The sequence below is a fragment of the Sminthopsis crassicaudata genome, chromosome 3, assembly GCF_048593235.1.
Source record: "Sminthopsis crassicaudata isolate SCR6 chromosome 3, ASM4859323v1, whole genome shotgun sequence".
Taxonomy (NCBI): domain Eukaryota; kingdom Metazoa; phylum Chordata; class Mammalia; order Dasyuromorphia; family Dasyuridae; genus Sminthopsis; species Sminthopsis crassicaudata.
The window spans coordinates 266,264,210-266,552,567 of NC_133619.1; the positions used below are offsets into that span (position 1 = coordinate 266,264,210).

Here is a 288,358-nt window from a genome sequence, read left to right on the forward strand (position 1 = left end):
TTTTCAAAACCAGGATAGATCTCTGTCTCTTTGAATTTTTTCTCTAAGCAGATATGTTTAGTATTAGATTAATTTAATTAAAAGATTAATAAATTTGTGTCCAACAGTTTTGTGCACAAAACCCCCGACAGTATTGAGCATTTCTTCCACAACAGTATGACATTTTATAAATATGTTTTAAGTATTGATATTATATTGTTGTCTCTGATGCCTTTAATCATAATGTAGTTTTCTACATTGCCATTTATAATTTTATTGTTTCCTTGTCTAAAGTCATAATTGCTATCCCTACATTTTTTAATGTTCAAGAAACATAAATTCTGCTTTAACCTTTCTTTTAATTATGCATGAACATTTGTATTTCAAATGTGTTTCTTGTACCACCACATCAATGAATTCTGCTTTCTAAAAGTATTGTTAATCTTTATTTTATTGATGAGTTTGTCTCATTCACTGTCACTTTCATAAGTATAAATACTATATTCCATCAAAATCTTCAATGTTTTTACTTTTTCCTTAATTTCTTTACAAGGTAGAAGAATCAACAAGCATTTATTAAGAACTTATGTGACAAAAAATTTACTAAGCACTCCTTAGATAATCGCCAGATGATGTGGAGAGACCCAGAAAGTGGTGAATGGAAGGGACCAGATAAGTTAACTGCTTGGGGGAGAGGGTTTGCTTGTATTTCTTCAGATGGAGAAGGAATCAGATGGGTGCCAATGAGCCATATTCGCCTTGTTCATCAGAGAGAGACAGAAAAAGAGAAAGACCTCAAAACAAAGGAGAAAATCTAAGAAACATCTGACACTGAAAGAGCATGGCTAATAAGAAGACTGTTAAAGAACTTTAAAAACCAGCAGGAATCATTGGACTTCCTAACACAAGATGAGACTAATGGACAATGGACTTATGGACATTTATAAATTTTCAATTTATGATTATTTGATCATGTTATTTGTTATATACTTCTAGCATGTATTATGTTACTATGTTTCTATGTGCTTATTTAATTTATGTAATTATGTAATACCCCCCATATTGATGGATTTATGTTTCAAGGTCATGACCACCCTATGTTCTAAATCAAAAGAAAGGGGGAGATGTTAGGTTCTTACTAAGTGCTAAGTCGGTACTTGACAATTCTTTAGTTTACAAATAGAAACACAAAGACAGACAGTCCTACTCTCAAGAAGCTTACATTCTAACAGAGAAACTTTACAACATATAAAAAGAAACTGAAAAGTGCAAGTGATGGATGGCAAGCAATTGTGGGGAAAAAATTGAAAAGATGGGAGAGGAACTTTAGAGAATGAAGTATTGAATATGGATGACTTGGAGAATTTCCTTAAAATGGAGGTTCTACAAGGGACCAACCAATAAGGAAGAGAATCTCCAGACAGAGGGATCTTCCAGTGTGAGAAGGCTACAGGAACATGATAGAAAAATAAGTTTAAAGAATCAAAAATGAAAGCCAGAGAAGAATGAAACCATAAACAAGGAGAGATAAAGAGAAAGAAGCTGATCATCCTGATAATATATAATTGAGGTAATCTGATCCTATTCTTCTGTCACTTCTGTCATCACTAATCCAATCTCTGGGTTTTATACTTTCTCTTTTTAAAAATCTCCATTCATGAAACATCTTCCAAAATTGAAGCATGTTTTTCTTATGACAATTCCTTTCTCAATACTACCTTATCTCTTAACTGCTGCACACTATGATTATGATGGAGTACTATTGTGTCATAAGAAATGACAAGAGAGATAGTTTCAGAAAAATCTGGGAAAATTTATATGAAGTGATGTAAAAACTTATATGAATATGATGTGAAATGAGCAAAATCAAGAGAAGATTGTGCATAGTAACAGTAATATATTAGAAATGATCAACTGTGAAAAACTTAGCTATTCTTATCAATACAATGATCCAAAACAATTCAAAGGATTTAAAAAAAAATGCATTCCACTTCCAGAAATAACTGATGATGAACTCTGAGTGCAAACTGAACAAAATTTTTTCACTTCTTTGTTTTTTTTGTTTTTTTTTTAATAACATGGCTAATATAGAAACCTGTTTTTACTTAATTTCACATATATAATTGATATCATATTTCTTGTCTTCTCAATGTGATGTGGGTTGAGGTTCTCTTAAGATTCCTTTCTGATTCCCAATCCCCCCATGGCTGAAGAAGCTAGGATCTTTGATTCACAAATCCTGGTCAAAAAGCACCCTTTTGAATTCCAATGAACTTGGGCTTTCCCAGACCCACCGGATCTGAGCTAACTTGGGCTTTCCCAGTCACCCACTATCTGCTCAGGTTTCCCCAACCCCCACAAACAGCTTCTTCCTTATCTAAAAACCCATTGAATTCTACTCAATGCTAACCCTGGCCGAAACCAACCAGGAGCCTGGGACTCCACCTCCCTTCAAGATTATAAAAGAGCTGGAGTCCACTCTTTGCAGGAGTCTTAAACATGGTGTCCTTACGCTGGCCATGTAAGGGTTCCTGTCTGCCTGGTGACCAGCTCTGGCCCTGGTGTCTTTCTACCTTTACCCTTACAACAAACCTTTTTTATCAATCTAGGTTTTCGGGCCTGTAAATTCCTTTACAGGAGACTCTGCACTGTTACCAGACTGCATTTAACTATGTGTCCTTGTGCTGAACTAAAAGGAGTTACCCCTTTCCTAACTCTCACCAAATGGATGGGGGAAGAGCTGGAAAGAAAGAAAAAATTTGAAATTAAAAATTAAAAAATATATATATATATTAAACATGGAATGAAAGATCTTGAGGGGAAAATGGGAAAAAATATAACCATGAAAAAAATTGAAAAAAGAAATAATAATTTTGGCAAAAAAGGCTCTAAATTTTATCCAATCAATAAACTCCCTAAATCTAGAATGAACCAAGTAGAAGACAATGAGTACATGGAGGCAACAAAAAATGTTAAAATATAGATTTCATTATAACCTAAGCAGGAGTCTTCTACTTGGTTCATCTCTTAGATCATATATCTACCTTCTATTCTTGGATTGAGACTTAATGCTCTAGCCAGTCCTTTCTAGCATTTTAAAAAGGATTAGATAAAGTTCTGTTTGGTCTTGTCCCTTATGTAATCTGGATTCCATTGTCACTGTAGTTCTAAATGGGCCACTTATACTTGTCCCTCCCCTCTGCCTCAAGGTCCCTCTGTCTTAGACTCCTAATGATTCACTCTAAGTTCTTGACTTTGCAAATCTCTGTCTCTTTTAGCATAATCTCCCATTAACAGAGATCATTCTGGCCCCAACTGCCTAAAGGCTAGGTGTATTACATTTTTGGGGAAGGGCTAGCATTTCTAGCCCTTACCAGGGATTTTATAGTTCCCTTAGAGAGAATAGCCTCTCGTCTTTGCCATTAGCTCAAGCAAATGTTGTATTTCCTGTTGTATTTCCCTGAATTTAGGAGTCTAAGTGATATGGGCTAAGATTCCTTTCTAACTCCCAGCCCCCATGAATCCCAATGGGAGATATCCGGGCTTTCACAGTCCCCACTCTAATGATCTGCTCAGGTTTCCCCAACCCCCACAAACAGCTTCCTCCTTATCTAAAAACCCATTGAATTCTATTCAAATTCTAACCCTGGCTGAAGCTCAAGCCAGGAGTCAACATGGGACTCCACCCACGGGTCCCTTCACCAAAAGCTCCCCCATTATAAAAGAGGGAAACTGGTCACTCTTTGCAGGAGCCCCAAACATAGCATACGCCAGCTATGCCAAGGGTTCCTGTCTGCCCATTGCCAGCTCTGGCCCTGGCTTCTTTCTATCTTTACCCTTACTTCCAAACCCCAAATAAACTTCTTTTATTAATCTGGGTTTTCAGGTCTGTAAATTCCTTTACAGGGGACTCTTGCACCGCTACAAGACCTCATTTAACTCTGTATCCTTGTGCCAAATCCAAAGGGGTTGCAGGGGAGCTCTATGTGACTCCCTGTACCCCAAACCTGCCACTAGATCTCAATTACCCTAATTTCATCTAGGTACCCCTTACCTAACTCTCATCATAAGCACCCCAGTTCTATTTAACCACTTACCAGTCAGATTAGCTTTTACAAAGAAATGTTTGCTTCAAAAATATTATAGGAACAAATATACCAATATTTCCCTTCAACATCTGAAGAGAATGATCTCTTCTATATCACCTAGGTCTCTAGATAGGGGATGAGCATTAGGTTCAAAGCTTAACTCAGTTCCTATTTTATGTTCATCCTAAAGTTCAAGCTCCCATGATCTTATGTCCTAACACTCTGGCTTCTTGGAGTTTCCTTGCTGGGTTAACAGTAACATCTAGTCTGGCCCTAAGAGGACCACTGCCCAAGTTCCCAAGTCCAGGAACTCTATTATCCCCAGTTACCTGGAACTGGAAAAGTACAAATGTAAAACCTCAGGCCTGTTTCTTGGGGCTCCAGGGCCTAAAGGGAAAGAAAAAGTGGTCCTTCTCCATATTCAGCTGGTATAATCCTCTAGGAGGAGGATGAGTAAGACCTTCACTCCTAGCTACCACTAGAGAGTGTGATTGTGCCCATGTGGTAGTAGGTCAGCTAAAGAATGTCTTGCCCAAGAAGCAAGTCTTTGTTATACTCCAAATGGGTACCTCCATCATAGGTGATCTGGAAGTGTCACAATTAGGAGTTAATATTTCTTCCCCTATCCCCCATATGGCCCTGGGTCAAATTTGGATATTATACTGATCTCGGGCTTTCTATAAGATTCTCTAGTACTGTTGCTTGCTATGTCTCCTAGTGCTCAGCCAAACCTTGTCTTCTTGACTTATGTGAGTTGGCCCTGCCTGAGTTGGCCAGTGTTGCCTCTGACAGGCCAGAGCTGGGATCTGGTTTCAAGTCCCCAATTACAAGAGTTTATGCTGAATTTCAATCTTCCCATGCCCTCTCCCTTCAGAGTGCCAATTAGCTTTGGGCATTTATGGGAACTTGTGCTGACTTCTCTGGCCCCTCTCCCAGCCTCCACTAGCTTTTTGCCATCTTTTCATGCTGTTTTGGACTCTAGTGGAGCTCATTTTCATATCTCTTAGGTTTTCTTTATAATTGCTCTACCAGAGTCCCTTTTCAGATATTGGCTGAGGTTTATATAGGATTTCTAGGTTCCTTTACTACCTTTCTTGTTGCCATCCTAACTAGAAGTCTATTGTTTTGTCTTTACAATCAATTCTGCTTTTTCTTGTTTTTTGTTTTTTTTTTGTTTTTTTACCCAATTGATTGGCTATAACAGAATAATATCATCCTAATCTAAATTATGAATGATTCATGAGACAAAGATAGAAGGAGGTCTGAGCTCCAGCAATCCCAAATCTTGCTATCTTAGAGGCAGTTCATGGAGCCAGTGGGATCACTTACCCTAAAGATTAGCTTGATGTGGTTGCCAGGGCTCTGGCTCATCTGCCTACATTTGCTAGTGAAAGAACAGTAGTCATACAGCACACATATCATCAGACTCTTCCTCTTCTACTTTGTAATTCAGAGAATTCTGAGAGAAAAAATGCTAAAGGTCAGCCAAGTTTGTTTAAAAAAAAAAAACATACCAAATCTCAGGGTCTATAGCCAAAAGAATGATAGTTTACATGCTGGGCAGACCTTGGGGATAAGTGTCTGCCAGGAATCTCTGCAGGAGTCCAGACATTTAGTTACTTTGGAATGGAAAAGTTCCTGCTTCTGCCACTTGTCAGAATTTCTTGGAGTTACAGAAAAAAAATGAAGAAATCTATTTAGGGTGTTGGCTGTTCAGTATTCAAAGACTGCCATCATATAAAATATATCTTTTTCTTTTTCAAAAGTTTTATCCCAAAGTTTACTAAATATAAGTAAATGAATTTTAGTTCTCCAATGACTCCCAAAGAAATGTCATCTCAATAAATATGGCTAAGCTCTCATAGGAGGTTTAGGGGGTCCTGTACCCATTTTTACTTCAGCTTTATGATCTGTATTTAACAAATAGCCACAACAAGATGATATCTGACAACCGAGTAATTCAAAGGTTCTACCCCTGTTATGTTACATAAAACCCTTAAGATACACTAAGAAGAATACTAGCAAAAATGAGAATACATATACTTCTAAAGAAATGAGAAAATTGATTAGGAAACTTTGGATCAATAGATTTTCTCCTAGCCCATTTGATGAGGTTACAAAATATTAGATGCAAATAACAGAGACAATGTGATGGCAAGATTATCAATGAAGCACAAACCGGTATCCACACTTTGTTACCCATTATGAGATGTGAAGTTCTCCCATGAAGGGATGGAATTCTAGGTTGGTTTGTTGAAAGATTTTGTGTCTCAGGTTTATGGAGGGAATATTTTGCAAAGATTATCAGTAAATGTCTTTTACTTTGAGCTGATCCTGTCCCATGGATTATCACTAAAAGGGGTCATGAGCTCATAAACTACAGTTGTATGAACATAAACTCACAAAGTACCTCCGGTATGGACTATGACCTCTCTCCTACTCAGGTGATCCAACCAGTGAGTGAGATTAGAAGGAAGAATGAGGCCCTTTGAAAAGCACTTACTACAGCCATAAGAAGAAAATGAAGCACCATGAAGTGAGAGATGAGGGTGGACAAAGGGAAGAAAGAAGAAAAAAACCATCATCTCTTTAGACTATTGGATCATGGTATATAGTTAATGCATAATAGCTCTGGTGTCAGAAGGGAAAGATCAAACATGAAATAACTTTATGCAAAGGAATACTTTGAAGGCTTATAGGAAAATGTAAAATAGAAGAGTCTAATCATTTTGCTTTATACAGATGCTGAAATGATCTCTCCACATGTGGCTTGAGATTATTTGAGATTTGATGTTTGTAAAAAGAAAAAATCTCTAACCAAAGGTTTTACAAACTAGAATATAAGCATTTTACACTAAAGGAGAAGGATAAGAAAACAAAGATCATTTTCCTGATATTCCTAACATGAAAGGAAGTAGTTTTGTACCAAATTTAAGACTATAAATTGAGAGCTGGAAGGGACTTTCAGGGTCACCTAGTCCAACTCCTTAACTTTACAATGAATGGAATTGAAGCCTAGAAAGATTAAATGATTTGTCTAAGATTAGGAATCTGACAGCAGAGGAAGCAGTGGATAGAAGATGAGACTAAATGAGGAAGAGGAGTTCAAATTCTGTCACAAATATTCACAAATACAATAGCTGTGTCATGGTGTTGTTGTTCAGTGGCATTTCTTGGCAAAGATACTATTTCCTTCTCTAACTCATTTTTTGGTGATTAAGGTAGGTGAAAGAGGAAATTTTTTTTGCTTCAATTGCTACCTAGCCTTAAGCACTGAATAGGGACAGCCTCAGTCAATCAAACTGAGACTTTTTGAAGACCTTAGCTTAAAAAGACCAGTCTCCCATTGCATCCAGAGCCATCTCTAGTCATCCTGATCTATATCTTGCCTCTGGACCCAAAGGATCTGGAGGGAAGAGTGAAGCAGGTAACCTCGTACAAGTCATCCCCACTTAAATTCAATTCACTTGCATGTCATGGCATCTCCTCCCTGATGTCATGGTCCTCTTCAAGAACGAAGGACAAAATAACAAGAACCAGCTTAATTTATGGATGAGGAAACTGAGGCAAACAGAATTAAGGAACTTGCCCAGGGTCGCACAAATAATAAGTGTCTGAGATCAGCTTTGAACTCAGGAAGATGAATCTGCATCACTCAGGGTAGACACTCTCTCCACTGTGCCCTTTAAGCAAGCAAATCATTTAATTGTTCTCAATCTCAGTTTGTTCATTGATAAAAGAAGGTACTTTGTAACAAATTACTTTATAACAATGTTATGAAGATTAAATTATTTATATTATATATATATATATATATTGCTTTGCAAACATTATTATATAAATGGTGGTAGTAGTTGTGGTTATGGTAGTAGTATGGTATTATTAATAGAAATACTAGTAGTAGTAGTAGTAATAATAACAGTGGTAGTGATGGTGGTGGTGGTAGTGGTAGAAGTGGTGATAGTTGTAGTGGTAGTGGTAGTAGTAGTGATGGTAGTGGTAGTGGTGGTGGTGGTAGTGGTGGTAATAGTGGTAGTGGTGATAGTAGAAGTGGTAGTGGTGGTGGTTGTAGTAGTATTAGTAGTAGTGGTAGTACCATCGCTGCTACTGCTCCTCCTGTTGCTCCTATCACCACTCCTGACAACACTACAACTAAGATAATATATCTTAATAAGACAGCAACAATAATGAAAATGACATCAAAGACAACAACACTAACACTAGGGCTGGGATTTGAATCCCTATGCATGGGATCTCTGTGACCTCTTAAGTACCTACTGAAGCAGCACACAGCTCATGTGTGTTTGCCCATACTGTAGGACTCTTGTCCAAGATGTCCCATAAATCTGCCACAATAATCATAACGTTTCCAGTGTGCATTCACCCCTTGGAAATAAACAGACACTACAAATCAGAGTCTGATTTGTTGTTAGTCTCATTGTATTGACTTAAGAAAGTGGTGGACAACTAGCTAGTGCAGGGAATAGAGTGCTGGGCCTGGAGTCAAGGAGACTCACTTTCCTGCGTTCCAATCTGGCCTCAGATACTTACTAGCTGTGCAACTCTAGGCAAGTCATTTGATTTTGTTGCTTCAGTTTCCTCATCTATAAAATGAGATGGAGAAGAAAATACCAAACCTCTCTTATATCTCTGCCCAAAAAACCCCCCCAAAATCCAAGTTAGGTCACAAAGAGTTTGGTGTGATTGAAACAACTGAACAACAGCAAAGTGACAAAGAAAATATTAATAAATCAGGGCAGCTAGGTGGCGCAGTAGAGTACCAGCCCTGAAGTCAAGAGGACCTGAGTTCAAATTCAGCCTCAGATACTTAACACTTTTTAGCTGTGTGAGTCACTGAGGTTGGCAAGTCACTTAACTACAATTGCCTCATCAAAAAATAAATAAATAAATAAAAAATAAAAATGAACAAAGTGTTCTGTGCCTATATTTATTCCTCAAGAGCAGCTTGAGGAATAAATTGAATTTATCAACATGTCCCTAGGCCTACCTGTTGGAGTCCAGCTCCTGTAGTGAATTAAGAGTGTGAATTTATCAGAGCCAGGCAGAGAGAGTCTTGAATTTAGTCTCCATTGTGGGCTCTTTTTCCCATCCTAAATTCAAAGGTTTGTCTTTAATCCAAAAAGTAGTGTTTGCATTTTGCTTCAGTTGCTAGATTATTAATTTATTATATTGACAAGCAGTCTCTGCTATTTCAAAAAGAAAAAGAAGTTTTGGTGAGCCAAATTACTGTAAGATTCAAGACCTGGAATGGATTCTTACCTCCTGGCCCTCTACATTTACACAGTGCTCTTGAGGCCTTCCTCATTTTTAGAAACCCTGAAAATTGTCTTTCTTTGGCATTGCTTTCAAATTTTAAGCTATTTGTAGCATGATCATAGATAAAAGATAAATACAATATACATTTATTAGATTAATAGTTGCTTTCAATAAATATGCAGATAATAACTACAAAAGAAAACTGGGAGTTAGGTTTCTAGTAATGATCAATGTTGGCTGGATGAGCATTGAGTAGCCTTATTGCACTCTTTTCCACATGTATTCTCCTTCCATACAACTACAGAATATAACATAACTATACCATTTTATAAGTATATTTAGAGACTCTCTGGACATGGTACTTAGAAATTTATATTTGAACTTTAAAACTTTAGATTAGTAATGATGAAATGATTTAGATTCTATAAAATTTATTCATCTGTACATGTTACTTCGACTATCCCTCACTTAAATCTAATTCCTTGCATGTCATGCCATCAACCTCCCTGATGTTATAGTCCTCTTCAAGAATGAAGGGCAAACAGCAACAACAACCTCTAGGAAATTCTTTAATATTACAAATTATGGAGAAATTACAGAAATTACCAATGACTGGAATTGGTAGAGGGAATCTTCTTATCTGGGAATTCCCTAAAATGACAGGTCTAGTCCATAGCTTTTCTCAACCCAATTGTAAAACTATAAGTTAGCCAACCATATTCCATGAATTGTAGAACATCTGTGAGACCTGCTTCTAAGTCCTTACTGCATTTCTCCCCATGTAGACAAGTAATAAAAACGTTTGGCTAAGCCATAAATGTGCCAAGTATAGAGTAAATTCTTAAGCACTTTGATACAATGGAAGCTCCTTGAAGATAGAGACTATTTTATTTTTGCCTTTGTTTTCCTAGGACCTGGTATATAGGAATCATTGATTATTTCTCTCAACTTTTTTTCTAAACTATAGCATACCTTTCTGCATGACCCAGTTTTGTTAGCACCCTAAATTCAGTAATTCTAGATTTTTCGCTCTTATCTATCTTGCCTTTTCAAAGTCAAGTGAAAAACATTTGTATATGTCATTGTGCCCCACTACATACCCATAGCCTGGAAACAGGATCCTCTTAGAGGCAGTATCATTGCTAAAACTAAAAATCTGATCAATTGACTAAAATACAGTAAAACAACTAGAAAATTCATTAACTGGGACTTGTTTGGTTTGTATTGTCCAGTTTGTAGGTTTGGATTAACATTTTGCTGTCAATAGTTAATTAGTTTCTGATGGTTGATATTAGCATTTTTCTTCCTGTTATATTACTTTTTCATTATATATGCACATTGAAAATCCTTCCAACTATAATATTTTGTGATCCTATGATTCAAAATAGTATAAATTTCTCATATCAGCTAGCACAATTCCTTTGTCCAGTCCAATGAAAACCTGACTGCACCAGGAGTTGTAGGTGCTTAAGAAAATATGCTGGAGGGAAGTCTGAATCCTGTTTCCTATTCTGATTCCAAGAAATCTCTAATAAAATTAACTGAATAGCACAAGTTCATCTACATAGTTATTTGTCTTTAACATTAAAAAATCAAGTTGTCTAGACATTTGGCAAATATTAAAAATTCAATTTGTAATGCCTAGCATTTATATAATTCATTAAGGTTTGCCATGTGTTTTACAGATATCTCATTTTATCCTCACATCAATCCAGGTGCTGTGTACTATTATTATTCCCATTTTATAGATAAAAAACTGAGGCACAAAGATATTAAGTGACTTGCTCAGGTAACATAACTAATAAGTCTCTGAAAGAGGATTTCAACTCTAGTCTTCCTCACTCCAGGTCCAGTACTCTCTATCCACTCAATTGCCTAGCTAACTTTATTAATATTTACAACCATGATCTTTGAAGACCAAAAATATATTGAGAGGATTACAAACAAAATCAAAATAGTATGCAAAATACTTCAAAGACAGAGGAAATTTGTGAATTCTGACTTTTCAATATCTTATGCTGGCAAGACTATAGCAAATAAATAACTGGTACAATCTGGATAATGCAAAATGTGTCTTAAGAATAATTCTAAATTTATCATGATTTATAATGTGCACAAATAGTTGGGTCCCCAAAAAGAACTAAATTTTTTAAATTAAGGAACTAATTCCAGAGGAGAATAAAAAAAATCTTCCAAATACACAGATATGGTCATACTCCCAGAAACATACATATACCACTAGCTGTCTGACTACAAAGAGGACCAAAGTTTGAATCCAACCTCAAGCTTGGAATTTATACATACCTTTTTGCCTGTACTGAAAGAAGGGGTCACTTAGAAAAGATGTTCATTTAGACTACCTTAATATAGTTAGGTCTGGTAACCAAAAATTTCTGTCCAATAATGAGCTGGTAGGAGTGAAGAAACTATTCACCTTAAATGACTTCACCAAAGTTTTTGATTCTATCCCATGGATCAAAATTATTTTGAGAGGCTAAAAATAGGGCTGAAGAAGGAACAAGAGAGACCATAGTTAGTGAATAAATAACTGCCTCAGAGGTTAAATCCAAACTCAAGGGTTTTTTTCAGTGATGTGTTGGTAAATGTCTGATAACTAAGCTCCCCAGAGGGGAAATGTACGTTTGACACACTTTTAAGTTTAAATTGTATTATTAATATTTTCTCTATAACTTCATTAAGCCTATATAATCAATAAAACAATAAATAATGCTCTGATTTCTAGCATTTGATGATTTCCAAGGTGGAAATGTTCACAATGAAATAAAACGATCAGCTTTCAAGAGCCAGATCTAACTGACTACAGCACATCTCTAATTTTAAGCCTTTTTTAGTTCTGCCTCAATGATATGGATACTCTTTGACATTGAGATGAAACTTTTGGGGGTAAACCTAGATTTAAAAAAAAAATTTATTTAAAGTTTTGAGTTCCAGATTCTATCCCTCTCTATCTCCCTCCCCTGTCCTTCCTCTGAGATAATAAACAATCAGATATAAGTTATATATGTGCTATGTAAAATTTTTCCATATTCATCATTTTGAAGACTCAAATAAAAAAAAAAAGAAAGAAGTAAAAAATATAACAAGCTTCATTCTGTGTTCACATAGTACCAGTTCTTTCTCTGGAGCCAAATAGTATTGCTGAGAATAATGAAGTCATTCACAACTCTCCAATCCAACACTATTGCCATTATAATGTACAATATTCTCCTGATTCTGTTCACATCACCATGCATCAGTTCATATAAATCTTTCCAGGTTTTTTTGAAAATATCCTGTTTGTCATTTTTATAGAACAATAATATCCAAGTATAATTATATACCATAGCTTTTTTAGCCATACCCCAGTGGGCATTCTTTCAAATTCTTAGTTACTACAAAAAAGAACTGCTATAAATAAATATTTTTGTACAAATAGGTCCTTTCCCCTGCTTTTTTAATATCTTGGGATATAGATGTAGCTGTGATATTATTGGATCAAATGGTATGCACAGTTTTATAGTCTTTTGGGTATAATTCCAAATTGTTTTCAGAATGGCTCAGATCACAACTCCATCAACAGAGTATTAATTTCCTACTTTTCCCACATGCCCTCCAACATTTATCATTTTGTCATATTAGCTGATAAATCTTATAGGTATGAGGTGGTACCTCAGAGCTGTTTAATTTGTTTAATTTATCTAATCAATAGTAATTTGGAGCATATTAGCTTAGCTTAGATTTCTTTGTCTGAAAACTGTCTGTTCATACTCTCTGAGCATTTATGAATTAAGGAATGACTGGCATTTTTTCAAATTTGACTCAGTTCTTTATGTATTTGAGAAGGGAAGCTTTTATCAGATACTTGTAAAACATTTTAAATTTTTCTGTTTTTCTTATAATTTTGTTTTTTGTTTGTGCAAAGCTTTTTAATTGTATATAATCAAAATGATCTATTTTATACTTTGCAATGCTCTCTATATCTTCTTGGACCCTAAATTCTTCTCTCCTCCATAAACATGACAGATAAACTATTCCATATTCTGTTAATTTGCTTTTGGCATCACCCTTTATGTGCAAATCATATAATTATTTTGACTTTATCTTGGTGTTCAGGAAGAGATGTTGGTCTATACCTAGTTTATGGCACACTGTTTTCCAGTTTCCCCAGCAATTTTTCTCAAATAAAAAGTTTTTCTTCCAAAAACTTAGATTTTGAGGTTTACTCCATACTAAATTACTATAGTCATTCATTATAATGTAATTCATACCTAACCTGTTTGATTATTCTGTCACCTACTTCTTTTTTTTAATTAATTTTATAATTATAATTTTTTGACAGTACATATGCATGAGTATTTTTTTTACAACATTATCCCTTGGATTCATTTTTCCAAATTTCCCCTCCCTCCCTTTACTCCCTCCCCTAGATGACAGGCAGTCCCATACATATTAAATGTGTTACAGTATAACCTAGATTCAATATATGTGTATAAATCCAATTTTCTTGTTGCACGGTAAGAATTGGATTCCAAAGGTATAAATAACCTGGGTAGAAAGACAGTAGTGCAAACAGTTTACATTCACTTCCCAGTGTTCCTTCTCTGGGTGTAGTTGTTTCTGTCCATAATTGATCAACTGGAAGTGAATTGGATCTTCTTTATGTTGAAAATATCCACTTCCATCAGAATACATCCTCATACAGTATCATTGTTGAAGTATATAGTGATCTCCTGGTTCTGCTCATTTCACTCAGCATCAGTTCATGCAAGTCTCTCCAAACCTCTCTCTATTCATCCTGCTGGTCATTTCTTACAGAGCAATAATATTCCATAACCTTCATATACCACAATTTACCCAACCATTCTCCAATTGATGGACATTCATTCATCTTCCAGTTTCTAGCTACAACAAAAAGAGCTGCCACAAACATTTTGGCACATACAAGTCCCTTTCCCCTCCTTAGTATTTCCTTGTGATATAAGCCCAGTAGTAGCACTGCTGGATCAAAGGGTATGTACAGTTTGATAACTTTTTGGGCATGGTTCCAGATTGCTCTCCATAATGGCTTGATTCTTTCACAACTCCACCAACAATGTATCAGTGTCCCAGTTTTCCCACATCCCCTCCAACATTCATCATTATCTTTTCTTGTCATCTTAGCCAATCTGACAGGTGTGTAGTGGTATCTCAGAGTTGTCTTAATTTGCATTTCTCTGATCAGTAGATCTTCTTAGACAGTATCAGATTGTTTTGATAAAATTTATAATATAGTTCGAGATGTGTTGTGACTAGAATAATTTCTTTTGCATTTTTTCAGTTTCCCTTGATATCCTTGAGCATTTGTTCTTCTACATGAATTTTGTTATTATTTTTAGCTCTATCAAATAAATTTTGATAGTTTTATTGATATGGCACAGAATAAATAGCTTACTTGAGGTAGAATTGTCATTTTAATTACATTGACTCAGCCTACTCATAAGCAATTAATATTTTGTAGACCTCGAGTTTGACACAGGTTAGAGTCCCTACTCTGACATTTATTAGTCCAGAGACCTTGAGCATGAATTTCATCGGTAACAGGAATAGAATCTGATCTGGTGATTTCTAGCCTAGTATAGGGAATTTCTGTATGAATAAACTCTCTATGTCAATCTAGTTTGGAATCTTCTCTACAATGTAAAGAGTTTTAAGCAGTTGCATAGAGCACTAAAAATGAAGTGATTTGTTAAGGATAAACATCTTATAAATGTCAGAAGCTGGATCATCCTGATTCAAAATCTAGCCTGTAACACTACCTCTCATTGATAGTACCCACTTCCTCACCCATTGCCTTCAGTAGTCATTTATTTCTAATGGTTAAATATTTTTTCCTAATATGTCATTTAAGCACATAGTAGAAATCCTTCTAACTGTGATATTTTGTGACTTTATAATGCTGCATAAAGTGAATTTCTCCTATAGCTAGCATAATGCCTTTATCCAATCCAATGAAAACTTAAGTCCACCAGTGAAAAAACTGCAGCAAACTAGAAAAATCTATAAAAATGTGACTTGCTATTCTTGTCAGATTTTGAGGTGCCATTTTTGTAATGACATCTTGTTTGAGATTTTAACCAAATTTACCCTTACAAAGTTTTGGTAGTTTTAACATTTTGAATGTAAAGCTCTTGTAATTTCTTATGATGATGTCAGTCACCAATCTAAATAATGAGTTATTTTATTAAAAATTCAATCAAGGCAGTCTTCTGTTCTATCACCACTCTTTGGACAATGGACTGGCAGCATTTTGCTTACTTTCACTGTTAAAATATTGAAGAAGGTTCCCAAGTAAGGAATATATTGTGATATTGTTTCTCCTTGCAACAATCAAGGTGGGGGCTTCTCTTTAAGGGGCATTATACCCGAAACAGGAATTGGGGGAGAAATATAAACAAATGAAATCTTAAAAGCCAGTTCCTACTCTCAAATGAGCCTCCTCTCACTGCTCCCACCCCCCAGTGAAAGACATGTAAAGAAATTTAAGGAATGTTTTCTTGTAGCAATAAGTTGAATGAATAAGCACCCCCACAAAATATCACAGATTCCCCCTTTCTTGGTTATGACTCAGTTTGTCTCCAGGAAGATAGATAAATAGATACATAGGTACATAGACTGATAAATGACAGACAGAAATATGTGTGTATATAGGTATACATATATACATATATATGTGTGTGTGTGTGTGTGTGTGTGTGTGTGTGTGTGTGTGTGTGTGTGTGTATGGATATATATGCATATACATATTCTCTCCCTGCCTACTTATTGAAGTTTGTATTTGCTAAGACAGGTAAGATTCCGATATGCTTTCATTATATTTGGAATTTCCAAATAGAATCAACATCTATTTTTCCTGCCCTTCCTGCCCAATTGTCTGTTCTTTGAACCTTAATTTGGCTGAAACAAAAATGTGTCTCCTACCTCTCTATAAAGATCCAAACCTCTCCCCAAATTTCTATCAATACTAATATTAATCACTATAGACCAGGATTTAATGACAGAGGGAAACCCCCTCGTCAATTTCTAATAATCAATCTTTAGCATTGTCATTTGACTCTAGGTGCAACTACTTCTAACTTACACATAATATCATAAATTAGTCTGATCACAAATCAGATGGGTCTAGCTCTTCTGTGACCTGCTAACTTATATGCCCTTATATGTAAAGTGGTTGATAGCATGGATTTATCATCAATATCATTATAAGATTGCTCCCCTAAAACAGAATGTGTAAAAGGGTCAAGCTAGTCATTGATATTTGCATTCTCTGTGTATGATCTCTTTACCATGAAAGTTGGTATAATGGACATTCTAGAAAAGAAAAGGACTGCCTCTTGTTTTATCAGTCTTCTCATCTTGTCTGAACTAATATCTGGTTGGACAGTCTTTTGCTCAGAGTTCATATGGCTATCATTTCTCTCTACTTGTCAGAGAACTCAATATGGTGCTTGTGAATTGTTTTGATAGTGCAAATTGTTTAGTCTCTCAATAACACTGTACAGATTAGTTTTCCATCAGTTTGCTACTTGTGTGTTCTTTAAATACTAGAGTTTCTTAACAGAACTCTTTCTTCACATTGCACAGTGCACTTTCTGCACATTGCACTATATTAGAAACAAGGGCTTCTGAGCTAATGTCATGATTTATTGATAGGATTCTTTTGTTATCTCCCTCTTAGACAAGAAACATACTGATCATATTTGAATCATCTTCATCCTCAAAAATTCCAAGTCAATAGGTAAAAGATGCAGCTCTCGCCCAAACATAAACAAGGATGGGTGTCCAACAAGTGACTATTTCTGGTAGACTTGCATGCATGTGATAGAAATGTCATATATTGACTACATTAATATTTGTCCTGGTTTCAAGAATCCTAACATGTTCTGCAGCATGTGGTTAACATGCTCCTTGGGGATGGCCTAATAACATAACAGGTACTTTAATAAATGTTAGGCAAAAGAGGCAAAATCAGTCCTTTCCCTCAAAGAAGTCATAATCTAATGAGGAAAATAGCATGCAAGCAAATATATACAAAGCAAGTTATACATAGTATAAATGAGAAATAAAAGAGAGGAGGCAATGGAATTAAAAGGAGTGGGAAAAGATTCCTGTAAAAGATGGGTTTTTAGTTTAGTTTTAACTTGAGTCCTTTAGCATCACTGCTTTGTTTCTTGGCTTGTATCACTTCTGTTAATCCTTTGTCAGCCATATGCTCTTGTTTCCAGTCATCTACAGACAACTGAGACAATGTTGGTTCAATGAAACAAGGTCTGCATACACTACTGACATGCCATGTGGTGGAAATCCCAAGCTCTAAACCCATATTTCCACTGGATTGTAGCCCAGATTCCTAGGAATTGCATATAACTTTCTTTCAATGTCACTTTAGTTTAATTGTCATTTGGCCTTCACAACAGAGTATCTCCATCTAATAATAATCCTCTGGATGATGTTATATGCTGAATATATAGCTGGCCAATGCTGTTATCCTCTCTGGCATGCAGTCTCTAATTTATCACTGTTCACAACACAGTAAAGTGTTTCTAAGTTCATACTTGGAATTTTACTCAATATATACAGTTTTGAACTTTTCAGTCATAGACTACTTGTTAATTAATAGCTTTAGACTGGCTTCCTTTAACTAATCCAATACTTTTCACCAGTTTCTCCTCATCTTCTAGTGTCTTTCTAAACACAATGCAGTCAACTAGTCACATCAACATTCATTATAATTTATGTTACAGGCAATTTTCCCCCCTGAAATGAGGGGGAGGAGGAGGATGACTAACATTTATATAATGCTTATTATGTGTCAGGCACATTATCTCATTTGTTCCTCACAATAACCTTGGAAGAAAGGTACCATTGTTATCCCCATTTTACTGAGGAAACTGAAGTAAACAGAGGTTAAATGACTTACCTGGGGCCACACAGCTTGTAGATCTCTGAGGCTGGATTTGAGCTGAAGCCTTCCCTCCAGGGTCAGCACTCTATTAATTGTGCAGCCTAGCTGCCCCACTAGATGTCCTATGATACACTTGAGAATTGAGAAAATTCAGCTGAGCACATGAAAGCATTCTTTTCTTTGTGTTCCTTAGCCACAGGACTATGATAAAAATTATTTCCCTAAATCCAAAAATGAGAGTCATGGACTATCTGGAATATAGTCCAAGACATCTTGAACTCAAAGTCCAATATCCTACACATACAAATCTTTCTATTCTTCATAGGTCCAGCACTACTAGTTATGCCTAAGACATCATTGCTGGGTAGTGGGAATCTGAGTGGGCAGTGGCAAGGGTAGATCACTGAGGGAAGGGCTACTGTGTTCCTCTTCACCATGAAATTTTACAGGCATGTCTTCAGGTGAGGCTACCTGGAGGAAGAAGTCCTGTACAAAGTGGTACTAAGTAGTCATCTTCTAGGATTGGGTGGGGGAAGTCCAGTGCATCAAACTAATAACCCTTCAGTTATATGGAAATTCCCATTATGGATACAGATTATGGATACAGATTATGCTTTAGCTAGTCTACAGTCAAAGGCAACCTTTTTCATGATATAATTGGTGCAACGGGGAGGTTGAGACACTGCTGACATGCTTCAGGACCTACCATACCTTGCTGGCTCCAGGTTCAATGCTTAATCCTCTGTTGCTATCTCACTGAAGCAGATTACATGCATATACAAACATGCATACATACATTCATATGTGCAAAAATTGTGTGTGTGTGTGTGTGTGTGTGTGTGTGTGTGTGTGTGTGTGTGTGAGGACCACTGCAAATCCCCTTCTGAAACAAGTTGGGGAGCTTGCTTCCTGGAGAATTGTGATACTATGTAACAGATTTGTCTTGAAGTAACTCTGAAGCATGCATAGACATTCTGTAACTGGTTCCTGTAACCTATTCACTTGTCAACTTCCCTCCTCTGAATCTCTTCTCTTCATTTTGATTCTTTTGCTGACAGTGTCCAGCAAAAGAAAATGCTATAAAGGAGGAGGTCTTGGTCCCTGTGGCCCTGTGAAAATAGGCTTTAATTCTTTCTTTTACTATTTATTCTCTAGATTTAGGTGAAATAGATTAATCTGGAGGTTCCAATCATGTGAATTCTGAAAAAGTCAAGATAGTGAGCCTCCTGGAAAGTGGGACTCTGGAAGAATGGGATTCCTAAAGTCTGGGAGTCATAATCTATGTCAAGGTTTGTAGTCAACCCAAGCATTAATGTCTTAAAGAGCTAGGAGTGACCTTCAAGCCCTGTCCACTGGTTGAAGAGAGAAGGACTTATCCTGTGGTGATTCTACATTTGTACATGAATTTGATGGTATCAATGCTATGTAAATATTACACTAAGTCTGAGCCCACTCTCCCTGGGAAATGACACAGGAGCAGAGGTATTTCCCCAGAGATATTGAACTTTTGTTCTTGCTTTGTCTCTAAAATAAACATCTTTTATAAAAGCTAATTGATATTAATTGATTAAAAAATATTGAGACCCTAGTCACTACCAGTTAACAATAGAAGGAATATGCTCAAATTCGGGGGGTTATTAATAACATTTAAGAAAAGACTCCCAATTGCACATGTTTAATCTTGCTGTATAGGGGAGGGTGGAGGGGGAAGTTAAGGGGAAAATTTTGGAACACAAGGTTTTGCAAGGATGAATGTTGAAAGCTATCTTTGCATGTATTTTTAAAATAAAAAGCTATTATTTTTTAAAAAATAAAATAAAATCCTGAAAAAAATTTTTTTAAGAAAAAAAGAATACTCCTAAAGATGCTTCTTCAGGGGCATTCCTAAAAACCTGAGGAAAAGATATGCAATGTCTTCCTCTAAGAAAGTGAGCTGGAGTATTCTTGCTATATATTGCACAGACATACATTGACATTATTATTCTCTTTGTGTTTATTAGTGCTCTGGTTATAGAAATGTCAAGCTTGCTTGAGGTTATATGATTCTAATATGCCTCTGTTTAATTTGGAACTCTCAAATGGAGTCAGTGACTGATTTCCTACAAAGATCCAAACCTCTTCCCAAAACTATGCTTATAACAGATAGGGATTAAGCACAGTTAGGAGAAAGCCTGCTCCCCAGCTTTTAATTCCAGCCATCTATAAATAATACTCTTTAGATTTCAGGGAAAGGTTTAGAAGAGCCAGTACTCATGACTCAGGAGCCTGTCTGGACATATGGACATCTGGACATACCCATATGGAGTGGGTAACCAGAATGACCATTCTTTCTGGCCTCGAGCTCCTCTCTCCCAGGAGCCTAAAAAATACCTAAAAATATACGTTCTAAACACATCACCAACTGGTGATCTATGGGACAGCATCTGCTTCATTCTCTAGTCTCTGTGGCAATACTTTCTGGGTAAGGAAACTAAGAAGCTTAAGGCTTAGACTACTATGACTTTCCAGAGATTTTTCAAAGTAAAAATGTATTCAAAAATCTTCCAGGGAAGATGAAATCTGAGAGGAGGATTAATGAAAATCAGGAAAGAAAAGCCATCCACATTTAAAAGGGGCATAGTTTACTATTAGACAAGTGACTATTATTGCTATGTTGGAGAAGGCACAAATTGTGCAAAGGCCCTGACCCCTGACAGTAGTTTAAGAAATTGCCTTCTGTGACAAGCCAGGCATATTTGGGGGGACCATTTCAAAATAAATATTTCTGTAATAATTTTTAGCACTTTGAACTTGTCTGCAAGCAAAGGGTGAGAACAAGCTGACCCTGCTGTAGATGAGGAAGTCACTACTCTTTCTCAAGAGATGAACTCTTACTGTAAGGTTAAATCAATTCTGAAAATCATCTATTGGCTGCACTCCCAATTTCTGTCTAGAGATGAGATAAGAACATTAATAATATTCATTTTACTACCTGGGAAAAGTACAGGCTCTGTTAAAATGTTCCTCCTAGGTGACTTTTTCTACTCAACTCACTCTGTGCAATGACAAAGTTTGAAATGTAGTCTTTGCTCCCTTGGTTGTGAAGATGGAATAAATTATTACTTTTTTCCTGACCATTAAATGCTGACTAAAGGGAAGTTTGAGAATATTGCTATTTCTGTAAGTTTCGTTTCTGGGCCATACTTTTCACCAGGAATCTGAAAGCCAGTTTGAAATTGAGTCTATTTCTGGCTCCAGTCTCCATCCAGAGTTTCTGGAATTCCAACTCTATAAGATTATCTGTAGTTAAGAGGTGAATAATTATTGTCTTCTCCATTCATATGAAGTAGAGAGGCTAACATACCCTTTTTCCATGTGAAATGGATTCATCACTGACTGTCCCCCCATTTCTTGGCTTGTGAGGAATTCTCCACTTCTGTAGCTTCCCTCAAATCCCAAATAAACTCTCACCTTCCACAGGAAACCTTTCCCAATTCCCCTTAATTCCAGTGTCTTTACTCTGTTGATTATTTTCAATTTATCCTATATAGAGATTATTTGAACAGAGTTGTTTAGATGTTGTCTTTTTCATTAGATTGTAAACTTGAGAGGAGGAACGTCTTGATTCAAGACCAGGTCTCTCCAATTTCAAGTTTAACACTCTACCTACCATGCTTATAAGGATGGAATTGTTACTAGAATTAGAGTCTCTTGATGCTTTCTAGCAATAGCACATTTGTTTCCCCTCTAGTAGGAAACTGGTTGACATCCTTTTGGGTCCTTCTATAGTTATAGCTTCTAGTGACATATATCTGTCAGTTCCTTTTATCCTAATAAAATTAGGAATTTGAAAATCAGGCTGCCCCTGTCTGCTCTGTATAGAACTCACTCCACAGAGCCATTGCTTCTTCCAGGGAAACAAATGACTAGGTAATAGAAAGAAAGGATACTTAGGTACAATGCAGAGAACACTGAGCAGTCTCTCAGTCTTTCACCATGGCAGAGGCAAGAGGGTGGGATGCTATATCCATTACCAAGTAGAGACTATTTCTGACTCTCTTCCTTCAACTCTCTCATGTATCAAGTGACCTTTTTCTACCTGGACTTTACTATTAATCTCTTTTTTAATTTTCAGAATTTTTAATTTAGTGTTAAGGATGGGTCTAATGCCTTTATTATATTAGTTCAGGCTTGATATTAGGATGAAATGGAGCACTCATAGGTCATGGAACAGTTAGCAAAAGAAGGTTTACTTAGTATAGAAAAGTAATCAATAAGACTATAATAGCACATAGCTCTGATAAACGTGATCTCCCTCATCTCCTTATGGAAACACAGATGGTCTATTGACCAAATTATTGGTCTATTGGCCAAGTTATGGTGACTCATGTGATCATGGGATACCCCATTAAATCTGAAGAGCCTAAACTCCACACGTATATATGTGACTAGGCAGCCATGTTAATATGAACAGAGCTGTGTTAAACCCAATCAGATGTCATAACAGCTTTGTCATCTATTAGGTAAAACTAGCCTAAACTGTTGTTTACAACATTTAAATGTTTTTAGGGCTTTTACTCGGCAATCCTTTTCACTTAGGCAGAATTAAGATGGGAAAAAAAAATCTCATCCCCCTTATCAACAATAGTAAGCAATCACAGTGTGGAAGGATTAGGAAAAAATTGTCTACCCACTCGAATAAGATATGAGCTTTGTGCTAAGCTCTCTTTAAGGGGGAATTTAAGGAAGAAGAAATAGCTTTTAATTCCCATCATTTATAACAGGGGCTCAAAGGTTCACAGAGGAAAGTTGAAAGAGGAGTGACTTAACCTAAATTCCCTTACATTACAAATAAAATCAATGATCTGACTCTTCCAACTTCTCTCTCCCAGAAGCCTCCAAATATAGTCCCTCAAATCAAAGCTCAAAGACACGACCAACGAATAAATACTGGGATAGAGCCTGCTTGAGTTTTCAATATCTATAGTAACTCACACTGCTCACTTTCTGTTTTGTTTTCTCCAATATATTTTTACCTTTTCTTTACCCATTTCTCTTCATCCTAAATTCAAACTTCTTATAACTAAAATACAGAAAGGGGAGAGAGAGAGAGACAAAGAGAGGGATGGAAGGAGGGAGGGAGGGAGAGAGAGAGAAACACCTTTGCTTTCTAAACCATCAACTCCACTCCCAAAAACTTTTATTTGAGAGTTATTTATCCAAAATAGCAATGAGAAAAACTTAAAAGTGACATGGAACATTCATCCAAGATGAGGACTCAAAATTTGGCAGAGAGATTAGATTCTAAAATAAAACATTAGACCTACTAAATAAGTTCTCCTTAGAATTAAAATTTCATGTCCTAATCTGGGTAGCAGGAAGGTAGTACAAAGCAGGGCATAAATATAAAGTAGACAGGTTTTTTTTTTTTTTTTTGGTTGGTTTTTTTGCATCTTCTCATTTCCCACACTCTACATCCACTTCTTTTCCCTACTGCACAGACAAATCTCTGTTAGAATTTCTTTTTCTTGTAGATCTATCAATTTCCAATCTGGTTCTCTAAGAATCTAATAAAATAATGCACAAACATTTTTTACCTTCCTTGGAGATATTTGTATTTTTTTTTAAAAGAACTGAGACTTAAAAGACATAAACAAATAATTCTCAAAAGATTGTAATTTATTGAATATAATATGGAAGAATGCAACAAATTATTATAATAGGAGAAATGAAAATCAAAAGGACCTAGAAGTTTCACCTCACAATCAAAAAATTGGTAGTAAGAAAAGGTGGGAATAATCAAGGTACGAGGTATTATAGGAAGACAGGCACACTAGTACACTGTTGGTGAAACTGTGAAACAGTACAGCTATTTTGTAAAGCAATTTGGAATTAGGCAAATAAGTTGACTGAAATTTTCATACATTTAGGAGTTCTGTTTTTATTGGGATTAGGTTTTTTTGTCTTTTTTTAATGGGGGAAAAGGAGGGCTAGAAAGGAATAGGACTATTCCTTAGGATATAGAAAAAGTCAAAGGAGTGACTAAGAAAATTAAGAAATAGATAGCTCTCACTTTGGCCAAAGAAAATGATCTTTTGTTTTAAAAAGACAGAACAAAACTGGTCAATACAAAGTTGAAAAATCAAGATAATTTAGAAAATTATAAGAAAATCATTCATTGTTTTTGATAAATTTAAGTAAGTAGAAACTCAAACTGTTAGATTATCTATGTTCTCATTTGTGCCCCTCCCAACTAGTAAGAGGTGACATTGAAAATCTCATAAACCACCTTGTGTAAGTCTCATGGGCTGGTTAGGGCAGAACTTTATCCTTCCCCTTATTCTCCCTTCAACTCAAGGCTATTTTCTTGAGACTAAGGGTAGATGGAACTGCTCAGTCACCAGAATCCACCATACTAGAGATTATAGCTGTTTATGAAGAAATGGGTATCCCAGATTTCATTTTTAAATACTCTGCATTTTATGTATCTCTTCTTGATTGTTAGCATAATCTAATATCCCTTTAGGTTCTACCCTATCATATGAAGCATTTTGATGGTAAAAGGGGCAGAAAAATTACTTTTGTATGAAGAAAAATGATTATATCAACTGTTAAAGAATGGTGTTGCCTCTTTCTTTCTTTCTTTCTTTTTTTTTTTTTAAATTATAGTTTTTATTTACCAGATACATGCATGGGTAATTTTACAGCACTGACAATTGCCAAACCTTTTGTTCCAATTTTTCCCCTCCTCCCCCCCACCCCAATGGCAGGTTGACTAATATATGTTAAATATGTTAAAGTATAAATTAAATACCATGTATGTATACATGTCCAAACAGTTGTTTTGCTGTACAAAAAGAATTGGACTTTGAAATAGTGTACAATTAGCCTGTGAAGGAAATCAGAAATGTAGGTGGACAAAAATAGATGGATTGGAATTCTGTGTAGATAGTCATCTCCCAGAGTTCTTTCGCTGGGTGTAGCTGTTTCAGTTCATTACTGCTCTATTGGAATTAATTTGGTTCATCTCATTGTTATTCATCAGAATTGATCATCATATAGTATTGTTGTTGAAGTATATAATGATCTCTTGGTCCTGCTCATTTCACTCAGCACCAGTTCATCTAAGTCTCTCCAGGCCTTTCTGAAATCATCCTGTTGGTCATTTCTTACAGAACAATAATATTCCATAATATTCATATACCACAATTTATTCCTCCACTCTCCAATTAATGGGCATCCACTTAGTTTCCAGTTTCTGGCCACTACAAAGAGGGCTGCCACAAACATTCCTGCCCATACAGGTCCCTTTCCCTTCTTTAAGACCTCTTTGGGATATAAGCTCAGTAGTAACACTGCTGGGTCAAGGGATATGCACAGTTTTATAACTTTTTGAGCATAGTTCCACATTGCTCTTCAGAATGGCTGGATGTATTCACAACTCCACCAACAATGTATCAGTGTCCCTGCTTTCCCACATCCCCTCCAACATTGCGCATTATCTTTCCCTGTCATTCTAGCCACACTGACAGGTGTGTGGTGGTATCTCAGAGTTGTCTTAATTTGCATTTTTCTGATTAATAATGACTTGGAGCATCTTTTCATATGGCTAGAAACAGTTTCAATTTCTTCATCTCAGAATTTTCTGTTCATATCTTTTGACCATTTATCAATTGGAGAATGGCTTGATTTCTTATAAATTAGAGTCAAATTTCTATATATTTTGGAAATGAGGCCTTTATCACAATCTTTGACTGTAAAAATGTTTTCCCAGCTTATTGTTTCCCTTCTAATCTTATCTGCATTAATTTTGTTTGTACAAAACCTTTTTAATTTGATATAATCAGTTTTTTATTTTGTGATCAATAGTGATCTCTAGTTCTTCTTTGGACATAAATTCATTCCTCTTCCACAAGTCTGAGAAGTAAACTATCCTATGTTCCTCTAATTTATTTATAGTCTCATCCCTTTATTCCTAGGTCATGAACCCATTTTGACCTGATCTTGGTGTATGGTGTTAAGTGTGGGTCAATGTCTAGTTTCTGCCATATTCATTTCCAATTTTCCCAGCAAGTTTTGTCAAACATTGAGTTCTTACCCCAAAAGCTGGGGTCTTTGGGTTTGTCAAACACTAGATTATTAAAGTTATTGATTATTTTGTCCTTTGAACCTAATATATTCCACTGACCAACTAGTCTATTTCTTAGCCAATACCAGATGGTTTTGGTAAGCACTGCTTTATAATATAATTTTAGATCTGGTACAGGCCACCTGCATTTGCTTTTTTCATTAATTCCCATGAAATTCTTGACCTTTTGTTTTTCCATATGAACTTTGTTGTTATTTTTTCCAGGTCATTAAAATAGTTTCTTGGGAGTCTGATTGGTATAGCACTAAATACATATATTAGTTTAGGTAGTATTGTCATCTTTATTATATTTGCTCGCCCTATTCAAGAACATTTAATATTTTTCCACTTGGTTAGATCAGACTTAATTTGTGTGGAAAGTGTTTTGTAGTTCCTAAATTTATTGGCATAAAGTTGGCAAAGTATGGTATTGCCTCTTTCATAAGGAAAGTCTGGTATTGGATAGAATGGGGGGAAGTCTGATTTAATTTAAAAAAATCTGCTTGTAAGAAATAGTTAATCTGAATTAAGAAATAGTTTCTAGATGAATTGTGCCAAGTTTGTTGCAAGAGGGACAGAAAATAAATTGCACCATAAATATAAGGGCTTGAGTCAATTTAAAAAAGGTTAAGATGGTGCCTCTTTTATATGTGAAGAGTTTGATGGTTTAAAGGTGCAGAGAGGAATTTTTATTTTAAAATGATGAAATGTGAGTGTATAGAAATACAATTGTCAGAGGCATAAACTGTTAAATTGGATGTCTTTGTAGAGGCTAAAGCTGAAGGAGATTATGATCATGTGCATGTAAATATTATTAGATTTAAGAGGACAAAACAATTAAAAATAATATAAATGCTTGAAGACTAAGAGATTAATAAGGACTGTTGATTTTATACAGGTTTTTTATTTACTTCATTGATGAGTTTTTACCTTGTTAATGAAAAATGAATAGGGAGATTAATTTAAGCTATTGAAAGTAGCAAGTGAAGATTGAAGAATCAGTTAAGAGTACAAAGAGATTTAAGAAGCTTGGACAGAATAAAGTAGAAGAGTGAAGAATAGTCAAAGGATAGAAAGGTCAGATATTTTTATTGAGTTATATTCTGTTAAGGACATATTAACTATTTCTTATTTATTACATTTGTTTGAAATATCTGGTTTGTGTACAACTTTTATAAAAATTCCACAAGATGCTGACAAATATATGTACTCTTTTGCACTCCCATTTAGATGATGTCATAAATATTTTAATTCTAGTTTCTCTAGTAATTTTTTCTGTTCCTTGTTTTCCTTTTTGTTTATCTTTCTGTTATACTTATCCAAAACTGAGAGAAAGATATTGAAGTCTCTTATCACTGTTGTATTGCTGAATGTATAGGGTGACTGGATAGAACTAGCACCTCTAGTTTGAGGGCTTGCCAAGCCCTTCTCAGACCTCTTGGTATCCACTCAATTCCCACTTGTGGTTTTAAGAAACTATAGGGGGCAGCTAGGTGGCGCAGTGGATAGAGCACCAGCCCTGAATTCAGGAGGACCCGAGTTCAAATTAGTCTCAGACACTTAACACTTCCTAGCTGTGTGACCCTGGGCAAGTCACTTAACCCCAGCCTCAGAAGAAAAAAAAAAAATCTATAATCTATAGCCTTCCCAGTAGCCATACCCTGGTAAAACTGTTTCAGCAGATGAATTAAATCAGGTTAAAAATAATCAACAGGCCTCAAACCCATTGGTGAGGTAAGGGAAATATCTGTCTTAAGCATGTGAAAACTTCTCCTTGGGACAATGAGAAAATGAGAACAATATATTCCAACAGCAATGAAGGTAGCCAAAGCAAGTAATGTGGCGTGCATAAAGTTTTGTTAGACATTAAAGATGTCAAGGTCATCTACTGCTTCCCAAATCTTATAGCTAATCAATCTTCACTTTTGCCTTGCCACTGGACTTTGATGACTCTGAAAGAAAAAGTGAGATTGATAATTTTGTGCACTCTGCCTTATTTAAATCCAATTTACTCATAAGATATTACCCCCATGATGTTATTGGTCATCTTTGAAAAGAAGGAACAATACTATCTATATTGTCTTGTAGTTCAAATGTTTTTTTTACGAATTTGGATGCCAAGGCATTTGGTTCAAATAGATTTATTACTAATATCAATCTTGTTTTTGTAGTTCTTTTCAGTATAATGTATTTATGCATTGTCAGATTCCTTATTTATCCTTTTTAAATTTTTTAAATATTTATTTTTGTTTTGTCAGATATGATTGCAACTCCTCAGTTTTTCGGATTCTCTTGCTACATAGTACATTTTTTCCATCTCTCAATTTTATGTGTCTTTATTTTTAAAGTGTGTTTCTTATAAGCAAAAGATTGTTAAATTTGATTTTCTTATCTAATCTGTTACTTTCTTTTGTTTTATTAGGTTGTTTAATCTATTCATTGTTAGAGTTATGAGAGTAGGGTTTATATTTTCCTCCATCTGTCTCTAATACTGCTTTTTAAAGTTTTTATTTTTTCCTCTTCTACTGTAACACTTTCAGTTACTTTACCTTCATCTATTTTTTTAAAGTTGGCTCTATTTCCATTGATTCTCTTCTCACTCCTGATCCCTTCTTCTCACTGTTATCTTTCTCTTTGGGGTTTTGTTTATTGGTTCCTTTTTCTGTTCAACTTTTATTTGGTTATCCCCCCTTTTTCCCCCTCCTTCCTTCAACCAATCCTGTTCATTAGATTTACTTTATTTTTAACCCTTTCTAAAAATAATTTCTAATTTTTCTTCATTCTGTTTATTCTAGATCCTTATTTTATGATTCCTATCTCTAAAATTATCTAATCTTTCTTGATTCTCTTTATTTCTTATGTAATCAAAACAAACAAGGTCTCCGCTCTAGGTTTTCTCCGGTAGGCAGTCTCTGTCACTGCCTAATAGAACTTGTCCCTAATAAAACATGCCCCTTTTCATTATGCCTCACTCTCAGAATAATGCTGGCTCTACTCCACTATGTTATTGATTAAGAAGCCTACTATATATATATATATACTTTTAACTCCCCTCCCCCATCTGCCTCAAAAAATCTCCTCTTTTGCTCCCTTTCCTTCTGCTTCTCCAGGTAAAACTTGGCTCCAGGAGTTCCAACTTTTTCTTCACCTAAGGGAAGACAAATGGACTTTCCAAGCACCAAATCCTTCAGACCATACTCCCAGTAAAAGGTCTCCATCACCCTGCCCAACAAAAGGTCTCTATCTCCCTCCTCAGAACATCTCTCTTCATCCACAGGAGCAACTATAAGTGGACCCCCTTTCCATCACCAATGTAAGGCTTCCTTTTTTCCCTCATTTTCACTCCTTCCCCTTTATTCCTCATCCACTCTTTTTCAGAAACTTTTCTTATTGAGACCACAGGAGTCACCTTTCCCTCATTCTACCCCTCAATTTGATCCAGACATGATTCGGCCCCTTTCTCCTCACTTTCCCACACCCTCTCATAGTGTAATATGTTCCTACAAAAAACACTGATTCATTTGTAGAGAGGTTATTACTAGGTTCTGTCCATAATGCCGCAGGTTTACATATTCATTATAACCTCCACCAAACTTCCACTTCAACTTCACTCCATCTCTTTGTACACATCTAGAATAAAATTTCTTACTTGATGCTGCTGTTACTGTCTATGGGTGCTGCCTTTATTCACTCCTCCTGCATTTCTATTGTAGGGTATATTTAAGAAGCAAATAATCTCTTCAGGTCTGGTTTTCATTCTAAGAATGTCTCAAATTACTCTTTATTAGTAAGCATTCATCTTTCTTTCATTTATGATTAAGCTCAGAATGACAAGAGACCATTTTCAGATTCATCTTGTATCCATTACCCTTCAGAACTTATTTCAAAATAAAACTAGGAGTTGAATTTATGGGGGGGGGGACAAATAAGATAGACAAATAATTGATTAATTTGATTTTTTAAAAGAGAGAAGAAAACCAAATCACTACTATCAAAAATGAAAAGGGTAAATATACCACTAATGAAGATGAAATTAAAGCATTTATTTTGTGCATTTATATGCCAATAAGTTTAACAATTTACATGAAATAAAAAATATTTGCAAAAATTTAAATTGCCTAGATTAGCAGAGAAAATAGACTATTTAAACAGACCTATTTTAGAAAAAAGAAATTAAACAGGTCATAAATGAGCTTCCTAAGAAAAAAAAAAAAACACCAGAACCAAATGTATTTACAAGTAAATTATATCAAACATTTAAAGATCAACTTATTCCAATGTTAAACAAATCATTTGGAATAAGTAAAGAAGGGATTCTACCAAACTCCTTTTTTGAAACAAATATCATATTGATATCTAAACCAGAAAAAGTAAAAGTGGAAAAAGATTAAAGAACAATTTCGTTAATGAATATGGATGTAAAAAATACTAACTAAAAAAAGTACAACAATATATTACAAAGATTATACATTATGATCCAATGGGTTTTATATCAGGAATTCAGGGATGATTCAACATAAGGAAAACTATTAACATAATTGATTAATCAAAACCAAAACTTTTAAAAAATATAATTATAGCAATATGTGCAAAAAAACTTTTGGATTAAGTTCAACTCATTGCTTTAAACTATTTGCATAAATGGATTTTTCTACTACATTTTCTCGTGGGTACAGAGTAGGTATTATTGGAATTTTCTTTCCTTTGTATATGAAGGCCTTTTTCCTGATTACTTACAGAACATATTGCTTATAATTGAACTGTTACATTTTGTCACTATGTCACAGTCTTGGAGTGTGCTTCTTTGGAGGCAATCTATGAATTCTTTCAATTGATATTTTTTCAATTTTTATAAGTTCTGGCAGTTTCCTTCTATTATTTTCTGCATTGTGGTCTTAAGGCTGTTGTTGTTGTTGTTGTTGTTCTGTTGTGTTCTACTAAGAGATCTATGATGAGGTTTTCTGTACTCATATTGTCTTGGAAATTAGTATGTTTTGTCTGAAAAGGGAGTAATAATGTTATTGGTTTTTGCTTCTCTTCTCCTAAGTTGTCCTTTACTTCTGGATATTTGCATTCCTGATCTATTGTTCTTTTTTATTTCTTTGATGAGAATTATCATTGCAAATACTGACCAATTTTTTTCCTGTACAGATCAAAACTTTTGAAACATTCAGGAATATAGTTCCATGTTCTCAAATTTCACAGTCTTCTGTATCTTCAATAACCAAGATTATTTTCCTTTGTTTTTCAGTAGTTGTTCATAGATGCCTAAATTCTTTTACTAGATTTGTAAGCCTTATTTCTTTCTACTGTTAATATTTTCCCTATTGGTATATCTGCTTATGTTCAAGATTTTGAGCTTTTCTTTTCATAAGATCTTTGGTAATTTCAATCTTTTCCCCTTCATTTTCTCTTATTGCTCACTTTCTGACTCTTTCCCCTCTGACAGTGATTTTCCCAGGGTCCTGGCTCCCAGGTCTCTTCTCATGACTCTTATGTCTCCTTTCACATCTGTGGAAAACTTCCATGAGAATAATTTACTTAGGTATCAAAATCAGCCCTGACAAAGAAATTTTAAAAGAAATATTTAGACTTTTGTTAATGATATTCTAAAATAAACCACATTTTTACAAATATAGAATTGACCAAAATGAGCAGAAAATAAAGATTGCCTTATGCTTACAGTTTATCTACCATTTTAAAAAAACACTTAATTTGGTTCAACAAATTTTATTTATATTTTACGATGATTTGGGATTCCTTAAACTATATGACAACATAAACAATGTTGTTTTATAACCCTTGAATTATAATATCAAGCACAGGAATATGTCTATTCTCCAGCGATGTTTATCACTGTTATAGAGAATATAATAGAGTATAGAGTTCAAATGGAAGAGGGATATTCTGCAGATGATCAAATCCTTCAATATATATCTATCAGTAGATAGTGCGTCAAGCCCTGCATCAAACCTTATTGTATCAACCCTTATTGCATTAAGCCCTGAAACTTTGCTGAGAATTCTAAAAGAGATAGTTTATAATTCAAGAATTTTGCATAACTAACCACATCCAAAAAAGTAAATGAAAATCCCGATTATAATTATATAGTTGAACAGACAAAAAAATGAGCTCAGAATTGAATAGAAGAATAGCAAGTTGAAATACATTTAGGAAATAATTGTGCATTTGAAAATTCTACGCTTATCCTTAAAACAAAAGTTTATATTTTAATATTATTCCAGCTTATGCTATGATTATGGAGCATGAAAAACTAGTACCTAACAAATCAAATTTTCATGGTGTACAAAGTACATTGGAGAGTTAGATAGTGACTATACACAGAATGTATAATACTACTGATAAAGCACCAGTGTTGTAGTAGATAGAATGCTGAGTGTGGAAACAGAAAGACCTAAGTTCAGATCTAATTTTAATCTCTGCCTACCTAAATTTCCTCATCTATTAAAAGGGAATAATAGTAGCACTTATCTCATGAGGTTGTTATGAGGCCAAATAATAGCTGTAAAAATTTTAGGACAGTATCTGGCACCTATTAGTCATTTAACATTTTTTTCCATCCTTCCTTCTGATAAAGAATTATTCAGGAAAAATGGCATTGAATGTTATTATCAGGAAAGTTTCTGACTTAAAAAAGCTTATGTAAGCAGAAGAGAAAGTTCTCCATTGGCTTTCGCCCAATGTTAAATGAAATAAAGTAGCCTTTATTTATTGAACAACACCCATGTTAGTCAAAATTGTCCCTTTAAAAAGGGATAGCTCCCCTAAGGATATAAATTACTTATGTAACAATTCCTTTTTTTTTTTTTTAATAAAAATTATTTGGAAAACTGGAAAGCAATTTGGTAAAAATAAATAAATGACTGAGTGAGTGAAGAATAGTAGTAAATAAATAGTACTTTAAAGTTTGCAAAGCTTTCTATACATATTATTTCATTTTATCCCCATAAAAATCCTGTGACATAGGTGCTATAATTATCCCCATTTTACAGATTAGAAAACTGAGGCAGGTAAGAGTTAAATGATTTGACCAGGATCACATAGCTAGCAAGTACCTGAGGCAAGATTTGAACTCAGATCTGTCTTCCTTACTCTGATTTCACAGTTTTATTCAGCATACTACCTACAATTTGGTCTAAATTAAGATTTTATACTATATTCCACAATGAACTTAAGAATATATGAACTGAATGTTAAAAGTGTCCCATTCAAAAAATTAGATGAAAAATAAGTATCTTTTACTACTATGACTACTGAGTTAATTACTAACCAAAAAAGGGAAATAACCAATCAAAAAAGATGAAATAGATATTTTCAATATTTCCAACTACATGAAATTAAATTAATTTGAAAAACTTAATGCTAAGATCATTCTCTTGAATTAATTTTGCACCTGATGTGGGTGTATGATTTGGGAGGTGAGAATCAAAACAAATAGACTTATCTTGTTACTCTTATAGGGAAGGGTACCCCCAAATTTTTCCTCCCAAACCCTGATTATACAAAAGACAAGTTAAACCTATTTATCCAAGAAAAATAGTTTACAGAAACTGGAGAAATTTTAAAGAATAGAATATACCATAAAATATGCAAGAGGATGATCTTTTTTTCTGGCACTGAGAAGACATCTCGATACAAACTCCTAGGGCTTTAGCCTCACTCAAAGGGAAAGGTTTTCCAAGTCTGTAAAAATGTAAGCTTCAGAATTAAGAATGGATTGAGGAATCTCCTTCTTCTGCATGTCTTTAAGTTCTTCATGTATGCTTTTTTTTTTTTTAACAAAAAATGTTGAACTCTGCTCCTCAAGAAAGTTTGCAACATTGAGCAAGCATTCTCTCTACCAATTAAAAATCTCATCTCACTACAAAAACAGTAATAAAAATATCCCAGGTTTGTTTGGATTTTGATAAAATTACTCATATTTAAACTCACTGGGACTTAGTTTCTTCATCTAGAAAAATGAGATGGTTAGATTACATCGCGGGTCAGCAAACTATGGCCTGCATTCACCACTTGTTTTTGGAGAAAGAACAAGAATGATTTTCATCTTTTAAAATAAAGTTTTATTGTATTTTAAAATGCAAAAAACCCTCTTCTTAACTTACTGGCTACAGGATAGGTGGTAGTTTGGTGACCCCCAAAGATGTCAAACACCTTGACTACACAATCACTAAAATCCATCCACATTCAATAAATGTTTTGAATATCTCTAAAGTATATATAATCTCCCCATTATAAAATTTAAGAAGTAATTTAAGAAGTTGAAGCATGGAGGGATTCATTAATTTGTTCAATGTCACTAAATTAACCCAAGTAGATATAAAGAAGAGCTCAAATTCCAGAATTTCTGCTTATAGCCCTTGGTGCATTCTTGACCCAACCTCCAGGTTTCAGTTCACATGTCCAAAGAAAAGCTAACTACAAATTCTCAAAAGAGAAATTGAAATTTCTTCTTTGCCCATTTTCATTCACCAAACAAGCATTTATTAATTCTCAGCATCGATTGTCTTAACACCACAGGCAGCAACGAGGAGTATAGAAGTCGGTAAGAGTTAAAATTATTGAGTACTAGGATGTTCAAAATCAGCACTCCAGGCAAGGCAATTTTGAATAACATCACAAATAGCAAAATGCTTGTGTTGGACAAATCAAACTAGAAAGTGATGTTTTCTATATTTAATATAATGTATAATCTATATCAGATAGCTTGCCATCTTGGGGAAGTGCGATGAGAGGGAGAAAAGGAGAAAAATTTGAAACTCAAAATCTTATTAAAAATGAATATTGAAAACAATCTTTACATGTAATTGGAAAAAATACAATGCTATTTTCATAAAAAAGAAAATGATATTTTAAATGCTGAAGAGACAGTGTGGTGTATATTCTACTGGGAATTAAAAGACTTCAGTCCAAGTCCCAGCTTTACCATTTATAAACTGTAAATTTGGGCATATTAATTGTCCCTCATCTGTAAAATGAAGAGCTTGGACTAATTATTCTCCAAGGTCCCTTCTCATTCTATGATTCTATGAGCAAAGGATCATAAGTTCATGGATTCATAAATGGAAAAGACCTTAAAGATGATTTACCTTTCATTGTCCAGAATCTAAGGTCACACAGTTACTAAGAAACAGCCAGAATCCAAACCCTTTCTCTGAATTTCCATTTCCTAGTCTATAAAATGGAGGTCATAATAATTGTACTCTTCAGCATAAAGGTACAACAATATATAAGAATGCTTACGGCCTAGAAAGAATTGTGTAAATGGAAGGCATTGCTTCAACTATCACTAATTATGATAACATGAATCTCTGCATTTTCCCACCTCTTCTTCAAATGACCCTGAGATCTTGTTTTCTTTATTGGAGACTCCTTCATTGGACCTACTATTTCAGGAAGGAACCCAGTTATGACCATTTCATTGTCAGATTAATACACATTCTTAACTCATTTATGACTTGGCTCATGCATTCCCGTAACCTTATCCTCCCTTGCTTCCCAGCTCCCCTTTGCATGGCATGTAATAAGCATTTAAAAGCTATATCTATGTGCTTATCTATCTAATTGTGACCCTATTCTAACACTCTTGAAACCTTAAACTACCTCATAAATTAGGAACTATGAAATATTTTTAAAAGTATACATTGAGGCATTGTACAAATACTCTGGGGACTGGGGACGAGAGGAGGAAGGCTATAAATAAATGGCTCAGTGGATGGAGTGCTAGATGTGGAGTCAGGAAGACCCAAGTTCAAATTTGACTTCAGACACTTACTAGCTGTGTGATTTTGGGGCAAGTCAGTTAACTATCTATGCCTTATCCACTGGAGAGGGAAATGGCAAATAACTCCTATATCTTTGCCAAGAAAACTCCATGAACTGTATGGTCCACTGGGTCACAGAGTCAGACACAACTGAACAAAAAGAAAAAATAAATACATTGGGCAAGAGATATGTATTTACTTCCTTGAAGCATTTCTAATATATTGTAATTTTTGTTAAATTAAATTATCCTAGCCTAGGAAGGAAGGAAGGAAGGAAGGAAGGAAGGAAGGAAGGAAGGAAGGAAGGAAGGAAGAAAGGAAGAAAGGAAGAAAGAAAGAAAGAAAGAAAGAAAGAAAGAAAGAAAGAAAGAAAGAAAGAAAGAAAGAAAGAAAGAAAGAAAGAAAGAAAGAAAGAAAGAAAGAAAGAAAGAAAGAAGGAAGGAAGGAAGGAAGGAAGGAAGGAGGGAGGGAGGGAGGGAGGGAGGGGAGGGAGGGAGGGAGGGAAGGAAGGAAGGAAGGAAGGAAGGAAGGAAGGAAGGAAGGAAGGAAGGAAGGAAGGAAGGAAGGAAGGAAGGAAGGGAGGGAGGGAGGGAGGGAGGGAGGGAGGGAGGAAGGAGGGAGAGAGGGAGGGAGGAAGGAAGGGAGGAAGGGAGGAAGGGAGGGAGGGAAGGAGGAAGGAGGGAGGAAGGGAGGGAGGAAGGGAGGAAGGAGGAAGGAGGGAGAGAGGGAGGGAGGGAGGAAGGGAGGAAGGGAGGGAGGAAGGGAGGAAGGGAGGAAGGGAGAGAGGAAGGAAGGAGGGAGAGAGAGAAGAGAGGTTCAAAGAAGGAAAACTAAATTTAAGCAATACCTCAAAAATCTTGTAGTGGTGGACAGGAAAGGCAGATACATACAGAGCTATAAATGTTGAAAATTAGAAGAATGATGCCATAATCCTATTTTTCATTAGTGCCACCAAACAGGCAAAATAATACACATGTATAATATAGCAACTATATGAATAACATTTTTAAAAAGAGACTGAAATGGAAATCAATACTTCATCTTATTATTTGGTCTGATGTGGTTCGAAAATGGTATGAAGCATCTTTTGTATGCTAGGCAGGTTTCAAAATTAAACCCCAGACATTACTGGGGTCTTGAGCCTTCATTGAATAAACCACACTACTAAGATATTTTCCCCCAGTACTCTTTTCTCTCCTTAGATTACATATTACAAAATAATATTAAGAGAGTACTTTAATCTAAAGTCCTTGGCTGAGTCTGAATGAAAATCTTATCATTCTTTCCTGATCAATTCAAAACAATGTTTTACATTAATTTTTAAAAATATCATTCTCATCCAAGGCCTAAATACTTTCTAAGGGAGAGGCCCAGGAAGGAATCCTTCCTGAAAATGATCAGCCTAAGAGAAGGAAAGTCTTTGGTTAATTTAATTAATAGAAATATCCCTGACTTCCCCTTTGACCTGGAAGGGGGGAAGGGAGGAGAAACTTTTTTAGAATATTTAATTTTCCCCATAGTTACATGTAAAAATAATTTTTAACATTCTTTTTGTTAAATTTTGAGTTCCAAATTTTCTCCCATCTTCTTTCCCTTCTGCCCTCCCTGAGACAATAAGCATTTTAAAATAGGTTATATATGTGCAATCATGCAAAAATATATTCCATATTAGTCATGTTCTGAAAGAAGAGACCAAAAAAAATATAAAAAATAAAGAAAGGGAAAAAATAGCATGCTTCAATCTGCATTCAGACTCCATCAGTTGATTCTCTGGAGGTGGATAACATTTTTCATCATGAGTCCTTTGGAATTGTCTTGGATCATTGTATTGCTAATAATAACTAAATTGTACTCAGCTGATCATCATACAATATTGTTGTTACTGAGTATAGTGTTCTCCTGGTTCACTATAAAAGAGGGTAGGGGGAGGGAGGGAAAAAAGAGGGGGGAAAAAGAGAGAGGGAGGAAAAGAGAAAAAAGGGGAGAGGGAGAAGGAGGGGGAGAGGGAGAGAGAAAGAGGGACAGAGACAGAGAGAGACAGAGAAACAGAGACAGAGACAGACAGACAGACAGAGAGAGAAAGAAAGAGAGAGACAAAGAGAATCTTTAAAGGGAATGGTTAGAGGAATTGAATGGTTTTAGAAAAAAAAAATCCAGAGTGCATTGAAAATGAAGTGATGATAGTTCTTTGTTGACTCAAAAGTGCTGCCTAAATTTTGTCCTTCAATTTAATCTTCATTGTATTATTTTTACGTTATTCAGAAACTCTATAACCTGTATGTGGAAAATGTTTTAGGGGAAGAGATTTTTCAAGCATACTTCTCCCTTTGGAGATGTCTGGAATAATTTAATTAATATATTATCTTTGGCAGATATGTGTTTAAACTCATAGTACTCAATTTCAAATTATAAGGCATTAAAAGTGATTTGCACAACAGACTTTATACAAAAATGCTGGAGATCTTTATTGAAGACTAAATAGAAATAACTCAATCAAACAGTCCAACAATCTATTCACTCTAGTTCTGAGGGAGGGAGAAAGGGAGAAAGAAAGAGAAGAAAACAGAAAGAAGAAAAGAAAAGAAATACAGGGAAGGAGGGAGGAAGAAAGAAAGGAAGGAAGGAAGAAAAGGAAGGAAGGAAGGAAAGAAGGAAAGGAAGGAAGGAAAGAAAAGAGAAAAAAGAGAGAAAGAAAGAAAGAAAGAAAGAAAGAAAGAAAGAAAGAAAGAAAGAAAGAAAGAAAGAAAGAAAGAAAGAAAGAAAGAAAGAAAGAAAGAAAGAAAGAAAGAAAGAAAGAAAGAAGGAAAGAAGGAAAGAAGGAAGGAAAGAAAAGAGAAAAAGAGAGAGAGAAAGAAAGAAAGAAAGAAAGAAAGAAAGAAAGAAAGAAAGAAAGAAAGAAAGAAAGAAAGAAAGAAAGAAAGAAAGAAGGAAAGAAAGAAAGAAGGGAAAGGAAGGAAGGAAAGAAAGAGAAAAAAGAGAGAGAGAAAGAAAGAAAGAAAGAAAGAAAGAAAGAAAGAAAGAGAAGAAAGAAAGAAAGAAGAAAGAAAGAAAGAAAGAAAGAAAGAAAGAAAGAAAGAAAGAAAGAAAGAAAGAAAGAAAGAAAGAAGAAGAAAGAAAGAAAGAAAGAAAGAAAGAAAGAAAGAAAGAAAGAAAGAAAGAAAGAAAGAAAGAAAGAAAGAAAGAAAGAAAGTCAACTCTAGCCTAGCCCATTTACCCAGCCAGGTCAGAACTTCAGCATCCTGTACCCTAAGGAATTCTGTAAGCTCCACTAGTTTAAAGTACATAGCAACATAAGGACATTGCTCCAGTATTGAGCCAGCTCATAGCTCTAATTTGAGGAGAGGGATTTTTATAGCCCAATGAATAATTGAATGAAAAAATATTGGCAATGCCCAAGTGACTTTTTCCTGGCACAGTCTTAGGCAAGGCCCTTCATAACAAGGAAGATTGGGAGAAACTTCTGAGATGAGAAACTTGACTTATCTCTGGAAGGGGTATGGTAGGTACCTGCTGAGTTAGTCCACAGATTACTAAAAATAGTCTGCAATCCTCTATACCCTAATACATGCTTATCACAATATAAACATCTATGTAACACAAGGAGTGGAAAGTTTTGGCATTAAAAATATATGTATAATGGGTACAAAGAAAATTTCTCTCCCTGTCAGCTCTGCCTCCCTCTCTTATCTCTTTCTGTATCTCTGTGTCTCTCTGCCTCTGTTTCTCTCTCCCTCCATCCCCCCCTCTTTCTTTCTTCTTTCTTCCTTTCTTCCTTCTTTTCTTTCCTTCTTTCTTTCTCTTCCCCTCTTATCTCTCTCTCTGTGAGTCTCTGTCTCTGTCTCTCTTTGTGAATCTCTTCCTTTCTCTCGGTTTTTCCAGGAGAGAGATAAAGATGGCATTTGGACCAATGCCATACTTGGAAAAGCTTTGATTTAGAAGTTTTGCCTGCCTTCTCTGCTTTATGTTTCTTACCCCGTGTGCAAGTGACTAAATATGCAGAGATGGACAATTCCTATCCTTCGAGATAACTTTGTCATTTCAAGAAATTTGAAGTTCCTAGGACCCCTTAGTCAGAGATTTATTATGTAGGAGATATTCTTTAAGCAACTACCCCACTTCTATGAGGATATGACCACCACAGGCAATAATATCCCAACCACCAACCTGGTTTGGGGAAGACAAGATAAAGATGAGATGAAGATGAAATGGTCATTTAGCAGTCCTACAAAATGCTTTTCGGTCTCTAAAGGGAGCCCAGGAGTTGCAAGTTGCTGTTTTGTCAACATGTGCTTATGAATTTTTTGAGTCTTAAGCATTTCTTTTGTATAGAGGAAATAATTAGTTGAACTATATCTGGCATGAACCAAACCTAAATTTTAAGTGATTCTCCGTGGGGCTGACCCTGTTCTTTAGCTGTCTGGCTTCCATAGCATTGAAACCACTCTGTTTGCATGAATCCAGAGCTGAAAGGACTCACGAGTGGAAGTAAGTAAAGGATCTCTTCAGTGGAAGAGGGTCTGGTTCTTTAACATGAACTCAAAGGGACCCCCTAAATGGGAGAAATGCTTTCCACTGAGCCTAGCAGTTCTGAAGTGTTGTCCATTTAATTCATGATCCAAGGTTGAAAAGTAACAAAATGAAATGGTCTCTATTGGAGGAGAATGAAGGTATAAATCAGTTTTATTCCTTCATTGGAAATGGGGCAGAGAAGAGCTTAGATGTTATATACCTCTTCATATTAAATAAAGAACTATAATCAAATGCAAACTTTCTCAAAACAATACAGAGGTAAAAACTATAATTTGCATTTGGGAAATGGAGACAGATGATGGAAAACCATCTTAATATGAAGTTCAAAGAAATTTAGATTTTGTTTTTATTTTATTTCATTTTATGTATTCAAAAGAAGGCTTCTAATTCTCCAGTCATTAGGAAAACTATTACCTTAAATGGTCCTAAATATTCCTGTCCAAGATCATAATTTGTGGACATGCAATGTGGTCTGCTAGCAACCCAACATGCCCATAGATCCCATAGTCATGAGAAGGGGCTGTGTTTATCTTTTCTCACTCCTACTATTTCACCTTTCAAAGAAGAAAAAAAAAAGAAAAAAGAAAAACAAAACTCTTACTACAAATATGCATAGTAAAGAAAAACAAATTCACAATAGAATGAGCTTTCACTTTCTATATACTCAGCTGGAGTGTGACACATGTCTATGCTACTGAACACCACTGACCTACATTTCCAAAAGCAACTCAAAGTCACTATTCCATTTGTATAAACAGGGGTAAGGCAAGTCTGTTGTGTCTATTGAACCTTGGAGCTGCCCTAAGGAGTTCCAGCATTCAGGTCTTCCTCTGGCTTCCTTGCTGAAAATTACTTTCAGATCTTTCTTCCCCTTTTTCATGCTGTCCTTCTACTTTCCCTCTCCTTGACCTTGACCCCAATTCTGCTCTGTGATATGATGTTTTGCAGAAAGGTCTGGAATATGATGTTAACATTTGGTAACAATCTCTAAATAATGCAAACTTCCCTGCCCATTTAATCTCCCTTCCTTCAAGAATAATATTTTTACCAATCTCAGATAAAAGAATAGTTCAATTCAATTAAGCATGTCAGATGTCCCCCACATATTGCATTATACTACACTCTGAGATATAAAGATGAAAAACACGATCTTACGTTTAAACCTTTAAAGTTTACATAGAGAATGCATAAGAATAAGGAGTAAAAGGAGAAAATGATGATGATAAAAAGGGCATTCATACAAAGAACTCTAGTAAAATTTAAAGCAGGAGGAAGCTTTCATTGGGAAGGGAATGGAGGCCTTCAGATTTGAGAAAGGAATTCCACAGCTTCAAAAGTTCTCTAGAAATAGATCCCTGTGTCTCCTCCACCCTAATTGATGTCATTGTGAGACACATTTCTCAGAATTTGTCTTCTCCACATCCATATCCCAACCCTAGAAAGAACTCCTATAGGATTTTCACTCAGAAAAAAACAATTCTAGTGGCTATATTTGTCAATAAATGTTCTTCCTTCTCTCTGATTTACATTCCTTGTTATTTTTGTTTCTGCATACTAAAGAATTTATCATTTAATTGTGAAGGAAGCTAATGACTTTAAGAAGCACAAATGAAGCGTGAATATAGTCCAGACAGAAGGAACAAACTGTGCAAAGAAATCAAGAAAAGAGATGAGGTGTCATATACAGGAAATAAGAAGTAACATGGTTTTCCTAGAATATAAAATACATAAAGGGAGAATAATATGCAATAGGTCTGGAAGGCCTGGTTGTAGCCAGATTATAGAGGGCTTTAAATGCCAAAGAAGGTCGTATTTTATCCAAAGCCTCTGGAAGCAAATGGAGCTTTCCAAGCAGCAGGATGGCACTAGTAGATCTATAGCCAAAGAATAGCAATTTGGCATCTCTGTGAAAAATGAATTCAAAGAAGTTACTTGGGACAGAAAGAGCAATAAGAGACTATTGGAACAGTTCTAAGTGAGAGATGATGAGGGCCTGAACTAAGGTGGTAAAAAGAGCAAGCTATCTTTTTGTTTTATTCTCAGAATCAAAGAAACAGAGGCCTTTTAGTGAAATTCTCTTTATAATGTAATAAAGTGATCACCCAACTGCAAAAAGGATTGAAAGGTAGAATAGGATCCAGATTATAGAGCTAGAAATGCCAAAGAGAAGAGTTGTATTGATTATTAATTTGAGAAGTAAGAGGAAGTTCCTGGAGTTTACTGGGTACTAGATTGTATGGAGCATTCAGAAAGACCAGCACCTTTGGTTTAGGGGCTACTGACCCCTTTTTAGGGCTATTTATCCACCTTTGATGTCCAGCTTCACTCAATTCTCATCTGTAGCACCAAGAAGCTGTAGCATACCTCACAATCCTTGGAAAACCATCTAAGTCAATGAATAAAACCAATTTGAGGGTAATCAGTGGGGCCTAACATCCATTATTAGTTAGGAGAAAAAGTGAAGTATCCCACAAATGTACAGACTTCCCTGGCAGAATAGATGGATATGAATAATTTAGTCCAATGTGTCACAAAGGTGGCTGAAGCAGGTGCTATACAGTGCTTAAAAGTTTGGTCACATATCAAAGATGCCATAGTCATCTACTGTATTCCAGTCCATTGCCAGTAATTTTGATTTTAATTTTACCATAGGATTCCAACACCTTTGGAAGAGAGAGTAAGGCTGACAAATTTCTGAGCAACTCTACTGTACTTAAATCCAATTTATATGTAAGTCAAAAGGCATCATGTAACTATTGAGAGACATAAAATTTCCCCTAAGAACTGCTTTGGCTGAAATCCATAAGTTTTGATATGTTGTCTCATTATTGTCATTCTCTTGGATGAAATTATCAATTGTTTTTATGATTTGTTGTTTGACCCACTCATTCTTTAAATTTAGATCATTTAATTTCCAATTTGTTTTTAGTCTATCTTTTCCTATCTTTATTGAATATAATTTTTGTTGCATTATGGTTTGAAAAAGCATTTACTATTTCTGCCTTTCTGCATTTGATTGTGAGGTTTTTATGCCCTAATACAATCAATTTTTGTGTAGGTGCCATGCATTGCTGAAAAAAGGGTATATTATTTTCTGTCCCTATTCAATTTTCTCCAGAGTGTTCTAGGATTCTATTAATCTCCCTAATTTCTTTTTTGTTGCTTTTGTGGTTATATTTATCTAATTCTGAGAAGGGGATATAATTGTGCTGTCTGTTTCTTCCTATAACTGACAAATTCTTCTCTGAAAATTTGTATGTTCTACCAATTGGTGCATATACATTTAGTGTCAATACTACTTCATTGTTGATGGTACCCTTTAACAAAATGTAATTTTCTTCCTGACCTCTTTTAATTAGATCTATTTTTATTTTTGTTTTATCTGAGATTAGAACTCCTGCTTTTTTTGCTCCAGCTAAAGCATAAAATTCTGCTATAACCTTTCCCCCTTATTCTATATGGATCCCTCTGTTTCAAATGTGTTTCCTGTAAACAATATATTGTAGGATTCTGTTTTTTAATCTAATCTACTATTCACTCCCATTCACATTCACAGTTTTGATTACCAGTTTTGTATTTCCCTCCATCTTATTTTCTTCCCTATATATACTTTTGTTCTTTCTAATATGTCTTTCCTTAGTAATGTTTCATTTCTAATCCAACCCATCTTCTACTTGTCTTCCTTTCTATCACCCCTCCTCCCTTCTTTTATCCCTTTCTCCTAGTGTTTCTGCCTTCCCTTCTATTCAGCCCTTCCCTTTTCTTTTCCCTTTCTCCTCCTACTTCTTTATAGATAAATAAATAAGATGAATTCCTATACCTGAGTGATTATGTTATTCCTTCTGTCAACCAAAACTGATGAGATTAATCTTCAGACAATGCTCATTTCCCTTTTTTCTTTCCCTCTATTAGGTCTTTTGTGCTTCTTAATGTGATTTAATTTCTCCCATTTTACTGCCTCTTTGCTCTTCTTCCAGTACAATCCTTTTTCTGTCCCTTAATGTCTTTTCTTTGATATCATCACATCAGATTCCACTCTTATCCACACTCTCCATCAGTTCTCAAGAGTTACCCTCTAAAAATAATAGGTTTTTATTTTCAAAATACATGCAAAGATAGTTTTCAACATTCCCCCTTGAAAAACTTTGTGTTCCAAATTTTTCTCCCTCCTTTCCCTCTACCTCCCTCCCCATAGTCAATAAGTAATCCAATATATGTTAAACACATACAATTCTTATTTCCACATTTATCATGCTGCACAAGAAAAATCAGATCAAAAAGGAAAAAATGAGGAAAAAAAAGCAAGCAAATAACAAAAAAGTAAAAATATTATGCTGTGATCCACATTCAGTCCTCACAGTCCTCTCTCTGGGTACAGATGGCTCTCTTCATCAAAAAACCATTGGAACCTGAACTACCTCATTGTTGAAAATATCCACATCCATCAGAATTGATCATCATATAATTTTGTTGTTGCTGTGCATAATATTCTCCTCATTCTACTCATTTCACTTAGAATCAGCTTATGTAAATCTCTCTGTGCCTTTCTGAAATCATCCTGCCAATTGTTTCCTACAGAACAATAATATTCCATAACATTCATATACCATAATTTATTCAGATATTCTCCAATTGATGGACATTCACTCAGTTTCCAGTTTCTTGCCACTACAAAGAGGGCTGCCACAAACATTTTTGCACATGTGGGTTCCTTTCCCTCTCTTAAGATCTCTTTAGGATATAGATCCAGTAGAGACACTGTTGGAAAAAAAGGATATGCACAATTTGATAGCCCTTTGGGAGTTCCAAATTGCCTTCCAAAATGGTTGGATCAATTCACAATTCCACCAACAATGTATCAGTGTTCCAGTTTTCACACATCTCCTTCAACATTTATCATGATCTTTTCCTGTCATCTCAAGCAATCTGAGAGGTGTGTAGTGGTACTTCAGAGTTGTCTTAATTTGCATTTCTCTAATCAAAAGTAATTCAGAGCATTTTTTCATTTTACTAAAAATAGTTTTAATTTCTTCATCTAAAAATTGTTCATATCCTTTGACCATTTATCAATTGAAGAATGGTTTATAATCTAAAAATTTGAGTCAATCTTCATATTTTAGAAATGAAATCTTTATCAGAACTCTTAAATGTAAATTTTTTCCCCAGTTTATTGCTTCCTTCTAATTTTGTCTGCATTAGTTTGTTTGTACAAAAACTTTTTCATGTAATATAATCAAAATTATCCATTTTGCATTTCATAGTGTTCTCTAGTTCTTTTTTGGACATAAAATTCTTCCTTGTCCACAGACGAGAAGAAATCCCTTGTTCTCCTAATTTGACAGCTTAACCTTTAAATTACACACACACACACACACACACACACACACACACACACACACACACACACACACACACTTTCACCCTATTTAACTTTCTGTGCTTCTCTTGATTTCTCTTGAAGATCAGATTTTCTGGTGTTTTTGTTTTTTTTTTTCAATAGAAATGATTGAAAATTTCTTATTTCATTGAAGATCCATTTCCTCCCCTGAAAGATGATGCTCAATCTCACTGGATAGTTAATTCTTGGAAGTAACCTCAGATCCTTTGCCTTCTGTAATATAGTATTCCATATCCTCTTATTTTTTAATTGCAGAAGCTGCCAGATCCTGGATAATCCTGACTTTTGTTCCTTGATACTTGAATTATTTTTATCTGGTGGCTTGCAGTATTTTTTCCTTGACATTATATTTCTGGAGTTTTGCAACAATGTTCCTTGGGATTTTCCTTGTGGGATTTCTGTAGGTGATCAATGGATTCTTTCAATGACTATTTTAATCACCAGTTCTAATATATCAGGGCAGTCTTCCTTGATGATTTTCTTCAGTTAGCATTTGTATCTCTTTTTCTATTTGACTAATTCTATTTTTCAAGGTCTTGTTTTCTTCAGTGGATTTTTTTGACATTTGGTCAATTAAATTTTTAAGGAATTGTTTTCTTCAATCAATTGTTTTTCTTTCTTTTCCAAGCTCTTGACTCTCTCTTGCATACCTCTCATTTCTTTTCTCATTTTTTCTTGTATCTCTCTTATTTGCCTTTTAAAATATTTTATGAGCATTTCCAAGAAGCCTTTTTGGACTTGAGACCAATTCATATCACTCTGAGATTTTCCCTGTGGATATTTTGTTGTCATCTGAGTTGTCATCATAATGGCTTTCTATAGTCAAGGTTCTTTTCTTTTTCTTGCTCATTTTCTTTTCTTTTCTTTTCTTTTTTTCTTTAAACTTTTATGGTTGAGCTCTGCTCCTAGGGTAAAAGGGATACTGTCCAAGCTTCCTGTGCAGTTCTGACCTCTTTGAGCACAGAGGCTTCTTGTGTTTGCAGGCTGTAGCTTTGCCTGCTCTTTCCAGCTTTCCCAGAATTCTAAGCTGTAACTGCAGGCAGTCCTACAGGTCTGCTCTTCTACTGATCTAGGACTGAAGGTCTCAGTTGCTGATTTGCTGTGATTAAGTCCTTCTCAATGGCTTTCCTAGATTCCATCTGAGCTGGGATGAATATCCTTTTCACCCCAGTGAGAATGACCTTTCTTGAAGTTTTTCCAGTCTATCATGAGCTGCAGAGTGGTTTCATTCCATCAGACTCTGTCCAGAGGCTTGGTTTCACATGGTTTTTTGAATGAAACTGGGAGAGCTCAAGCAGCTTCCTGACTTCACTCCACCATCTTGGCTCTCCCCTTCCTCCTTCCAACTCCCATGCCCATGGGTGAATCAAAAGTCATCGCCCATACCATTTTACTATTTGTGATCTCATTTTGGTCCTCTTTTAGTATTAAGAAAAACTACAAAGCTTGGAAGAGGGATGAAGTCAGATTTGCATTTGGTGAACGTAGAAGACAGATTAGAGAGAGACCTGAAATAGAAAGAATATTATGAAAAGGAAAAATTAGGGAATTATTTCAAAAATCCAACTAAGAAGTGAGGAAAGCCTGAAATAAGGTGATAACTGAGCATAGAGTAAGTTCTAGGAATATTGAAGAGGGAAAAAAGAAAAGCAAGATTTTAAGATTTTAAAATAGGATAAAAGTAAGAAGTTGAGGATATCAAGATTATAACCTAGGAAACTAGAAAAATAGAAACAGGAAAGCATATACATAGTTTTTCTTTCTGTTTAACATCTCAGTTTTAGATGAGCTTCAAAGTGATATAGTGAACAGAATATTAAGGTCTGGAGTCAAGAAGTCCTGAATTCAAGAAGTCCAGTTTCAGCCATTTACTATTTGTGTGATGTAGATAAGTCACTTAACCTATTTGTCTTCAGCTTCCTCATCTGTAAAATTAGCTGGAGAAGGAAATGGAGAACTATTCCAGTATCTTTGTCAAGAAAATCCCAAATGTCATCATGAAGAGTCGTATGTGACAGAACAACAAAACCTGTTAGTTATCACTTCAATAGATTTTTTTTGCCTTCAAATTTTATTTTGTTTTTGATTTTCAGAAATTCTATATTTCTATTGAGTTTTTTTAATTTGCTTTTTTCCTTCTCATTTTTGTTGATGAAAATATTTATATAAATTTAATTCTTCACATTTTTTTCAGGCTGTTTCTGTTATATTGTATAACTGAATATGTTTTCTCAATTGAATCAATTCTCAATGAATTATCACTTCATTATCATATAATACCTTCTAATTTTTAGTATCTATAAAATATGGAAATTTGGAGAGGGATGGGCTTGGGGGAAAATATAATGATTTATGTTTTGGTTTCCTTTAAGTTGAGATGTCTCTAGGACATCAGTTTTGAAATACACAGCAGATGATTCAGGACTAAAGTTCAAGGAAAGGACTAGGACTAAATATGTAGATTTATGAGTCATTTGCATTGAAATTATAATTAAACCCTTGGGTATTGTTGAATTTGCTGAAAGAAGAGAGGAAAAATACAGAGGGAACCCAAGTAGAGCCCTAGGACTTACATTTTTCACTTTACTGAGTGGACTCTTCTGCAAACCTCAAAGTAAAATGTTTACATAATGATACTTGCCTGCATTCCCAGGGAAATAGGATGAAGTATTTGTATATCAAAGTCACAGTAAAACTGGATAGGTGGTTCTTATTAGACTTAGGTATCACAAGAGATTTTCACAATAGTTTGACAAAAGAGTTAGCCAAGAGAAAATCATGGAAATACAGATTTAGAAGTCAAGTCCAACAACCTCATTTTTTTGTCTTTTTTTTAATAATAACTTTTCACTTTCAAAATATAGGCAAAGATAGTTTTCAACATTCACCCTTACAAAACCTTGTGTTCCAAATTTTTCTCCCTCCCTTCCTCCTCGCCCTCTCCCTTAGACAGTAAGTAATCCAATATATGTTAAACATGAGCAGTTCTTTGAAACATATTTCCACATTTATCATGCTGCACAAGAAAAATCAGATCAAAAAGGGAAAAAAATAAGGAAAAAAAGCAAGCAAACAATAACCAAAAGATGAAAATACTATGTTTTCAGTCCCCACAGTCCTCTCTCTGAATGCAGGTGGCTCTCTCCTTTACAAGTCCATTGGAAGTGGCCTGAATCACCTCATTGTTGAAAAGAGCCACATCCATCACAGTTGATCATCAATAATCTTGTTTGCTCAAACTTGTTGAAATCTTGTTGTTGCTCAACAGCCTCATTTTACATGAGTATGTTGGTCTAGAGTTGATGTGACTATCGAGATTAAATATCTGAAGCAATTTTTGAACTTCCTGACTCTAAGATGAGGGGAAAAAAGTTTAATTAAAGAGGATGAGATTGATTTAATCAAATATGTAAAGCAAGGGGAAGTTTTCAGTGCTTTACAGCAAGTGTACTCTGATTTTCTTCCAGAACCAAATAATATCTATTTGCAGTTTGATCTTCATCTAGGAGAAAAAGAGAACAGTGGAATGAAAATAACCATTTCTACTCAGTAAGTTAGCAGGGATAAGGACAAGTTCCATAAAAGATTCAAAGAAGAATTGGAATAAAAAAGGAAGAAAGGAGTAGTAGGGATATTCAAGACATGCCTAATCTGCTCAAGCAAACAGACCAAGAAATCAAGTCAACAGAAATTTATTTAACACTTATTATGTGCCAGGCATTGTACTGAGCATTTGAAATAAACAGTCCCTATTCTCGAGGACTTTACTTTCTAATGGGGGAAGGCAGCACATAAAAGAACTGAAGGGGGGATGAAGTGAGGAGAGCACAAAGTTACCATGAAAAGTCAAAATGGACAAACAATCTAGGAAATTGTGGACTGAGTGAGGTTTGAAGTAAGCAAAGAACTTTCCTGAGTGTTTCCTCAAAAATGGGCTTCAGGAAGAATCAACTAACCAAAATATGGGTCCAAAAAGGTGGAGGTATCTTCCAAGGTGAGAAAGTCACAGAGGCAGAGTCATTTTCTAGGATAAGAAATAGAGAGGAGAAATACAAAGAGATGAGGTGTTGGGAGAGGAGTAAAGAAGTGAATATAATGCTGGCTTCCAAATAGAAGTTATGGGAGGAACTTATCCATCAGAGACATCTTCCAGGAAAGGAAAACTCCACTGGAGCATGTATAGAGCAGATCAGAGCTCTTTCATCACTTTCAGTGGGTAATATGTTCTTTTGCTCAGTCCAGGAGTACTTAGCATTTTGGAGATGATTTGATGGTGTTGAGGGCGGTAGCCCCTTTGGTATTCTTTGTTTGATCTCCAGCTTCTTTTGGGACTTGGACCTTTGATACAAGATCTGGTCAAACTAGTTTGGGCTATCTGAGATGGCCAGGGTTTTACAGCCCCCATTCTAATCTGCTCAGATAGACCAAATGGCATCAGGAAATTCCTTTTTGGGAAGAGACTTCTGTCTCTACTCAAAAGATAACAAGAGAATCCTTATCTTAATTTACATCACTCTCAGGAACCTCCCTACATCACCGCATAAAAGACATAAAAGAGAGAACGGGAATCTTCTCTTTGCAAATGGCCTTGTACCATGCAGCCATTTTGCCCACCGGCTCTCCGGTGTTTCCATTCTAATCAATAAAGACTATGTTTCCATACAGAATTAAGTAGCAAATTCCTTTGCTGCCAAACCCGCCCTTGGTTACTTTGGGGAAGGAAGGAGAGAGAGAAAAGGAACGGATCCATCTTTGTTTAGACCACAGTTTACTCCTCAATTTACTACTCATCAATTTACTCATCAATGGGAGAATTAAGTAAGATTATATTTGTAAATTATTATGCAAACCTTACATCACTGATCTCTTAGTCCCTATGTGGGCAGAAGGAGAAGGTAGACTTCAAGAAGAGAGATATTTGCTTTCACTCTTCTTCCTCTCTTCAACAGTCCTCTCTATTGGACTTCTCATGGGTTTAGGGGAGAAGGTCTCCTTTTCAGTTGTGGTTACTTGCATTTGTCAGCTAGTGGTTGTGTTGCCTAATCAAACCAGACCCTAGACCTTAAACTTCTAGCTATCTCTTCTGCTTTCTTTTACCTTGATGACCAAAAAGCCATCATAAGTGGTAAGTTTTGAGAGGTGGATACCTCTGGAATTTAGTGGTTCCTAGAGTCTCCAGACTCTCTGCATAAGGTACTTTGTGGATTCAGATCCAGTTGGAATCTGTCTCCTCTTGACCTGATCCCTAATCAGAATTTGGTTTTATTCCCCACATTGGTCCTAACAGGCTCCATGATAATATTGTAGATCACACTGGTCTCAGGTCTACTGACCAGTGACCTAGTACTGGAAATCAGGGATTGAGTTGCTTCCTGCTATTCCCTGTTCCCCTGTTTAATAGCCATCAGAGACTGATTCTGTCCTTTACTTCAGTTCTGGCAGGTAGGGAACTAGATTTGAGTCTCTCACAACTAGCATTTGTGTTTGAGGCTCTGGTTAGCTTTGAATCTATTTTTTCTGGTGCTCACATTGGCTCACTGAAATTGCTCCTCTCCCTGCCTGAGGCAATTTCCAGTCCATTTAGTTGGTGGTCTCCCACTGGCTTCCATAGTGTGACCTCTCTACCCACCTCTGAAGTTTTCTGGCCGTTTTTAGGCAGATCTGAATTTACTACAGCAACTTTCTTCTGTTTCTTTTTAGCCTTCCTTGTCATTGGCCTTTCTGAGGTTCTTTTCAGATAATTGCTGGGGTTTTGTGTGGGTAGAAGAGCTGGGCTTCTCTACAATATTTCACACTACTACATAATTTCACACTAGGAAATTAGGAATTCAAGCCAGTATTTTTAAGCATTGTAACATTTTTTGGATGTGTTTAATAGTTGCTCAGATTCCAAAATCTCTCCTTTAGTCACAAAGAGTTTTGAAGGAATGTTTTTTTCTTGGGCCACCTTCCTATCTTTTCTTAGAGTTGAGGTCCTAAAATGCCTGAGTTTTAAAGCATTGTTATCTCCCTCTTTAATAGAATATTAGAAATTTAGCAGCTGATATAATTCTTTCTACAAAAAGTTCACAGCTGCCTGCTGTGAGGGAATTTTTCTGATCTGCTCCAAAGAGCATGGCCTAAGTCCATCTGTACCTGTGACCACAAACAGGCAGCAGCAGATCTCTCCTCAGAGACTTGCTATGAAGCTATTTATTTTCATAGCCCAGATATGACTATAGTGGATAAAAGTACTGATTATAAAGTCAGGAAGATCCAAGTTCAAATCCCCCTAGCTGGGTGATATAGGCAAATCTTACTTAACTGCTCTCTGCTTCATTTTCCTCCAGTAAAATGGAGATTAGTAATAACCCCCAGATTTGATGGAAGGATAAAGTAAGATAATATTTGTAAATCACTTTGTAAACCTTAAATCACTAAATAAATGCTATTATCATTTACTGTTGCTGACAATAGCCTAGATTAACTGAGCAAACAGACCTAGCTGGCAATTCCTGAAGGGTTCAGATAAATGTTTGAGAGTGTATGTACATCGAGGTCTATTTAAATCTAAATGGATCTGAACAGATCTGAGATCTAATGTTTAGAGCAAACTTCAGTGTCTTATTCCTTTTTCTCTGTGAAAGGAAACAGTGAACAGTCACCTGCAGAGCTAAGTAGGACACTGAAGTCTACCCCTTGCTGAGTTTTTCCTCCTTCATTTTGGCCTTCTCAATATCTTTCTATCTATCTCAGGTGGAGACAATCCTCCTTCTGGAATAGTGTCCCTGTTTATAATTTTCCTCTTCATGGGTTTCTATATCATGGTCTTTTCGGCTTTTGAAATCCTTCAAAAACTGGCTCCAACTCATCTTTCCAGTCTTATTAAGCATTATTTCCCTTCACAAACACTATATTTTCACCAAAGTGATCTTCTTACTGTTCTTCAAATTGGACATCCCATTTTTTTACCTTCTGTCTTTATATTGTCTTCCCTATGCCTAGAGTACAAACCCACCTCATTTCATGTCTTTGAATGCCTAGTTTTTCTTCAAGGATTAATTCAAATACCATTTTAAAAAAAAGCCTTTTCTAATCTCCCTCAACTAATAATTCCTTTCTCCCCCCCCCCCCTGAAATGTTTTTTCACCTATTTTGAACATTCCTATGGGAAATTGGGTGAGGGGAAACATTTTGTCTCCCAAAAAGAACCTAAGTTCTTACTGCAGGTACTTCTTTGTCTCCTTATCACCTAGCAGAGTTCCATGCATGTGTGTACATACATATGCATTCATACATATATATAGATAGATACACACACACACATATACCAATACCTTCCCACCCACCTTCTCTCTTTTTTCCTTCCCCCTCCCTCTCTTTCTCTCTCTCACCGACTCACACACACACACAATTTGTGATCTCATTACCAGGACCTGAATTCTACCCCTTATTCTAGGACCATTAGTACTCTGTGTGCAGACACTTCTCCATTCTGCTGCTCAAATGCTGCACTAGTTTAATGCTATAATAGGCCCCAAAGCCCTGACTTCTCTCTATCCTTCCCCCCTCCCAAATGCTGGGTCTTGCACTGGATCCCACCTTAAGTATTTTTCCCTTACTCTTCACTGCAGTTTCCAGAGAGAAAGAGAATTATAGATTACTGAAGCAAGAGTAAAAGCTGCCTCTCCTTTTAAACTTTCTAAATTTAAATAGCACCCCTAAACTCAACAAATGAGCTAGAATTTGTTTGGTGCATTTGTATATATCCCCAGTTTAAGGAAGGTCCCTGGACTCCTGGAGAGGATCAAGTTTTGTTTGTCCTACATCACAGATTCTCCAAAATTAGGAGTTATATGATATATTCTAATAGAGAGAAAAGGAGTGTCCTTTCAAAATATAAATGTTTTTAAGATCAACACAGGATCTATGTATAGTTTTATTCTCTCTGATATGTTGATTTTAAGGAAAAAAGAAGGAAAAAAGAATACACAAGAAAGAAATGAAGAAAGGAGAGTGTGAGAAAAAGAGTAAACAAATATGGAAGAACGGGTGAAAGATATAATCATCTCATGATCTCACCCTTAACTGAAACAGAAAAAGGAGGATTGAAAACACATACATTCTCTCTCCCTCTCCCTCTCTCCTTAGTCTGTCTGTTTCTCTCTGTGTCTCTCTCTGTGTAAGTGTCTCTGTCTCTCTGTCTCTGTCTTTCTCTGCAAATCTTTGTCTCTGGCTCTGGCTCTGGATGTCTATCTCTCTGGGTGTCTGTGTCTGTGTCTGTCTGTCTGTCACACACACACACAAACACACACACACACACACACACACACACACACACATACACACACACACACACACACACACACACACACACACACACACACACACTATGCCCAACAGGGAAGCAGAAAAAAAGAGGAACAAAATAAGTGGGAGAATAAATCCAGGAAGGGAATAGTAATAAACAAAACAAATTCCAGTTTCAGAGGACTAACCATAAAGGATAATTAAAGAGAAAAATAGAATGTGAGAACCAGAGATAAGAATCTGGGGTTGGTGAAGAAAGAAGGGTTAGAGAGAGTAGGAACAGAACACTTCAATTAGAGATAGAATTCATCACATTACTTCTTTTTCTCCACCCACTTTAGCTTTGTAAAGAGGGATCTAAAAAGATCCCTCTTTGGGAATAGTATAAGTTATAATGGATGGAAGTGCACAATTAATCATCATAACCATGAACCTGAATGGAATAAACATAAAAAAGACAGCAAAATGGATTTAAAAGCAGAATACATTATGTAACTTGTTGACAAGAAACACATTTGAAATAAAAAAAAAAGATTCAGAGTTTTAAAAAGGGCTTCAAAAGGCTTCAAAAAAGTAGGAGAAATAATCACAATTTCAAACAATGAGACAATAAAAATAAGTATGCTCAGATAAGCAATGAAAATACAATATGCTTAAAGGTATAATAATGAAATAATGTCAATATTTAATACAGAGCCTCTGAATGGCATAACATATATGTATTAAAAGGAAAATATAATTGAATTATAGGGAGAAACTGACAACAAACTCTGTTAGGGACCTCGATGTGTCCTGTTTCAAACTAGACAAATCTCAAAGAAAGAAAAATCATTTTATTTTAAAAACAACAAAATATTTTGGATGAAGTCAAAGAAATTTGGGGAGGGGGAGGGGATGTATATCTTTAAAACAAAAAGAAGAAAAGAAACTAACTAAATTCCAAAATAAAATTCTGAACCAAGATTAACAAAACCATAGCTCATGAATGCTCCACAGATGTGCTTCCCATCAGCCAATAAACTCAATTTTTATCAAAAATATTTACTAAATGGCATGCCAAAAACAATAATTAAACAGTATGTCCTGTAAAACTTGTAGGGCATCCTCTTCCACAAATAAAGGCAGAGTCCATGGGAGGAAAAGTGGGTACAAACTTTATAGTACAATAATAGTGAGGAACATTCATAGTTAATACTTGTTACCAAGGAAATTTGAAACTTTTGGACTATACAATTTTTATGTCCTTTCTTTCCCCCTTTTTAGAAGGAAAGAAATAATTTTTATTTTTTATTAATTTTATAATTATACATTTTTTGACAGTATATATGCATGAGTAATTTTTTTATAACATTGTCCCTTGTATTCATTTTTTCAGATTTTCCCCTCCCTCCCTCTACTCCCTCCCCCCATGGCAGGAAATCCCATACATTTTACATGTGTTACAGTATAACCTAGATACAATATATGTGTGTAAATCCAATTTTCTTGTTGCACATTAAGTATTAGATTCTGAAGGTATAAGTAACCTGGGTAGATAGACAGTAGTGCTAACAATTTACATTCACTTCCCAGTGTTCCTTCTCTGGGTGTAGCTACCTCTGTCCATCATTGATCAGCTGGAAGTGAGTTGGATCTTCTTTATGTTGAAGATTTCCACTTCCATCAGAATACATCTTCATACAGCATTGTTGTTGAAGTGTACAGTGATCTTCTGATTCTGCTCAAGAAATAATTTTTAAAGTACAAATATGAAATCATGCAAAGGAAATTTTCACATTAGCCATATCCCAACTCCCAAAGAAAAAAAAATTTAAAACCAAATGTTTGCTTGCATTTTGTTTTCTTTCTCATTTTTTCCCTTTTTTGATCTGATTTTTCTTGTGCACCATGAAAATTGTGGAAATATGTATAAAAGAACATATTAGATTACTTGCCAACTAGTGAAGGGGTAGGGAGAAGGAAAGGAAAAAAATTGGAACACAAGGTTTTTCAAAGGTGAATGCTGAAAATTATCTGTGCATATGTTTTGAAAATAAAAAGCTGCAATCAAAAAAAAAAAAAAGAAAGCAAAGGAAAAAATAGATAGATGAATGGCTGAGGGAAAAGGTATGAAAGTTTAGGAGCAAATTCATTGTGTGTACTTCTTTTCTAATGAAACCCATACCTTTTGGGGGTGGGTATGTAGTGCTCCCTTTACACTTAAAAAAGCTTTCCCTTTCTATTTTAATAAATCTTTCTTTTGCCCCTTTCAGCTTTCAGCTTTACACAGATCCCTAAGATTGTAGCTTAGCAAAATGCAGAGAACATAAATTTGTAGTCTTTTCTGTCAATTTTATTATTCTCTAGCAGTGCTAAGGGGCTCTGGATAGAAAGCAGAGTCAAAGATTTCTTTGGATTTGGATATGGGTCCAGGATGACAAGTCAGGCAGTTTGGAAAGATAACCAAGCCGTTAGTTTATTTCATTTCACTTAAAAATCATAAAAGTGCTTTGAGGTTTCTTTATAAGAAGGGTGCTATATAAGAGCAAGATTATTATCTTCAATCAGAGAGTTTTATGGAAACCATGCAGTCTCAGACTTGTTTGTAACCCAGAGGCTGAGAGTCCACTCTGCATAAACCTCACATCCAGCATTGTCCATGTAACAATGCTCTCTTGTCTCTTCTCTTCACAATGAAATAGTGTTAGGGTGAAATGTGAAGAAAGAACAATGTTCCTTTACTAGTGTGCTGGGGAAATGGCTTGCAATTCAGATGCAATAGCCAGATATCCTGGCTTCTTCCCAGCAGCTTCCAAAATTATTTGAGTGATCTGGAGATCTGGTTTTGCTTTAGTCATCTGATATTTGCTAATCTTTTTGTTGGATTGGGGAAAGAAGGGGAGTTGGTTGGATCTGTGAAGGATAGTAGAATTATTGTCTTGTTTTATTCCTCCTGCTATTTGTATTCAGTGTATTGTCCTAGTCATGTCTCAGCTTTAAAAAAAAAAAATCCAATCTTGATCATTACCTAGGAATTTTTTAGTTGCCAAAACATTAATTCCCCTTTTATAAATAGAATATCTCCTGCCTATATGCATTTGGGGCCAAATTGTGCTTTCTTAAAGTTTTCTTTTCTGTGGAGGAGGGGATACTGGTAATTGAAACCCATTAAATTATCGAGCTGACCTCTTGAATGCCTTGTACTGTTTTCTGCCTTTTTTTGTGATTGAGTAGAGTGTCCATTCTATCTGGAGAAATAGACACTCTCTACCCCTCCCAGAGTCTACAGGTAGGTTAGGAGAACAACAGTTACAGTTATTACAAAATGAGATAAAATCTAGTGATACAGAGAGAGCTCTAGGCCTTTTGAATTTAACAAATATCAATGAAATTAATATTTCAATGTAGAAAGAAGAGAGAATTGTACATGAAACTGTGATTTTCTGTTATGTACAGTTTATTTATTTCAAGTTTATATTAAATTGAACACAAAAGCAACATAATTATCCTGTCTGTCTGTGTTCCCTCCTGAACTTCTTTCTACTCTCTTCTATGTATTTTTTAAAAAAATCTCTAGTTTGGTAGAGTTTTATTTTCTTCTTTTTTCTCCATTACTACCACTATCCATAACTCTCCTTTCCCCCCAAAAAAGACTCCCTTATAAAAAATAAATATAGTTAAACAAAATAAATTAATACATAAAAAATGTGTAATTCATTCTGCACTGGGCACTCACCCCTTTTTATTTCCAGACCTTTCAAGAAAGTTCTTTTTACCTTTATCTCATACACACCAATAGGAGAACAAGATAGCCCAAGTTTTAAGATCAGAATACCAAGCTATAGCATTCATGGAATCATATGATCATAGCTCAAGAGCTGGAAGGGTCTTAGAATGATCCAGTTCAATCTTTTCATTTTCAGATGAGCAAATTGAAACATAAAAAGGAAATGGCTTGCCCCAAGTCATTTAGAGATCTCAGTTGGAAGGACCAGAGCTAAAATCCAGTGCTTTAAAACTAATGATCTAGTGATTTTTACATAGTGTCATTTTAAAACAATCAGATCTGATTTTTAAGGTAGCCGGGTCTAAATTTCCTTATTCTGAATCAAGACTGATTTAAGACTGATTCAAATCCTGGAAGTTTCCCACCTTCCAGATTCAATTTGCCTCTCTTGATGAAATTATGATTTACTCTATTTCCTTACCACTCTATTGAGTTTCCCATGGTGCAAAGAGCTAACTATTGAGACCAGACTCCCTTTCATGCAGTCATTTTACAGGATACAGAATGGAAATGATGAGGGTTGGGGTCCCTTTAAGATTCCTAATTGCCCAACCCATGACTGACCTTGATTCACAAATCCTGGTCAAAGGCGCCCTTTTGAATATCTGGGCCCAGCCCCCCACTCTCAGCTCAGCTTCCCCCAGCCCTCACCTGATCTGGGCTAACTGAAAAGACCGACAGAACTGGGTACCGCCCATCATCTTTTGGGTATAAAAGAAACAAGCTGGAATGCCCTCATTGCAGGAGCCTTCCCAGCCAATGCATGGTATCCTTCCGGCCATGTAAGGGTCCCTGCCCGCCAACGGCCACCTTTGGCCCTGGTGTCTTTCTAACTGAGCTTTACTTCCAAATTCCTACAATAAACCTTTTATTTATCAATCTAGGTTTTCGGGCCTGTAAATTCATTTACAGGGGACACTGCACCTCATGGGATCTATGTGCCGACAAATGGGGTTCTCCCTTTCCTTTCCCTCATTAGAAATAATGAAAAGGTAATAAAAATGCGTATAGTTAATATAGAGGAGTGTTGGTCTTGTTGCTAATAAGGTTCAAGTCTACCTCCTAATATTTAATGTCTATATGATCCTGGGCAAATCAATTAATGTCTTTGTACTTTATCCATCTCTCTTTCAGAGCAGGTACCAATGTACTTTGGTAAAGGGAATTTTTTTTTTTTTTTTTACTAAAAGTTCTCTGTATGCAACCCAAAAGAGATTGAGAAAAAAAAAGGAAAAGGACTTACATATACAAAAATATTTATAGCGGTTCTTTTTTGGTGAACAAGAATTGGAAATTGAGAGGACACCCATCACTTGGGGAATGACTGAACAAACTGTGGTATATGATTATAATGGAATACTATTGTGCTATAAAAAATGATGAGCAAAGTGCTTTTAGAAAAACCTTTCAAGAACTGATGCGATGTGAAATGTACTGTGTAGAAAGTAACAGCAATATTGTAAAATGATCAGCTATGAATGACTTAGCTACTTTCAGCAATACAATAGTTCCAGACAATTCTGAAATATGTATGATGAAAAATACAGTCTATACCCAGAGAAAGAACTGATTGTATCTGAATACAAATTGAAGCATACCTTTTTAAAAACTTTGCTTATTTTTCTTGAGGTTTTATGTTTTGTTTTGTTTTGGTATGTTTTCTTTTAAAACATGTCTATTATGGAAATGTTTTGCCTAACTACACAGGTATAACCTGCATCAAATTACTTGCCTTCTCAATGAGGGGTATGGGAAGGGATGAAGGGAGAGAATTTGGAACTTAAAAGTTTGAAAAAAATGAATACTGAAAATTGTTTTTACATGTAACTGTAGAAAAATATAATACTAGATAAAAGATTTCCCTGTAAGCATAAAAACATAAATCTAAATAAAAAAAAAATGTTGTCAGGAACTATGTTAAAAACTAGGAATGCAAGACCAAAGTAAAAGCTTACATGGGGGTAGGGGAACAATACATACACAAACTAAAAATGAAAAATATATAGAAATTAAATGCAAAATAATTTCATGGGGGGAAAGACAGCTTTTAGAAGCTGATACTTGAGCATAACCTTAAGTCCAAGAGACAGAGATAAGGAGAGAGCACATGACAACCTGTGCAGGCTATTCTGAAGAAGGAGTTGAAATATCATGTAGAGGGACAAGAAAGAGTACAGTCTAGCAGAATGGAGAGTTTGTAGAAAATAATAATAATTATTATAGTTATTATTGATTATCATATAATCAATCATATTTAATCATTGTTGATAATAGAATAATCAAAAACTAACATTTACATAATATTTTAAAGCTTCTTAAGTACTTTATACAGATTACCTCTGTTACATATGTGTATTGCCCATGTAGATTATTTGTGTCTGCATGAGTTTGTCTAAAAGCAGCTTACAGGGAGGCATGATGATATCTCCAGAAAGACTTCAATTCTTTCGAGAAAGACTTCAATTCCTTCCAGACAAGAAGAAAGGCACTGGGTCTATGATGGGGAGATATTTTGCTCCTTTCAGAAAGAGGGTTACCAGTCTAGAATTATAGTTTTCTATACCCCTCTCCCACAAATATTTCTGCTCTAAGGGAAATTATTATTTAGAATCAAGCTGTGGTCCTGGTTTCCATCCCTGAATACAGAAGGAATGGGGACATCTAGGTAGCATAGTGGATAGACCATAGGCCTGGATCAGTTAAAATTCGGCCTCAGACATGTGACTATGTGACTCTAGGCACTTAACTCCTGATTGCCTAAAAATACCCAACAACATCCAAACCAAAAATCAAAACCCAGAAAGAATGTCCCAAGCTAAATCCAAAGACTTGATTCTTCACCAAATGTCAACTATACAAAGGCCATAACATATAGTGAATAGCAACTAACTCATTTAACAAAGCTGAAAGCAAACAAGAATCAGTTAAATGAATCAGTTAAAAATATACCAGACAAAACAGAGGGAATGAATTCTCCCACTGGAAGCAAGATAGCTCAACAAAGTCTCTGATCTCAGCCCCAAAGTCTCCTTCATGTGGAAAACTAGGTATGGGGAGATGATCAAGTCATCTGCAGCTTCTGCAAAACTTCCTCTAAATTGCCATTTAACTTTTATGCTGACCCACAATATATGAAAACTGTAATATGAAAGTAGCAATATGGAAGGTATAAATGAATTTTTTCGATGACATGATGGTATACTTAGAGAACCCCAAAGACTCTGCTAAAAAGCTATTAGAAATAATTCAGAATTTTAGCAAAGTCACAGGATACAAAATAAATCCACATAAATCCTCAGGATTTTTATACATTACAAACACAATCCAACAGCAAGAGATACAAAGAGAAATTCCATTCAAAATAACAGTCGATAGTATAAAATATTTGGGAATATATCTACCAAAGGAGAGTCAGGAATTATATGAGCAAAATTACAAAACACTTGCCACAAAAATAAAGTCAGATTTAAATAATTGGAAAGACATTCAATGTTCTTGGATAGGCCGAGCGAATATAATAAAGATGACAATACTCCCCAAACTAATCTATTTATTTAGTGCTATACCAATCAGACTCCCAAGAAACTATTTCAATGACCTAGAAAAAATAACAACAAAATTCATATGGAAGAATAAAAGGTCGAGAATTGCAAGGGAATTAATGAAAAAAAAGTCAGAGGAAGGTGGTCTAAGTGTACCTGATTTAAAGCTATATTATAAAGCAACAGTCACCAAAACCATTTGGTATTGGCTAAGAAATAGACTAGTTGATCAGTGGCATAGGTTAGGTTCACAGGACAAGATAGTGAATAAAAATAGCAATCTAATCTTTGACAAACCCAAAGATCCCAAATTTTGGGATAAGAATTCATTATTTGACAAAAACTGCTGGGAAAACTGGAAATTAGTATGGCAGAAACTAGGCATGGACCCACATTTAACACCACATACTAAGATTAGATCAAAATGGGTCCAAGATTTAGGCATAAAGAACGAAATCATAAATAAATTGGAGGAACATGGGATGGTTTACCTCTCAGACTTGTGGAGGAGGAAGGAGTTTGTGTCCAAGGGAGAACTAGAGACCATTATTGATCACAAAATAGAACATTTTGATTACACCAAATTAAAAAGTTTCTGCACAAACAAAATAAATGAATTTTTTCTGGTCTTTTTTTGTCTTTGACTCTTTCATTCCCCAAAATTGGAGGGTTCCTAATAGGCAAATAAATGCCTATTGGTCCTAAAAACCAATTTAATTTCAGAAAGGCCCCTTTTCATAAAAGAATGCAACAATGATGGAATAGGCTGCTGCCTGAAGGCCAGATGTATAACTGTGTAAACCCTCTCCCAGCATTCTCTTTCATTTTTAAGGAATTTGGGGTATCTAGAGTCTTTGTTAGGGCTCCAAGCACCGTACTAAAGGTGTTCCCTCAATTGTGGGGGTTAATCACTAACAGTCTAATTAACTTTTATACAAAATTAACAAATATATACAAATTTTTCTACAATTTGAGATTTAATTATTTTCCCCACTTCCTGCCCCATTCAAAGTCCCAAATCACCTCATTCTCTGAGGAGGGGAAGAAGATTAGGTTTATAGCTTAGTTTAGTTCCTATATAGTACAATTCTAAATCCAAAACTCCTCTTGGGCTCAAGTCTTCTCATGGCTTCACTGCCAAAATGGCTGTGTGCAGCATCCTGCCTACAACCCATGGCTTGATATCCTGGGTTTGAGGAAGCTTACCACCTATATCTGAAACCAAGAAAGACAAAAACAAAACAAAACCAGAATAAGCAAAGACCCCCAAGCACATTTAAGACAAAATAAAAGAAAGTGGCTTGGGAAGGGATCCTTCCTCCTGGTTCAGTTCATGATATCCTTGTTTTGGGTGAATTATATGATGGTCACCCTCTGGACATAGAAAGAAAGACACCATCCCAGTTTGAAAGTTTTTAAATTTGCACCTTGTTCTGGCTACTTCTGGCTAAGTAACCAGTCAAAGGAAGCTATTTCTACCCACGTGGTAAGGGAACAAAAAAAATTATTGTATGTTGCCATGTAAAGTTCTCTGTGCATGGTCCAGGCCCCATTATACTATGCTAGAGATTTTGAACATTTTGAATATTCAGAATAATGGCAACTGTCTAGTATTAGTATCTGTAATAGAGGCAGGGAAAGGGAAGGGATTAATGATAAGGGATAGTTCACAAACCAAGAAATGTTCTATATTTCTATCTCCTCAATTAATTGTATGTTTGCTCTTTCTTGAAAGTCTTACATCCTGATTTTCTTTAAGGTTATGTAGAACTGGAGACCAATCACCAATTTTTCCATCTCCAGGTCCATAACTGTCCATACCACACATATACATATATGTATACATATATACATATGTATATATATATATATTCTTTAAAAAATTTTAAATAAAAATTTAGTTTTCAATAAATTTTTTTTCTTTTCCTCCTATCTCCTTCTATTAGAAAAAGAAAACAAAAACCCTTGTGACAAATACAGTTAAGCAAAACAAATTCTTCTAAAACATGCCCATATAACATATAACACTTACTTTGTACCTTGAGTTCATCACTTTTTCAGGAGCTGCATAGTGTGTTTTGTCATTGGTAGTATGGTATAATAGCTGGTCACTGTGTTGATCAGGGGGCTTAAGGTTTCAAAATTATTTTGTAGTGTTTTTGTTATTGTATGTAATTTGTTCTCCTTGTTCTAGTCATTTTGCTTTCTATCAGTTCAGAGGTCATTACAGCTTTCATTGAAATCATCCTTTTCATATCATGTAGCATAATAATATCCATTTACATTCATTTGCCATAGTTCCTTCAGCCATTCCTCTATTAATGGGTATCTCCTTACTTCTCAGTTCTCCACCATTACAATAAGAGCCTCGATAAATATATATTTTTGAATAGTTAGTTTTTTTTCCTTTTCTTTCATCTTTTTGAAGTATACGCCTAGCAGTGCTATGGTTGGTTGGATCAAAGGGCATACACAATTTAGTAACTTTGGGGTCATAGTTCCACATTGTTTTCTAGAATTGCTAGACTGATTCACAGCTTTACCACCAATGATTTATTAATATGCCTACTTTCCAGTAACCCTTCCAACATTTGTCATTTTCCTCTTTTGTAAACTTTGCCAATCTGATAAGTATGAAATAGAAAATCTGAGTTGGTTTAAATTTGCATTTCTTTATCAGCAGTTTGGAACATTTTGTCACATGGATATTAATAGTTTAAATCTCTTCCTTAGAAAACTGACTGTTGACATTCTTTGACCATTTATCAATTGAAAATGGCTTACTCTTAGATTTTAATCAATTCCTTGGAAATAAAATCCTTTAGTAAAATTAATGAAAAGGTATTTTGCTTGTTTCCTGTTTCTCTTCAAATTTTGGCTGTATTGATTTTGTGTAAAACACTTTAATTTCATGTAACCAAAATTGTCCATTTTATCTCTGTCATCTTCTTTATTCATTGTTTGCTTATGTATTCTTTCCCTATCCATAGATCTGAAAGATAAAAAAAAAATCTTCCTTGTTCCTTTCACTTGTCACTCTTTATGTCTAAGCTTTTTATTCATTTGGAGTCTATCTTATATGAAATGTCCATAATTTCTGCAAAGTCTTCCAGTTGTTGCACCGGTTTTTGTGTATTATTGGTTCTTATACCAGGAGTATGGTTTTTAGATTTATCAAATAATAAATCAGGTTTACATGTTTTGGTACACTATGCCATTCATTGTCTCCAAGTATTCATCAAAACCTGTTTCCCTCCAGAAGGTACACCATACTTGTCTAAGCTCTTTAGGACATGATATTTCTTTTATGTACTTCCTATTGTTGGTCCTTAGTTCTGGAAAAGGATCAATGAAAACAGGAGAGTGATGTCTTGATTTGAAAGTAAATTGCATTTAAGTGAGGCAGGGCTGTGGGAAGTCACCAGCCTTAGTCTTTCCTCCAGACCCAAGTGGGTCCAATGGCAAGCTTTGGATCAAGGCAACTGGAGATGGCCCTGGATGCAATGGGAGACCTTGATCTTTTTAAATTAAGGTTTTAAATCGGTTTGTCTAAAGCAACACCCAATCAGTGATTAAGGCTAGGTAAGAAATTAGGTAAAAGATTGTCTCTTTTGCCTCAAAAAAAAAAAAAAAAAGATCAATCTGGAGGGGGGAAGACCCTCAGGGTTTCTGACCAGTACAAAAACAGTTACTATTTTACTAACTCCAAGCTATCAAAACCCAAAGATCAAATGAGACTTGAGCTGGGACCTATAGTTGGCCAGTCAATTAGATAGACCCAGAGTGATATGGTCCAGTAGTTCCATCTGATTACTCGAAATAAAGCACTGGAGAAAACCAAGTTTTGACATATATTTCTTTTTTTTTTAATAATAGTTTTTAATTATTATAAAGCTTTTTATTTTCAAAACATATGCATAGTTTTCAACATTCACCTTCGCAAAATCTTGTACTCCAATTTTTTCTCCCTCCCTTTTCCACACATCCCCTCCCTTAGATGTCAAATAATCTAATATATATTAAACATGTGCAATTCTTCTGTACATATTTTCATATTTATGCTGCACAAGAAAAATTAGATCAAAAAGGGAAAAAATGAGAGAGAAAACAAAAAACAAGCAAACAACAATAAAAAGGTGAAAATACTATGTTGTGATCCATATTCAGTTCCCATAGTCCTCTCTCTCTCCATCACAAGTCTACTGGAATTGGACTGAATTATCTCACTGTTGGAAACAGCTAAGTCCATCATAGTTGATCATTTGATATATTTCTATACATTGGACCAAGACATTGAATATTTATATTGTGATTCTCAAAGTTATTTCCAGATCCTCCCTAGCTTCTATCACCCAGCAATTTCTTCTCTTCTGAAGTATACTTTATGGGGGCAGTTAGATGGCAGAGTGGTTAGAATACTGGCCCTGGAGTCAGGAAGAGGAGCGTTCAAATGCAGCCTCAGACACTTAACACTTATGAACAATTATGGATGATCGTAAAACTAATAGTTTGACTATCTTTGCAATTAACCATGTAGCTTAGTGAACAGGGAGGTAGATCATCATATAGATCCTGGGCAAGTCACTTAACTCTAATTACCTCTTTCAAAATAAAGCCAAAAAACCCCAAAAAAACCAAAACAAAACAAAAAAACAAAACCTACACACATGCACAATGAAGTACATTTTATCCATTTACACCACCCTGTTAAAACCTTTTTGTCAGAGGTTCTTAACCTCTTTCGGGTCATGGATTTCTTTGGCAGTCTGGTGAAGTCTCTAAGTGACTTGCCCAGGGTCACACAGCTAGGAAGTGTTAAATGTCTGAGACCAGATTTGAACTCGGGTCCTCCTGAATTCAAGCTGGTGCTCTATCCACTGTGCCACCTAGCTGCCCTCCAATGTATGTTAAATGTGGTAAATATATATATAAATCCAATATAGGATTTATTTATATTATACAATTATTTATAAAATTATCTTACTGCACAAGAAAAGTCAGATCAAAAAGGAAAAAATGAGAAAGAAAATAAAATTCAAGCAAACAATAACAAAAGAAGCGAAACTGCTATCTTGTGGTCCATACTCTGGGTATAGATGGCTCTCATCATCACAAGACCATTGGAATTGGTCTGAATCATCTCATTGTTGAAAAGAGCCACCAGAACTGATCATTGTGTAATCTTCTTGTTGCCATGTGTCTTCTGGTTCCGCTTATTTCACTTAGCATCAGTTCATGTAAGTCTCTCCAGATCTCTCTGAAATCATCCTGTTGGTCGTTTCTTATAGAACAATAATATTCCATAATATTCATATGCCACAATTTATTCCTCCATTCTCCAACTGACAGACATCTACTCAGTTTCCAGTTTCTTGCCACTACGAAGAGGGCTGCCACAAACATTTTTGCACATGTGGGTCCCTTTCCCTTTCTTAAGATCTCTTAGGGATATAAGCTCAGTAGAAACACTGCTGGATCAAAGGGTATGCACAATTTGATAGCTTTTTGGACATAGTTACAAATTGCTCTCCAGAATGGCTGGATTCTTTCACAACTCCACCAACAATCTATCAGTGTGTCCCAGTTTTCCCACATCCCCTCCAACATTCACCATTATCTTTTCCTGTCATCCTAGCCAATCTGACAGGTATGTAGTGGTATCTCAGAGTTGTCTTAATTTGTATTTCTCTGATCAATAGTGATTTAGAGCACCTTTTCATATGACAAGAAATGGTTTCAATTTCTTCATCTGAAAATTGTCTGTTCATATCTTTGACCATTTATTAATTAGAGAATGGCTTGATAAATCCAGATTTTTAAACGTAATTACATTATTTTAAGGAAATAAATGTAAACACACACAAACACACAAATAATGAATTTACAGACCCCAAAATAAGAACTCCTGCTGTAGGTCATTCACTCTCTTTTCTCTGTTTCTGGCTCTCCATACCAAGCTAGAATTTCATGTTTGAGGATAGATGTGTTTTTGTTCCCTCAAGAACTTTACTTTTTTATCAATACTCCCAAGTCTGATGATTTACCTACCTCCCTTTTCACCAAGCTTCAAAGTTAATTGCAAAGATAATCAAACATTGATTTTATGATCATCCATAATTATTTTAACAGATACCGATCTCTCTGAAATTTCTCAGCAGTAGATGGCTGGGGAGGGTATAGGGTGAAAATGACCTTGGGAGACTTTGGTAAAAGCCAAAGTTCTAAAGAAGCTAAAAGTCTGAGACATAGAAAGATAACAAGGAAAACGTTCCGATACAAAATATACATTCCCTGTCTAAGAAAGAAAAGAAAGCTTGAGATGATGTAATATCCCATAAGTATGATTTAAAAGGACTATAGGAAGTGAATAAGACTGAAATGTGAAATTTGTAAAGAAATTTGGAATGGTTTACTGCAGAAGAGCTTTATAGACAGAAAGAATTTGCTAATAGGAGGAGGACTTCACCCATCTCTTGCTAGGAAATAACCAACAAATTTAGAGCCAAGGGAACCCAAACGAAGAAGCTTTTTCTTATCTTAAGCCAATGGTCATTGCCCTAACTGAAGGATTTTTGTAGCCCTCCAGATTTAAAGAGCACTCTAAGAGATGCATCAACACCATTTAGTTTAGGCAATATCTGAAGCTGGATAAAGACTTCAGTTGAATATATGAATAAATTAAAGAGGATGGTGGTCTCCTGAGTAAGTCCAGCAACTAATCTGCCCAGTTCAGCCTTACAGCAATCTACTCCATTTCAGAATAAGACTGCCCAGCTCCTACTGTCAGTCAGTATCTAGCAGCTTCTTGGTAATAACTTGTCTAGCAACAGTGGAGCCCAGAAGGAACCAGCAAAGCCAAGTGATAAAACTTGAGCCAATCTGACAGCAGATAACCCCAGGCAACAGAGATATCATATTCTAGGAAGGGAAAGCCTCAGCAGATATACTGAAATGCCTTTAAAAGGGTCAGTCCAGCAGAACAGTGGAGTAAATTATAGCAATCTTTGTGATGGCCCTCTAGAGAAAGGGCATCAAGACCCTGAAATTTAAGAATTTTGAGATGCCTTGGTCATGTGCACTCACTACATGTGTGCTTCAATAACATAACACTTTATTGGGGAAATACTCTGTAATTATTGTTCTTATAATGGCATTTGAATAAATATCTTCAATAAAGACCTGAATTTACTGTTTGATTGTTAAAGGGAAGCACATAATGGAAGCTCATGAGCTAGTGTTTAATAGGGCATCAATCCACAAGGTTAGGCTCCTAGAATCATCAATGTAGTTACAGATACCTTTCTGGGGGACCAAATGGGAAGTGGTGATATGAGTTGGGTGAGAGAGGTCCCAGTGTGGAGTTCATTGATTACATATTTGGATGTCCACTGCCTTTTTAAGGACTCCTACAGACTGGAAATCTTCTTTCTGAATGCTCTAGTTGTGCAGTAATCTATTAGAGAATATTATATTTTTTCCTCATTTGTTGTAGACAGATAGTGGGTAATCTATTTTCTGGTATGTTTCCTTAACAAATCAGAAAAGTTCCTTCTAATGTAACTTTTATATAGTTAAATATTTAAGTTTTGCTATGTTACTTCAGACATAAATATAAACAAACTAGAAAAATAAGAAATCAAAAGTTCCTAACCAAGCAAGAAAATAGACATTCTGGAAATTAAAGAGATTAATTAACTGAAAACAAAGGATGATTGAATAAAACTTTTTAACAGAAGCTACCTTTAAAGAAAAAAAGGCATCTGATTTTAAAGAGAAGAAAATTAAATTGCATGAAAATAAAAAAGAACCCATAATAGTGAAGAGGAAGTAAATTATCAAAAACTATTTTGTCCAATTAATAGGCTAAAAACAACCTTGATAACAGAGGAAATACTTACAAAAATATAAATATGCAAATATAAAAATAAAAATATACAAAAATATAAAATATCTATAGTAAGAAAAGGAAAACTAGACTATTTAGGTACAAATATAAAAAAAAAAAAAGAAGACATATATGAATTGCCAAATCAATTGGGGCTGGGGGAAAAGCAGGGATCTATAAGGACTGGATAGATTTAGAAGTGAATGCTATCAACTATTCCAAAACTGATGAATTCCAAAATTACATAAATTGTTTGTAATAACTTCCCCCTCCCTGAGGCTGGGGTTAAGTGACTTGCCCAGGGTCACACAGCTAGGAAGTATTAAGTGTCTGAGATCAAATTTGAACTCGGGGCCTCCTGAATTCAGGGCTGGTGCTCTATCCACTGCGCCACCCAGCTGCCCCATCTGTTTGTAATAATTTTGAAAAGGAATCACTTTGATCTCTTTATATAATATAAAATCTTGACACCTAATCAAGCAGAAAATTGCAGATGAATATTCTAATGTAAAACTTCTAAATAAAATATTAGCATGTAGCCTACAAGTACATATTAGAAAGATTATACACTATGGCCATATTAGGTTTATACCAGTAAGTTTCAATGTAAGCAAAGCCATAAATATGATAAACCATATGAGAGGGCAGTTAGATCAGGGGTAAAAAGCTAATGCTAAAAATGCCAGCTTGTAACAATTAGATAAGAAAGAGAAATGGAAGAGATATCTAGGAATGATATGAAGTCAACTAGAAAATACTCTTTGTAGAAATAAATAACTGGAGAAACATTAATTGTTCTTAAATAGCTAATTCCATTATAACATTATGACAGTGATATCTTACTTATTCAGTGCTATACTAATCAAAAAAATGGTTTACAGAACTAAGGAAAAAAATAAGAAAATTAATATGGAGAAATGAAAAGTCAAAGAGCATAAAGGAAATAATGAAAAGCAATGGGAAGGAAAGGAGTCTATTAGTACTAGATCTCAAATTGTAATAAGCAATAATGATCAAAATAACTCGAGTACTATCAAAATATGGTATCATTTGATACAATCTGATAAATGTGAGATAGAATATCAAAGTTGTCAAAATTTACAATTTCTAATCGGGAGAATCAATCAAGTATAACAAATTAGATATATAGTATAACTAAACAAATAAACACACTGGCAAAGTGCTTGGATAAACCCAAAGACCATGAAAGGAGTCAATATTTGATTAAAAAAAAAAAACTAACAAAAAAATTAGTTCTGGGAAAACTAGCAAGTAATATGGAAGAAATCAGATTTAGACCAATACTTCACACTACATACCAAGAAAAGCTCCAAATGGATCTGGAGACATAAAAGGTCACAACAAAAACAAATTAGGGGAAGAAGAATTTGCCTTTCAGATCTATGAAAGAGAATTGCACAGTATAAAATGAGAATTTTGATTATTTCAAGTTTTTTTTTAAATGTTCACAAATCTAAGAAATTAAATTTTAAACAGGAAAAAAAATCTTTTTTTTTCTCATAAGGATCTCAAATCCAAAAAAGTAAGGAATTAATTCAAATTTATAGTAAGAGCAATTGCCTAGTTTTCAAAGACAGAATTCTAAGCATTCAATGACCAAATAAAACAATGCTCTAAAACATTGATGATTTGAAAAATGTAAGTTATAGCAACTTTGATATTTTACCTCACATTCATCAAATTGTCAAAGCTGAAAATTATCAAATCATGGTAAATTAAAATAATGGAGTGTCATTGCACCATAATATATTATAAAATGGGGATAAAATCAAAATGGCAGATTTAGCGGCAGTCACTCAACTGAACTCTGGATTACCTCCAAACAACTTTAAAAACACATCTTAAATCAAATTTTGGAGCACCAGAGTCAAAAAGTTAGTCAAAAGTCAAAAGTCTAAAGAGGTAGAGGTCTGGTACAAGTCTGTCTGAAGCACATATATGCAGCTGTGGCAACAAGTCACATCAGCAGCAACTTTAGGAGCTCTCAGCTCACCAGACAGGAAGGGAAGCAGACAACAAATCAGAAAAAAACTACAGAGGACTCTTTACTGACACAAGCACTGAATGGCAACTCTATATTGCTCATACATAGTCCTGAATAACAGTTACAGGGAGAATAGTGCTGGTGGTCAGTCACAAAGGACCAAGAGCCTTGGTCACAGTACCAAAGCAAAGAGAAACAATAGTTCATGCATCTACAAGGGACTAGGGACCTTTCTTGGGTAAAGACCAGATTGCAGACCAGGAAAACAGTGACCATACCTCTTCTAGAATCATACTATTTTGGAAGCACCCCAAATTTGCAAACCCCCAGAACTGGCTCTGAAAACAGCAGCACAAAAAAAGCCAGAAGCTAGAGACAGTACCCTCCCACCCCAAGGTGAGCAGAACCCAATTTTAATATAAAATTCAAAGTCAAGAAATGATGGAGTTGTGAGCTGAACCAACCATTCTGGAGAGCAATTTGGAATTATGCCCAAAGGGCAAAAAGGGAAAGGGCCTATATGTACAAAAATATTTATAGCAATTCTTTTTATGAGAGCAAAGAACTAGAAACTGAAGCAATGCCTATTAATTAGTATTGAATTTGCTTTCATCCTCAATAAATGATAGTTATATATAAATGTATATATATAGCAAATAATTATTTTAAAATAAACTTTTTATTATTTGTTATCAGTATATTTGATTTGCGTACCTATTTTACATACCTTGGGTCACATAAAAATTTCTCTGGTGAAAAGGGGTAATGAGTAGAAAAAGATTAAGTTCTGCCTTAGTTAACACTGACTTTAGCTCCCTCATATTACAGAAGACTGAAATGTGTTAAATGATTCAATCAAAATCACAAAGCAAATAAAGAGTATGAGGCAAGATTTGAACTGGAGTATTTCTGGCTCCAATCCCCAAATTCCCTATCTACTGTGTCCACCCTCGCTGTCAAGTGGAGTTACCAAGCAAGGATTCAGCAAAGTGGAATTAGGAATTGACATCATTAGTATAATTTCAGTATCACCTGCACAGAGACAAAGAAGTGATATGGCATTGTTTATAGAGAGCTGAGATCTGGGTTCAGATCTTGAATTTGACCTTAAGCAAAATACTTCTTAGCATTCTAGACAACTTTCTCAAGACTTTAATTTGCAGAAAAAGCAATACAAGAGAGAGAGAGAGAGAGAGAGAGAGAGAGAGAGAGAGAGAGAGAGAGAGAGAGAGAGAGAGAGAACGAACACCAGTATGGAGCCTTGAGGTATACCATAGTTTGAGCTATAACCTATACAGATAGGTACACACACACACACAAGAAATAGGTGTATTTTTATATATATATATATATATATATATATATATATATATATATATATATATACACACACACACACACACACACACACACACACACACATATAATGACACAGATAATAATGACCTAGTGAGGTCAAGAAGGAACATACTTGTGTACATGTTATATTTCCCCAGTAGGATTTAAGCTCAGAGCACTTAATGTTTAATTGAATTTCTCTCTATTCCCTTGGAGAGCCAACACACTAAGCACTTAGCCTGTATAAGTTTGTTTAATTAGTTCTCTTTTTCAAACAGCTGAGACCAGACTATTGACAAAAAGGGAGTATTTTTGGAGTGGTAGAAGAGGAAAGAATGGGTAATTTTCCAACATGAAGCACAGTAAGAGGATACATAATTAAAAATTTATTTGTTTCCTCGGCCTCCCCGTCATCCCTAAACTTCCACTTCCGTTTTTAAATGCGGAAGTTGTGGTATCCCATAGTTACAGCCAAGAGTTTTCTGTCTTCCTAATATAGCAATGGGTAACTTTCTATAGTGCAGAGCTAGGTAAAATCAAGTAAGGGCAGCGTGATATTATCCAGCAGTTTAAAAAAGCTTTTTAAAATGAATCAGAAACCATGAATACACAATGATCTTTTCCTATTTATAAGGATGTGAAGAGATCATTCCTTCCTTATTCCCTTTAGACTTAGCCTCCTGTTCATATCTAGCTAGCACTTGTTTCTTCACCAAGCTAAGTCTCTTCATTTTCACCCTGAGAACTAACAAAGCTCTAAGAAATCAAATTCTATCAGTGATTCCACATCTCTAACCAGTATGGGTTTATTACTGATGTAACCATGTCTTTTATTTATCCTGATTCACAAGGACATACAAAAGCAAACCTTAGAGAATGATGGCAAGAAAGACAAATGCAAAGTTTCTTTGCCAGCATCTCAATGAGGTCAGAAGAATCAAAAGCCAGGGAATCAAAGAAATGACCAGTCATTGGATAAGTATGTATTAAGCATCTACAGCATACCTGGCACAGAATGGGCTGGCACTAGAGATGTAAGAACAAAGACTAAGACAAACACTAATTGCAAGGAATGTATTTGGGGAAGTCAAAGTGAATATGGAGAAATTTATACAAAATTAAATAATTATAATTAAATACAAAGTGGCTTGATACAGAGGAATCTGGGGAGAATTAAAAGCTTCACAGTTAGGCTGACATTTGAAGGAAAAGGAGGATTCTGGGGACTAAAATGAGGAGAGAGTATTTTCCAGACCCAATAGGAGTTACTACAAAGGTACAGATAGAGTGTAGTGAAGAACAGAGAGAAGACCAGCTCAATTGTTGGTGGAGTTGTGAACGGATCCAGCCATTCTGGGAAGCAATTTGGAACTATACTCAACAAGTTATCAAACTGTTTGATAACTTTGACTACCAGGCTTACACCCCAAAAAGATCTTAAAGAAGGGAAAGGGACCTGTATGAGCAAAAATGTTTGTGGCAGCTCTTTTTATAGTAAGAAACTAGAAACTGAAAACTGAGTAGATGCCCATCAACTGGAGAATGGCTGAATAAGTTATGGTATATGAATGTTATGGAATATTATTGTTCTGTAAGAAATGACCAGCAGGATGATTTCAGAAAGGCCTAGAGAGACTTACATGAACTGATGTTGAGTGAAATGAGCAGAAGCAAGAGATCATTATATACTTCAACAACAATACTATATGATGATCAATTCTGATGGACATGGCTCTCTTCAACAATGAGAGGATTCAAGCCAGTTCCAATTGATCTGTAATGAACAGAACCAGCTACACCCAGAGAAAGAACACTGGGAAATGAGTATGGACCACAACATAACATTTCCACTCATTCTGTTATTGTTTGCTTGCATTCTTGTTTTTTCTTCTCAGGTTATTTTTACCTTCTTTCTAATTTTTCTTGTACAACAAGATAACTGTATAAATATGTGTATATATACACACACACACACATATATATATATTGTATTTAACCCATACTTTAACATATTTAACATGTATGGGACTACTTGTTATCTAGGGGAGGGGGTAGAGGAAGGAGAGGAAAACTGAAAGAGCTTTTTGCATAGCTCATTATTGAAAAATTATCCATGCATATGTTTTGTATATAAAAAGCTATAATTTTTTTTTTTAAAGAGAGAGAGGCCAGTTCAGCTGAAATCACAATATGGGAAGGGAGTCATGTACAATGAGGTTAAGACTAGGCTGTTAAGGCCTTAGAAAATAAAGTGGTTCAGTGGGAGCCAGGAAGCCCAAAATTTGAATTCTGCTTCAGAAATTGCTGATTACTCATCCAAAAAAAATGGGGATAACAATCTTCACAGGGTTGTGTGAGGATTAAATGAAATAGCACAGGCAAAGAACTTTTCAATCTTTAAAGTGCTATATAGATGCTAGCTATTACTGTGAAGGACTTTAAAATGTCAACAGAGGAGGTCCTATTGTGGAAGGAAGCAAGTGCAGCTTATTGAGCAGGGAACCTCTGAGTATTCACAGGCAGGTGGTGAATCAGTAGTTCAGAGGGCTTTCAGAGGCCAGTAATTGGCACACTGAATTGCTGTCCTACTTATTTATTTGCAAGCTTCCTTGTGAGCTCTTTTCTAAATCATGCTACAAACCCGAAAATTTACATAACCTGAAACAGATGCAGAGGATCTGTCATCTTCCCCAGGCTATAGCAACTATACAGGAAAATTACAAGTACATCTCCACCTCCGTGCAGGACAATTTGCCACAGAAATGTGCAGCTTCTTTTTTACCCCAAGATGATACTGACATTATCCTTATTGCTCTGCGTGGGATTAGGGAAGTGGAACAGGCAATGCTGTAAATGGGAGGATGTTGGGACCCCAGAGACTGACCATTCAATAAACATAAAACTTTGGAGGAAGGCTGAAGACAGACTGGGTGTTCATTTCAGTTACTCTACATGCTCTTAAAAACTTACTTCGGGAGACTCCACTTCTCTCTAGTAATGCCAGTTAAAGCAAAGGCTGAATTTGCTATTTGTATTTCCTGGTAACAGGATTGAATTTGTTGTTTATCTTTCAACAATTTAGGGAAACTCAGGCTTCACAGAACAAATTATTCCTATAACTCTGTCCCTTTCCCCAAAAGGAGATAAGTAGAAAAATGGTAGAGGCATAAACCATCCTGTTTGCTCAGCTTAGACCACCCTTTTCTTCTCTGTGCCTGAAATAGTCTCTTCTTTTCCCACCATCATTGCCTGATGGCTTCTTTTAAGACCCCACTCCCCAATTCAACACAGAAGGAAGTAAGCTCTATCTCCTCAAATCTCTCATAATCACTTCACTGAGTAGGTTTTTCTTGTGCATTCATAATATTCCATTTGTATTATTATTATATTCCCAAGAAATATGATTCTACTTGGCACTATGCTTGGCAATCCCTGATTTGATACTGGGATACCTGGATTCTAGTTCATTATTTATTTCCTCCATGACCAAAGGCAAGGTACTGGTGAGCCTTAAACTCCTAATCAGTAAAATGGGGACTAGTTACACCATTCTCTTCACAGGGTAGTTATAAGTTTCAAATGTGAATGTGTAGAAAGTACTATTTCAGAGTAAGCTACTATTATCATTGTATTCTATAGTACCTAGGATAGTGTCCTATTACAGAAAACACTTAAATATCTGTTGAATTTAGTCCAACTTTTGGTGGGCTGGTACTTGTCTTTTTTAAAAAATGGCCAGGAGATCTGCTAATAATTAAGTAAACCATAACTTCCTTTTTTCTGCATTTCCCCCTATCTTATACACCCAATTCTCTGAATTTTGATAAATCTGGATCCTGTGCCAAGAAACAATCAAAATTCAGCCACCCTAAAGAAGTTATGTTGAGGGAGTATGAAGAAATTCATATTCTCCTTGACCTTAATTTTTAAAATCATTTAAACCCTGTTCTCAAAAGGAATCTGTATTAATATCAATCAGTATTAAATATAAATTTATTCTTGATTATAGTATGATTATGACTGGCTAAAAATAAGGTCCCTAAGCAGTTCAAAGCAGGTTCAATGCATCTATCCTGATGATGCCATTCACTTTCAGTTTTCAATAATTATTGCAATTTTGATGCTACAATTTAAAGTCTTTTCTTTTTTTAAAAGAGAGAAAATTTAAAAAACTTTAAAAAAATAATATTATGGCCTCACCTAACTGTGAGCAACTTTCCTTGAGTTTCCTTTTCTTCTGAGAAGAGGGACACAAAGTTACTTTATTATTATATCAATTTTATTATTATATATTAACTTTTGACAATTAAAGGTACACTTGCCATTTGTTTACAAAGTTCTTATACAATTAAGAATCAAGATGAGTGAATTGATAATAAATGATGCATTTTTGTCAGTGAAATAGAAATAACACTGAAACCAGCCATATCTTCTATTTATTTCTTCTTGGAATATAATTTATCTTCAAAAGGAACAGGAATGATGCCTTCACATTCTTTCACTGCTAGGGTTTGTGGGTGTTTCACAATATTCGGTCTGATCACATCAATGTCTCGGTTTAAGTGTCCCATTATACTGTCAACAGCTGTTGTTGGTGCATAAAAATCCACCAAGAAATACCTGCAATGAAATAACCAAAGTTTCAATTCATTCATTCATCCAACCACCATTTATTTATTACTTTCTTTGTGCTAGGTTTTAGCAATACAAAGTTTAGCTCCAAAATTACTGTGTTAGATTTTACTACTTGGGCCAATTCCCTTCCCTATAATTCTTTCCAAAGACAGATATCTGCCCCATTCTTCACCCTCCCCCCCAAGAAACTGCTGACCCTAGAAATTATCAGAGTATCCATAATCAGAGAATTTTTGTCTTAAAACAACAACAACAACCCTTGTAAGTTTAGGCTCAGTATTCTACTGTCTTTCTATAACAGTAATTCTATGGAAATGTTTCCGGGTGAATATTTGCACTTATGAGCTGTAGAACAGTATAATGTATACAATATGGGCTTCAAGTCAGCGGGTTTATTCTATCTACTTGACTCTATGGGTCAATAGTTCATATTCTTTGAAAGTCAGAGAAGTTCAACAGCTAGGACTGTGTCAGTTAAGGAAGCAGGGTATGATTCCAAAGCAAATCCCCCAACTCCAAATTCAGCTTTCTTTACATTAAGATGCTGTCTCCCTTGTTTCCATGACACTTCCTTTTCTTGGTTCTATCCCAGGGATTGCTCCTTTGGCTTTCTGGGTGGCTAATCCTTTCATGTGGTGGTACCTTAAAAATCTCTCTGCCTCTTTCCTTTTCATGATTTCATGTACTCCCAGGACTTCAACAATCACTTGAATGAAACCAATGCCCAATTCTCTAATTCCAATTTCAGGCTTTCCCTAGAGTTATCTTTACCTGAATACTCTAACAACACCTTGAATTCATGTTTAAAATTGAATATGTAATGTCATAAACCTTTCCCTTACAATTATTTGGAATCATCTTTAAATCTTTAAAGCTGCCCCTCAAACTATGGTATACCTCAAGGCGCTCTCGCTCGCGCTCTCTCTCTCTCTCTCTCTCTCTCTCTCTCTCTCTCTCTCTCTCTCTCTCTCTCTCTCTCTCTCTCTCTCGATTGTATTGCTTTTTCTACAGTATACAATCTCTCTCAAATCCTATTCATCTCTCCTCCACTCTGACTGAACCACAGATTTTGAAAAATACTTAACTCTTCTTGCAGTGATTTGTAGATCCTTTACATTGCCAACAGCTAATAGCAAAAAGCATACACATGTGTATGTATAAGGGATGTATATATAAACAAACATACATACATACATATATATTTATATCTGCACATGCTATCTATTCAGAAATCCCAGAGATCCTACCAGGATTCTCTCTTAGTCCCCATAAACTTCTCTTGCCAGATTCTTAAGGATTAACCTTGAACAGTCTATTTCTCAATGATTCTCTTTTCAAACTCTGATACTCCATTTAAATTCATTTTTCAATAAATAACTTCCCCTTCCCCTCCTTTATTTTCAATAAGCCAATGATTCTGTATCCTCCATTACCAAAGAACAAAATCCAAATTCCCACCTCCTTTGCTCAGTCTATTATACTATCTCCTCCTCAACCCTGTAAGGTTCTGTACCAGATCTGTGTGCCTCTTCCATTTCCAGAATGCTTGTCCCACAACTAACAAATTAAACCTCTTCCTTTCTTACTCTTTCCACCTTCTGACATATTGTGAGACCTGGCTCCCTTCTGAAGACACGATTTTCTTTGTCACCTTTTCCAGGAATGGCTTAGATTTCCTCTCATTCCCTTGACTCACAAAGTGTGGGAGGAGAGTCAAAAGAATACTACTTGCTCCCACTGTCATTTCTAGGCTCTCCCTCTATCACTAACACTGCACAATTAATTATTTTTTGAGATTCATCCTAACTAAATATCACCAGTCCAGATCCTGAGGAATAGCTATTGACTCTCAGGACATTTGCCTTTCTTCAATGACTTCAAAATATATGCTGATGTCCCTTCAAATACCCGAACTTCTCAGTTCCTTAAATCAACTCAACTCACAGAACATAATCTTCCTCCACTCCAATTCATTTACCACAAAGATGGTCACAAAACTCTGGACTTTGCCATACCTAGAAGTGTTCTTCCAGGTTTGTGAACCCTGAAATTCTTCTCTGACAATGTTTGCAAATCTATTTTTCTTTATGCCTTACAATCCTTAAGCCTATTTTCCCTGTAACTTCCCTTTCCTCCAGCCCTCAGCTCTTTCATCACCAGTACAATGGCTACACTATTTTCTCTTCCTTATGTTGACCCCTTAGTGAACCAGGTCAGTTCTACTGATTCTGTACTATCAAATGCCTTGTCTCCTTATCCTATTATAGATCACTCCTTGCCAAATTTCAATCTTTGATTACACCACCATCTGTCTCCTTTGTTGCTAAAATGAGTTGGTGGAAACCATAAAAGTGTTAACTGGGTTCACTACAAATTTGCATCCTCTAATTTGAATTGGGCTTTCGTTGCATCATTGTACTTGTTTCTAATCTACCTTGTTCATCACAGGGAGGTCTACAATGGATAAAGCACTAGACAGTCCTCCGTAAGGAAAAGCCAAGTTCAACTGTGTGATTCTAGGTAAGTCCTTTGACCTCTAACTACCTCAGTTTCCTTATCTGCAAAACAGGAATGATGCCTTCATACTCATCTCACAATATTGTTGAGAAAATCCAATGAGATGTAAAAACACTGTGTCTAAAGTATATAAATACTGGCTAGCTGTTAATATCATTCCAAATCTCTTCTCTTAAGTCTCCCAAAGCATCCCTCCTACCCCCACTCTCTCTGTGGGGAACCTTACAAAAATACAAAAGCTATTAGTTTCTTTTTCCTCAGCTTTCCCCATTCCCTACTAATTGTTTCATTCCAATCTTTTATGAAGAGATTTCATAATCTTACTTCTTACCAAAGGTACTGCAACACTTCTATATACTTCAGTTAACAGTTTCTCCAAAATGGGTCAAAATAAAACAAACAACAACAACAAAAAAAAAAACAAAAAAAAAAAAAAAAAAAAAAAAAAAAACTGATAATAAGCCTATCTGAACTCAGCTCAGCTGGTCTTTGAATACAAAGAAATACATTACTGAGCCTATACAGAAGCCTCTTTTGCTTTCTCTCCACTGATACAGCCTTCAAGAAGACAGGGTTAGTTTCAGGAGCCTTTCCAGGAGGATTATTTTGTTGCCTTGAAAAAACAATTCATTTTCACATCTTTTTGAGTGTTGCTGGAGAAAGGAGGTAGGTAGGCAGGGAGTGTTCTGACTCATACTCCAAGTGGTGATGGTAGAAGGCTAGAAAAGAGGTAAAGAGTGAATAATTTGGTCTCGAACCCTAGGAAAAGTCAGAAATCCCTGATTATTTCTGGAATTAGCCCAACCTCTGCAGCCTCAAAGACCTTAGAAGTTTGGGGCCAAGCTTCATTGAACAATTCAAGACCAAATCAGACTCTCTCGCATAGGGAGGGTCAAGAGTAGATCCTTACATCATCCATAAAGCCAGTGAGATGGTTATAGTGGAAAGAGTGCAGACCTAGAATCAGAGAAAACCGAATTCAAATTCAGACTCAAATACTGTGGGGTCACTTCGCTGAAGTGCTGTGTGACTCAGTTTCCTCAATTGCTAAATAGGAACTATAATCGCACCTACTTCACAGGGCTATGTGAGGATCAACTGAGATAATTTTTATAAAAATGCTTGCACAGGGTCTAATACACAGTAAGTGTTATATCCTATAGATGGCAGATCAGGACTCCAAATGACTTGGTATGTCTGTAATTAGAGCTCAGATTAGTGGCAAAACCCAAGGTTAGAATATATGTGATATACATACACACATGTATGTGTATATATGAATGTATAAATGTGTATGTATATGTGTTTATGTGTATCTTGCTCCTCAATCAGTTCTATCTTGTTATCCATTTTCTGCCATGGATATTATTTCAGCCAAACTAAAATGGGGGTTCTCAGGAACCAAGATCACTGGCTAAAATGCAAATAAGTCTGTGCCCACAGCCAAAAGTTATTATAGTCATTCAGTGCTTATCATCCAGCTGATCTTAATCTGGGTTTCCTATGGCAAAAACTTGATTCTTTTTTCCAACTCTGTGGAAATTTCCACAAGGAGTAGGGTCAGTGCTGAGAGAGAGAGATGGCATTGCACTCATACTCTAGCTAAAAGCAGAACCCTCCCCTTTGTTGTGGGTAGAAGGGAGCTGGGAAGAGGAGAGACAGTAAATAGCAAGCTTTGACTGCAGCAGGACCAGGAAAGGATTGGCACTATTTTAACAGATGATCATGTTCAATGGTTCCTGAACTTATTGATTAGGGTCCACAGGCAGCAATCTGTCCTACACAGATCAAGTACTTAACAAACCACTATAGCATTTCCTAAGCTCTTTTTTTGGGAAGTGGGGGATAAACTTATCAATCAATCAATGAATTAATCAACTTATTTAATCAATTTATTTAGCCCTTGCTGGTATACATACAAACTAAATAAATGCAAGGCACCATACTAAGTGCTTTTGTGAAGACTAGGAAGAATAAGATTTTAAAAAGCCCAAGAAATGGACCCTCATTTCAATGAATTTATAATCAATTTGGGAAGATATCATTTATACATTTTTTAAATTAACAATACCAGGAAAAATGTATTCTTGTATATTCTAAACATAACCCTCTAGAATAAAGTTGAATAAATAATTATCTGCTAGTATCCCCCATGGAACTCAAGTTCCTTGAGAGCAGGGCTTGTTTCATTCTTTGTTTTTTGTATCATTAGTGCATAGCACAGTGACTGACATATAGTAAACGCTTAATAAATATTTGTTGATTATAAATTATCTAACTTGAAAAAGAGAATGCCAGGGAAACTCAATAAACATTTATGTGCCAGACACTGTGCTAAACATTACGGATACCAAAAAATAAATAAATAAATAAATTAAAAAAAAAAATAAAGGCACAAAACAAAATGTCTTTTCCTCTGCCCACAAATCTTCTGGAATAAAATATATGAGAGTCCATCACGAACTAATTTCATCCTACCTTTCCTATCTTAAGCATGCTTCCCCTTCATGAATTCACTTCTCACAACAGTTCTATCACACATAACATCCCATTCCTTATCTTTGCAGCTTTGCTTGAGCTGACCCTCTACTTTCCCCCATGCATAAAGTACTAACTATCTGCCTTGGAGAATATCTAGCTTCCTTCAAAGTTCAATTCAAGCTTCATATGAGGTCTTTCTTCGTTTTCCAGCTGTTGATGTCTCCTCTCTGAAATTACCTTGTACTACATTACATTTATTTTATTTTTTTGTGGATACAAATTATTTTAATAGCATTTTATTTTTTCCCAATTATATGTCAAGACAATTTTTAGCATTCATTTTTACAAGATTTTTGAGTTCCAAATTTTTCTTCCTTTGTCCCTGCTTCCCTCCCTCCCCTCTTCCTAAAATAGTAGGCTATTTGATATAGGTTACATATGTGCAATTATGTAAAATATATTTCCATATTCATCACAGTTGTAAAAGAATAAACAGATCAAAAGTAAAAAAAAAAAAAAAATTAAGTGGAAAAGGTATAAGGACCATCAGTTCCCTATCTAGAGTGTATAGTATTTTCCATCATAAGTTCTTTGAACTTGTCTTGGATCATTGGGTTTCTGAGAAGAGCTATGTCATTCACAGTTGAGGATCACATATATTACTGATACTGTATACAATGTTTTCCAGGTTCTGCCCATTTCACTTTTGTACATGTCTTTCCAGATTTTTCTGAAATCTACTCATTGTTTCTCATTGCACAATATTCCATTACATTCATTTATTATAGCTTGTTCAGCCGTTTCTCACATTATATTTATTTTACATTCATGTACATTCTTTCCACGGATAGAATATAACTTCCTTCAGCAGACAGCTTTATTTTTGTCTTTCTCAGCAAAAACACAGTATCTGCCACAAAAGTGACAAAATAAACATTTTTTCATTGATTTGGAACTGCCATAAATCACACTGAAATTGAGTAGCAGAACACAAACTGGAAATCATATCCTCTAACTACAAATTCGGAACTTTCTCCCACCAATCCACTAGCTGGAGATGCCAGAATGATATCCAGTTAGAGACAACAAGTAGGCAAAAGTTGTTGATATGAAACAGGAGTTCTGGAGAAAAATGAGAGCTAGTGACATTTTCTATGTACTAATCTAGTCATTACTACACCATCATTACCAATATGGATAATGATATCTTTGAAACTTGATTGGTCTAGGGGGCTAAGGGCATAAAAGAAATCAGAAGTCAATGCCCCTTAGATTAAGTAGATGTCCCATAGCTTACACGTCCCTATTTCCCACATGGCAGGACTTGTTTCTATATGAAAAAATTGAAGAAGAGGCAGCAGTACAATATCCTTGTTTAAAATTCTAAGAAAGGCCCTGAGACTTGATAATTAAAAGATTACTGATCTTTAAGGATATAATTTCAGTAGAGAAGCGAGGTCAGAAGTGGTGAGGAAGTGAAGGTTAAAAATTACAGACAATTTAGGTGTTTGACAATGAAAAAGAAGCTATTTCAGGAAGATGACAGTCACAGGAAGGCTTATCAAGGAAAGTGAGGACATATTTGTCTAAGAAAGATGCAGCAGACACGGAGAGACTGAAGACAAAAGGGAGGGGATGATGGATAAGAAAGTCAAAAGAAGATAGGATTAAGGAGACAAGTAGAGGGATTAGATTTAGCAACAAAATGTACCACATCTTCAACAGTCTACAAAAAATGATGGATGAAGGTAAGAGGAAGTGTTTTGAAGTATTGTCAGAGAGAAGAGAGTGCTTATAATGCATATTCTCAATTTTCTTAGTAGAGGAAGCATATTCTATGCAATTTGGGAACACAGTATGGGAGAACATAGGGAAAATGAGGTGTGAAGAGAAAATCTAGAGCAACTGCTGTTGGGACAGGATGGAGATAGAGGGTCAATTAGGGAAGAAACAAAGGACTGCCATATAGCCATGTGGGCAAAGACTGAAATAAGACACCATGAATTTGTAGTGACCTCAAATTGAAGAGTTGCATAACAAGTTTTGTGGAAATGTTGGATAAAACCTTAATAGGCTTTCTTTTAAGGAAAAAAAAAAATCAAATTACTGTTTCAATGAATGATTTGGGGAAAAAAATACTGATTTTGGAAAAATCTAAGTTCCAAAACTTACACATTTTGAATTCTAAGAATGCCCTAAGAAATTATAGTCAGTGGCTAGACCAACATGATTCTAGTTTTGTAAGGCAGACAAAATTACACTGCACATTTGCATAATGATTATTAGCAGTAGCCTTGTCTTAGGATGGACCATAGAGAGTCATTCAAAAGGTACAAATTATGACTCTCATAATTCACTCAAGCCATAGTCAGTTCATCTCTCTTAGTCTCAATATCTTCACTTGCAGAATGGTGATTTAGATTTAATGATTCTAAATTCTTTGATTTATTTTTTTTTTTGAAGCAATTGGGGTTAAGTGACTTGCCCAGGGTCACACAGCCAGGAAATGCTAAGTGTCTGAGGCCAAATTTTAACTCAGGTCCTCCTGATTTCAGGGCTGATGCTCTATCCACTACACCAATTAGCTACCCCCTAAATTCTATGATTTTTATACATACTTCTAAGGATGTTTTTAACAGAAGTGATCACTGATTACACATACTTACTTCTCTACAAAGATCTGATTTCTCCCATTTTATCTAATTCTGAAAAATACATCTAACTTACCATTTTGGAATTTACTATTGGGGTTCCCAAGCTAATTGAAATCTATATGAAGAACATGAGAGAGTGCCACTGTTCATGAATGTGATCATTTGCATGACATCTGGTCCCATTACATTAATATACTTCCTACCATAAATTCCAGTCTTCACAATAACTTTTTAAAAATCCCATTTTTCCAATGTCAAAAAGAAATAAAATTAATTTCCAGGCAGAAACGCAGCATACAAATTTCTCAAGAAGAACAGTCATTTTATGTTTCTAAATACTCAACCCCCTCCACAAGTCTTTCCACTAGAAAGACTACTGAATCATAAGACACTCGAAGTCACAGCATCCCGAAGATAAAGCCCCAGGTAAATAACAAAATCTCCACAGCAACCTAAATATAGGAAAATCACAGCACTAAATAAAGTAAGCTCAGTGCTCAAGTCATCTTACTCTGGTGAAGAATGAGAGAGGAAAATTTTAAGAGCATTTTCTTAAGAATAATAATAAAAAAAAAGTACTATTTGCTTTTTTTGCTATTCTTTTGAGGATATGTTAGCACATACATTAATACTATATAATATATATGCAAAAATACATAATTAGCTCATAGGCAAAACAAAGAATTACAATAACATACCTATATATTTACAAATGTGTATGTATGTAAATAGATGTCATTTTAACCTACGCTTTTAATAACATAACTTAATTCCTTTGCTAAATACAAATTCTGTATTCACCATTTAGTGACAACTATATGCAAGACACTTGCAATATTCAGTCCAAGAGAAAGGGCCAGTTGGAATTTACATGTTTCTGTCTGCCTCCCTAGCTCTGCCCTTGAGCAGACAGTGGAAATTTCCACTGATAACACTTGCTCATCAAAGACGGGGGAAGGGCTGCAGGGAAAGATGTACTGCCCTGAAGCACCTTCAAGCCCTTTAACAGAACAAAAATCTTTTTCGTACTTGTTACTAGAAAAACAGAATAGCTTGAACTCTATGGCACCTACACTATATCTGTTGCTCTTGTTATATATTTCAGAGAGAAAGTGATTACGCTGATTTTAAAACTGGAGAAGCAAATGGCATTGAAACATTCATGTTTTCTACTTTGTTTTCAGTTACATTTTAAAATGACTGCAAATTTCTGATGAAGTTGTAGCACTGACTATTACAAATAAACCTGCTCCTCTACAATTATCAGACACTGGGCAAAGACTGGACTGATAATAATAGCTGCTATTTATATAGCACTAGGTTTGCAAAGAAAGATATTATATATATATGAACATGGTAACAACTCTGTGAGGTAAGTACTAAAAAGATTACTATTCCCATTTTACAGATAAGGAAACAGAACCCAATTGAGGTTAAGTGACTCACCCACAGTAAGAAAACTAATTATCAGAGGCAGGCAGTGAATCTAATCCTCTCCAGATTCCCTTCCCCCTACACTACACAGTTCACTTCACAATCTGAAAACAAACTGATCCTACTGCTGAGGAAGTAACTGGAAATATTAACTAATTAGGAAAACAGAAATGAGAATTAATTTTCTTTGTAAAGTATAACTATAACACTATGTGCCAGATTGTGTTGAGTGAGCAGATCTATCAGGAGAGTGATATGGCAAAATTTCCCTTATTTTCTAGAATACCATTTATGTTGCATTCCTCACCAAGAATAAAACAGCAATTTAAATACAAGATGGCAGGCCCTTTTTATTTCTTCTTGTCAAAACTGTTTTTAACTGGGGGGAAGTAGAAGGCAAAAGATTTTTTTTAAGCCCTTTTATAGAATGTGGATGTATACAGTGGAAGCATAGAGATACAGACTTAAATTACCATGGTCAGCTATACCTAAGCAAATTAAATGTCATCCTCTCAATAAATCAACAGAATGAGGAAGCAAAAAGGGGGATCTTTCACACATGAACAAACACGGCACTAATGGACTGTGCTATCTGTTTCCACCAGAGCATGGCAGGCAGCAATAAGATATGAAGCTGCATCATTTCAGTTCCATCCATAAGCTGACATTTATTAAGGACCGACTATGTTCCAGTCATTGATCATACCAAGACAAAAGCAAAATATGCCTTATCCTATGGGGAAGACAATATGCAAGTATATTAATTTGTACACATATGCAAACATATACCAATACAAAATAACCTTGGTACTAGCTGATGGAGGAAACCATAAAATGTCTCCTGAAGGTGGGCTAAATGTTAAAGGAAACAGGAATTTCTAAGACTCAGAGTTGAGAAGGGAAAGCATTCTAGGCCTAAGAGTCATTGTACTGTAAAATGTATGGGGAATAGTAATTGAGCCAGTTTAACTAGACAGCAGAATACATCAGGTCATGAAGATCTTTGAATGCTAGGAGTCACTGAGTACTGAGTCACCTAGACAGAGCTACATTTTAGGAAAAATCACTAATAACTATATGAAGCAAGGATTGGAACAGGAAGACTTGATGAAGACACATCATAAAAGGAGGTTAATGAAATGATATGGATAAAAAGGTAATGAATGACCTGAGCTAGAGTGGTGACTTGTGCATGCAAAGAAAGGGACAAATGCAAATTCCAATCTGGTGTGAAAAGATTAACTTAAAAGAGAGAAATAAAAGAGCAAATAGCAAAGGAATCTGCTGCTGATTTGGTTAGTTCTGAACAAGGATTAAAGAATATTACCACCATTATCATTATTAATAATAATTGACATTGATATATTGATTAATAATTGACATTATAATTATCGACATATAATTGACAATAATAACTGACATTAACATTACATTTTAATATTTGAGAAGCACTTTCTAAACACTGTCCCTTTTGATTTGCACAAGAATCTGTGAGGCAGAGTCTATCTAGAGTATTATGCTCAAAAATCAAGGCTCCAAAAGATTAAAGGGGTTTTGCCATGTATGTGTATATATGTGTCTATGTATGTGTGTACGTATGTGTGTGTGTGTGTGTGTGTGTGTGTGTGTGTGTGTAGATGTGGGCTAATTAAGCAAGTTCCAAAATTAGGATTTTAATTTGATTTAATTCCTGATTCCATGTGCATTCCTTTTTTCTTGTTTATCATACTGCCTTCTGGAAAATTTGGACTTTTCATAAAGAAAATCTAAATTCCAATATTACTTATACTGCTATATTCTTTTCTTGGTATGCAGTGCTTCCCTTTAAATCAAGAAATTGTCAAAAAATAAACATCAACTCTCCTGTTTTTCATACAAATAATCTTCAGTGAGTACCTATTGGCAGATAGTACTAATAGTAGATAACTAGAAGCAGTCAGGTAGGCACAGCATTTTGTAGGCAGAGACACCTTAGGGGCCAAAATAACAAAGCAAGATTACAGAACCATAAATGTATTCCTAGGCTTTTTGACTTATTCTCTGAAGCTCTACTGTAAGAACTACAAAACACATGAACCATTGGTGCTCACAGTCCTTCCAGAAAACTTACATATTAAGTCCAGAAAACTGTCATAGTATAATAAGTTCCCAACTCAAGTCTGGGGGCAGCTAGACTGCCAAGACTGTACTCTGTAAGACTTATTGTCCTAAGTTCAAATATGGCCCCAGAAACTTCCTAACTGAGTGACTCTTGACTGAAGGAGAGTCATCTCATCTGCAAAATGAGCTGGAGAAGAAAAGGGCAAACTACTTCAGGATCTTTGCCAAGAAAAGCCCAAATGTGAAAAATCAGACACAACTGAAAACAACTAAACCACAAAAACTCATGTTTTTATATGACATTATATGGAATCCTATCATCCACACTACAAACTGCTCTTTGTTTTCACAATACTTGAGGAGTTACTTATTTCTATGTAAATATAGGACAGGTCCTTTCTCTTATGTAACAGTAGAGTAGTAACATGTTATTTATACTTAAGAATATTTATCTTATGACCTCCTTGCTGAGGAAACTGCTTCTTCCATGTTCACACTCAAGTTCAGAGCCTAAGGAAATTTGGTTCTTCATGTTAAAAAGAGACCTAACAAGCATCCATTTCCCTGCTAAAAATAATGTTATAAATGGTGATTAGGGTTTTGTTTTTTTTTGCTGAGGCAATTGGGGCTAAGTGACTTACCCAATGTCACAAAGCTAGGAAGTGTTAAGTGTCTCTGTGGTCAGAGTTCAACTCAGGTCCTCCTGACTTCAGAGCTGGTGCTCCATCCACTGAGTTTTGAGCCTCTACTTCTTCTATTTTTTTTTCCTGAGGCAATTGGCATTAAGTAACTTGCCCAGGGTCACACAGCCAGGAAGTATTAAGTGTCTGAGGTCACATTTGAACTCAGGTCCTCATGACTTCAAGGCTGGTACTCTATCTACTGTAACACCTAGCTGCCCATGGTTAGGTTATTTTTGAAATAGTACTATTCCACAGGCAAAAAACAAACAAACAAAAAACCCAAAACAAAACAAACAAACAAACAAAAAAAAAAAAACCACATTCCTTGAGGTCAGGGAACTTTTTATTTCCCAGAATCTAGCAGTTTTTTGTCCATAGTTGGCATTTAATAAGATTGGTGCTGCTGTGGGTCTAAGCTATGAGTTATAAGTAAAATTCCCTCAAAACCCCCATTACAACCCAAAAAGGAAGGTGTCCCAAGGGACAGTGATCCTGCAACCCTACTGGAGACTGAGTCTTACATTTCATCTACCAACCATTTACAACACTCTGTGTGCAAATCATTTAGAATATGTACCAATTTTGCTATCACTTCTTTCTGAGATGGTAAAGGTCTTGCATCTATGCTTGTTTTCTCACTAGGCTGACTTAAAATGTCTGATCTTCTCAGAAAAAAATGAATTGAATTGGTTTTCCCACCTTTAGTAAACTGTCAGTTGAGTATTGTATTTCATTACTCTCCTGACTTTTTGAAATTTTGCGTTTCTTCCTCAGCTGCCTTTTCACCCTTAGCTTTTGTGGTCCTTCTTCCAATTGAGGAATTCTTATACAACTTCCATTTGAGAAAATGCCCTAGATCAACTATACCCACTTTTCTCCCATTTCTGCTCATGACTCTTCTGATTGTTACACCTTGAGGTCATGAAAATATCTTTCCCATCTCCATTCCCAATTTTCATTTCTTTATATATGTTATCTTTCCCCTCTGCTCCCATTCCCCATTAGAATTCCATAAGGATAGAAAATGTCTTTCTTATTGCTTGTAGAATTTGTCTGGCACTAAACAAGCAATGCTTCTAACTCCCCATTATTGCCCTACTCTTTTGTGTGTTTTTTTTTTAATTTTTCGATTTTTAAGAATGGAGATTATTACAAGGAAATATGTAAAAGTTGGAGTTATTCAATTTGAAACTTTTCCCAAAGAGGTAGCAAACTGTACATATCCTTTGATTCAATAGTATTACTACTGGATCAATATCCCAAAGAGATCACAAAGGAAAGAAAAGAACCCATGTATATAAAAATGTTTGTGGCAGCCCTTTTTATAATGGCAAGGAACTGGAAACTAACTGGATGCCATCAATTGGATAATGGCTAAATAAGTTATGATATAGAAATGTAATATTATATTATTGTTCTATAAGAAATGATGAACAAGCTGATTTTAGAAAGGCCTGGAGACACTTACATGAATTGATCCTGAGTGAATCAAGCAGAACCAAGAGAACATTGTACATAGTAACAATAAGATTATGTGAAGATCAACTGATGAACATGGCTCTTCTCAACAATGCAGTAATTCAAAGCAATTCCAATAGACTTAAGATGGAAAATGCCATCCATATCCAGAGAGATAACTATGGAGACTAAATATGGATTGAAGCATAGTATTTTCTCTTTTTTGTTCTTTGCTTTTTTCTTTCTCATGGTTTTTTTCCCTTTTGCTCTGATTTTTCTTACACAACATAACAAATATGGAAATATATTGAAAAGGACTGCACATATTTTACTTGTATCAGATTATTTGCTGTCTTGTGAATGGGGGAAGTAAGGGAAGGGAGAAAAATTTATGAACATAAAGTCTTACAAAAACAATGTTGAAAACTATATGTGTATTTGGGAAAATAAAATACTATTGAAATTTTTTTAAAAAGAAAGTTGTAGCTCTTAAAAATTATAATTCAATTTATATGACCTGATGCAAAGTGAAATGAGCAGAACTAGGAGAATAATATACACAGCAATAGCAGTATTGTAATGATGATAAACTGAAAAGTTTTAACTACTCTGATCCACACAATTCCAAAGAACTCAAGATGAAAAATGCTATCTACTTTCAGAAGGAGAACTAATAAGCTCTGAATGCAAACTAAAGCATATTTTTTTTATTATTCTCATAACATGGCTAATATGGAAATATGTTACACATGCCTTCATATGTATGAGGAACATAATATGTAAACATATATCACACATTTGAATGGAGAAGATATAGAGGAAGAGAAATTTTGGAACTTGTATAAAAAACAATATAATTTTTAAAATTTTTAAGTAAACTTCAATATTGCAACAATTAATGAGGGCAAGAATTAGAAAGATCATTCTTATCCTCAATGAAAATGGATTTTATACCAAAGTGCAACTGAAAATGAAAACTAATTATGACAAACTAATCAATCCTCAGAAAATAGCAACTGGAAGAATTGTTAATAATTCCCCTGTAACATGAAAAAAGTTTCTTTAAACTAGAAGATCATTGCTATGAAGAAAACATGCTCGTTATAAATGAGACAAAACAAAAGCTAAAGTACTGGACTGAAAAAAGTTAACTTTTACTGATGAAACATTTCATTTAAGGCCATATAACAGAACTCTTGTCATAATTAGTCCAAGTGAACTAGTAATAGCTGTATCTTCACAAACCTATAAAAAATGCATCAAACTTATCAAGGTTTATTTCCACTGAGTCTTGTACATATTACTAAGATGATGAACTTTGATATGCATATTGATAGAACAAGAAATATAATTTAAACTACCTATAAGTTATAATCAAATCCAGACATACCTTTAACATATAATGGTTTTTAAGTGTGATTCTATGATGATTTAAGGAGTGTATATCAAAATATTGTTTTTAAAATTTAAAATAAGTGATTGTAGCAAAAAAGAAAACAAAACACATTTAAAATGTTTTAAAGATGTAAAAAAAAATAAGATTTGTTTTATGTCGCAATGAATTAACTTTAACCCAAGTAATTTACATACCCATGTATACTCCATAATAGCCATGAAAATAGTTAACATTTATATAATGATTTAAGTTATATAAAACTATTTATAAATATTTTCTTCTGTTACACTCACAACAGGTCTGGAAGGTAGGTACAATTATTATCTCCATTTTTCAGATGAGAAAACTGAAATAGATGTTAAATGATTTGTCCAGGACAATAGAGCTAACAAATATCTGAAACATCAGGTGCAGTACTCTTACTGATTATACCACATATTTCTTTATTATTTAATCATTAGCTACTTAGGAGTAACCTGTTCCCAAACCTTAGTTCCACATTCTTGCACCTTCATCCTTCTCAACCCTATTCCATATGTCACTCTAATTCTGCCCCTTTCCACTATGCCCTTTGAAATTTGTTTCATAATGAACAAACCTCCTTTAATTTTGGATCTTGTCCTCCAATACTCCTTTTATCCATTTGCATTGAGACCTGACTATCCCCTGATGACACTGAGCCCCTGGCAATGCTCTCTAGCACAATCTGCACCTATTCTCACATACCCTCATTCACTGATCCTAAAGAATCTGAATACTCCTTCCTCCCCATACTGACACTTTTCAGATTCTCCCTTTGCAGTCACTGCTCAGCAATTTTTCTTCTGAAATTCATTCTTATTTTTCCTCTCCTCTGAAATTCTTGTCCTTACACTAAAAGATTTCGACATTCATGCTGGTGACCAAACATCCTCAAATGCTCTGAACTTGTCCCCCCTTCTCCTTCTCTAATCTATCTTCCAAAATTGCCAGACTGATTCTCCTTGAGCAATGATCTTACCAGTTCCCTCTCTTACTTAATAAACTATAGTCTCTCCCTATTATCTTCTAGGCTCACTTATAAACTCCTCTGCTTAGAACTTAAACTTCCTAACATTTGGTCCCAGATCATCTTTTCAGCCTCAAAATACATGACTCTCATTTTTTACACTCCACAGTCCAGACAAATTGACCATTCTTCATGCCTAATATGCACTCCATGTTTGGTCCCACATCATACAATATTCTTTCTTCAATCTTCTTCATAAAGTTTTCCTGAATGCATTAATTTTAGTTTCTCCCTTTGAAAACTATCTTACTTTAATTATGTTGTTTGCATATACTTATAGAAGTATATCCTTTAACTCTATATACTCTTGTGAAAGATTGGAAACAATGAAGTATAAGTTTCTTCAAAATAAAGATTGTCACATTTTTCTTATATATGCAGCACCTAGGACAGTGCCTGTTATATAGTAGGTGACTAATAATTTCTTATTGATCGACCGAGCAAGCCTGAGAACATAACCGTAATAAATGCATTCTTATATGAGGAAATGAGTTCTGAGTTTCAGACAATTAGCTTATGAACACATTTTTGCTATAAAAAAAAATTTATCTGTAACATGGAAATTGTCTGTAGTGGTGTATAAAATATATGCCAACATTTTTAGATATAAATCAATCATTTGTTATATTTAATTAACATCAGAGACCATCAATTGAAGACAAAGTAGATAAAAGAAGGAATTTGAAATCAGGAAAATCAAGGTTGGAATCCCACCTCTGATACTTACTATCACAGTGAGGCTCTAGGAAAGTCACTTAACTTTCCTAAACCTTAGTGTTCTCAATCACAAAAATGAAGGGGTTAAATCAGATGGGATCTGGAGTTCTTTACAATTCAAAATCTATGATCCTATGATGTTCAATCCCAAAGATTCCAAAGGCCAAAGAATAAAAACCGAGTCTAAAAGTCTTCCCAATTTTTAATAAAAATTGAAAATCCACTTATCAAAAACAAATCTCTTTCTTTTCCTCTTCCTCTTTCTCCTACTCTGAATATCTGTTTCTTTCTGTCTGTCTCATACACTCACTACACACACACACACACACACACACACACACACACACACACACACACACACACAAAACACACCTTCTTTATGCTACATTTGGTTCCGGTTTGGCAACTGGCCTCAGCAATTAATACCATTCTATAGAAACAAAATAAAATGTTCATTTAAGAATTCTTCTCCCTTACAAATTATCATTCTAAAACTAAATTATTTTGGGGAAGGAAATAAGATTCCTGATTCTCTGAGTCTAAATTTCTGTCATGTGTAAAATGGAGATAACATCTACCACTATATAGAACAACATAGAGGAATGTTATAAGAATAAAATGAGATGACAAGTTAGAAAGGGCTTCAAAACAAGACATGAAGCACTATAACTTTTAGTACAAAGATTTTTCTCTGAAGCTCCTGGATTTGAAAGGAATTTTTAGTAAATAGTCTAGTAAAAAACAAAAAAACAAAAACCTTCCCCTTCTACCCCACTGCCTCCAGACTTAGAAAACTCAGGCATGCAAAGCTGTAGAGTACAGATAATATGCACAAAATAGAGACCTAAGCAGTACCTCCCATCTGGTTTTTCATCTCGGATGCTGGCAGGAATCTGAAATAGGAATAAACTCTAAAGAAATTTGGCTCTTATAGTAAGATGAGGCCACATTAACACTGAGACGCATGACCCTTTAATGTGTCTCAGACAGCACTCCTTTACAACAGGATGGATCCACCATCAAGGAGTGAAGCCAACTCTAAAAATGAGGTGAGTCAGAATCACGCCATAATATTTAAACACCTGGAGCATCCATAAGAGCACTCAATCAACATTACCAGAGAATGATGGAAATGAGGTTGTCCCTACTGTATATATATATATAACAGAGGTGAATTTAGGCAGAGATTGGTTAATGATTCTATGATCTAACATTTGAAGATGCTAGTCTTAGCTTTAGGATAACTGACAAAAAAAGATTTACATCCTTACTATCAAAACCAATCCAGTTTATGGGTGGTTGTTGTTTTATTTGTTTGTTTTCTTTTAATAGAAACAAACAAAAATCCCTTTATTGTTATTTTGATTGTCACAAGATAGGATAGCCTCAGTGCATTACAAGTTGCCTAGCAACATCCCTCAGACCTTACTAAGCACCAGAATTCATTTCAGAGTTGCTTGAGGAGTTCAACACCAGCCTTTTACTGCTTAACAAGGTTAAACAACCAGAAGATGGAATTTACAATATCTGCCTGTGACTAAGGTTTACATATACTGTAAAAATTCAATCCAGTGCCTTATTCTGTCATCAATTCTCCAGCTTTCCATTTGGGAAGGATTTTCCTTTTGAGAAGGATCATCTTTTTTATATTTTGGCACATGGAGAGAAGGAAAATCTCTCATGCATTATATACACAGCTTCAATACCATAGGAAGGACAGCTTGGTATAACACATGCCATAGGCAGTCTTAACATCTGATTTCGATATCTCCCATGTCTCCCCATTCCCATCCCCATCCCCATCCCCATCCCCAAAACACATGTTTATCCTCAGATGACTAAGATTGGGATATATGAAAAAGGGAGCAAAAATCCATCAGACATGGGATAAATTACAGAAACATTAAGACAGCCATTTAAACCTAATGTATTGCTGCTAAGAGACTCAACACTATAGCATCAAATCTTTAATACCTGCTTCAGAAAAATGGTAAATGAACTGATGCAGAGAAAAGTGGGCAGAATCCCAATTTATAAAAACAATAATCACATTGTAAAAACAAACAATGTTGAAAGACTTAGAACTCTGATGAACTCAATGAACAATCACAAAATTGTGGCTGGGCTGATGATGAAGTGCCAATACCTATCTTAACACAAAGGTGATATATTCAGTATACAGAATGAGACATATTCTTTGAAAATAGCCAATGTAAGAATTTGTTTTGCTCAACTACATAAATAAATGATACAGATATGAAGAGATATATATGAGAGAAAGAACAGACTTTTGTTCATTAAAAAAATTAAATGTAACTATAAAAAGGAAGTTAGTATTTGTTGTAGGGAAGCAAATAGTAAAGTAAATTGGATTAGGTAGTGGCTATATGTGGGTAAATTCTACAAATCAATCAATTAATCTTAGACAGTACATTTCAGTAATTACTGCAATCCATACATTTAGAAATAATCCAACCAGTATACTGACAAAACATTGCTAATGGAAATGTTCAAAATACAAGAGAAAGGAGTTAAGCTCTTAGATATAAAAAAGAAGAGTTTTATACTCTGGTTTCTCTTCAGATAATATAAATCTTTTGCCTTTTAAAAAAAGATGAATTTTATTATAATTTTTCATCAATAGTAGAGGATAGATCACTGGATTGGGCAGCAGCATTTCAGAATTAGAAGTCACATTGAAAATCATTAGATACGAACCACATCTAAACAATAACAAATTAAGAGACTTAAACCAGAATTACAACTCAGGTATTTACTACCTGTGGGACCCTATCATGTCATTTCTGTGGGTCTCAGTTCCCTCATCCCTAAACTGAGAATTAGACTAAGTAATCTCAAAGGTCCCTTTTAATTCTAAATCTTAAAAAAAAAAAAAAAAAAGGGGGGGGGGAGTGTTAGTGGTGATTTACATGACAATTTTAAAAGGAAAAGCAAGTTACAAATAATAGATTTGCAATTTAAAGTGAAAGCCCATAAATTAAATCCAATAAATTACCCCATAAATTAAAAATAAATCCTATAAATTACAATTTTAATTTAAAAATTTAAATCTCTAAATTCTATGGTCCTAGGTAATTTCAACTCCCAACATGACCTAATTTTGTATTTTTTTGAGCAGCAGTGTAGCATAATGCACAGAGAGTTGGACACGGAAACAGTGAAACATGGATTACTTTTAAGTCCTACTCCCACCTTGCCTGTCCCCTTTAACACACACATACAGATATTATGACAAGTCTCTTAAATTCTCAGTCCCTCCAGGCAACTTTCTAAGACACTAAGTTGCAAGATAGTGTCTATCAGGGTTAAAAAAAAAAAAAAAAAAAAGACTTTCTCACGGGGAATTGCCTTATCAATGAATTGGTAAGTCATATAAAAAGACACTCCAGACAAAAGAATTTGTCCAATGTATTCTACTATATTAACCTGCAATGGAGCTCCATGTACTAATGAAATCATATTATTATAATAAATTCATTATAATGCATACAATAACAGGAATCTCTCTACATTGAATTAAACAATATTATCTTTTGAGCTAGCTTATACTAAAGATGTTTTACAAGTGATATAGGAAGAACCTACCATCCTCTGTGATGGCGTTGATTATGTGTAGAGATCTTATATGGAAGTGCCCTTTCACCCAGGTTTTCCAAATTTCGAACTATTGCGCCTTTATCCAACAGAGCTTGTAAGGTGCGCTTCAGGGCAGTGGCAGTCTCAGGCTATTAAGTTTAGAAGGAAACAAAAACACAGTTTACCATTTCAATCAGAAATAACAGAAGAACTTTCTTAAAGACAGAGATATCCATCCCAATAGATTCATATACCAATGGATATCATCCCAATGAAACAATATAAGGTTTTTGACAAAATAAAACAGAGAACATGAAAAATCCAGAGCTTGAAGGAATTATTCCTAAATTTTTCTAATGAAATCTGTGTCTATATTACTAAAGAAAAATTACTTAAACATCTGAAATCTTTCTTTCCACAAATCCTAATGAAAAGTTGTTAATGTATTCAGAAAATATGTTGAATCTGGAGAAATATGAGGATGCCCCACCAAAAAATGTATTTTTATTATGTTTTAATAAGCTGGCAACTTTAAAAATATCCATAAAAGTATCATTTTTTGATAGATCACAGTGTAATTCCAAATAACTCCATATTAAAAGACATGCAAATTATATATAAATCAAAAATGATTTACTAAAATGACAATATTTCTAGTTGACCACTGCCTCTTGGTTTGGTAGCTATACTACACATTTGGGTTTCAGTTTTTTCTAACAAAAAAGCATTTCCCTGTGGTAATTCTAACTGAAGCATTTCCAGCAATAAGCTTGGAATATTCTTTGTACAAAACACATTTTTTTTAAAATTCATTTTATCTAGATCTATGATCATATAATCCTATGATCTTTATCTGAAAAAGAGGGAAAAAGATAATAGCATCAAAAATAAGGAAATGACCAAAACATATTTTCTTATTTCTCTAAATATAAGAATTAAATCAAGATTACTGTACTTTCAAGGAACAACTGGTATCCTCAACTGGACACCCAAACAGTATAAAGTCTTGTAAAGAGATTTTTTAAAAATATTATCAGGACAACTTAGGAAGGAAGGAAAGAAAGAAGGAAGGAAGGGAAGAAGGAAGGAAGGGAGGGAGGGAGAAAGAAAAAGAAAGAAAACAGTCTAGGATTTATGACAATTTGAAATGTTAAACAGGCACACCATATGGTCAATGCCAAGATTCTGGATAATGGCCTGACAATTAAAAGGGAAGAAAAAGAACTGCTAAAAAAATTTTTAGTTGCTAAAAAAATAAACACTCAAAATATGCTGCAAGAGAACACAAAGAGAGGAAACATATTATAAAAAGCAATCTTATTATACAGGAGATAGTACAAGTATAATTACTTCCATTTTATAAGGCTACTGAGCCTTGAGAAGTGAAATGACCTATCTAAAGCCAGAAAAGAAATTGCTAGAGCCAATATTTGAGTTTAGATGTTATCATTCTAAGTCTAGTTCTTGATTCTACTATATCTCTACAACTTTCATTAAAATTTTATTGGTTGTTCTAGAAAACAATTTGGAGCTATCGCCAAAGGGTATAAAACTGTACATACCCCTTTGATACAACAATACCACTGCTAAGTCTATTTCCCAAAGTGATCTTTGAAAAAGGTAGGATTGAAGGAGTAAGGACCTACTTGAACAAAAATATTTACAGCAGCTCTTTTTGTGGTGGCTAGGAATTGGAAATTGAGGAGGTGCCATCAACTGGAGAATGGCTGAAAAAGTTGTGATATATGACTGTGATGGAATATTGTGCTACAAAAAAAGACAAGCAAGATAATTTCAGGAAAAACTTACCTGAACTGATGCAAAGTGAAGTAAGCAGAACCAGAAAACACTATTCACAGTAACTGTGATACTATGAGATGAAGAATTTTGAATAACTATTCTCAGCAATGAAGCACGCTATCCAACTCCACAAAAAGAATTGGTTTTATCTGAATACAGTCAGAAGCATACTATTGTACTCTTTTCTTTCTTTCATTTATTCTTTCTTCCTATTTCTTTTTTTTTTATCTTCTTGTACAAAGTTATTAATATGGAAATGTTTTACATGATCACACATGTGTAATCATGTGTAACTTCTATCAGACTGCTTACTATCTTATGAAGGGATATGGGAAAGGAGGGGAGAAGTGACAGAATTTGGAAGTCAAACTTTTTTAAAATATTAAAAACTGTTTTAACATGTAATTGGGAGAATATACAATTATTACAAAAAATAATTTTAAAAAAATTTTGGTTGACCGTCTTGAGGTCAATTTATTTGCAATTAAACAATATCAGAATTGGTTGACAAGAACTGGTAATATTTATTTATTCATTCATTTACCTATTTATATCATGTACTTTTTTCTTCTTTTAAAACATTTTGGTAATAACTTTTTATTTTTCCGAATATATGCAAAGAGTTTTCAACATTCACCTTTGCAAATCCTTGTGTTCCAAATTTTTCTTTCTTCTCTCCTTACTCCCCCGACCCCATCCCTAGACAGCAAGCAATCCAATATAGGTTAAACATGTGCAACTCTTCTAAACAAATTCCCATATTCATCATGCTGTACAAGAAAAATCAGATCAAAAGAGAGGGGGGGGGGGAAAGATAAGAAAGAAAGAAAACAGCAAACAAACAACAAGGTGAAAAATACTATGCTTTGATCCTTATTCAGTCTCTATAGTTCTCTCTTTGGATGCAAATGGCTCTTTCCATCACAAGTCTATTGAAATTATCTTGAATCCCCTCATTGTTGAAAAGAACCAAATCCATCAGAGGTGATCATCATATAACCTTGTTGTTGTGCTCAATGTTCTCTTGGTTCTACTCATTTCACTTAGTATCAGTTTATGTTAAGTGTCTCCAGGCCTCTGTGAAATCAGCCTGTGCGTTATTTCTTATAGAACAATAATATCCAATAACATTCATATAGCACAACTTATTCAGCCATTCCCCAACTGATGAGCATCCACTCAGGTTCCAATTTCTAGTCACTACAAAAAAGGCTACCACATACATTTTTGTACATGTGGATACTTTTCCCTCTTGTATGATCTTTTTGGGATATAGACTCAATGGTGAGGCTGCTGGATCAAAGGGTATATGCAAAGTATTATAGCCCTTTGTGCATATAGAACTGATAATATTTAGTCTAGAAGATGAGGGCAAAAGGGAATAAGAAATATGACAGCTGGCTTCAAAAATGTAAAAGAAGTCATGAGGAAAAAGGATTAGATTTGTTCTCCTTGGCCCCACGATGTAAAGATATCTTAAGAGGGGATTTCTTGCTCAGATATGGATCAGAATAAATGATTGGTATCTCAGATTCCAAGACCATATTCTTCACTAGCTCATTATTGTTTTAGTGGAGTAGAGAATGCACACATTTAAGGTAAATCCATGTGTATGGGGGTGCCTGACAAGATGCATTAAAGAGGCAGGCTGTGTGGAAGATGAATTAGCATTTCCTCACCTGGCTGCATTACTTTGGCATTTTCTCTGACTTATGCACCTTGCCTTCACGTTGAGCACATTGTTTTGCCTTCTATTACATAAAAAGTTCATTGAAGACAAGAGATTGTCTTACTTTTTTTTCATATTTGTATCCACAGCACTTTAGCACAGTGCCTGGCACACAATGGGCATTTAATAAATGTTGATTGATTATAGGCTACTAAAATGGATTGTGAATTCCTGACACCATGTCTACAAATACATAATCTTATGCATCAATACATCTTGGCTAATTCTTAAGTTTTAAATCGCCACATTTGGTAACAACCCCAGAACATACCACCAGTTGGTTGAACATCTCAATGATTATACTTTTCTATGTAACAACGCTACACAGGGTTTCAAGATCCAAAGAAATTGCTTACTGAAATTATATAGTGAAAAAGATACTGGATTTGTAATTAGAGGAACAATGCTGGAATTTCAGCTAACACATTTAACTATTTATGCAACCTACAAGTGACTAGCCTTTATTTTTCTCATTCATAAAAATTAGGAATTATAGTGGTTGACTTTTAAGATCCATTCAAACTCTAACTCTGTGATCTTATAATTCCAATATTTCTAGTTGCTTTATCTGGATCAGAAATCCTTAAGCTGAGGTCTATGGAATTTTTTTCTAAATAATAACTAGATTTCAGTTATATATTTCACTTTATTAACTGAAAAATATTATTCTGAAAAGGGGTCGACAAGCTTCATGAGACTGCCAAAGAGTTCATGACACAATGAAGAACTCCTAGTCTGGACATCACCCTCAAACACTTATTCTTACTTTCCTTAGCTGCAAATTAATAAGGATGTAAATTTCTGCCTCAAAGTTTTCTGATTCCTGTGATTCAGAACCTTGCCACTGCTGTATATTTATAAATTTCTTACTTCTCAAGGAAATTTTTACCCTCATTCAACAACCTCTCATATTTCCAGGTTCATTCCATTTGTCTAGCTTTTTGCAGTCACCAATTGATTTCCAACTCAATCATCCTTCTTTCTCAATAAGTTCAGTATCTGGCTCCCAATGTTCTTTTCCATCCCAACTCCTTCCTTCATATCAGAGGATTTAAAATATACATTTTAGAGATGTTATAGAGATTAAGTGATTTGCTCAAGGTAATAGATGGAATTCAGACCCCAGATACAATTTCCCAAGGTCTTCACTCCAAATTAACACACTTTCACTGTCTAACAGCCTCTCAGAAACATACAATTTGGGATTTGAACTTGATCACCTTTTAAGATCTCTATTCTAAGATCTAGTATATCTCTAAATATATGATGCTATACCTTTGGTAAAGTCTCCAAAAAAGGGGGGATTTAACAACTACTTTTTCTTGGAATGTTTTTTAATGCCCACTTCAGGATCTGGACTGCTTAATCACTGTTGTCAAGAATTTGGATGACAGATTAAACAGAGCAGCCAATTATAGTGGCAACTCACTTGAGAATTAAGAATGGAGAAAAAAAATTCCTTGGCCAATTGGAGAAGCAATGAAATTAATCAAGGACAATAAGCCTCAATTGGGACATAACGTAATAAGTTTATGGAAGAAATAAAAATAAGTAATCATGTCTGAGCATGTATTGTGTACCTAAAACATATTATGCTACCTTAAGTGTTGCTAGGTATCTGAGAAGGTAACCAACCTTTGTACCCTTTTAAAAATGTCAGCAGTAGACAGCTTTGTGTGAACTGAACTTCTTTATGGGTGGAGAGTGCTATATAATCATTCTACAAGATTGTTTTATCAAGTCAGTTTTGCTTTGCTTAACTGTTTTTCTTTAATATGAGGAAGGATTTCAATAGAGGAAGGGATCAATTAAAAAAAACTCCACTGCTACACTATAATTAATGATTTACCCCACAATTCAAATACTAAAGTAATAGATCTCTCTCTCTCTCTCTCTCTCTCTCTCTCTCTCTCTCTCTCTCTCTCTCTCTCTCTCTCTCTCACACACACACACACACACACACACACACTGTTGAGGAAAAGGCTAATTAAGTAAAGGAGAGGTTTTTGCAAAAGCCTTTTTATTGTATACTTTCAAAATCCAAGAATTTCTTTTAAAAATCTTTTTTTAAATAATAAAGATGGACTATACAATTGGTTGGCAGATCTTTTTAAACAAAAAAGAGACCAAAAAGATATTATTTGAAATAGTTCAGGTCATTTCTACAATCCTAAATAAAAATAATTTTGTAAAAACTTTTCTAAATTCAGAGTCCTCTGAGAATCATTTTCTTCTTTTTAAAATAAAAAGACTTGTACACTTTTAATAAACTGATAACTGAAGGGAAGGAAGAAAGAGAATCTTGTAAACAAGAGTCCTATTTAAGCTCTGATATTGTACATTTCTAATGTTAAGCCCTAAGAACTAAAGGCACAAAACTAGAGACATTTCCCTTCTTATTTCATCTTATTTCCAAAACAATGATTTTAGGTTTGAAATGGAAGAAATCTTTGTGATTATATAACCCTAATTTTCTCCTCTTATAAATGAGGAAACAAGCCCAGAAAGGTGAAGGCTTTTCTAAGATCATACAGGTGAGTACACAGCAGAAAAGTGATTCAAACTCATATCTGGACAACAAGTACAATGTTAATCTTCCTCAATGCCACTTTTTAAAACTGGAGAGCTGGGAGGGGAAACAACAAATGGCATCAGACTTGTCTGTTAATCAAATGCCTCATTTTCTTGAATCACAAAGGTCACTGATGTGACTTCTAATGATAATGCATGGAACAGAGGTACAAACAAATCCTTTTTCCAGATTGGCAATGTTGCATACATTTGGAAAGAGTTTCTAACTTCCTCCCAGCATTAGTTCCCATTAGCTTCCAGCATTAGCACTGCTCCAAGCTTAGAATAATTTATCCTATAATCTTAGCAAATACTCCAGACAATCTCTTCTACTTCCTGTTGATAAGACTGCTTCCACACTTGATCCTGATTTGCTTCCATCCTAACCCTATTTATGAACTACCCTATTTATGAACTACTGTATCTGCCCATTTCCAGTGTATTTTGGATAGAGACAAATTCCTAGATCCCACCTCTCCCTTAAGTCTCAGTAGGTGACTGTGTGCCAATGGTATGATGCACCAAATGCTTTTGCTATCAGCTTAGAAGATTAAACACTGTCCTTCTACTAGAGGGGTTGAAGTCGGACAAGATACCCATAGATTGTCTCCTCTAACCTTTCCAATACTTCAAATGGCCCAAGTTAAAATCTCAATGACATCTTTAATCTGTGAACCCCTTAAGAATAGGAATAAAATAAGAAATAAGATAAGAAGGTATTGATGGATTTGTGATATGTAACAGTATACTGAAGACAGTATCCATCAAAGAAAACATTCACATATCCACTGAAGTATCAAAGCAATAATCCTTCATAAGCCTAGTATGTCTTGCATAAAAATAGGGGTTTCATCAATGCTCACTGAATTACTGCAACAAATTGTTGAATTTCTTAAGAACTTTAGGTTAAAGGACCTTATTTGGATAAGAATTCAGAAAGGAATTTTGGCAATAATCATAAACGATTTATAATTAATATTAATATTATTTTAACAAGAATATATAAAAATTTATATTTTAATCCAATAGGTTACAAGCAAGTGACATTACTGTATCCAACAAAGATTTAGGCATAGTACCTTTCTAAGGTCTTTCCAAATTCAGCAAACTCTTTTACTGGTAGATTTCCACTTATGTCCTCCCCCTCAAACATACGTAAGACAGAAGAAGAAAAAAGGAAAGGAAAAGGGGAAGATTAGCAAGAGGCCTGGTTACTATGGTAGCAAGTAAATTAAATGCCAGAGCAAGTGAAACTGATAGATGGAAGGAAAAAACAGGTAAATATCCCCCCAAAAAAAGCTATCTTTCTGATTCATCATTCTCATCTAGTTTTGTTCCCAATTTCCTTGCAGCTCTACCCCCTACATTCCAATCCCTTCATCCCCATATTTTCCTGTGGAGGAGGGAAAATATAAAGGAATTTTTCTTCTTGGTAGATATTAACCACAAGATTTTGATGACAAAATTGGCAATACAGATGAAAGGTTAAAAGAAAATCTGCCTTGACAAATCTCAATGAAAATGTAAAATATGACTAATAGCAGTAAAAGCAAATTGTGAGGTCAGGAAAACAGGGAATTGAAAGGCATAGGTTGATGAAAGGAGTAAAAGACATACTTCAGTGAGATGTTCAGATTTGAGTTTTTGTAACAAAAAAGATCACGGGGGAACACATTTACCCCTCCTTGAGAGTGACAAGATACAGATTAGAGGAAGATTCGATGTGCTGATCTCTACCCTACAAAAAGTCTACCCTGGGAAAACCAGAATTAGAGTCTCAGAATTAAGAGCTTATTAGAGTCTCAGAATTAAGAGCTTATCATATAGATAAAAGTAAAATTTATAACTGTTTACAACTGCTTAATTTATAACGTTTAGTGATAGGAGATGAAAAGGATTAAAAGAGGATGACATTTCTCGAAGAATGGTCTCAATTTTTTCAGTGAAGTACGATATAATAGCTTTAGCTGAGAGGTTGTGACATGGAAATTTGTAGAAGGATATAGTGCTTTGGAATAGCCATTATAATGAATAAGATATGTTTTGATCATGTTTTCATTTGACTGGAGCAAGACTCACATACACAAAAGTAACTGAACTTTCTAGATCTCCCTTCTCAGCTAGTGCTCCCCTAATATTACTTACTTTGTGTAAAATTATCTACATCTATGTTGTATTTCCTAGTAGAAAGCAAGCAACTCCACGACTGGCACAGCTCACTGAAAACAGTAAGCACTCAATGTCTGTCAAACTACACTGAACTCCTTCAACAGAGAGAGAGAATTCAACATTCTAAATTTGACATTACATTTTTATACATCTAGTGATCACGAATGACTGGTAAACACAGACCAAATACCAACTTTGTTGGGACTAATTGCCAAACCTCAAAGGACATCAGTTATTTCCATTAATAGAAAAGAAAGGGCTGAGACGTCATGGGTATAAATTGCTAATCATATTCCATTGGATAACTAGTACACAGCATTCCCAAGACAACACTGAGTTTAGTCAAGGAACGTAGGCACTAATCAATGTTAGACAAGTCATTTAAACCTTTCTGAGTCCAGTTTTTCCTCATCTGGGATGTGGGGGAGTTAGAGATGATGGTCTCAGAGTTGCCTTTCCACCTGTACATGCTATTCTAGAAAAAAAAGGGGGGGGAAGGTAAAGATGGGGATTAGTAATATGCTGGGAATGGATAGGCAATAATGTAGGTAAAAGGGAAGGGGGGCAAGCGCACCTTTAAAAGTTCACATATCAGTTTGGGTTATCTGAGCTCAAATAGAGCCATTCAATATAGTAGAAAAATTTATGAACTTTTTAATTCATCCATTATCATCTATGGCTCAAAATAAATCGAGTCAAACTAAGGAGCAGGAATCATCAAATAGAAAGGAACTTGAAAAGGAGGATCATTACAGAGAGAAAAGGAGTTCTGGGAATAAATAAATAGAAGGAAGTATGGATTGAGAATTACATTAAACATTTATGATACATAATTTCAAATGTGCTCTCACCATAGCACAATAATCTTACAATTCTCTAATCAATTCTATCTTATTCATCATAATGGCTATTCCAAACCACTATATCCTTCTACAATTTTTTCAGGGTTTGATCTGAGAAATGCTAATTAATTATATCCTCCTCTTATACTCTGCAAATATCCTTGTCTTATAACCTGTCTTCTCAAACAGCTTTTCTTTTCTATAATTCCCCCTCAGTCAACTTCAAACAATCTCTATTTGCTTCCTTGTAACCTACAAACATGCCTGTGTCTGTCTACCCTTAACACTTAAATGATTCTTACCACTCCTACTATCTTATGTCCTTCCTCCCCTTTGTGACTAAACCATTTGAGAAAGCCAGCTATGTCTGCCTCTTTTCTGAACTCTGGTTTTCAACTTGAAATTGCTCTCTCCAAAGTTACCAATCATGACTGGGTCTATATCCCAAGGAAATCATAAAGGAAAAGGACCTATGTGTGCAGAAATGTTTACAGCAACTCTTTTTTGGGTAACAAAGAATTGGAAAAGGAGTGGATGCCCATTAATTGGGGAATGCTGAACAAGTTGTGGCACATGAAGGTAATGGATTATTTTTCTATAAAAAATTATGAATAAGCTAATTATAGAAAGGCCTGGAAAGATTTACAGGAACTGATGCTGAGCGAAATAAACAGAACCAGGAATACATTATACACAATAACATCAAGAATGTATGATGATCAACTATGAAAGACTTGGTTCTTCTAAATAGTTCAGTGATCCAAAAGGATTCCAATAATCTTTGGACAGAAAATGCCATCTGCAACTAGAGAACGAACTAGAGACTGAACGTAAATCAATACATGCTATGTTCACTTCTTTTTTCTGTTTTTCTTTTTTATCTCTCCCATGGTTTTCCCCATTTGTTCTGATTTTTCTCTCCCAACACAATTCATAAAACAATGTGTATTAAAAATAAACTTTAAAAAATAAATAAAAACAAAAGTTAGCAATCATCTTGTTTGCCAAATTTAATACCCTTTTCTTAATCCACCCATCTGACCTTTCCACATATACTCTCTTCTCTGCTTCTTTCTCCTCCCACTTACCTGACTGCTCCTTCTCCTTTGTTGTCTCCTCATTACCGTCAAAGCCACTTCTCTCTCATTATCATCCTCTCTTTTTCCTCCCTTCATCCCTACAGCTTCCATAATGTTTACAAACACAGTCATGTTTTCCTTATTCCGGAAAAAACTCTCCCTAGATCACAATTACCGTCCTATATTTGTTTTCCTCTTTGTTGTTTAAACTCTATAAGAAAGTCATATACACTCAGTGCCCTCCTCTCACTAAGTCTTCTGGGGCGATCTGATTTTTGATTTCATCACAAGTAAAACTGTTCAAACCAGGAGATGTTTGTATAGGGCAACAGTAATATAACACGAAGATCAATTCTGATAGACTTGACTCTTTCAAATAGTGAGATGATTGAGGCCAGTTCCATTGATCTTGTGATAAAGAGAACCAGAGAGAACTGTAGGAACTGAGTATGGATCACAACATAACATTCTCACTCTTTTTGTTATTGTTCACTTGCGTTTTGTTTTCTTACTCATTTTCTTTCCTTTTTGATCTGATTTTTCTTATGCAGTAAGATGAATGTAAAAATATGTTTATATATTTTTATTGGATTTAACATATATTGGATTTAACATATATTTTAACATGTATAACCAAAATAATAATAATAATAATAAAAGTACTGTTGTCTACAGCAAGTCAAAAACAAACAAACAAACAAAAAAGCAAAACTGCTCTCTTTAGAGTTATCCAACACCCAATCTAATGAATCTTGTGGTGATCACTTATGAAAGACTTGGCTATTCTGAGCAATCTAACAACTCAAAACAATTCCAACAGACTCATGATGGAAAAAAATGCTATCCACCTCCAGAGAGAGAATTAATGAATCTGAATGCAATATGAAGCACTATTTTCTTGCTTAAAAAAAAAAAAAAAAAAAAAGGCAATATGGCTAACATGAAAATGTTTCACATAATTTCACCTGTATAATGGATATAATTTTTACTTGCCTTCTCAGTGGGTAGGAAGGGACAGAATTTGGAAATCAACTTAAAAATCATGTTATATAAAAATGAACATCTTTCTTATCTTATTAAAAAAGTTCCCATCACATGTAATACTAACTCCTGACTTTAGATATGTTTTGTTGATGCTTAATTGTTTTCATTTATATCTGACTTTTCAAGACCCACTTTGTGGTCAGCCACATCTGACTCTTTGTGACCCATTCTGGGGTTTTCCTGGCAAAGATAAGCGGAGTGATTTGCCATTTCCTTCTGCAACTCATTTTCTTTTCTTTAAAAAAAAAAAAAAAAAAAAGAGAGAGAGGAACTGAGGGAAACAGGTTAAGTGACTTGCCCAGAAACCACACCCTGGATATTAACTCAGAAAGAAGTCTTCCTAATTTCTGGTCCAGCACTCTTATTCACTGTACCCCCTAGCTGCTCTACTCCTTATCATTTTTTTTAAAGTGACATTTTTATAGCTTTTTATTTACAAGATATATATATATATATATATATATATATATATATATATATATATATATATATGGGTAATTTTTCAACACTGACAATTGCAAAACCTTTTGTTCCAATTTTTCCCTTCCTTCACCCCACCCCTCTCCCAGATGGCAGGTAAACCAATACATATAAATATGTTAATATATATGTTAAATACAACATATGTATACATATCCATAAAGTTATTTTGTTGCACAAGAAGAATCAGACTTTGAAATAATGTACAATTAACCTGTGAAGAAAATAAAAAATGCAGGTGAACAAAAATAGAGGGACTAGGAATTCTATGTATTCATACTCATTTCCCAGAGTTCTTTTGCTGGGTGTAGCTGGTTCTATTCATTATTGAACAAATGGAGCTGATTTGGTCAAAAGACCAATAATGTTTATGGTTTTCTTAATAATACCCACCCGGTATTTCTGATAGAAATCTAATCTGGCTAATCCAACTTGTGGTATCTTCTGAACACAGACCACCAGGATACTCCTCTTCTTTCTATAGTTAGTTCAGTTTCCTTTCCAACTCCTCCCCTCCTATTAGGGCATTTCAGCAAACATACCAATCACCCCTTCTCACCCTACCCCCCCCCAATTCCTAAATTTACTCATCTCTCCCGACCTATTCTACTTTTCCTCAACAAAAAAGAGAGAGAGAGAGAGAGAGAGAGAGAGAGAGAGAGAGAGAGAGAGAGAGAGAGAGAGAGAGAGCGCGTTCACTGAGTTCCCTTTTCTCCCCAACTTCTCATCTCATATCACCCGGACAACATCTCCTCTTTCACCTGTCTCACATATAAGGCAGGGTACTTCTTCTCACCAAGGCAAACACAAGTGATTCCAGTACATCCTGTCTCCTCCAGCAAGATAGCTCCCTTCTCATTCATCTGTAATTTCTTCATGCCTCTTTCTCTCCCATCTTCGAAAACCCTCAATTGACCCATCCATTGCTACTGTCCCATATGTCTCCTCCTCCTTCTCATGATTAAACTCTTTAAGAAGGCCATCTACAACAGTTATTTCTACTTTCTTTCTCTTACTCTCTTTTTAACCTTCTTTGCTGTGATATTCATAGACACTGGCTCTATTCTCCTATCTTTCTGAATCACTACTTCTTAGTTACTTTTATTGGATCTTTCTCCTGGTCTGTGGGTATCACTGTGGGATGTGTTCAAGCATTTCTTCTCTATTCCCTCTATACTATTTGACCTGGTAGAATTATCTCCCATGTATTCAATTACCATCTATAGGCTGATACTTCTCAAATATACTATCTAGCTCCAACCTCTCCTCTAACCATCAATGTCCCATTTCCAATTGACTATTGAACATCTTGAACTAAACATCTTAAACTCATTTTAAGTTTAAAAATCTCAAACTCATGATGTCAAAAACTCAACATGTCTAAAACTGAACTTGTTATGTATATTTCCAACTTCAAATCTGCCCCTCTTCCTAACTTCCTGTTTATTATCAATCATCCCCTTATCAGTTGACATATCTTTATTAACTATTATCTGTCCTTTCCAAATGAAGGTTTGAAATCTCTCCTTTTGCCTCATCTTTTAGATGCTGAGTTTCTAACAATTCTACTTTAAGCTATAGTTACTAATCAAGTTTTCTTCTTTTTATGGTCAGATTATACTTATCCTCTAGTCTGATATCCAGATTTTTCTAATTATTAAACTTAAAAGTTCTCTAACCACTTTTTTATCTGTACATCTCTGAAGCATACCATCTTTTCCATTTCCTCCAGTATTCAAATCAAAAGTTACATACATGAAGGAACTTTTTTGGAGTTTCTGAAACAAAATAAAGGTCACTGCAGTCTACTGTTCCAAAACTGTGATTATCCAAACACATAGGTTTTCCTCACTCATGTGGCTTCTTAGCATGTTTTTGTGTGTACCACTTTCCCTTACAAATATTATGTACATTAGTGGAAAAGTATGACCCAGTTTTATGTGTGGTCTGTAATTTGGTATTCCTTGATCTGTCTGATCTGAATGAAGGTTGCTAGGGGCAAAAGAGTGAAAGCTGGAAAAAAAGAACAAATTATCAAAAAAAGTATTTATTGAACTGTATTCCAGATATTAGAAATAAAAAAAAAAAATTCTCAATGAGCTTACATTCTACAGGGGCAGGGAAAAAAGGAGGAGAAGGAAGAAGAAAGACAAAAAAGTATATACAGAACATACAGAAATATAATGAAAGAAGATAATACAAGGTAGTTAGGAAGAAAAGCACTGGAAGTTATGGAGAAGAAATCAGTTAAGATTTTAGATTAAAAATTTGATGGAAAAGGAAAATTCTGAGATAGAGGTAAGGAAAGAATATATTTCAGGCACTGGGAAATAGTACAAAGTCAAAAAGGCAGGAGGTAAAGCCCCACATTATGAGAAGCAGAAAGACTATCAAACTAGCTGAATCAGATTACAGGAAGGAGGAGGAAACAAGCTTTTATTAAAGTGCCTAATATGTGTCAGGCACAGGGCTAAGTGTTTTACAAATATTATTTCATTTGATCCTCACAACCATCCTGGGAGGAAGGTGCTATTATTATCATCCCTAACTTACAGACAGAGAAATTGAAATAGAGGCATACCTAATATCTGAAACTGAATCCACTAAGGAGTGTTAGTAATGTATGACACTTAAAAGACAAGACTAAACAGAGTTTGTATTTGATCCTAGAAGCATAAGGGAGCCACTCAGTGACATTTATTGAGTAGGCTAATGAAACTGTCAGATCAACACTAAGAAAATCACATGGCAGGTGTATGATGAATGGTATAACACAGGAAAAGACTTGGGAGAAAATAGTTGAAATAATCTAAACTAAGATGAGGGCCCCCCAAAAGTTAATTGTATGAATAAGAGAAGAATAGGGCATGAACTAAAGTGGAGGTGAACTGATAAGGACAACTGAATGGCTATCAGGAGTAAACAATGTATAATACTGGAATGGTGGTAGCCTTTAATAGAAAGAGCCATTTATAAGATTTGTTTTAGACATGCTGAGTTTGAGGTATCTATGGAACATCCAGTGTTCCATATGGGCAGTTGGTCAAGGGGGACTAAAGCTTAGAAGGATTTAAGATGCACAGATCTGAATCATCTATATTGAAATGCTAGAAAGGTTTCCAGGGAACATTAAGCAGCATTTATTTAGTATTGCTATATAGACTAAACATAGAGAATACAAACAGAAAGCAAGAAAGTCCTGACTTTCAAGTAGATTACACTCTAAAATGGGATAATATATTTTCAGTCTTGAGGCAATTTGTGCATCATTAGCAGAAAGCTCATATGGGGCGCCAAGATATAATTATTCATGAATATAGATCTTTTTGAATATGAAGACCAGGCTCCCAATTTTTAAAAACGAGAAAACAAGTTCAAATATAACATTTCAGGCTCAGGATTGATATAATGTGGTTATAATTTAACTTCAGCTGTCTATTAAATATAACAATGACAAGGAGTAAACTATAACTTTCCAAATGACACAGAGCTAATTTCAATCTGGAAAACCTCTAGATAAAGGCAAAAATTAGATTTCATTCACTTCAAATTCCTCCACCTATCTTGAGATTCATCTTTCCTAATGTACCTCAATCAAACATCACTCACTGAAAACTACTAGTAGCAAAACAATTTTAATTACCCATTCAACTTCCCCCTCAATTCAGCTTATAGAAATTTATTCAGGGGCACTATAAGCAGCAGAGCATACAAATCTACTCTTGCTATACTATTTTATCCAGGGAAATCAGTGTAGCGAGCTGTCGTCTCCAGAAGCTGCCGGATCACTCTCTGGGAAGAGATCTGCTGTGTCTTCTACTCAAATCTCTCCGACAGATTCTTCTTCCTGTAATGAACCGTTGTTTCCAGGCAGTTGCTGTTAACTCTTGTCCAGAGAAGTGACTTCCCTTCCTGCAGAGAGCCCCGTCAAGCCTGATGCAATGCAGAGTCTTCCTCTATCTCTGGGTGTCCTCTCTTTTATTCTCCCAGAGAATGGGCGTGGGATAATGCAAGGGCTTCTGGGAAGAACCACTTCAGCCAATGAGCTTGCTCCTTCTATCAAGTCAACCTGAGTTCTCACCTTGTAATTGTCCAACCTGAATTCTCACCTTGTCACTATCCAGACAACCTGAGTTCTCACCTAGTAATCCTAACAAATCAGCCCCCATATATTCAATTATCTCTATGCAGATGATTCTCAGATCTACTTATCTAGCTATAACGTTGAACTGCCAGTGTTCCATTTCCAACTAACTACTGAATATCTTGACCTCAATTCCTTACAGATGCCTTAAACCCCAATATGTCCAAAACTGAACTCATCTTTCCTGGATTCAAGTCTATTTACTCTATTCTTTCCTCTATTTAGTTACCAGTAATCTTCTGCCACCACTCCTATTACTTTCAGGATTAAATGTAAAAATCCTCCATTTGATTTTAAAGTCCTTCAGAACTCTTCCTCTCTTCAATTTTCTCACATTTTATTCCCCAGGTAACTCTTACCATTTAGTAATACTAGCTTTCTCTATGTTCCTCACACATAATACGTCACATATTTTGGCTTTCTCCAAACCTAGAATGCTCTTCCTTCTCACCTTTACTTCCCAGTTTCCTTTAAGATTCTGCTCAAATTCTACCTTCTGGAAGAGACTATTAACCTCACTCTCTCAGCAAGAGCTTTTCCTTGGAGATTATCTTCTATTTTAACTTTATTTTGTATACACATTTATTTAACATGTTCCCCATGGAAACATTAATTATATGAGGGGAGAGATTGCTTTTACCCTTTATTGCATACTCACTACTTGGAATAGTGTATTTAATAAATGCATTTTGACTTTTGGTAAGCACAAATTGGAAGCCTGCACTGTTTGGGGCTCTAGCAGTCAGGCAGTTACATTATAAATGCCGGACAAACAGAGTTATATTCAAGGCAATTTGAGGAGAGATGAGGAAGAGGCATGGGGTTAACATAGAGACTCTACACCCACCTCCCAAGAGAGACTTTTACAAAAATAAAACTTCCTAATAAGTACTAGTCAAGTCTGCACCCAGATAGAAGATTATACCACAATATAGTATTTTCACTTTTTGTTGTTAGCAAGGCATTTTTTTTTCTTTCTCATTTTTTTCCTTTTTGATCTGATTTTTCTTGTGTAAGATGCTATTTGTGGAAATGTGTACAGGAATTGCACATGTTTAACATTGGACCACTTGCCAACTAGGGAAGGGGGTGAGGGGAAAGGAGGGGAAAAAATTAGAACACAAGATTTTGTGGAGGTGAAAATTATCCATGTATATATTTTGAAAATAAAAAGCTTTAAAAAATAAAAACTGGTCAAGAGTTTCTTAGGGCAGAAATGAGAAGTCTCACAAAGGACTAGATACTGTACTAAGCAAACTTTGGCTAACCAAATATCATGTATGTGGCAAAAAGGGTATTATTTTTCAGGTATGGGCTGCTTCAAATTGTCAATGAGATTCTCTTCCAAATCAAAATTCTTGGAGGTCTCTTAGAGGGAATTGTCAGTAGCAGAGTGGGAGTGGTCAGGCTCCCCAAATACTTATGTGGGTCTCTCTCTGAAGATTACAATCTCTTTCCCACTCCCACCCCCACTTCATCATCCAAATCAATCCAATCACCAGACCTTGATTCTCAAGGACATCCTAATCCTAAATAAATTCATTCATTCTCTCTCTCTCTTTCTATATATATATGTGTGTGTGTGTGTGTGTAAATAACTTCCTTTCTCCTGAAAAATGACATTCTCAGTGAGAAAACTCAAAACATTGGTTAGGTTCTCTGCTTTTAGCAGAAGATATCTAGCTAAAAACCTTAAGTGTTCCAGCCATACATCTATAATCCTTCCTTGTACCAGTTATTCATTGACATATATCAGGAACTCATCATCCTGGTACATTACCTCCTTTGATCTACACCCAAATGTTTTCTGTAGTTGCCTGCCCTTACCAATCTCATTCTTGTGGATTTCTACATAGGTGTTTTTTAATGCTACTTCGAACTCCCCACTCCCATTTCATCTGTACTTTCTGAACGGAGTGTTCCTTTTCATCACTATGCTTATCCCAAGTGTCATTCCACTACTTTCATGGATACCAATGAGGTCACCATTCCTCTAGATAATAAGATTGCAGGGCTTTTTTTTTTTGGTAATTATTATCCATGCTTTGGTGTATGAACATCAAAGCCTGAATACAGTTTTCATTCCTTTTATCTATCATTGTTTCAGGTGAATTATGCATCTCTAGTGCTAGTCTTCCTGGATCATACATACTTCTACCAGTGAAGGCTTTGTGAGGTCAGCAGCTGCAGATTAATTTTTTTGTCCCCCTCTCCCTCTTGAATACATCTGACAATCTACAGCTAACATGGTGATTCTAATCCACTTTAAATATATACACCATCTCTGGCCAAGGAATCATTATTTCAGTATTCTAAGCCATGTTCCAAAAAGTCAGTTGACAAATCTTTATTTCAGTGATTGCCAAATACTATGCACAGATAGCAGGGATATAAAAACAGCCAGAAACATCTCCTGCCCTCTAGGAACACACATTCTAACAAGGGGAGACAATATGCAAAAAAAAAAAAAAAAAAAAAAAAAAAAACATAAAACAAATATAAACAAAAATATGCAATCTAATGAGAGGCAATCTCAGAAGGAAAGCAGTTAGCAGTAGGGGGTGGCAAGAAAGGGCTCTGGCAAAAAGCAGGCTTTGAGCTGAGTCTTGAAGGAAGCCCAAGAGATAAAGATCAAAAAGTAACATTCTAGGCCTAAGGAACAGTCAGTAGAATGCCATGTAAATGGGGAATGTAATAATGGACAAGGTCAAGATCGTTTGGATAGTACAGGAAGCAGAGAGAAAAGTGTAAAGATTGGAAAGATAGAAAAGGGCTAGATTTTGAAGGGCTTTAAATGACAGAAGAGATTATATCCGAGTTAATAGAAAATCCCTAATTAATTGTAAGCGAGAGAGGGGACTAGAAGAGAAGAAAATAAATAATCGGACTTACACTTTAGAAAAATGATGACAGCTTAGTGAAAGATCGAAGTGAAATAAGAACCAATCAAAAGGCTGTTACTGCAATTGTCCAGGCATGAGCTGATGAAGCCCTACACTAAGGTGGCAATTGTGAGTGGAGAGAAGGGAACTACATAAAATATATTGTGAAGGTAGACAGATGTCTATTGACCTAAGTGATATACCCAGTCAATAAAAGCACATCTGCACAAAACCATAGAGAATCCCATTATCCAGATCACAGATAGTGGTTTCTTTAAATTAAGATTAGTGAGAATTATTATTTTTGCTATATACATTTAATCTACTTCTATTATCATGTGGATTTAATTCCAGAGCAGTAAAATAAAGGCACATACTTAGGTACATAGAGTAGAGGATTCAATTTCACCTCAAAGTGTGTGGGACTTGACATCCCCCACCCTCCCTGGTAGCTGGATAAAAGCCTGAAGTTTCAAATGAACATTATGACAGCAGAAACATCTAAAAATGTCTACCATTACCTATAGCTGAAGAGTGGGGAAAATAATTAAGAGAGAGGGACATAATAAGCAGGAAAAGAGAGAGAAGGGAATCAAGGAAGCATTTTTAAAGGTATACAGTAGGAAGTTCAGAGGAAAACCAAAAAGCAAGGAAGCTCTGGAAATAACATGCTAAATTACATTTTTTTAAAAAGTAAAGCTTAACAGAAACTTAAAGTTCCATGTACAATCTTTCTCTTCAGTTCTTTATATGTGGAAATGTTTAATTGTTGGTATTTATCAAGATCAGAATAAAAACTTATTTAAAAAAAAAATCTAAGCCAAATTTTTAAAAGCAATAAAGAAGAGCAATGGAACACAGGTCAAAGGAAATGATTCATGATTCAAAGTCTAAAAAAATTCAATTACAACAAAGTGTCTAAATTTTCCATTTTTATTCAAAGTTGATACAGAAGTGCTAATGTGTCCATAAAATAATTACGTCAGGTACAGGACAAAATACCACAGAAAGGAATGTACTCTGCAAGAAATGTGGCTTATTTAAGGTATCCAAATACTTTTGAAGGCTATTGTAGCTGGCAAAGTCACACACACACACTCACACACACACACAAAGGACACAAATAACATCTATTTTCATATTTTACACCGAGTCAATAATGAAAAACTGCCATTTTTAGCAGATTCATTTTAATTTTTATAACACTTTTGAAAACACATCAAACTGGTATCACACAATATGTCTATAACTTTTAAAATCATATTTAATATACATTAGGTTAGAATAGTGAAATTAGTCAAGACTAGTTAATTTTAAATCTATTCTTTCACTAAACCCCTTTTCAATATTGGAATTAACCCAATTTACAAAAGTCTTCTGGGCATTAAACAAAATTCTACAATGAGCTGAAACCAAACAAGTCCACTTTATTTTTCAAGAATTGGGAGAATCAATCAAAGGAAAACTGACCAACAATAAAAACATAAAATTAATTTTTCCACAACCTCATTTACAATGATTTTTGGTTTTTGGTGCACATGGCCAACAAATTAAAACAATACATATACATAAATACACGGCCCCAGTGTATTAAATGGTCTCTCATAGAAAAGCTGCACAAGATAGCGGAGTGGGCCAAGATAAAGAACAAGTCATTTATTACAGACATCTTTTAAAAATGCATTAATACTTACATATCAAAGTTACTAGATAAAAGCAGCAGTACTCTGCTGACATTTGGCTTAAAAGTAAAGGAATGAATGAAGAAATTTCACAGGATATTAGAAAAAGAATTTACTTCTTCTTGAAGAAGACTACTAACATTTTGCACAGCAACTATTTTTGATATCCACCTTATTAAAAAATAAAAAGTATTGAGACACATAGCACATTTATATAGAATTGCCATATATGATAGTCAGCACTGATCTAAAACAGTTGGGATTCCAAAATGAGACTGGTTTCCTGTCCTTTTTCTAACTTTTGTTGACTAAAAAACTGATATGGTGTAAGAGAAAAAACACATACCACAAAAAAATGTAGCATATGTCCATAATTAAAACTGTAAAGAGCAATCACAGTTTAAAAGACTCTTCAAAACATTTCTTTAAATTATCAAACATTTAAACTTCAAAATAATAATAAAGGGTACAGCAGGCATGCTGTAGTAAATAAGTTTTTTTGTTGTTGTTGCTTTATCATACACTGCCAAAAGTCAAACCCTTTCTTTACTTAAAACTTCTGAGAAGTAATAATCACTATATACTATCTTTCTCTGTATCCTTGATACCTCTGTTTCTAAGGGGTCTCTCTCCTTTATTGAATTACTTCCCAGCTTTTTAAGATCACACCTTCTAGTTTTTCTACTCTGTGCTGATCTAACCTTCCCCAAAAGTCTTAAAGGAAACAGTTCAAAAATGTGGAAGTTATATGGGTCCCTAATATCAGTAGTCTTTAGGCAGTAGTATCAAGAATTCTCCACAATTCCTCCCCCATGGGAATTTTATACATATCATATACATATATATATGTATATATGCAGATATATCGAATACAATTAATCCCCCTACAAGATTCTGAATGGATAATAGTTTGAAGGGAAAACAATAACAGAATGATACTAATTCTTTTAGCAATTAATACCACCGCATCACAGGTCAAGACAATAAAGAGAATGGGAAGACACACCTGTATAAGATGGTCCAATGTAGCTACTCCAAGAAGATGAAAAACAAGGTGACAATTTTTAAGTTTCAAATGCACTATTCCATTATCTAGATTTGATTCATGTTAGTTTAGGTCCCCCATTAAGAGGGGGGAAGGAAAAAAAAAAAGTAATCCAGATCTCTCAAATAGAAGTGCATGTAGGAATGAATATAAAACATTCAGACTATTAAAATGTGAATCATACTTTTTTAAAAATCTAAGAACTATTTGTAGAATTCCTTATTATGGGCAATATTTTCCAAAACAACTTTACAATCAAAATAGACTTGGTAGCCTAAAGAAGACTGTTAATATACTACCAGTCCAAGAATAAGAAATTCCAGTTTTGGTCCCCTGCCTAGGAGGCTGAAGGGAAAGAAGTTTCAGATCATCAGACCCTACTTCCTATACTGACGGTGAATATATTGGCAGTAGGTTTCACTAATTATATATTCTCACAATTGGGCTTCCCCTGTTCCCTCTATGACATCCAAACAGACAGAGAAAAACATACAGAAGTTATAATAACCTAGAATCCCTGATGAAATGAGTAGATAACCTATTATTTGGAATTTCCAATATCAGGCTCTCCATCTTTATGTGGAACAAAAATGGAAATATTTTCGGTGGGGTTTAGAGTTGAAATTGAGGCAAACTGGAAAAATGTCATTTATGTTGTGCTTTGTGTGTGTGTATGTATATATACATATATTTTTATATACATATAAAAAGGATAAATCCTGGGCTTTCAATGCACTTGTAGCTCCCCGCCATAGAGAATTGAAAAAAAAAATAAAATTCTTTTAACACAAAGATTTAAAGCAAACACCGCATCATAAAATTATACTAAACATAAAAGAAAAAAAAGAAAAAGAAAAAGAAAGCCTTACAGTAATTTGAAAGTAAACACATAAATTTTTGTAAGCTTGCCAAAAATAAAAAAATAAAAAAACTCCTCCCCCCATACACACATGAACACTAAAATAAATATAATTCTAAGCTAAAACACAAATATATCACATTATGGATTCTTTTAGTCTAATAAAAAGTTGGCTATAGAGTGAGTTTATGTATATGCTGATTTGTTCTAATTATTTTAAGCTATACAATAAAAATTGCAAGAATTAGTATTTATACTACTATAGTTAAAAGTTAAAAGACCCAGAAAAGTCAAGATTGCTTACCTGAAGGCACTATATCAAATACAGATAATCTTAATTTTAAAAGCCTCACCACAAGTAACCCAGATAATGCTGTGTATTCCCATATAATGAGAAAGTCGAATAAATTTTGATTTCCACATTATTGGAAAAATTGAATCTTCCTACCTTAAAATACATAGGGCTACTTTCCTAAGGCATTCCTACCAAATCCTTAACCCAGACCAATATTTACAATTGAATAACTTATTTCTAAAACATGCTATTTCATTTTATCTAGATAACGATTAAAAATTATCCAGATTTCCTGCCTAAAAGTAAAAAAAAAAAAAAAAAAAAAAAAAAAAATACAGTAATGCCTCATTGACTCAAAGCTAGTAGTTAAATGGGATATGCCATAAGTGGGTATCAAAATTGCTATTAAGTGCTAAGTTTTATTTTATTTTATGGAAGTATTCCTATCATGTATTAGAAATATCCCTAACATTTTAACAGTTATAATACAATATTCTTAACAACTGTGTCTGATCTATCTGACCATCAATAACTCTACTGTGTGGAAATGCCATGATGCCTAAAGGGGGCTGTGTAGGAGATGTCCTATACTAAGCAGTCCCTAATGGTTATACAGCATTTACCTTGCATATTTCCTCCTTTACTATACATTCGGTTACACATTTTCAAAAGGCTTATTGCTATCATTGTGCCTGCTTTTTTTTTTTTTTTTTTTAAACAGCCCTCCAAAAATTCATACAATCAAGATTCTCAGTAAAGTTAAGGATAATGGTTTAAGTCAATAGGATCTAAGTAAGGGCTTCTTCTATAGAATAAAGTGCATGGGTATTTTTCTTCATTCATTCATTTAAAAACACATTGATTTATTAAAGCACCTATTATTAACAAGGCACTGTGCTAAGTGCTAAAATGGCAGAGATAAATAAGTAGGCACAGTTCCTGTCATCAAGGGGCTTTACAAGTGATATTTTAAACTAATTTTTTCTTATATTTGATAAGCCTTTTAGGGTCATTGGTTGTGTCCCAATTGTTGCAATTGCTAGAAGTCTGACAAGTGGATGAGTGGGGCAGTGCTTAGTATATTTGACGTGAACATGACAATCTGAAAATCTCAAAGTGCTTAAAAATACCAAACAAATTTCATTTATCCTCACAGCATCTTCATTAGGTACATCAGTAGTTTAAATCCTATTCCCATTATTTGGGGAGAATTCAAAAAAAACTTAATATGAAATCATGCAGACAGTAGCAACATTTGGGCACTGTATTTAAGTCTGAGCCTCCTACTATGCTCCTAACACAAGGGCAATATGCCTTGATCAAAGCTGCCAAACATTCTAGCTTGCCATAAAGGTAGTTGGGTAATATATGACTTCATGAATTTTGAACTGAATGCTGAGGAGACTAGACTTTAGAATGAAGGGGGAGAAATTGAAATTTAGCATTTCTTCCATCATAATTTTTAAATTAAACCTTTTTAGGAAGTTAGCAGCTTCATAGGGTTTGTGACACACAAAAAAAGGTTAAGAATCTTTGCTTTGCTTAAGAATCTTAAAAAGGAAAAAGGATGTGCAGTCAAGGATTACTATCTTCTGAATTTGGTTATATCTAAGGCCTACTAACAACATTCCAACAAATGAGAAATGAAAAATTTAGTCCATCTAGTATCTTATCTATCCCCTATCAGTTATCAGTTCCCATACCCTCCTTAACTAAAGATGATTTTTTTTTTTAAACTACCTACAAATTATTTTTTGGCAGCACAGCATTACTCTTTTATTCTTTTTAGCTATTGCAAGTATATGGAATTAACATGAACCCTTAACTGTAGCTTCCTCAAGTTTTTGTTTTTGGTTTTCTTAAAAAGAACAAAACATCAGGGAATTAAGTATTACTGGGTTAAACTAGAGTTCACATTATTAGCTGAGAAGAATACTGAATAAAGCTGGGGAAAAGTTCTCATTTTCATGAAAAGCAGCAAGTGTTAAAAGTAAAATGTTTATTATTCTTGACTATTTTATATAACTAAACTGAGTCTTCTTTGGGATTGTAATCTGCAACACTAGAATAAAGCAGAACTCTCATACAATGACAGGTTTGAAATTACCTTTAATTTAACAAAACACTGACCAATTGAAATGTGAAAAGGAAAAGAGGACGAGTAGAAGATGGAAGGAAAATAATGTCAGGGAAAAAAAAAAAGGAGTCACCTATCTGTAGACAATATTATGCCTAAAATTCATTCTGTATTAATCAGACATCACACCAAACGAAAGTCTTTGGAAGCAAAAATTGAAATATTGTCTTATTAATTATGACCAATAAAGATCAACCACCATCATCATTTCAATTATAAAGATTAACAGTCTATCCATCACAAAAATTCAAGCTAAAACCAGGCTTCCTTAATATGGTTAAAATCAACAACTGCCACATTCCTTTTTTTTTTTTTTCCTCCCCAATGTGTGTTTGGAAGTTAATTTATATCAGAATATACAGAATCCCGTTATTTGCCTAGTATATTTTTCCAAATGAATGTTCAAAAGAGTTTGAGTTTTAGTTATCTCTGAGATGTTAGAAAATATTTTTGCTCCTGTGAGTGCCAAAGTCCCATGAAAGAATGTGGTCCTGAACCTTAAGCTTTATACCTTAGGGTAACTACCTTCAGTTTTCCCATCCTTCTGTACTTGATAAGGACAGAAGCAAGGTTTTGGAGGTGAACTAGTCTTGGTAGAGGCTAGTAGGGAAGAGGAAAAGATAGTAAACGCTGCCAATACATTCCAAAATGGAAAAGATCGTGCTCTTCCACAAGCAGCCATGAACACAGCTGGACCAAAGACATTGACAGAAAAAGTGAACTACAAATAGCTGCTGATTCTTGGAAAATAAATATAAGTAGATAGTATGGTAGAAAAAGAAACCTCACTGGAATGACTCTAGGCTTTTAAAGACAAGCCATTAAATTTCTTCTAGCTACCAACTATCTCAATTGAAAAATAAGAAAGCAAGTAGAAATGTAAGCTAGATCATGGCTAAATCCATTCTAGTTCTATAAAAAGTTAACATTCTAAGAGTAAGCTATGAAAAATGTGGGAATATCCCTAGAAACTGCAACCATGGGCCAACCTTGACTGACTAGGTTGCAACAACTCCTTTCACTGGGAAACTACAGACTCTGCAACAGAGAAAATGTATCATGGCAGCCAAATGCAAATGGGGTTTTGGTTATAAAATGGAATGACCAAATGACACACAAAAAAACCATTGGTATTGCCAACAAGAATCCTTCAGAACCCAAATTTCTCCTATCTAGCATAGGGGACTGATGAGTTGACTGGCAGGAGCAAAGGGCTGAGGTAGTCACTCCAGGGTAAGGGATTACAAATCCTGCCCATTTGGGAATAAGTGCACCTATGGAGACAAATGCTTAAAAACATCAAAATAACTTGGATCATCTGTAGACAGCTAATAGAATTCTTTTCAATTCTGCACAACAAATTCATTCATGTCCCTCATTTTGATTCTTAGTAGCTTTGATCACTGTTACCATAAACCAAATATGAATCTTAACCTAAAATAAAAAATAATAATGTGCACACTGTCTATAAAGAGTACCTATTTGACATTATTGTTAATTTATTAAAGTCCACACCTCATTCCAAGTAATCCTGTGGAATATTTTTTAAAAATTTTGTCTGCAAAAGTCAAATAAATATGAAACAAAGTTATTATTTGACTGAAAACAGTCATGGTAATAAGGTTTTTGATTTAAACTAATAGTTTTAGTTGACCACAAATTTGATAACTTTCCCGATTCATAAACATTAGCCCAGGTTTAAGATATATATATATATATATAATATGTATGTATACACACACAGATGCTATTATTTGTATAATAATCAATTAAGACAACTATAAGGGAATGAGAGAACCAATGGTTCTAAATTAATCAAAAAAATTTCTAAATCTTGTTTTAAAATTTGTTTTTAAATCAATGGGGTAAAATGCAGATGACACCAATAGCATGCAAATTAGCATACAAATGAATTCACATTGCAATATAATAAGCTACCAAAGAAAATGAAATTAGAATAAAATTTTACCTTACAACATTTCTTTAAAAGTTATCAGAAAACTCCTAACTTTTTCATCATACCTTTGAAGAGACACAGAATTTATTCTTCAGAAAAGTATATCTTAATGGGCAAAACACAAGTTGGGAGATCTGACCAACTTGGTATCTTAGATAAATAAGGTTGATCCCTTCTTATTTATCCCAGCAATATAAACATGTAGAATGAATTCAATAATGTTCACAAGGCACTCCATAAAGACATGCTATTAATACAAGAAATTATTATAAACCACAGATATCTTCTACAAAGTCCTTATGGGGATGGGAAGACATTTTGCTACCAGATAACTTTTTAAATTAATCATGTTTGGATCAATTAGCAGTAATCCAACACAGTTAAGATTAACCTAGAGACAAAAATCTTTAATGGTTCATAGTCTGAATGAAAGCCAGAAGTTGTAAGAATCTTGATATTTAATTTAAATCATTTTGTTAAAATCCAAAGGGAATAGAAGTGTTCCACTTCTTTTTTATTTTTGCAAAGATGTAGTGATTGAAAACCAATATAATTATACAGAATTATACAGGAAAAAGAGTAACTATGGATGTGGATTTGCTCTTGTGTTTTTATGCCATCCTCCACCAGGGTAGCCATCTTGTGACTTCCCTACTAATGGGATGAGACATAGAACTATGATCTCAGATACTGAAGTTAGATAGGAGCCAGACCATGTCAACCAGCTTCTCCAAGGGGAGCATCTCCACTATCAGAAGAGGGGTCTCCTCCCAGTATGCCATCACAGTAATAGCTTTCCATCCTCTTCAGAGATGACGGCCAACCAACTTGTCAGCAGGACTTATGTTCTGAATTGTCTCAGTAATAGTGCTCATTTGTAAACTATACCATTCACATTCTCTCACCCATTTTCCCTTAAGGAAAAAGCATAGTGACAATTTGCAAGAGCCCAGTATTTCATATGGAAGAAAAGAGGAAAAGAAAGAAAAGTAGAACATGAACTTATTCTCAAAATCCTGTTATAATGGCTGATTCAAGAGAACACCTATAAGAAAATAGTTTTTCTTTCTTTTCACAAAGACTCTTGGCTTACAAATTCTGGCAGTAAAACTGACTAACTCATTATGATGGACTTACCACAGAACTCCAATAAACAGCTTTATAGCAAAATTTGATTGTGCAATAAGAATCTTTTTTTTTCCCTTTTTTTTTTTTAGAAAAATTGAATGGGGGTAGGGGAAACAGGATTAAGAAGATGCAAGAGAATTACATTTTAATGCATCTTGTACTCTGAGGTGTGAAAAATCCTACCCAGACTTGGCAGCATATACTATACATCTGTTCAAAGTATTGCAAAATAAATATATTTTGTTTTAAAGGTCCCCTTGGTAGCTGGTCTAAGTTCTCTCATAGTATAACATTAAGATAAAACAATTTTCTTTACTTTGGTATTGAAGGAAAAATTTAATTTCATTTGTACAACTGAGAAGACTAAAAAAAGTTTTGCTTCATTTAAACTGAAGAGTATTGTTTTTGTTCAACTCTGGGTAGATTAAAAAGTCTTGCAAATAGATGATTTTTTTTCCTAAGTAAAATTTGGCTAAAACCTCAGCACAAACAATGCTTGAGAGATACAACAGTTACAAATAAATCTTTTTTTTTTTTTTCCCAAAGAAAGTATCCTCACAAGCTAGTGTCTCACCATCCCCTTAAAAGTTCACAGAGAGAAATAAACAAACATGAAGATTCCAAGTGAACAGACAGCGAAGAGTCCAATGTTTAGTATTAACTTAATTTTGGGAGTCTCTTCCAACATTTGCAAGCAAAGAGCCTCCTCCTCCACCACATCTCTGAGGCTTCTTTTGCTTAGGCTCTTACTTTTAAAACCACAGAACCAGTCTATGAATTTCCAGTACTGATGTCTACTCTCAATCTCTTTCTCTTGTTGTCTCTCACCCATGAGAGCTGCCTGCCCATTGGAATAACAGTCTACTGGTGTCTCAGCCTCGGAATGACTTAATGAAGATGCTGGATTGCTCTCTTCCCTGCATGGCATCAAGAGGTTGATATCTTCTGGCTGGATGGTCTTAAGGTTCTCTTCAGACTTTCCATTTGGAACAATGTGATTGGTACCCTCAAGGTTCTCACTGCATTTCAGAATGCTCTTCTCCTGCATTTTGTATGGATCCTCTCTTGGGATGCTCTCTTTCCTGTCCGGGACTTTTACAGACCAAAAAGTGGTGGTATGGATCTGCTCCTTGGTAGGAGGTGGTGTAAGAAGGCTGACAATCACAGTAATAAGCCCTGTGACCCAAAACAAAGCTGTAGCCACATACATGTAATGAATATTTTTTATGAAGGCTGGCCTCTCATCAGGTTGGTCACACTCTGGGGCACGGTAGGTAAATGCCAGGATCAAGCGAAGAGCTCCTAAAACAAAGCCAGCCATTCCACCATAAAATGCCCCTTGTTCATTGCAACGCTTCCAGAAAATGGCCAAAAGGAAGAGAGCCGCCACTGGGGGTGTCAAATAATCAGCCACTTCCTGAATATAAAGGTACATCTGGCCCCCTTGCATCTCCACAATGATTGGTACCCAAGCGATGCTGATCACTACCATGAAGGCCACAAAAACTCTCCCCACAATCATTAGTTCTCTTGAGCTTGCTGTTTTGCGAATAAGCTTGTACACATCAAGGGTGAATATAGTACTGGCACTGTTAAATATTGAGTCAAGATCACTCATCAGTGCTGCAATCATTACAGCCATCATCAGCCCCCGTAGGCCCACAGGTACCAATTTCATCACTAGACGTGGATAAGCAATATTGGAACATCCAGCTCGGCTGCCACAGACTTGCATACAATGCTCTGGGTTAATGCAAGCAATATCATCTGCAAATAGTATTCTTGAAATCATCCCTGGGACCACTATAATAAACATGGGCAGAAGTTTTAAAAAGCCAGCCATCAGAGTAGAGCCTTTGGCATGTGCGATATTTTTGGCAGCTAAGACCCTCTGCACAATAACTTGGTCAGCACACCAATACCATACTGATGCTGGGGTCTGCCCAAGAATGAATCCAGGCCAAGGAACATCTTCATCTGTTGGCTCACGCAACATTTTCAAGGAATCTGGTTTTGGGTGGACATTACAAGAATTCGTGTTGGAAAGGTTGTAAGTCAACAAGATTGAGGTCACATTAGGTTTCGCCAACATGTACCTTTTCTTAACTTCCTCAAACCCACCAACCTCCATCATGCTGATAACCATAAGTGTAAGTGCCCCAACGATCATGAGTAAAGCTTGAAGTGTATCTGTATAGATGACAGCAACAAGGCCTCCAGTGACAGTCAGCAAAGCAGTCATTCCAATCAGCAGGATCACAGATAAGTAAAGGTTCCAACCCAAAGACTCCTGGATAAAGAGGGCACCTGAATACAGATCAACTGAAAGCTTGGTGAAAATATAGAGAAGTAAAGACAAGGCTGCAAAATAGACCTGAATCCTATGGCCACCAAAACGCTTCGATAAATATTCAGGCATGGTGTACACCCCTGACCGGATGTAGACTGGAATGAAAACCCATCCCAGAAGTTGCAAAAGCATTAAGGCGTTGAATTCCCATGCACCTACAGCAAATCCACTTGCAGCTCCGGATCCTGCCAGCCCAATGAAGTGTTCACTCCCAATATTGCTCACAAATAAAGAGGCACCAATAGCTACCCAGGTCATAGAGCGCCCTGCCAGGAAGTATCCGCTCACGGTGCTTCTATTGGATTTCCACATGGCAAAAAAACCAATGCACATGACCAGCACAAAGTACAGGGCCACAATGGCAATGTCTGCTGTCTCCAGCACAGCCCTCATTTTGGTAACTTTGTTAAGCCAACAGCTTCCAATGAGAGAGGTGTTCAACTTTACTTTTTGCTCCCCCCAGCCAAGTCTTTATGCCATACGTGGACTGGACTAAATATAGTAATATAGCAGGTCAAAGTCTTTGTCGTTTGATTTGCTGTCTTGATGGTGTTGGTTGTGACAAACTTTGAAGGAGACAGTTTTTAAAATTTTTCTCCGCTTCTTAATTGGAATTTTGAGAACTTAGCCCGAACTTTTAATCCACATTCCACAAGACCATCAGCATTTACTCAGTTGTTGGAGGAGAAATTCTGAGTTGCAGCTAAGTCTAGTGAGGCCTACTGTACCAACCCTGCAAGGCAGCAAAGACAAAAGACAAAGATTGAATTAGAGAAGGATTTCACCAAACCACGAGGAAATTTTTTTTTAAGTCTGGCAAACAAATGGAGCAAGAAGATGGACTTTAAAAAAAAAAAAAAAAAAAAAAAAAAACTTTTCAAAATATAACTGGAGAATTACACAAAATTTCTAGTCAACAAAACACGTTAGTCAAGAATAAACTGCCATCTCATATCTGACGCAGAATACTTTTTATTTTGAAAAAAAAAAAAAAAAATCGGGATAAGTACCTGAGTAAGCAATACAAATTCAGCTAACAGTTAATACCAATCTACCAAGAGTTAAGAATCATACACCATGAAACATTCTTATACAAGATTTTGTGAAGGGATAAAGGTACATAGCAAATCTCTGTAACTTTCCATAGAAATTAATTGAAAACAAAACAAACAAAAAATCACTAACAATTTAAGGTGGAGTATAATAAACTGCCAAGACTCCAAGACACATACTCACTGATGGCAACTAAGCTCCAAGCAGGTATTTTTTGCAGGGCCCCTAAAATTTCATTTTATCTTACACAAATGATATATTTCCATGCATGCCTTGATACTGCCCAACTTTACTACAAAAACTAACAAGCAAAACATAGCCCTACCTTCCCTCCCCCCAAAAAACTAAATATATTATGTATATATTATGTGGAAAAGACAAAAACTTTTTTTTTTAATTAATGATGACTTTTCTAAAAAGACAGCTTGACTTTCTTTTTACTCTATACACTGAACCTTTGATTTCACTGGTAAAGGGAATTCACTAAGAAAACTCTAACTAAATGTGCATTATAGCTGCTCTAATCCTGGCCTTAGAACTGCCAGACAACCTAAGAGGTTCACTTATCCAAGCTCACCCAGCTAAAGGAAATGTCAAGAGGTAGGACTTGAAATCCAGCCCTTCTTGACACCTAGGAAGGTACTTTCCCTACTTATGTCAGAATACTACATAAAATTATTTTGACTATCTAATGTTATCTTTGCACTAATTTAAGCCATATTTAAATGGCTTAAAAATCATGTGTGATTCTATTCTAGATATAAAAAGCATTAAGTTTTTAAAATATCCAGTTTTAAATTATTTTTATTTTCTCTCCCCTTATATAAATTTTTCACAATATGAGAGAGTGAGGGAAAGGAGGAGGAAAGTAGGAAAGGAAAAAGGGAAGAGAGGAAGAAAGACAGGAAGGGAGGGAAAAGAAATTTATTGTGGAACCAAAACTCAATAGGCTCTAATAAATTTCACAAGTTAAACAAGACTACCTTATTTAATTCCCATGCTTCCCTTTTCTAGGCAGTTATGCATGTACAAACACAAACGTACATTCACTTAAAACAAGCATTTATTCAATAATAGTTAAGGAACTGGGTCATAATCTTTTGGCCAAAATATTACTTTTCAGGTGGGATACTTTTCAGGTGCTACCTTATTAATTTTTTCATAATTGCAAGAAAGTATAAACTCTGCTCAAATATTGATATTATTGCCATAATACCCATAGCCCCAGAATCCTACAAGACACACATCTTTCATAAATGGGGAAAAGAGGAAAAGGAATTACACAATCATTTGTTAACTATTATTTACCAGCTACTGTGTGCTGAGGATACAAAAGGGAGAGACGAAGGCAAGAAGGGAGGAAAAAAATCTGTTTCAAAATCAGCTTACATTCTAATGGGAGTAACAATCAAAAAAAGAAGCAAACTAAGGAACATGACCATAGTAACAAACTACCAGAAACCCTGAAAAGAAAAACTGGTTTTAGGAGAAAAAACACAAGTTAGAATCATTCTTAAAAAAAAAAAAAAAAAAAAAACAGATTATAAAAAAGTAGAGAAAAATCTGTAGAATTAAAAATATACCTAGACAACACCAACAGAAGCACCAGAAACAAAACTAGTTTTAATCAAGGTATAACAAAATAATCAGTCTTTTAAAGGAAATAAAATGAGCCAAAATTATTAAAAAACAAAATAAAGCAATAAGAAAACCTTAGTAAACACAACAATGAAACTAAATAGGTTATCAGTAGAATATCAGTAGAAAATATAAGACAGCAAGCAGAACTATGAGACTGAAAAGCAGAATGTAGGAAATGTAAGAGGAAACAGAAAAATATGCCCATAAAATTACATAGCTAATAAAAGATTTATAATCTCTATACACTATTCAATCTTCAGGACATGTCAATGTAAGAATTTTGAGACCTAGAGTTAGAAGGGATCTCAGAAAACCTTGAATTCAACTCTTCTCATTTTACAATTTAAAAAAATTAGTTTTTCAGTTGTCGGATTCTTCTGACCCCATTTAGGGTTTTTTCTTAGCAAAGATCCCTTAACAGTTTGCCATTTCCTTCTCTGGCTCATTTTACAGATGGGGAGACTGAGGCAAATAGGGTGAATACTTGCTCTGAGTCACACAGCTAGTAAATATCTGAGGTCACATTTGAACTCAGGAAGATGAACCTTCCTTGACTGCAAGCCCTGCTCTCCAACATCCACTGCACCACCTATATGCCTCATACAGATGAGGAAACTAGAGACCACTTAGATTACATAACTTGCCAATGAGGACAGAAGGTAAGCTAGGAGAGTAAACATCAGGGAAGATGCTATGTTAACTATTGGGCTTTATGAAAAGCAAGAACTCATTTCAATACAACAAATGCTCAAATGTATATTATGTGTAATGTGTTAGGTAAGCCCTGAACATAATCAGATTACTGTAATATCATCAATTTATAAGATGCCTCCAACAATGCAGTTCACAACCCATCCATACCTGCCCATGCCACATGACTCATCCATGTCCTTTCATAAATTCGCCAGGGAGCATCCAACAAATGTGATGGGAGCCTGTCTCACTTTCTCTTGACATCACAAAGGTAACCAATGGAGTACTCTGGTAGGTCACTTGTCATTCCTTGCACTTGACATATGACTAGCCTATTTTTTCTTTCTAGCATAATTTCCCTGATCACAAATTTCATCAAGACAAAAATGAAATGATTCCTGATTTCATAGGAATCATAACAGCCTAGATTTAGGGCTGGAAGGCATCTCAAAGTTCACTTACTATCACCATCTCATTTATTTTATAGAAGAGGAATATGAGACCTAAAGTCACAAAGATAGTAAGAACTTGGATGGGATTTGATCCCAGATCGTCAGATTCCACAGGAAGTGTTCTTTCCACTCTTAACACTGCATTCTTATATTCCAGTGGGAGAATGCACAAGTACAAGATAATCTGGGATGAAAGCCTTTTGCCGTTGCCTTACCTTCACCCCTCTTCCCTCAACCTAGAAGAGCCAGGTAGAGCTCATACAGTTTGGACAAGGTAGGAATCACCAGTTACAAACTTTCTGATATGTCAGAAAATCAAGTGGTTTTACTTATAAACCCAGCTGTAACCTCTTCTAATCCCCTTAGGCACTGCCAATCTGACCTGCAGATACACTATCACAACCCCAGGGCCTTCCATCTGCCTTGCAGCTGAATTCATATTGTCTCACCAATTATAGTATTAGCTCCAGGGCTACCAAACTATTTCTATTTGTACTCCCAGCCCAAGGCAAACAAGGAGCACTTAATCTATTTCATTCATTCATGTTTCTGAAAATCAAAAAGGAAAAGTTCCCAGAAATGTTATCTGTCTCACTCCACCCAAAAGCTTTCTCATAAACTTTTTTCCCCACAGCTTAGAGGTTATCTGTTCTAATAACTTTATTTTTTAAATAAGGAAAAAAGATTAACAAAGAAACAGAGGATTTGAATTCAAGTCTTTTAACTCCAAATCCCAGACTCTTTACTGCCTTAATCACTTAGTACTTTATATTTCCTAACACTCCATAATACTTCTTCCCATCACTCTCTCAGGTGGGGTTCTCCCCTCTCTTCATCTTTTAGTAACAAACCCTCAGTTCCATGATTAGCAGTCATCTTCAACATAGTGATCTCAATATAAATACTATTCTAATCTTTAGTTTTTCTATTAATATAAATACTATTCTAATCTTTAATTTTTCTATTATCTATTTCTTTTCTGCTATCAAAAGATCATGGTTCTGTCTATCTCCACTCATTCTCCCTCATCCCAAAAAAATTCCCTACTATTGTAGAGGATGTAACAATTCTTCTAACTATTCAACAGAAGCTCAATGTCATCCCCAACTTTTTCTCACTTACACAATCCCATCAGTTAACGAATCTTACCCTTTCTATCTTTACATTATATTTCACATATATCCCCTTCTCTCCATTCAGAGCCACTTACATTCTAGTTAAGGTCCTCTTAAGTCCCCATCTAACAAGCAATGGTCCTTACTATTTGATACCCATGATTTGTGTCTCCTTACTTCAATCCATCTCTCACGTAATTGCTAAAGTAATTTTCCTTAAGTTATCTATTCATGTCACTCTCCTACTCCCTAATATCTCTATAACAAAATATAAAATTATCTATCCCTTTTAAAAGCTTTTTATACTCTGGTTCTAATATTTCTTTCCAAGTTCATCTTGTATTACTTCTCTTCTTGAACTCTATGGTCTAGCTGACGTGGCCTCTCTTGTTCCTTGTCTTATCTCCCTTTTCTATTGTTACCTTTGCATTAACTATCATCCATGACTGAAATACACTTTTCCATCCATTCATTAGTCCTTCACTCCTCCTGACTCTTAATGCCTGGCTCTATCTACTGCACACTCACCTAGTCCATCACTTCTAAAGCTTTATCCTGATTCCTTCATCTTTGAACTTCCTCCCTAATTACTTTACATTTATATTTATTTCCTATATACTTCATGCAAGCACATATGTTATATATTCCTTAAAGGTGGTAATTATTTAAATTGTAGCTCCAACATCTAACATATAGTACATGTTTAATGAATGTTTGTTGACTTGATTATCAACAAGTGCACTCTATCAAGTATAAGGAATAATACCAAGTATAAGGAACTTTCTAACTTTCAATCCTTTATTTTATAGAAATTATCACTGTATTGATGAGGGATGAGGGTACCAAGAAGAGGTTAGGCAGGAATGGGTGAGGTTCCTCTCTCCAAGGTATAAGTTCTGGCAAAGAAATTTTGCTAAACTCAAAAAAAGCTTTATTGTTTAAAAAAAAAAAAAAAAAACACCAAGAGGCAGGCATATCATTCTCAAGAAAGAGAGAAGTGATCTGCAAAGAGTCATTTTCTGAAGACCCATTTCATGCATGAGTCTAAAGGAAGTCTCAGTGGATGTGGAAATCTTGCCAGTGGTCGTGAATTCCTCCAAGAAAGTTATCTTGCTCCAGAGGATGCATTTGGATTTGTAGTTCAAAGGAGACATTCCTTGATGATTTTACATAATTTTACAGAGCTGACTCAAATCTAGCAGTTTTTACTCATCATCTATATGTAAAATGATGGTGATACATCCATTTTTCTTTAAGAAACATGGATAGAAATAATCAAGTCCTTCTGCCAAAATTTGACTGTTTCCAATTTATGCTTTTATATTTACATTTAAGATAGTACTGACTTTCAGGTTAACTCATTAGAAAGTCATAGGATAATTCAGAGCTATGAAAAGCAGGAAGAACTGGTTACCTTCATAGCTTTGATTCTCCATATATATGAATAATTTTACATTCTCAAAAAAAACACCACCATCACAATGAACTTAAAATGTATATATAAATGGTGTCATTGCATTTTTAACAATGCTTTCCTCACAAATAGCTGTGAAACAGGTAGTACATATGATAAAAATATTGAAGTTTTGAAACACTAAGTAAAATTAACTCTACAACTATAAGACTTTCAAATGGGATCTGAATTCAGGTCTGGCTTACTCCAGGTCTAGTCAGTCATGAAAAACTTTAGGATCATCTATTTAGAACAAAAAGAAATTTTAAAGATTATCTCGTCTCTCATTTTACTGGTAAGCAAAGTAAAGCCAAAAGAGATTTAAAAAAAAAAAAAAAACAAAAAACCTAAAGTCATACGGTAGTTAGTTAGCAGAAAGATTCACAAGCCTCTCTTATCTAGTCAAAAAATTGGAAAAAATGTTAGGTCATCATTCCAAATTATACCCATATTGTACAGATGTGTCAGAAAGGCACAGTTGTAGGAAAATGGGAAAAACAAAAGAACAGTGAAGAAATAAACCAAGTAAAACATTTTGTGGTCAAATAAAAATCTCTTTTATTCATGTGTGATGCACAGAACTAGTCTATTGGAATCACCACTTACCCAACCAATGCATCCACAAGAAAGTATCTTCATTGGGTTTATTTCTTTTTTAGAGTTTGCTGCAAAGATTACTACATTCATCACCTTTCATTTTAGTCTTTTTCATAGATGATCAATTCAATAAACACTTATAGATCATCTTTTATGTGTCAGGCATTGGGTTAGAAAGCTGAGAATGCAAAGTTAAAAAACAAAACAGTCCCTCACCTCAAGAAAATTACTTTCTACAGATGAGAAACAACATGTACTAATTTAAATTCAAAACATAAACAAACTTGGGAGGAGTATTAATAGGCAGAAGGTAAGGAATATGAGGAAAGGCCTTATATAGGAAATAGTGCTTGAGCTGAGCCTACAGGGGAGGTATGGATTCCAATGAGGTGAAATTCAAATAAGGGATCCTAGGAAAAGCAGAAAGGTGAGGGGAGAGGGAGCGGTACAAGAAATCTTGTAAAATTTTGTAAAAGCAAGAGATTCAATGTCATTTGGGTGGAATAGCATAAGGTAGTAAACAGCCTGGAAACTTAAAAGATTTGTGAAAGGATTTTCTACATTTAATAGGAAAGTTTCTATTTTTTCCTAAAGGTAAGAGGAGGAAATAACTGAAGATTTTTAAATAGGAAGTAACAAGGTCAGACCTGCCACAGAAAGAGTTTTACAATATATGCCTTTAAGTTCTATTAAGTCCAGTTTCCACATGTGAAAAAAACTGAAGCCCAGAGAAATGAGCAAGACCACAAAGACAGTAAATATTAGCAGTGTGAATTTGAACTCAGATCCATTAACTCTAAATTCAGTTTTCTTTCATGTATCTTTCACCACAGTATAATCTTCAAAAAAAAAAAAAAAAAAAAAAGTTGCCTGAATTTGTATTGAGTCTTAACCTCAGACATTCATTTTTATGTAGATAAATGTGACAACTCCCACAAAGGAGAAAACTAAGAAATTTAAGAACTCACTGAAGCATGTGAGGAGATTCTGTACCACTTCAAAAATTTCTTATCTCAAAAACTTAATTTTTTTTTAAAACCATTTTTCAGGACAATGACATCAAAAAGAGTAGACATTAGGAATAATTGTGCATATGAACTATTTTTGCCTTAGTTTTTTGATTCAAGGGGTATTAAGTTAAAACATTAGCAGCAGTACAAATAAACTTTGAAAAAAAGAAAAATCAGAAAACCACTACATTTCTTATTTCAAGTTAAAGGTCCTTGCAAGACAGGCAATAAAAATTCAAATACAGGAAAATGAAGCTATATCTATTAAGAGTTCATGGAAAAGGGGAAAAAGACCAAAAACACATATATATATTTGTGATGGTAAAAAATTGGAAACGTCCACCATATAGAGAATGGCTAAATAAGCTGTGACATGGAAATAATGGAATCCTATTGTACAACAACAAACAATGAATGGAATGCTTTCAGAAAAATCTGGAAAAACTTATATGAACTGATGCAAAATGAAATGAGAACCAGGAGAACACTGAACATATTATTAACAGCAATATGACGTGATGACCAACTATAAATACCTTAGGTCTTCTCAGGAGTATAATAATCCAAGACAATTTACAAGACTCATCATGAAAAATGCTATCCACATCCAGAGAAAGAATTGATGGACTCTGAATGCAAATTAAAATCATACTATTTTTACTTCATTTTTTCATGGTTTTATTCTTTTCATCTGTTTCTTCTACTACCATGAGTAACACAGAAATATTTTACATAATTGCACATAAATAACCTCTCTCAAATTGCTTACCATTCCGGGAAGAAGAGAAGAGGGGAAGAGAGGAGGGAGAAAAATTTGGAACTCAAAATTTTGTAAAAACGAATGTTAAAAACTGTTTTTACATAATTGGGAAAAAAAATACTATTCTAAAAGAAGAGTCATCAGAAGTAAAGAACAGTGAAGTTAGCAGAACCAGGTAAACAATATGAACAATACCTAGAATTAAATGGAAAAAACAAAAATTTTAAAAAACCAATAACTGAATTAAAATTATGTTATCACTATAAGATATATAATTATAACTACTAAACTTGTCTTTGTCAATGAAATTAAAAAATACTTTTAAGAAATAATTTTAAGAATTAAGATACACTAGGGTGGCTCTCTGGGTAGGAAAAGAAGAGGGATATAATATATATATGGAAATGAAAGTAATGTATAAGCAGGAAGTTCCTAGTAAATGTTTTAAAAACCAGTTCTCAAAAAAAAAAAAAATATATATATATACACACACACACACACACACACACACACACACACACACACTCTCTCATGAAACACTTTTAAGTTTAATCTCCATAACTAAATTTTCTCCATCACTTTCTTAAGTCTAGACAATCACCAAACAATAAATCAAATCTAGATATGTAGGTTTGCTCATTTTCAAGGTGTAAATGCTCATACTTAAAAATTAATGAGGCATTTTTCGTCTCTCTCACACACCTTTGTTTAAGTAAAAAATAATATATTCTTTAAAATTTAAGAAATCAATACACATCCAGGGCCTGTGATTTCTTAGGTCCTATGCATGTTTCCACTACTAATTGACTACAAATAACAGTGGACAAGTCATAAAGTCTAATATTGTCAAAGGATTCATGAGGTTAATGATTTTTCCATAATCAAACAGCCAGAAAATATCAATGGCAACATTTGCACTCAAATCTTCTCCTTGGGTGGTCCAGTAATCTCTTGCACCAAGCACCTGTTAAAGTATACAAGCTGAAAAAGAATGTTATTGTAAGCATCTGTTTCTTTTCTGGTATATAGAAGCAAATTTAATATTATTCCTCTAATCTACTAAAGACCTAATGATCAAAGTCATGTAGATAAAGCATGTTATTCAAGGACATCCACCAGGACAACCTTGGAGTTCACATTTCCATGTTATTTCTACTCAACTCGTACATTTTTCCCACCAGGTTCCAACTTCACCTTCCCTGAAGGCACAACTCCACAAGGTTATCTTTTAGCTTTCCAACTGGAATTATGCCAGAAAATATAAAAAGCACCTTTCTAGTGGACCAAAGACTTTCAGGTCTCAATTAGAGGCTATTTAGCAGGCAAGTAAGCCTTTGTTGAATACCCTATAACTTGAGAGATGTTTCTTCACTGAAATTTCTCAAGGTTGGGGAGGAAATGAATAACAAGTTAGTTTCTTTTCAAGATTTTGGGATACCAAAAATATGATGCTGTAATTAAATGAGCAATATAGTAAAATTATCTGTTCATCTGCCAATACAATTATATGTGGACAAACAGAAACATCACCTAAATCAATGTACTTTGAAAGAAAAAGAAATTATTTTTCAATTAAATAGGGACAGGACTAAAAAGAGAATTCCATTGGTACTTTGTTACAAGCTAAGCAATAGAGATGCAAAGAAAGGCAAAAGATTATGTACCTGCTCTAGTTCAAAATCTAATGGAAAAGATAACATGACAATAGCTACATAGCAACAGGATAAACTGGAGATAATCAACAAAGGGAAGGCATATCAGCATGAAGAGGGACTGCAAAAAGCTTCTTGCAGAAAATAGGATTTTGGCTGGGACTTGAAAGAAGCCAAGTAAGGAAAGAGAATTTCAGGCATAGAGGGCTGCCAATGAGAATGCAAAGTTGGGAGAAAGAGACCCCCAAAAAGGGCACTGTCATGGATCCTATAGTATGAGGCAGGAAATAAGGTTAAGAAGAATGAAAAAGCAGGAAGAGGCAGCCAGCTGATGAAAAAGGTTTCAAATGCCCAAGGATTTTATGTGTAAACCTGGAGGCAATAGGAAGAAGTTAACTAGAGTACAGGAAACTTCCAGGTGTGTCATCTCTCTCTATTAAGAGAGTCGTCAGGATGTAGCAATAATAGCTTTAGGAAATCTCTCCCAATTCATACAACTAGGATGTATCAGGGATGAAATTTAAACTCAAGTCATCCCGATTCTGAAGTCAGGATAGAACAAGTATAATGCTATAGAATATCAACCCAGACCTTTTGTGAAAATAGACACATTTTGGAATCCTGCTTCTAAATCGATTTAGAGTTGGTTTACCTGAAGTTTGGAGAAAATTAGAAAATTACAAAATTGTTGGAAGATACCTCAGGAACTGAGTAAGTCCAACCCATAGTCAAAGAAATCCCCATATACTCAACAAATAATTATATACTCTCTATTTGAAAACTGTTAGAACAGACTTTTAAGACAAGCCATACGACTATGGGATATTTAAATGAAAAATTTTTCCCCAACATCAAGTCTGTTAGGCTCAGCTTCTACCTTCCATTCTACCCTCTCAAGCCTCAGAGAACAATCTCTTCTCCACATGACAAACCTTGAAGATGCTGTCATGCCCCCATTAAAAAAGAATCCTAAAATTAAATAATTGTGCAAATTAAACCATAGGACAACAAAACACTAATCAAACCTTTTCCTAATACTACTGCCATGGTTAAATGCTTACAGTTTTCATCTAAAATGAATTTCCAAACTGATGATAGCATTTCCTTTTGAACAGTTTCAATGATTTTAAATTAAATTAAATTAAATCTAGGATCCATCCTCCAGAGTAGATTTATTACAAAGTTCAAAAGGAAGAATACTGATGGTAACTCCTTTTAAAGGTGTGAACTCTGAACTAGAGAATTATTAAGTATCAGACAACCGATTTAGCACCTAGTAAAATCCTAACAAATGATTACTTGAAAATAATCAATTATCTGGGCACAAAGAGAGGAAAAAAGTCTAATACCTATTTCTGAAAATTTTTAGTCAAAAATATTTTATTCTAAGTTGTACTATGACTCAAACTACTCCTTGTACAATTCTCTATAGACAGTCAGATTTATCTAATGGGCGATTTGGTTGGGTAGAAGACTTATGTCTGAAAAAAAGTTATTTGTTATTTAAGTTATATGAAGTTAAATTCTATTTTATTTAAATTATTTAAGAAAAACACCCTCCAATATGGTATGTTTTTATTATATATCCACTATCTGCTAGATACACAGACATAAAATTAATTAATTAATTAATTGAACTAATCTCTACCCTGAAGGAATTTACTACTATCACCTCAGGATACAACAATCTGGTGGGGGGGGGGGGGGGAAGACTAAGAATTTTTTTTAAAAGTCACTTTCCAAATAGATCTATATCTATGCAAACCCTGAGAATAACTTCTATGTCCTTTAGAGGACATACTATTGTCTCTTTTAAGAGGTTCACAAAGACTGCAATTAATTAAAAACAAACATGTTCTCCTTACCACTCACCTAATTCACTTTGCCTAGAGGCCACTGGCATGCCCAAGAACCCAAGTAGTCAAGTTATTATTACTAACTACTGATTTTACATACTTACCAATTATTACCTGTAGACCAAAAAAAAAAAAAAAAAAAAAAAAAAAAAAAAAAAAGAATAAGCAAGCAACAAAAACCACGAGAAAAATAGTCATCAAAGACAAAAGGTAACAGAATAATTTAGCTACACATAGCAAAAAGTGACAGACCATGTTAGGCAACCACATTCTACTCTGGTCACTTCAAAAGTATGATAAGCTTTCCTGAATAAGCCACATTTTGTTCCCAGAATTCATTCTTAAACATCCACCAGAACAGAGTAATTTTCATCCTACTACCTATGAACTATTTTTAAAAGTATTTTTATAATTGAATTTCAGTACAATTAGTTTCCCTTTGTAAGTCTATTTTATACATGTAAAAATACTATTTTGATAATGGGGCCATAAGCTTTACCATATTGACAAACGGTCCGACAAATAGATTAAAGAATTCTTACACTGAAGGAAAATTATTTAAAGGAACATATTTCCTTTCTACTCTAATCCTATGCCTCTTTTTTTAAAAAATCATAACACAATAACTGATAATCTTCATTAAAAAGCTTTATGCTGAGCATAGTAAAATACAAAACAATTATATTAGGCATACATATGGTAGGGCCAACAAAGTCAGAAAGACATGGATGTTCAGAAGGCATCTTTTTTTTTTCTTCTTTAAGTGAATGTGACAATAAAACCTAATCTTAGATTAGATTAATTTTCTTACAGGACAGAGAAAGGTCTTTATAAATTGAAAGGAGTTTTAAATATTAAGTATATTTACACACTAGGCACCTAACTACCCTGTGAATAAACAATTATAATCAATACCACATATTTCCAACCGTAGAAAGGGGAGGGGAACACAACCTTAAACTTTAGCCTTGGATTAAACCAATTTGGGGACAATGAAAACTTAACATGCCATCAGCCTGACTTGCTCATAAAATCCTGGAAATAATATTCCAAAAAAATAGAATCAGCTCAGACCCTCCCTCAAGAAGTGCGCAGGGCCTGGCCCTAATATCAAGTCCAATTTCAGGAAGTAGGTCAGAAGAATGAGAATACAAAAGAATGCCACCATAAAAAGGTATTATTGTGATAGAATTCTTCAAAACACAAATACAGAAAAAAATGACTCCAAAATATCTATAACAGAAACCTCAAGAGGAAAAAATATCTTGGAATAAATCACAATAGAATTTGTCGAAGAGATAAAGAGGGTTTTTTTTTTTTTAATTTAGAAAATTTTTTATAAAATAAGATCAGTAGAGGAAAAAAAATAAGAAAATAAACAAAAGTCATAGAAGAACTGTGGGGCAAGAGTTGGGGGAACAAAACAGCTTGGCACAAGAGGTATAAAATTTTACCCAAGGAAAAACTCCCTGAAAATTAGAATGAACTAAATAGCACACAATGACAAATACTAAAATAAAGTGAAAACATAAGAGGAGAAAGAAGAAAAGAAGGAAAGAGGAAGAAGGAACAAAGATGATGATGATGATGAAAGAGCATCTCCTTGGCAAAATGACTGAGCTTGTGATTCAAAAATCTTAAAAGAAAACTGCCCATATCTCTTAAAACTAGAGGACAAAGCAGAAAATGAAAGAACGCACTCAACACCACCTGAAAGAAAGCCAAAATGAAAACAAAATCACAAGAGCCAAAATCCAGTGTCTGGGTTAAATAAAAGAAAGACCACAAGAAGCCAGAAAAGAAGATGCAAGTAGCAAAGTATAATCACCATAAAGTAGCCACTATTCTAAAGTTGCAAAGAGCATCAAATAAGATGTATTTGATATACATGGTAGGCAAAGAATATATATGGGGGGGGGGTATATATGTTTGTATGTATATACTGTGGGGGTGAAGAGAGGCAAACACAATTAAGTTTTAAAACAGAAAAACTTATCCAAAAAAACCTGACTATAATCCCATTGGGGGGGAGGGGAATGGACCTTTTATTAATATGTCTTCAAAATATTCCTTATGAAAAGACTTTGAGCTTCATAGAAACTTTTAAGTACAAATAGAAGATTCAACATGAGCAAACAATGATAAAGGGTAAGATCAATGATTTTTTTTTAATTTAAAGGGAAAAGTAAAAATATAATTTGATTTATGTAATAAAGTCCCAAGTATGTACAAATGGAGTTAAAGTAATATTTATTATGCCTTATATCAATACTTCCAATATCAAATGAACAAAAGTAGCTTTAAAAGGCTAAGGTCTTTTTCATTGCATACCAGGACTATCTCCAGTCATTTACAACTTGCCACTGGAGCCAGGTGGCTGCAATGAGAAAGGGAAGCTGTTACATAGTACTTCCTCACTTAAGTCCAAGAAATCACCTTCCTGATTTTAAGGTCCTCTTTGAGAAAAAAGGACAAACAACAACAACAACAACAACAACAATAATAACATGACCAGTTAACCAAGAAGGAAATGTCAACAAAAGTTTTCAGGAAATCAAAAGTACAGCCAACAAAAGAGGGGAGGAGGGAGCCTCTTATAGAAGCATCACAGCAATATAGAAAGAATAGTGGCCTCAGAGTTCAAATCCATCCTCATATTAGCTGGATAGGGCTAGGAAAATTTATAATCTCTATTTACAGAAAACTCATAAATCAGGGACTTCTTATAATCTGCCTAAAGCTCTTCACATTGAAAAAAAATCATAGATTTATCTTTCCTTAAAAGTTATTACACCTGTAATTACAAGAAATTACTAATTTATTAACTAGATTTTTACTTGAAACATAATTTGAAAAAAATTTTAAAGAAAAAGTTTGATGCAGTAGACAGAGGACCAGCTTCAGAATCAGAATAACCTAGTTTTACTGATCAAGTCACAGAATGCAATTCTTACAAATTATAAATTAGAGAAAAAAAACACAGGGTTGATGCGTACTGGTAGGATTATTTCCTACATTAACCAAAATAATTTTTCAAATATCACTAGCACAATTTAATAAATGTGCGAGAGGCAGGAAATAATCAATAGGGACGAGAGGAAAAGTTATTAAGAGAGAACTGTTCACTTTGGCCAATATTCAGAAACCATTTTCACAAAACATATGTTCACCAGTAAACTCTATCATTTCTTACTCCTCAGCTGGAGCTCTGAGAAAGTAAAACTTTCAATCACTTCATAGTGTTAAAAGAACATAGGCCTCATAGTGAAAGGTTGGAATCCCTTAAAGCCCTTCAAGCACAAGGCTGAGAAGGTTAAGGGAGCGTATTGACTGCTGTCTGGGTAGATGGTGCTAGTAGCTCAAAAGCTGATATACTCTTAACAAGTGTCCATTCATTTACATTACAATCCATTTACTTCAATAACCCCAAACTGAAACCTCTGCCATTCTAAAGTTCCTAGGAGGACAGAACCAGGATACAGACAAAATAAAAGGAAAATGAAATTAAGCAAAGACCTTCCTGATTATTGTGCACATCAGGTTAGGTAATAGCACCTAAGTATTATCTATGAACAAATCTGAAAAAAAAAAAAAGCTGGTAACATAAACTGCGCTCCAAGAACCCCACTTCAAAATCACATTATCCTTTCTCCTCCCTTTAACCACGGGTTTGCACATCTGAGCTCCATAACTCTATTTCCCCAGCAGTGCGATTAAACAGATGATTATCTACTTTTGGAAGATCAAAGGATCCCACAATAGTCTTTGCTTCCAATGTAAATAAAAAATGGGGATCCTTAAATATCTAATTAGAATTAAAACAAATTGGCAAAATACAACTGAGATAGTCATAAGTTGTCCAAGAAAACCAAAAGATCTCCAAAAACTCTAAAAATTACCTTAAACCTAGACTAACAGTTGATGCAACTATAAAAGGTTAACATAAATGTTTACTTTATTTTTTATATATTTCCACAAAGATTACGAATACCCTTGTTCCTATAGTATAGGAGGATAAATTTGGTGCTTTTATATGTGAGCCTATTCATTTAATACCTAAGTTATATGAGACTATTGTTTAAACCATTAATTTTTCATTCCCTGAGATGCTACAGCACAGAAAAAAAATTTCCAATTGCTTTTCCCTTTCATCCTAGCCTAAAGCCTGCTCATAAACTATAACTTTCTGAGGAAACAACATTTATGCATAATATTTTTAATACCAACACTTCTTAGGATTCTTTATTAACACTAATCAGGACCTCATATTCCTAATAATTTTTTGATCTATAGAAATATAATACATATATATATTTATACATACATAAAGAAGCACACATACATACACATATGTATATATTTAAATTTTTTTCTCCAAAATGTCTATTTCATTTCACTTTTCAATAAAATTAACCAAATCTACTTTTTTTAATCTTAGGTTTCCTCCTCGATTTCCTTATTAAGCCAAATCTTTTCCAATCAAAGGTTTATTATATTCTCACACTTTTCCAAATTTTAATTTTATTTCCAACAGTTATTTCAAATTATGAACCACACCCTTATTTTTAATCTCCAAGTCTAAAGTTCTCAAGTGTGATCTCTCATACAACATAGGAATCCTCTAAGTATCTCTAGCAAAGGATGCATTTAGTCAATGTTTTTAACAACTCATTTCAAGTGATGGAAAATTAAGGATTTCAGTTGCCACCCTAATAGGATTCCAATACTTAACTGGCTCAGTAATCTTAGACAAAATACTTAACCTTTCACAGTCTCATTTCTCTCTAGTAAAACAGGGGATGTAACTATTGTACTTATAATATTTAATTATTGTAATTACAATATTTAGCTCGTAAATGAGATAACAGAGCAAAGTAATTTGTGAATGAGAATCCTACCTAAATGTCAATTATTTGTTCTTCAATAAGAACAAAATTGTATTACCTCCTTATTCTATACATACTTTAAATCAATGTAACCTAAGAATGGATCAGCAATCTAGAAAGGTCACACCGATCAATAATCTCTGCCAAGTACTGTGCTAAAAAACCAAAGAAAATCAAAGTCTCTTTAGTGGTGGAGACAATATATAAATAAGTAGGTACTGAATAGGTGAAAAGTGTGGCACAGTGGATAGAATGCAAGGTCTGGAGTCTCCCCAAGTTCAAATCTACCTTTGGATACTTACTGTGAGATCCTGAGTAAGTCACCTAAACCCATTTGACATCTGTCAAATGAGCTGGAGAAGGAAATGGCATTGCTAGGCATACTTTTAAGTTTAATTTGGTAGAAGGGAAGAGAGATTGCAGTGGGAAGATAACCAGTTAGAAAACTCCTGTAACAGGTGACAGGTGATGAAAATCAGAAAAGTGGTAGCTATGTGAATAGAGAGAAGGGGGACATATGACAATATTGTGAAAGTAGATATGGCAAGATTTGGCAATGGAGTAGATAGCTGGACTGAGTGAGGAATAGATGACCCCAAAGTTGCCAATCTACATAAACTGAGAAAATGATGTCTATTACAAGCTTAAGCTTCGAAGTGATGAAATGATAGTATGACATCCACTACTCTGTTATCTAATGCTTAAAAACTGAAAATTTAAAATATAGTTAAGGCATTTTTAGCCAAAGAAAGAACTGAAGGAGTTAAAAGTCCTTGTACTAAACACACACACCTAAGTTCAAACTTAATTTTACTTGCAAATTTTTCATTTGTTTGGCTATTTTTGCTAGGGCTACTATTCCACTAGTGCCTGGCACCTATTAAAAACCCAGGTTTTTGCATTCCATTCCATCTCATTAAAGTTTTCCCTAGTTCAAATGTGAATCCATTAATATTAAATCATGTTTCAAATACGTACCAAATACATTCTGAATCGTATAGCAAGGATTCCCTCAAGGAGTAGCTTAGCTACTACATCCTTTTTAGAAGTGATGGAAAACACAAAGTATGGTGTTTTGAGTATTTCACATTTAAGAAGCTCTTGTGCCACTAGTACAGGGAGAAGGAAAAGAGTGTTGGGGAATAAAAGGAAATCAAACAATGGATGTATAATTCCAAGGAGATTGGGAATCTCCTACTGCCCTATGGAATATAACAGGCATGAAACAGATGGGAAAGAAACACCTCTAGATATTCAATACAATCTAAAGGCACTAAAGATGAAGTTTTCCTTTAAGTCACAAATTATTTTTTACTATTTTTAAGTGGTCTCCACAAATTGTAGCAACATAATATCTATTGGTCAATAAGTCTTTCCCCCAGATGAGGAATCAGCTGATCTGAGTTCAAATTTCCACTTTGCCAGTAACTACATTTATGATCATGGATAAATTATTTCCTGCTAGGTCTGCTATCTCATATGTAAAATGGACGTGAGGGGCTCTTAGGAATAACACCTGAAGTATCTCACAGCTCTAAATTTATAATCCTATTAATCTGGGTTCTGTAAAAATATACGTTTGTTTATACATGGAATCCTATATACATGCTATAAAATATAACTTCTAAGTATACTTGTTCAATCTGATCTTCACAAGTGATACTGTTTCAGATTCCAGTTTTCTTAATAATTTAATAACGTAAGCACAACAAATTTTGCAAAAAAAAAGAAAACCTTGCATGTTCATTATAGATAATTCAAAAAGTAGGAGAAAAAAAAAAGTACTATAATACCTTTTAAACCACTTTAAATCAAGTATAATTTCTTCAGCCTTTTCAACCACAGCATCATTGCTGTAATGTTCCCTCTACAAACCCTGGTGCCCAAGGAACATGCATACAAAACTGAAGAGTTTCCATAGGATTCTTCTTCTTAGAAAACACACCACCCCTCATCACTGTTGTTAATAACATAAGAATGATTAAGTCAACACATCAGGTGGTGCCCATTCATATCTCTCAACCTGGAAGTTCCCCACCTACCTGTGAAGTCTTGAAAACTAAGAAAAAGTAAAACTTAACCAATGTGCCTGCAGACACACACTGAGGATAAAAAAAAAATGGTAATTTCTTGTTCTTGGCTTCCACAAAAAAATTCAAAAATACATGGGGAATGCCAATACTGATTAACAAAAATTTTCTTGCCCACCTTCCACTTATATAAAAATAAAAAGATTAAAGTGGGAAAAGTAGGAAGGGGAGGATGATGTCAATAGTCAATAAACTAATTTTTAAATACCTTCTATAATGTATGGATGACTGAAAAGGTCACAACAATTTTAATTCTCATTCTCCTTATTCCCAACAAGGGTTATGTCTCTGGTTCTTGCTTCCTCCGCCCCTTTTTCCTTTTTCTGTTCCCAAATAATTTTGTGTTTCTGTGAATTGGGAAAATAGGAAGAGGTATTATTTGGGGGCCTCAGAGACTTCAAATTCTTGATTTATTTTCTCAGGTTCAAAATCAAAGGCTTTCAGGGCAGAACTCAAAACTTCTAGTATCCAATCTAGCAAATATCTTGCAGTCAGCAAATTACTCAACTGTTTTCTTCCTTTTTCATGGATATTATTAAAAATTTTTTAGACCTTGTGATTAACTTTTGTTTGTAAATACTGAAAAAACATATACAGTATTTTTTCCCTTTTTTTTTTTAAAGTAGTTAAAAGAGATTCCTGCAAAAAGCCCACATGTCTAAGATAACAAACCCAGTGTGCTGGGATAAAAAAGCTGCCTCCATAGTCTAATAAATTCAATTAGCCTTCACTCTGCCTGATAAAGCACAAAACAAGTTAACTTTATTTTCACAGTCCCATGCCATCAAAAGCTCCCTAAAGGCAGTCTGCCTATCTACCTTTTAGTCTTGCTCCCCCCCCCCCCTTTCTGTCTTGTCTCTCTCTACCTTTCTTTCTTTCTATTTCTCTCTGCCCCTGACTCTTTCCCAGAGAGAAACTGACAGACCAATCTTTGGATGAATAAAGATTAGGAGAGCCTTGGTGGAGTTTCTCCCCCTTCCTTAAGTCTCTAATTCCTTGATTCTTTGTGTATTCATTCAAGTCAGAGATCCCCCACGCAACAAGTCAAGAGAGTAGTACACATGAGGATTCAAAGATAACTTTATTGAATTGTGCAGAAGGTTCAAAACACACACACTTCAATCAGAAATAGGGCTGAGGATACTTAAAAAGGTGAGCAAATTAGGAGCGCATTTTACTAGGAAAACCTAGAATAAAACGGTTAGCAAGGAGCATACCCCAGTCTGGAGGTGCAGGGAATGAGAAAGCGGAGATAGACACTGGGTGATCTTTGTTCTCTTCCATTAAGAATATTACGCTGAGTTCCATATTTTGTTCTAAAGGCCCCCATACCTGTGCGTACAGGATGCGGAGATGGCAGTCCGGGAAGCACCCCCTCTTCGAGAAAGGAACATAACCCACTCTGCGCACACACACAGTGCCGTACACATGAAAGCGCATACACACGGGGGCACACATCTACAGCCTTCTAGAAAACACGCGGCCAAGCTCTCCCATACGGATAAACATAGGAGGTGTGTGTTAGGTGGCGCAGTGGATCCGGCGCCGGACTCCCAGTCATGAGGACCTCGGTTCGAATCCAGCCTCTGATACGTCCTCACTAGCCTTTAGACAAACCTCAAAGCCTCAGTTTCTTTATCTGTAAGATGAGGCTAAGAACAGCGCCTACCACCCGGGGGTGGGAGTCCCAGCGCCATGGCAATGCTAGCTAAGGCCAGCCGGAGCCCAAGCCCCATCACCACCTAAGAAGCTCACGGAACTGCCCACGCCCCCAAACGCCTCCACTCATTTACTCAGAGAAACACACGCACGAGCCCGTCTCCAGGCGAGGACGTGCACACGCGCCCTGGAACCTTCCAGGCGCGGGCAACATGTGCGCGCGCGCGTGTCTGTGTGTATGCGTGTGTAAGAAAAGGACGAGCGGGAAGGAATGAATGAACCTGGCTGCGTCCTCCCCGGACTCCTCCCGCCCCAGCCCCGGAAGCCCCCCTAGGTGGCTCAGAAGCAGGAGCAGGGGCGCCCCTTTCCGCGGCAGCTCCCTGGGGTGGGTGACAATGCCAAAGCTGCGGAGAAGACAGCGGGGATGCAGAGGCCGGGGACGGGGCGCGGGAGGGAGCGGCAGGAGCGAGGCTGGGCCGGGTCACTTACCCGCTGCATGGCTTTCAGAATCAAAGCCAGCTCGTAGCGAGGCATGCCGGAGCTGCGGGCTCGGGCTCCGGGGCGGCTAGGGTGGGAGCGCGGTGGGTCGCCTTCGTGAGCAGGAATTCCCCTGGAGGGGAAGGGGAAAGACAAGGAGGAAGGTCGACTACCTAGCTCTCTCAGCAGCAAAGGCAAGTTACTGGCTCGGGTGCCCAAGCTTAAAGGCTCCCGCAGCTGCGCAAAACGGTTTCTACAAGCTCCTCCCCCTCCCTTAAAGGGGCCGCCTCAGCATGTACCTCCGCCCTTTCCTCTTAAACTCCCCGCCTCTACCTTGGTCCCTCTTTGGTCCTGCGGGCCCCCACTGGGCCCAGTAAGCAGTTGCCAAATCCAGGTTGGGTTCCGGGAGCGGCCACAGAGAGAGGGCACCTCTCTCCTTCCTGCCGCCTTCGCTACCCCGCCTACTACTTAGGCTTCTGGAAGCCTCCAGCACTTACTAGGTCCTGTCGCAGAGATGCTCTCCCATCCCGGGCTTGCAGCTGCCTGTCTACCGCGCTTCCTCAAGGGGAGGGGGCGGGGAGGCCAGCAGCCGGGTTAAGGGTCCCAGCGGCCCCGGACACAAAAGCAGGCTTGCGGAGAAGCCGCTGGAGAAGTAGCGAAGCTCGGAGGGATGGGAGTGGGGAAGTTAGCGTTTCCTGGAGGCTCAACAGCCAAGCCACAAGCATTTATTAAGTGCCTGCTGTGTACCAGGCTCCGGGCGCACACCTTAAGGAAAGAAACAACCTGACTCATTAATGCGAAAAACAGTTAGTACCCGGTATGGAGGGAGGTCGAGGCAAGACCGAGCTGAGGAATACCCGATAGTTTCAGAGGAAGGACGCCAGCAGCGCGAGTGCAGGAGAAAGGCTTTCAGTGAGAGGTGATGCTCCTGCGGCGTCTTGGACTAAAAGAGACGCTGGCGAACAGGCAAGCGGTCAGCAGCTTCTGTTTATTAAGCGCTTACTGTGTGCCAGGCACCGGGCCTATTGGAGCAGGAAAAAGTCCAAGCAGGAAGCTGGGCTGTTGTAATCATTTAGACAAGAGATAGTGAGAAACTGCACTATGGTGGATAGCTGAGCGAATAAAGAGATTTGGAGAGGAAAAATGATCTATAAATGAAAATGCAAGATTTGGCGACTAATGGGATATATATAGGGTAAGGAAGAGTGAGGAGCCCAAAATAAAATGGAATTTGAATTAAGGAGACTTTAACAAATAGAAAATTTGGGATAATGGAGGGTTTCAAAGGAAAGATAATAAAAGATAAATAAATAAAAATCATAAATGGTTTTTTTTAATAATAGCTAATATATGTTATTTTTTAAATTTGCAAAGGGTTCTTTGTAAGTGATCTCAGCTGATCAAACCCTTGGGGAGAAAGGGTGTTGCTTTTATGATGCTCATTTTGCACAAGAAGAAATGTAAGAAAACAGAGATTCAATGACTTGCCAAAATTATACAGTTAATAAATGTCAGAGGTAAGATTTTAATCCCAGTCTTTGACCCTGAGCCTAACTTTCTGTCACTTATAGCATTCAACCTCTCACTGAGTTTGATGTTACTCTAGAAATGCAGTTTTAAATGTTGAATGGGCAGTTTGTAATGTGGGACTGAAGCTCCGGGAATAGGCTGGTGCTAGATATATGTAGATCCAAAAGTCACCTACATTTGTTGCGGTTGTTGTTGTTGAGCTGTTCAGTTGTGCCAAATTCTTCAAAACCTTACACGGACCACAGCCCATCAGGCCCTTTATCTTCCACGTCTTACATTGTCCAGGTTCATGTTTGTTGTTTCCATGACACTCTATCAATCTTAACTTCTGCCATCTCCTTTTCCTTCTGCTTTGCAGTCTTTCCAATGAGTCCAGTCTTCTCATGTGGTCAAAATATTTAAGCTTCGGCTTCATTATTTTACATTAATAGTCTGAATTAATTTCTTTAAATATTGATTGATTTGATCTCCTTGCTGTCCAAGGGATTCTCAAATCTTCTCCAGCACCATAAGAGAAGGTGTTGATTTTGCAGTGCTCTGCTTTTTTTTATACTACAGTTCTTATGACTATACATTACTACTGGAAAATCCGTAGCTTTAACTATAAAATCTTTGTTGGGAAAGGTGCTATCTCTGCTTTTCAGTGTGCTGTCCATATTTGCCATAGCTTTCCCTACAAGAAGCAAGCATCTTTTAATTTTATGGTTGCAGTCACAGTCTGCAGTGATCTTTGAGACCAAGAATATAAAATCTGACATTATGCCTGAAATTCTTCTCCCTTTTTTTTTTTTTAAACCAGAAAGTGATGGGATCAGTTGCCAACAGCTTAATTTTTTTGGAGTTAAGCATCAAGCTTTTTTGATGATAAGCTTCCTCTTAAACCTTATCAATTAACTTCTTAATTCCTCTTAGCTTTCTTATCTGAGTGCTATCATCTGTGTATCTAAGATTGTTGATATTTCTCCTAGAAATCTTAATTTTGGCTTTTGATTCAACCAGCCTGTCATTTCACATGATGTGTTCTGCATATAAGTTAAATAAATAAGGTGACAATATGCAGCCTTGTTTTACTCCTTTTCTTTTTAGTCTTTTTTTTTTTTTTTTTTTTTTTTTAATGAATCAGTGGTTCGATGTTTGTTTCTAACTATTGTTTTTTGGCCTACATACAGGTTCCTCAGGAGAATTATCTGCTTCTCTCATCCCTTTGTAAACTTGTCATATTTTGTGATCAAAAAATTTTAGTGTGGTGAATGAAGCAGAAGTACATGTTTTCCCTGAACTCGCTTGTTTTCTCTATAATCTAGCAAATCTTGACAATTTGGTCTCTAGTTCCTGTGCCTCTTCACTAACCAGCCTGCTTTCTAGTAATTCTTGGTTCACATATTGCTGAAGCCTAGCTTCTAGAATCTTAAGCATAACTTTGCTAGCATGCAAAATGAGTACAATTATTTAGTAATATGAACATTTCTTGTCATTGTCTTTCTTTAGGACCCGGATGCAAACAAATCTTTTTCCAATCCAGTAGCCACTATCGAATTTTCCACATTTGATGATTAAACTTATGAGAGCTAATAAAGATATTAAGAGAGAATATAGAGAAGAAAACCCCCCAAAAAATTGTGAGGAAACACTCACATTCAGGTAACACTATGGATTATGAACCAGCAAAGGAGACTGAAGAATGGTTAAATATGTAGGAAGAGAAGGGTCATGAAAAGAGAAGAAAAAGCATTCAGAAGGAAAGGGTGGCCAAAAGTGTCAAAGCCACAGATAGGTCAAGAAGCATAAGAATTGAGGAGGAGGCAAGGGGGAATACTTATATAAGATTTGGTAATTAAGAGAAAATTGACAACTTTGGAGAGAGCAATTTCAACTGAAGCCAGAAGTCAGACAGCAAAGAAAAGAGGAATACATAAGAAAAAAAGAAGTACAGCTTTTACTAGGAGTTTGTCTGAGAAAGGAAGGAGTTATAATAGCTTGAGGAAAAGATATGGTATTACAAAAAAGTTTGAAGAATGAAGGAGACAAATTATTTGAAGGCACTGGAACAAGAACCGTACATAGGAAGAGGTTAGAGTTTGGGAGACGTGAGAAAGAGAGGAGGATGAAGGTTGTAATCTGCTGGAAAACACAGGAAAAGATGGGATCAAGAGCACAGACAGAGAAGTTAGTTTTGATAAGGAAAAAGCTCAGCTCATTGTCAGAGACTGGAGGAAAAGGAGAAGACTGTGAGAGATGATGTCAGTGTTTTGAGATTAAGAGAGAGTGAAAAGAGGAAACTGGTTTTCTCAGTAAAGAGACAGATAAAGTCCTTAACTAAGAGTGGGGAGGAAGGAGATGGCAGGTTTTACAGAGAGAAAAAAAAATGTTTAGAACAATTTCTATGGAGAATGAAATAGAGACTCATTTAGGGAAGAATAAACTTTTCTTTGCTGCAATGAGGGCCCAGTTGAAATTGGTTAATGTATCCAGTCAACATGGATATGTGACTTCCTCCATCTCCTTTGAACTAGAAGTTGAATAGGGGCACAGAAAATAGAGAGTGGTAGTAATCCAGGGCTCCACTTTGCCAAAGGATAAGGAATATTAGTACAAAGAGGGAAGGAATTCAAGAGTGGAGGATAATACAGAATTGAACTGGGCAAATATAAAGCTGAAATTGGAGAGGAAAGTAAAATAAGCAAGGATAGTTCACTAATAAAATACTGAAGGGTAATTTTTTTTTTAAAGCTATTCCTCACTTGATAAAAAGTCAAAGGATATGAACATGTAGTTCTTATAGGAAGAAATAACTAAATGAAAAAAATTTTCAAATCACTAATAATTAGGGAAATGTTAATTAAAGTAACTTACCTATCAAACTGGCAAAGTTTTAAAAAAAGGAAAATTTTAAATATTAGAGAGACTTCAGGAAAACAAGCAAACTAATGTATCATTGATTGAACTGTACCATTGATCCAAAACTGTTATGGAAAGCAATTTAGAAATATGCTCAAAAAGCTTCTAATGTTGGGGCAGCTAGATGGCATAGTGAATAGAGTACCAGCCCTAAAGTCAGGAGGAACTGAGTTCAAATCCACCCCCAGACACTTAACACATTCTAGCTGTGTGACCCTGGGCAAGTCACTTAACCCCAATCAACTCAGCACAAAAAAACAAAAAAAAAACCCTTTGTCCCAGCAATACTACTATTAGACTACTAGGCCTATACCTCAAAGAAAGAGGGAAAAGTTCAATATTTGCTTGGCCTATCCAAGAGCACTTAATGTCTTTCCGATTATTTAAATCTGACTTTATTTTTATGGCAAGTGTTTTGTAATTTTGCTCCTATAATTTCTGACTTTCCTTTGGTAGATTCCCAAATATTTTATACTATCGACAATTATTTTGAATGGAATTTCTCTTTGTATCTCTTGCTGTTGGATTGTGTTGGTGATGCTGAGGATTTATGTGGATTTATTTTGTATCCTGCAACTTTGCTAAAGTTGTGAATTATTTCTAATAGCTTTTTAGTAGAATCTCTGGGGTTCTCTAAGCATACCATCATATCGTCTGCAAAGAGTGATAGTTTGGTTTCCTCATTACCTGCTCTAATTCCTTTAATCTCTTTCTCAACTCATTGCCGAGGCTAGCATTTCTAATACAATATTTAATAGTAATAGTGATAGTGGGCAACCTTGTTTCACTCCTGATCTTACTGGGAAAGGTTCCAGTTTATCGCCATTACACATGATGTTTACTGACGGTTTTAAATATATGCTTCTGATTATTTTAAGGAATAGTCCATTTATTCCTGTACTCTCAAGTGTTTTTAGTAGGAATGGATGTTGGATTTTGTCAAAATTTTTTTTTGCATCTATTGAGAAGATCATATAGTTTTTGTTAATTTGGTTATTGATATAGTCAATTATGCTAATTATGCTAGGGGATAATGTTGTAAAAAAAAATTACCCATGCATATGTACTGTCAATAAAAAGTTATAAAAAAAAATCAATTGTCATTGCCACTATCATATAGACAACCAATCTCTGACACACCTAATACCAAAAAAAAAAAAAAAATCTAAGTTTCCTGATTTCTAATAGTTTTTACAGTTGATCATAGCTTGACTCCAAGGTATATGCCATTAGTCAACTGGAGTTTTGGAAAATGGGTCACTACTTGCTCTCCCACAATGACCAATAATGAGGCTTGTGTTCAATATAACTACACCTATTCTTTTCCTTTAACATTCTCACATCCCAACCCTCCCAATGTTGTGTTAGCTAATAATCTCCCTCTTTCCAAACCAGGTAAATTTAGACACTTCAAGTCAATTGAGTAAATGAAGAAAAAGCATTTATCAACCACTTACTGTATACAAATATCAGTAATGTTCTTCTCTAAAATATAATGTTCTCTGGGAGCAAGTTTCTTGGGGGGTTCTGGAGGTAGCCTTAGTTTCAGTTCAGTATAATCACCCCAAATGCAGCCAGAAGTTAAAATCCAAACCTTTATTGTTTATTTCCCCAAGCTTTTGTCTCTTTTCCTGGGGTCCAGTTAGCTTTAATAGAAGCCTATCTCTCTCTCTTTGGTTCTGAGAGCTTAAGCTGCCTTCTCTGGCTTGTGAATCTCCTCGACTGAATCCTGGCTGAGGCTCAGAGCTTCTAGTGGGCTTCTGTCCTAATGGGCTTGTCCTCTAGTGAACTTGTCCTTTAGTGGCCTTGACAGTTCCTCCTTATATATGCTCTCTTGAAGGTGTGAATATTGTGGAATTCTAGTAAGTGCTAAGTACATGTAAATTAAAGAGTAATTATTTCATCATTTCCACTGAGTACCTTGTTTCAAGTTCTGGTCTATAACATCTTCTTGTAGGATTAGATCAATCATAGTGAACCATGCTAAATTAGATAATTATTGTCTCTATCAATTTCAATGACTTAATACCTTGTAAGAATCCTAACATCTCACGTTTTCTTTTGATTTAGAACACAGATGGTCATGACCTCCCTGACTTCTCAAGGAAGTGAGAACCCCAAAAAAGAAGGTGATCTCGCCTTCCCTGACTGCTTAAAAAAGGAGTGAAAACACCATAAAAAAGGTGATCATGCCCTCTCTGACTTCTCAGGAAGGGAGATGAAAACATCAAAGGAAAAGGGAAATCAAATCACATTAGGGGGTTTCTTAAGGGTCTCACTCTTAAAACAAGTATACATAAATCCATCAATATGGAAGGTATTTCACATAATTACATAAATTACATAAGCACATAGTAACACAGGCTAGTAGTGATGTAACAAATAACATGAATCAACATGAGGATTTATATATATCGAAGTCCTAGAAATGGTCCAAAAGGGATCTATTGTTCATATTCTAGGAATCCAATAATTTCTGCAAGCTTTGAAGGCTTGGAATAGTCTCATCTTGTGTTAGGGAATCCAATGATTCCTGATGGTTTTCAAGTCCTACAACAGACTTTATCAACAATTTTTCATCTCAAGGAATCTAATGATTCCGCTGGTTTTCAGGACCTACAACAGTCTTATCTTCTATTATTCCTGATAGTTTTCAGGTCCTGCACCAGTCTCATCTTGTATTAGGGAATCCTGCAAGTTTTGAAGTTCTGCAATAGTCTCATCTTATGTTAGAGAATCCAGTGGTTCCTGCAGATTTTGTTCTTAGGTCTTTCCCTGTATTTCCAGATTTTTCTCTTTTTCTGTCTCTCTCTCTCTGATGTACAAGGCGAATACGGCTCATTGGCACCCATCTGATTCCTTCTCCAGCTGTAGAAATACAAACAAACCCTTTCTCCCAAGCAGTTAACCTATCTAGTCCCTTCTATTTGCCACTTTCTAAATCTCTCCTCATCATCTGGCAATTACATTGGAGATGTTTGCACTGGACACTGCCCTGTTGTTTAAAAAGCCTGTATTCTCCCCAATTGTAATCCCTTTCTGCTATCTGATTACTTTTTGCTTGATTGATCACATCAGAATCCTCAACTTCTAAAGGTGTAACCTGGGCTGGCATTATGCCCCACCTATCTTTTGTATAATGTCTTGGAGCTGGGCCCCACCTCTCATTTCTCTGGGTCAATCTACATTCTGAGTCCCAGTGGAAGCCCTTGTGACATTTTGGACATAAGGTTTTAGGTCTTCTCTCACCATGTCTTCTCACTTTATCTCCATATCTACAATGGGATCTTAGATGTCCTATTTTTCCACACTGAAAACATCAACAACTCTTTCTAGAAGTCCCTTGCCAAGAGTATAATAAACATTTGTACCCTGTGGCACAGCATCTTATGATCTCCTCTAAAGGAACATCTTTGTGTAGTCCCCATATAATTCTTCTGCAAACCTCATTGGCATTTTCCTTAGCCACTTGTCTGCTCATTATTTCTGTAGCTGCATTTTCTCCAATTGTTCTTGTGACAGCTATTTGCAAATGTCCCACAAAATCCACAAAGGGTTCATTGGGACGTTGCTCTATTTTTGTGAAGGATTTACCTTCATCTTTCCCTGGGAGGGAATCTCAAGCTTTTATAGCAGCAGTAGCAATGTGTTCATAAGCTGTTGTGGGATAATTAATCTATGCTGCATTCTCTCCATACTGACCTTCACCTTCTAGTTGGTCAAAAGTGATATTTACATTAACTCCTGTTTGCCTATTGCATTGGGCTTGAATCCTACATAATTCATGATACTCTGAAAGCCCCAACAAGTTTTGTCCAGGTTCTAAATATGTCCTTGCTGTGGATTTCCAGTCACTAGAGGTTAGGATTTCATAAGCCAAACTATCTAGTAGCATCTTAACATAAGATGATGTGGCCCCATAAAGAGTGCAACATTTTTTCAAATCCTTAATTTTTTTTTCCAGATCAAAAGGAGTATATATCTTCTCCTTTTGTTTACCTAAAGAGTCAAGCTCTTCAATCACAGAGCATGCATTTATTTTTAAATCAGATATATCCTGTTCTTCTCTCTTAGCCTTAACCAATGCCTTTTGTAATCTTGTCATAGGCTGCTTCATAGGTGGTTGTGTTACTGCCTCTCCCTCTCCTCCTCCCTCTACCCATGAAGGGTTAATTGAGGGAAGTAGGTCAGGGGATGGGGAAATGACCTAATTTCTCCTTCTGTGAAGTACCATACATAAAATTGTACTTAACTCTTTTCTTATCTGATTAATCATCCTTTTCACCTAGTTTATTTAGATCGTCCCCCTCCTGTTCTTTCGTCTTTTTCCTTATTCTATAACTTATATAATTTCCTAAAGCCAGTTATATTAAATTATATGTATTAAGTGTGTCTTTGGAAATTGAGTCAGGTCCATTTTCATTGTAGAATTGGCATAATTGCTCTCTTACTAATTTCCACTCCTTTAGATCCACTTCTTTTTCCATAGAGAACCAAGGAGATGTGTACTGTACAATTTCTAAAATTACAGTGATCTGCTCCCAAATTATAATCAAATCTTGGCTTTTCATAAGTCTGACAATGCTCTCTACACATTTTCCTTGAACTGGAAAAGAAGACTGTTTTCTAAACATATGTCCCATTTTAGCTGAAGCACTAGTTTAGCCCTTTAACAAAGCTTCCTTGTCTGTTTTTGTACTCACCCTAATTTCTGGGTTGAGGAGACTTTTTCACTGAAAACAGGATCAGAGACTTTTCCGCTGAAATCAGGATCATGTCTGTCCCACGTTCGGGGGCCAAAATGTAATATTCTTCCCTAAAATATAAAGTTCTCTGAGAGCAGGTTTCTTGGGGGACTTCTGGAGGCAGCCTTAGTTTCGTTCAGTATAATTACCCCAAATGCAGCCAGGAGTTAAAATTGAAATCCTTTATTGTTTCTTTCCCCAAGTTTTTGTCTCTTTTCCTGGGGCCCAGTTAGCTTTAATAGAGGCCTATCTCTCTCTCCTTGGTTCTGAGAGCTTAAGCTGCCTTCTCTGGCTTGTGAATCTTGACTGAATCCTGGCTGAGGCTCAGAGCTTCTAGTGGGCTTGTCCTTTAGTGGGCTTGTCCTTTAGTGAGCTTGACAGCTCCTCCTTATTATATATGTTCTCTTGAAGGTGTGAAGCTTGTGGAATTCTAGTAAGTACTAAGTACATATAAATTAGAAAATCATTATCTCATCACTTCCATTGAGTACCTTGTTTCAAGTTCTGGCCCATAACATCTCTTTGTAGGGTCAGATCAATCTTACTGAGCCATGCCAAATTAGATAATTATTTTCTCTATCAATTTCAGTGACTTAGCACCTTGCAAGAATCCTAACATATATCATAGGTAGACAGCTGGTTGATTAGATGAGATGTGAAGGTTAAACACTGTCTTGTTTCTAGGGGTGAGCCTGAAGGCAAGGAATCCTTATTCAGATCTGTCCTTAAATACTTACTAGTTATGTCACTTACATTCTCTTTGCATTAGTTTTTCCCCATCTAAAAAATAGAGATAATAATGGGAATCTCCCAGAGTTATTGTATGCATCAATTGAGAAAATATTTTAAAATATACTAAAATAAATAGGCACTATGTAAAATGCTAGCTAGAGTGGGCATAGTAAGCTAAGTTGGATTTATTAAGTTATCAGTAAGTGGACTGGTCCCTAAGTACAAAACCTCAGTTTTTTTTTTTTTGTTTGTTTGTTTTGTTTTTTTATATAATCACTTCTCTGGGCACCTACTGCAGTAGCTGCACAAGCATTATTAGTAAAATTTGCTCCTGCCCCCAACCATACTCATCCCTATTGCTCAGGATCAATTAATTCAGAGACCTCTCAGAGGTGGATTCTGCATTCTGGGATAATGACCTAATGAATAAAAGCTCTGCCTCTTTCCTTTTCATTTTGCATGAAACAGTAAGTTCCATGAGCAAGCATAGATAACTAGGAACTGTTGGTCAAGGAGAATGAACTCCAAGATCTTAAATAGTTTGAGAAATAAATTTGTCAGGTTATTAGTAGAGAAGGAAAGCTGGAAGAAGGCTCTCTCCTAAGTCTCTGAGAGAATTACTTTATACCCAATTCCTAAGAAAAATTGATGGATAAAGCTCAAGTAGCCATTAAGCTATTTTGTAGAGAGTGCCATTCCAATACACACACACACACACACACACACACACACACACTATATATATATATATATATATATATATATATATATATATATATATATATATATATATATATATATATATATATATATATATCTGTACATGTGTATATATGCACATCTCATATTTTCTTTCAACCCAGATCCTATCACTTTCAAAATTAGTTATTACTGTCAAAAGCACTGTCATTTTGTCTCTTGTCCCACAATCCAATCATTTTGCCTTAACCAATGCCTTTTCTAATCTTGTCATAGGCTGCTTCATAGGAGATGCTGATTGTGGTTCTGCCTCTCCCCTTCCTCTTTCTCCCTCCACACATGAAGGGTTAATTGAGGGAGGAGGATATGGGAAATGCTCCTGTTGTGAAGTGCCATACTCAGAATTATACTTAACTTTATTCTTATCTGATTCTTCATTCCCTTCACCTAGTTTATTTAGATCTTCCCCCTCCTGCTCTTTCATCTTTTTCCTTATTTTATAACTTATATAATTTCCTAAAGCCAGTTGTATTAAATTATATGTATTAAGTGTGTCTTTGGAAATTGAGTCAGATGTATACATATATTATATTCAATTTATACTTAACATATTGAACCTGTATTGGTCAAACTGCCATTTTGGGGGGAGGGAACGGAGGGGAAAATTAGAACAAAAGGTTTGGCAATTGTTAATGTTGTAAAATTACCCATGCATACTTCTGGTAAATAAAACTATTTTTAAAAAAGGAATTTTTTAATGTAGTATTGACAAAGTTGCTCTCCTACTAATTTCCATTCCTCTAGATCCAATTCTTTTTCCATAGAGAACCAAGGAAATATGTACTATACAGTTTCTAAAAGTCCAGTGATCTATTCCCAAATTATAATCAAACCTTGGCTTTTCATAACCCTGACAATGCTCTCTACACATTTTCTTTGAAGAGAAACAGAAGGCTGTTTTCTAAACATCTTTCCCAGCTGAAATTCTACTTTAGCCATTTGACAAAGTTTCCTTGTTGTACTCACCTTAATTTCTGGGTTGAGGAGACTTTTCCACTGAAATCAGGATTTCACCCCACATTGGGTGTCAAAATGTAATGTTCTCTTCTCAAAAATATAATGTTCTCTGGGAGCAGGTTTCTTGCAGAGTTTCTGGAGACAGCCTTAGTTTCAGTTCAGTGTAATAATCACTTCAAATGCAGCCAGGGATTAAAGGCCCGATCCTTTATTGTCTCCTTCAAAGTCTTGAATCTTTTCTTTTTTTCTTTTTTCTTTTTTTTTTTTCTGAGGCTGGGGTAAAGTGACTTGCCCAGGGTCACACAGCTAGGAAGTGTTAAGTGTCTAAGACCATATTTGAACTCCGGTCCTCCTGAATTCAAGGCTGGTGCTCTATCCACTGTGCCACCTAGCTGCCCCTGTCTTGAATCTTTTCCTGGGGCCTGGTTAGCTTTCTTAGAAGCCTATCTCTCTCCTTGGTTCCAAGAGTTCTTGCTTCTAGTCCTTTGTCTCTGCCAGCTTCAGCTTCTCATCTTCTCAATGTCTCCAGCCAACACAAATGTGGAAGTTGGAATGAATCTGACTCCTCAAAGAAAGAGTGGACTTGTGGGTTTCTGATTTGTGAATCTTCCAAAGTCCAACCTAGTTGAGGTTCCTAGCTTATATATGCTCTCTAAAGGTGTGAATGTGTGAACTAATGTATAGGATATAGGTTTACCTAGAAATTCTGAGAAATCAACTCCAGTTGCTCAGTCCCTTTTTATTGGAGCTCTATACATTTTGGGGGTTTCCCTAACTTTGTTACATTTTAAGTGAACCTTCTTGTCCTAATTAAGTGTGAGTCTGGACCCTCATTTGGATTGTCTTGTCCTTCAGGAGTTGCTGGAGAAATTTTGGGTGTCCTATGTGATTTAAAAGAAAAAAAAAAAAAGACTTTTTATCCTTCCAAAGTGAATCCAATTTTTGTCAATAGCTGAGAACAAAAAGGGCACAAACATTCTCAGACCTCCTGGATCTAGCAAATCTCTGTTATCCACAAACATTAAAACAAAGAATAGTTTTTCACCTGCAAAGTGAGGGAGTGGCTTCTAGTTGAGCTAAGGTATCTAGTTCCTTTGGAGAAGAATCTCACATGTTCTGAGAACTTCTATAAGGACCAAGCTTTCTCCCTGACAATAAAGGCTTGATTTTTTCCCCTCTTTTAAAAATCTTCTTGGAACTGTGGAAGGCCTTTTACAAGCACTAAATACAAGCACTAGGAGAATTTTTAAAAATTTCTTTCTTTTTTTTTTTTTTTTTGTAATCTTAAATTTGAAAATAATCCCTCTAGTACAAATACTCCTAACTTTTTGTTAAAGAATTTTTTTCTATTAATTTCTAGATCTTTTGTGAATTATATCAACCGGACTTTCCCAAGAAGTAACCCTATCAGTTTTCTGAGAATAACAAATATTTAACTGGGGCATTAAGTGAAAATGAGAAGGATTTGATTCCTTTTCTTCTCCTTATACTAAGCTTTCTCTTATCCCATATTTTTCTGAATCTATCATATTTGTATTTTTGTGACATAATATTTTCCATTACTTTCATATACTATAATTTATTCAACCATTTATCAATGGGTGGACAACAGTTTTATTTCTAGTTCTTTGCTATAGTTCAAAACACTAACTTTTACATATAGGTTCTTTCCTTCTATCCTTGATCTCTTTGGATTATACATCTTATAATAATGTCTCTAGATCAAAGGGTATATACAGTTTAGAAATATTTTGGAGTATATTTTCAATTTTCAATTTTTTTTCTTTTTTTTTCCTTTTTTTTTTTCCTGAGGCAACTGGGGTTAGTGACTTGCCCAGGGTCACACAGATATTTTCAAATTAAAAAAAAAATAAAATTATTGAACTAAAATGATTGAAAAGTTCCAATTGTACATTGGTCCACCTGGTTTCCCACAATCCTACCAAAATTTGGTATTTTCTTTCTTTGCTTTCATTTCTGATTTGATGGATGTGATGTGGACATGGAATCTCAGAATTGTTTAATTCACATTTCTCATATCAATTACTTGGAACATTCTTTTTATATTATTGTTGAAAACTTGCATGTATTTTTGAAGAGGTGATTGTACATATCCTTTGAACAATAAGCTATTTGAGAATAGCTTTTGTTCATACATATTTGTATTTATTCTTTATAAATCTTAGATATTAGACCTTTACCAAAGAAATTTGCTGAGATTTCTCCCAAAGTTGTTTCCTTTCAAATTCTGTTTCCAAAAGGCTTTTCAGTTTTTGGAATTTCCTATTTTATCTTTTATTATTACCTCTACTTATTGTTGGTAAGAATTCAATGTCTAGTCAGAGTGGTAAGAGATATCTTCTCTCATTGATTATATTTAGATTATATATCCATTTGGAGTTTATTGTGATAAGTAATATATATTAATCTAAATTAATCTCTGCCATACAGATTTCTAGTTTTCCCAGCAGTTTTTTCTCAGATAGTGACATCTTAGTCCATAGTATCTATGGGTTTATTAATAAACTTTTCTAATTCTTTACTCATAATAAATAATAATTCTTTGTAGTATAGTTTGAAATCTAGAGTTAGTAGCTTCATTCATTCTTATATTTTTCCACATTTCCCTTAAAATTCTTGACGTCTTGATCCTCCAGATGAAGTTTGTGGGATCAACTAGTCTATTTCTTAGCCAGTACCATATAGTTTTGGTGATTGCTGCTTTATAATATAGTTTTAGATCAGGTACAGCTAGGCCAACTTCATTGGATTTTTTTTTTCATTAATTCTCTTGAAATTCTTGAGCTTTTGTTCTTCCATATAAATTTTGTTGTTATTTTTTCTAGATTATTAAAATAGTTTCTTGGGAGTCTGATTGGTATAACACTAAATAAATAGATTAATTTAGGGAGTATTGTCATCTTTATTATATTTGCTCAGCTTATCCAAGAGCACTTAATGTCTTTCCAATTATTTAAATCTGACTTTATTTTTGTGGCAAATGTTTTGTAATTTTGCTCATTTAGTTCCTGATTTTCCTTTGGTAGATAGATTCCCAAATATTTTATACTATCATTATTTTGAATGGAATTTCTCTTTGTATCTCTTGCTGTTGGATTTTGTTGGTGATGTATAAAAATGCTGAGGATTTATGTGGATTTATTTTGTATCCTGCAACTTTGTTAAAATTGTGAATTATTTCTAATAGCTTTTTAGTGGAATCGCTGGGGTTCTCTAAGTATACCATCATATCATCTGCAAAGAGTGATAGTTAGGGTTCCTCATTACCTACTCTAATTTCTTTAATCTCTTTCTTGATTCTTAGTGCTGAGGCTAGAGTTTCTAGTACTATATTGAATAGTAATGGTGATAGTGGACAACCTTGTTTCACTCCTGAAATTACTGGGAAAGGTTCCAGTTTATCCCCATTACGTATGATGCTTACTGATTGTTTTAAATATATGCTCGTTATTATTTTAAGGAATAGTCCATTTACTCCTATACTCTCAAGTGTTTTTAGTAGGAATGGATGTTGGATTTTGTCAAATGCTTTTTCTGCATCTATTGAGATGATCATATGGTTTTTGTTAATTTGGTTATTGATATAGTCAATTATGCTAATAGTTTTCCTAATATTGAACCAGCCTTGCATTCCTGGTATAAATTCTACTTGGTCATAGTGTATTATCCTGGGGATGATTTTCTGTAATCTTTTTGCTAATATTTTATTTAAGATTTTAGCATCAGTATTCATTAGGGAGATTGGTCTATAATTTTCTTTCTCTCTGTTTTCAACCTACCTGGTTTAGGTATCAGTACCATGTCTGTGTCATAAAAGGAATTTGGTAGGACTCCTTCAATCCCTATTTTTTCAAATAGTTTATATAACATTAGAGTTAATTGTTCTTTAAATGTTTGGTAGAATTCACATGTAAATCCGTCTGGTCCTGGGGACTTTTTTTTAGGAAGCTGGTTAATAGCTTGTTCTATTTCTTTTTCTAAGATGTGACTGTTTAACCAATTTACTTCTTCCTCTGTTAATCTGGGCAAGCTATATTTTTGAAGGTATTCTTCTATTTCCTTTAAGTTATCAAATTTATTGGGAAAGTTGGGCAAAATAATTCCTAATTATTGTTCTAATTTCCTCTTCATTAGTGGTGAGTTCTCCCTGTTTATTTTTAAGACTAACAATTTGCTTTTCCTCTTTCCTTTTTTTAATCATATTTACTAAGGGTTTGTCTATTTTGTTGGTTTTTTCATAGAACCATGGTTTTTTCTTAGTTTTATTAATTAATTCAATAATATTTTTTTTTACTTCCAATTTTATTAGTCTCTCCTTTTATTTTTAGAAGTTTCAAGTTTCTTGTTTGTGTGGGGATTTTTAATTTGTTCCTTTTCTAGCATTTTTAGTTGCAAGCCCAATTCATTAACCTTCTCTTTCTCTATTTTATGTAACTAGACCTCTAGAGATATAAAATTTCCCCTTATTATTGCTTTGGCTGCATCCCACACATTTTGGTATGATGTCTCATTATTGTCATTTTCTTGGGTGAAGTTATTATGTCTATGATTTGATGTTTCACCCAATCATTCTTTGGTATGAGATTATTTAGTTTCCAATTATTTTTTGGTCTATTTTCCCCTGGCTTTTTATTGAATGTAATTTTCATTGCATCCTGGTCTGAAAAGGATGCATTTACTATTTCTGCCTTACTGCATGTGAGTTTGAGATTTTTGTATCCTAATATATGGTCAATTTTTGTATAGGTTCCATGAACTGCTGAGAAAAAAGTGTACTCCTTTCTGTCTCCATTTAGTTTTCTCCAACTATCTATCATATCTAACTTTTTTAGTATTCTATTTACCTTTTTGACTGCTTTCTTATTTATTCTGTGGTTTGATTTATCTAATTCTGAGGGTACAAGGTTGAGATCTCCCATTATTATAGTTTTGCTGTCTATTTCTTCTTGCAGCTCTTTTAATTTCTCTTTTAAGAATTTAAATGCTGCACCACTTGGTGCATATATGTTTAATATTGATCATTATCTATGCTACCTTTTAGCAAGATATAGTGCCCTTCCTTATCTCTTTTAATTAGATCAATTTTTGCTTTTGCTTGATCTGAGATGAGGATGGCTATTCCTGCTTTTTTAGCTTCACCTGAAGCATAGTAGATTCTGTTCCAACCTTTTACCTTTATTTTGTATGGATCCCCCTACATATTGTAGGATTCTGGCTTTTAATCCAGTCTGCTAACCACTTCCTTTTTATGGGGGAGTTTACCCTATTCACATTTATGGTTAAAGTTACTAATTCTGTATTACTTGCCATCTTGTTAACCCCTGCTTATGCTTTTCTCCTTTCCTTCCCCCTTACCTCCCTCCCCAATATTAAACTTGTGAGCACCACTTGCTTCTCAAAGACCTCCCTTTTTAGTATCCCTCTGTCACCTTAAAGTTCCTCCCCCTAATTTATCCTTTTTCCTCACAATTTCTGTATTCTCTTACTCTTAGCTAACTCCTTTTCCCCTCCCACTTTTCAATGAAGTGGAAGGAGTTTCACCATAAATCGAATATGTCTAATACTTTTCTCTTTAAGCCAATTTTATTGAGAATATGATACACACTATGTTCATCCCCCTCCATTCTTTCTCTCAGATATAATAGGTTACCTTTGCCTCTTCATGAGATGTAGTACTGTTAGGTTCTTACTAAGTGCTAATGAGATAATGAGATTTTAGGTTCTTACTAAGTGCTAAGTCAGTACTTAACAATTCTCTAGTTCCAGCCTTTACTGGGAGTTTTACTTGTGAATTCCTGGGGGAGGAGCTTGCATGCTTAAGAGGAGCAAGTTCATTGGTTGAAGTAATTTTTCCCAGAAGCCTTTGCGTTATTCCACGCCCATTCTTTGGGAGGATAAAAGATGGCGGCACTCCAGAGATAGAGAGTCTCTATTCTCTCTGAGGAGAGTGAGTCTTGTCTGGGCCAGACTCAAGGTGGCTCTCTGGAGGAAGAAGAAGTCTCTCCTCTAGACCAGAGAGCAATCGGCAGTTTCTGGAGACAACAGCACGTTACATAGTACCACCACTTTACCCTTTTTTCTGGTATAATTTCCTTTCCACATCTAGTTTCTAGAACAAATTATACATGTGTTCTTTATATATCTTTATGCAGAAATATAGTTCTCAAGATTTCTTTTTATCTTTTTCAGAATCTCTTGAGTTCTATATTTGGAGATCAAACTTTTTGGTTAGATCCAGTTTTTTCATCAAGAATAGGTGGAATTCATTTATTTCATTGAATGTCCATCTTCTTCCCTGGAAAAAGATGCTCATTTTGGCTGGATAAGTTATTCTTGGCTGCATGCCAAGTTCCTTAGCCTTTCAGAATATCAGATTCCAAGCCCTTCAATCCGTTAATGTGGACGCTGCTAGATCCTGAGTAATCCTTATTGTGGCTCCTCCATATTTGAACTGATTTTTTCTAGCAGCTTGCAGTATTTTTTCCTTCATCTGATAGTTCTGGAATTTGGCCACTATATTTCTTGGAGTTTTGATTTTAGGGTTCCTTTCAGTAGGTGATCGATGAATTCTTTCAATGTCTATTTTACCCTCTGTTTCTAAAACATCTGGGCAGTTCTCTTTGATAATTTTCTAGAAAATAGTGTCCAGGCTCTTTTTTTCATCATATTTTTCAGGGAGTCCAATTATTCTCATATTGTCTCTCCTGGACCTATTTTCCAGGCCTGTTGTCTTCCCAAGAAGGTACTTGACATATTTTTCCATCGTTTCATTTTTTTGGTTTTGCTTGACTGATTCTTGGTGTCTCCTTGAGTCATTCAATTCTATTTGTTCAATTCTGATTTTCATTGATGTATTTTCTTCACTCACTTTTTAAAATATCTTTTTCTAATAGTCCAATTGAGTTTTTAAGTGAGTTGTTTTGTTTTATGGAATTTTTTTCCATTTCAACAATTTTATTTTTTAGAGAAATATTTTCTTTTTCCAATTCACTAATTTTGTTTTTCAAGGATTTGATTTCTTTAACCACTCTGTCTTTAAATGCGTGGGATGATTTATCCAGACTCTCTTGCCAAGCTTCCCTTTCCTTTTCCCATTTTGCTTCTAGCTCTCTTGTGAGAACTTTTTTTGATTTCTTCTATGAGAGTTTTGTGTATTGAGGAGCATATCATAATCCCCCTTTGGGGATTCATCTGGGGACAGTCTGTTTTTAGTCTCTTCAGGGTTTAAAGTCTGCTCTCTATCTATATAGAAGCTGTCAATGGTTAGAGTTCTTTTAAATTTTTTGCTCATTTTGTCAGAGCAGAATCAAAGAAAACAAACTAACAAGAAAAAAATTGGTCTGCTTTTTTGGGGGAGAGGGGGCTGGATGATGTTACTGGGCTTCCTCTATAGACTGCAGGGGGCAGCATCGAGGCACTAGCAGGACAGCAATGGCTGCGCTGCATCTGCACTCTGAGACTCTGAGGCTCTAAGAACGTGTTGAGTCACTCCAGGTAGGGATGGCCAGGTCCCGAGAGATGCTAGCTTGTTGGGGTTATAGTCTTTACCTCCTATGTTTCCAGCTTCTCTGCTGATCCTGGCTTGCTGCCAGGACAAAATATCCACACTGTGGTAAAAGTCATTGGGCAGAAATGGCAGAGATTGCACCCCTTCCCCCTCCAGTCTTACATAGTGTGAGCTGCCTGCCTCACTCTCGCTGCTTGCCCTCAGCCTGTGCCTGATCTGTTCGTCCCTGCCCCTGAGCAAAAACAGACCTTTTCTGGCAAATTTCAAGGATGTCTTCTGTTGGTAATTATTTATGGGTTTTGTTTTGTTTTGTTTTGTTTTCCATTCAAGCACTAATTCCGAGGCTTGTCACGAAATAAATTCTGAGAGAAAACACAGAGCTTAAGCAGATGTGTGTCTCCTCTCTGCCATCTTCTGCAAAAGAACTTTCAAGAATTTACTTTATTTCCTCTTTTTTGTACTGTGATTTTTTTCTTATCCACTTTTATTTTGGTAATTTGGTTTTCTTTCAGGAATCAAATTAGTTGATGTTCTGTTTTATTGTCTTTTTAGAAACCAGTTCAGTTTTTTTTTTTTTAATGTGGTAGATTATATCTTATTTCTCTTTGGTTTGCAGAATTTTTGTTTTTGTGTTTATGTTTGTAGGAATTGATTTGTTACTTTCTTAATTCATTTTATCTGCTAGCCCAATTTAGTGAACTCTAGGTATTTTTGTTGTTTTTTTTTTTTTTTTTAATTTTCTTGATAGAAATGTTTAGAGATACAAATTTCCTCCATGGCTATTTTAGTAGCATTGCAAAAGTTTTAGTATGTTAATTCATTATAGTCAATTTTTTAAATAAAAATTATCTATTGTATCTTGATTTATTCTTCTACCAACCTATACAGTTTTTACAATTGTATTATTTAAGTAACACTTAAGTCTGAATCCCTTCTTCAAATTCTCTTCATTGATTATACTTTTATTGTGCTGTTATTGTTTTAAAATGTGCTTAATGTTTTTGCTTTTCTGTATTTTCTGAGGTCTTTATACTTCAGTAAATAGTTGGTTTTTATAAAGGTGTCATGCAAAAATTAGGAATTCATATATTCCTTGAAATTTTCATTCAGTTGTCATCACATGTCTATTCCCATGTAATTTTCTGAAATTCTATTAGAATCCTTAATGTTGTTGTTGGTTGGATCTAAAAATGCTACAATGAGCTCCTCAACAATTATAGTTTTATGTTTCTGTCCTCCTGTAGTTTGATTTGGATACTATACAATTTGGCAAAAATAGATTATTAATCTTTTGTGCCTTTATGTATAATTGCTACCCTGTTTGTGTGTGTGTATTTCTCTATCTTTTCTCTCTCTCTCTCTCTCTCTCTCTCTCTCTCTCTCTCTCTCTCTCTCTCTCTCTCTCTCTCTCTTTTGCCTTTTTACTGAGGCAATTGGGGGTTAAGTGACTTGCCCAGAGTCACACAGCTAGGATGTGTTAAATGTCCACTGCACCACCTAGGTGCCCCTCTCTCTTTTAACTACATCTATTTTTACTATTGCCTTTTCTGAAATCAAAATTGGAATTCCTGACTTTTTTTAAAATTTGCCTGAGGAATACTAGATTCTACTCAAGCTCTTCATTTTAATTCTGTATAGTATACGTTCTGGAGATACTATCTCAAATCTCCTTTATACTGAAAGGACGAATCACCAGAGGGCAGCTATTTTACTCCTTTAGGATCCTACAAGTAACTAGAACTTTTAATGTGATTGTTCTTCAGCCCTCACCAGTGTATATCATATCCTCACTAATAACTATTTTATCTAAGCTAGCCATAGACTTAATTAGCATTTTAAAAACAGATATTTACCACATTAGTATAGTGAGAACATTTGATACAAACATTCTCCCACATCAGTTTAGGGAAAAGTACATTCAAGCTAAAATAGAACATCTGGCAAAGTGGACTACTCACAATTCCTGTTTGCTAGAAGTTCTTTTAGCTTCTTTATGGAGAACTCATGAATTTCCCTTTCAACATGATCTAGCGTTTTGCTGCCTCATTATAGAATCATGAAGATAATTTTCCTCAGTTTCTCCTTGGTTCTCAATTCCTATATTACCTTGAGCTTCCTGGATACTCTTCTTAGAAGGCTATGGGATATATTGCCTTTAACATATACTTTAACATATTTAACATGTATTGGTCTACCTGCCATCTAGGGGAAGGGGTGGGAGGAAAGAGGGAAAAGTTGAAATAGAAATTTTGCAAGGGTCAATGCTGAAAAATTACCCATGCATATGTCTTATAAATAAAAAGCTATTATAATAAATAAAAAAAGAAGAAGACTATGGGAAGTCCAAAATATTCTGACTTTTCACAATTCACTAGGTCATCCTCTAGTCAAGGTAGGGATGAGACTCTCCATCCACCCACTCTACAAGAGATTGTATCCCAATGGCTAGGCTTGAAGCTACTCTCTCCAGATAATTCCACCAGTGGAATTACTGGTTCTAAATTTGCTTGCGGTTTTATCCAATATCCCTGAACATGACTAACTCAACCAATTCCAATGCCCTTTTTTTTTTTTTTTTTTTTGGTAAAATTATTTCATTTTATCCAATGACTTTCACTTCTTCCAGATTGATTAAAGACTTCTCCAAACCTAGTTTAATGTTTTTTATTAGAGGTATTCTCATCTAATAAAGCTATCTGTGTATAGAATATCATATTATTTACATAGATAAAGCATGCATTAAGTGTTTGTTATGTACTAGGTGCTAAGTAAGCAAGATAGTTTATATCCTTAAGGAATTTGCATTCTTTTTTAAAAATTCACCTTTATTTTATTTTCAGTTCTGAATTCTCTTCTTTCTATTTCTCCTTTCCTCATCCATTGAGAATACAAGAAAGAAAAAAAATGATGCAAATATGTATGTCATGGGAAACAATTTCCTTCATTAACAATCCCCCCTAGAAGAAAGAAATAGGTTTCAGTCTGTACTCTGAGTTGATCAGTTCTCCATCTGGAAATGGATAGAATGTTTCATCATGAGTTCTTTAGATAAATGGTTTTTCTTCATATTTATCAGAGTTCTTTTTTCAAAGTTATCTTTACAATATTGTTATCGTGTAAATTGTTTAAGGAATTTATATTTTAATTGGGAAAGACTTCTAGGGAGATAAGACAAAAAGCTCATCTATCAGAATCAGGGTATGCAGAGGGTATTCAAGGAGCAACCAGTACTGTGCTAAGAGCTCAACATTCTGGTAGAAGGGATGAAGATAATGTGAAAAAAACAGTGCAGTGGGGATAGTCCTTATAACAAAAAAAGTTATTCTAAGTGTGATAGGATGACTTATTGGTTCAATTTTCTCCATCTTACACTTTCTGAATCGTTATGTCTTCAATATATTCAATATATATGTATATTTGCATTCTACTTTCTAATCCATTCTGCTTCTCTCTTCCATTTTATAAACAGTTCACTTCATTCACATTCATAGTTATGATTGTTAAGTGTTCTCCTTTTATAACCTATAAAAAATAAAGTTTCCTCTCTTTGACACCCTCCTTTTCCTTTTACAAAGGGGAAAAAAAGGTGGCAAAGGAAACAGAGTAGAAGCATTGCTAGCAATCCATAATTTGAATGATCTGATTCCTCCTTATTTGCCTTTCCTCTCTTTATTCAGCCAACTTTAGCTAACCAAGTCTAATCCTTCTATCCTCTCCTTGTATGTCCTGCTTTACAATTTATTCCTCATAATTGAAGTTTGTTTTTCTGGCAACTATACCCTACCCAACTCTCTCCCTCCTCTCAAATCTTGCCTCTTGCCTTTCACTATCTCCATTATCCTATTAATTTTAATGATTCTGTGTAAGGGATTTCGACTTTCATTTTTTCCTTCAAGTAAGAGATGAAGTAATCAAAATAATCAAAGCTATCTACAGACATCTTTTAAAAATTCTCTAAATCACTATTGATTGGAGAAATGCAAATTAAAACAATTTAATCAATTGTTTTAATCAATCAGATAAGCTGATAAAAGAGAAAAGGAAAACAAGTGTTGGAAGGGATGTAGGAAAATTGAAACACTAATGCATTGGTGAAGTTGTGAATTGATTCAACCATTATGTAAAGTAATTTGGAATTATGTTCAAATATTTATAGCACCTCTCTTTTGGTGGCAAAGAATTGGAAATTGAAGAGGTGGGGGAAGATGTCCTTCAATTGGGGAATCAATTTGTGGTATATGAATGTGATGGAATATTATTGTGCTATAAGAAATGACGAACTAGATGCTCTCAGAAAAATCTGAAAAGACATATCAACTAATGCAAAGTAAAATGAGCGGAATAGAGAAAACATTGTACAGAGTAAAAGCAATACTATGGGATAATCAATTATGAATAACTTAACTATTCTCAGCAATACAATTATCTAAGACAACTCTGAAGTACATATAATGAAAAATACTACCCGTCCCCCAAATGGAGTCTGATCACAGATTGAAGGGGGTGGATGGAGAGTCTCATCCCTACCTTGACTAGAGGATGACCTAAAGAATTGTGAAAAGTCAGAGTATTAGCCTTCTTCTTCTTCTTTTTTTTTAATTATAGCTTTTTATTTACAAGACATATACATGGGTAATTTTTCTTTTTACTTTAGTTTTCTTGGATTTTATTTTGGTCTATATTTTCTTATACAACATGACTAATGTGGAAATATGTTTTGCATCACTACACATATATAATGTATATCAAATTGCTTGACTTCTCAATGAGGGAGTGGTTAAGGAGGGAAAAAATTTGGAATTCTATTTTTAAAATGAATGTTGAAATTTGTTTTTACATATTATTGGGGGAAAATAAAATACTAACTGAAAAAAAAAGGCTGCTCTTCCCAACTCTGTTTTCTTGTTTGTTGATTTTTCTGATGAAGTTCTAATTATGAAAAATAGTAAATTCCTCCCTCTTTTTCCTGCTTATATTTCTTTCCCCATTCCTATTCTTTATTCTCACATCCAAAAAAACAGCACAAAAATCCATGGAGCCTAAGTTTGTCTTCACTCCTTTTTTTGGCCATTAAAAAACAGTGGGGTTTTTGAAAGTACAGTTGTCTCTTTTCTCATTATTTGGATATAAGTATTCAGTTATAATTTAGCCTTTTCACACAAATATATTTACTCAGGTTCTTCCTGAATTCCTGTATTTGAATTTCAAAGATTAAAAATTCTATCCAACTCTGATTTTCTCAATAGGAATTTTTTTTAAAAAATCTATTAAAAACCCATTTATTCCTTTGTAGAATTAGATGCTTTTGCAGATTATTGTTCTAGATTGCAAGTTCTTTTTCCCCCTGAGGCAATGGGGGTTAAGTTACTTGCCCAGGGTCACACTGCTAGGAAGTGTTAAATGTCTGAGATTAGATCTGAATTTAGTCTTCCACTGCACCACCTAGGTGCCTTGATTGCAAGTTCTTTTTGAGGGAAAGGGGAGAGCATTCTAAGATATTCTTTCCATTATATTTAATGCTTTATAGTCGTGTATAGTCTTTAGTACTTGATATCTCTTTCTGACTATTGAAAAAAATTTTTCCCCTTTGATCTGGGAACTGTTACTTTTGACTGTAGCATTTTTTTGAAATATTTCATTTGGAATTTCTTTTACTAGGTGATCAATTTCAATTGATTCTTTCTATTTTGACTTTTTCTTCTGACTCTAATAGTTATGGGAAGTTTTATTTTACAATTTTTAAAAATGTCTACTTTTTTGGAAGAAGGGAAGAAGGAGGGATTGTGGATTCTATGAAGTACAGTGAGGAAGAAGGTAGGAAACAAGTACCTATTCTGTGCCAGATTCTGTACTAAGTGTTTTACAAATATTATCTCCTTGTATAGAGCACTGACCCTGGAGTCAGGAGGATCTGAGATTAAATCTGACTTCAAATATTTAACACTTACTAGCTATGTGAGCCCGGACAAGCCACTTATTCCCAATTGCCTAGACAAAGAAAAAAAAAGTCAAAAAAAGAAATATTATCTCCTTTGGTTTTTATACCAATTCTGGGACATAAACATTATTATTACTCCTATTTTATAATTGAAGAAACTGAGGCAAACAAAGGTGATAAAGTGACTTCTCTCGGAGTCATAAAGCTAGTAAGTGACAGGATAGTTTTTTATTATTTTTATTAATTTTTATAATTATAACATTTTCTTTGACAGTACATATGCATAGGTAAATTTTTTTTACAACATTATCCCTTGTACTCCCTTCTGTTCCAAGTTTTTCCCCTCCTTCTCTCCACTCCCTCCCCTAGATGGCAGGCATTCCCATACATATTCAATATCTTATAGTATATCCTAGGTACAATATATATGTGCAGAATCGAATTTTATTGTTGTTGTTGTTGTTGCAAAGGAAGGATTGTATTCGCAAGGTAAAAATAATCTGGGAAGAGAAAAAAAACAAAACAAAACAAAACAAAATGCTCTCAGTTTACACTCATTTCCCAGTATTCCTTTTCTGGATGTAGCTGATTCTGTCCATCATTGATCAACTGGAATTGGATTAGCTCTTCTCTATGTTGAAGATATCCACTTCCATCAGAATACATCCTCATACAGTATGAATACTTTTCCAGTTGGTCATTTCTTATAGAACAATAATATTCCATAACATTCATATACCATAATTTACCCAACCATTCTCCAATTGATGGACATCCATTCATCTTCCAGCTTCTAGCCACTATGAAAAGGGCTGCCACAAACATTTTGGCACATACAAGTCCCTTTCCCTTCTTTAGTATTTCCTTGGGTTATAAGCCCAGTAGTAGCACTGCTGGGTCAAAGGGTATTCACATTTTGATAACTTTTTGGGCATAATTCCAGATTGCTCTCCAGAATGGTTGGATTCTTTCACAACTCCACCAATAATGCATCAATGTCCCAGTTTTCCCACAGCCCTTCCAACATTCATCGTTATTTGTTCCTGTCATCTTAGCCAATCTGACAGGTGTGTAATGATATCTCAGAGTTGTCTTCATTTGCATTTCTCTGATCAATAGTGATTTGGAACACTCTTTCATATGAGTGGAAATAGTTTTAATTTCATCATCTGAAAATTGTCTGTTCATATCCTTTGACCATTTATCAATTGGAGAATGGCTTGATTTCTTATAAATTAAAGTCAATTCTCTGTATATTTTGGAGATGAGGCCTTTATCAGAACCTTTAACTGTAAAAATGTTTTCCCAATTTGTTACTTCCCTTCTAATCTTGTTTGCATTAGTTTTGTTTGTGCAGAAACTTTTTAATTTGGTATAATCAAAATGTTCTATTTTGTGATCAATAATGATCTCTAGTTTTCCCTTGGACACAAACTCCTTCCTCCTCCACAAGTCTGAGAGGTAAACCATCCCATGTTCCTCCAATTTATTTATGATTTCATTCTTTATGCCTAAATCTTGGACCCATTTTGATCTTATCTTAGTATGTGGTGTTAAATGTGGGTCCATGCCTAGTTTCTGCCATACTAATTTCCAGTTTTCCCAGCAGTTTTTGTCAAATAATGAATTCTTATCCCAAAATTTGGGATCTTTGGGTTTATCAAACACTAGATTGCTATTTTTATTCACTATCTTGCCCTGTGAACCTAACCTATTCCACTGATCAACTAGTCTATTTCTTAGCCAATACCAAATGGTTTTGTTGACTGTTGCTTTATAATACAGTTCTAGATCAGGTACAGCTAGACCACCTTCATTTAATCTTTTTTTTCATTACTTCCCTTGAAATTCTCGACCTTTTGTTGTTCCATATGAATTCTGTTGTTATTTTTTCTAGGTCATTAAAATAGTTTCTTGGGAGTCTGATTGGTATAGCACTAAATAAATAGATTAGTTTAGGGAGTATTGTCATCTTAATTATATTCGCTCGGCCTATCCAAGAGTACTGAATGTCTTTCCAATTATTTAAATCTGACTTTATTTTTGTGGCAAGTGTTTCATAATTTTGCTCATATAATTCCTGACTCTCCTTTGGTAGATATATTCCCAAATATTTTATACTATCGACCGTTATTTTGAATGGAATTTCTCTTTGTATCTCTTGCTGTTGGATTGTGTTGGTAATGAATTAAAATGCTGAGGATTTATGTGGATTTATTTTGTATCCTGCAACTTTGCTAAAATTCTGAATTATTTCTAATATCTTTTTAGCAGAGTCTTTGGGGTTCTCTAAGTATACCATCATGTCATCTGCAAAGAGTGATAGTTTGATTTCCTCATTTCCTACTCTAATTCCTTGAATCTCTTTCTCGGCTCTTATTGCCGAGGCTAGAGTTTCTAGTACTATATTGAATAGTAATGGTGATAGTGGGCAACCTTGTTTCATTCCTGATCTTATAGGGAAAGGTTCTAGTTTACTGCCATTATATATGATGTTTACTGAAGGTTTTAAATATATGCTCGTTATTATTTTAAGGAATAGTCCATTTGTTCCTATACTCTCAAGCGTTTTTAGTAGGGATGGATGTTGGATTTTATCAAATGCTTTTTCTGCAGCTATTGAGATGATCATATGGTTTTATTAATTTGATTATTAATATGGTCAATTATACTAATAGTTTGACAGGATAGTTTTGAACTCAGGTCTTTTTGATTCTAGGCTTATCCTTGACAAGATCCTCACTAACTCTCAATTATCTCTTATTGTACTGTCTTCCAAGGAAGTTTTCTGTAATAGACATCTCACTTATTTTTCTAATTTTTCAGTCTTTTAATAAAATTCTAATATTCCTTCTTGTTTTATTGAATCATTGAGCTATATTTCTTCCATTCTCATTATGTCCATTATTTGAATAAAGATTAACTACTTTTTGCTCTAAGATGTTTATTCTCGTTGCAAATATTTTATTTCATTTTTTATATTTATTTCAGCTCTTCCTTCTTTTCTGAATCCACTAAAGAAGTCTGTGTGCCCAATACATTCTTTTTCTCTAGGATTTTCTATTTTCACATTAAAACTCATACTATTTATTTATTGTATTAGGTTTTCTCTTCTATTTGCTGATGCCTTCATCTTCAGTTCTGGATTTAGAAGTCAAGGTCTGTCTCTTCCTGAAATCCTATGTCTAGAATGGGATGATGCTGTATTAAATTTAGTTAGATATTATTTCCACTGTAATGTGAAAGCTCTTGTACTGGATGGGGAGAGATAAAGGAAAAAAGTACCCAGAAGAAAACAAAAGAAAACTTAGAAGGAAATACAGAAAATCAGGATTACTTTGGAAATAACATGTAGTATTTATTATATAAGTTTTATCTTTTTTTAAAGTAAGCAGCCTGAAATGGAAATTCATGGTTTTATATTGAATCTTCCCTTTATGTTCTACTGTATGGAAATGTTCTTTTTTTCCTTCTCTTTTTGTACTTAAGTTCAAAATGAATAATTTTTATAAAAATTGAGGAATTTTTAAAAAGAAAGAAAAAGAAAGCTGTTGTACTGTTTTCAGTCTTGGATGGTGTGCTTAGGTTTCAGTCCTAACTCTTCTATTACATTTCTAGGATGGTAAATTGCCAGGGGACCAGACTTTCTTATACTATCCTGATCTGGGACCAGAACAGGATGCTTTGTTGGAACCAAGCCCAACCTACAGATATCATCTGTAGCTATCTCTTGGGCAGTCTCCCAATCTTGATTGCAGTGGCTTTATCCATTGCTCCAAAGTTTCAGTCCTTGGCCCCTGGAGTTGGCTGACCCAAGATCAAGTAGCTTTAGTCTGGGGTCTTCTGAGACCCCTTTTGCACTCAATCTTGATCTAGTTTCCTTGTACCATCACTTTTCAGGAAGCCTTGACCTATGGAGTAGTCTTAGCTTCAGGCCCTGTTTTTCTGAGTAGTTCATTATGGGATAGAGGAACTCCATTATTTCACATAATGCTGTTCTTCATTGCTAATAGAAGTTTTTCTGTAAACCAGGGCTCTCAGCTGGTACCTTTCTTTCACAACATGGAAGTTGACTTACTATTTCTTCTAAAGGTATTTTTACCTTACCTATTTGGCTTAAATGAAAGGAATGAAGTTCTAATTTTGGAATTTAAGACAATAGTGAGCCAAATGGAGAAAGTATTTTTAGGTCAAGGAACTTTCTCAATGTTTCTGAAATTTTACTACATAAGTAGCCATTTATATCACCTAATCACAGACCTGCCCTGACAGGAACTTAAGTATACTAGTATTATATTTGGCCATTCTCTAATCATTTGATAGTCAATGGGAAAGAAAAGCAAGATATCTGTAGTAGTGTTTCTGCTCCAGCTATTCTGCTCATATCTTAGAAAATGATTTTTTTCAAGAGTTACTCACTTGCTTTGGAATCGTCAGGGATCCCTTATTAAAAATTTTAATCAGATATAAACATCTCTGCTAACCTGGGTGCCTTAATTATGTATGCTCTCCCCCCTATTTCTTCTAAAGTCTCTTCTCCTGTTTCTTGTGATTTCTTAATTCTAGCCAGACCCATCTTCTAACCACCCATGCACAAATTTTCCATATTCCCATTCAACCTCCATCTCCTTTTGCTCATGTGCCTGGAATGTTCTCCCACTATGTAGTAGGAATACCAGTGCTACTTGTATATCTAACACAGCCTTATTTGTTCTGGAATGATTTATGTTGGTAAAATGTTTCTGTGTGGCTGGTTAAAGGAGATCTCAGTTTATTTCTGTGGGAATATAAAAAGTAGAAGCTGTCTTGACTAGTGGACTACTTCACACTTACTACCTGCTTGTGGTCTGTACTCCATTTGAAAGTAAAGTTGCTGGTACACCTCCAGAATAAGATAAGTTTCTTAGAGAGTAACTGAATCAAAAGAAGAACCTTATTCAAGATCTTTGGGCTCTGAATGTGCTTTCCCCTCTTCACATGATTTTTGTACACTGACATGTTTTGAAAATATATTTGCAGTTGGACAGAGTGTTACTTAGAATTTTTTTTCTGTCAGAGAAAACCTTTTTGCATACCTGTATAGCTATCACTTTGTTTAATTCATCAAGTAAGTCAATACGCATTTGATAAGTGCTTACTGTGTGAATGTTCTGGCAATACAAAGACAAGCAGAAAAAAATAACAGTCCCTATCCTCAGAGACTTTACATTCTATAAAAGATATCTGGAAAAAAGGTTGAAAAGTGGAAGAAGGCACTCAGGATAGTGAGATTTTACAAAGAGTCAGGAGTGCAACCTGAGAGGAATGAAGATATGGCTGGGAAATGGAAGTTTTGGCAGGAATCAGCCAATCAGAGGAAGAGTCCTCAGATTGGGAAATTTGCAAAGTATAGCGTGAGCTTCTACAATGAGGAGGTTTCTGGGTCTCTGTAAAAAAAGCCCAAGAGACTCCAAGGGCCTAGAGAAGGATGAAAATATCCTTAAGACATACATCCTTTAAAAAGCTCCTCAAATTTAATCCTACTTCATTCCTTTATTTTATCCCTCTGCTGTTATATATATATTTATATAGATTTATATTTTATGATAATACTTTTTTTTATTCTCTAATGGCTTTGTTCATATAAGTCTTTGTTTCTTCATTAAGACTACAAGTTCCTAAAGGGTAGATATTGTAACTTCTATTTTTTTCATATCCTCCTGTATCCAGAGGTGTGACTAAAAGCAAGAAGGAAATGGTGTTGAAATATTCAGTCAGTTAATAAACATTTATTTAGTGCTTATTATGTTTCAGATGTGTTGTACTAAGCTCTAGGGAAACACACAAAAAAGAAGTCATTGTCCTTAAAGAACAAACATTCACACAATGATGTACAAACAAACTGTATTCGAGATTATACATATAGAGAAAGCAAGAAAATTAAGGAGGATTGAGAAAGGCTGTCTGTAGAAAATAGGATTTTAGAAGTAGAGCCCAGATGGCTCCATGATAATGGAATAAAATGGAATGGAATAAAAACAGGGCTCACCTGAGTTCTCCCCCAAACCCTTCCAAATTCCTTTAAATAATTACTATAAACAAATTTTAGAGCATCAGAACACAGAAAGTATAGACTGAAATGATTTTCCAGCCAAAGACAACCTAGAAGTTTAGCAGAAAAGATCTGTTGCGAGAGGGTGAGAGTCCAGCACAATTCTGGCCCTGAAAAACAGAAGCAGGTCTTGGGACTTCTAAATCAGTAGCAGCACTAGTTACACCTCTCAGTGCAAAGACACTAAAGAGTACTTGGAAGGTCAGCAGAAAAGGTTTGTCTCACAAGGGTAATAGGGCCTTGGGAAAACAGCACATCAATAGTGGGCCTTGGAGCTCCTGCATCAGCAGTAACAATAGCAGCAATAGCTGAGGCAGTGGCAGCAGTGATGGTATGGCATCTTCTGGAGATCTCAGCCCATAGATAGTAAGTGGAAGCAAACTGGTCAGAAAGAGGTCTCTTTACTAGTGCTGAAGAAGAAATATTGCTTTAGCACACTACAACTTATAACCACAGTAGAGTGAGGACTCTCCTCACAGTTTTAGAGCAGAAAAGAGTATTTGTGGTCATTCAAATATAGTTCTCCTTGGATCACATCATCTTGGAAGAACTGAAAACTTACAGGTCCCTAGAAGGAACTCTGAAAACAACTACACAAAATCCCTGAAATTTAAGATATTACACTTTCCATCCTGGAAATAGAGCCCTACTTTAATAAAAAGCTAAAACTGAGTAGTTGCTGGAAAAATGAGCAAACAACAGAAAAAGAATCTGATCATAGAAACTTACTATGGTAACAAGGAAGATCAAAACACATACTCAGAAGATAACAAAGTCAAAGCTCCTACATTCACAGTCTCCAAGAAAAATAAGAATTTGTTGCAGGCCTTGGAAGAGCTTTAAAGAGATTTTGAAAATAAAGAGAGGTAAAAGAAAAATTGGGAAGAGAAATGACAACAATGAAAAAGGAAATACAAAATACTAATGAGAAAAAGAATGCTTTAAAAATCAAAAACAGCTAAATGGGAAAGGAGATATAAAATCTCACTAAGGAAAATAATTTCTTAAAAATTAGAATTGAGCAAATGGAAGCTAGTGACTTTATGAGAAATTAAAAGATAATAAAACAAAACCAAAAGAATGAAAAAATAGAAAACAATGAAAATAGATCCAGGAGAGATAATTTTAAAATTATTGGTCCACTTGAAAACTATGATTTAAAAAATAATCCTAGACATCATCTTTCAAGAAATTATCAAGGAAAATTTTCCTGATATTCTAGAACCAGATGGTAAAATAGAAATTGAAAGAATCCACTGATCACCTCCTGAAACAGTTTCCTAAGATGAAAACTCCCAGGAATATTATAGTCAAATTCCAAAATTCCCAGATCAAGGAGAAAATATTGCATGCACCCATAAAGAAAAATTTCAAGTATAATGGAGCCACAGCAGCTTCTTCATTAAAAGAGGACAGGGGCAGCTAAGTGGATAGAGCACCAGCCTTAAATTCAGCAGGACCCGAGTTCAAATCTAGTCTCAGACACTTAACACTTTCTAGCTGTGTGACCCTGGGCAAGTCTCTTAACCCCAGCCTCAGAAGAAAAAAAAAATATTAAAAGATTGGAGGACTTGGAATGTGATATTTGGAAGAGCAAAAGAACTAGGATTACAATCAGGAATCACCTACCTAGAAAAACTAAATTTAATCTTTCAGGGAGAATGGGATTTTAGCTGGGACTGTTGGAATCCAAAAGAAGTAAGAGATGAGGAGGGAGAGTGTTCCAGGAATGGGGAGCAGCCAGTGAAAATGCTCCATCTTCTTAATTATTAAGAAGTCACATCTCAAATTATTGGGGATATTGAAACCCCACACACATAAAATAGAAGATATAGTATCTGCCTTTTATGACTTTCTATTCTCATTAAGTAGTGGTCTCACATGAACAAAATCAGTAGAGAATAGTCATGATTGTGTAGTATAAATCTCACCATGTGTGTCTTCCTGCTATGTTTTATCCCTGGGTTTGACGCTTTCTGGAGATTCAGAAAATGTTCATTGTTGAGTGTCGTGCCCCAAACTATCAACACTTTTTAATGGGAAGATGAGGGTAATAGTATCTTGCCTAAGACTTCAGATGAGTTCAGACACATGCTTCCTCTGCCATCTGAGGCTGGAGCTGTTCTTCCTACTGCAAGTTCATTAGAAATATGTATAAAGGAATTACACTGACCAAATGTGCACATGAGGAGTTTTAAACTGTTACACTTTAAATTTGGTAGAGATTTCATTTCATTACATTGAACTGTGACCTCCATCTGAAATTCTATGGCCTTTCCAGCCCCAGAAACAAGATGACAGACAGCTAACAGTGTCCAGAAACACCAAAGGGAATCCAACAGGGAACAAAATATAAGCACATTTCCAATTAAAGTCATCCACAGAAGATCTTGATAAAAGATGGAAAGACAGACAAAACTAGTCTCCTTGGAAAGATAAAGAACCAAGGGAATTGAGGCTGTGATGTCCTCATGCATAAACATCACCATCATAATTCTGATTTAAAATCAGAACTCTACAGTGTGCTGATCCTGTCACCTGAAAGGACACATGATTGGTGCCAGCACCCGAGAGAAGAATCCTGAGTTGGTGTAGGAAAGATTGACTTCTAAATACCGAGCTTGAGGAAATAAGGATAGGGCAATGAAAGAAAGTGACCTTAGATTCCAAGAATAATGAACTTAGAACAATTCCTGACACATAATAAGTGCATGCTTGTTGACTGACTGGACAGGAAAATACCTTCATTTTGCATTCCTCGTGTTTCTATTGAATCTGGAACCAGTATCTCTGGTGAAAGTTGAGAATGTAGATTGCACTGCTCTCTTGGATAGTAGCTCTCAAGTGACTATCACTTTCAGTTATTTTACGAAAAAAATATAAAGAAATTACTTTTATAGTTTTTGAAAGGGTTTTGACTTGGGGAACTGAGTGACAGGGACTATGCTTTTCTTGACTGCATTTGACTAAGCTTAAAGTTTCTCTAATAAGTTATTGATGCCAACAGGAAGATGGATACCATCTCTGGTACATCTATATCTACCAACAGTCACTGGAATCAGCACTGATAAGAACTAATTCCAGCCAGTTCAGGCAGGATGTTACAGACAACAAGCTGAGACACAATACTTACATTCTTTACTCGAGGGAGCCTGTACAAAGGCCAAAAGGAAAGTGTTGGCAGTGATTGTTGTAAGGGTTCTAGTTTTTCATATTCATATTCTCAAAGTCTTGAGAACTTTAAATTTTGTGACTCTTCAGTACCATAAAAATAGAAAAAAATCAGTGAGACAGAAGCTTAGTAAGACAACAGGTGTGTTCTTAAGTTTGAGTGTGATATAGGAAAATCCAAACCACAAATTCCTAGATTTTAAGGGAATTATTTAGGAAGATTTATTTATCTTTGATGGAAGTCCTCAGAAAACATCTTAAACATTATGGTCAATAATATCATCACTGAGTTCAGCAGGATCTATATATCATCTATCGGGAAAGACTTCCATAAAAAAGGACTATGTCTACATGATCAAATGTTTTAACAAAAGAATTATCATAGACCAATATATTATGTCAAGAGCTCAAGATGCCCTGAGCTATTTTTTTAGACAGCCAGTGATTCTCAATCTTGTGTGTGTGTGTGTGTGTGTGTGTGTGTGTGTGTGTGTGTGTGTGTGTGTGTATTAAACATATACCATCAGATTCCTTTGACATAAAAAAGAGACAACCGATTTCATCTGTCCCTCAGGATATTACCAGTTTGCACAGATGCCAAACATGGGGCAATAAGATGGCACAATGGATGGAAGACTGAGCCTGGAGTCAGAAAGATTCTTCTTTTTGAGTTCAAATCTGATATTAGACACTAACTGTGGGACCTGTTTGCTTTAGTCCTCATCTGTAAAATTAAAAAAAAAAAATTTTTTTAAAGCTAAAGAAAGAAATGGTAAATCATTCCAGATGAGGAAACTAGTACTCTTCACTGCCCCCACCTTATAGATTCCCAAAAGAGCATGAACCATAGAGGGCTATCCCTGAATGATTTAATAGAAAAATAAAAATTGTGAAAGTCGAATGTATGTCAACAAAGCAGAAATAATTAGCAGCATAAAAAAACTTTAACTTAAAGTAACAAACTTTGCCAAAGAACCAAAAGAAAGAACAACTGATTGAGAATTCACTTACATAGAAGTGAAGGGCAATCTGAAAAAAAGAGAGGCAAAAAAGCAACAACATTTTTTAAAAAAATCAACTCTATGTAAACAAAAAATATTGGTCTTGAAAATAGGATATTATTTAGAGAAAACTTTAGGATTATACATCTTCTGAAGAACAAAAGAACTGAGTATGCAGCCTGAGGTGGTGTTCTGTGATCCTCAGCCTATGATAGTAACCTGTCTAAAATGGCAGACTAAGAGGAAGAAGATAGCTGAGCTCCAACCACTCCTTCCTTAACAAACATCAAACACACAAAACTACAGATTTAGAAAATGCACCACAGAGTCTTAATTTGGAAATCCAATTTTTAAAGAATCATACTGTGTCCTTTTTTTTTCCATTCCAGATGAGCAAAGTAAAAAAGACAGAGATCTGTGGACATTGGAGTTAGGATCTAGTGAGGAATAATTACTCAGAGTATTTAAGCATAGAAAGAACTGTACACACCATGGCAAGAAGTCAGACCTATACAAAATAATCTGACTTGCAGGCAATATACAAAAACAAGAGCCAACTGGTAGTTCTGTTACTGACTGAAGAGGAGACTTGCACCTACATATGTTGTTCCAGAATTATAAGTGGTTGCAGGATCTAAACAGTGTACTAAGCAAGGATCAATTCTAAATAAGCAGTAACTATGTGGTTATAACTACTAAGATAAAAAGATCTCAGTTCCAATTCTAAGACATCTGAAGCCTACAGTAGAATAATGAAGGGAGGTATCATAGAACAAAGGGGGCTTGTAGTTTTTTTCACCATGAAAGCTTTCCATCAGATTGATAGTAGTTTAGTCCGGTAGTAATCTGTTGGAACATCAAACCAGGAGCAGTCACTCAGGTTTATCTATCAGATTCAAATCCAGCTTAGGAACTTGGAGTGCTTGGACCAGGAGATCACTTATCACATTTATCCCTGAATAATACCACTTTGAAAACACTAAAAATTTGCAGATTTGCAGATTGTCCCCGAAACCTGGAATAACACATACAAATAACCTAAGAGGGCAGAATTTCTTCAAAGGGGATCCAAGTTGAGCGCAAACATTCCTTCCAGAAGCATGAGGATCTGATCCAAACATAAAAATCCACAATCGGGAAACAGGCTAGAGGAATAAACAAATCAAAAAAAGAATACCATCATAAAAAGGTATTATAGAAATAGGAATGCTCAAGAGAAAGAAGAGAATACCTCCAAAATATGTACAACCAAAGGTTCAAAGAAAGACAAAGCTTGGGCACAAATCCAACTAAAATTCCTTAAACAGATAAAAGTTTTAAAATAATTTTAAAATATTTTTGTCAATGAAATGAGAGGACTATGGGAAAAAGGAAAACTAAGAACTATGGAAGACAAGTTGAAAAAGGAATTAATTGCTTAGCACAAGAAAAATGAAACTTTGCACTGAAAAAAAAATTGAGTATGTAAAATAATCTCATAGTCAAAACAACTGGTAAGGAAAACAATTTAAATAAGTTAATATAATTAGTATATCAGTATCATGTAACAAATTAAATTTAAGATAATTTAAGAATCAGTATGAGAGCAAGCTATTGAAAGAAAAACCAACTTTGGTGAGGATGAGGAAGTTAAGAATCAGTTTAACCATTTATAGGATATCATAGGACTAATAGCTTTCAAAATTTCCCAATATAGGTTATACCAATAGCTCCTCCTTTTCCTGGGAACATAGGATAGCACCCTTCACTTCCCCCACTCCATGCCTACTCCTCCTTTTGTTTGTTTTTTTTTTTAATGTATTTTAAATTTAAATGCAAAATAGGGAAAGAAAAGAAAAAAAAAATGCCATGTCGCACAGTAGAACATAAGAGAAGGTTCAAAAATAAAGCAATACATCTCCATTTCAAGTAAGCCTACGTAATAAATGCTACACATTATGTTCACAGCTTTCCATCTTTGCTTCCTTGTAGATTTTTTATTGTTCTCTATTGTGCACTTTTTACTTTATTCTTTTTCCTCCTTCATTTCACCATCCAAGAAGGCTATAATTAAATATATACATGTACATATATATATATATACACACATATGTACACATATTCATATACAATACATACATATGTGTACATAGATATCTATTATCATACATACATATGTACACATATACATACTTATGCATCTATGTAAGACAATACTATACTTATTTGTCCTCTGTTTCTTTGAAGGTAGATAATGTCTTCTTTCAAAAGTCTATCTCCATATTTTTAAAATTTCCATCAACTTATCATTTCTTACACTACAGCAATATTCCAACCATATCCTGTCAAGATATTTTAAATAATCTATCCCCTTACCTTCTTATTTCTTTTCTGAATTTAGGAGGTTTTTATGTCCTTTTAGATTGTTTTCTTTTTAATTCACAATGAGGGTTACAGAACTACCAGTCCTTCTCCCCCATCTGATTCCTTTGTGTCAATTCTTCCTCTTTCACCTCATTTGTAATATAACCTAATTACTTTTTTTTACCTTTTCCTATACCTTTTTGATTTTTAGAATCACATCATACTTTAGAATCACATGCCCCAATCTTTTTTTTTCAAACTATCCAATAACTAATGACAAACTTAGACATACTGTTTATACTTCCACATATAAAGAAAAATTAAGGTTGTCCTTATTCAATCCCTTGAAATTAGTCTTTGATGTTTACCTTATATATCTCTTGGATCTTAAATATCAACATTTCTATTAAGTTCAGATCTTTTTTGCAACAAAATCCTGAAAGTCTAGCAATTTATTGAATGTCCATTTTTTATTACTCATGATTATGTTTAACTCAGCTGAGTATATTTTTGACCACAAACCCAGTTCTTTTTCTCTTCTATATATAGTATTCCAAGACCTGAGGTTTTTAAATGTAGCTGCTCCTAGGCCTTATGTGATTCTAACTGTGGCTCCACCATATTTGAATTTTTTTTTCTTGTTTCTTATAATATTTCCTCCTTGACTTGGGGATTTCAGAATTTGGTTATGATATCCCTGTAGATTTTACTTATAGGATCTCTTTTAGATGGTGACCAGTGGATTTTTTTTCTATTTCTACTTTCCCTCTTGTTCTAATACTTCAGGACAAGTTTCTTTAATTATTTCTTGTATTGTTGTATCAAGATTTTCTAAAATTGTAACTTTCAGGTAATCCAGTTATTTTTATGTTTTCTCCTCTTGGTCTATTCTCCAAGTCAGTTGTTTTTCTTATGAGATGTTTCACATTCTTTTCTATTTTTTCATTATTTATATTTTATTTTATTATTTCTTGGTCTCAACTTTGATGTCTTCCCCTTGCCCAATTCTAATTTTCAAGAAATCATTTTTTCCCGTAAGATTTTGGGTCTCCTTTTCCAGTTTCTTTTCATAATCTTCTTGTTTTTCTTGGATTGTTCTTTTTTCCCCTCCTCAATCTCTTATTTGATTTTTAAAGTCTTCTTTAGTTCTATAAATTCTTTATGTGCAGATCCATCATTTGCTATTACTCTTTGGGTAGGAGAAACTTTTTTTTTCTTCAATATTGAAGATGAACCCCAGCTCCTTACATCTTAAGGCAGAAATTTTGTTTCCATAAAAGGAGGCAAAGTTGTCCCTACAATCTAATTAACCCATGCTTCTTTTAATGCATCTTCCTGGTGACCAAAGTGCATAAAAATTCAGGGCTTCTCCAATTGAAAGATTGCTTAAGATTATGGGAGTCACCAGACACAATCCCGATGATCTGTTGATCAGACACATTTTAATAAGGAGATAAGAGAAGCTCCATTTATTAAATCTGAAGAAGCATCACTGTATCCCTGATACATATCCTTTCTATTTCAGAGCAAAGTAAACTTCTTTTTTGTTGTGTTCAGTGATTTATGAGTCACTCATTTTGTCCCCCAAGTGAACCTAAACTGAGAGTACTGATGCTAAGTCTACCTCTAAAACAAGGAGATCAGCAACCTAATCATTGTAATCACATACTATTGAACATCTTAGGGCTACTAGGTAGCTCAGTGAATAGAACATCGAGTTTGGAGTCAAAAAGACTGAAATGTAATACTGGAGAAATTGAGGCAAGACTGAGATTAGGGTTTTTAATATTTTAATAGTGGAGAATTTGGACTAGCAAAGTCATACTAGCCATATCCAGCTGGCTCTTTTGGACTCTTGTCTCAAAGCATATAACAAGTAATTCCAGAGACTTTTATAGAGCTCCAATTATCAGAGAAACAAAGGCAAGGGGAGAGAAACATTTAGTAAGTCATAATTTCAGGAAGGACCATAAATTCTGATAAGTTGAGAGTGAGGAAGGTAGTCAAGCAGGAGACAGGAAGTCTGGGTCAGGAAAGATGGAGGGTGCCATCTATGTATTTGAGATAAACCATTTGGAGTTTTATGACTCTGGAATAACAGAGTGGCCAGAGCTCCACAGCCCTAATTCTCTCAGTCCTAATGGCTGGGGAGAGGGGGGATTGGGGGAGAGACATAGCTTACTAACTCAGGGAAACTGAGGTATTTCATAACTTGAAATCCGACCTCAATTTGTTATCTGTGTGAACCTTGAGTAAACACTTGTGTTTGCCTTAATCCACTGGAAAAGAAAATGGCAAATCACTCTAGTAGCTTGTCAAAAAAAACTCTTATCAACTTTATTGACATGCTATGATCCACAAGATCATGAAGAGTTGGACAACACTGAATGATTGAACAACCACAAATTAAACCATGTTAGGAGCTTTTAGACCAGAATAAAAGATCTTAGTGAATTCAGCAAATGGCATTTCTAGTCTATGGATATCACCTCCCAGCAGGTGATAAAACAATTAAGTCCATTCAACCTATGACCAGACTAACTTGTGATTTTATAGGAGAATGAGATTCAAGAGATGTAAAGACATATAGATGACAAGGTTTGGAATCTGTGCATATTTGTTAGTTCTCTACCCTATTCTTATTTATGTTTGGATCAGAGGAATGATTCACCAATAACTTATGGTTTGGAATATCAAAAGATGGAAGTAATGCAAATTCTCCTAACTAGTCCATTCCTATGATGGCAAAGAATTTGAAGAAGACTGCACATGAGTTCTGGTCAGGAAGAACTGACAGAAACAGATAGCAGTATGATGACTAAGTTTATTATCAAGACCCCAACAAGGAAAGAGTTTTGTGCAGAAATTGAGGTATTCATGAGACTCCAAAATTATCACAATAATGAAATAATATTTGGTAAGTCATTAAGGCACTTTGCCTGTTAGAAAGTCAATGAGCATTATTAATCATCTATCTGTTCTGTACTAAATATTGGAGATACAAAAAAAAAAGGCAAAAAGTTTCTGTCTTCAAGGAACTCACAATCTAATCAGGGAAACATGTCAACAAATATGTACAAAGAAGATAGATAAAAAATAAATTGGAAATAATCTTAGAAAGAAGGTAATAGAATTACAGAGGAAAATGAAAAATTTCTTGAAGAAGGTGGGATTTTAGCTGAGATGTGATGGAAATTATTGAAGCCAGGAGGTGGAGATGAAGAGGAAGAATATTTCAGACATGGAGGACAATTGAAAGTAGCTGAGAGACAAGATGTCTTATTAAAGGAATAATAAGGTGGTCAATATCACTGAATCATAGAATACATGGAGGGGGGAGTAAAGTGTAAGAAAACTGGAAAGGCAGAAAGGAATCAGGTTATAAAAGGTTTTAAAAGCCAAACAGAGCATTTTGGGCTTTACTTAGATTTAATAGGAAGCCACTGGAGTTTACTGACTAAATAGTTAATCTGGTGAGATCTGAGATTGGGGGAGTTCATTACTATGATAGCTGAGCAGAGGATGGACAGAGTTGAGTAGATAAGTGAAATAGACAAAGCAACTAGAAGTTTGTCTTCCAATCCAAATTATTGTAATAATTTATAAAATAGCTACTAATAATGCCATTGGCCCTATAAAAACAATTTCTCACAATCACATATTGCTTATTATAGTTAGTTGGAGTCTCTGATAATGGCAAGGATAGAAATAGTGGATGCTTATCATAGAAGATACTGAGCAAAAACAAAAAAAAATCTGCAGAAAAGCTATCTGCATAAGATACTGGCTCTGAAAATAACATTTATAATGAAAGAGACATTCTGTTTTATTATCCAACAACCTTGCCTTGAACTGAAGAAAACACAGAACATCCATTCCTGGGTTGTTAGCAAAAATTTCACACTTTTGTTATTTAGACTATAACCCTATCAAATCAAATGCTATTTCCATTTTTGGATGTAAAAAAATAAAATATTAACTAAAATCATTTAGTATGTTTCAAGCATTATGCTAAGTGCTCCAAGATGCAACTGGAAGACAGTTCCTATTCTGTGTACTAGTACCTGATTTATAATAGGCACTAAATGCTAGTTAATTGACCATTTTCAAGGAACTCACATTCTAATTAGAGAGGAAAAAAAACCAAAAGATGAGTTGATACTGTTCATTCTTATTTGTATAGTTAATTGAGGCAGCCATTAAGAGAAGTAACTCCTTTTGGCCTTTAAGAAACAGAGACATGGTTTCCCTTTCAAAAGTAATAGTATTTAGTGGTGGAGAGGAAAATGCCCCTCTGGGTTTTCACAGATGATCCCAAAGAAACAGGATTTAGTCTAATAAGGGAAACCCTTGAAACTATAACATTTATAATTGTAAAAGAGGACTAGGGCATGCTTAGAGGATTACTGATGTTTTCCTGACATGAGGAGGAGAGTAGAAAGCCTACTTTTAGGAGTTATGATGATGTGTAATGCAAGTATGATGTTGGAGAAACTACAGTTTGTTCTGGTCTGCTAACCATGTGGTACATGGAAGCCCCTTTGATAGGCTTTATGGAAAGAACTAGAGATGCCTTCAAAAGCCACTGACTGAACAGCCTCAGCCATTCTCTTTAGCTACTCTGTGGCTATCAACTTTGGTTTCATCCCTTCACTGTTGGAATCCTAAGTGGCAACTGCTTTAAGAACTAGTCTTGAGCCTCATTTCTAAAATATAAAAGAAGTCAGACAAATATATAAGAATACAAGTCATTCCCCAATTGATAAATGGTCAAAAAATATGAACAATTTTCAGATAAAGAAATTAATATAGTCACATGAAAAAAATGCTCTAAATCTCCATTGATGAGAAAAATGCAAATTAAAACTACTCTGAGGTATCATCTCATACCTCTCAGATTGGCTAAAATGACAGGAAAAGATATAAATAAATGTTGGCAGGGATGTGGAAAATCATTCATACATTATTAGGTTGGAACTTATCAACCATGCTGGAGAGCAATTTAGAACTATGCCCAAAGGGCTGTAAAACTGCATACTCTTTATTCCAACAGTGCCACTAGTGGGTCTGTATCCCACAGAAATCATTAAAGAGAGAAAAGGATCCACATGTACAAAAATGTTTGTATAGCAGTGCTTTTTTGTGTGGTAAAGAATTGAAAAATGAGTGGATTCCTATCAATTGGAGAATAGCTAAATAAATTATGCTATATGGAAGTATGGAATATTATTGTTCTGTAAAAAATGATGAACCAGCTGATTTTAGAAAGGTCTGGAAAGATTTACCTGAACTGATGCTGAATGAAGCAAGCAGAATATTGTATGACAGCAACAATAAGATTGTTCTCAGACCGTTCTCAGCAATTTAGTGATCCAAGACAATTCCAATAAACTTGGCTGGAAAATACCACCCACATTCAGAGAGAACTATGGAGTCTAAATGTTCATCAATGCATACTATTTTTAACCTTTTTTCCCTCTATGGTTTCTTTTTCCTCATCATCTTTCCCTTTCGTTCTGATTTTTCTCTCCCAAAATGCCTTAAATGGAAATATGTAAAAAATGAATGTACATGTATAACCTAAAATTTTCAGTAGCATTAGAGAAAAGATACACCAAATCTCCCTAGAGGTATCCCTGAAGCTCTGAAAAAAGGAATGTAGAAACTTTACTTTGCGATAGCAATGCCAGAGAGCATTAGGATTATATTACCCAGGACCAGTATCAATACACATGAGCATCCTTTCCACAACACAGTAGTTATACTTTGTGACCTTATCCAAGATCTGAGAAATCTGTTTCAATAAGTTCTTTCTCTGCTGCTTTCTCTGCCGCTCCATTGAAAATGAATTTTCTGTGAAAATGAATAATGGCTGAAGAGATCCAGTGGAAGAATTTTCACTCAAGACAATGTGGTCATGATCCCTAGTCAGTGACAGATTGCTTGCTACTATTGGAAGAGCCCTATATGTTCTAGAAACTCATACATGGGCAAATCATTTAACCCTGTTTGCCTCAGTTTCCTTATCTGTAAAATGAACTGGAGAAATAAAAAGGCAAACCACTCCATTATCTTTATCAACTCCAAATGGGGTCATAAAGTCAGACACTACTGAACAACAAAAAGTGGTTTGGGTTTGGAAAAATCCTTCAAAAGGAGATCTTTATGTCTGAGAAATTTATAATATTTTGTTTGTTCCATTTGTGTAACCTTGCTATTGAAGACAATTGTAATCTTTAGGTTCACTAGTTATGTTGTTTTTTCTACTTTTTTTTTTCATTTTTTTCTTTTGTTTTACTATATCTTGATTTCTCATAAAGGCATTCACTTAGATTTGCTCAATTCCATTTTTTAAGGGATTATTTTCCTCAGTGAGTTTTTATACCTTCTTTCCCAGTTGGTCAATTTTGCTTTTTAAGCATCCTTCTCTTCATTAGCTTTTTGTATTTCCTTTTGCACCACTTTCAATTCTTTCCCTAATTTTTCCTCTCTCTCTCTCTCTTACTTGATTTTCAAAGTCCCTTTGGAGGTCTTCCATGACCTGAACTCAATTCTTATTTTTGGATATAAGAGAGCCTTGACTTTGTTATCACCATTGAGTGTTTTCACTATAATAACTTTCAATGGTCAGAAACCTTTTCTGTTATCTGCTCATTTTATTAGCCTATTACTTGGCTTTTAACTCTGTTAAAATAGGGCTCTGTTTCCAGGGTAAAGGGTGCATTGTTCCAAGCTTCAGGAGTTTTGTGCAACTGTTTTCAAAGATCCTTCTAGGAATCTAACCACAGGCCCTCTTTTCTTCCCTGGAGCTGTAGGAGTGTTATCACCCCTATCCTATCCCTGCAGATGTAAGAACTAGTATGCTAAAGCCACACCACAAGGGTTAGGTGGCCTGTCCTGGGACTGCACACCAGACTCCCATCCCATTACCTCAGATCCTCACCGCTAACTTTCTGAGTCCTCCCTGGTGCTTTTGAGCTGAGAGATCCAGAAGCCTCCAGCACTGCTGCTGATTCAGAGATCTTGCCTCACTGATGCTTGGGCCAGGACTGCGTCTGGGACCAGGGCTGGGGTTGACACTGAGCTCACACACTGGGCTCCCATCCTGGTTCCACAGACCTTTTCTGCTGACCTTCCAGGTCTTCTTTCTTGTCTCTGGGCTGAAAGGTCTGGAAACCACCAGTATTGCTGATGATTCAGAAGTTGAGCTGGAGCCAGATGCCAAGGCTGGGGCTGGAGCTGGGACTGGGCCCACCACTGGAACTGCAAGCTAGAGTCCCACCCTGGAGTCATAGACCTTTTCTGCTGACCTTCTAAGTTGCCTTCATCCGGAAAATGTTGTACTCTGTCTTTTTGAGTGTTCTGATGATCTGAAATTTATTTAGAATCATTATTTAAAGGAATTAAGAGCACTTTGTGGGAGAGGTTGGATGAGTTCCAGTCTTTACTCCACCATCTTGGCTCTGCCTCTCATTTTTTTTTTAATCTTGAAACTTTTATTCAAATTATTGTCCTTTCTTTTCTCCTTGCAAGGACAAGCAATTTGATAATAGATTATACATGTAAAGTCATGAAAAATATTTCCATATTAGCCAACAAAGAAAGATTCCAGAAAGAAAACAGACCAAAAAAAAAAAACCCCTAAGAAAGTACACTTTTAAAAAAATGCATTTATCTGCAATCAGACCCCCACAAAAATTTCTCTGGAGCTAGACAGCATTTTCCATCATAAGTCCTTTGAAATTGTTTTGGATCATTGTATTGCTGAGAATAGCTAAGTCCTTCACAGTCGATCATCATGTAATACTGCTGTTACTATCAACAATATTCTCCTGGTTCTGCTTATTTCATTTTGCATCAGTGTATGTAAGTTTTTCCAATATTTTCTGAAATCATCCTGCTTGTCATTTCTTATAGCACAATCATATTCCATCACAATCAAATATCACAACTTGTTCAGCCATCCCCCAATAGATGGGTATCCCCTCAATTTTCAATTCTTTGTCATCACAAAAAGAGTTGCTATAAATATTCTTATACATATAGGTCCTTTTCCATTTTTTTGGTATCTCTTTAGGATTTAGCTCCCGTAGTAGTGTTGCTGATCCAAGCATATGCACAGTTTGATTGTCCTTTGGGCATAATTCCAAATTCCTCTCCAGGATGGTTGAAGGCAGTCCTTGACTCCACCAACAGTATATTAGTGTATCTATTTTATTCCACCTAACCTCCAGCATTTGTCATTTCTGATATGTATCACATTTTCCCACATTCCTTCCAACACTTCACATTTTCATTTTCTATCGCATAAATCAATCTGATAGGAGTGAGGTGATACCTCAGAGTTGTGCATTTTCTAATTAATAATGCTTTGAAGCATTTTTTCATATGACTATGGATAGCTTTAATTTCATCTAAAAACTGTCTGTTCCAATTCTTTGACCACTTACCCACTGTAGAATAACTTATATTCATATCAATCTGACTCAATTCTACATATATTTGAGAAATGAAACAGAGAAACTTGCTGCAAAATTTTCCTCCAGTTTCTTGCTGAATTGATTTTATTTGTGCAAAACCTTTTAAACTTCATTTAATCAAAAAAATTTTTTATATTTCACAATGATCTCTATCTCATGTTTTTTAATAAATTCTTTCTTCTCTTCTCCAGAGATCTAACAGATAAAATAATCCACACTCCACTAATTTGCTTGTGATATCACCATTTATGTCTAAATAATGTACTTATTTTGACCTTATCTAGGTATGTGGTGTGAGATATTGGCTATATACAGTTTCTGCCAGCAATTGATATATTCCATAGATCACCAATTTTTTTAGGATTAAATTGCAGGTATATCTCAAAGATACAGGTTCAGTTCCAGAGCCGCACAATAAAACAAGCATCAAAATAAAGTGAGTCATATGAATGTTTTGGTTTCCCAGTACATATAGATATTATGTTTACACTACACTGCAGTCTATTATATATTCAATAGTATTATATCTAAAGAAAACAATGTATATATCTTAATTTTAAAAATGCTTTATTGCTAAAAAATGCTAACCATTATCTGAGCCTTCTGTGACTTGTAACCTTTTTATTGGTGGAGGATCTCAATGTTGATAACTAATGACTGTTTATAGTGGTATTTGCTGAAGGCTGGGGTAGTCATGGTAATTTCTTAAAATAAGACAATAATGAAGTTTGTCTCATTGACTTTTCCTTTCACTTAAACACTTAGAGGCTATTATACGATTATTAATTGGCCTGATTTCAATATTGTTGTGTCTCAGCATAGGGAAGCCTAGAGGAAGAGAAAGAAAGACAGGGGAACTGTTAATTGGTGGAGCAGACAGAACACACATAATGTTGTTATCAATTAAATTTACAGTTTTACTAGTAAAAGGCCATACTAACTTATTATTTGATAAATTAAAAAAAACCCAACTTCTAGGCTAAGAACTCACTATTTCATAAAAGCTGTTGGGAAAGACTGGAATACAATATGACAGAAATTGGGTATACACCAACATCTTATATCATATACCAAAATAAGGTCAAAATGAGTACATGATTTAGACAGAAAGGGTGATACTGATGAGGTGTGATAATTGAGGGTAAGCAATTCCCCCAACAGCAATGGGATTCCCCTTTGGCCAGTTGGGCAGGTTTTGCAAAAGATTCACAAACCCCAATAAATACAGGCATGAGGTTTGTGGCAAGAACGGGATTTATTTGCTCTAAGAAGACAGCTTTCTTAGTGGGCAAAGAATTCTGGCAGGATAATTTTGCAAAAATGGATTTACACTGAGAAGAAAATATCTTCAACATTGGGCAAAATCCTGTTAGGACTTCTGCAAAGATGGGTTGACAACCCCCAGGTTATATCTGGCCAGTGTGGACCTGGAGCCAGGAAACAGTTTGAGCCACTCAATAGAGAACATTGACTATGCCCCCGGCCCAGATTTCCAATTGAATAAGATTACTTTTCTTGGGAAGGGTGTTGTCTGGGAAAGGCGTGCCCCTCCAAGGGTTTGAGACTCAGGAATACCCTTCCCCCACAAGAGTTCAACAGAGCCCCCCCAAAAGGTTAAAAAGGACACAATTTACGTCATTCTACCCTCAAATAGTCCCCCATATTCATTTGGGGCAATGAGACAAAGGTCTCCTTTTTTGGAGCTGCTTCAACCTGACAAGGGTCATAAAGTTAATCCCATGTTCAATGTAGGTTCAGACCAGGAGGGGAAGTGTGAGATCTGAAGAAAACAGCAGCAGCATCTAGGAGATGTGGAATATCCATAATCTTCAGGCTGAGAAGGAGAAACTGGACAATTTGTTACTTTTCAAGGAGCTAGTCAGGCTTAGGCACGAGGTATGATCTCTTTTAGCAAGCACCTTGATACCTCCAGAGCCTTCTCAGTCCTGCAGGGAAAAGCTTCTACCCAGTTAGTAAAGGTGTCAGCTAAGACCAAAAGCAACTTAAAATCAATTTTCCTGTAGGTATGTGCCCCTTCTATGAACAGACCTCAGAATAGGGGGAGGTTTAAGAGCTAAAAGTTGGCTTTTTGTTCCGGTGGGCTATAAGGAGGGGTAAGGCTCTCAGGGAGCTGAGAGAGAGATTAAAAGTGCCATTGTCAGGAGTGAATGAGCAGCAGCTTTAGCTGCAAACCCATTCCCTTTGGCTTGAAGTGAATCTCCCTTCTGGTGTCCTTTATAAAATATAACTGAAACCTCTCTGGGTTTATGGACAGTCTGTAGTAGCTGTAGCATTTCTCTTGCATATTTAATACAATAATTCTTTGCTATCAGAATCCCCTTTCTTTTCATATACTCCGTGAACATGCAAAATATGAAAAGTATGTTTGGAGTCTCTATAGATGTTCACTCTCATTCCCTTCCCCAATTCCAAAGTTCTGATCAGGGCAATGAGTTCGGCTTTCTTGGCAGGAGTCCCAGGGTGCAGTGGTTTAGCCTCCAGAGTGCTATTGAGGGTCACTACAGAATATCCTGCTTTTCTTTCCCCATTTTCAAGAAAACTCAACCCATCTGTAAACCAGTCACCATCTGGACTGTCAAGAGGAATGTCCTTCAAGAAAGGTCAACTGGAGTAGACAGACTCTAAAGCTTCCTCACGATTATGAATAGTGTCTCCTGATTGTGTGTTTTTCGGGAGCAAAGTGGCAGGATTAAGAGTGTGACACACCCAGGAGTATCTAATAGGAAAGCCTGATATCTGGTAAGCCTCCCACTAGCAAGCCACTGGTGCCCTTTAGCTTATAAAATGTTCTAGTGCCCTGGGGTAAATTTTGAGGCTTCTCTAAAGCACAAGAACTATTTTGGGGAAACTGAGTCCAGTTCCTTTGAGAAATAGGTGACCAGTCTGGGATCTCCCAGGGCATGACCCTGCCTTTTGGGACAGTAGGTCAAGAGAAGAATGCAGTTAAGCGGCTCCAAATCTCTTAACTCTTTAGCTAAAAATTTGTGCTTAAGAAATTTCTCACTTCTGACTAAGGCTGGAGTGGCCCAAACAGAGGAATCTTATTTTCTCTCAGAATTGAGAGGGAACATGGGAAGGCTTTGGGAGCAGCACAAAAAGACCATCTGGAGGTCTGAGAAGAGAAAATTGGGTCCCCAATTTCACCCTTAAATCATGCCCCAATAAGGGAGAAGGATAGGAGGAAACAATAAGAAACAAGGGTTTAAATAACAGGTCGCCAAGCTGGTTAAAATAGAGGAAAGTCTCCAAACAGGTCTTAAGTTCCCCTGCAATCCCCACTTTTTGGGGGAAGTGGCAAGTAAGACCAGAGTGCCAGAGTGAGAAGGAAGGAAAAGTCCCTCCCCCCCCCATAGCAAAAAGAAATTCAATGGTCTTACTGGCCACATCCAGATGTTGGGCTGCCATGATGGAGTGAAGGGGAGTCTGTCCAAACCCCAAACTCCTGCTAGGGGACAGGACATTGGGGGGCAGCTTGTCCCCTGTAGGCAGTCTCTCCTCCAGTGCCTCTCAGGGCAAGAACTGGGAAGTTTCCTCGGACAGTTTTCATGACACCTAAAGCACAAATCTTTATGGTTCCCAGAAATGTCAGCAGCCAAAAGTAGGGACTGTTCTCCATATCTTGCTTTAACTGTGAGGTCTTTTTCCTCTGCTGAAGTTTGATCCTTATCATTAAAGACTCCAACAGCTGTTTCTAGCAGCTGAGGGGAAGAAATTTGAAGGCCTAAAACTGGCTTCTGAAGTTTCCTCTGAATATCTTGGGCAGATTGTTTAATATTAACATAACAGGAAAGAACAAGGCGGGCATTGGCCTTGGACCCCTCAAAAAACTGGGTGGGGTCCTCAGAGTAATGGACAGGTTTTTCCTTAGTGTAGGAGAGGTTTGACATTGAGAGAGACACCTCTGCTCTGAATGTCTGTCTGTAAGAATCTACTGTTTCTTCCAGGAGGCAGAGGTTAAAATCAGTATTCTGAGGAGGAGAAAAAGGATTCCACTCCTTATATCAGAAGGATCAAGGATTGGGGGCTGGGAAGTCTCAGGATCTGGTTCAGATGAGGGGGATAGAGTTAAAGAAATATTGTCGGACATAAGGTCCTGTTCTGGAAGGGATTCAAAAGCCTCTTGATAAACTGTATAGGGGTGCAAAGGAGGGATCCTGTGTCCCTAGAGGAACAGGAAGGAATTTAATTTTCCTCTAGCAAATTTAAGCAGCATCCTGCAATGGTGTTTTAATTTAAGCTTTTTTGTTTTGAGATCTTTTAAGCCAAATTAGTCTCTTTTTTTAAGAGACTGCCTAAGGAAGAATCATTAGGGATAGAGACAGAGGTAGATTGTCCCATTTTGCCACAAGCCTTAGATTTCCCTGATGCTCTAGCACCTTATCCTTCTCTTAGGTCTCTAGAGAGGAGGAGATGACAAACACTCCTTGATTAAGGGGACTTTTTGTTAGAATGCAAGAATTCCAGTATGAGCGTCCCCAGATATAGAGAATTCTGCTGAGCATTGAGCTCCCAACAACCTAGTTTTTCCCAGAAATGTGGGTGTCCTAGCTATAGAATAGGGAACAGCAAAAACAAAAAAAAACAAAAAACAAAAGGGGGCTTATCTTAGCCAAACTCTTGGGAATCCTGAGGTGTGAGAATTGAGGGTAAGAGATCCCCTAACAGCAATGTCCAGTTGCGCAGGTTTTGAAAATAATTTGCAAACTCCAATAAATAAAGGCACAAGGTTTGTGGCAAAGAAGGGAATTTATTTATGCTAAGAAGACAGCTTTCTTAATGGGCAAGGTTCTGTCAGGATTATTGCAAAGATGGGTTTGCACTGAGAAGAAAATATCTTCATCAGTGGGCTAAGTCCTGTTATGACTTCTACAAATATGGGTTGACAAACCCCAGGTTATATCTTATATCAGGCTAGTGTTGGCCTGGAGCTGGGGAGCAGTTTGAGCTCAATAGAGGACTATGCCCCAGACCGAGATTTCCAATTAAATGAGATTACTTATTTTGGGAAGGATGCTATCTGGGAAAGATGTGCCCCTCCCAGGGTTTGAGACTCAGAATCCTTCCCCCCAAGGGTACATCAGGGTGCCCCCCAAAGGTTAAGGGGGACACAATTTACATGAATACCATAAACAAATTAGGAGAGCAAGGAATAGTTTATGTCAGATCTATGGACAAAACATTATGACTAACCCAAAGCTAAAGCACATTACAAAATGGATAATTTTGATTATGTTAAATTTAAAAGGGTTTTACAAAAACTAAACCAATACAGTCAAGATGAGAAGGAAAGCAAAAATCTGGAAAACACTCTTCACAGCAAGTATCTTTCATAAAGTTCCCATTTCTCAAATATATAGAAAATGGAGTCAAATTTATAAGAATGAAAGCCATTCCTCAACTGATAATGGTCAAAGGATTTGAACAGTTTTCAAATGAAGAAATAAAGGCTATGTATAGTCATATGAAGAAATATTCTAAATCACTATTGATTATAGGATGCAAACTAAAAAAAAAAGTGAGGTACCACCTGAATCTATCATAATGGCTAATATATGAGAAAAAAGAAATAATAAATATTGGAGAGGATGTCAGAAAATTTGGACACTAATGCATTGTTGGTAGTATTGTGAACTGATTCAGCCATTCTGAAGAATAATTTGGAACTATGCCCAAAGGACAATCAAACCATACATTTGATACCAGCAATACTATTACAATTTCTGTATCCCAAAGAAATAAGAAAAAAAGGGGAAAGGATCTATATGTACAAAAGTATTTATAGCAGTTCTTTTTGTAGTAGCAAAGAACTAGAAATTGAAGGGAAGTCCATCAATTGAGGAATGACTAAACAACTTATATTATACGATTATGATGGAAAACTATTATGCTATAAGAAATGACAAGTAGGATTATTTCAGAAATCCTTGAAAAGTGTTAAATGAATTGATGCAAAGTGAAATGAGAATATTGTTGACAATAAACACATTATCATGTAATGATCTACTGTGAATGATTTAGCTATTCTCAGTAATACAATGATCCAAGATAATTCCAAAGGACTGATGATGGACAATGCTATCCATATCCAGAGAAAGAACTGATGGAGTTTTAATGCAAATTGGGCATTCTATTTTTACATTATTTCTTTTTGTGTGTGTGGTTCTTTTGGCTGATTCAGGTTGCCAAGAATCTTCAATTTGTAAAATAAACAAACACAAAACACCTGCAAAGCACAATAAAGTAAAACACCATAAAATGAGATATTCATTTAAATCTTAATTTTTTCCAAATGCTATTTATTTATTATTGCCTCTTTTCTGCACCTGTACATGAAATTTTTGTGCCCTAGAAAATGTCCAGTTTTTGTAAATGTCTTACACAACTGAAAAAAATATATATGCAAGAAGAAATTTAATAAAGATCTATCATATCTAGCTTTTCAGAACTTCTATTCTTGTCTTTAACATCTTTCATATTAATATTTCTCTTAGATTTGTTTATATCTAAGAGGGGGGCATTGATATATATATAAATCAACTAATTTTCCTTGAGGTGCTACTTGGATAAAAAGAGTATTTCAGATGAAATTGCTGCCCTCATGAAAAGAAAAAGTTTGTTATTTTAATTTATATAAAAAAAGTGAATGGCATAAAGGTGGATATAGTCATTCTAAAATAGAACAATATGTTGGGATGCATAAATTTATGACATGGGATATTTTAAAATAACAGCCAAATAAAAGTAAAAGGCAAAAATATATGAGAACCTCTACTTAAGAGAGTACCCAGGGCAACCATTTCTTTACTTCCCACCAATCTATTGTTCTTCCAGACTTCTCTACAATGATTCCAGAAACAACTTCTTTGTGAAAGTCTGCTTCAGTTCTGGAATTCACATCTCAGAAGTATCTTATACCCCTAGTACCCTTAACTCTGATTGGATAACTCCTCCAAGATCTTCCATTTAAGGAGAATGCCCAGAATAGCCATCTCTTCCCATGTGGTTGCGCTCCTCCATTATGTACCTCTGACCCTCAAAGGGAACCTTCTTCCCTTCCATTCTCTCCTTTTCACCTTCTTTTTATGTGTTGTCTTTCTCATCAGAATGTAAGCTCCTTGTGAACACAGACTTCTCTTTTTTCTTATATTTGTATTCCTAGAGCTTAGTATAGAACCTGTCACATAGTGAGTACTCAATAAATGCTTGATATCTGATTGGCATCAGTTGTTGTTTTTTTTTTTTTTTTGTCTGATTGACTGGCATCAAGTTGTTGGTTGTTTTTTTTTGTTTGTTTGTTTTTTGGTTTGCAAAGAACTACAATAGAATTACAGAGATAGAAACGGAATGTTCTTTTAGGAGAACCATTCTGATAAAAGCCTCAATTTTGTTTAAGGCAATGAAAGAAAATGAAAATGAAGTAGATAGTGAAAAAACTTTGCTAGCATAGTTGGTTCGATTGACTTAAAAATTGAGTACAGTTGCATAATGTTAAAATTACTGCAGAGGTAGCCCCTGAAGACGAGGATGTGAGAGCTAAAAATACTGATTATTTGAAAGAAATTAATCAAATAATATGGATATGCTCTCAACAAAATTTAATGTGGATGAAACAAGCCAAAAAAGAATGCTTTCCAGAACCTACATTTCTTTTTTTTAATTAATTTTTAATACACATGGTTTTATGAATCATGTTGGGAGAGAATAATCAGAACAAAAGAGAAAAACCATGGGAGAAAGAAAAAAAAACAGAAAAAAGAAGTGAACATAGCATGTGTTGATTTACCTTCAATCTCCATAGTCCTTTTTCTGGATGTAATTGACATTTTCTATCCAAAGTTGACTGGTACTGCCTTGGATCACTGAACCTCTGAAAAGAATCAAATCTTTCATAGTTGATGATCATACTTTCTTGCTATTATTGTGTACAATGTATCCCTGTTTCTGCTTGTTTCACTCAGCATAAGTTCATGTAAATCTTTCCAGGACTTTATAAAATCAGCTTGTTCATCATTTTTATAGAACAATAATATTTCATTACCTTCATATACCACAACATGTTCAACCATTCCCCAATTGATGGGCATCCTTTGACAATTTTTGCTACCCCAAAAAGAGTTGCTACAAACGTTTTTGCACATGTGGGTTCTTTCTCCTCCTTTATGATTTCTGTGGGATACAAACTCAGTAGTGTCACTTTGACCAGTGGGTCAAAGGTTATGCACAATTTTAGAGCCCTTTGGACATAGTTCTAAATTGCTCTCCAGAATGGTTGGATCATTTTACAATTCCACCAACAACATTCCACAACTCTCCAGCTTTTCCACATCCCCTCCAACACTTAACCTTGTCTTTTCTTGTCATCTTAGCTAATCTAAGAGGTGTGAGATGGTACCACAGAGTTGTTTTAATTTGCATTTCTTTAATCATTAGTGATTTAGAGCATTTTTTCATATGATTATAGGTGGCTTTAATTTCTTCATCTGAAAATTGTTCATTTATCAATTGGGGAGTGATTTGTATTCTTATAAATTTGACACAGTTCATATTTTAGAAATGAGACCTTTATCAGAAACATTGGCTGTAAATTTTTTTCCTAGCTTTGTACTTTCCTTTTGATTTTGTTTCTATTGGTTCTGTTTGTGCAAAAGCTTTTTAATTTAATATAATCAAAGTTATTCATTTTGCCTTTCATAATGCAGAACTTATATTCCCAAAAAAGAAAGAATTCACACTGGATTTTAAAGTGTCCAAGGATTGCTTAACACTTTTATTGGAAAATAATGTAAAAAGAAATTTTAAATTAAAAGCAATGCTTTTCTCAAAATTCTCATGCTCTGAGTGGCAAAAACCATCAATCACATCTAGTACTTTGGTGGTCAAATAGAAAGCTAAAATGAATAAGCTATTTTTGAAGCCTGGTTTTCAAGTTATTTTAGCTGAGCTATTGAAAAGTATTGCAAGGCATGTTTAGCATATATTGGATTGCTTTCTGTCTAGGGGAAAGGGTAGGGTGGAGAAAGGGAGGAAGAAAAATTTGGAACACAAGATTTTGCAAGGGTGAATGTTGAAAACTTTCTTTTCATATATTTTGAAAATAAAAAGCTATTTTAAAAAAGAAAAGTATTGTAAGGACAAATGCATTTAAAGCATTACTGATTTTAGATAATGTCCTAGATTATCCAACTATACTGTATGTGAGAATATGAGCATATAAATTCACCAGCCTATTTATGAAGATTTAAAGAGAAGACAGTTCATGGTGCTAAAGTGTTTTAAATGATAATGATGACATATCATCAGTGTAGGTTTATTTCTCGGTATAACAATAGGAATTTTTTAATTTTAAAAAATTTGTTTCCTATAACTTATTTTGTTATAAAATTTTGTGAGAAATATTTTATCATTTGCTGTTATATTACATTAATAAACAACTTATTTAAATTTTTTCCATTGGATTCAAACTATTTCAAATAACACAAATTCAAATAATGCAGTCACTTCATAGGATTCATTGTTCATAGTAATCATGGCTTAGCTGTATTTCATCATTGTTTATCACCTTTCAATTTCTCAGTAGACATTTACTTTTCTAGACTTCTTGATTCTTCTGTTTGCATTTTAAACTTGGTACTCAATCCTGGCCTTTTCATAAGAAATACATGGAAATTTTATTAAAGCTTTATTTCCCCACTCCTCCCCCAAAGTATCATACTTATTTTTGTAGAGTAATCTACAAATAGAATACAATATAATCTATTCTTGGATATAGGCTTTTATTTTTTGCCTTTTACATATTGTATTCTGAAGTTTTCCCTTCTTAATAGTAGTTTTTGCTGTTGTTCATCCTTCATTTTCAAAAAGGACCAGTAACATCACAGAACAATATCTTGACTCATGTATGATTTGGATTTAAGTGGAACCAAGATGTGTAAAGTCATCAGCAAAGTATCTTTGCTGGAATCATTAAGGTCCAGTGGCAAGACAAAAGTCCAGATGACTGATGATGGCCAAGGAAGCAGTGGATGACCTTGGTATCTTTGGTATCTGACTGAGCTTTTAGCATTCTACAACACCTGCTTAAGCAGCTTTCCTGGCTGTTGGAATAATTTTTTTTTCATCTGTCCATTTTGCCAGTGGAAATCTTTTAAAATTTGGGATAGAAATCTCCCAACTCACTGACAGGCTTGAGACCCATAAGTTACCCTTAACATGGTTTATCCCATCTATTAAGATAGTTTTACCAGGATTCCCACTGCACATGCTTCAGCTTCTTGGAACCACAGGTTGCTTTTGCTACGAGTTATATTTTCCTGACTAGGATTGGTTGGTATTTGAATTCTTTCTTTCTGGCTATTTGGATTGTTTTCTTTGACTTAGAAGTTCTGGGTTTTAGCTTTGACATTGTTTGGGATTTCTTTTAGCAGGTAGACTCAAAATGCCAGTTTTCCTAGAATATAATTGTGAGATTAACAACAGCATCCTGGAAAGTTCTCCAGTCTGTGTACCTGAGTTAATATCAGTCTCTCTGGCAGGCTCTCTACGCTAATGCCAACAGACTTCTTCTTGTCCTTTTTTATGATCATATACTAACCAAAGATAATTGTTATTGTTTTCTTTGGAGTTCTTGATCATTATTCAATCTAATGTCACTTTTACATATTTGAACATATGAAAGAGATAGTCTTCTTTATGACCTATTATATCACTATCTTAACCAGAAGACAAAAATAATTCTCTGTACTACATGACATTTTTATTAAAACAAAATACTAAGAAAGGAGATATTATAAATAAATGTGTAGCCCATAAAAGCTTTGGGAATCTTTATCCACACTCCTACTTCCACTGTCAAGTTGGGTTTCCAGAAGGCTGACTGTATCTGACCCTCACAATTTTAGTGAGATTTGTCTCTGTTTTCATACCAATATATACTTCTTAAGATTATTTGTCAATGCCAGTTAATATCTCTCCTATATCATTGATTTACCCATCAATTAGTGTTCCAATATCACTTGACTAATTAGAATAAATTAACATTTACAAAGGGATAATTAACTGAGAGAGGAGGCAATAATAACATTCTCCCTGAACTGGAGGCAGATTCTTTCTTATAGCACTTTGGTGTCTAGGGAGAATGCACTCAAATTTAAAGAGGCTACTGCAAAACATTCACTCCACAAGTTCACTTTCAAGTGTGTCATACACTGATGGCTGCCTTCAATCTACAGCTATCCTAGGTCAAGCAAGTTGCCCCTCCCGCTTGGTCTCAGTTACTACTGACAAATTCAGGTATGGACTCCAATTCTTGGACTTTTGGTGGTATCCTGAAAGATTATCCTTTTATGACTCTCACACTCCTTCACTCCTTCACCCAAGTCAGGAAAGAATAGATAAAGCAGTGATGGAAGCAATGGTAAAGCCATAGACTCAAGGCTTCATGTTGATCCAAATGGGAAGAATAGGCTGCTCCCTACCCTGAGGCTTACAGTAAATATTTTCTTCTTATTTAGTTTCAGCCACACAAGAAAGAAGGCTGACTTCTGCAATTTAGTCCCCTTTTGAATACATACTCAGTTTTGCCTTAGCAGTCAATTAAGAGTCCCTATCTTCACAATGAGGTAAATGGGCAAGAAATTTGCACATGCTCCAAAGCATACAAGAGATACCAGATGCTTTTCATAAGAATGGGTTCTCATTGGCCAGTTCTCAAAATGCATTTTAAAATGCAGTAGCATAAAATGTCCTTTTTAAGATCACAATTCTATTAAAAATATGATTAAAGGGCAGCTAGGTGGTGCAGTGGATAAAGCACCAGCCTTGAATTCAGGAGGACCCGAGTTCAAATCTGGTCTCAGACACTTAATACTTCCTAGCTGTGTGACCCTGGGCAAGTCACTTAACCCCAGCCTCAGAAAAAATAAATAAATAAAAAATAAAAAATATGATTAATACAGGGAACACAAACAATATATATATATATATACATATATATATATATACATATATATATGTACCTAAGTAGAGAATTAATAAATGGTCAAGCAAAAATCATAGAAACAGTTAATAACCATGTGAAAGAGAATAATGAGATAACATACTAAATTCTGAAATTAATATAAAGCAGTTCTCAGAAGGGGAAAACATGTATCTTTGAAAACATACATTAACAAATTAGAAAAAGAGAAGATTAATGAACTGAGTATGCAACCAAAAATTGAATTAAGTTCCTTTAGTTTTAAATCTACCAGACAAGGATCTTACATTTAACTACTAGGAGTTAAACTATTGTTTACATTACCCTCTAAAAATGGTATTATTTTCAGTCCTCTATGTCACTTTTTCAGCTATTCTGCCACTGTCACTACAGAATCAAGATGAGGCCACCAGGATTGACATTCATTTTCTATTTTCTTTGCTTTCTGAGTTGTGATAGCCAAAGAATTCATCACCAAGCAACCAGCCTTTTGATGATATACTTCTTTGTACTTAACTAGGCTGGTTCTCAGAAAACAAACAAAAATCTGTTTCTAGACTATCCTAGAAACTTTTCCATCATGGTAGAACTTAATACAATTTACATTCCATAGCTACTTTCTAAACTACCTTCAGAGGTCAAATTTCATTGTTTACTTCTTGCTTAATTTCTTCCAGTACTTTTTAAAATCCCTATGGTCTTGCCACTTTTTTTATTTAAGGTGATGATTGTAGTTGTGGAATTACTCTCTTCTGATTTCCTCCTTTTAAAATTAATGTTATACTGGAAAATGAGTGTGGACCACAACAATAGCATTTGTACTCTTTCTGTTGTGTTTGGTTGCATTTTTGTTTTTCTTCCCAGGTTATTTTTTACTTTCTTTCTAAATCCGATTTTTCTTGTGCAACAAAATAACTGTATTAATATATATACACATATTGTATCTAACATTCTTTAACATGTTTAACATGTATGGGACTGCCTGCCATTTAGGGGAGGGGGTAGGGAGAAGGAAGGGAAAAGCTGGAACAGAAGTTTTTGCAAGGGGCAATATTGAAAAATTACCCATGCATATGTTTTGTCAATAGAAAGCTTTAAAAAAAACCTGATGCTATTTCTTTATTGTGTTTGGCATTATCTTCCATTTAATCATATTTACACTTTCAGTTCTTAGATTGTAACTTTGTGCCAGAGTTAGAAGTTGTCCACCAACCTAGGCACTCATGGACAGGTTAGGTACATTCTGTTTGGTCCCTAACCCTCTGTAGGATAGATGCTATTAGCATTGCTGTTTCTATATGGGGTGACTGAAACTACCTCTCCTCTGCCTCAATCTTTACTTTCTGTCTTCATTTTCTTTCAAGAAGTTAGATCATGCATTGGATAATGTGTTGGGGCTGTAGTAGACAAGACCCAATTTCAAATATGACTCAAAAATTTACAAGCTATGTTATCTGGGAAAATCACTTCATCTCTGTCTCCATCATTTTTTAACTGCAATATAGGCATAATAACAAGACTTGTCTCAGGGTTGTTATAAGGATAAAGTGAGATACTGTTTAAAGTGCTTAGTATAGTGTCCAGCACATAGATGTTTAATGAATGAATCCCCACTTTCCTTCTTTTGAGTATCACTGAAAGAGCTAGCCTCAATCCATTTCCCTTTGCAAGTTATATTCAGGAAATAATATTATGCCTAGGCTGTTCAAAAGTGAGCTAATCTCAGGCCTTCTTTTAAGCTCTCCTTAAAGGTTAAGATATGTGGACATTGTTTTTTTCTGTTTGTTTGTTTTTTAATAGTTTTTATTTACCAAATATATGCATGGGTAATTTTACAACATTGACAATTGTCAAACCTTTTGTTCTAATCTTTCCCCTCCTTCTCCTCCTCCCAGATGGCAGGTTGACCAATACATGCCAAACATGCTAAAGTATAAATTAAATACAGTATATGTATACATGTCCAAACAGTTGTTTTGCTGTACAAAAAGAATCGGACTTTGAAATAGTGTACAGTTAGCCTATGAAGGAAATCCAAAATGCAGGCGGGCAAAAATAGAAGGATTGGGAATTCTATGTAGTGGTTCATAGTCGTCTCCCAGAGTTCTTTCTCTGGGGGTAGCTGGTTCTGTTCATTACTGCTCTATTGGAACTGATTTAGTTCATCTCATTGTAGAAGAGAGCCACGTCCATCAGAATTGATCATCATATAGTATTGTTGTTGAAGTATACAACAATCTCCTGGTCCTCATTTTACTCAGCATCAGTTCATGTAAGTCTCTCCAGGCCTTTCTGAAATCATCCTGTTGTTCATTTCTTACAGAACAATAATATTCCATGATATTCATATACCACAATTTATTCAGCCATTCTCCAATTGATGGGCATCCACATAGTTTCCAGTTTCTGGCCACTACAAAGAGGGCTGCCACAAACACTCCCACACATACAGGTCCCTTTCCCTTCTTTAAGATCTCTTTGGGATATAAGCCCAGAAGTAACACTGCTGGGTCAAAGGGTATGCACAGTTTGATAACTTTTTGAGCATAGTTCCAAATTGCTCTCCAGAATGGCTGGATGCATTCACAATTATGTGTGGGCATTGTTTACCCTGTTTCCTGCTGTAGTCCCAAGTACTAAAAGGAGTGCTCAGATGCACCCGGTTTTTATGCACAGTGACCTATTAGAGCAGATTCTGTCTCTTTCTTTTGTTCTAACAATTCAGAGATTAAATTTGTTTTCAGATCTAATTACAGGTGATTGGGCTTGCTTCCTTGATAACAACTCCTCTTCCAGAGCTACAGGTCTCAGACTCTTCTACTAAAGTTTGTGCTGGCTCCTTTAAAGTCTCAAATGTTTCCCAGGTGACCTTTTTTATAAAGTTGTGGAGTATAATATAAGAATAGCTTATTTTTGTTTCTCTTCATGTTCTCTGTGATTGATTTTTCTGGGGTCTTTTTCAAATATTTTTCATGGAATATGTGGGAGGATTAGGTTCCTCTACAATTTTTCATTGCACTGTTTTAATTTTAAGTATAATAGTACCAAGTACAATGCAGGACATGTAACATTATTGAATGAATGAGTGATAATGAATTCAAAAACCAAAGACAGAGCTAAGATGTAGAAGAAAAGCCAGGAAGTTGCCTGAGCTATTGCCAGCTTCTTTTAGAAACAATGTGAAATCAAGCTTCTAGACAGATTCTAGAACAATAAAACCCACTAAAAATGGAGTGAAATAATTTTCCAATTTAAGATAACTTAGGAGGACTTCAGAAAAGGTCTGGTGATGTCCAGGAAAGCCAGTACAAGGTTCTTAGCCATAGCACAGATCAACAATTGAGGATCCATGGCCTTAGCATAGCAGGCCAGCTGTGAGGCCTCTAGGCCCAGTGCAGAAGGCAAACTGTCAAGTTTTGGATTCAGGGTACAACAGGTATGACTAAGCTGGGTCAACCCAATGCAGTGGATAAGTCACCAGCTCTTAAGGCACACAGAAAGTCGGTGACTAAGTCCCTTACCTCCATCACAAGAAGTTTGGGACAGTGCCCCCATACCTCAGGAATAATGCTCAATTTTAAAAGTCATGAAGTAGACTAGAAAACTATCAAAAAGCAGAATCCCTAAACAAAGAAGGCTACTATGGTGATAGGGAAGGTCAAAACACCAACTCAGAAGAGGACAATCTCAAAATGTCTACATCCAAAGCCTCAAAAGGAAAAATAAAGTGGTCCTAAGTCAAAACAAGTCATCTTAGAAGAGCTCAAAAAAGGGATCCCCCCCCAGGCTGGGGTTAAGTGACTTGCCCAGGGTCACACAGCTAGGAAGTGTTAAGTGTCTGAGACCAGATTTGAACTCAGGTCCTCCTCAGGTGCTCTATCCACTACGCCACCTAGCTGCCCCCAAAAAAGGGATTTTTTAAAAACAAATAAGAGAGGTGGAAGAAAAAATAGGAAAAACAATGTTATGGGATATGCAAAAGGGAGTCAATAGCTTGGAAAAGGAAAAATAAAAAAATGATCGAAGAAAACAATTCCTCAAAAAATAGAGTTGTCCAAAGGAGGGAAAAATCCACTGCAAAAAACAATTCTTTAAAAAAGTAGAAATGGCCAAATGGGAAAAGAGGCACCAAAGCTAACTGAAGAAAATAATTCCTTTAAAATGAAGAAAATAATTCCTTAAAAATTAGAATTGGACAAGCAAAAGGTAATGACTCTGACTCAAGAATTAGTCAAAAAAATAAAAAGAATGAAAAAAATAGAAGAAAATATAAAATACCTCATTGAAAAAACTATTGATCTGGAAAATAGATAAGGACTTTACATGTAAAAAAATATTTATAGCAGGTCTTTTTGTGGTGACAAAAAAAAATGGTTTGGAATGCCTGCCAGTTAGAAAATGGCTGAATAAATTGTGATATGTGAATGTTATGAAATACTATTATACTATAAGCAGATAGATTTCAGAAAAAAAAAAAAAACCTGGAAAGACTTGCAAGAACTGAGGCTGAATGAAGTGAATAGAATTAGAATAACATTGTATACAGTAAGAGCAATAATGTGTAATGTTCAACTATGGTAGACTTAGCTCTTCTTAGCAATTCAATGATCCAAGACAATTCCAAAATGCTGATGATGCATTGTGGAGTATGAATGCAGATTGAAGCATACTATTTTCATCTGGGAAGGATTGTTTTTTCTTTCTCATGATTTTTTCCTTTTATTAATACTAGCATATCTAATGTAGAAATGCGTTTAATATGATTGTACATGTATAACCTATATAATATTGATTCCTATCTTAGGAAAGAGAAAATGAAGGCGGGAAGGAAAGAAGGAAGGAGAAAAATGTGAAATTTAAAATTTTATTTTAAAAATGAATGCTGATAACTATCTCTATATGTAATTAGAATAAAACCAAAATGCTATTTAAAAAAATAAATTTGAAACCCTCTAAAGGGACTTAGGATTTAAACTTTGAGATCTTCTTGAATAAGATCATATTCTTATCCTATAAAATATTCATGTATCAATAGATCAACAAGCATTTATTAAGTACTATTGAATGGCAGACACTGTGTTGAGGATACAAAAACAAAAGGGAAATAGTTCCTGCTCCCAAGGAACTTCCATTCTATTGTAAAAGATAACATATACAGCTATAAGTAGTAAATACTTTAGAAATAGAGGGGCCTTGAAAATTAGTAGCATCAAGAAAAGCTTCACATAAAAGGCAATGTTTAAGCATCTTAAAATAAGAGATTATAATAAGGGAGGTAAGGAGATAGCATTCTAGGCATGGGTGTTTCCAATGTAAAAATACATTGTTGAAAGATATACAAAGAATAGCAATGTCAATTTTTCTAGGTTTTAAAATCTAAGATGGAGAGTAACATATAATAAGGCTGGAAAAACAGATTGGGACTAGGATATAAAGGACTTGAAAAGCCAAATAGAAATTTATAGTGATCCCGGACCAAACTGCAGTTGTTGATGTTTATTGTTTTAGATGTATGATGTGTTTTATAGAGATGATTTTCTTAAGGAAAATCACTTTGATATCCAGGGTAAGAATGGATTTGAATAGGGAGAAAAGTGACATGGAGACCATTTGGGAGGCCATTGCAATAGGCTTAAAAGAAGGGATTAATTAAAATAAAAATTGAGGGGGATATAGATGAAAGAGGTGGCATGCAGGGAGAAATGGCAAGATTTACAACTGATTGGATATTCAGAAAGAAAAGAGTAAGGAATGCTGAGATTGTGACTCTGAGAAATGGAAAACATGTTAGAGCCCTCAACAGAAATAAGACAATTTGAAAGAGAGGTGAGTTTGGGATGAAAGACATTGACTTCTACTGTTGATTCCTTGAGTTTGAGTTGTCTCTGGGTCATTCAGTTTGAAATTTTCAATAGGCAGTGGGCGATGTAGGAGTATAGTTTAGAAGAGAGAGAGAGAGAGAGAGAGAGAGAGAGAGAGAGAGAGAGAGAGAGAGAGAGAGAGAGAGAGAGATCCATAAATAATCAGCAAAGAGGGGAGCTAGTTGGTGTAATGGATAGAGCACCAGTCCTGAAGTCAGGAAGACCTGAGCTCAAATCTGATCTTAGACACTTCCTGGATGTGCGTCCCTGGGCAAGTCACTTAGCCCCACTTGCCTCAGCAAAAAAAAAAAAAATAAATAAAATAATAATAATAATAATAATAATAATAATAATAATCAGCAAAGAGATGAAAAAATTAGACCCTTAGGAGTTGATTAGGTTACCAAGTGAGAATACATAGAGAATAAGACATTAAAAGCATACCCTAAAACATGGAACAAAGTTAGAACCAAAGATTATAAATAGAGAGCTATATGGCACTTTAATGCAACATCTTATTTTACATATACACTAAGGTGTAAGACACATGAAGTGACTTGCCCAAGATCACATATGAAGTAAACATGAGAAGTAGAATTTCAACCCAAGTTTTCTGGCTCCTGAAATTCTTCAGAAGATATGCTTCTTCCTCTTAATTTAATTTTAGTCCCCACCATCTTTAAGTTTAATAGTTCATAACCCTTTCCTTCATATAAACAAGATAAGGTGGGAAGGGTGATAAAGATGTTACTTCTTTTTGCAATAAGATACATTTTCTATGTTATTAATCTTTTTTATTAAAGCTTTTTTATTTTTCAAAACATATGCGCTAATAATTCTGCAGCATTAGCCATTGCAAAACCTTGTGTTCCAATTTTCCCCCTTCCCTCAATCTCTCCCCTAGATGGCAAGCAATCCAAAATATGTTAAACATGGTAGAAATATATGTTAAATCCAATATATGCATATATTTATACAATTATCTTACTGCACAAGAAAAATCAAGTCAAACCAGAAAAAACTAAGAAAATAAAATGCAAACAAACAACAACAACAAGAGTGAAAATGGTATGTTATGAATCACACTCAATTCCCATAGTCCTCTCTTTGGGTATAGATGGCTCTCTTCACCACAAGATCATTGGAACTGGTCTGAACCATCTCATTGTTGAAGAGAGCCATGTTCATCAGAAATGATCATTGTATAATCTTGTTGCGGTGTACAATGATCTCCTGATTATGTTCATTTCACTCAGCATCAGTTCACGTAAGTCTCTCCAGGCCTCTCTGAAATCATTCTGCTGGTCGTTTCTTATAGAACAATAATATTCCCATAACCTTCATATATCATAACTTAATCAGCCATTCTCCAATTGATGGGCATCCACTCAGCTTCCAGTTGATTGCCACTACAAAAAGAGCTGCCACAAACATTTTTGTACATGTGGGTCCCTTTCCCACCTTTAAGATCTCTTTGGGTAGAAAGCCCAGTAGAAACACTGCTGGATCAAAGGGTATGCACAGTTTGATAGTTGTTAATCTTTTTAAAAACTGTAAGATGAATTTAGTTTAATAATGATTCTCAAAGCCTAAAGAAATGTGGACAGATCTGAAATCTGCATACTCCCTAACTATAGAGAGATTGTGACCACTTTGTGCTTTTGATTTCACGATTCATAAAATGAAAAGAATTATACATCTACAGAAACTTCATGCAAGAGATGGCACTGATTCTTCTTCCTAGCAAAGCAAAGCAATGTATTTCCCATTATGTCCCAAACTCTGTTAGCTTATTTTAAATTTGAAGGCAAACAGCTATGTGTCAAGAAAGTCACACAGTGCTCTAACATTCCAGGGAATTACTACACTATCCCACCTCTATGTGAAAATATGGGTTATAAACAAGACACTGGGACTAGTATGAGCTCTTTGAGTCATTGGCAAAGAAGCATCCTCATACTTAAATTAACTCTTGAATTGCAAACTTGTTATACCACAGAGATTATTCTTGGTCTCCAAAGGATACAAATTCAAATGTGTATACTGAGGTATTGTCAAACACACAATATATTAAATGAATTCCAAGATAATGTCAAGCATATTTGTAGTGGGAACAATGTCCTAATCTCTGTTTTTATGCAAGCTTTTTCACTTTAAAAAATTGGAAGAATCCTTGAGATTTGATTGAGTGATTAAAGGTGCAGGCTGCTGACTTCACTTCCTGGTTTTCTAAATACAATACAGCTGAGAATTCCAGGCCACTGATGCTTCCCTGAAAAAACATGATGGTCAACTCAGACAAAGGACCTTGGCTTAGCTGAATCAATTTAGGATATTCTCAAAACATGTCCTTGTTTAATGTCTCTGTCCTTCTGTGGCTATGTAAATCTCATTCTGTTAAGTTGAACATCCTATGAATGTCTCATTTCATTTTAGTAGCAAATATAAACTATCATCAGACTGCCTGAGTCAGGCCCAGCGTAGAAAATGTCTATCATTCAGAAAAACAGTTCACAAATGCTTGTTTCCAGATCATTAATATAATAGTCATGTCTTACTGACAGTTTAAGTTGAACTAGAAGATCTTTGAGATTCCTTCCAATTTTAAGATTCAGTGCTTTTGGAGAATTTGATAAATTGCTTTATCTAAAAAGAGGTAAGAGTTACTAGGGGACACATAGTAAGTTTGGGGCAAAAGTTGGCCCAGTGGATAGAATGTTGCTTTCTAGATTCAAAAAGACATAAGATCAAGTCTAGGCTCAAGCACTTGCTGTGTGATCCTAGCTCCTTCACCTAAACTTCTGCCTTAGTTTCCTCACCTGTATAAAGGGGAAATAACAGCAACTTCCTCTCATACTTGTTGTAAAGACCAAATGAGAAAATATCTGTGAAGTGTTTTGCACACTATGAAGCACTATATAAATATTAGTTATTGTTATCATGATTGTTTGCCAAACTGAGTTGTCTTTTTTTTAAGATTCATGGTTGGGGAAAAAATTGAGAAACATGCTGCTTAATCAGGTGATCGTCAAATTCCAGATATTCTTTCAGTTTCTGGAACTTTGCTCACCATAATTACTTCTTAAAAACAATTGATCTTTTGTTCTTAGGCCTAAACTCAGAATGCTTGCTGACTTCTGGAAACTCATGGGATCAAGACTAGAAGGGCCAGTGCAAATTTTCTTTAAAAGAAGAGAAGGAGGGAGGGAGAGAACTTGGAACTGAAAAGATTTAAAAAAAAAAAAGAAATGAAGAAAAAGAAACAGAAGTCTCAGTGGGAATTTTTCCTCTTTTTGTCTTTTGTCTTGATTCTGTGGTATGCACAGCCTAAGCTACAAAAGGTGGTAAGCACTAAGAGGAGCAAGAAAATTCCATTAACTTAGGAATACTATGGTTCATTGGTCCTCACAGCCAAGGTATTTAGTATCTTGCGTAGTTGTTTTTTCCATGTGAGTTTCCAGGACTCTGAAAGCTAGACTTTCTGGCTCCTACTCCATGGGATGTAGCCTGATTTGTCACCCTTCCCCTTTTGAAAATACACTGTGTGCAGATGGAAAAGGGGAACACAGGAGGGAGAAGGAAAAGGTGGGGAATCAGGTAAATTACTTCTAAAAATAAAAAGAATGTACCCTGGATAAATCTGGAATAAAGCCATACCTGAGGACATTTTTGGTCTTAACATTATGTGGTAACATTCTTAAATCTCCTTGGGTTGACCCTACCAAGACAACCTTTAAAAGGCCTCTCTTCCTGCTCAAGAAAAAAAAAAAAAGATTTCAAAAACAATTTCTGGTAAATAAAAATATTTCCATATTCTATATTTTCCTCTTTTCCCCATAACATATTTTTAACACTTAGCTGTGTCTTCTACCATGGAGAGGAACTTTGGAATAAAAATGAACTTAATAGAAAAATGTGAAAAATCAGGATTTCAAATAATTTCACTGAATTGACTTGGGGAAAGGGAAGAAAACATCTATCTCTGTTTACCCTTAAGGCATTTTAAATCACTTTCATAGACCTTAGATGTGCCTATATCACAACTCAGAAACTAAACATAGATATTTCACCTCACCATCATCTCCAAAGGCAGAAAGAGAATTAGGAACTACAAAGCTAAAAAGGAATGCTCTAAGATCACCAATAAAGAATTCCAACAAAGTTCCATGCAAGACAGAACAAGCAAATTTAAAGAAAAGCTAACCTCAATGTTTTCCATATATATATTAAATGCAAATAGGAAGAAACGTATTCCATCACTTCTCTTCACTTTGAATTCAGTTCAAGTCCATAAATATTTGTTGGGTTTATACTGTGTACAGGCATAAGTGATAAATGTTAAGGGAAATAGAAGCACAAGATATGGTACCTGCTCCCTGCTCTCAAGGAGTTTGCAATCTAGATAGAAACATAAAATACACACAAATAACTATAATATAAAATAGAATATGTTGTAAAATTTCAAAGAAGGAAAGAAAACACTTAGTTGTTGCTTAATAAGGTTAGATTTCAAGTCACACCTCTGCTGAACAAGAATGGAACTTTGAGTTCCGAAACACAAAACATTTTTTAATTTTAAGTTTGCCTCTGTTATAGGATGTTTTTTTTTTTAAATTACCTAACTACAAAGAACTCTAACATTATCCAGTTAGGTCTCATTGTCTGTTCTAATGGAAAGGAACAGTATCTCCAATAATCAAAAATAGCAATTAATGCAAAATTCATCTATTATCCATCCATGTTTTGGCTGCAATTTTTACTTCTTAATTATGGTTATCTTAAGACTGGGTATTAAAATTAGTTTTCTTTCCCCGAGACTGTATTAGTTGTGTGGGAGGAAAAAGCTTGGCTAGAAACATGCCTGGGAATTGAGGGGGAAGTGGAGGATTTAATATTTTTTATGTAGATCATTTACATGGAGTTAATGATGAATAGGTTTCCATTAGGAAATTAGTATATTCATTGTAGTGCTTTATTTCTTAGCTCAGAGCTCAAGTCTGACAACATTTTTGTAAGAAGATATTTTCATTCTCTTTTTTTACAGGTAGTATAGTGAGCACTGAAGGGAATAAATGTGTTGCCTGATGTTGTATAATGAGCCAGTGACAGGGACAGTCTTCTAAGTTTCAGTGCAGTTGATTATAGAGCAGAATTAAGTGAAAAATCTTTACATTACTTACCACACCACAGAAATATTATAGTTGCTCCTTTTTTGTTTCCAGTCCTGTGAATTTATCAATTTATCAAAAGTATGATTTGAATATTAATCTTCTTGACTATAAGTACTATCTTCTATCTACTATGTCATGTTGCCCCTTTTTTCAAAAGCACTAACGACACTTTATTGGACATAAAGAGTAACAGAAGTTGATTTGGATTATTCCAAGGAGCTCATCTCTTACTCCGTCCCCCCCAAAGAAAGACTCCACTAAGTTCATAGAGGTAAATTCCTCTGAAATGCTTTGCAATAATCCTTCAGTTACTTGAGTGTGTTCTAAAAAAAATTTCCTAGACTACTATTATACTTCAAGCACACATTTAACAGGTAGATGGCAATTGCAATATGGAGAGCTAATAAATTACATTTCTTTCTGGTGTGTTGTTTAGTTTGAGGGTTGTTATTTATTTCAGTTGTCTTTTTGTTTAGTTTTATTTCAGTAAAATTTCCCTGATGAATGAGGAAATAAGAGGAAAGAGAGGCAGGATAAAGAACAAGAAAGCTTAAATCTGTTTCAATGGACAAATGCTCTTACAAATAATTTGTACATTCAGGTCTCAGATAAGGATTTATGGATTAGTATAAATTCATGAACTCAAAATAGTTTTATTTTTGTGGGTAATAGTCAAGGTTGGAGAGTCCTGTTTCTAACAGATCTTGGTAGTTTTCCACCAATTTTTATCCTCTTTGGCTCTTTGTCGCTTGTGCCATAAAAACACCCACAACAAAGAAGGATAAATGCTTTTGCTCCTGCCACCCACTAATAAAATGGCATTCGGGAACAAAGTTTAGGAGGTCAAATATTCCTTCCTTTTTGTTTTTTATTTATTCTCTGAATAAACATTTCTCAGAATGCCACTGATTGTCCCTACTCTAAAGATTTTGGAGGTCTTCTTATAAGTGCACACTTAAATAAATGATCTCCTTGCCATCTTAGAAATAAAAACCAAGAGAAATTTTCATAGGATTAATTATAAAGTATGCTTCAACAAACATTTAAAGTAGGACTGGCTGCTTTAGGATTATCTTCTTGGTAACTAGAAGCCAACTTATTCCTGAAACACATCTTTGTGTTTGAATCCACATGTCTAAGGATACTTGGCCCACAGAAACAAGAAAGTTCTTATAATTATATGAATAGAAAGCTAAAATTTCTCTTAACTATCGGTACCTTAACAGATAATAATTTTCTTACCACTTTTGCCAAATACTACTAAAGAAGATACAACACAAATTCTCTCCTCTTCCCTTTTTTTTGAAAATGAAATTATCTTGATTTTTCTCTTCTTCCTTACCCCAAAAAGGATGGAAACAGTAATATTTTTTTAAGAGGCAGTCAGGGCTAAGTGATTTGCCCAGGGTCATATGGCTAGTAAGTATCTGAGGTTGGATTTAAATTCAGGTCCTTTTGATTCTAGGGAAACTTTATTCACTGTATCACCAAACTTCCCCAAACTACTTTAAAAATGATGGTTTTTATTAAAAGAAAACATGCAGCAAATTTGGGGGAGAGAAACTCTTTTTAGTGATTTTTCACCACCATTTCCAATTTTGTTTGCTAAAAACTGATAAAAATCATTAACACACACACACCCATTTAAGATTGATTTGTTAATTTAAATCAGTATCAAAAGCCTTTTTTTTTCAATTCCTTTAAGTATAATTATATTATTAACAAGAGCTACTACTTATTTTCAGGAATTTTTTTCTTAGATTATTTTGTAGTTTTCAAAGGAATTATTATATTTTGGGTGATAGTATTCGTGTGTATATTTGATACCTATCACTTTATATATATCACTTACATATGTATAAAATATATGAATTTCATCTTCAAAGAGTTTTTAGATATTATCTTTAATGTGCAACATGCAACATATAGAAACAAAATTAACTCTTCAGTACAAAATAAAGATTTAATGCATAAAAGTAAACTACTGCTTCTGAGAATTAAAGCATCCATTCATAGATTTTGTTTTTATAGCATATTTTGGACCAAATGTAACAATTGTAATATAGGTAAATAATTCCTCTGATCTTAATAATGTTGAAAGATCACAAATCAAATGGAGTAGACTTTCACTGTGTCAAGTTTCTAATATCTACAAGTATCTCTAAAATTTCTATGTAAGTCCCTGCTTGGTAATAGAAATTTACAAAAGTACAACTTAACTGACTTGTAATATTCAGTTGTTTCAAGGATGGCTTATTCAAGAGTTATATTGTTCTCCACCACTTGGAAGAAAATGTTTTTTAAATAGGTAACATTTGTGTTGTCAGCAGCCATATCAGAGAAATGAAGACAATCCAAGTATAAAACTGACATAAGACAAATTTGTTGGAATAAAACTATAGTGTACAATCAACTGTCTCTCTGATAAGATTAAGGAACACACCATTACTGACTTACATCCTAAGTATTTCTACTTAGGACTAGTATGGAATTATTTTTAGCTTTGGAACATTGCTGATCCCTAACAGAATGAGTGCCAACAGATGAAATACAAAAAGGGTTTTTTGGTTCTACAATTCTTACAGAAAAGAATCTTATTTTCTCTTATAAGCAATTTCCCTAATTGCAAATTCATACCATTGGGGGATTAACATTTTAACTTTGTGGGGCAATCCTTCTTGGATATGTAAAGAGATGTTCTTATCTGCACACAAGATCAAAAGGAGCCTGCTTTTCAGATGGATGATTCATGTATATGTTCAAAGATTTTGCTAACTGTGAGGTCAGGCAGATAGCAGACAAGCCATAATAACTCAGGGTCAGTGATGAGGTAGAAAGCTCTGAGATATTTTCAAATAAAATAAACAATACATTTACTGAATAAAGTTACATAAAACATGTACATACATAAGGAGAAAAAAAATTCACCAGTATAATATATCAGGGAATTTAATTTGAGTAAATACTAGTAAAATGCTTCTAATCAAAAGAAGTTTATACACTTGTTTTCTTTGGAAAGTTGAGATAATCATAAAAGAGACAAAAGGACCCATTTGTGCAAAAATATTTGTAGTATTCCTTTTTGTAGTAGCAAGAAACTGGAAATTGAGGGAATACCCATCACGTGGGGAATGACTGAATAAATTGTGGCATATGAATGTACTGGTATAATATTGTTCTATAAGAAATGAGGAGCAGATTGATTTCAGAAAAGACATGAACTGATGCTGTGTCAAGTGAAGTGAGCAGAATGAAGACAACATTGTACACAATAACAGCAAGATTCTATGATAATCAACATAATGGACTTGGCTCTTCTCAGAAATGGTGATTCAAGGCAATTCCAATAGACTTGAGATGGAAAAGTGCCAACCCCATCTTCAGAGGACTATGGAAACTTAATGCTATTCCAACCATAGTATTTTCACTTTTTGTTGTTTGTTTTTTTCTTGGTTCTATGATGATCAACATGATAGACTTGGCTTTTCTCAGAAATGTGGTTATTTGAGGCAATTCCAATAGACTTGAGATGGAAAAGTGCCAACCCCATCCTTAGAGAACTATGGAGACTTAATGTTGTTCCAACCATGGTATTTTCACCTTTTTGTTGCTTGTTTTTTTTTTCTTTCTCGTGATTTTTTACCTTTTGGTCTGATTTTTCTTGCACAAAATGACAAATATGGAAAAATGTTTAAAAGAATTGAATGTATTTAATCAAATCAGATGTTGAAAATTATTTTTACATGTAATTTGGAAAAATAAAATATTATTAAGGATAAAAAGTTTATGTCTAGTACAATTTTTAAAGGAAAGAAAAGTTAGGAAAATGAAGGTGTATATTTGTTATTTGATTTTTGTTGAAGAAAAGTAATTCTTTAATTTTAAAAAGAAACAAACTCTCTCAAGTGATTCTCTTAGAAAGAGGTTAAGGGCATAACCACTTCATCTGATGAATATTTTGACTATTGTCAACTACTCCATTGTATGATTATCTTCAGCAATAAAAACTTACTATGAAAGAGAAAAAACAAAACTCTACATATTCCTTTTTCCTACTGCTTTTAAGAAAGAATAATTGCAGTAAGTAAAGATAAATGAATTCAAAATGTGAGAAAAGGGAGTTATTTTGAAAGAGGACCTAATAATCTACAGTTGGAAGAAAATCCTATTTACTCAGAAGAGGTTTTCTTCTCATGATTTCAAAGTTTAGCTTTATTATCTTGAATACAGGCTTCAACCTCTTTCTAGAAATGAGATGTTAGAGCCATACAGAACAAATTGCACAGGTCTTATTTTGGTCCTTCATCTTTAAGATGAATTATTCTATAAATATAGAAACATAAAAAGGCTCCTAACATATAGCCTACATAGGGGATAATCCTTATCTATAGTACCAAAGTTAGAGTTGTTATTTTATTTTCTTTGAATAGATTACATAAAATTCTAGGGTTTTTTAATAAACAGCTTTCAGATAGGAAAAAAATATGTCCTACTGGTGAATCACAATTAATACAAAGAAAACTTTTGGACTCAGGAAATACATTTTTTTTTGCTGTTGTATAGTTCAATTGGGGTGCTACTGAATCCTCTTTTTTTTTTTTTTAATTCATTTTTCCAAATTATCCCCTCCCTCCCTCCACTCCCTCCCCCTGATGACAGGTAATCCCATACATTTTACATGTGTTACAATATAACCTAGATACAATATATGTGTGTAAATACCATTTTCTTGTTGCACATTAATTATTAGCTTCTGAAGGTATAAGTAACCTGGGTAGATAGACAGTAGTGCTAACAATTTACATTCACTTCCCAGTGTTCCTTCTCTGGGTGTAGTTATTTTTGTTCATCATTGATCAACTGGAAGTGAGTTGGATCTTCTTTATGTTGAAGATTTCCACTTCCATCAGAATACATCCTCATACAGTATTGTTGTTGAAGTGTACAGTGATCTTCTGGTTCTGCTCATTTCACTCAGCATCAGCTCATGTAAGTCTCTCCAGGCCTCTCTGTATTCCTCCTGCTGGTCATTTCTTACAGAGCAATAATATTCCATAACCTTCATATACCACAATTTACCCAACCATTCTCCAATTGATGGACATCCATTCAACTTCCAGTTTCTAGCTACAACAAAAAGGGCTGCCACAAACATTTTGGCACATACAGGTCCCTTTCCGCTCTTTAGTATTTCTTTGGGATATAATCCCAATAACAGCAATGATGGGTCAAAGGGTATGCACAGTTTGATAACTTTTTGGGCATAGTTCCAAATTGCTCTCCAGAATGGCTGGACTGGATCCTCTTTTTAAAAAAGTTTCATTAATATATTTTGTTTTTATATCACAATCATTTCTGTGTATGGCTCCTACCCAGCACCAAAAATTCAATTTTCCTTTTAACAAAGAAAAAGCAAGCAAAACAAACCAATTCATCAAGTATATCTGGTAGTATGTGCAACTTTCTACACCCATAGTTCTCCACTTTTGCAGCAAGAGGAAACCACTGTCTCTCATTTTAGGACAAGATTAATAATTATAATGCCTAGCAGTTAATTATATCACCATTGTTGTAGTCCATGCAAATATTATATTCCTGGTTCTATTACTAGTGACTAGAAGCAATATTTCATGATATCTTTAATACTGAAGAAGCATGCTAAGGCCTTCTTCTCTTCTAAGGATAAAATTAATGATATTATTTATTCTCCTTGCCTAAAAACCTTGCCTCTGGACCCTATCTATACTTAATCAAATTTAAAAGAAACAATATCTTACTTTACTGATTCCCAAATATTTTGTCCCACAAATCCCTTTTAACAACAACAAAAATAAACCTCCAGGGTAAATTAATAAAATATTCTTTTAGATTCACTTATTAAGTGCTTGCAATATCTACAAGAGTAAATTTACCCCTAAAACTCCAAATTGAAATTTAAATCATATTGCCATAATCATAAAATATATTTTATTCTATTATTATAAAATATTATTAAGCCCTAATGTTAAAATAATTACAAATATTTTATATGAGATATTCTGCAAGAATTAAAATAAGTAATCTAGCAAGACTTCATATGCTTACCATTAACTACAGACTTCCTATTAAATTTCTTATTTTATAAGTCTTGTTAAATTTAAAAATTTCTAATGAAATAAGTACAACTTGGAAAATGTTTAATATAACACTTATATATAAACTTAATTTTGATGTTGAATGTTTTTTAAGGTTTTCAACCAGCCTGACATTTATGTTGTAAGAATGTAAATATTCCTAACTTACTGGTTGTGTAATTATACAGATAGTGAAGTACAATTATAAAAGAGGGGAGCAAAGGAGCTAATCAGGTATAGTGCAGAATCCAAATACAGAAATGCTCATATGTCTGACCATTGCTTGGAAATGTGTGAAGCCTCTGTGATAGTGTGTAAACAATTTGATGATAGATTGACAAACTCCAAGAACATATTGTACTTAGAATAGAGTGATTTTATGTAATCACTACATAAATACCAAAATCATTGTACACATGATCATGATGATTTTGAATTTCAGCAAAAAAAAAATTATATATATATGTGTATGTATATATATATAACCTTATAATGCTTTAAACACACATATGCTTGATATTGGAGAGGAGAAATATATTTGTACAGAATTGGGCAATTATTTACTCCTTAAGTTGACATTAAAGCATGTTTAGTGCAGTTTCTAAACTATTAAATGGAAACCACTGTCTTATACTAAAATGCTTGATATCTTTTCCCCTCATCAAATCTCTGATCAGTTCCTAGACTCAGTCAGAATCCTCCCCAGAAGCATATCAATATGGTAATTAAACTAAGATAAAGAGTATTTTAGTTAGTCTAAGTTCCTCTGACCATTAAAAGGAAAAATCATTAAAAAGATGAGGTAAAGACAAAATGGCCTTTGGTTAATCAAAAGATATGCCCCCTGAATTTTGTAAAGATTAAATTAAGGGATGTGGCTCTTTTGTTCATAGTAGACCTGATTAGGTTTCCAGAAAATCAGATTGTTTCCAAGGTTTCACTTGCAAACATGAAAATTTTTATTTTTATTGTTCTGCTTGAGCAAATCCTAGAACCTTAAACTTGAAGTTTATATTTTTGTTAATCTTTGACTATGGAATTTTGCATTTATTTTTTGAACTACTACAAAATATATGAAAATATCGGCTATAACAGAGACTTTTCAATAAACAAAAGGAAACTCAGTTCATGTGTATCTCTTGTTTGAATAGATAATTAATACATTTGCCTTAATATCTAATAGTAATAATAACTTGCATTTGTAAAATGCTTTAAGGTTTGCAAAGTACCGCTAACTCATCAAATCCACATAGATACCTTTTGAAGTAGGTGCTATTGTTTTGCCTCAATTTACAAATGAAGAAACTTCGACACAGAGAAGTTGAGTGAATTGTCTGGGGTCACATAAATAGTTAGGGGTTTTTTGAAATGTTTTGGAGGCAGGATCTAAATTTAGGTCTTTCTGATTCCAATTTCCATGCTGCATCCATTGTGTCACATAGCTGCACAGATTTGTCCCTAAGTACGGGGTTTGTTTGGAATCTGATTAAAAGTGAGTTTTTCTAGCACAATAGTTCATTATTTTTTCTTTTGAGAACTCTGAATATCTTTTAGACTACTTATCTTTTGGAAAGCAATTCTTGATCACATGTATTTTTGTTGATTTCCTACATATCTTGGATCCAGACCCTTATTAAAAATATCTGCTGTAATATTTTTCTACTTAATAGATTCTCTACTTATCCTAGCTGCATAGACTTCTAACATGCAGAAGCTTTTTAATATTATGGATTCAAAATTTTCTATTTTTGTATGACAAGCATTATCAATTGATTAATTTTTTCCCCTAGCCATAGTTGTGAAAGGTATCTTTATTCATTTAAATGACTTTCAATCTAACTTGTTTCTCAACTATTCAAGACATAAGTATTTTTTCCCTTCATATTCACTCCTCTAGCCCATTCCCAATTATTAGTACTTAAGGTGGCAAAAGAAAAATGTTTTTGTAAGATGATAAATACACAGATAACTTATTCATTGAATATTCTTTGAGTGCCTTGTATGTGAAAAGTCCTGTGCAACAAAGAAAAAAAAATAAGCAAAATAAACCTATCCATCAACCATAACTGGTAGAATGTGCTAGGTAATTGTTATGAAGGATTAAAAAACTTTTGATATGTTCCTGCCCTTATGGAGCTTTCTGTTTAGTTAGAGATGTATACATGTATATTTACACATGTATATTTACACATAGACATGGAAAGACAGACTGAGACAGAGTCTAGGCAGAAAGACAGAAAGAGAGATTGAGAATACTATATTACATTGACATGTTTGTCTAGTATATGTTAAAAATGTCTCTGCTGCCATCCCCATGTTAAAGAAACTGAGGAGCCTGTTTTTAGGAGAATGATGCATAGATACCTTGATGATGAAAATGTCTTTAAGAAGCTTATAAGATATTCCATATTCTATAGATATTCCTTAACTGTTTATATATTGCAACTTTTGTGGTAAATAGCAGCTCCTGGATTAACTGATTACATAGAATAGAGGCGAAGAGGAGAAAAGTCTTCTCTAATGTTTCAGCTTGAGCCCCCATCAGTTTATTGTTTTACCACTATATTCCAGTGACTGGCATCCCAGTTCCCTGTAATTATTTAGTGCAATTAGTTCCTTGCAAATGGATATTTACTGGAAAGATATGGCAATAACAAAAGTTTGAACTTCCCACTCAACACTTCAGGGACACACTCTTCCTATACCATCTCAGTTTCTGGGAAGAATGACTCAAATTTAGTACAATTTTTGCATAGCATTAGTGTCACTAAGTTCATATGCCCATGTGACATGATTGCCAGATAAGTTCTTGTATCAGGACTACCTCTGGACTAGGTCCCAAAGGCTACTTCTGAAGGTCACTCCTATCAATGTCAGGCAAGTTAAAAAAAATTCAATATGGACATGGGAATAAAATTTTGGATGATCCCTGTACTCCTAAAGGCTTACTCTTCTGGTTTTTTTAATTCACAAGGTTGTAGTCTCCAATTCCTTCACCTAAAACAGAAAATAATAAATGTGGAGGCAAAGGTGCAAGATGTGTGTTACAGAACCTATATCATCTTTCAGAGTTACAGCAAGGGGGAGTTATAGAAGAGAATATGTATTATTTGTACAAAATTATGAATGTTGTTTTGTTTCCCCCATTAAATTGTGAGCTTCTTGAGGGCAAGTCTGTTTTTACCTTTTGTTGCAAATCTCAGATCTAGCTACCCATTGTTCTTACAGGAGTAAAAAACAACAACAACAACAACGACAACAACAAAACATTGCAAAGAGAGAATGAAAAAGTGAGAGAGGGACTTAGTTGATTAAAAAAAAAAAAAGAACCTTTGCATAGTGGGGCAAACAAAACTTAAAAGTTTTCCTACCTCCCACTAAAAGAAAGGACTTCAATTGTGTATTGTTAACAGTGGAGAGTCAACTTCAGATTTAAAGGCAGATTAAAGAAAAGGCCTCCCTTCATCTTTCTTTTCCTCCCAAGAAAAGAGCATCAACTAAAACTAATTGCCTAAGAAAAAAGGGAAGTATTTTCACTATGAAAGAACAAATACTGAGAAAAAAGAGGGCCCTAACTTAGTCTGACTCACAAAGAAAAAAAGTATGAGCTAAAGAAAGAACTCTATAGAGTAAAGTACAAGTTCTTCACTTGATCTGATCCCTGAAGTAGGGCAAGATCTAGAACTTGTCAACAAAAAATGAATAAGAAAAAAGGTATATTAAATAATTTTATATTGCCAGAAACAACCAAGATACTAATTCAGAAAAGGAGAATAATTCAAAAACATCTACAATCAAAATCTCAAGGAAATAAAGTAATTTGTTCAAAAGAATTCCTAAAAGAAATGATACAAGAGTTTTTGTAAAAAATGCCATTGAGCTATGGAGGCAAGACTTGGGAGGAAAATTAATACATAGATTAATGCAAGGGGTCAAAAACTTAAGTAACAAATTCCTTAAAAATTAGAAAGTTGATTAATAATCAAAGGATATACCCTTTGATCCAGCAGTGTGTCTACTGAATATAATTTCCAAGATATATAAAGGACTGATTCAAATTTATAAAAAAATAAGAACTATTCCCCAATTGATAAATAGTCTAAAGCTAGGGTTGTTCTTAAGAAATTCAAGCTATCTATGGCTATATTTTTAAAATGCTCCAAATCACTAATAATTAAAATTATTAAATTAAAAGCAAATTAAAGCAATTCTGATCTTTTACCTCACACCTCTAAGTGAAAAAAATAACCCTCAAAAGGAAAATAAAAAAGGGAAAAGGGACCCCCATGTGCAAAAATGTTTGTAGCGGTCCTTTTTGTAATGGCCAGGAACTGGAAATTGAGTAGATATCCGTCAGTTGAGGAATGACTGAGTAAGTTATGGTACATAAATGTAATGGAATATTATTGTTCTATAAGAAATGATCAGCAGGTTGATTTCAGAAAGGCCTGGAGAGAGTTACATGAACTGATGTTAAGTGAAATGAGTAGAACCAAGAGAACGCTGTACACAGCAACAAGAAGATTATGTGATGATTAACTGTGATGGATTTGGCTCTTTTCTTTTTTTTAATTAAAACTTTTTATTTTCAAAACATATGCATGGATAATTTTTCAATATTGATCCTTGCACAGCCTTGTGTTCCAAATTTCCCCCTCCCCCCTAACCTCCTTCCTTAAATGGCAAGTAATACAATACATGTTATACAAGTTAAAATATATGTTAAATCCAATATATGTAAACATATTTATACAATTATCTTGCTGCACAAGAAAAATCAGATCAAAAGGGAAAATTGAGATAGAAGATCTTATAAAAATGAATCTTGAAAAATATTTGTATGTGTACTTCTAAAAATAAAATGCTATTAAAAATTTTAAAGAGTTTTGCTGTATTTTAACAATATAGCAAAAGAAAAAAAATATAAGAAAGAAAGGGAGAGAAAATGCTAGTAAGTTTCTGAAACCAGATATGAACTTAAGAAATTGAGGCTTCCTAAGTGCAACCCTGGCACTCTATCCACTATACCACTTAGCTTTCTCTTATAAAAACATAAAATATCTAAATAAATAAAACAATAAATGGAGAATTTAAACAATCCAATCTCAAAGAAAGAAATTGAAGACACCATAAATTGAATAAGCCATAAGTGAAAAAAAATTAGATGGATTCACAAGTGAGTTCTATCAAAAAAAATTTTTTAATTAATCATATATTCTCAAAAACAGCAAAAGATGGGATGTTACCATACTCTGTGTCACAAGTAAAGTTTTAATACATAAACCAGGGTAAATAAGAATATAGAGAAAGAAAACTAGAGACCAATATCCCTAATAAGCTTTGTTGCAATAAATAAATATTAGCAAAAAAACCCATAAAATAATATGATGTAAATGTTATATCCTCTGATCGAGTTGAATTTATACCAGGAATGCAAAGTTAGTTCAACATAAGGAAGATTATCAACATAACTCACCATTATGAATAACAAAATTCATATAATTATACTAATACATGTAGAAAAGATTTTTTAAAAATACAATACCCATTTCTTTTAAAATATTAGAAAGCAAAGAAATAAATCAACCTTCCCTTTAAATGATACATAATATTTATCTAAAGTCAAAAGCTAGCATATGTAATAGAAATAGACTAGAATTCTTTCCAATAAAATCAGGGATGAAATAAGAATGTTAGTTATGAGCACTTTTATTTAAGTAGTGCTAGAAATGCTGGTTATGGCAATAAGATGAGGAAAAAAGTATAGGTAAATAAGTATGTATTTTGCATATATAATGATTTAAGAGTATACTTTAAAAATCCTGGAGTCAACTAAAAATTAATTGATAATTTTAGCAAAATTGCATTATATAAAATAAATCCATAACACCATCAGCATTTCTATATTACTACTAAGACATAGGAGGAAGAGACAGGTAAAGAAATTCTATTTAAAATACCCAAAGAATATGTAAACTGCTTGGAAGGTGACTTACCAGGACATATATAAAAACTACATAAACATTACAATAAAATACTATTTACAGAAATAGAGACCCCAATAATTCAGGGAATATTAATTAGTCATGAATAAGATGTGTTAATTCAATAAAAATAATAATATATAAGTTTATTTATTCAATGTCATACCAATCTAGTTACTCAAGTATTACTTTATAGAACTAGAAAAAAAATTAAATTCATATGGAGTAAAAATGTAAAGAATATCAAGGAAATAATGGAAATAAAGTGAGAATGAATGGGGTCTAGCAGTAATAGATCTCACACTATACAACATTTAGAAGTTAAGAACAAACTAAAGTTGGTGTTAAATAGGGGCAGCTAGGTGGCTCAGTGGAGCACCTTAAATTCAGGAGGCCCCGAGTTCAAATGTGATCTCAGACACTTAACACTTCCTAGTTGTGTGACCCTGGGCAAGTCACTTAACCCCAGCCTCAGAAGAAAAAAAAAAAAAAAGTTTGTGTTAAATGAACATAAACCCCTAGCTACTGGGAAAAGAAGTCACTATCTGATTTAAAAATAAACTGTGAAAATTGGGTAGCAATATGGAAGAAATTAGATTTAGGGCAATGACCTCATATTTTAAACAAAAATAAGTTCCAATGAGTGTGAACCACTACATAGCATTCCCAATCGCTCTATTTTTGTCCATCTGCATTTTTTATTTCCTTCACAGGTTAATTGTACATTATTTCAAAGTCCAATTCCTCTTGTGCAGCAAAATAACTGTATGGATACATATACATATATTGTATTTAACATATACTTTAACATATTTAACATGTATTGGTCTACCTGGCATCTGGGGGAGGGGTTGGAGGAAGGAGGGGGAAAATTGGAACAAAGGGTTTTGCAATTGTCAGGGCTGAAAAATTACCCATGCATATATCTTGTAAATAAAAAGTTCCACATAGATACATGACCTATCTATAAAAAGTCACATCATGAATTAGTTAGAGAAATGGGGAAAAGAAGGGAGAATATGGGATTTGTGGTTAGAAGAAAAGTTAATGCCCAAATAAAGGATAAAGAGATTACAAAAGATTAAATGGATAGTTTTTATACATAAAAGTTTTTGTACAATTTAAAAGGGAAGCTGATGAAGGAAAATCTTTAAAAATTTCCTGGATATCATTTCCAAGATATATAAAGGACTGATTCAAGTTTATAAAAAATAAGAGCCATGCCCCAATTGAAAAATAGTCTAAGGACTAAGATTGTTCTTAAGAAATTCAAGCTATCCAATCTAGTCTTTGACAAACCCAAAGATACCAACATTAGGGACAAAAATTCATTATTCGGAAGAAACTGTTGGGAAAACTGGAAATTAGTATGGCAGAAATTAGATATGGACCCACACTTAACACCATATACCAAGATAAGATCAAAATGGGTCCATGATTTAGGCATAAAGAATGAGATCATAAATAGATTAGAGGAACAGAGGATAGTCTACCTCTCAGACATGTGGAGGAGGAAGGAATTTATGACCAGAGGAGAACTAGAGATCATTATTGATCACAAAATAGAAGATTTTTATTACATCAAACTAAAAAGTTTCTGTACAAACAATACTAATGCAAACAAGATTAGAAGGGAAGTAACAAATTGGGAAAATATTTTTAAAAGGAAAGGTTCTGACAAAGGTCTCATTTCCAAAATATATAGAGAACTGACCCTGATTTATAGGAAACCAAATCATTCTCCAATTGATAAATGGTCAAGGGATATGAACAGACAATTCTCAGATGATGAAATTGAAACTATTTCCATTCATATGAAAGAGTGTTCCAAATCACTACTGATCAGAGAAATGCAAATTAAGACAACTCTGAGATACCACTACACACCTGTCAGATTGGCTAAGATGACAGGAACAAATAATGATGAATGTTGGAAGGGATGTGGGAAAACTGGGACACTGATACATTGTTGGTGGATTTGTGAAAGAATCCGGCCATTCTGGAGAGCAATCTGGAATTATGCCCAAAAAGTTATCAAACTGTGCATACCCTTTGACCCAGCATTGCTGTTATTGGGCTTATATCCCAAAGAAATACTAAAGAGTGGAAAGGGACCTGTATGTGCCAAAATGTTTGTGGCAGCTCTTTTTGTAGTAGCTAGAAACTGGAAGTTGAATGGATGTCCATCAATTGGAGAATGGTTGGGTAAATTGTGGTATATGAAGGTTATGGAATATTATTGCTCTGTAAGAAATGACCAGCAGGAGGAATACAGAGAGGCTTGGAGAGACTTACATCAACTGATGCTGAGTGAAATGAGCAGAACCAGAAGATCGCTGTACATTTCAACAACAATGCTGTATGAGGATGTATTCTGATGGAAGTGGAAACCTTCAACATAAAGAAGATCCAACTCACTTCCAGTTGATCAATGATGGACAGAAATAACTACACCCAGAGAAGGAACATTGGGAAGTGAATGTAAATTGTTAGCACTACTGTCTATGTACCCAGGTTACTTATACCTTCAGAAGCTAATAATTAATGTGCAACAAGAAAATGGTATTTACACACATATATTGTATCTAGATTATATTGTAACACATGTAAAATGTATGTGATTACCTGCCATCGGGGGGAGGGAATGGAGGGAGGGAGGGCATAATTTGGAAAAATGAATATAAAAAAAAAAAAAAGAAAAAAAAAAGAAATTCAAGCTATCTATGGCCCTATTTTAAAAATGCTCCAAATCACTAATAATTAAAATTATTAAATTAAAGCAAGTTAAAGCAATTCTGATCTTCCACCTCACACCTCTAAGTGAAAAAATAACCCCCAAAAGGAAAATTGTGAAATCCAGGTTAGCACCCTAGATGCCTTAGAATCAGCCTGAGTCAGGATAAGCAAAAGTCCTTGGTCTTTATTCTTGGTCTTTAGGAGGAGAAGTGAAGGGGATGGACACAAGCTCTTCAAAACCTCCCTTCTCTTTGTCTACTGCCAAAGTGACTCTGGCTTGTCTTACTCTACCCCCTAATCCCTCTTACAATTATCTGTATACACCAAAAGATCAAGCCAGCACAGAATAGCGAGAAGGGCCATTTTCCAAACATATGCTAATAGAGTGTTGTTGAATAGGTAACTAGCCTTAAGTGCTCAGTTGTCTAATTCCAGTGAGTTTTAGCTCTTTACATCTCCCACTTTCTTTTGTTTTAGTACACAGGGGGTCACGCCCCCCCCAACTTCTCAGGAAGGGAGGTGAAAGCATTAAAAAGGAGATGATCATGCCCTCCCTGACTTTTTCAGGAAGAGAAATGAAAAACACCAAAGGGAAGGGAGGAGTCAAGCCAGATATTGTTAGTGGGTTTCTGGGCTGAAGGGTCTTACTAAATACAAGTATACACAAACCCATCAGCATGGGAGGTATTAGACAAGCACATAGCAATAAAGCACAGGCTATTAATGATGACTCTCCCCATAGCCAGTGCAGGCTCAATGTGGTGTAACAAACATGAATTGTACATACAAGTAGTGATATAACAAACAATATAAATCAACATGGTGTTGTAAAAGATTTCTGGAAGTCCTAGAAGGAGGCTATGTAAACATCATTCCCACATACACACCTTCTTCAGCAAATTCAATTACCACTCGGGCTGTCTCTTTTGCTGCTGGCATTGCAAATGTGAATCCTGAAAAGGTGTCTACCACACATGGATAAAAGATAGACGACCAAAAGATTTATAATGGGTCACATCCATTTGCCAAATTTCATTAGGTCTCAAACCACGAGGGTTCTTCCCTGGAGGGAGTGTAGGAGCATGGAAAGGAAGGCAAGTTGTACAGGCGTTTACTATGCTCCTAGCTTCTTCTCTTGTTATTCCAAACTGCAAACGTAAAGCTCGGGCAGCCTGATGATATTTAGAATGAGACTCTTGTGCTTCTTGAAATAAAGGAGTACTGGCCAGTATGGTTAGAAGGCTATCTGCCTTTGAATTACCATCAAAAATAGGACCTGGAAGTCCACTATGGGAGTGGACATGCAAAATATAAATCTTACCTGGATGCTTTCTCACTTGCTCTTGAAGCTCTTTAAAGAGCTGATATATATTGGAGGCTACAAATTTTATTTGGGCTGTGGCAATTCTTTGTACCACACCTACTGAATAGGCCGAATCAGATATTATATTTATGTTTCCCGGATAATAAGCAAGAGCTAGAATGATTGCATACAATTCATTCTGCTGAGTGGACTGAAAAGGAGTTCTGATTACTTTCTTTATAGTTAAGTCACGAGAATACACAGCGCAAATATTATGCTTGGATGCATCTGTAAAGATAGTTGGTCCTTTAAGAGGAACTTTAGAAACCTTTTCTTCAAGAATCCATTGCCAATTATGTAGCAGTCTGGTTATCTTTAATGGAGACCCGTGTGCAAAATTTGGAGCCATGGTTAATAAAATTTGCCACTCTGGGATGGTTTCGCAGCACACATTAACTTGTGAATTAGTATAAAAGGTGTATATCTTGTCAGGTCTTGTCCCAGATAATTGTACTGCTCGTTTAATGGCCTTTAATAAAATTCCAGCCACAAGCACTGGGTGAGGAATAAGGCTTTGTTCTGGTTGTGCTGGGAGGTTCACCCACTCTATCACACTGTCTCCTTGATGAAGGACTGCTGTGGGGGCCTCTTGTGTAGCAAAAACTGATATTTCCAAGGGTTTTTGAGTGACTCTTTCAACCACATTGGATAAAGCCAGTTCAACTTGTCTCAAAGCCTCTTGAGCTTCTTTTGTAAGCTGGCGTGGTGAATTTAAAGCACTGTCTCCCCTTAAAATGTCATATAATGGTTGCAATTGACAGGTAGTCAAGCCTAGCACAGGACGCATCCATTGGATATTTCCTATCAATTTCTGGAAGTCATTTAAGGTGTTTAGCTTCTCTGTTCTTAAGGAGAGTTTTTGTACTGTAAGCACCTTAGGATATACTTCATATCCTAAATATTGAAAAGGAGCACGTCTTTGAATCTTTTCTGAAGCTATGTGCAATTTATAATTCCTTAGTGTTTCTATGGTTTTTTGTAGACATGCTTCTAACATTTGTTCCTCAGGTGCACATCCCAATATATCATCCATGTAATGTAATAACATTACTTTTGGAAATGCTTTTCTTACTGGACTAAGAGCAGCAGCAACATACATTTGACACATAGTAGGTCTGTTTTTCATTCCCTGTGGCAAAACTGTCCATTCATATCTTTTATAAGGCTCAGCTAAGTTAACACTGGGCACTGAAAAGGCAAATCTTTTCATATCCTCCTTATCTAGAGGGATAGAATAGAAACAGTCCTTAATGTCTATAACCCACAGAGGCCATTCTCTAGGCAACTGAGTAGGAGATGGAAGTCCAGGTTGAAGAGTTCCCATAGTTACCATCTGTTCATTTACCTTTCTTAAATCAGTCAACATCCTCCATTTTCCAGATTTCTTTTTTACAACAAATACTGGGGAATTCCAAGGACTTAGAGAAGGTTGTAAGTGTCCTTGGTCAAGTTGTTCCTGTACTATATCTAGTAAGGCCTGAATTTTATCACTACCTAAGGGCCACTGTTCTATCCACACTGGTGTATCAATTTTCCACTGGATAGGAACAGGTGAAAGTGTTGGCAGGCCTTCAACAGCAGTCTGCCTAAAAAACCGAAGTACTCATTTTTAACCCTAATTGTTGTAAAATGTCTCTTCCCCACAGATTGATGGGGATTTTTTCAACTATAAAAGGAATAAAAACTCCTGTTTTGCCTTCAAAAGTCCATCTCAAAGGGTTAGCACTAACTTCAGCTGCTATTGATCCTCTTACGCCAGACATGTAGGTGTCTGCCTTAGTCTTTGGCCAGTGACTGGCCCAGTTGGCACCTCTAATGACTGTGCGATCTGCACCTTGTCCACCAGTCCTTCTAATGGTATGCCATTTATATAGATAGTGAGCATAAGTCGGTCAGCTGTCACAGCTGCTGTCCAGTATATTCCTGGGTTTTGTTGCTTGGAGTCAGAATCTGGGCGACTATCACCAGGTTGCTTATTAGGAGTTTATATCAGTAACCTGATGCTACTACTTCTCCTGGTTATTAAGTCACACATTGTCTACCTGTGTTAGTGACTGGGATATTATCTACACATTCCCCAGTTTCCCACATCAATGTATGGATGGACACTGTTTTGTAAGTACTCTCAGGAAGTGAAATAGTCAAGCCTACTTTGCCTGAAGGCAAGGGATTCATAGGCTGGAGAGGAACAGATTTCACCTCTCCAGGGGGTATCTCAATTGTCCTAGTTTCATACAACTCTATTGTCCCCAATTGTAATCCCTTGCTCCCATTAGGTTGCTTCCTGGCTGATTGGTCATGTCTAGGTATTGAACTTCTAAAGGCTCTCTGGGTGTAGCATCAGCTGCCATCATGCCCCAAATATTTTTTTGCCTTCGTCTTGGGGCTGGGCCCCCCATCCCATTTCCCTGAATCAGTCTATATTCTGATGCCCAATGGAAGCCTTTATTGCATTTTGGACATGGGATTTTGGGTCCTGTTTTCTCACTCTGTCTTTATGCCAACATTAAGCTTTCAGATGCCCTACTTTACCACATTGAAAGCATTGACGAGTCTCTCTAGAAGTTCCTTGCCATAAGGGACCCTGTCTTCTCATGTTCAGATCTTGGAAAGTCTGTATCATAGCCTGGGTATAAAAGATATTTGTGCCCACTGTGGCACAGTGTTTTATGATCTCCTCTAAAGGAGCATTCTTGCATAGTCTTAGTATAATTTTTCTACAATCCTCATTAGCATTTTCTTTAACAAGTTGCCTTATCATAATTTCTGTTGCTGCATTTTCACCATTAGTTCGTATGACAGCTGTCTGCAAAGATCCCACAAAATCAGCAAAGGGTTCATTTGGCCCTTGTGCTATTTTTATGAAGACCTCTTTCTTGTCATTTTTATCGGGGATAAAACCCCATGCTTTGATAGCAGCAGTAGCAATTTGCTCATGTATTGCTATGAGGTAATTAATCTGTACTGAAATGTCTGCATAAGAACCTATACCTGTTACTTTGTCATAGGTGATTGGAGTATTAACTCCACTTTGACTATTTCATTGGGCATGTATCCTACAGAGCTCACTATATTCAGAAAGCCACAACAAGTTTTGTCCAGGTTCCAAGCATGTCCTTGCTATAGATTTCTAGTCCCTAGGGGTTAAGACTTCATAAACCAAATTCTGTAATAACATCTTAACATATGCTTATATAGCCCCATAAAGAATGCAAGCCTTTTTCAAGTCTTTGAGGATTTCTAGATCAAAAGGAGTGTATCTTCTACTTTCTTGACCTGAAGAGTTAAACTGTTGAAATACAGGATACATTTCTATTCTTAAATCACCTATATCCTGCCATTCTTCTGTGGCTTTAAGTAGTGCCTTTTGTAATTTATTCATAGGAAAGGGTGATTGCTGGGGGGGAGGTGCTGGTGTTATCATTGCCCCTTCCCCTACTCCTCCTCCCTCCATTCTGAAAGGTGAAATTGATGGGGGTGTGTCAAAGACCTGCTTCGGTTTAGGTGGAGTTGAAGCTACCTTGTGAGAATGAGAGTCACCACGCCCTTCAACATCACTTAAGTCCTCATGCCCTCTGGTGATATTGCCATTAATCTGTCCTTTGTCTTCCTCTTTTTCCTGGCTTCCTCATCTGGCTGTTCTTAAAACTTTTCTTTTCTTTTTTTTTTTTTTTTTTTTTTTCCCTTTTTTCTGTAACTTGCAGTATTCTTTAAGGCCAATTGTATTATGTTGTATATATAGAATGTTTCCTTGGAAATTGAATCAGGACCTTTATCATTGTAGTATTCACATAGTTGATCTCCTACAATTTCCAATTATCTGCTTCCTTTTAAGAACCAAGGTGAAGTTTGTTCTAATGTACCCAAGAGTCCAGCGATCTGCTCCCAAGTTACAAGTAAGTCTTGTCCCTTGATCATCTTGAGTATGCTTTCTATAGTGCCCCCTTGGGGTAGGGGTGGGGATGGGCGGAAAATCTTTTCCTAATATCTGCCTAATTTCAGCTAGAAAAGGTTACTAGTTTGGCCCTTAATAAAGTAAGTTCCCTATTTGTTTATTAAAATCCTCCCCATATTTCCTGCTTACCGGGGATTTTTTCAGTGAAATTAGGGTCCTTGGTTCACACTTGGGCACCAAATGTGAAATCTGGGTTAATACCCTGGATGCCTTAGAATTAACCGGAGTCAGGATAAGCAAAAGTCCTTGGTCTTTATTCTTGGTCTTTAGGGGGAGAAATGAAGGGGATGGACACAAAGCTCTCCACTACCTCCCTTCTCTTTGTCCACTGCCAAAATGACTCTGGCTTGTCTTACTCTACCCCCCTAATCCCTCTTACAATTATTTGTATACACCAAAAGATCAAGCCAGCACAGAATAGCGAGAAGGGCCATTTTCCAAGCATATGCTAATAGAGTGTTGTCCAATAGATAATTAGCCTTAACTGCTCGGTTGTCTGATTCCAGTGCACTTATTCAGAGTTTCAGCCCTTTGCAGAAAATAATAAATGCTGGAGATATTCATGGATCTCTAAGTGGATACAACCATTCTAGAAAATAATTTGGAAATATATAGAAAAATTTATTCAAAAGAACATAGGTCTTTACCCAAAAGAGATGAAAGAAATAAGAAAAAAGGTCTTATATGTATAAAAATATTTATAGCGGCTCTCCTTTTTCCAAAAAAAAAAAAATATATGTATATCCCTAAGAGAAATGCCCATCATTTGGGAAATGATTGAATGAATTGTGGTATATGCATATGCATGTAGTGGACATGCTGTCCAAATGGCTATGCTGTCAAAAATAAGGAAACAGATTGTTTCAAAGAGATCTGGAAAAACTTGTATGAACTGATGCAGAGTGAAGTGAATAATATTATAAAAATGAACAGTTTTGAAAATGTATGAACTAATGAAGAAAAAAGTGAACTATAAGAATTTTGATCAATACAATGACCATCCATGATTCCAAAATATTTAGATAAAGCATGCTATTTAGCTCCTAACAAAGAAGTAATGGATCCAGGATACAAAATAGAATATATATATATATATATATATATATATATATATATATATATATATATATATATATATATATATTTATGAACACAGCCAATGAGGGTTTTTTGCTTGACTGCATATTTCTTTTTTCCCCTGAGGCAATTGAGGTTAAGTGACTTGCCCAGGGTCACACAGCTAGGAAGTATTAAACTGTGCATATTTCTTACAAGAAATTTTTCTTTCTCTTTTTTTTAATGAGTGGGAGTAAGAGAAAATAATGTTTGTTAATTTAAACCATGGAATACCATTCTTCAGTTCATCCATCCCAGATAAAACAAACAAAAAAAAAAATGCAGCATACTTCATTTACAAACAGAATCAGATTCTTTCACTTTATTTCCAACAATTCATACATAAACTGTAAAAACATTGCCATGGACACTCACTAAAGCCACTGACAAAGGGAATCACAGACAGGCAAGACAGCTTTGAAAGTTACATGTTGACTTAATTATATACTTGAAAAGAAAAGCAAATTATATATAACAGAAATTCATAGTATCATTTGCACCCCCTTTCTATTCTACTGTGTATATACATATGTATAGACATGCATATATAAAATATAAGTATACGGAAGTGCTCTTTTTGGCTGATATTAAGTTTAGAATTTTTGAAAAATATTATAAAAAGGTTGCATAAAATTTCAGTAGTAAACCTGTGACAGCAATTTCCTCTTTATTATCTAGTATTTATTAGGGGTTCACTCTATTTTAAGCACTACAAAACAAGAAAAGGAATGATTGCTGACAGAGAAATCTAAGTAGATAATGATATCAAGAAGGGAATAGAAGTAAGGAAATCCCCTCCACCTATGTCCCAAAAGTAAAAATAAATTGTCTGAATCAAAAGAACTCTAGTTGATTGGAAACTTCTTGAACGCAAGAATTGTGCCATTTTCAATCTTTGTATTCCATCTTTGTACAGACATCTAAAGCCTCCTTTAAGGGTTCATTAAGGGTATGCCAGGGAAGCAAAAGCTATTTTTATCATGCTTGGGAAGCATCAATTATACCTTTGGCAATGAATTGTCTTCCAAGAGCCAGATTATTAAAGTGTAAAGATGCTTTCTTCCAATGTTCTGGACACTTGGTGATAAATTCTTGCCATAAATTCTTGCCCATGGCCATTCATGAAGCAAAGAAAAATGTGAAATTACCCTCAATTCTCTATAGTTCCTTTCTGTATCAACAATGATGGTGATATAGTGGTAGAAAACTGGACAGTACAATGAACACTGATTTCATAGTTAGAGAAACTATTCTCTCTGCAGTTCTGCAACTTGTTTTCAGTGTAACTCAGTCTGGAACTCAGTTTCCTCATCTGTAAAATGTGGGGTTTGGAATAGATGGTCTTATCTCTCTCTATCATAGACATAATCCTATTATCTTCTTACTAAGAATCACAGTTTTTTAAGAATGCCTTAAAAACATTAACTTAGTTGATATTCTAAAATTTAAGTCTTTGTGAGGATTTCATGAAACACTGAATCTTAATAATCTTGACATTCTCACAACAGATGAAACCAGAAGACAGAATAATTCACAGATTATCATTGGTTAGGCAAAAAAGGGAGTCAGTAGAGTAAATTTTATCATGTCTCTAAATACAACAAACATACTATTTTATTGGACATTTGGTTATCTCCTATCAGCTTATGATAAGTGCAAAAAAACCCCACAAAAAGTAATTGAAGTTTATGTGCCAAAAATCTGTTGCAGAAGATAAGAGTAATTTCATGAAATTAATTTCATGCAAATTAAACTAACATTTACTTTAATATTTGATGACTTCAGTGAAAAGGTAGGAATGGGTAAATGTGACAAAAAATGTTGGAAAACATGATTTGTTGGTAAGGAATGAGAAAGTCTAAATACATGTAGATTAAGAAAAATAGTTTAACATGTCTACATGGATGAATCTTTTGAGAGAAGAATCCAAAAGCCTTTGATTATAGTGAGCACCAAATAATATCACCCCATAATTTGAAATAATTATATTTTAATAGAGAGGAAATGACTCATTTGAGATGTGGGAGTAATTCCTGAATCAAATGTATATAATTATATAACCAATTTGTTAGAGCAAGGATAAAAATTATACAAAGCTAGAATTGAAAGAGATAACATACAGAACTAAAATAACTTTAACTTGATCTATCTATTTAAACAAGGTATTGGTACTAAGAAACAGGATGGAAGGAAATATATTGATGCCAAATACAGACTTTAGTTGAAAATTTAATGAATTCAAGTCAATGGCCATCACAAGGAGACTAAAAGAACCTAAAACCCAATTTATTCAGCAAATACATGTCTATCTTATGGACAGAAGTCCAATTTGAATATAAACTGTTTTGTAAAAAAAAAAAAAAACCTTATGGAAAAGTAAGGTAGAATATTATGAATAATATTGCCTTATGAGACAAAAAGAATCAACAACATGAAAAATCTATTTGAAGCAAGTTTGGCAAGATACACAATTCAACAAAGTTGTCCCTTAAGTATTAAAATCAGTCATCAGGTTTGAAGGACTGACTATATGCTAAGCACCCGGCCAAATTCTGGGAATAATAAAGACTACCAATTTTCTTGGTGTTTACAGAGACCTGTTCCCAAAGACATTTTTTTTTTTTTTGCTGAGGCGATCAGGGTTAAGTGATTTGCCCAGGGTCACACAGCTAGGAACAATTTTTTAAAAAAGAAAATCAAGTTTCTCCCCTCGGAAGAATATCTTGGTCCCTAACATAACATGTGTGGCTCTCTCCATAAGAAGTAAGAACCCGAGATTGGTAGACTTCTCTTCAGGTGAAAACAAAACTGCCCTGGTTGAAAATTCCTCTGGGACTCAGTAAGACACAGAGTACCTGAATTTTTCCTTTGTTGTTATTGTTCAACAAGATCTATATATATAGTGTTTTAGACTATGGCCAGTGAGTCCAAAATGAGCTCAGAAGCTTCTACCACAAGTCAGGCACAAATAGTTTAAACATTTGAGATGGGGATGTCTCTAGATTTGGACATCTTACATTTTCTTTATCTTACTATAATTCTGCTGCCCACATGAATTTTCCCTAAGGATCTTCTGAAATACAAAGGTCAATACAACTGGAAGTCTAGACCAAAAAAACCAACCAAACAAAAAACAAGCAAAAACAAAACAAAACAAAACAAAACAAAACAAAACTTCAAACACATACATTTAGCTAGACATAGAACTCTGAAGATTTCTCCTCAGGAGCCATATAACACATAAAGTAAATCAAATGGTAGTCTAAACTCACTCTTCACTAAGCAGGTTAGTTCAAAAGAAAAACAAACTTATAAAAGCCTCAAAGAGGTACAAGACTCTTCAAAAGGGAACAATTACTTAGAATTAATTTTTACTCAGCAGATAATCTTCATTATATGATCCCTCAAACCAGAAGGATCCCCAGACAAATTGTTTGGATCCCTATCAAAATAAAGTAAGCAATGTAAATATGTTCAACAGGTTGGTTTTTTGGTTTGTTTTGTTTTGTTTTAAATGAACATGAGTGAGTAATTTTACTATACTTTAGGGAAGTTGCTAGGGACTCAAATTCTAGGGATTGATACCCTTCATATTAGTTTCCATACTTATATTGGATACAGCAACACAATAGTTATCAGAGTAAAAATATTCAATCAAAAAGTTATTTCAAAGAAAATGGTCTGATTTACAAAGGAAATAACATTGGAAGAATTACTGTCTGATCATAGTTTAAAATCACTGAAAAAGGCTTATTTTCTCTAGTGAATCCCAATAAAACTTGTTATCCAAGAAGAAGTGTCCCAGATAGACATATCCAGATGGTCTCTATAAATGCATTGGGGAACTAAATATTTTTAGGGGAAGTCCATACACCCACTTTCTTTACACATACTCCCATAATTTGCACTTGTATTGATGAGTTAGGTTTCCCAAAAGAGAGCTATTATCTTAGATGTGAAGAGCTATCCCAAATCCAAAGCTAATGAGCCCACACTGATGTGCTTCCCATTAACACAAATTCAATAGTTTTCTTTACCTGTGGAAAAGTGAGCCCATTTTTCTTGCTTATCCAACAAGATTTCTATTATTTCTATCAGAGAAAGCTGTTCATATTTCTCAAAGGGAAAAATGGGTACTAATACCTTGATAACATATTAACACTAAATTATTTCTGATACCTGCTATTTCCTTTCCATAACAACATTGATGATGGCTGGAGCCAAATCCTCTCTTTTTTACAAAGTGAAAAACTTAACTCTGAAAACTGAAACTTTATGTATAAGATAAACATTTGTTAAGCTACAACAAAAACCCAGAAACTAATGTGAAAATCAAATGAGGCTATTTTTTTCAGCAACACTTCAACTATAATCATTTATCGTAGCACTCCTCTCCCTTTCTTTTTATTTTTCTTCTTTGACCTAATTTTAGAGAGTGAAATCTTAAAAATAAAACTTTTAAAAACAAGCTTATGGTAGAGACTTCCTCTGCAAGAATTACCAAGTGGATTGGCATTTTTTAAATATTAAATGAAAGAACCAATTTATATCTTCCCTGGATTATTTTCTAACCTAACTGTGGAAAAGTTTTCAGAAATAAAGACTTTATTGTTTTTTTTCTGCCCCTTGTAATACAACTCACAGTACCCACTTCTAGTGCTTGGAAAATGGTCCTTAACACAGAGCAGTCTAATTAGTAAACTGATGAATTTCTAATAGATGTATGTGATTAGATCACTATCACTTCAGAGAATTTTAGCACAGTGATGGTTGAAATAAATCAAGTAATACTTAACCCCATTTTATGTGTAGCAAATGCTGAGATATTTGTCCATTTACCTCTCTTCCATAAAAATAAGTGAATAATAAAGTATGTTCAATTAAAGGATACATGTGATGATGGGTAGGACAGGTGAAGGGAGAGGCAGAAAAACAGAAGGAAAAAAGATAAGGGGCAGGCTAGAAAAAGATTATAGAAGATCCAGAGAAAATGGTATGCATTAACTTTGCATTACAGTGATCAAAAATTTCAAATTGGAAGAAACTTTAGAGTTTCTTGGTTTGTACCCTTCATTTTACAAAAGAAGAACTTGAGTTCCAGAAAGGTTTTTTAAATAGCCAGGGATACACAAGTTGTGAGTAATGAAGGGGTTTTGAACTCAGGTCTTCTCACTTCAAATACAGCACTTTTTATCCCTATCCTATATCATGCAAATGATATTGAAAGATTTGAGGATTCTATAGAATCGTTGGGTGGCTTATCCAAGAAACTGAGAACTTGATAACTAAACTATGGAACCATGAGTTATGACAAGAAGAAGGCAGAGAAATACCACCTTCCTTTTTTCTATTCACCTCTAACAATAGGGAGCCAAGACAGACTTTGAGATGGTAGGGCTTCTGCTAGAAAGATCTCACACTTTGAGCTTCTAGTGATTCTGATGGTAACATGTTTAGGCTAATGGTTGTTCATACATTTCTCTCTTTTTAAGAAAAAATTAACTTTATTCTTTGATATCTTTCTTGGACTCTCTCTAGACTTTGATATTATTGATCACCATCTTCTCTTTGATAGTGTCTTAGCTCTCTTAGCTTGATCTTAGTTTGTAGCTCTCGGTTCTCCTCCTACCTTCTCAGTCTCCCTTGCTGCATGTTCATCCAAGTCATGCTTGCTCATTGTAGGTATCCCCCAAGACTGTGTGTGACAGATTATTTCATATACATTTGTATGTATAAATACACACACACATATACATATTTGTAGATGTATATATAAAAGGACGAATTCTTCCTAACAAGTACTTTTCTCAATCCTAATCCTTCTTGATTTCTATACAACCTATGACATTGCTGACCACCCTCTTCTTGATACTGTTTCTCTTTATATTTTCATGAACTTTTTTTCTCCTTTTCATTCTACCTATCTGAGCAATCTTTTTTCGTTCTCTTTTGCTGGATCTTCATCCAGATCATGTCTATTGATGGTAAGAATACTCCAAGGGTCTCTCTTAAATACTTGTCTGTTCTTTCTACATACTATTTTACTTTATTCTATCAACATCTATGGATTCAATGATCATCTTTATTCATATAATTTTCAGATCAATTCATCCAGCCCTAACCTTTCCTCTAACTTCTAGTCTCAAATCTCTAACTATTGGACATTTTAAACTCAACATTTCTAATACTGAATTCATTATCTTTCACCAAAAAACCTCTTTTAATCCCCTTCCTAATCTCCCTATTATTCTCAAAGACGGTACTATCTTTCTAGTTATCCAAGCTCCCAACCTAGATGTAGTCCTCAATTGCTCATATTCTCTCTTATATTCTATAGCCAAGTCCTGTTGTTCCTACTATTGAATCTCACATATGCATCTCCTCTTCTTCTCTAATGTTGCTCCTATCTTAGTGCAAGATGTCATCACCACATTGCTAGACTGTTGGTTTGTTTCATTACCTCAAATCTCTCCTCACTCCATTCCATCCTCTACTCACCTATTTAGGTGGTCTTTCTAAAGCACTTATCTGACCAAGTCACTGTCTTACCAATGGTTTCCTATAATCTCTAAGATCAAATATGGAACCCTGTACTGGGCTTTTTATAGCTTATAATCTGGCCCTTTACTACTTTTCCAATCTTATTTCCATGTACTTTGAGATTCAATGATATCGACCCTCTTGTTGTTCCTTAAATATCACTCTACCTCCCAATTCTGTATACTTTTAATGACTCTTCTCACATGCCTGTAACTACATTCTTATCTCTGCCTCCTAATTTCCCTGGCTTCCTTCAAATCTCAGCTAAAGTCTCACCTTCTACAAGAAATCTTTTCCAATCCTTCTCAGTCTCAATGGCTCCTATAATTTATCATACATGCATGTGATATATGTGTGTGCATATATATGTATAAATAATCTTATCTAATATATGTCTATTTATATCTATATAGTATATGTGTGTATATGTATGTATATATATATACACACACACATGCACACACACACACACATATATACAATTTATACAGAGCTATTTGCTTATTGTCTCCCTCATTAGATTATGAGCTCCTTGAAAGGAGGAAGTTTTTCATGTTTTTCCTTATATTCCCAGTGTTTAGCACAGTGTCTGGCCTATAGTAGATGCTTAATAAGTACTTATTGAGTGACAAATATGTGCATGCAAACAAGGTCTCCAAATTGGTATGCATGGAGATACCATATATATATATATATATATATATATATATATATATATATATATATATATATATATATATATATATTGTTCTAGGTATCATAGGTAAGGACACTAACAGTGAAGAAAGTATCATATACAACAAGATTATCTATAATTTTAAATGAGAAAAAAATGAACCTTCAATGAACTTAGACTCTTCAGGACTTTCTATCAATCAAACCTGAATTTAACAAAAAATTTAACACGTAAAAGTCAACATGAAAGATCAGTTTTAAGGAACTTGGTCAAACTGTTTAAACATGGACAAATTTTGTTTTTATATATGTATATATGTTTAAGATTCACGTCAACAATGGGGTTGCTCAAAAGAAAAATTGGCACAGTTAAAGTAAAAATAGTAATGATATTATACAACTGAGGTGCTGAGGAAAAAAAGACACAGAGACATTAGAGAGGAGAAGGGCTTATAATTCTGAAAACCTATTCATATCGGGAATGAGTTCAAAAGGCAACACTACATATATACCATGAAGGGTATAGCATCCTCCAAATCTATAAAGAGATAAGGAAGGAGGGATGGGCAAATAGGGAAGCAAAATATAAGGGAAGACGACAAGAGAGGAATCCTTGGGTAGGGGCAGGTTAAGTAATAGCAAAGCAAATTATAGAGCAGAATTTAATTAAAGAGGCAGCAAGGATAGGAAAGACATGGGGGGGGGGCTTTATGGGTGTGAATGTGGGTATGTATGTACATATCTACATATGTATACATAAACATATCTTTTCTTAACTGTAGCTTGCTTGGGGGTACAGGGAAATAAAAGGGGGAAAAAAGAATAAAGTAAATAAGGAGTGCAGCACAGAACCAAAGAACAATTTACAAGGAAATAAAGAAAACAATGGACATTTATGAATATAATTTCTTCTACTAATATATATATATATTAGAAAGTGTGTGTGTGTATACACATACACACACACACACACACATTTTCTTGTTCTGCTAATTTGTTATCATACAAATCCTCCCTGATATTCTGCTGGGCACATGGCAATTTCTCTTTTGTTTTGCTTTATTTTGTTTTATATTTCTTTAGTTTTTCTTTTTTCTTCCTGTTTTTTTTTTCAAATAAAATAAATTAAAACAAATTTAAAATGAAAGAGAGAGAGACAGAGAGACAGAGAGAGACACACACAGAGAGAGAGAGAGAGAGAGAGAGAGAGAGAGAGAGAGAGAGAGAGGTCATAAAAAAGGGGAAAGGACCCACATATGCAAAAATATTTATGGCAGCCTTTTTTGTAGTGGCACAAAACTGGATACCCATTAGTTAGAGAATGACTAAATAAGTTATGCTATATAAATGTAATGGGATATTATTGTGCTATAAGAAATGACAAGTAGACTGATTTCAGAAAAGCCTTGAAAGACTTACATGAACTGATGCTAAATGAGTAGAAGCAAAAGAACATAGCCACAACAAAATTATGTGATGATCAACTGTAATAGACTTGGTTCTTTTCAACAATGAAATGATTCAAGACAATTTCAATAGATTTGTGATAGAAAGCTGTCTGCATCCAGAGAAAGAACTATGGAGACTAAATATAGATCAAAAGCCTAGTTTTTTCATCTTTTGTTATTGTTCGCTTGGATTTTTTTTCTTTCTCATGTTTTCCCCCTTTTGATCTGATTTTTCTTGTGCAGCATTACAATATAGAAATATGTTCAGAAGAATTACATGTTTAACTTAAATTCTGATTGCTTACTCTTTAGGGGAGGGAAGGGAGTGAGGAGAAGGATAAAAATTTGGAACACAAGATTTTTCAAAGGTCAATGTTGAAAATTATCTTTGCATGTATTTAGAAAAATAAAGTGGGTCAGCTAGGTGGCGTAGTGGATAGAGCACCAGCCCTGAAGTCAGGAGGACCAGAGTTCAAATCTGGCCTCAGACACTTCACATTTCCTAGCTGTGTGACCCTGGGCAAGTCACTTAACCCCAAGTGCCTCCCCCCCCCCAAAAAAAAAAGAAAAAAGAAAAAGAAAGTACTATTAAAAAATAAAATAAAATCTGACATAAAAGATCATCAAAAAAGAGACATAGCTTTTTCCTTTGATTCTTTTTCTATTATTCAAATATTCTTGTACAAAATGACTAATATGGAAATACTTCACATGATTGAATATGTATAACCTATATCTGATTGCTTACCATCTTAGGAAGAGAGAAGAGAGGGAGGGAAGGAGGGACAGAATTTGGAACTCAAAACTTTTTAAAAAGCATTAAAAATTGTTCTAACATGGAACTCGGGGAAATAAAATACATATTTATGATATATGAAAGGAAAAAAAAGAGAGGAGGAAAAAGACAGACAGAGGGAGACAGAGAGAAGAGAGCTTACAAAAGTAAGGAGATGTCAGTCCTATTCCTACTGTATTCTTTGATCATTAGATCTCATGTGGGTTTATTTCTGGGCACCACAGCTTGAGAAAAATATTCAATATCAAATTGAATATCAAAGAAAGACAGCCCAGAAGGTGAGATGAGGGAGGATTTTGACTCTATATTATGTAAGAATCAATTGGAAAAAATGGAAATGTTTAACCTGGAGAAAACTGTGAGAAAAGAAGGAGGAAAATGATAGCATCTATAAATATCTTGAAGACTCTCCTATGAAGGTGGGGCTTTGATTTTTCTATTTGGCCCGGGGGCAAGACCAGGAACAGTAAATAGAAATTGCAAAGAGGTTAATTTAGACTTAATGTTAGGAAAAGCTTCCTTCTGATTAGAGTTTTCCATGACTGAAATAGAATGGACTGCTTGGAATTGGGTAATCAGTTGGAGAATGACTGGACAAGTTGTGGCATATGATTGTGATGGGATACTATTGTGCTATAAGGAATGATGAGCTTAATTATCTTAGAAATCCATGGAAAGAAAGGAGAAAGATCTTTCTCCTTAAAGACTTTCAAGGAAAGGAAGGATAACCACTTGTTAGGTTTATTATAATAGATTCCTTGGGATTTGAGTTAGGCCAGATGCTACCGAGTTCCCTCAACTCTCAAATTCTGTGATTAGGCAACAAATCTTCCTCAGACAAAATCCCAATTCTATGTTTGACCTTCTCCCACCTCCCTTTCAACTGCAAACTCTTCTTATTTTTCCCTATTTCATATGCTTGGAAGAATAGTGCCTTTGGAGTACTCTCCAAAAGTTAATCTATGAGAATAATCTGTTTTCTTCTAATGTTGTGATACTGAGGTGAAGTGAAGGTTAAATTGGTTTGTAAAGGAATGCCAGGAAATGCCACCATGTAGCCAGAAGCAGCCAGAACATACATCCCAAAACTGAATTGACACCCATGTCTTCAAAAGCTTCCAAAAGAATTCTAATTAGAAACTTTCTAGGATGGCCCCTAGAAGCCAATTTGATCTGTGCTATGGGGGCAACATGGAAACCTCAGACATAAGGATTTCTTTCTAGAACTCTCATCCTCTGCTTCCTGCTAGCTTTTTGTTGAGCACCAAAAACAATTCAGAAAAGGAAGCCAAACAAAGTTTATTTGGACTTTTGTTCTACTCTTCAAATCTGATGGGGAAATATAATGCAACTGATCAACTATTTGCCTCTTCTAAAAATTCAGCAAGGATCTCTGTTTCTTCTACTTAATGCATCCCATTTAAAAAAAAAAAAGTTTCTTTGTCTGAATTCGTCTTCCTAATGGTCATTCAAAACTGCATTTCTCTTCTTCCTTGAGAATTCTTTTCAGCCTATACACACCTGCTAGATTTTCACGTTGAACAGATCCAAGTTTTCATCAGTTTTTCATTTGAGGAAGGATGAAGAGGCCTCATTTAACAGAAAACTTTCTCTGTGTAAAAGCTATCCTTCCCATCTTCTCCTCCCCCCACCATGCCCTATAATGACTAATGACTTTTATTTATGGGAATTCCTGTTTGCAGTTTGTAAAGCCAACTTTTCAATATGAAAAACTCATTAGTTTCCATGTGGGTGGAGCAGGGGTGAGAAAAGTTCTGGATTCTTTGAACTAGAGATTTCTAAAGAAGCTTTGTTACTGCTTATGGTGAGGCATTAATTCCAAAGTTAAATAATGAGCCACTATGCCTGTGAAAAAACCAAGCCTAGGCATAATTATTAAGTCCCTGGGAGTTCAGGTAAACACCACTTCAAGTTTCTGCTTGGGAGGGGAAGAAGGGTAGACAGAGTAGGGAGCCAGTCCAAAAGGTGTCAGAGATGATAAAAACTGAGCCAGTTGACAAAATTACCCTGTTCCCTGAAGGGAATGAAGGAAATATGATTTATTTACTTATAAAGTGCTGTTTTCCAGATACTTCATAAATGTTATCTCATTTATAAATCAATTTATAAATGTCATCTCAATTCTTATATCAAGATGGTGTTATTATTTAGTGTTATTATTAAACGCATTTTACAGTTGGAAAAACTGAGGCAAACAAGTTAAATCTTATAGCTAAGAATATCTAGGACTATATTTGAGCTTAGGTTTTCTGAGCCCAAGTATGATGCTCTATCCACTTTACCCATTAGCTTTATGGGAAAATAATGGATGATTAAGCATCATTGAAATGCATAGTGTCCAAGACCACATAGTCCTGTTTTGCTTTGCCCTGATCAGACCACGTCCTATCTTGAGAGACAAATTTTAAGAATGAGGTTGTTAAACCAGAAAGATTATTAAATCCAGAAGTGTTGCTTCCTAGGGGATGACTTTGAGATCATGCAATATAAAGGTTAATTTTAGAAATGGGAATAGTTAACCTAAAAAAGATTTGGGAGTGGGATAGGTGTAAATGCACAATAAATATTTACTTAAGTATTTTAAATATTCTAATGAGTAGTTATTGGAATTGTTCACTTGGCCCCAGGGGGCAAAACATGAAGTAATTTGTGGAAGTTACAAAAAAAAATAGGTTTAAAGTAAGAGAACTTTCTAGAGTAGCTATTCTTGATATGAGCAGGTGACTTGATATGCTGAAGTGATAAGACCCACATGAACAACATTATAAAATATTGAAAAAATGTGTATATTTTATTTCTAAGAAACTGTCATAATCTTTGAAAGAGAAGATTATAACACATGTATCCATTCTAGTGTTTAATGTAAAGGAGAAAAGTTGTTGTTCAACCATTTTCAACTCTCTAACCCCATATGGGATTTTCCTGGCAAAGATATTGGAAGGGATTGCCATTTCCTTCTCCAGCTCATTTTACAGATGAAAAAACTGAGGTGAACAGGATTAAATGACTTGCCCAAGAACACACAGCTAGTAAGCATAGGGTCAGATTTGAAGTCAGATATTCCTGATTCTAGGATTGCAGCTCTATTTATCCCCAAAAGAGAAAAGTCTAAAGTGGATAAAGTGGATAAAGTGGATTTCCAATTACAGAGATTCATAGAAGGAGATTCAGTAGCATTTGAAAAACTATATAAATTCAGATTGTAGAAAACACACAGAAGTTTGAAATACAACTCTCAACTACTTATCCATCATTATTAGGTTTATGTCATGGGAAACTACCACATTAGTCTACGTGAGATTAACAGGGATGTAGGCTCACTGTGTCTCTGGAAACAGCTCAAACTCAACTGGCTGGAGGAATGTCTAATCAAGAGTGTGCCACAGACAAGGAATTGGAAATTGAGTGGCAGCCCCTCAGCTAGGCTGACTGAATAAATTATGGTATATGTAATGGAATATTATTGTTTTATAAGAAATGATGTGTAGGCTGATTTCAGAAAAGCCTGGAAAAACTTACATGAACAGATGCTAAGAGAAGTGAGCAGAAACAAAAGAACACTGTACACAGCAACAACATGATGATCAACTGTGATGGACTTGGCTCTTTTCAACAATGAGGGGGATTCAAGGCAATTCCAATGAACTTGTGATGGAGAGAGCCATCCCCATTTAGAGAGAGGACTACGTAGACTGAATGTGGATCCAAGCATAGTATTTTCACTTTTTTTCAATCATTGTTTGGAAGACACCAAACTATAGAAGATAGCTAGGGAAGAGGAACTCAGCATTGGTTTCAGGAGACCATATCCTCAGGAGCCATTGCTCTAATGACACCTCAGGTTCTTATTTGAATTTCTTCTGCAATCACCCCAATTCTCTGAAGGCCCTTCCCCTAATTTCTGCTCTCTCAGGTAGTGAGTCATTTTTCTCTTGAAAAGTCTCTTCCATGTATTGGTTCCCATGCATTTGTCTCATGGCTCAGATCTCAGCAGGAACCAGAACCTTTCTGTTAGAGTTCAAAAGGTGGTCTTCTGATTGTACCTTTCAGTCCCCACTCCCATTAAAAGTTCTCTTTACTTGCTCCTTACTTCTTCCAGTTTGATTAGCTAGTTGCCTTATTACCTTTAATTTTTCATCTATAAAGATATTTTGTTCAGATGTCTCATACAGCAATTGGAATATAATATTAATTTTAAATCCACTCTTCAATATAGAAGTGTTTACATTTTTAATTGTCACATATCTTGTATGGGATCTTTTGAATAGAATATGGTAATAGATTCATAAAACATGTGCTCAAGTCCCTCCCCCATTTGGAACATACAAGGAAAGCTACAAAATGTAGAACATGGAGGAAAGAGGTATTATTTACTCAGTATCTGTGTGTGCCCTTTAAGCAACCTCTAGGCATATTATTGAAGATAGGGACACAAAAAAAATGCTTAGAGTTGCCCAAATTATGCTACGTAGTTAACATATATTCAAAGAGGCAGAATAGAATAAAGGTATAAAAGAAAAAGTTTTAATGAAGTCATAAACTTGAGTCATTTAACCCTGTTTGCCTCAGTTTTTACATCTGTAAAATGAATTATAAAGGAAATGGCCCACCACTCCATTATCTTTGCCCCCAAAAAAAAACTCCAAATGGGGTTACAAAGGGTCAGACACAACTAAAATTGAACAACAAAACTTTTGAGAAAGTAACAAGAATTAGACTTTTCTCTAAGAACTAAGATATCTATATATCTATATCCACATATATATCATTTATCTGTCTATCTGTCTATCTATCTATGATTTAAAAAAAAAAAAGGCTTCTAAATGTTTCTAATGGGATATACAGGTTTTGAGTATGGTTAAGTGCCTCACCTAGGATCACACAGCTAATAAAATGCTAACTCTCTGAGGCCTGATTTGAATTCAGACAGACTCTCCTGACTTCAGAGTCCATGCTCTAGACCCACTGCATCACCTAGCTGTCACCTAGCTGTCTTCTGTCTTCTATTTATAGTAACCTCACCTGACCAAAACTTGACTTACAGAAATAATGATAACTCTTTGGCATTCATCAAGTAGAAATCAAAATGAATTTGAGCTTGCTACAGTTAACTATAGTTAACAGGTGATATATAAATCTCTCTTTTCAATCGATCCATTATGAACTTTCTAAATTGTTTAGTCTGGAACCTGGTTTAGTTTGCCCATAGAGTTTATTTCACCAGATTTGTTTCTTAAAGGGAAGTATGAGATTATGACTCTGATTAACTAAATTTGTTTGACTAAATACTAGTCAACTAATAACACTAAAAGAAACATGGAATTATGATTTTTTTGATACTCATGAACATGGTTCACTTGTTTCCTAAGGTAAATTTAAGTCCAGTGATTTACAATCCCTGAATTAAAAAGGCACTAAAAAGTGGCCAATATAAGCAACTGTTAGCTTCTAAAACTCCAAATTCTCCAGACCAACAATTTACTCTACTATCTTTGAAAATAAGTTGCTTTCCTGGTCCTAGTAGCTATTAAAGAGATAATACAGAACTCTACAATCTTCCTTTGCCCAGAATTGTTTCTTATGAGTGGGGTGATGCAATCTGGTTCTTTTAAGAAGATGAGTAGGACATAGAAAGCTTCTATTGGATGGGAATAAGAGAGAATCTTTATTTAGACTCTGTGGAACAAAGTGGGAGCACTTCCACAGAAACATCCAGGGGGCAAAAATTTCATATCATTTCCTCTCTCAGAAAAGATTCTCAGGGAGGGAGGAGTGGTTTTCCAGAGATTAATTATGAGGTAGTGTTACTAGAAGAACTTCAGTTATCTATTTAGATCCCAGAAAAGCCTGAATACAAGTCATATGATTTCTTAGATACTTTATTATAGAAGTTGCCACCAACACATTGCATGATACATGATGAAAAATTGGTGATTGTGCTGGAAATGGCATCATCTATTCTGTGTCCATGATCTTCCTATTGGCTACGTCAGCTTATTGGTTCATCATCATCACTTCAACTTAAGAGATCTCCTGTGAGCTGCAAAGGGAGGGAAAAAAGCAAATATTTACAACTTATGTTCTCTACATTTTTTTTCTTTTTGGTGATTCTTTGGTGGGGAGGAAATGCAGCTGAAGATTTTTTCCTTTCTTTTTTATTTTCCTCTTGGTACTTTTTATGCTACTGTGCTAGTAAACTATCCAGTAAAAACTATGAACATCCTTTAAACTGTGAACAGTACTCCAAAAGCTCCTCAGGACTTTGCCATCATAGTTTCTATCTGCAACAGGAACAGGGTTAATCCTGTTTCCCAATAATAGGAATCAATTTCTCCCAAAAGATAAGACAACTCTTCCTGAACTTGATCGATGCCTTTCCCCTGGCCTCCCTTTCTAACACTGACTGACTGTATTTTTACTCATTCCTTCCAACTCACAGGTCAAGATAGTAATGTTGGAAAACTACCTGTTCTCCATTACCACTTCTGGGTTGACCTTCTATCACTCTAACCTTACAGTTCTTCAATTTACTAATTTCCCATGAACTATTTTCCTCCCCATCTTAGTAGGATGAATGCATTGTTTTCATGCTCATAAATTCTAAGATTCTCTTATCTTAATCTATTGTCATTTTATCATTCCCTCTGCCATGTAACCTCAAATCCTGTCCTTTGCCTAAACCATGAAGTTTATTCTCTTTTCTTTTCAGTCATTGCCTTTAGCCATTAGGCTAAACTCCTTGAAAAGGTCTTCTATAATTAGTGACTTCTTTCCTTTCTTCTTACTCCATTCTATACAATCTCATTTCTAACCTTGTTTAATGCAAACTGCTCTCTCTAAAGTTATTAGTGATCTCTTAATTTCCAAACATAATCATATGTTTGGAAATCAGCCTTTTCATAATTCTCTTCTACATTGACCTCTTTGTCTTTGACATTGTTGATCTCCATTTTCTCCTTGATATTATTTTCTCTTTTTTATGACACTACTCTTTTCTGGTTCTCCTCCAACCTATCTGACCAGTCCTTCTCAATGTACTTTGCTGCATCTTCATCCCTGTCAAGCCTACTAATTGTGGGTGTCCTCCAGGGCTTTCTCTTGGGTCACCTTCTTGTTCCATACTATTTCATTTAATATCTCATTATTTCAGATATATCCAATTTTTATATTCAGATGCTTCTCAAATCTCCATGTCTAGCCCTAAACACTCTGTTGATTTCTAATCTCAGATTTCCAACTACTTATTAGACAGTTTGTTCTAATGTTCCAAAAATGAATCCATTACTTCAAAACAAAATCTCTTCTCCCAAACTTACCTATAATTGTCAAGAGCATTACCCTTCTCCCAGTCACTCAGGCTTGAAACTTTTATGTCATCCTCAGCTATTTAATCTCTCTTACCCACCATATCCAACTTTTTTTCCAAGACCTGTCATATTTAGCTTCATAATATCTCATATATTTCTCCTTCTCTCCTGTGAAACTGTTACTTTTATAGTGCAGGCTCTCACTACATTTATTATTTTTTTTTGCAAGAGTTGGGGTGATGTCTCTGCCCTCAAGTCTCTCTCCCCATTATGGTATCCTTCACTCAGCTTTCCAAGTCATATTCCTAAAGTGTATGTCTAACCCCTCCTACTCAATAAATTCAAATGGCTTCCTATCACTTTCAGGATTAAATATAATAAATGTAAATATATTTTAAAATATACTATACAACATAATATAATAAATATAAAATCCTCTATTTGGCATTTAAGGCATTTTATAATCATCTTCCCTAATTTGTCCAGTTTTCTTACACCTTTGACCCTAACATATAATCCAGGAACTAGTCTCATTGCTGTTCCTTGAACAAAATTCTCCATTTCCTCACTAATATTTTACTGGTTGTTCCATGCCTGGAACATTCTTCCTCCTCAGCTCTGCCTCTAGTCTTCCCTAGGTTTCTTCAAGTCCCAGCTAAAATCTCATCTTCTTTAGGGAAATCTTTCCCAATCCTTCTTAATTCTACTGCTTTCCTCTATTGGTTATTTCCAATTTATCCTATTTATAGCCTGATTGCACATATTTTTTTTGCATGTTGTCTCCTCCATTATAGTATAAGCTCTTTTTAGAACAGTGTCTGTCTTTTACATTTCTTTGTACTCTAACATTTAGCATAGTATCTAACATAAAAGAAGTGGTTAACACATAAATAAGTGCTTAATAAATGGTTATTGATCAATTATGTTGTAAAAGGTTATCCAAGAACTATATATAAACATATCTCACATGGAAAAGTCACATGACTTAAGCCTCATTGAAAATCTATGAATTGGGGCTTTGAGCTCACATTAATAAAAAGATGGATGAATAGATGTTTTCTCTGATGCTCTTGACCTCTCTAAAACAAATGATGGACCAAAGATAAAGCAACTTCAATAGTCTCCATGATTTGAGATACACAGAATCCAAAAAAAGGAAAAAAACAATAACAATAACAACATGAACTCATGCTTAGTCAGCCAGCAGCCCTCCCCCGCCTCCCACATTACTGGCAGCTTGTATATACTAGCTGACCCAAAGATCCAACCCACAAAGAGGCTCACAATAAATCCCAACCCTATCTCCTGTTCTCTCTCTCTTCCGTGCCTTGAGATCATAACTCCAGGCTACAGAAATTTGTTTAAGTCATAATAACCCTTTAGAGTTATAGCACAGCTTCAGAGGATAGAGGGAAATACGTGATGTGCACAGATCAAAATAAGGGCTAGTAATAAGGTATATGTGATACCTGTGGTCTCTGGAAAAGAAGAGTCTGCGAACAGAAGGTTGTGAAGAGGAAGGAAAGATTGAAAAGTTTGGGAAAGGGGGTAGCCTTACTTTAGTAGTGGGAAGAATTCCATTGGTGATTGCTCCTATAAATAAAGAGGGATATTTCATGAAGAGAGATAAGAGAGTTTGTGATTAATGTGGTCAGTGAACTATAGTGTTTGTAAAGCCCACTTATCCTACCTGGGGAGGGCAGGAATGGAAAGTCCTGAGGGCTCCTGGGACTTCAGAAAATGGGAGAGCATGATCTCAGGATATTTTGAGGGAAAGGGAGAAAAGAAAGTAACCAGAGGAAGGATATGGATCTGGTAGACTGTATAATCAGGGATGGGGATGGAATCTTAACATGGGACAATGTCTTTTCTCTCCCCTAAAGGAATTAGATTTGTTTTGGGAATGGACAATATGGAAAGAGGAAATCTATCAATCAAATCCTACAAGAAAGTGGCAAAAATTGCCTGAAAATGAAAAGCCAAAATAGATATTTTATAAATTTTGATTTAAGGAATATAAAGAATAGGGAAAAATTAGATCATTATGGAATTATGAACCTCAGAATTGGACCCTAGTATAGATGGGGGGAAAAGATGGATAATGAAGCAAGTGAAAGAAACCTTCTCTGAAAAGATGCATAAAAATGAAATTAAAATTTAAAAAAGCTAGTGGAGCGGAGAATCTACTTAACTAATTGAGAAGGGGAAAGGGGGAGGTTAAATAAGTAGATAAATGTAGGTTTGTTTGTTTTTTAAAGAGGAACTAATAAAACCCCCAAATGGAAAGGGAATAACTAATGAGAGGCACAGATCAAGAGTAAGACTTAGACAGCCACTGGGAATAGGGCCACCTTAAAAAAAGGCAAAATTATGAAAGAAAATACAGTAGAGTGTTTATAGCAGAAGGAGAGGAAAATCATAAACCTTATTCAAACTTACACATGGAAAAACCTATGGTATATGAAAGCACACTGTGATCAAAGTGTGATTTCACAATCAACAATTAAAGAATGTATCTAAATCTTGCTGATGCTAACACATCATATAAAAACAATTTATGCATCAAAAGGAGGCCATATCACAAATTTTAAGATGTGAAAAATTATAATATTGTTATATCAATAAATGTAATTATTTTACTTTCTACTATTTAATTTGCAGAGCCCTGTATAAAGCCATTTGGAGACTAATGGATGGACAAATAGGAAGTACAAAGACTAGGTCACCTTCCAAACACATATACCAACACTGGCATATATAAATGCAAGCACATAGATATTAGCATGGAAGACTTGAGAATTGTCTTGCATAAAGAAAGTGATGGTTATTAGAAGCCAACTGCATTCTCCAACAGAAAATTTAGTGACAGAAAACGATACCATACACATAAACTAGAATTATTTGTTTCTGAAATAGCCTGTCACCAGAAAATTCAAAGGTAATTGTGTAAAAAGTAAAATTCCAAGAGAATTGATAAGAATCTATTAACTGTATCAGGTTGGCTACTGTATTCCAGAAATGAGTAGCACCACTTTCCAGCCATGAATTCATTATACACTATAGACTAGTGAAGATGAATGTGAATGCTTTGCCCCAAAGCTCACCTGATCACAAAACTTTAGTGATACTGACAGAAAGTATGAACGTTATGTATGATACCCAAGTGAAGCTACACTACAAGCAAAAATGAAGCTTCTACAGCTACAAGATGTAAGACTGAGAGAAATCATAAAAGCCAACAAGCAAGGAAGTGATTGGTAAAGGACTCAAGTTATGATTCCTTACTGATGAATTAATAGAAGAAGTTGAAGTTTTGCAATAAGGTACCATGGTCAGCATGGTACCTGAAAGCAATTGCTACTACTTTATTACTTTATGGTCACAAAAGCACTAAGTGGCTACATTTAGCACTACATGATAACTTTGGACAGAAAATTTCAAGAAAAGATATACTGATTCAAGAAAGATATACTGATGCTAACAAGAAAAAGTTTGCTAGCCTAAAATGACTAAGTAGATGACATTAAGATGAATGACATTTGTCCTTGTATACAGGGAAAAATACTGGCAACTCAAGCTGACTATTTGGAGAATATAAGCTCTAGTAAACCTTTGGGACTTGTCTCTGTTGATTTTTCATCTCTGGAAAGGGACAGTAAGATCACATATCTTAGTAATGATTTATCATTTTGCCACATATGCACAAGTATAGCCAACTGATAACCACAAAACATTCGTGGATTCTAAAATGTTGTGGAAGAAGTATTTCTCAATGTTTGTATTTTGCCAGGATTTTGTTTGGATTCTGAGCAAGAAAGAGACTTTGAGAACAGGTTACTCAAGGCAATGTTAGCACTGAAGCACTTCAAGAAGTCTAGAACCCTAATACCCTATTATTTTTCACAAGGAGACCCATATTTCAACTTCACATTGTTTAGCATGTTAAGAATCCTAAGAACAAAATAAAATTATCAGGAGAGTGAATATCTTATTTGTGTAAATACAACTTCACTGGAAATAATGACACAATCTTTTCACTCATACCTACTTATTGACTTATGTTTGGGAGTTTCAGAAGATAGAGAGGATTGGGGTTTCTTCTGATTATGCCCATTATTTTCCATAATGAGTACACTTTCATCAGAACTGATCAGAGCAGGGGGTAAGTTCCCCTGATTAAACCAATTTTGAATGTAAGTGCATATTTTTATTGATTAACATTTTAATCAATGCATTTTTTGAATTATGCTTCTCTTTTATTATATATATATGAATATATGTGAATGTTTACACCTACACATTCACAGAAGCATATCATTATGCTTCCAAATGGGACCAGTATCTTCTCTTCTCTCCCACTTGTTCCTCATGTATCCAAAGATGTGATTTGTCTCCCATTTCTCTACTAAAATCAAAACCTCTTCCATTATTTCTAAAAGGGCCATAAACACACTAATCACACAAAAAAATAGAGGTCACCAATTTTTTTTTTACATTATTGCCCCTAAGATCTGTTCTTCTTTCAGAGGAAGGGGAGTTGCTAGAAAAAGATTATCACTGAACCCACATAATAGACAAAGAAAAGGGAGTTCCATTAATTTTCGATGGGGAAGTGGGAAAAGGTTATTTTTGACCCCCATCTTCTATGAAAAGAATTCATAGGGTCATGGAGGAAGAGGTCAGGGGAACTAAGGCTCAGAGACTGGGTACATAACTCAATTCTACCTGCCTATGTGGTATGAACTAGAGAGACGATTGATCTTTTAAATGTCACTTTCCAGAAGCCTCAAAAACAATTTCAGAAAGTGAACTTCAAGGATTTCACCAAAATACTGGATTCTTGGATATTATCTGAGTCTCTCATTTTCATAGCACTATTATTTCATAGCAACATAGGTATTACATTCCCCCAACTTTGTCCTTCCTATCTGGCCTCCACAGTGTCAGGAACTTTTCAGTTCCTTTCAAAAACAGCTGTATGCTTACAAACTGCAAATGCTGTGTACAGAAGGAGCATCACAAGAAACATCAACAATTGAAAATAATATGGATAATTATCCCAAGAATTCGTGGTACAGTACTTGACAAAAACAAATACACATTGACAAAACATGCAAATTACATAACATAATACAAAGCATCTCTTGACAAGGCCCTTTAGTGATTAAATGTCTGAATTATAAAATTATGAAAAACACCTTACTTCCTAGGGGCAGAAAAACATCAAAACGGCAAAGCCATTGTTCTCTTTCAAGTATTTTTCTTATATGTTGGTTGTTCCCTCGCTAGCATTTGCCTACTAGGTGAGAGAGACTGAAGGATGTTTCACTACCAAGAGAAGAATACAGGCTGGACAAAGACAATATGGCAAAGTAGGCAAAATTTTGTCTTTAGTAACTTCCCACATCTTTATTAGTGTTTCTTCTTATACTTACATACCCAGTGAGTGACCGTGCCCTGTCTTAAAGCTATCCAAAATCTTCTTTCCCTCCAACTATAATATTTCACATATGTCTGAAATCTCCAGAAATATCTTATGATTTACCCATTATTTTCTATCCAAACTCCTATTTTCTTAATATCATTATTATTACCCAAGTATTAGGAGGAAAACTATTGCTCTGGTTTTTCAGGTGGTGATTGTGTTCTTTTTGTTGTTCCTTAAATCACATCACAATCACAATATAAAATACTAAAAGAAGAATAACAACCTCAAAAAATACAAATTTTGGGAAGCAGTTATATAATTAATTAAAACAATTAATGTTTAATTAATTAATTAATGCCACCTCTCCTTTACTAACTCTAACTGCCCTTCTCATGCCCCAAAAATACCTCTCAAAGCTCAACCATCCACTACATGTCCAAATATACAGGTTTAGAATGGGGTTGGATTTTTTATTTGTTTATGGTTTTTGAACAGGAAAATGCAAATAAGAAAAGAAGGGATTGGGGGGGAGGGAAGGAGAAATATTGAAAAAAAGCATTTGAAAGAAAGATGAAGGGAAAGGGTATTCTATTAAAGTTTTCTACTTACTCAGATATAGGAAAGTCAAACTTAAATGTTCACTCCAATCATTGTTTTTATATTTCACTTATAAATAAGTTATAAATAAATAAGGAACAATTATATCAGGTTCACTGATAAAGTAAGTGATTATTCAAGTAGATTATCTATAATTGCACCTTAGTCTGAAATATATCAGCATAGATTCCAGCAAATGTTTAAAAAACTATTTTTACCCATCTTTTAAATTGTAGAGGACAGTAAAGGCCAACATGGACACTCCTGAGAGGTTCCATTCCACTCAGGCTATAAATGGACAATCCTGGCAAACCAAGTCAGTTCTATAGCAGGAATATTCTACTTTCTTCACTCAGCATCCAGTAATTACCGAACTCTCGGTTAGAGAAATCTCCCCAGCAGAGATGTTGTGCTCAGAGGGAACAGCAAGAGGATAACATGAGGAGGAGAAAGACATCAGAAGCCTAGGGTGCTACAAGGGTAAGTTAATTTAGCAATGCCTGTATTCCTTATGTGTATTCTATGTGTGTTCACCCTCAGTCCATTGACATAGCATGTATTGGAAGTAGAATGCAATACAAGATTAATGGATCAGTTGTGATGTGGTTAATGTTCTTATGCCATTTCAGTGAAGTGCCTTTGTGCTGGACTAATTGTATCCTCCAACTAAAGATAAACCTATCAATAGAGGCTTGCAAATTATAGTTTAGGAGTGTGTATTCATCCATGTACCCCCCAGAGTAGACATCCCATGGGGATTCATGCTGTGAGTACAAATCAGCAGTAATCCCACAGATACATACTACATTATTGATTCAGAAGGCAATTCAGTGTCCCCCAGTCAACGTTATGAATACCCACTATTCTTATGTTATAGAGTTTTGAATGTTTAGTAAAGAAGCTTGATAGAGTGTGGAATAAAGCAACTCTTAACCATTATAGCTTTCTTATCACTCCAAAACATCATTCAAACTATACATGGATTATAATAAACACTTCAGATTAATTCATTTCAATTATTCTTTACCTTACATGATAGGTGAGATCAAAGGATATGAACAAGTAATTTTCAAAAGACTTGCAAACTATAAATTACCATTTGAAAACCTGCTCTAAATCAATAGTAGTAACAGAAATAAAAAATTAATTTTATTTCACAACACTTCACTTGGGAAAGATGATGAGAAAAAATATGATTAGCCATTATGGGAAGAAGCTAGAATTATGCAAGAAAAATTATTAAAATGTCCATATCCTTTGTCACACTACTGCATATAAGCCCCAAGAGAATACAAAATGGGTGCTCATTGACTAGAGGTTGGTGTGTTATTGTTTTGAATTATGTGAATATAACAGGATATTTTTTCTAAGAAGAAATAACAAGTAAAAGAAATTCAAAGAAACATTGGAAGATTTGTATGAAATTATAAAGAATAAAATAAGCAAAATCAAAGAATCATGTACATCATTGCATCATGTAAATGAAAAGTTTATTAAAGGGAAGCTGAACTCTCTAATAAGCAAAAAAAAAAAAAAGAAGAAGAAGAAATTTCACAACAGTTAATGAAATATCTCTTCTTCATAGCCAAGAAGATACACTAGATATAACAGTATCAGAAAAGATCATTGAATCAGATGTATTTGATTAATTTGTTTCTTTGTCACAAGGGAAGGCTAAATCTGGAAGAAGGATAGAGGAAGTCTGTTTCTGGGTGTTTTTTTCCAATCTCAGAAGTGAAGACAAAAGTTATCAATAAAAACTTTTTCTTTATTGAGAAACTTCATCAGGCCTATTTTCTAACAATCTAAACACTACTCCCATTTGTTTCTCTAGTCTCTTTTTCTCCAGCTTTTTTCTTCTTCAAATTGCATAGCTATTCAACTTTTAACCTTCTCCTCTGCCATTTGTGCCCAGGAGACACAGTGCAATAGAGGTGTGGGACTAACATAGTGACTCCTAGAAAAGTTGAAGACTTCTGGGTCAGGCATCACCGACATAGAGAATTTCCCAAGATAACTAATTCTAAATTCTTGAACCTAGTTAAATAGAATGGAGAGACATACAAAAAAGGTACTGGAAAATTACAATGTTGTATCCCTAGATTTTCATGGACCAGGTCCAATTTGGGGGGCTTCTCATATATCATATTCTTTGTATCATGTTCCTTACTCAGAATTCCCTCGGGGAACTTCATAATGTTCATTGTACTTAGTCTTTACAAAAAGGGGGGAAAGGGCCTTCTACTTTTATGAAAGCACTAAGGAGCAATAAAAATGGAAATATAATATAGAGGAGTAGACCCAGACCTTGACTTTCACTATTACTATGAATTATGTGAATTGCGCAAGTATATGGAACAGAGTCAACTTTGTAACAACCCCAAATGATTTCCCTTTGCAGGGAGGAGCCTTAAACACAGGGTAGACTTTAATATTTATACAGGGCTGCATTGAACTTTTGGTAAAGTGGTACTCAGAAGAAGAATTGTTATAGATATTGATGGGCTCAAGTGCTTCAAGTCCTTTTATTTTTATTTTTTTTGGTCATGTTAAAAAAAAGATCATCTTTTATATATTTCATAAAAGCAGAAAGCCGCCCCCCCCTTTTTTGTCCTTTGAAAAGATCTAGGTATAATGCAAATTATGAAGTTCCCAGAGGAAATGGTAAATAAGGAGCATGATACAAAGAATGTGATATGTGAGAAGTCCCCCAAGGTCCATGAAAATCTTGGGATGTAAGATTGGAATTTTCCAGTATCCTTCCTGTATGCTTCTTTCTATCTTCTTCAAAATGCTGATAGAAAAGTCAACTATCTTTTTTGACCTAAATTTCTCCATTCTTTTCTATCTTAAAACGACAATGGTAAAGAACTTTATGAATATATTATTACATTTCCTCAGTGATTCTCACAACTAAAAAAATAACCTTGTTATATTCAAATTTTCTTACTTTTATCTTTAAAGCTCTTCCAGGCCATTTGCAAAAATTCTGATTTGTCATTGAAACTTTTCAATTTAACCACATGTCAATCTAACAAAATATCATGTCTTTGAACTTGAAACAGACAATGAAGTAAGATTGAAGGGAAGGAGATAGTTGGTTTTAAATGGTTTTCCCCCTTGCTGGTACTAATCTATAGGTTGTCTTGACCAATATTTTGTCTATTTTCAGAAATTCTGGACAGTTTTCTTGTATTATTCCTTTCATACAGTCCTCAGAGTTTGTTTTTGTTTTTGTCATATTCTTCTGGGAGAATTTTTATCTTTAAATACAGCCTATCTTCAAAAGAAGTTGTTTGGGCAAATAAATTAGTTTGGGAAGGACAGGACTATTTCACTTGATTTCAATCCCTTTTCTCTAAGGCTTTGTGAAACGGCTCACACTGGCACACATTATATAGGGTTGTGCCTTCTACTCTTTTTGCTTTTGTGTAGCTATACAGAATCAGTATCTATCACTTCTTCTTTGAAGAAGAAAGGAAGGGGATATTCATGAAGAATCACTATAAATTTTAGACCTCTCTAACCTGGAGCCATTTCTCACTTTCTCCCCAGATAATATATTTTCAGCCCATTCAATTTCTTCTTAGCTCTTGGTAGAGTGCTTTAGAAATATCCAAGAAATATGTAAATTTTGGAGAAAGTATAAAGAAGCATCAACTAAAGGATAAAATGGACATTTTAGAAAATAACACTTGATTTTTTAGATAATCTTTTTGGAAACATATCTTATGTTGTTGTTGGACGAATGCAGGCACAAATCAAATTCAGTGAGAGGATGCTAAATTAGCAGCCCCACCCTTTATGTTATATCAACATTCCATGAATTTAGACATTAACTAATAAGCCAGCATGAATCCAAGAGAGAAATTTTATTACATTCAGAATGTGACACACCCAAACAGCCATTGATGGGAAAGTATATCCTTCACAACTCATCTGGTAGTATGTATACATTACATTATACAAAGAAAAAAATATGGCTAAGCATTATAGTTCAGCTGGTTTGCCAAAGGAAATAAAGTATGGTTGTTAAAAAGAATGCCTAATATTAGCTACTGGAGATAGATAAGGGACATATCCTTGTTAGTGTAGCTGGTTTCACTAGATAAGGGAGGGGGACATTCTAAAGATCAAAAATCCTCCCTTTTTGGCAATTAAATCTTTTAGTACCAATTAGGGGAGCAAAGAAACACACTGAAGAGAAGCAGCTGCTGCATTTAGTCCTACAGTTCATGCAGGGGTCATATACAGTGAAATGATGAATATGGAACAAAATGGAGTCTATTATGTTCCCCTAAGAACTTGTTGAAAGTGAAACCATAAATTCTCTTAAGACATCAAAAAAGGTGAGGGAAAATTCATGTAGTTAGAAGATATGGTTAAGACATATCACAGTTAAGAAATTAAGTTCATAGGAATCATAGGATTTTAGAGTCAGAAAGAAACTTAGAGAACATGTAATCCAACCTCTTGTTTTACAGGTGAGGAAACTGAGGTACAAAGAAGTACAATCACTTGTAGCAGGTTCCTATAAAAAATCCTCCTGAATCCTTCAGCATATATACATTTTCATCACTCTGGTTCACTCAAAACTACTTGCAGAGTTAATCTGTCATTCAATTTCGAAATTCACATTCAAGTATATACGGTGTGTTCAGGTAAACTAGGGATATGAATAAACAAATGAAATAATCTAGGCAGTTTCCTGAGAATTATGGGTGCTTTTCATTTGATATGGATGATGAGACAGAAGTTCTATCTGATGCTTCCAAAGGGAAATATTGATGGGAACACAAGTCAAAAGAGAGAAATGTGAGAAATGCCTCCCAAACTGAATTTATTCCATATAAATCCAGAGCTTCATTTCTATATGTCTGAGACTCTGAAAGACTTCAAAATGTTACCTGTGACTCAAAACCTCTCTCATTTATGTTAATTCACCAATGACAGCCAACATGTGAATTTGCTCTTCCACCCTTTGCTGTTCCATAGGAGGAAATTTTCATTAGGATGAGGTTCCTTCATATGGCTCCTGTGCTTCTACCCTACTGCTGCTAGATTGCATTCCTGCTTCTACCATCTTGGTCCAAGAATTCTCTGGATTTATCACTCCACCATTGCTTCTAAACCCTACCAATTCTGGGCCATGTGATTCCATGAAGGGGCTTCCACAGATGTTCAGGCTTGCCCCTTTTGGTCTCCCTTTCAGCTCTGCTTCTCTGGCTCTATCTTTCCTTGTTCTTCCTTTTAAATGCCAAATCTAAATGAACTCTGAGAATCAATCAGATTGGGACAGATGAGTTCACTCTTTATCAAAGAGCTCATCAAGGTTCTCACACAACATTAAGTAGACAAAAGAAGGATTTTTAAAAATTTCTAGACACATCTTTTTTATCTATATGTCTTCATAGGGGTACCTGGCCCACACATAGCTTTCTAGGTACCTCCTTTTTAATTTCCCAGATCAAGGACTACTGAAAGACAGATTATATCTGTGTTAAAGGATGGGAGACCAAATTTCAACTGCCCTCACATGTTGGCAGGTCCAGCCTCTGAGGAAGACTTAGGCCTCTGTTTTTATTTCTTGGCCATCTGAGCCTAGGCTTAAATGGGGGAAAGTGATTTTAAAAAGGGAAAAAATTTTTTCTTAGACTAGACAATGAACTTTTTCAAGAAAGAGTCTTTGTAATAGAGAAGGGTTCTGGTAAATTTCCCTTATAAATAGTCCTGAGGTGAATAAAGTATGTAATCTCTGAGAGATTTTTCTTTCTTTTTTATAAAATCCTCTTATCCAAACCCTAAAAACAGAGCTAGCAGATAGGCACTATAATATTCATCACAAGAATCATTTTTAATTAGAAAACAGAACAGATAAACATTGTCTTATGGAATATTCTTCCCCATCCCCCACAATACACATCATACCCCTTTGATCACTTCAAAGAAAGATCTTAATCTGCTCTTGTAGGAAAATAGTTTCTTCCTTCTCAGGATACTATGTCTCTTAAGAGCTTCAGGAAGAGGAAGGGAATGATGAGCAAAGGAGACAACCAAATTGGGCTAATTTCAAAGTAGCCAAAAGCCTAGCTTGGTTTTTTTGTTTGTTTGTTTTGTTTTTGTTTTTTGGGGTTTTTTTTGACAACTTGTAGAATAAAAGGAAGTTTTGAGTGTGAAGTACTTAAAACCTTGCTCTGGAGGAGAAAAATACAGAAGAGAACGTGATCCTTTTACAACAATCCAGAGCTTCAAGGAAAGTCAGAGTAGAGATAGTTCAGGCCTGTCCCTAAATGTAGGATTGTATTAATGAGAGGAAGACAGGTTTGAACCTGCCTTGGATACTTCTTAGCTTTTGATTCTGTGTGTCAGTTCACCTCAGTTTCTTCATCTGCAAAATAGATATAATAATAGCTTCTATTTCATAGGTTATTTTTTAAGATCTAGGTTTTTATTGATAATAGTAATAACATCTAAGACTAATAGTATTTTTGAGATTGTGAAGCATTTTACTTTATGCAGCATGTAAATTATAGAATTACAATGCTTGTTAAGAAGATCAAATGAGTTGATATAGAGAGAGGATGTTGTAAACCCTTGAAGCATTTTATAAATGTAAGATATTATTATTATCATGAATTACCATGAACTATTACCATGATACAGTAATAATGTATAATCATAGAATAGCCATTTCTATAATGAAATTCTAACATTATGGATTCACCCCTTTGGTTCCCAATACTTTTGGTCATCTAACAGCCATTATAAAAAAAACACACCCCACTGGAGGGGGGCAATGCTAGTAGCCACAATGTACTAATATCTTACAATAACTGGTAGCTGAAAAAAAAAGAAAATCTTGTAATAACTGGTAACTGAAGATAGAAAAAAAATAGGTCAAGATTGGCCTGAAAAAAAGAGCCATGAGTTCCCAAACACATTGCATTCCTGCTTTATAACTTTGCCAAAGTTCATCCCTCATCAATAAGAACAGTGAATGAACCTACCTGGAAATATTATTCTTTTTTTTTTTTTTTTTTTTTTTGGCTGAGGCAATTGGGATTAAGTGACTTTGCCCAGGGTCACACAGCTAGGAAGTGTTAAGTATCCCAAGTCAGATTTGAACTTGGATCCTCCTGACTTCATGGCTGGTGCTCTATCCACTGTGCCATCTAACTCCCCCTTCTCCCTTACTTTTTGAGCAGAATTATGAGGTCTTAACCTCTTAACTTGAATACGTGGACAAGGGAAAGAATATAGCCCAAGCCTGAAGGCTTCATTCCCAAGTAGGCAATGAATTCTATTGCAAAACATGCTTCTAAGAACTAAGGTGAAATGGGTCTGCAAAAAATATGCAGCCTCATGTGGCAAGCAAGTAATTAATCATGTACCTGCATATTTTGGATTAATTATGCCTATTTGCATGCAGCTTCCTGGTACTACCTGTCATAGCAAACTTTATTTCTCAGAACAGTGAGAGTTTGCTATAATCATCTTGGAAGAACTAGAAACCAAATATGATAACCTCTCCAACACAAGAAAAACTTCAGTATTTTCTGTGTTCCCAAATCAACCATGCGATTTCTCCTATAATAATTTATGAAGCACCTAGGGTATCCCCCAACAAAATATATACCTGCTCCAAACCATAGTCGATGTGTTCTTATCAATTTCAACTTTGCTAAATCAGCTATAAGACACAATTAGTTGAAATTGTATCAGGCATTGGGGCAAAACTTGGTCAGGTTACCTTTGAAGGACCTGACACTGCTAAAAAATTAGGGAAGTTGTATTTTTTTCCAATTAGGAGGTAAAGAAACTATCAAAGTATTAAAATTGGAGAGCAGGATTTTCAACTGCAGTAATAATTTTTAACTGGAGAGACAGAGAGATCAAAAAAAGAAATTTGGGGGCCCAAGTGATAAAAGGGGAAAAGAGAGGCTGGGAGGTAGAGATCAATGATGAAAGCAGCAGCAACAACAGATGATGGATGATTTCTAGAGTAGTCAACTTTCTTTTCTAGATTTACTATCAGCTAAAGAAAATCCAGAATGAAGTGATTGAATTATGTCTTCTCAGAGAAATTGCTAGAATTAATGAGTTTGCTCCATACTATGGTTCCCCTTTTTCATTTTATTGCTGCAAGCAAAAAAAGCAATATGGTTCATTGCTAAGCATTTCTCAACTATTAAAAATTTTTGCTTAGTGATTATTTGTAATTTTAGCAACAATTTTCTAGATAATAAGATAATTTTAATTGCCTCCTAAAATGGAGATTTTTGCTAGAAATAGTGTGAATGGGGTGGGGTGTATTAAATCTGTGGATTATCAACTACACCAATTCCAATAGGTTGGGAAATCTACTTTTTGGCCTAATCACTAAAATGATTGCATGGCAGCTCAGAGCATTAAGAGTTTTGTCAATAATCTGCATTTTTAAAAACTTTCTAACTCTACAGAAAAGTTAAGACATATGAATACAGGATCATTTCCCTAAATTAAAATTCCTACAAAATAATCATTGTCTCAAAGCAAATGATTCTCTCTGCACCAGGGACCTTTGTCTTTTCTCTACCCACAATGTGAGGGAAGGGAAGCAAAGTAGAGGCAGAAACTAGAAGAAAAGCTTGAATAGCCTAAATGGATGGAAACAATGCTGGACCCATCCCTCAGGCTCACAACCTAGAGGTCATCCTGGTCACTATTTCACTCACCTACTCCCATATCCAATCTATTGACAAGTCCTGCCAATTATAGCTTCTCAACATCTCAATTTCTTCATCTTTTCTCATTTGACACTACCTCCGCTCTAGTATAATCCCTCATCATCCCCCATTATTTTATAAGTTTTCTGAGGGAAAAGTTTGACTTTTGCTTTTTTGTATCCTTAGCACCTAGTACAACACCTGGCACATAATAGAAATTTAATAAATGTTTATTGCTTGATTTTGCAACATTGATTTTCAGTTGTTTTGTGATAGTGTTCTTCTATTCTGCCTACTTTACTTTGCAGCAGCTCATGTCTCCATGAAACAAACCTTCAAGTCTTCTCTGTATTAATCATATCAATCATTTCTTACAACACAGAAATATCACATTACTAGTCATTTCCCAATTGATGGGCATCTACCTTGTTTCCAGTTTTTTTGCTACCAGTGCATGGTACATAGTAGATCCTTAATAAATGCTGACTGACTGATTGACAGGAAGTACTGGTATCAATATTTTGGCACATGAGGATCCTTTGTTTTTTATCAGTGCTCTCCTTAGTGTATGTGCCTAGTAGTCGAGTCTCTAGGTCTAAAATATGAACATTTTAGTCATTTGCATGATTCCAAATTACTTTCTAAAATAGTTATAAGAATACACAGCTCCAACAACAACATATCATATTTATCTTTTCACAAACTACTTGATTTTACACACATACACATACATATACATACCACACACATATATATGTATGTATATATGTATATTCCACATGTCACTTTCAAAATTTCCTTGTTTATCTGTGCTTACTTTTGAATTTTTTTTCATTTTAAAAAAATACTTCAAGGACCCTCTTTTTGGAGGCATCACTATTGCTATCTCCTTTTCTTCCAAAGCCCCCCCTAATTAAAACCAAAGGAAGGAAAAAAGACTGTAATAAGTAAACATAACTGAACAAAACATGAATATTGGTTCATCCAAATACAGATTTATATATCTCCACCTTATGTCCACTGTCTCTGTTCAGGAGGTGGGTAATATGCTTTATCAGAAGTCCTTTGGAGATAGGGTTGCTTATTTCACTGACCAGAATAATTATCTTTGAAATTTGTTTTTCTTTACAATTAGTTCATACCCAGGATTCTCTTTATTTCTTTTGTTATTTCTTATAGCCCAGTTTTATTCTGTCACATTAATAGATGATAATTTGTTCAGCTATTCTCTAAATGTCTAAGAGGCAATCTAAGATATTCCATTATATTCTAATGCTTTACTCCTTTTCAGTTCCTTTAATACCTCCTTTATGATCAGAAGGTTTGTTTGGCTTGTAATTATTCCCTATTTGGCATTCATTTATTTTTTAATGAACCTTTCCCATACCAACTTGTTTCCTTGATGAATATGAAATGAAATATTTCTACATCAACCTTTTTGTATCTATATTCAATCCTTCTTTACCTGGTTTAACTGAGTGGTGTTCATCAAGATGTCTGTTCTCCTCACCCCTTCGTGTTTTTATACTCTTCTCATCCATTCCAGTTATGAGAAAGAGCAAGTTACAACCTACTTCCCCACTTCCTTCTTTTTATACTATTACCTTATTCTCTTTATCTCTTTCAAAACCTCAGAATTAAAGCAATCCACTTTCAGAAACTCTGTGTTACTGTTGTTGTTTTTTAATTCCATCATTATCTTTAAAGTTGGAGAAAACATTTGTTTCTTCTCTTATTAGAATCTTAGCAATGGATCATCATATAGCTCCTTTTTTGCTCAAATTTACTTTTCTAAGTTTCTCTAGCCTTTTTTTCTTTTTCAAAATTTCTATTTAGTTCTGTTCTTTTCATCAGAAATGTTTGAAAGTCCTTGATTCTATTACAGATCAATTTTCCCCTGTATGATTATATTCAGCTTCACAAGGGAAGTTATTCTTGGTTGTAAGTCTAAATATTTTTGCTTTTTGGAGTATTATATTCTAAGATTTCCTCTTATTTATAGTAAAGGCTATCAAGTTTTGTGTGATCCTGATGCTGTTTTCTTGGTACATGCTGCTTCTTTCTGAATACTTTAGTATTTTTCCTTTGATGTGTAAGCTCTGGACTTTAACTATCATATTTCTGGGACTTTTCTTTTTAGGGTTCATTTCAGGAAGTTGATTAGTTGATGCTTTCTACATTTTACCTTTTGGTTCTAATAGATTTGGGAAATTTACCTTTGTGATTTCTTGAAATATAATGTCGAGGTTTCTTTTTTCTTCTTCATTGTTTGTAGTAAGGCCATTAATTCTGAAAATATCTCCCCATTTTCTGTTTTCTAGGTTAGTGGTTTTTATATCTGACATCTTAAATTTTTCTTCTTTTTTTACTTTTTGTTTCAATATTTTTTGCTATCCCATAGTATCAATGATTTCTTTGATTTACTCTTGTTATAATGAAATTAATTTCACGAGAAAGGTTTCCATTTTCTGTTCTAAGCCATTTATCCTCCTAATTCTTTTCTTAATATGTTTTTAATCTCTTATTTTATTTCTTCTAGATATTCATACAAACCTTGGGCAGGGGGAGATAACTTTCCCCTTGACTCTACTTGCAATTGTAATGGAGCAATTTGCGTCTTTTAGAGTATCTTTAAATCTACAATGATTTTTATGCTGGATGGCATTTTCTTCTATTTGTTCTCTCTGTTTAAGTCTTGAATTAGAGAGTTTGAACTAGTGCCCTTCCCTCTGCTGTACTTTAGGGTGAGATGGTTGGCCCTGCTTGGTTTCCCCCCCTTAGGTCATTGTTGTTCCTGCTCTGACCTTCTCACCCTATGGTTGGACTTTCTTTGGGTGGAAAGAATCAGAAAAGATTTTATATAAAAGATGATGCTTGAATTGAGCCTTAAAGGGAGTAAAGGATTCTATGAAATAGAGGTAAAGGAGGATTTTCCAGGAATGCAAGATGTCCAGAGTAGAGACACAGATATAAGACATGGACTGCTGTGGGCAAGGAAGTAGAAAGTACACCAGTTTGACTAGATTGTAGGGTGTAGGAAAGGGATTAATATATAACAAGGCTAAAAAGCCAGGTTGTGAAAGACTTTAAAAGTCAAACAGAGGAGTTTATTTTTGATCCTGGAGGCAAAAAAGAGCCACTGTAATTTATGAAGTTAGAGACATATAATCATAAAATGCCAAAGTTATAAACCTGGTAGACTGGAAGAAGGTTAGTGTTTTTGATAGAAATAGGAGAGTTCAGTATAGGGTTGCATTTTAGAAGGGTTAGAGGGGAGGGAGTGAATTTTGTTTTGGAAATGTTACATTTATAAGTCTTAAGGACTTGCAGTTTAAAATGTCCCTAGAGGCAGTTTTGGGACTGGTTAAATGTTTTTAACATAGTCCTAGGGACACATGATTCTGCTGATGTGGAAAACATTTTGATATATGAGACTCACTCTGAATAAGGAAGATGAGAAATCCATGGGAAACAAAATTCCTGCCCAGATTAGAGTTGAATTGCTCACCAAACCTGGATAACCAAAAATCACATGGAATTGATAGATGCCTCTATTATCCCTGCATAAACAACTCAATCTGGGCATTTCCCAGAAATCTCCTGGAAAGAATAATGAAAAGGGAAAAGAATTTGAAAAGACCCCCTGTAAGGTTACATACCCACCTATCCCCTACCCACTATCCCAATGCAGGGGAATTAATCCCAGTGAACTAGTTCTGATCTAGAAACTCAGCAGAAACATGCATTGATGACTGAAAAAGCTAACTCTTAATTGGTTATCCACAGGTTATTGATTCACTGCAACAGGATCAGGAGTCCTTCATCTGGACATTGCCACCTTTTTCTGGTGATTATTCAGCTTCATGCTGTTCTAATGCTATATGAATTATCTTCCCCAGCTACTATTACCTAAAATTTCATCTTTTAGGAGCAGCTAGTTGGTGTAGTGGATAGAGCACCAGCCCTGAAATCAGGAGGACTTGAGTTCAAATTTGACCTCAGCCACTTAACACTTGCTAGCTGTGTGTGATCCTGGGTAAGTCACTTAGCCTCAACTGCCTCAGCAAAAATAAAACAAAATAAAATCTCATCTTCTATAAGCCTTTCCCAGCCTTGATAATTCTAGTGTCTTCTGTCTTTTAATTATTTCCAATTGTCCCTCTACATAGTTTGTACCTATTTGTTTGCTCCCCATTAGATTATGACTCAATGAGAGTAAGGAAGATCTTTCACTCTTTTTTTCCTAAGCATTTAGCATATGCCTGTCATATAGTAGGCACTTAATAAATTTTTATTGCCTGATGGACTAAGACTGCTCCAAAGTTAAAGGCAATATTCCTCAGGCTTGAAGAGGATGATATAAACCCTTTCTCTACTCCTTGATCAAAATCAGTTTAGACATTTAGCCCTCTCTTTATCCCAAATTTTCCATTTCTCATGATGGCACCACATAAACAAGTCTAAAATCTCAGAGTTAACCAGCATACCTACCTCATTTCATCCCTCCATATAGCTGTTAAGTCTTAATGATGCCTTGTCCTATTTAAAGAAGCTCTGCAATATCACTGACAGCCTTTCACTTCCCTTTACTCACGCTCAAGCTACCCTGGTTTAAGACCTCAAGGCTCTCTCTTGGACAAATATACTGCTCAGTGCTCAGGTCTGACTATATCATTCTCCTTCCAGTAGATCACACAAATCTTTGGTGTGTCACTATTGCAAATGGGGTAAGATGCAAAACCCTAATCCTGGAATCTCAAGGTTTGTATGGTCTGGTTCCCATCCACACTTCTGCTTCATTTCACAGAAGTTACTCATCGCAGAGTGATTATTAAGAAGGGCACTTTGCAAACCTTTTAAAAAGCTATGGAAATTGAAATTATTATATGAAATGAAATGAAGGGATTGGATAATCTCTAAATTGTTTTTGAACTCAAAAATTCTATGATCCTAGATGTGGATTGCCTTTTACTAAAACATCATTACTTTTAGTTAAAATGTTTGACAAAACAGAAGGGGGAAATTTTTTTTAAAATCTGATTAGATACAATAAAATAACATTTTAAATTAAATATTCCCTTACCTTATAAAGTTAGAACTAATAGATGATCTAGATTTGGAACTAGTAATGAATTATATACTTTCTATTTAAAAGTGAAAGTGAGCCATGTTTCTTCCAGAAATAAAAATGTAGAAGATATATGTGTGTGTGTGTGTGTGTGTGTGTGTGTGTGTGTGTGTGTTATTTGTGCAATTCTTTAAGTGGTGATGTAGTAGAATTTAATGGAGAAGAATGAAATGGAGTAAGTATGTTACACCTCAGATGCCTAGAACCAACATTAATGTGTTTTATATACATAGCCATATCTTTTTTAATAACACTGTATAATCTGACAGAAGACAGATGCTTTTATCATATATAGTTTATAAAGCAAAGGTAGTTTTAAGAAAGAACTACACAAAATGGAGAGTCGGATGTCTGCCACATTTTTTCACTTTACCACCTTCATTTTAACATTGTTCTTTATGCAGTAGAATTCATTATGAAGCTAAGATTCATCTTGAGTCGTCTCCAAAGTAAACTAGATGCTAATGCCATGAATCCTCATCCATAAGACAATCTCACAGCAAGAATTCTGGGTTAATTTTTGCCATAAGGCCCAAAGGCAGTATAATAGAAAAGTACCATTATATTTGTTTATTAGTTACTTGCAACACAATACTTATTTTTCCTTCAAAAATGGAAGAATTTCTATACATTTCACAGAGATTTGGTGAGAAGTAATTAGGAAATGAATTTTAGGAGAAAATCATCATATGTGGTATTGTAACCAAGATCCTTATTAATATTCTTATTTATTAAACATAGTATAAGGAAAAATCTATTTTTCAATTTTATGCAATGAAAACTGTGAAATAATAATTATAAAACATTAATTAACTAATGGTGAGGAGGCCTAAGGTTCCAATCTTGGTTCTGTTACTAACCAGACTTCAAAACTATGTCCTCTCACAGGACACTTTCAACCCCTTCCTTTCTTCCTTTTTTTGTTCTTTTTTTCCTTTGAAAACAGTTTTTGAGTATTTCAACTATTCACTAAAGCTCTGTGAATCTCACTTTCCTTGTTTTAAAAGGAAAGGACTGAACTAGAAGATAATCTCTAAGGTCTCTGCCAGCCCCAAAGCCAAGGCTAGCAAAATAAATAAATAAAAAGCACTTAGATACCTTCTTTAAGTTTAGGTCACAAGAGCCAAACAAAATGTCAAAATAATGAAAGAAATAGTAGGTGTTATTTCTGAGCTTATTGTTAGAAATCTTTGAAAAAATATGAAGAAAGAAAGAGATGCTACAGCAATGGAGTAAAACAGTTAGAGATTAAGTTTTAAAATGGCAGAGTACCTGAGAAATAGCATGTAGTGGTACAGTGGTATAATGGCCTCAGAGTTAAGAAGACCTGGGATCAAGTACTCTCTTTAGCCTTTCTGTGACCCAAGCTCCTCTCTAGAACTCTACATGGCAGAGCAAGTACCAATCTGTATCGACAGGAATTCCTCATTGGGAACTACCAATACTGATCATATTATCAATTGATTTTTTTTATGACCTTATATATCAGGAGAATTTTCTAACCATAGTTCACGTATGTAATATGAAGGCTCTGACCCTATTTTTAACAACAGAACTATTATATTTTCTCCTTAAGATTTTTGGGTATCTTAAGAGTTATCTTTTTTTCTTTCCCTGTCTTGTGTTCTCCCTCCAATTCTGTTTAACTACTGGACATACCAGGTAGCTTTTAGAAAGAGAAATTTCATAGATCTAACAAGGACAAGGGTACTAGCATTTACCCAACACCTCAGGGCAGAATTCTTTCATACCTCCTCCAAAGTGGAGGGGGGAGTGGTAGGCTCACAATTTAGTTCCACTACCTACATACCACTAGTTCCACCACAGGCATTGCCATTACCATTTATTGGGCTGGAGTCTGAAAAGGTCACTGCAGGTAACTCTTTATGCTAGGCTGGCTCCAACATCTAGACTGGATTCCTTTATTACTGTGGCTCATGCTGTCTACCATTGAAACTCTCAAGGTCAGAAACTCTACTCCCAATAACTAAAATAGAAAGGAACTAACAAAAAGGTACAGGAACTCAGCCTATTTTGGAGGTGCCATAAGGCTTCAAGAAGGAAGGTCAAAGAACCCTTCTCCCTACATCATAGTTCTCTCACAAAAAGCAGTGGATGAAGGAGTCATCTCACTCTTCCAGAGGTAAAGATGGCTAGAGCTGACTCAGGTAGATATTGGTTGTTAAACTTCTAAAGGATAGTTTAAAAAACATAGCTGGGAGGCTTGGAGAGACTTATATCGACTGATGCTGAGTGAAACGAGCAGAACTAGGGGATCATTATACACTTCAACAATGATACTGTATGAGGATGTATTCTGATGGAAGTGGATATCTTCAACATAGAGAAGAGCTAATCCAATTCCAATTGATCAATGATGGACAGAATCAGCTACATCCAGGAAAGGAACACTGGGAAATGAGTGTAAACTGTGAGCATTGTTTTGTTTTTTTGTTTTGTTTTGTTTTGTTTCTCTTCCCAGATTATTTTTACCTTGCGAATATAATCCTTCCTTTGCAACAACAACAACAACAAAATTTGGTTCTGCACATATATATTGTACCTAGGATATACTCTAAGATATTTAATATGTATGGGAATGCCTGCCATCTAGGGAAGGGGGTGGAGGGAAGGAGGGGAAAAACTTGGAACAGAAGGGAGTACAATGTTGTAAAAAAAAAAAAAATTACCTATGCATATGTACTGTCAAAGAAAATGTTATAATTATAAAAATTAATAAAAAACAAACAAACAACAACAACAACAAAAAAAAAAAAACATAGCTGGCCACTGGTGAGAATATGATGGAGATTCTATGCTAGGTTAGATTGCTCTAGTTCCCCTTTGAAGTCCTTTCTACTCACAAGTTCTGTGATTCTGTCATTCATCTTGGATCTTACTCCAGACATGCTTTTGACATTTCAAATTCATCTCAAAAAGCTAATTTATTATTTCCTTCTAATTCTTCTATAAATCAGTTGACAATGCAAACAAAAAAAGAATTTTGACCCAGGATTAAAGTCACAATGATTAATGTTACATTTTATTTAAGTTTAATGAGGGAAAGGAGTATTAAGGAACAAGAAAATTTATTCATTCTTAGAGGAAGAAGGCATTTCAACTTAAAACCATATTATTCACCATAATATCATTTATCATAACAAAATGTTAATGTTTTTCATGTGAATATGATATTAATCAGGCATTCCACTGGCATTAGAATTACTGAGCCTAATCACATTAGTCTAAAGGGTCAGAAGTATATCCTGAAAAGAGGGTAAAAAAGAGGAAATTATACTAAATATAGTTTCAGGGGCAATAGTATATAGAGGAACCAAGGCTCTATGTATAGTTAGTAGCCCTCAGTCCTTGACCTCATGCCAGTGACAGGTGATCTTAGATGAAACCAGGAAATTGTAAAGATGGTCCTTCTACATAGCCCTCACTTCACTTATAAAAATTATCAAAGGATATTTATAAATTCTTTTGAGTTTGAGTAATAAGTAGAACCTGGTAGTTAAAAAGATCAAAGTACTTCCAGAAAGATGAGAAACAGTTCCTGGAAAAGGCTTCTCTCTTCAGAATAATTGATGTCAAATTCTAGCATGACAATCATAGAATCATTAATCTCAAAATCCCTGAGCCTATTGAAAGACATATTTAGGGGATTCTACTCTTAATCTGCAGGGAAAAGGATATAACACTTTCTTTGTCATTACCATAGCCTGGACCAGATAGGAAAAAAAATAACTGAACAAAATCATGACAAGTTCATCATAATAACATCATAGCAGCTAGGTAGCCCAATGGATAGAGCACTGGGTTTGGAATCAGGAAGATGATGTTCATGAGTTCAAATCTGGCCTCAGAGACATATTAGCTATGTGACCCTGAGCAGGTCACTTAACTCTGTTTACCTAAGCTCTTTATGTATAAAATGAGCTGAAGAAGGAATTAGCAAATCATTCTAGTATCTTGCCAAGAAAACCCCAAATGGGTTATGAAGACTTGGACACGATGAAAATGATCAAACGATATCACTTTCTCTGACACTTATTTTTTTGTTGTTGGTTTTTTTGTTGTTGTTGTTTATTTGGGATTTTTAAAACATTTTTTATTTTTTCCAATTACATGTAATTAACATTAATTTTTTTTTATTTTGAAATTTTTCTTCTTCCTTTCTTCCCTTCATTCCTCTAAAAAAACAATAAACAATTTGATATAGATTATATATGTGCAATAATGTAAGACACATTTCCTTATTGGTCATATTGTAAAAGAATAAACAAAATCAAGAGAAGAAAAACATGAAAAATAAGGAAATTGAAAATTATATGTTTTAATGTATATTCGGACTCCATAATTTTTTCTTTGACGATGGGTAGCATTTTCCATTATCAGTCCTTTGGACTTGCTGAAAAGAGCTAAATCAATCATCCCACACTGTTGCTGTTACTGAATACAATGCTCTTCTGGTTCTACTTATTTCACTTTGTATAAGTTCATAGAAGTCTTTCCAAGGTATTTCTGAAATCTGTCTGCTCTTCATTTCTTATAGAACAGTAGAATTTCATTCATATAACATAGTTTGTTCATCAATTCCCCAATCTTCTCAATTTCCAAATTTTTGCCACCACAGAAAGAGTTCTATGAATATTTTTGTTTGTCTATATCCTTTTCACCTTTCATGATTTCTTCAGGATACAGCCCCAGTAATGGTATTGCTGGATCAAAGATGTATGTACAATTTGGTTGTCCTTTGGACATGGTTCCAAATAATAGTTCTCCATAATAGCTGAATCAGTAAACAATTCTATCCACAATCTGTCACTTTCTTGTTAGGTTACCTTGAGCAAGTCACAGTTCTTAGAATCATAGAATCTTTGAAATAGGAGGGACCTTAGAATATGACTTATTCAACTTTGTACCCATTGCTAGAATTTTCTCAACTTTCTGCCTGTAACTCCTTAGTAAAAGAAATTTCACAATTCATAGCTAACTTATAATTGTTAGAAAATTCTTCCTTATCAATGAGTTAAAATCTGTCTTCCTATATCTTAAATACATTTCCCCTAGTTTGATCCGTAAGAGTTACAACAGTGTGAAGCTAAACCAAATTTCAACATGAGGGCTTTTAAATATCTGAAAACAATTATGTTTTCTCCAAGATGTCCTTTTCTTCAAACTAAACATTCAATTATTTCTTAGATGACATAGTTCTGAATCTGTCTTCCTCTCTGGGATTTAGTTTTATCATCTTTAAAATATTCCTTAAGTTCTATAGTTTGAACTAAGTACTCAGGTTTTCAAAAGGGAATTCCAGTAGATTTTAGCTGACTTATAAAGAAAATTCATACATTATCACAAGACTGGAAAACTAAGCTGTAAAGGTCTCCTGCCTGGTGAAAAGACCAAGTGTCATCTTGCAGTCATTGTATTACCTGCTTATTCTTAAACAAGAGCGAAACAGTGCCCAAGACTTTTTCTTCACTTCCTTCTACGGTACAAGCAGCCTCCTCCAGAAAAGGATGATTTTTTATTTTAAAATATTGAGATATATTTTGGACTTGGTTAGCTTAAGGAACCAAGGTCTCAGACTTCTGGCATCACTTCTTCAACAGTGACAATAAAACAGCCAAGAGTAACTGGAAGGTTTTCAAATGCTTGGCTGGTGAATCACAATGAGAATTTCCCTTAGGTGCATCAACTCAAGGATATATCAATTAATACCTCTCCTGCTAAGGATAAGTAAATTTTTGTTAAGTATTGAATGAACAATGCATAATCTCATTTTGTGCCAATGTCAAAATTAAACTTGCAAAGGATTGCTCTGAGTCAGGCCCAGATCAGAACACTTTAAAAGCACAGCCCAAGTATTATATCCTGTCCAAAACCTTTTCTAATTCCTTTCATCTTAGAATTTCATTTCCTTTTGAAATAACTTTATATTATTTTGGAAATACTTAACATCCACTTCCCAATGCACATGTTAGATCTCCCCAAAAGAATGTAAACTCTTTGAGGACAGGGACTGTTATTTTTTATTTTTTTTATCTCATTCTCATAGCATACCTTGCACAAAAGAGATGCTTAATAAATTTTTGTTGGATTAAATTGAATAAAAATGATGATCTAAACAATGGCAGCAGATAGAACTGGAAGACCTGGAAGAATAGACACAGCTATATGTAAAGTGGTAGATGCTGGTCTGACCCATTCAGCTAATTCCCATTTCGAAATTCCCTTAAGTTTAGGATATATAAATGTGTGCATATAGGTGCTTTTGGTGATTCCTTTACTCAAGTACATCATAAGTATGAAAAAACATAGAAATATGTGAAAGATTTTGCATGGGAACTCCCTCTCAATGCTTCTGTGACTTAATATGTTGAAATCATCATAATAAAGACAATCAAGGAATAATTCCCTATAAATAAAAAGTCCCATGGAACAGTGGCAAAAACACTGGACAAGAACTTTATAAGATTTGGGTTCTTCTGGTTCTGTCACTTGAACAAATCCTTTAGTATCTATGTACCTCAATTTCTTCAGCTATAAAATGGAGACTAGTCTGTTGATATTTAGCCTTAACATAACACCTTAACGTCTGCATATATTTTTATTTTTATAAGATCTTGCATTTTCCCACTATATCACATTGTCTTCCTCACATATGCTTTCTGACTTCCAATTCTCCAAGTGATAAAAAAAAAACCTACAAAGATGTGTAAATTACTTGGAACGAGCAATAATTTTTAATTGGCCATGTGTATGTGCTGCTTCTGATGCTAGACTGACACAAAATGTCTTGCTTTGAGCAAACAACAATTTGAGCTGGTTTCCCATCTTTAATTAGTATTCTATTGATTGAGATTAACATGCCATATACACATTTTATTGTTTTTTGGTATTATTTCTTTAACGTTGTGGGTTTTAAGACTGAATATTATTCAAAGGAAACATGCAAAAGTTGTAGCTTTTAAATAGTACACTTCAGTGACTATTAGTGATATTGCAATAGCATTTGTGCAGTAAAGATAAGCATTTCAAGTATCATTCAAGCTCTATAGTCCTAATTTGGGATTTGTTTTAATCTGGGAAGAAATCTAACATATCTACTACTTTTTTATGTTATAGAAATTTATTGTTATATAATTTGAATCCTTCCTGATGTTCTGCTGGACACATGTTCTGTTTTGTTTTGTTTTTAATTTCTCTTTTTCTATCTTTCTTTTTCTATTCTATTTTTTCTTATTTTGTATTTGTTTAATAAAACTGGAAAAAATATTTTTAATTTGTATTTATAAATCTTTTGGCACTTTAAGAATTTTTTGATGGTAGAAAACAAATAGGTATCCTATAGCTAATATCTATTTTGTGCATTGAACACCTTGTCCAAAAGAGATCTTATAAAATAACATACCTTAGTTTTAGACATTCCCATTGAAGTTGTATTATGAAATTGGAACGTAAAAGCCAGAAACCCCCTCTTTCCGGTCGAACTATGACTAATATGAATTTGGGTTCTGTATGAGACCAGAGTCAACATTATGGGAAGGAATATCCCTAGACTATAAGCAACATCTTGGGGACTCTTTCAGGAACTGAAGTATTGATTCCAATTCCAATGAAATCCCTTGGGAGGATCTTCACATGTATTCAGGTACCTGACTTTGTTAGATTTTTTAAAAGTTAGACTGTTTGTCCCATTGTTTGGAATGACCTTTGATTTTGAAGAGATCTACTGGACAAATGTATTGTAGCCATCCCTGGAAATATTTTTGTCTGGACCTTCACACCTAGATCACTCTATGCATTAGCAAGGGATTCCCTGGGGAAATTTTTGAGTTAATCTTGGTGCTTAAGGGACTTGGAGAAAATTTTACCCAGAACAGGTTAGTGTCTCACCTAAATGTAAAGGGATAATTTCCAGTCAACGCCAGGTCATCCAGTTTCTCTTGAGAGAACTCTGGAAGTTGATTTGGCACTAGATAGTTATCTGAGAAAGAAAGCTATTTTTGCTTTCCTTTTCTTTATTTTTTGTTATTGCTTTTTGTTTAATTTTAATTTTTATTTAACTAATTGCTTTGGTTTGGGATAGGTCTTTAACAAACAATAGGCAGTGGTATCCTATGAAAACTTTGTAACATATTATTAGATTTTCAGATTTGTATAAATTAATAAAATTAATCTCCAGGCCCACCAGTTATGGTAGATCAGGACCTTTGCTAAATATTGTTAATTTGGGGATTTTTTGAGAACTATAATGGATTATGTATGGGGACTCTTCATGGCACTCAGAAGAATTATATCATAAGAATTTATGGATCATTGAACCACTAAGAAGAAGTCTTTCATAGTTGTATTCCTGGTTCTGCTTGTTTCACTCAGCCTCAGTTCATACAAATCTTTTCAGGCCTTTCTAAAATCAGCTTGTGCATCATTTTTATAGAACAATAATATTCTATAATCTTCATATACCACAGTTTATTCAGCCATTCCCCATTTGATGAGCAGCTACTCATTTTCCAATTCTTAAAAAGAGCTGTTATAAACATTTTTGCACATGGGGATCTTTTCCTCTCCTTTATGATTTCCCTGGGATAAAGATGCAATAGTGGCACTGCTGAGTCAAAGAATATGCACAAAACAAGATAACTGGGGGCAGCTAGGTGGCATAGTGGATAGAGCATCAGCCTTGAATTCAGGAGGACTGGAGTTCAAATGTGATCTCAGATACTTAACACTTCCTGGCTGTGTGACCCTGGGCAAGTAAGTCACTTAACCCCAGCCTCAGGAAAAAAGAAAAAACAGATAACTGTATAAATATCTATACATATATTGTAGTTAACATATACTTTAACATATTTAATATGTAGTGGTCTACCTACCATCTAGGGGAGGGGGTGGGAGGAAGGAGGGGAAAAGTTGGAATAGAAGGTTTTGCAAGGGTTAGTGTTGAAAAATTACCCATTAATATGTTTTGTATATAAAAAGCTATAATAAAAAATTATTTTTAAAAGAATATACACAATATCCTTTTGGACACAGTTCCAGATTGCTCTCCACAATGGTTGGATTAGTTCACAATGCCACCCATAATGCATTAGTATCCCAGTTTCCCCACATCCCCTCCAACATTTATCATTATCTTTTCCTGTCAATCTGGGAGGTATGAGGTAGTACTTCAGAGTTGTTTTAATTTGCATTTCTCTAATAAGTAGTGATATAGAACATTTTTTCATATGACTATAGATTGCTTTAATTTCATCTGAAATCTGAAATCTGTTCATATTTTTAAATCATTTAGCAATTAGGAAATGACTTCTTATAAATTTGACATAGTTCTTTATATATTGTATAAATGAGACCTTTATCAGAAACACTGACTGTAAAGATTTTTTCCCAGCTTTGTACTTCCCTTTTTTATTGTTATTATTTTAATAGTTTTTATTTACCAGATGTATGCATGGGTAATTTTACAACATTGACAATTGCCAAATCTTTTGTTCTAATTTTTCCTCTCCTTACCCCCCACCAGATGGCAGGTTGACCAATACATGTTAAATATGTTAGAGTATAAATTAAATACAATATATGTATACATGTCCAAACAGTTGTTTTGCTGTACAAAAAAAAATCGGACTTTGAAATAGTTGTACTTCCCTTTTAATCTTGTTTCTATTGGTTTTGTTTGTGCAAAAACTTTTTAATTTGATGTAATCAATTGTTCATTTTGCCTTTCATAATATTCTCTAGTTTTATTTTGGTCATAAATTTCTCCTTTCTTTAAAGATATGATAGGTAAATTATCCATTGTTCTTCTAATTTATTTAGGATATCATCCTTTATGTCCAGATCATACCATTTTGACCTTTTATTTTGACATATTTGGGATGTGAAATGTGTCATGTCACTGGTGATTTAAGGAAAATTATAGGAATAAAGGGATGATGAAAGAAATCAGATTGCAAAGAGTTTAGGCAGTAATGATAAAAATGTAGGCAACAAGCACAGATTATTACTCTTTCTAGGAGTTTGATATGAAGGAAAAAACAGAGAGCATTAAAGAATGGCTGCACCAAGGCAGTAGAAGACTTCTTAAGACACATTTGAGCATGTCTGAAGGTTGAGAGAAAGGCCAAAGTATTTTTTCTTTATCTGCTTATGCAGCACCATAATTGGACATTGAATAGAATGGAGCACTTCAGTAAGTGTGAAGAAAGATATATTGCTTCTCCTGGTGACAGACCCCATTTCTGATAGCACACTGCCCCAATTTAGTACAGTATCTTGCTTGTCACAGGCTAATTCTATTTCCAAATAAAAGTTACTGATTAGCTTGTCCCATCAAAATTATTGATTTAATTCAGAATAGGCTCCTTAGTAGGGCTAGAGAGATTTGTGTTCCTGGATCAAGAGGTTCCAGAAATCCTTTTCCTTAAAAGATCTTATCTTGAAAAAAGAGAAATTAATAGATTTTATTCCTCTAACTATTTTGGTTATCCTATTCTGCATGTGTTCCTTTGAAAATGTAGTACCAGATACTATATTCTAGATGTGGTATTAGAAACATAAAAGGCTATAACTTTCGTATTGTGGACATCACTCATCCGTTAATATAATCCAAAATTAAGTAATTTTCATATTACTAATTCACAATGAACTTTGAAATTCTTTTTTTTTAAAGTCCAAAGTCTTTATTGTCTCCTTCAGTTTCCCAATCTGAACCAATCTCTCCCATAGTGCAGGAGGCAGGAGAGCCCCACTAGGCTGATCAAAGATAGAAATGTCTATTTTCCAGTCCTTGTTAGCCCTGATATACTTTATTATAATTACATCATTGCAGCATACTGATTATGTGTGAACTTAGAGAACCATTACATCACCATGCTAAGTACTAAGTATATATGTGAACTAGAGAACAATCATCTCATCACCTTGAGTTAAACACCTTGTTTCAAATATACTTCTCCAAATGAACTTTGAAATTCACAAAAACTTCTAGATCTTTTGTATATGAATTCCTGTCATATAATATCTTCCCTCCATTGTATATATGCAAGTGATTTTTTTAACTGAATGCAGTGATGATGATTTGGATGGTAAAAGGAGTGAAGACTTCATCATATGAAGAGCTGAGAATTTTTAAGCTAGGAGAAAAAAGGCTTAAGAGAATATGATAGCAGTTTTGAATGTAGTGTCTTGTCTAAGACTATATCTCTCCAACTTAGCACTTGCAAATTGCAGATTGGGTCCCCAAGAAATATCTTCTATACCAGACTTAAAGAAATCATGTAGATCCACGATCCTAAAGCTGCAGCTTATAAACTCTTTCTGATATGAGTATCCTTAATAGCCATTAGGCATTAGTAAATCTTCATCCAGCCAATGATAGGCTGCCTGCCAATTATGTCAAGGAAAATTATTTGGTAAAGAGGTAACAAGGAATATATAGATACATATTTTCACTTTGCTTAACATATTAAAACCTTGCTGCATCTATAAGGGAGAGAGGAGTATAATTTCTATCCTCCCACCACCAGCAGCTAGCTCACGTTTTAAGTCACACATAATCAGATAATATAGAGATAGGATGAGTTTAGATTCCAGTCCTTTTATAAGGTGCAAATTCCTTTCTAATTGATTCAAGAAAGAAAGCAATAACATTGCCAAGCAAACAAGCTAACCATGCCACTGGGAGCTTTTTTTTTAAGCTAATCCTTAGATGAATAGTGTTTGAGTTTAATAAAGACAGTTGAAGTTCATGCACCATAAGAGAGACAGACAGAGACAGAGACAGAAAGTATATATATCTATTCCATAAGTATTTCCGACACGTGCTTCCCTGCCACTATATACTAATTTGAGTCCCTCGAGTGCTATGTGTATTTGTAGGACATATTGGAGGGGAGAGGTAGGAAATGTTTTCTACCTACTCTTTTTATTTTCTGTCTTAGTGATTGGCTTTGTCAAGAACTAACTACATCTACTAGCTGGTTGTTAATA

At 34.9% G+C, this 288,358-nt stretch overlaps 1 protein-coding gene and 1 long non-coding RNA gene across 5 annotated transcripts; one reads left to right on the forward strand and one right to left on the reverse strand.

Moving 5' to 3' along the window:
• Positions 1-77,191: 77,191 nt before the first annotated feature.
• Positions 77,192-150,180, reverse strand: SLC5A3 (solute carrier family 5 member 3). Of its 3 annotated transcripts, XM_074300698.1 has the most exons (4): positions 149,250-149,478; positions 128,003-128,576; positions 97,660-97,799; positions 77,192-77,550 (listed from the first exon to the last, which is right to left on the reverse strand). In XM_074300698.1, the coding sequence occupies exons 2-4, from the start codon at positions 128,234-128,236 to the stop codon at positions 77,367-77,369; spliced, it is 558 nt and encodes a 185-aa protein (XP_074156799.1). In that variant the 5' UTR covers positions 128,237-128,576; positions 149,250-149,478; the 3' UTR covers positions 77,192-77,366. The 3 variants fall into 3 exon arrangements, with proteins under 3 accessions (XP_074156799.1, XP_074156798.1, XP_074156797.1); XM_074300697.1 differs by lacking the exons at positions 77,192-77,550; positions 97,660-97,799; positions 149,250-149,478 and adding an exon at positions 150,052-150,180 and having other exon boundaries at positions 117,310-128,576; XM_074300696.1 differs by lacking the exons at positions 77,192-77,550; positions 97,660-97,799 and having other exon boundaries at positions 117,310-128,576; positions 149,250-149,495.
• On the forward strand, positions 131,678-216,463 carry LOC141561291 (uncharacterized). 2 transcript variants are annotated; one of them, XR_012488010.1, is made up of 3 exons: positions 131,678-131,750; positions 131,840-131,956; positions 216,377-216,463. It is a non-coding gene; the product is annotated as an uncharacterized LOC141561291 (long non-coding RNA). The 2 variants fall into 2 exon arrangements; XR_012488011.1 differs by lacking the exon at positions 216,377-216,463 and adding an exon at positions 152,256-154,686.
• The last annotated feature ends 71,895 nt before the right edge of the window (positions 216,464-288,358 follow it).

What these genes read in the sequence shown, in the direction of transcription:
- SLC5A3 (XM_074300697.1), bottom strand. Translation starts at nt 128,236, where the DNA reads ATGAGGGCTGTGCTGGAGACAGCAGACATTGCCATTGTGGCCCTGTAC.